The 288,358-nt window shown below is 36.0% G+C and overlaps 2 protein-coding genes and 1 non-coding gene across 3 annotated transcripts; 1 reads left to right on the top strand and 2 right to left on the bottom strand.

Moving 5' to 3' along the window:
* Nucleotides 1-50,255: 50,255 nt before the first annotated feature.
* Nucleotides 50,256-186,136, bottom strand: LOC131159914 (probable LRR receptor-like serine/threonine-protein kinase At1g56140). The gene is made up of 24 exons (XM_058115141.1): nt 185,769-186,136; nt 184,759-184,933; nt 183,649-183,720; nt 183,225-183,296; nt 161,526-161,597; nt 116,730-116,801; nt 116,542-116,613; nt 116,359-116,430; nt 116,149-116,220; nt 115,981-116,052; nt 115,781-115,852; nt 115,639-115,710; nt 115,470-115,535; nt 100,523-100,585; nt 86,371-86,415; nt 86,131-86,192; nt 55,121-55,503; nt 54,751-54,946; nt 54,462-54,632; nt 53,266-53,384; nt 52,753-52,963; nt 51,991-52,222; nt 51,389-51,539; nt 50,256-51,296 (listed from the first exon to the last, which is right to left on the bottom strand). Exons 1-24 carry the CDS (start codon nt 185,911-185,913, stop codon nt 50,877-50,879), a joined length of 3,159 nt encoding a protein of 1,052 aa, XP_057971124.1. The 5' UTR covers nt 185,914-186,136; the 3' UTR covers nt 50,256-50,876.
* An 8,932-nt stretch (nt 186,137-195,068) lies between these two features.
* LOC131161123 (small nucleolar RNA R71) lies at nt 195,069-195,174 on the bottom strand. The gene has a single exon (XR_009138282.1). It is a non-coding gene; the product is annotated as a small nucleolar RNA R71 (small nucleolar RNA).
* Nucleotides 195,175-285,960: 90,786 nt separating this feature from the next.
* LOC131160836 (uncharacterized) lies at nt 285,961-286,578 on the top strand. Its single transcript, XM_058116716.1, has one exon. The coding sequence runs from the start codon at nt 285,961-285,963 to the stop codon at nt 286,576-286,578; it is 618 nt and encodes a 205-aa protein (XP_057972699.1).
* The last annotated feature ends 1,780 nt before the right edge of the window (nt 286,579-288,358 follow it).

The following is a 288,358-nucleotide window of genomic DNA, read 5'->3' on the forward strand; positions in this document are numbered from 1 at the left end:
GTACCAAAGTAGACTCATTGTGGTGACTCAAATTTGAAGACGTGCCACTTCAATCCATAAAATTGCAACCATCAGATGAAGTTTCTCCATCTCCGATTTTGAAACCACTACCTGAGACACTAAAATACGCTTTTCTTGGGCCTACTAACACTTTTCCATGTATTATCTCATTTTCTTTGTCAGTTAAACAAGAAGAGCAGCTCCTACGAGTCCTCAAGCAACATAAAGGAGCACTTGGATTGTTGATTGCTGACATCAAAGGAATAAACCCCACCATTTGCACACATCAAATTTTTTTGAAGAAAAATTCATCACCAACTCAAGAGATGCAAAAGAGGCAGAATCCCACGATAAAGGAGGTGGTAAAGAATGATGTCTTGAAACTCTTGGATGTAGGTATCATCTATCCCATCTCATATAGTCAATGGGTAAGTCCTACTCAAGTAGTTCCTAAGAAATCTAGTATTACAGTTGTGAAAATTCAAAAAGATGAGTTTATCCCAACTAAAACCACCATGGATGGCGCATGTGCATTCATTTTAGGAAGCTAAATGTTGTCATAAGAAAGGACCTTTTTCCATTACCATTTTTAGACCAAACTTTGGAAAAAGTTGTAGGTCACGCTTTTTATTGTTTTCTTGATGGTTTTTCGTGATATTATCAAATTGAAATAGCCCCTGAAGATCAAGATAAAACTACTTTCACATGCCCCTTTGGAACTATTGCATTTAGGAGAATGCCCCTTTGGAACTATTGCATTTAGGAGAATGCCCTTTGGACTTTGTAATGCACCTGCGACATTTCAGTGTTGCATGTTGATCATTTTTGGTGACATGGTTGAGCATATCTTGGAAGTGTTTGTGGATGATTTTTCAGTTTATGGTTAAGAATCTAGGTATTCTCCCAAGAGGGGGGTGAATTGGGTTTTAAAAATTCTTTTCGTATTTTATATTTAGAAGTCCATTGGTTGAATTTTACTTTTAGCAGTGTTTACTTTTAGCAAGTAATCAGCCCTTAGTGATCAAGTTATGGATAATTAATCAAGTTGAATTAACATTCAATTTCAAGTTCAAATCTTTTAGTTGATTAATTTCCAAAAATCAGATTAGGATAGATTAGAAATAAAACTCATATTTTGATTTCAAAACTTAGATTTTATTCCTTTACTCTAGTCAATGAAATATGCTTTTCAAATATTGTATTTTTGAAAATTTTCAATTCAAAATAACTTGTTGCTATTTTAATCGCCAAAATCATAACTTTAAAGAATTTATCAATCCAAACAACTAGTTAATGTATGCTGAATTTAAATATGCTTTAAAAACAACATTCCAGCACTCCTCAAAGTTTAGTAAGATATAAAAATCATCCACGTAGTTAATATACTTGTAGAAAGAAAAAAAAAAAAAACAGAGTAGGGAGAAGAGCTTAGCACCAGATTTTTTACAAGGTTCGCTCTGCAGCTTACGTTCTTGCCCCAAGCAACCGCTGTAAGGATTCCAACTTTCTTATTAGGCAAAGTTACAACCTCTCTCCTTCTTAGGTGGAGATCCCTCTCTAACAAGAATACCCCTTCTCATTAGCCAACGATTCAACAACCCTAAATAGTAAAAAAAAAAAAAAAAACACACAAAATAGCAAATTTGTTGTCGTACAACAAATACTCTCAGTTAGAGTTGATTTGTACAAGTTAAAAGCACAATATACTTTATCAAATAATCAATATAAAGAGATGAAACTCAAAGTAAATATCACTGGGGTTCTCTAGATTTGAAAAATCTCAATTAGTGCACAAGAACCTCAAGCTTTAATTCAGCAAATACTTAGCAATAGCTTGTCAGCAAATATTCAGCAAGAACTCTTTGAAAGTATGAGAATTAGATTAATAGATAATTGCTTGTAATTCTTGGTGTGTGTAATCCTTTGGTTTAGTATGTATTTATAGATATAAAAAGTAATATTTCGTGTTCCCCGAGTTTACTTGCAATATTCCCCAAGTTTTTACAAAGTTTGGTGGCCAAGAAATTAAATTTAGAAACTTTCTCTCGCTGTTAAAATATGACAGTCTATCGACTATGTATATGGGTTAGTCACCTATCCACTTTGAAATCAACATATTTTTCAAACACAGAAGGGTGTCAGTTGCCTGTGCCCTAAGGGTCAGTTGGCCGTGCCTATTCGGCCTGTTTAGTTATAACAATATATAAATTATTAGTCGCCTGAGGATGACTTGTTAGTCACCTAGCCTATTTATGTTGGTCAATTTATTTAGCATTAAATATATCAGTCGCTTGATGGAGTAGCATTAGTCACCTGGAATTTCAAAACATGTGCTTTTAACAAACTAGTTTCCAAAAAAATTTTAGATTTCATACTTGGTATATTAATTTGAGACTTTTGAAAAAATATTTTCTGAGGTTTTCAAAATTAGTTCTCTAAGTCAATATTGAATCGTAAGAGCTTCAAAGACTTATATTGAAAATATGAGAAGTACTTACATGAGACTTTAAATAATTATGACACTTCTATTCACTAAGTCTTCACGTATAGCTTATTTTCTTCATGTATAGCCTGACTTCAGGCTTCGATAGTCTTTAGCTTCATAAAGTCTTCTAGCATCAACTTCGAGCTTTTCAACAAACTTTGTCAAGCACCTATTCTTGATCTGAATTACTTTAAGTCACTTGAACTTGAACACTTAAGTCCTGAATCATCACTTAACCAAATATGTTAAGTTCCTTTGTTTTGTTATCATCAAAACAAGATTCTAAACCTTGTGAGGCCAACAATTTCTCCATTTTTGATGATGATAAACAAGGAGCAAAAATGTGAGTAAGCCTTAAAAGGCTCCCCTTTACAATAAGCATTAACTTAACAATATTTGGAAGGAATGTCATATATATCATGCATGCATGTAAACTCGGTGTATATTTTAAGAATCAATTTCATACTCGTATATCAAAATAATATCAAGATTCATGCTTTATATATCACATCATGATTCATGATCATGCTTAATAATATCATGTTCAGTTCATGCTTAGTTTATCATACTTAGTTAGTTGTAATTATGTATCATGCTCAATTTTTGCCCAAAAATACTCCCCCTTTTGACATCAATCAAAAAGAGTACAACGTCCAGAAAAAGCACATAAGTATCAATGATAAAAAGCAATCATAAGCAATAATTAGTAACATGCTTAAAAAGATACACAATAAGTCTAAAACGCATGTAAAACAACAACAAACAACCAAAAATAGTACACAAAGTTGTGTTTAATACAAATTCAGATTGGTCAAATAAATGCATCATCATCATACTCTTTATCTTCTCTTTCTTCATCATCTTCTTCATCACCATCGTCAGACTCAACTTCCATCGGAGCCTTTCCATGTGAAGAGGAAGTGCCAGTTATATGTCGTTCCATCAGGCCAAGTCTCTGGTTTAAAGAAGTATAGTTCGCCTAGAGAGAGCTATATTTAGCACGCATTTCAGTACTGAAGTTCGTAAACTGCTGATGATAAGCAATAAACCATGATGGCCCATCAGTCAGAGGTGCAGGTTGCTGAACCTAAGGAGGACCTGGTTCGGGTACTTGCCTATGATGTCTGCCATGTTTAAGAACCCATTCTTGGTCCCGTTTTTCATAACCCATCATGTTTTAGGGTCATAGTTGAGAAGATGTCATAGTGGGTTTTCTTAACGAATGTGGATGCAGGAGTGGATACTGTTAAATGTGCAAATATAATGTTTAACACTCCACTATATGGGAGAATAACACGACATGCTGCTTCCCTAGTCACCATCCATTTCAAAATCAAACTAGGCAAATCTAGTTTCATGTAGTAACCCAGATAATTATAGAAATTAAATAATAAATAAAGGAGAGAGAAAAGAATTTTTCAAGGAAGCTCTACAGGGGCTCGTCGACGAACACAAAGAGTTCGTCGATGAACAGTCTTCTTGGGCTCGTCGACGTGGACACGTATCTCGTCGATGAGAACTTACTAATAGGGCTGATTCCAGGGCCTGAAACTTGTCGATGAGGGTTAGGTGTTCATCAACGAACCCCCTTCTCGGACTCGTTGACGAGGTGTCATGAATCGTTGATGAGGCCACGTGGACGGAGGTCTATAAATAACTGAAAACAGCGTTTCAATGAGAAATTTTATTTTCTCTCAATTTTTCTCTCTCCTGCTTGGTTTCTCTCCTCTTCTCTCTAGATTTCTCACCCTGTCACTCTACGGTTCGATGATTGGAAGCCGCCACGTTGATTTTGGGGAGTTTCTCTACAAGTCTGCTAAAACAGAATGTTGATTGAGGCAACTTGGGCACTATCCCAAAATTAGGGTAAGTAGATTATTTGGGTATTTTTAGTTTTATCAGGCTTATTTGAGTTTATATTTTGAGTTATATGGGAATATACTAGAGTTTTGTGAAATAAAACTAGGATGTTATATTTTCAGGGTTGGAGTGTTTTGGACCCTACAAGCATGGGTTGAGGACCCCAACAGATATTTTTCTAGGAGCCCAGGTATATTAAAGTTTAAGACATTGTGAATAGACAGGTTCAGGAAATATGAATGGATAATTTTCTGGGGAAATTTAGTGATTCACTGAGGAATTTGTATAAATGTATTATTGTAGGCAAGCCTCCCAATTAGGTAAGGGAAATATGTTGTGCTAGCGAATCCAAAAATATTATCAGTAAATTAAAGTATTTATTTATTAAGGTATAGGGTATAAATTATACAGTTTTATAGTTTTCAGAACATGAGTTTTATTAACTATGTGGCCTAAGTAGAAAATTGTTTAGTACAGAGTTTATATAGTTTTTTAGAATATCATGATTTATAGTGTTTTTGCATAGAGACATGTTTTACTAGATTTTTACAAAATTATGAATTACAGTGTATATATATACAGACAGATATATTTTGCAGATAGATATTATATAGACAGATATTTATCAAATAGACATTTTATAGATATTATACAAACATATATATTTTGCAGACAGATATTATATAGACAGATATTTATCAGACATATATTTTATAGATATTATACAGACAGATATCTCACAGTATTTACAAAATGCCATTATTTCCAAAACCATAACACTAAGACATTACATATTATTCAATCAGATATTATAGTTTTTTTAGTCAGTTAATATAGTATTTCAGATTAGATTTATAGTGTTATGGTTATTTTGGAATCATGATGAAACAACAAGATAATTATGTATATCCGTAATATATAGTATCAGACCCTAAAGAATCAGTTCAGTAAATATTCAGTTATCAGAGGACGGTACCGTTACTATTACAGATCAGAGTTCAACCACACATCTTAAATAGTGTGTGGAAGGTTTCCGTCAACCATGCCTGGAGTGATTGCAAACTCCCCAGAATACTAGGTTGAGGTGGCCGGTTTGATGAGGTATATACCAATACCGTGCCTAGAAGAAGTTGTAGATTGGCTCGGCTGAGGATCTGTAGAGTTACAGTTGACTTACCTGGTAGACCAACCAATGTTAAGTCCCACCTACAGGTCGTACAACCCTGTCATAAGGGGGTAAATCATGGCGTACACTTTTTCAGGGTATTATTGTGGTGATCTATATGCATACAGTTTTACAACGAGTATGTTATATTACTAGAAGTATGAATAAATAGAAAACTTTGATGCTACAATTGTATTTTAAAGCACATAGGTGTGAGTTGTACAACGTATTGTGTTATCAGTTAAACTTAGTTCAAATATTTATCAGTATAATATTTATGTAAGCTCAGTTGTCACACACTAGTAATAGCATATTTCCTCTTACTGAGTGTTATCTCATCCCAGTGATTTAATATTTTTCAAGTGACCCAACTAGACGAGCAAAACATGCTCATAGATAGAGGAGTTATCAATATTGCACTATCTATAGGGTAAGTTATTTTGGAAGATATGTATTTTGCATAGATCCTAGAGGATCTGGTATCTAAAACTATAGTGATGTGTATAAGTATTAAGAAATTCTCGTATTGTGTTTTTGGTTGCACGATCTATGTTTTCCACTACCTATGAATATGGATATGTTACAGGGTATCAAAGAATAGGATTTTTACCAGTTAGCATTATTATTATTACTAAAAAAATTGCATGAAAAATCAGGTCATTATAATTTGGTATCAGAGCCTAGGTTGTTAGGTTCTAGAGACTCTAGAATACAACGAAAAACAATACCAGAGTATAGGAATGGATTTTGAGGAGATGGAAATTTGTATAGAACATAATTTCAGAGAGATAGTGTTAGGGAACTAGGATGAGAATTTAGGGTTCTGTTCTACAGTCTGGAAGTAGGAATTTTGGGGTTGTTTCTGTGATTTTCCTAGGGTAATGATTTCAAGAAAACCATAATGAACTATTGTCGATTTCTATTTCCATATGGTAGGACTAAACCTTAACTTAGTGATAGAAGGTATGAGATATTTTAGTTAGAATGGCACTATGAGGTTCGAGAACTCAGAATAATTTGTTATTATTATGGGATGGACCTAGGAGGTAGTAGCGCTCATGTTAGTGGCAACAATGGAGCAGGGCCTTCTGGTGCAGGAGGCGGAGACTCAGATGCTGTTTTATGCAGCATAACTCAGCAAGTCATGGCTAAGATTGTTCGAAGCTCCAGGGAGCAAGGAGGCCCATCTACAGTTCAAGGATGCATGATAGAGAAGTTCACAAAGATGAATCCTCTAGCATTTTTAGGAGGATCTGATCCTGTAGCTGCCAAGAAATGGAAGCAGGAGATCAAGAAAATACTGACGATGCTCCAGTGCACCGAAGAGCAGCAGCTTCTTTATGCCTCATATAAGCTGACATGCGAGGTTGAGAGATGGTGGGTAGCTACGAAGTTATTGGAGGAACAGAGGCCTACACCAATGGATATGACTTGGAGTAGATTCAGGGAGATATTTTTCAATAGGTATTTTCTTGCCACTATCAGAGAGGTGAAGGTACAGGAATTTCTGAGCTTGTCCCAGGGATCGATGACAGTCTAATAGTACGCGGAGAAATTCATTAAGCTGTTGCATTTCTGCCCTTATATTGTTCTGGATGAAGCTAAAAAGGTCAGAATGTTCAAGAGGAATTTGAGATAGGACATTTATAAACAGGTGGCAGTTCTTAAGGTGCAAGACTTCTCAGAGTTAGTGGACAGGGCCACGGTAGCATAGGAAAGCAATCAAAAGATGAAGGAACATCAAGCTAGAAGAAGAGGTTTGTTCCCTCAGGTTTTCAAATCGGGTCTAGCCGGGGCCTATGGAGGGGAGGTAGATTCAGTGAAGGATAGAGACTAATGACAAGACATAGTGGATTTCAGGGTGGGCAGACTTATCCCACCTGCCCCAGGTGTGGTCGGAGACATTCGGGCAAGTGTTGACTGGGTGAGAATGTTTGCTACTGATGTAGGAGACCCGGTTACATGGCTCGATCATGTCAGGGACCACCAATCTATGCACCAGCTCCTAGACCGTATTGAGGTGGACAATAGTAGGCGCCTCGTGGAGGCCAACAAAGGAACATTACACCGGTGAGAGTCTATGCATTGACGCCGGGAGATGCTAAGACTGTTGGTGACATTGTCACAGGTATACTTACTATTTTACCATATAAAGTTGTTGTTTTGTTTGACACTGGTGCCACCCATTCCTTTGTATCATCGAGATATATTAAAGTAGCTGGAGTAGGAGCACAGTTGTAAGATGTTGAGTTGTTGGTATCCACGTTGACTGGATCTATTGTATGGTATAGGAAGGTACTTAAAAATTTTCTAGTGGTCATTTAGGGGAAAGTGCTACCAGCTGACCTTGTGATACTAGATATGCAAGGATTTGATGTAATATTGGGTATGGATTGGCTGGCAGCTAATCACGCTAGCATAGACTGCTATCAGAAAGAAGTGATTTTTAAACCCCCAGGTGAGCAAGATTACAGATTTGTGAGTACACGTGTGCGTGCCTCGCCACAGCTAGTGTCAGTTATTCAAGCAAAGAGGTTACTTCTGGTGGTTGTCAGGGATATGTTGCCTATATAAAGAAGCTACCAAAGGAAGAACTAAAACAGTCCAACACTCTAATGGTTAGGGAATTTTCAGATGTTTTTCGAGAAGAGTTACCTGGCTTACCACCATATCGGGAGATATAATTTGCAATTGGTTTGTTTCCAGGGATGGCATCAATATTTAAAGCACCTTACAGAATGGCTCCAGCAGAATTAAAAAAGTTAAAAGACTAGTTTTGCAAGAGTTATTTGATAAAAATTTTATTAGGCCCAGGGTGTTGCCTTTGGGAGCACCGGTCTTATTTGTAAAGAAAAAAGATAGGACCATGAGAATGTGCATCGATTACAAAGAAACAAAAAAAAAAGTGACGATAAAGAATAAATATCCTCTTCCTAGAATCGATGATTTATTTGATCAGTTCCAGGGGACACACGTCTACTCTAAGATTGATCTCTAGTCAGGTTATCACCAAATGAAAGTTAAAGCGGAGGAAGTTTTGAAGATGGCTTTCAGGACCATATATGGGCATTACAAGTTTCTCGTTATGCCATTTGGTTTGATGAATGCACCAACAGCGTTTATGGACCTAATGAATCAAGTTTTTCATCAGTATCTGGACCAGTCTTTTGTGGTTTTTATAGATGATATATTGGTCTACTTGAAGAACTTTGAAGAGCATGAACATGACCTAAGGCTAGTGTTGCAGGTGTTGAGGGAAAGAAAGTTATACGCGAAATTCAAAAAATGTGAATCCTGGCTGAGGCAGGCTATCTTTATAGGGCATGTGATATCTGGGGATGGTATATCTATTGACCTAGGCAAGATAGAAGCAGTGGTTGTTTGGTCGAGGCCGAGAAATGTTCAAGAGATTAAGAGTTTTCTAGGTCTGGCAGGGTATTACCAGCGCTTTGTAGATGGCTTTTCCAGACTCTCACGTCCTTTGACATAGCTCATGAGGAAGAATGCAAGGTTTGAATGGACCATTGAGTGTGAGCAGATCTTCCAGGAATTGAAGCAGTGATTGGTCACCGCCCCGATGTTAGCTATTCCATCAAGAGAGGATGGATTCATTATATACAATGAAGCATCCCAAAAGAGGCTTAGGTGCATGTTGATGCAGCACGATAGGGTTATTGCATACGCTTCTAGGCAGCTTAAAGAATATGAGAAGAACTATTATGTGCATGATTTAGAAATAGCAACGGTGGTGTATGCACTCAAGATCTAGAGGCACTATCTTTGTGGGGGAAAATTTGAAATTTTCTCAGACAACAAAAGCTTAAAATATTTCTTCACCTAGAAAGATTTGAATATGGACAGAGAAGATGGTTGGAGCTTATCAAGGATTATGATTTTACTATTAGCTACCATCCAGGAAAAGCAAATGTGGTGGCTAATGCATTGAGCCGAAAGTCAGTGGGAGAAGTATTTGTCAGCAGTGGAAATTCAGCACCCTATCCAGATGGATTTAAAGAGGTTACACATGGAGCTAATAGAGGGTGATCACCAAGCATTCATTGCCAACCTGGTGTTACAACCTACATTGTAAGAAAGGATTCAAGCTGCCTAGAGAACTGATCCAAAACTAGCAAAGTTGATAGAGAAAGTGTAAGATGGGTAAAAGGAAGAGTTCACTACATTATATGATGGAACCTTGCAGTTTCATACCAGATTATGTGTTCCTACAGATGCTTAAATCAAGAGGACTATATTAGAGGAGGCACACAGATCCCTATACACCGTGCATCCAGGTAGCACTAAAATGAATCGAGATCTACGGGAATCCTTTTGGTGGAGTGGCATTAAGAAAGAGATTGTAGAATTCGTGAAGTGATGCCTAGCGTGCCAGCAGATAAAGGCTGAGCACCAAAGACCCACGTGACAGTTGCAAACACTTTACATTCCTAAGTGGAAATGGGGCCACGTCTCTATGGATTTTGTAATAGGGCTACCGCCAGCACCACAGGACAAAACGCTATTTGGGTGGTCACAAATCGACTAAGGAAGACCCCTCACTTCATCCCCATCAAAGTCAACTATTCTATGGACAGGATAACAGAGTTGTATATTTAGGAGATAGTTCGCTCCCATGGTGTACCGGTATCCATAGTCTTAAACTGTGACCCCCGATTTATGTCATGATTTTGGAAAAGTTTTTGGGAGGCTATGGGGTCACAGTTAGCATTCAGCACAGCTTTTCATCCTCAAGCTAATGGGTAGGAAGAGAGGATGATTTAGATACTTGAGGATATGCTGTGAGCTTGTGCGCTAGATTTTGGGGGTAGCTGGACCCAATATATGCTGCCAATTGAGTTCGCGTATAATAACAACTATCAGGCCAGCATTAGCATGGCACCTTACGATGCTTTGTATGGTAGGAGGTGTCGTTCTCCATTATATTGGGATGAAGTAGGAGAAAGGTGAATTTTGGGACCATAGTTGGTGCAGTAGGCGTGCGATAAAGTCCAGCTTATTAAAAAAGATAGAATCAGTGCAGCTCAAAGTCGGCAGAAAAGTTACGTAGAAACTCGTTGTTGGAAGTTAGAATTTGACATGGAAGATCAGGTATTTTTAAAGGTAGCTTCACTGAGAGGAGTTAAGAGATTCATAAAAAAGGGTAAGTTAAGCCCTAGGTACATTGGCCCATTTAAGATACTTAAGAGAGTGGGGTTAGTTGCTTATAGGCTAGCTCTACCACCAGCTTTATCTAGAATTCATGACATATTTCATATTTCCATGTTGAGGAAATACATCCCAAACCCTTACTACATGATCAGTTATGCAGAGATAGAACTCAGAGATTCACTAGCATATGAGAAAACACCAGTGCAGATCTTAGACAGGAAGGAACAAGAATGGCGTACCAAGAAAATTCATTTAGTGAAAGTCCTATGGAAGAATCATGCCATAGAAGAAGCTTCATGAGAACTTGAGGAAGAGATCAGACAGAAATACCCACATCTATTTAGTGGGATACAGTAATAGTCAGTATTGTTTGGATAACGACAGTTTTAGATTATTTAGTACAAAGTTATGAATGTATAGTTGTATTTTAGAATACAGGGTAGGTAGTGTTTTTGGTTTTGGGAGAATTTTTCTTTTGTAAGTATATTTGTGATCTCCCATAACTTCTTATGTAACCACAGTATTCCACCACCATAAGTGAGGGTAATTAATAAAATAAGTAGCCCATTTTCCTCAATGGATAGTGTTCAATACAAATAGCAAATTTCGAGAATGAAATTTTATAAGGAGGAGAGAATGTAGTAACCCAAATAATTATAGAAATTAAATAATAAATAAAGGAGAGAGAAAAGAATTTTTCAAGGAGGCTTTGCAGGGGCTCATCGACGAACAGCCTTCTTAGGCTCGTCGATATGGACATGTGTCTCGTCGGCAAGAACTTATCGAGAGAGCTAATTTCAGGGCCTAAAACTCATCAATGAGGGTTCGGTGTTCATCGACGAACCCCCTTCTTTGACTCATCAACGAGGTGTCATGGCTCATCGACGAGGCCACGTGGCAAGAGGTTTATAAATAGATGAAAATGACGTTTCAGCGAGAAATTTTATTTTCTCTCAGTTTTTCTCTCTCCTCCTCGGTTTCTCTCCTTTTCTCTCAAGATTTCTCACCCTGTCACTCTACGGTGCGACGATTAGATGCTACCACGTTGATCTTGGGGAGTTTCTCTACAAGTTTGTTGAAACAGATTGTTGATTGAGGTAACTTGCACACCATCCCAAAATTAGGGTAAGTAGATTATTTGGGTATTTTTAGTTTTATTAGGCTTATTTGAGTTTATATTTTGAGTTATATGGGAATATACTAGAGTTTTGTGAAATAAAACAAGAATGTTATATTTTCAGGGTTGGAGTGTTTTGGGACCCTACAGGCATGGGTTAAGAACCCCAGCAGACATTTTTCCAAGAGTCCAGGTATATTAAAGTTTAAGAAATTGTGAATAGGCAGGTTCAGGAAATATGAGTGGATAATTTTCTGGGGAAATTTAGTGATTCACTGAGGGATTTGTACAAATGTATTATTGCAGGGTTTTGAGATTGGTACGCCAAAGGCGTGAGGATAGAGTTGAAGGCAAGCCTCTGAGTCAGTTAGGTAAGGGAAATATATTGTGCTAATAAATCCAAACATATTATCAGTAAATTAAAGTATTTATTTATTAAGGTATAGGGTATAAATTATACAATTTTATAAATTCCAAAACATGAGTTTTATTAATTGTGTGGCCTAAGTATAAATTTGTTTAGTATAAAGTTTATATAGTTTTTTAGAATATCATGATTTATAGTATTTTTGCATAGAGACATGTTTTACTAGATTTTACAGAATTATGAATTACAGTGTACATATATACAGATAGATATATTTTGCATATAGATATTATATAGATAGATATTTATTAGATAGATATTTTATAAATATTATACAAACAAATATATTTTGCAGACAGTTATTATATAGACTGATATTTATCAGACTGATATTTTATAGATATTATACAGAAAGATATCTTACAGTATTTAAAGAATGCCATGACTTCCAAAGCCATAACACTTAGACAATACAGATTATTCCATCAGATATTACAGTTATTTTAGTCAGTTTATACAGTATTTCATATCAGATTTATAGTATTATGGTTATTTTGGAATCATGATGAAATAGTAAGATAATTATGTATATGAGTACTATTTAGTATCAAACCCTGATAAATCAGTTCAGTAAATATTAAGTTATCAAAGCACGGTACGGTTGCTATTACAGATTAGAGTGCAACTACACATTTTTACATTGTGTATGGAAGGTTTCCGTCAACTGTACTTGGAATGATTGTAGACTCCCCAGAAGACTAGGTTGAGGTGGCCGGTTTTATGAGGTAGATACCAGTACCGTGCCTAGGAGAGGTTGCAAATCAGCCGGGCTAAGAATTGGTAGAGTTACAGTTGACTTACCTAGTAGGCCAACCAATGTTAAGTCCCGCCTATGGGCAGCAAAACCCTGTCATAAGGAGTTAAATCATGACATACAGTTTTTTAGGGTATTATTTCAGTAATCTATATGTATACAGTTTTACAGAACAGCAGGAATAAATGGAAAACTTTGATGTTATAGTTGTATTTTAAAGCATATAGGTGTGAGTTGTACAATGTATTGTGTTATCAATTAAATTTAGTTTAGATATTTATTAGTGTAATATTTATGTAAGCTCAGTTGCCACACACTAGTAGTAGCGTATTTCCTCTTATTGAGCGTTGTCTTATCCCAGTGATTTAATATTTTTCAGGTGAACAAGCTAGATGAGCAGAACAGGCTCATAGATAGAGGAGTTGTCAGTATTGCTCTGTCTATAGGGTAAGTTTTTTTGGAAGATATGTATTTTGTATAGATCCTAGAGGATCTAGTATCTAAAACAAGAGTGATGCGTATAAGTATTGAGAAATTCTGGTATTGTGTTTCTGGTTGCACGATCTATGTTTTCTATTGCCTAGGGATATGGATATGTTACAGGGTATCACAAAATAGGATTTTTACCAGTTAGCATTATTATTATTACTAAAAAATTAAAAAAAAAATGACATGAAAAATCAGGTCGTTACATTCCACCCTTTTAAAATGCACCACATACGAAAGTAGTCCAAGTAGGAAATGAAATCGTGAGATCCTGCTCTAGGTAAGATGTTTTACATAATGATCTTCAACAGAATTTGTGCCTGGAGGTTTAATTGGTTATATAGTGGCAGATGTCCAAAATAAAAAGGGTTCTCATTCATGAATAATGGCAAAAAGTACTGTGGCATGAAATCCTATGCCATTATCCATGAAAGTTTAATCTGAGCACACTCAAACTCTCCTTACTTGATACTCATTATTCTAGCTAATGATTCGGAAGTGAGAGCTATGGAATTTCACATTACTTCAGTAGAAGTAACTGTATCGCCCTTAACCATATTAGTGTAAAATAACTTAACCAAGTTGGGGTAGTATCCCTTAGCTTGATATGTGACAAATTTCTTCCATCCTAGGGTCTTAAACATAGGTAATATTTTAGGAAAATCAATGTCAAAGAAGGTGGTATCTAGAATCTTATATTGGTTCCATCAAGCGAAGATGAGTTCGATATAGTTGCTTGGCATGTGCAGATTCCAACCATTGCTCAATTGAAGAGCTATCATCTTGTCTTGAAGATGATCCCTCTTGTCAAGCAATTTTTGTTCTTGGCATTTTGATTTTGAGAGCAACTCGAACGATAGAAGCCCTAGAAATCTGAAAGGGAATGATGTAGGGTGATGAGTTTCAAAGTTTAATCGGAGGATTTGGAGTGTATGTGAACTTAGGTTTGAAGGAGAATGAAGGTAAGAGAAGACCAAAATAGAGTCAATTGACTAGGGATCTAAAAGTTAGGATTTTGCATATATTTGGTATTTAAACTGTCGTCAATTAGTGATATCGAGGGTCAGTTACCTGACAATTTTAGGGCACTTAAATTTTTCCAGACAGTAGCGAATCAGTCGACTGAGGCTTAGAGAGTCGGTCACCTGACCTTACTGATTTTGAAAAACTTGGTAAGTCAGAAAGGATCCAGTCGACTGCAACTTAGTTGTCAGTCGCCTGACGTCACTTGCCTTTCAATTTCTACTTTACTACTTATTCAATATCCTAACAAATTCTATGCTATGTAACAATTAGTTTTCTTCTAGATTCTCTTTCTTTTGATTTATCCCTTTTTCCATTTTACCAAGCTTCAAATGACTTTCCAAATTGGTTTATTGAAGCATATGACTTCTTTGATTTCGAAGACAGGCCTTGGAAAATCCATCCATTGATTGTGACAAACAATGCCATGTTTTTTATTCATTTGATTCAATATAATAGTTATCAAATAAGCTCAGACACTTATTCTTTAAGATTTTCATATTTTATTTCAATCTTGGTCACTACTCTTGTTTGAGTTGCCGTTTTGTGAACTTTCTAAATTTTTAGTTGTTGCTTCTAATATGATCATTGAGTTGAAGCTATTAAGCTATTACTAACTTATATAATCTCAGAAAGACTACTTAGGTGCATTTAAGCAAAATTTATTTGCGCTTGCACTTATACTTACTTAAGTATGTATATCCTATTGATTTATTCAATTCTTAACCAACTGAACTACAAATTTTTACTTTGACTCTTCAATGAATGTTTGATTAAACAACAAGGTCTTAAAATAACTTGGGATCTACAACATTACTAGGACTCTTTTAACTTAATCTTCCAAATTTCAAGTTTATTCAAAGAGCAGCATATGTTGTGCTCTTAGATTTTTAACCTTTCATATAGCAATTCAACTAAGGTTATTCTAACTCTTCCCTTATAGCTGATATTATGAATCATTTACCATGATATGCACAATCAAGTTTGCATTTCACTCGGCTTTGTAGGGTCTTTATTATAGTAGACATTTCAATTTAGTAATTTACATTTTAAGTATTATCTACTATCAAAGCACACTTATAGTTATCGCTATATCTTTTCTTATATTTGATTTGGCTATCATAAACCCTGTAGGCTATGGAGACATTCCCATCCTTTTTTATTTTAGTACAAATTTAGCTTTCTTAATTCCTAAAAAGGGAATGACTATTCCTAAGACCTATGGAGTCCTTAGTTTGTGAACTATGCTTTCATCTTGGTACCTATACTTTCTTCGGACTTGATGGTTTAATAAGAGATGTTTCTTTTAGTCTCCAAATCTGTTTAGTTTTCACACATTTTCTCTTTAATGGACATTCAAACTTTATATGTCCCTTCTTCTTACATAGGAAGCATGTGGTGTGAGTGTAAGCATTTGAGGAGGTGCTAGCATAATCTTTAAAGGCTTTTACAAAGTATCCCATGTAGAGGTTCTTTTTCCTTGTTTTCTTAACTCCATTGAATCCTATGCCTTCTTTATCCAAATAAATTCTTTGTGATCCAATCATTTTGTCAAGGTTTTCCTTTCCTCTAGTGAAATTATATATGATTTTTGCTTGATCCTCAATTTTACTTTTAAGATCACATATTTCTGAGTCTTGTATATTTTTACCCTTTATTTGCAGCTTTACTGGATCTTGGGACATTTTTTTTATTTTACTTTCTAATTCAAATATACACTGATCTTTTTCATTTTCCATAGAAGATTGGGATCTTAGATCTTCCAATTCTTTCATCACTGCTTCAGTCTTATTTTTCAATGATGTGCATCTTTTAGTTACTTTAACTAGAATCTTATAAGCCTTGAATAATTCCATTTGTAGTTCTTCATAATATGGCATACTTTCATCACTAGATTCATCAGATGAACTAGTTTCATTGCATGAATTATCACAAGATTTGGATGAAGAGCTTTGTTTTTCATGATCGTCCCATGCCATAAGACAATCATTAGCAACCTCCTGGTCACTTGATTCACCTTCTAAGATACTAGCACTTATATTGTCCCATGTAGTTGCCTTCATTGCCTTTTTCTTTTTCTTCTTAGAATCCTTCTTAAGCTATGGATAGTCCGGTTTTATATGTCCAACTTTCTTACAATTATAATATGTAGGTGGTTCATTCTTTGTTTCTTTTTTATTTGTTTCTTCTTTATCTGATTTGGAGTCCCTGAATTTTCTTGTAAATTTATTCTTCTTTTTAAGGATTTTTGCAAATCTCTTGGTTATAAGGGCTACATCATTTACGTCCTTTGTCTCTTCTTCTTCATGGCTAGAACTTTCATTTGTGGCTTTAAATGCAATTGATTCCTTTGCTTTAGATTTTCCTCTAGTTCTTTCGTTTATTGCCATCTAATATGTGAGGAGAGATCCTATCAATTCATCAAAAAGGTGTTTTCAAGTTTCTTCCTTCCGTAATTGTTGTGGTCTTACGTTCCCATATCGGTGGATGTCCTCTAAGGATTTTTCGGATCATTTTATATATAGATTAATTTTTCCCTAAAGCATTTAGGGAGTTTATTATACGGGTGAACCTAGTGTACATATTAGTGATGGTTTCATCAGGGTTCATCCTAAAGGCTTCATACTCGCTAGTGAGCATATCGATTCCACTATCTCTTACACGAATTGTTCCTTCATAAGTTACTTCAAGTTTATCCCAAATTTATTTGACTCTTTTACATCCCATAATTCTATTGAACTCATTCACATCTAGAGCACAATATAGTGCATTCATTGAACTAGAGTTTATTTGCAGCATTTTTAAGTCATTATCTGTCATCTCTTTTTCTTCTTTTGGTATTTCTTTATTGTCTATGGTTTGGGTAGGGTTATGGTCACCATGTGTGACAACTTTCTAAACTTTCCAATCCATAGTTTGTAAGTATATTCTCATTTGTTGTTTCCAAAAGGTGTAGTTAACACCACAGAAAATGGTTGGTCTAGATGAGGATTGGCCCTCAGCAAAGGGCAATACACCTAGGTCTGCCATAGGAATCTTTATGTAGCTTCAAGTTTAAAATTTACTACAACCTTGGGCTCCGATACCAATTGAGAATCTAGGTATTCTCCAAAGAGGGGGGTGAATTGGGTTTTAAAAATTCTTTCCTTACTTTGTATTTAGAAATCCCTTGGTTGAATTTTACTTTTAGTAGTGTTTACTTTCAACAAGTAATCAACCCTTAATGATCACATTATTGATAATTAATCAAGTTGAATTAACGTTCAATTTCAAGTTAAAATCTTTTAGCTAATTAATTTCCAAAAATCAGATTAAGATATATTAGAAATAAAACTCAGATTTCGATTTCAAAACTTAGATTTTATTTATTTACTCTAATCAATGAAATATGATTTTTAGATATTGAATTTTTGAAAACTTTCAATTCAAAAAAACTTACTGTTGTTTTAATCTCTAAAAATCAGAACTTCAAAGAATTTATCAATCCAACCAACTAGTGAATGTATGTTGAATTTAAATATGCTTTCAAAACAAGATTCCAACACTCCCCAAAGTTTAGCAAGATATAAAAATCATCCATGCAGTTAATATACTTGCAGAAAATAAAGAGAGTAGGGAGAAGATCTTAGAACCAGATTTTTTACAAGGTTCAACCTGTAGCCTACATCTTTACCCCAAGCAACCCCTATGAGGATTCCAACTTTCTTGTTAGGCAAAGTTACAATCTCTTTCCTTCTTAAGTGGAGATCCCTCTCTAACAAGAATGCCCCTTCTTGTTAGCCAATGATTCAACAACCCTAAATTATAAAAAAAAAACAACACAAAATAGCAAACTTGTTGTCGTACAATGAATACTATCAGTTAGAGTTGATTTGTATAAGTTAAAAGCACAATATACTTCAGCAAATAATTGTTATAAAGAGATGAAGCTCAAATTAAATATCACCTGGGTTCTTTATATTTAAAAAATTTCAATTAGTGCATAAGAACCTCAAGCTTTAATTCATCAAATACTCAGCAATAGCTTGTCAGCAAATATTCAGTAAGAACTCTTTGAAAGTATGAGAATTAGATTAATAGCTAATTGCTTGTAATTTTTGGTGAGTGTAATCCTTGAGTTTAGTATGTATTTATAAATATAAAAAGTAATATTTTGTGTTCCCCAAGTTTTTACAAAGTTTGGTGGCCAAGAAATCAAATTTTGAAACTTTCTTCATTGTTAAAATACGACAGTCTATCGACTATGTATATGTGTCAGCTTCCTGTTGTAGTGACCCAGAGAATTTATAATATTTAAATAATAAAAGGAAGGGAGAAAAGGAAATAAAAGTGTTCGTCGATGATGCAACATATCGGACTCGTCGACGAGGGTGTAATTCGTCGACGAGAAGAGAGTTCGTAGTTGTCTTCATGACCTCGTCGACGAGGTGACGTGGCTCATCGACAAGGTCTAGTGTATAAATATCCCTAAACATGATTTTCTAGTAGATTTTACACGCAGGAACAGTTCTCTTTCTCTCATCTTCAGTTTCTCTCTCTTCTCTCTAGCTTTCTAGGTCCATTCTTCGCTGGTTCGACAATCTGAAGCCACCATGACACTTCTGGGGAAGTTCTCTACATTTCTGCTAGAGTGGATCATTGGTGGTGCGAGTTCAGAATTCATCCCAAATTTAGGGTAAGGCTTTCTACTCAATATTTGACTTCTTGACAGTTGTAGAAAGCGTAGTACACGTAGAAAGATTGAAGTTTAGTTCTAGGAAATATTGTTTTCAGGGTGTTGACCAGGGAACCCAGCGGGTGTTGAGTTGATTGTTTTAGGGGCTTTTTCAAGAATCAAGTAAAGGGATGAACTAAGCTAGTTATTTTATGAAAATGCATGTATGTTATTACATCATTTCATTTTAGGAAAATAAATATATATTTATATATGATTTATATTTAGGAAATACTGCTGAAAATGATGGTATGTTTAAATATACGAAAAACCTATTTCGTGTGGTATGAGTAGAATTTACAATGAAATACTATTTTTTTTTCTGGGAATATGATAATGATGTGCATTTTTATAATAAAACCGGCGTACAGGCCAAGAATTTTTACATGTATTGCCGGCGTACGAGCTGAGTTATGGATATAATTTGCTAGCGTATGGGCCGAGCTATGGATATATTTGCTGGTGTACAGGCCGAGCTATGAATATGTTTGCCGGTATATGGGCCGAGCTATGGATATGATTTGCCAGTGTACGAGCCGAGCTATTTGAATGATTTGCTGGCGTATGGGCCAAGCTATGGATATGATTTGCTAGCGTACGGGCCGAACTATGGTAAAATATGAAATACTGATGTACAAGCTGATGATTTTCATGATATACGTATATATGAAAAATGATATGATTGATTTGATAATTAATGATATGAAATATCCATGTATCACAGTTTCATTATATGCTATATGTTATCAAAGCCTAGTTAGCTTAGTTTAGGCTAGCACTTGCATGGTACCAATGTTATATGTTCATGATTTATCATGATATTTGTGTTAATGTTGCTGTACGGAGTAGCGTGAGGTTGGATGGTCGATGTGGTTTTAAGTAGTGTGAGTGCCCCTGGTGTACGGACCAGGTCTGACAGACCCATCAGACTTACAGATTGTACTTTTGACTTAACAGTAGTCGGCTAACCATTGTCAGGTCCCGCCTTCGGGCTGCACAACCCAGTCATGTGGGGTAATGCATAACAACAGCCAGCTAACCTACCAAGGTGGTTTTCGTATCATTATTTATATGAGATGAATTATGCTTATAAAAATCATGTATGTTCTACCATGATATGAGAATATATGTTTCCCAGATATGATACAGACAGTTATACTGATATGCTTATGTATGATTTTATATAGACCATAGAAATACTCATATTGTCACACACTAGTATTAGATTATTTCCCTTACTCAGAGGTGTCTCACCCCAAAATTTTATAAACATTTCAAAAGCCCCTCATAGGAGAGCGGATAAAGCTCTACTAAGATAGTACTGTGGATCTACCCTCTTTTAAGGATAAGTTTTGGTGGGGATAGATGGATTTTGTGGGAAATGCCCTTAGGACTTTATTTTGGGATGTATATACCTAAATACAATGGATGTAGTAACTCTGGTGTTGAGATTGATGGTTTTGTGTTTATGATATTATGATTTTATGTTTCCTACTGCTTAGGCTTCCGTTTGTGTTTCTGTTACATCCCTAGTACCCACGGGTTCAGGTTGATTATGATCTGCTGGATTCATTATACTAATTTTGCATTATTTTTAAGGAAAAGGAAAAAAATATTTATGGAAATTAAGCAGGTCGTTACAGTTTGGTATCAGAGCCTAGGTTGCTAAGTTCTATAGACTTTAGAATGTAGCGGAAATGATACCAGAGTATAGGAAAAGATTTAAGGATTTGTTCTATAGGCTAGAGGTAGGACTTCCATGGTGGTTTCTTTGTTTTTCCTAGGGAGGACGATTTTAGGAAAACCATAGTAAACTATTGTTGGTTATGTTTCTACAATGTAGGACTGGGGTTAGAAGTAAGCTGAGAATGTTAGAATAAGTGGTTAGGTTAGACAGGTAAATTATAAGGATAGAATTTCTAAGTTGCATTTGTTGTTTGCAGGATGGATCTAGGAGGAGGTAGTGCCCATGCGAGTGGCAATGATGGGGCAGGGCCCTCAGGTGCAGGTGGGACTGACTTTGATGTAGTATTACATAGCGTGGATCAGCAGGTTATGATTGAGACCACTAGGAGCTCTAGGGGACAGGGTGCTCCATCTGTAGGCCACGGGTGCACTATATGGAAATTTACGAAGATGAGTCCTCCAGCATTCTCTGGAGGAGTCAATCCTGCAGCCGCTGAGAACTGGATGCAGGAGATCGAGAAAGTTTTGGCAGTGCTACAGTGTACCGAAGAACAGAGGGTTCTCTTCGCCACCTATAGACAGGCAAGAGAGGCTGAGAAGTAGTGGGCTGCTGTGAGGCTTCTGGAGTAGCAGAGGACTGCGCCAACAGCCATGACTTGGGATCGATTTGAGGAATTGTTCTTCAATAGATATTTTCTAGCTACTGTCAAGGAGGCTAAAGTGGAAGAGTTCCTAAGTTTGAAGTAGGGATAGTTAACAGTCCAGTAATATGCGGCGCGTATCATCGAGCTCTCTCATTTCGCCCCGTACATTGTCCCTAATGAAGTGAAGAAAGCGACGCAGTTTGAGAGAGGCTTTGAGGCAGAGTATATTCAAGCAGGTGGTAGTGCTACGGATCCAGGATTTTGCTGAGTTAGTCGATAAAGTAGCCTTGGTAGAGGTTGGTAAGTGGTTAGATGCAGAGGAGTAGGGACAGAGGAAGAGATCTGCATCTTCGGGCTACCAGCAAGGTCCTAGACAGAAGCAGTGGAGGAGAGGAAACCATGGCAGAGGACGGAAGCAGGAGATTGGAGGATGCAAGGTTCAGGTAGTGCCAGGTCCTCCTGTCTATCAGACTTGTGGGAGAAGACATTGGGGAGAGTGTCGAGTAGGTGGTGTGGTCTTCTATCGCTTCGGTAGACTGGGGCATATGGTGTGAGACTGCCCTACACCACCAGATGCAGCTCTTGCTCCCAGAATGTACCAAGGAGGATATCAAGTGCCACATGGGGGACAGTAGAGGAATATGGCTCTAGCCAAAGTGTTCGCTCTGACGTCGGGTGATGCTAAGACAGCCGATGACGTGGTGATAGGTATGGTTAGTATGCTTTCTTTTAAAGTTATTTCATTGTTTAATTCAGAAGCCACACACTCGTTTGTGTCTTCGGAGTGCACTAGACTTGTGGTGCAGAAACACAGTTGTTAGACACTGAGTTGTTGGTATCTACACCGACTGGGTTAGTAGTGAGGTGTAGTAGGGTACTCTGGGGTTGTTCAATTAATATTTAAGAGGAAATTTTGTTTGCCAATTTGATAGTGCTTGATATGCATGGATTCGATGTGATCTTCGGCATGGATTGGCTGGCAACTAACTTTGCCAGCATAGATTGCCATTCACGAGAAGTGATATTCATACCTCTAGGAAGAACATAATTCAAGTTTGTTGGGTTGCGAATGCAATCCTTGCCTTGGCTAGTTTCAGCTATTCAGGTGAGGAGACTACTGATGAGTGGTTGCTAGGGGTTTGTGGCTGTTGTAAAGAAGGTGTCAGAGAATGAATTAAAACTTGCTAGCGCCCCTGTAGTGAAGGAGTTTACAGATGTTTTTCCAGATGAATTACCAGGCTTGCCACCTGATCGCGAGGTAGATTTTCCTATTGATCTACTTCCAGGTACAGCGCCGATTTCTAAAGTACCTTATTGGATGGCGCTAGAGGAATTGGCAGAATTGAAGAATTAGCTACAATATATGTTTAATAAGGGCTTCATACGACCCAATGTATCTTCATGGGGAGCTCCAGTTTTGTTTGTAAAGAAGAAAGACGGGTCAGTGAAGATGTGCATAGATTATAGGGAGATTAATAAAGTGACCATCAAGAATAAGTATCCTCTACCCCGTATGGATGACTTGTTTAATCAGCTCCAGGGTATACGGGTGTATTCCAAGATCGACCTCAGGTTAGGCTACCATCAAGCAAAGGTAAGGGCAGAAGATGTATCGAAGACGGCTTTCAGGACCAGGTATGGGCATTAAGAGTTCCTTGTTATGCCATTTGGTTTAACGAATGCTCCTGCGATATTTATTGATTTTATAAATAGGATTTTTCATCCATATTTAGATCAGTTTGTTGTTGTTTTTATTGATGATGTACTGGTCTATTTAAGGAGCTATAAAGAGCATGAGGCGCACTTGAGACAGGTTCTACAGATGCTACGGGTAAAGAAGTTGTATGCCAAGTTCAGTAAATGTGATTTCTGCCTTGAGAAAGTTGTGTTTTTGGGGCATGTTATCTCAGGAGATGGAATTTCTGTGGATCCTAGTAAGATTAAGGTGGTAGTGAATTGGGCTAGACCAAGGAATGTCCAGGAGATCAGATGTTTTTTAGGGTTAACTAGTTATTACCGTAGTTTCGTTGAGGGATTCTCAGCTTTATCAGGGCCTTTGACACTACTGACTAGGAAAAACACCAGATTTGAATGGGATGACAGCTATGAGCAGAGTTTTCAGGAACTGAAGCAGAGGCTAATCACAATACTAGTATTGATCATCCCATCAAGGGGTGAGGGTTATGTCATTTATAGTGATGCGTCCTTGAAATAACTTGGCTGTGTATTAATGCAGCATGGCAGGGTGATGGCATATGCTTCTAGATAGTTAAAAGAGTATAAAAAGAACTACCCTACCCCTGATTTTGAATTGGCTGTAGTACTACATGCATTGAAGATTTGGAGGCATTACCTATATGGCAAACGGTGTGATATCTTTTCTAACCACAAGAGTTTGAAGTACTTTTTCACGCAAAAGGAATTGAATATGAGGTAGAGAAGGTGGTTGGAGCTAATTAAGGATTTTGATTGTACTATCAGTTACCACCTAGGGAAGGCTAACGTGGTAGTTGATGCTTTGAGCTAGAAATCTAGGGAATCAGTGTTGGGGGCTAAGGAGATCCAATATCTGATCATGATGGATCTAGATAGACTCAGCATTGAATTAGTTGAAAGTGATTCTCAGCTACGTATCGCTAGTTTAGTAGTGCAACCTACTTTGCAGCAGAGGATTAAAGCTCCTTAGAAGGAAGACCCAGAATTAGCAGAGGTGATGGACAGAGTGCAAAGTGGTCAGGGAGAGGAGTTCAGTATTGCAGATGACGGGGCTTTACGGTTCCATTCCAGATTATGCGTTCCTATTGATATTTAGATCAGGAAGACTATTTTAAAGGAGGCTTACAGATCTTTGTACATAGTTCATTTCAGTAGTACGAAGATGTATAGGGATCTTCGAGAGTTGTAGTAGTGGAGTGGTATAAAGAAAGAGATTACTGACTATGTAGCCAAGTGTTTGACGTGCCAGTAAGTAAAAGCTAAGCACCAGAGGCTGGCAAGGCAGTTGCAGCCATTATTTATCCCAGAGTGGAAATGGGATCATATATCTATGGATTTTGTGTTAAGACTTCTGACGGCGTTACACGGTTAGAATGTCATTTGGGTGATTGTTGACCATTTGACTAAGACCGCCCACTTTTTGCTTATGAAGATTAGCTATTCCCTCAACTGTTTAGCAGAGATCTACATTCAAGAGATAGTTCATTCTCATAGGGTGCCAATATCAATTGTGTCATATCGAGACCCACACTTTACGTCACGATTTTAGGAGAGTTTTCTAGTAGCATTAGGATCTCAATTGTCTTTTAGCATAACATTCCATCCTCAGTCAGATGGGCAGACTGAGAGGACGATACAAATATTGGAAAATATGCTCCGAGCATGCGTATTAGGTTTTGGGGGTAGTTGGACTTAGTTCATGCCGCTGGTAGAATTCACATATAATAACAGTTATTAGATCAGCATTGACATGGCACCATGTGAAGTATTGTATATTAGGAGATGTCATTCTCCTTTGTTTTGGGATGAAATGGGTGAGCGGCGAGTTATGGGGCCAGAGCTAGTACAAAAAGCGTGTGATAAAATTCAACTCATCAAAGAGAGGATTAGTGTAGCTCAGAGTCGACAGAAAAGTTATGCTGATAATCGCCATAAAAATTTAGAATTTGAAATTGGCGATCATATATTTTTAAAGATAGCTCCGTTGAAAGGGGTTATGAGGTTCGGGAAGAAGGGTAAACTTAGCCCTAGGTTTATCAATCCATTTGAAATTTTAGATAAAGTGGGGTTGGTGGCCTACAGGCTAGCTTTGCCACCTGTGTTACCCAAAATTCACGACGTATTCCATGTATCTATCTTGAGGAAATACGTCCCAAACCCTTCTCATATTATCAGTTATGGTGAATTAGAGTTTAGTGATTCACTAGTGTGTGAGGAGGTGCCAATACAGATTATGGATAGGAAAGTACAGAAGTTACGTAACAAGAAGATTTCTCTGGTAAAAGTTTTGTGGAGGAATCACACAGTTGAAGAGACTTCTTGGGAGTCTGAGGAGCAGAAGAAGCAGAAGTACTCGTAATTATTTCAAGAAGCTTACATAGTTAGGTAGTATTTATTTTGCAGGTACATGTAAAAGTTTAATTAGTAAGTGATATTTTAGTTTTTTGAGAATTTTCTTTTGTATATGTAATCTTCCAAGACTCGGAATGTAACCCCGGTATTCCTCCACCATAAGTGAGGGTAAGTAATAAAATATGTAGACCGTTTTGCCTTTAAGGGATGATAAATTATACGGATAGTAAATTTCGAGGACGAAATTTTATAAGGAGTGGAGAATGTAGTGACCTAGAGAATTTATAATATTTAAATAATAAAAGGAAGAGAGAAAAGGAAATAAAAGCGTTCGTAGACGACGCAGCATATTGGACTCGTCGACGAGGGTGTAATTCGTCTACGAGAAAATACCAAGAGAGGATTTGGGTGATTCTGAATTTCATCGACAAGGAGAGAGTTCATCGATAAGTTGGCTTCATGACCTCGTCGATGAGGTGACGTGACTCGTCGACAAAGGCTAGTGTATAAATAGCCCTAAACGTGATTTTTTGGCCGATTTTATGCACAGTAAAATTTCTCTCTCTCTCCTCTTCAGTTTCTCTCTCTTCTCTCTAGCTTTCTAGGTCCGTTCTTCATTGGTTCGATGATCTAAAGCCACCACGACACTCCTGGGAAAGTTCTTTACATATCTGTTGGAGTGGATCATTGGTGGGGCGAGGTCGGTAGTCATCCCAAATTCAAGGTAAGGCTTTCTACTCAATATTTTACTTCTTGATAGTTATAGAAAGCATAGTACACGTAGAAATACTAAATTTTAGTTTTAGGAAATATTGTTTTTAGGGTGTTGACCAAGGAACCCAGCGGGTGTTGAGTTGATCATTTTAGGGGCTTTTTCAAGAATCAGGTAAGGGGGTAAACTAAGCTAGTTATTTTATGAAAATGTACGTATGTTATTACAACATTTGATTTCAAGAAAATAAATATATATTTATATATGATTTATATTTGGGAAATACTGCTGAAAATGATGGTATGTTTAAATATACAAAAAACTTGTTTTGTGTGGATGAGTAGAATTTATAATGAAATACTGTTTTTTTCTAAGAATATGATAATGATGTGAATTTTTATAACAAAATCAACGTACGGGCCGAGAATTCTTACATGTATTGCCAGTGTACGGGCCGGCTACGGATATGATTTGCCGGCATACGGGCCGAACTATGGATATGTTTGCCGGTGTACTGGCCGAGTTATGGATATGTTTGCCAACGTACGAGCCGAGCTATGGATATTATTTGCCAATGTACAGGCTAAGCAATATATATGATTTGTCAGCATACGGGTTGAGCTATGGATATAAGTTACCGGCGTACGGGCCGAGCTATGGTAAAATATGAAATACTGGCGTACGAGCTGATGATTTTCATGATATACGTATATATGCAAAATGATATAATTGATTTGATAATTTATGATATGAAATATCCATGTATCACAGTTTCATTATATGCTATATGTTATCAGAACTTGGTTGGCTTGGTTTAAGCTAGCACTTGCATGGTACCGATACTATGTGTTCATGATTTATCATGATATTTGTGTTAACGTTGCTGTATGGAGTAGCGTGAGGTTGGATGGTCGATGTGGTTTTAAGAAGTGTAAGCACCCCTGGTGTACGGACCAGGTCTGGCAAACCCATTGGACTTATAGACTGTACTTTTGACTTGGCAGTGATCAGCCAACCATTGTCAGGTCCCGCCTTCGGGCCACACAACCCAGTCATGTGGGGGTAATACATGACAACAGCCAACTAACCTACCAGGGTGATTTTCATATTATTATTTATATGAGATGAATTATGCTTATGAAAATCATGTATGTTCTGTCATGATATGAGAATATATGTTTCTCATATAGGATGCAGACAGTTATACTGATATGTTTATGTATGATTTTATATAGAATACAAAAATACTCATGTTGCCACACACTAGTATTAGTTTATTTCCCTTACTAAAAGGTGTCTCACCCCAAAATTTTATAAACGTTTTAGGAGCCCCTGATAGGAGAGCGGATAAAGCTCCGCTGAGATAGTACTGTGGATCTGCCCTCTTTGAAGGGTAAGTTTTGGTGGGGACAGATGGATTTTGTGGAAAATGTACTTAGGACTTTATTTTGGGATATATATACCTAAATATAATGGATGTAGTAACTCTGGTGTTGAGATGGATGGTTTTGTGTTTATGATATTATGATTTTTTGTTTCCTGCGGCTTAGGCTTCCATTTGTGTTTTTATTATATCCCTTATATTCACAGGTTCGTGTTGATTATGATCTGCTAGATTTATTATACCAATTTTGCATTATTTTTAAGGAAAAGGAAAAAAAATGTTTATGGAAATTAAGCAAGTCGTCACACCTGTCCCCTTTGAAATCAACATATTTTTCAAACACAGAAGGGTGTCAGTTGCCTGTGCCCTAAGGGTCAGTCGAATGTGCCTATTCTGTCTATTCAGTTATAACAGCATATAAATTATCAGTTGCCTGAGGGTGACTTGTCAATCGCCTGGCCTATTTCTGTTTGTCAATTTATTTAGCATTAAATATATCAGTCGTCGGATGGAGTAGCATCAGTCTCCTGGCATTTCAAAACTTGTGCTTTGGACAAATTCGTTTCCAAAACATTTTAACTTTCATACTTGGCATATTATTTTAAGACTTTTTGTTGTATCTATGAGTCCAATTCGGTTTTGATAATGACAAATCACTTGGTATTTGATATGTGCATTAAGTTTGTGAACAGAACCTATATTAAGCATGCCCGAAAGGATAACGAGTCATGGAAGCCTTAAAGTAAAGCATATATATCTTGGCAAGATCCATGGAACTCTAAGAATACGAAAATCAAGATGCAAGCGGCACAGTTTAAGAACATTTTGGGAATGGGTACTTAGATCTCATGTATTTACATTTTTATATGATTTAATTTAAGGCTCAACATAACTTAGAATGATTTTAGTATTCATGCATTTTATGTATATCATTAGGGGACATTCATGGACTTAGAAATAATGTCAAAACCATGGAAAATATTTTTATAAAAGAGTCAAGAAAGAAAGCAAAATAGATTTTTGAAATGGAAAGTAAATATGCAAAAATGAGGAACTTCAGATGACTGAACTTTAAGTTTGGTTAACTAAAGAATTTCCTCAAATGTCAAAAGAATAAGTTCAGCCATCTGAAAATTTTTGGGTGAAAAACAGAAGCTGGTAGAAGCACCTCAGTCATCTGAACTCGACACTTCAGTCGTCTGAACTCGACACTTCAGTCGTCTGAACCTTGACCTCGGTCATCTGACCCTATGTCCAGGCTATTTTTTCGAAGGTCAAAAAGTACTTCGGTCATTTAGGAACTTGACCTCAGTCATCTGAACTTGCTGAAAAGATTAAAAATCTAATTTTTATTAATCAAACACGCGAGCTATCTTTTGATCCAACGGTTGAGATCAATTCTAAGGGTAAGACACTCTAAATACTAATTATCTAAACCCTAGTACGTAAGTGAAACACAAGAAGATCAACGTAAAGCGAAGAACACATCTTGTTGTAAAGAAAACTGAGATACTTGAGCTCATTGCTGTATGTTTGCCTTCGCTTTAGTTTCTACACATCATCTTTGGGCAAATCACCACAGAAACTCTAAAGGGATCTCTATTATACATCTTGTGCTTCAACTTGGCTTGAGGTTTGGTTATTACATTTAATTTTGTTAGAGAATATCATATCAACATCTGTTCTTGAACATCTTTAGATAACTTTGACATTGAGTGTGCATATACATATAAAAATTGTTTTTGACAAGATCATTGCTTGAGAAAGGTTTTAGCTACTGATTGAAAAGTTGTTGATTCAAGAGTATATTGATTTTTTCATAGAGCTTATCCTTATGAAATCTATTTTTGAATATTTGATAAGAGGTTGATTGTGTGTGTGTGTATAGAGCAAATCAGTTTTTAGAAGATTACCACTTAAGAAGAACTTTAGTTATTAATTAAAATATTTTTGGTTCAAATGAGTTTTCATTCAAGAGTTGATATTTTCAATATAACAAATCTACTTATTTGAAGATCCTTTATGTTTATAACTGTACATACATTGAAGGATATTTTCTGAAAATTATATAGTAGTTGTGTTGATCTTTAGTATTCTAATCATATAGATACATATATATATACATTAAGTCAAATATTACCAAGATCACATTGAGATTGAAATATTGAGAGAAATATTGTTGTTGACAAAATGTGTTCAAAATCTTTGCAATCATCAAAGTTGTTTTTATATTCAAAGATTTACCCTAATATTCTCCAAAGTGCTTAAATCTAGCACTACTTGGGAGATTTGATAAAAAGGGAGTTGTGTGTTAAAGCATATCATACGTAAACGATTATATCGTTTCATACATTCTGAGCTTCAGATTATATCATATGGTAAATGTATTAGGAATTTGAATTGTAGTCACAAGCTTTTGTTTGGAAGCAATTTTGAGTGTTTTTACAGATTCTATTGTATACACGGTTTGGTGCGTGAACTGAAGTTTGAAGAGAGAGTTATATCTCTTGTAAGAAGCAGAGTAGGAGGGAGTTGTACCTCTTGTAAGCAGCGGATTGTACAGGAAGCTCCGTCCCAATATAAAGAGTAAGGATTTTAGTGAAATCCTTGAGTGGTTGCTCAAGGCGAGGACGTATGCCGAGTTGGTTGAACCTCGTAAAAACTGCATTTGTCTTCTCTCTTCCCTTTACTATTTACTTTTAGTAGTACACTTAAATTATTCATATTGCATGTATAGGTTGAATAACATTGCACTTAATCAATTGGGCAATACGAACTCATGGTAAATTGAATTTGTTTTTGTTATAAATCCCTAAGATTGGTTTGCTAAATATACAAGTATGGATTAAGTGGTAAATAGATTCAAAGAATTTTTAAAATACCCAATTTACCACCCTCTTGGAATTACACTTAATTCAACACTTTTGAAAATATATTTTTCGAGGTTTTTAAAATCAGGTCTCTAAGTCAATATTGAATCCTAAGAGCTTTAAACACTTATATTGAAAATATGCAAAGTACTTTCATGAGACTTTTATACAACTATGACACTTATATTCATTAAATCTTCATGTATAGCTTCTTTTCTTCATGTACAACTTGACTTCAAGCTTTGATAGTCTTTAGCTCCATAAAATCTTGTAGCATCAAGTTTGAGCTTTTCAACAGACTTTGTCAAGCACTTGTTCTTGATCTGAATTACTTTGAGTCACTTGATCTTGAACACTTGAGTCCTAAATCATCACTTAACTAAATATGTTAAGTTCCTTTGTTTTGTTGTTATCAAAACAAGATTATAAACCTTGTGAGGCCAATAATGGTGATTCTTTTGATGCATGCCTTACTAACCTCACCTTTGTTTTAGCTCGATGCGAAGAGAACAACCTGCTTTTAAATTGGGAAAAATGTCTTTTTATGGTGCAGCAAGGTATTGTTCTTGGGCACATCATTTCAGCTTGAGGCATTGAAGTTGACAAGTCCAAAATTGATCTAATATCAACACTACCTATTCCAAAAACTATCAAGGATATTATATCATTTTTAGGACATGTCGGTTTCTATAGGTGTTTTATCAAGAACATTAGTTCCATATCAAGACCATTGTGTGAGTTGTTAGTTAAGTATTTTGTTTTTACTTGGACTGATGCACATCAAGTTGCTTTTAAGCAACTTAAATCCATGTTGTTCACTGCACCTATAATTCAATCACCTGGTTGGTCATTGCCTTTTGAGATCATGTGTGATGCTAGTGATTTTGCCATAGGTGATGTCCTTGGTTAGCAAAGAGATAAACTTCAATTTGTGATTTACATTGCAAGCAAGGCACTTGATGTGGCTCAGAAAAATTATTCCACCACTAAGAAAGAGTTGCCAACAGTTGTTTTGCTTTGGAAAAATTTAGAGCTTACATTTTAGGCTCTCCAGTTGTTATATTCACTGACCATGCGGCTCTTAAGTACTTGCTCACTAAAAAGGATGCCAAACATCGACTAATTAGATGGATTTTATTGTTGCAAGAATTTAATATTATCATCAAGGATAAGAAGGGAGTGGAGACTGTGGTTGTTGACCAATTATGTCGACTCATTGTTGAAAATTCTGAACCTTCTACTCCTATTTCAGATTCTTTTCCTAATGAACAATTTCTCGATGATGATTCTTTGCCTTGGTTTGCTAATATTGTCAATTTCTTGGTAACAGGACATATCCCACCACATTGGAGCTCTCAAGACACAAAAAAGTTTAAATTAGAGGTCAGGTCTTTCTTTTATGATGACCCATATTTATTCAAATATTGCTCTTATTAAATTTTGAGGAGGTGTGTGCCTAATTGTGCCACTCAACACATATAAAAATTTTGTCATGTTGGTGCATGTGGAGGCCACTTTTTGGCCAAGAAAACGGTGGTTAAAATGTTGCAATGTGGTTACTATTGGCCCCACATGTTCAAGGATGCTTATAATTTTTGTAAAGCATGTGAACCATGCCAAAAGTTAGGTGGAATTACCCGTAGAAATATGATCCCCCTACAATCCATTTTAGCATTGGAAATTTTTTATTGTTGGTTGATTGATTTTATGGGTCATTTTCCATCTTCTTTTGGTTATCTTTACATCCTTGTTTTTGTGGACTAGGTTTCCAAATGGGTTGAGGCAATACCATGTCAGACCAATGATCATCATGTGGTATTGAAATTTTAGAAAGATAACAGTTTCACTCAGTTTCGGATGCCAATGGTTTTAATTAGTGATGGAGGTTCCAACTTTTGCAACAAGCTTTTTCTTGCTTTAATGAAAAAATATGGGATCCATCACAAAATTTCAACTCCTTATCATCCCCACACCAATGGCCAAGTTGAGTTGGCCAACTACAAAATCAAAGCCATTCTTGAAAAAATAGTCAACCCAAATAGGAAGGATTGGTCTTGTGGTTTTGATACTTTATGGGCTTAAAGGACAGCTTTTAAAACCTGTCTTGGGCATGTCCCCTTATCGGTTGGTTTACAGTAAGACATGTCACCTCCCTATTAAGTTAGAATAAAGGCTTGTTAGGCTGTCAAGCACTTTAATTTTACCACCGATGAATATGGTGTTTTAAGGAAATTGGAATTGAATGAATTAGAGAAGTCGAGATGCAATGCCTATGACAATGCCAAACTCTAAAATAAGAAAACTAAGGTTTTCCATGACAATCAAATTATGAGGAAAAATTTTCTCCCTAATCAAAAGATTCTCCTCTATAACTCAAGGCTCCATATGTTCGCAGGTAAACTTTGATCCAGGTGGAGTGGCCCTTATATTGTTCAAATGGTGTTTCCTTCTAGGGCTATTGACATCCTCAATTCACACTACAGTAATATTTTTAAGGTAAATGGTCAGTGACTCAAACCTTTTCTTTACAACTTTTTACCAGAGGATACCACCATCCATTTGCTTGATCCCGATCCTCCACTTGTGCCTTGATGTTTTACTTTTCCTTCATTTCATTTTGCATTGTCTTGTTTTACTTTTAGTTTCTGCAAGTACATTTTCTTTTAGTTTCATTTGTTGTCCTTTACTTCTCTGCCCAGGTACCCCTTTCTTCCTCTCATTATCGCTCTCTTATTTTTCATTTGACATTTTTTTAATCATTGAGGACACTAGTCAATTTAAGTTGTGGGGTGGAAAGATTTCTTTTTTTCTTCATGTGCTAGGTGTTTTCTGTGTGTCCCTCTAGTTGGGTTGAGTTCTCAATGTTATTCTTCATGAAACTTCTTGGTTAAATTCCACAATGACTATTTTCAAACCTCTATGCTTGTGAAAGGAGTGTTGGCATTATGGGTTCCAGTAACTCCAAATGGTTCAGCTTTTAGTTAAACATAGAAGTTTATGGCATACTCAGTCACTTAGGAAAGGGAAATGCATGTTTAAGTTGTTGATTGCTATAGTTGATTGTACACAAGAGAAATACCTTGGTTGCCTTTCTACTACACTAAGTCAAGCCTAATGTTGTAGATAACAAGAACTCCAATGAACCATATCTTAGTGGCTTAAAAAAAAAAAACTGAAAAACAATTGAGGAAAGGGGCAAACCATAGATTAAGAAAAATCTTTGTGTGCTCCAGAAAAGGCTACCTATCACTAGGGCTTTCAACATAATGAATAAGGCTTGTGCCAAATTAATGGGGGAAAAAAAGGTCTTTTATAGTGTGATAGCGTGAAAGCCACCATTGCAATAGTTTTGAAGTAGAGTAAGATCACTTGTGATTTTTCTTGACATGCTGCTGATATTAGGAAAGAACCAACGGAATGTTACAATCAACCTCGGTAATCTTGTCACAAACTTGCTACACTTAGTGAGCTGCAATCTTCTACACATTTCTCTTTCTTGAGTGCTGAATATTCCATGAGTGTAAAGACCCCAAAATCCTACTATATTTTTTTTCCACATAATAATAAACTTTGATACCATATCATACTAACAAAATCAACCCGGACTTAGACTGGATATCGGGGAATACCTGTCCATGCATATATGCTGTTTATGCAGCAGAAGACATGAAATATCCAAACCTTATGTACAATACCAGAGTTCTACTGTATCCATAAATACACATATACATCCCAAAAACGAATCGTAAATATCCTAGGGACACTCCCAAAATCCACCTCCCAACTCAAGCACTTATCATGCAGCTAGGGCAGTACTAAAACCTCCTCTATCTTGGAGCTTGCTCCGCTCGTCTGTCTAGATTTCCTGAAATTTTGAATTTCTGGGGTGAGACACCTCTCAGTAAGCGGGATAGGTTAACATTAGTGTGTGGCACATGAGTTCTAATATATTATAAACATATACTATACATAATTAACTGTAACTAATAAGTCAGGAAAATCTGTACTCTTACTTATAAATTTGGTAATTCATATTTAATTACTCAACATAAGCATACAGTATAATAATAAATTTCTGTATACATGAAAATCGTTTACACTCTACATGATCCATTCATAGTTCTCATATGCTAAGATTGAGGCATTACGTATCGTCGTCCCTTGATCTAGCTACACACATTGGGCACTCGCTATAAGGCGTTACGTATCGCTGTCCCTCACATTAGCAAGCCCTCAGGCTAAGTCCTGAGGATAGGAGCATTATGTATCATCGTCCCCCTTTACCTTTCTCAATAATCGTCATCGGAGCGTTTCCTATCGCCATCCCCCTTTGCCTTTCTCAATAATCATCATCAGGGCGTTATGTATCGCTATCCCCTGAGACCTTTTCTGTAATCATCTTTGGGGTGTTACGTATCGCTGTCCCCCAAGACCTTTTCTATAATTCATCACCGAGGCGTTACATATCGCCATCCCCTAGGACCTTTTCCTGTAATGCATTATTGACGCGTTACATATCGCCATCCCCCGGGACCTTTTCCCAAACATACTCTAATAGTGCCGGTATTTTCACAATTTCCAATCATTCACGCAAAGTCTATCATATCAGGGAACGGAATTAAACTGTCATATCATGTCTGCCATAATAATATTTCTAAATCAACTATTGTATATATCTGTAGTCACGGCATCTGAGCTGGAAGACATATCATAATATATTGAAAATATAATAATTTATGTATTGTTTATAGTTTTCCTAAAAATCATTATTAAATCATGCATGTTCTGTGTATTCATAAAATATTCTGACATGCCAATATTTGTAGTAAAATATTTATACTCATGCCACACAAGTGAGTGCTACTCTGTATTATACTATCTGTCTAGTAAAAACATATTTTTTCTATAAAATAATATTAAACATGTTTCTAGGGTTTCCTCAGTTCAAACATCAGAATTTACCAAAACATGCCTTAAATCATAAATAAAGTTCGCATAAAGCTGAATATTCTAAAAAATTATATATATATATATATATATATATAATTTCTGTAAATAAATATTATGAATTAACTGGTGAATTTCCTGAAAATACCTAACTTAAATCTATCCCCTTACCTGATTTATGAAGAAAAGGTCACAGGAATCTTAACCCAGGCCTATGACGTACACGAAAAATCCCCTAATTTTGGGATGGTGCTTGAAATGCCTAATTCACAAAATTATTCTGGTTAAACTATGGAGAATCACAGTTGGGATCTCGAAATCATGCTCATCAACTGATTCAGGCGAAGATTGGACGAGAAATTGAGGAAAGAAGGAGGGGGAGCCGCAACCCTCAGAGAGAGAAAAGGAGAGATTTGATTTTAAAACATAAAATGAACTTAAACCCTTTATATAGGGTTGCTGGCGCAAAGGAAACCGTCGACGATTTTCTGAGCTCCCACAAAACCATCAATAGTTTAGTCCTTCACCAAACCGTTTCTCCATTTTCCCTTTTATTTTATTATTATTCCTATTTTATAGGTCTTTACATTCTCCCCTACTTATAAAAATGTCATCCTCAAAGTTTGCTATTTATCTCATGTATTAATCTCTGAGGAAGACCCACTGTAATTTTATTAATTATCCCCACTTATGGTGGAGGAATACCGTGGTTACATTTACGATTTTGGGATTACAATAGCAAAAACAAAACTCTCCCCAAAACCAACTAAAACAGAAAACTATTACATACAACGGATTAACCTGCACAAAAATCTATTATATACAATAAATTCTCACCTCAAACTTTACCTTTCTTTTTGGCTAATGTTGGACCCCACTAATAGATGTGGGTATTTCTGATGCATTTCCTCCTCTAACTCCCACGAGGCTTCCTCAATTGCATGGTTCCTCTATAATACTTTCACTAGTGGGATTTTCTTGGTGCGTAATTCCTGCTCTTTATGATCTAAGATTTGAATGGGCACTTCATCATAGGATAAGGCATCACCAATCTCCAGTGCCTCATAACTTATCACATGGGAGGGATTTGGGACGTATTTCTTCAATATGGAGACATGAAATACATCATGGATTCTGGATAGCACTAGAGGTAAAACCTATATTCAACTGGGCCAACTCTTTCCAATATCTCAAACGGTCCAATATACCTAGGGCTAAACTTACCCTTCTTCCAAAATCTCATTATTCCTTTCATCGATGCATTTTTTAAGAACACATTATCACCCACATCAAATTCCAGCGTGCATCAACAGATATTTGCATAACTTTTCTATCGGCTCTGAGTTTTAGTAATTCTTTCCTAGATAAGCTTGATTTTCTCAGAAGCCCTTTGTACCATCTCTGACCCCAAAATTTGCTTTTCACTAATTTCATCCCAATATAACAAAGATCGACATCTCTGACCATACAATGCCTCATACGAAACCATCCTAGAACTGGTCTGGTAGTTGTTGTTATAAGCAAACTCCACTAGTGGCAGGTATTGAATCCAGCTGCCTCCAAAATCTAGTACATAGGCACGCAACATATCCTCTAATATCTGTATAGTCCTTTTTATCTATCCATCGGTATGAGGATGAAAAGTCATGCTAAAATTCAATTGGGATCCCAAAGTTCTTTGAAAGATTTTCCGAAATTGAGACGTGAAACATGGATCCCGCTCAGAAATTATGGACACAGACACTCCATGCAGTCTGACTATTTCCTATACATACATGGCTGCCAATCTACCCATGGAGTAGTTAACTCTAATGGGAAGAAAATGGGCAGTCTTCATCAATCTATCAACGACTACCCAGATGGCGTCTTGTCCATGCAGTGCTGGCAGTAACCCCGATACAAAATCTATAGAAATATGCTCCCACTTCCATTTTGGAATGTGAAGTGGTTGCAATGGCCCTGCCGATGTCTGATGCTCAACCTTTACCTGCTGGCATGTCAAACACTACTCTACATAATCAGCAATTTCTCTCTTCATATTGCTCCACCAGAAGGATATCTGCAAATCCTTGTACATTTTTGTACTTCTTGGATGTACTGTATACAGGGAACGTGCGCCTTTTCCACAACGGTTCTTTTAATCTCAGCATCTGGAGGCACACAAAGTCTTGTATGGAACCTCAAAGCTCCATCATTTGAAATACTGAATTCTGCTCCTTGACCACTCTGTACATTATCCATAATCTTTTAACTCCACATCTTTCACCTAAGTAGCTTCAATTCTTTCCTGTAATTTGGGTTGTACAACCAGATTAGCGATAAACACCTTTTGATTACCCTCTACAAGCTTCACCCCGAGTCTTTCCAAATCCATTATGATCTGATGCTACACTACCACTACTGATACTAAGGCACTCCCCGATTTTCAACTCAAGGCATCAGCTACCACATTTGCTTTTCCTAGGTGGTATTCAATGGTACAATCATAGTCTTTATTCAACTCTAACCACCTTCTCTGTCTCACGTTCATCTCCTTCTATGTGAATAAATATTTAAGCCTCTTGTGGTCTGTGAAGATCTCATACCTACCCCCATATAAATAATGCCTCCAAATCTTCAGTGCATAAACCACCGCTACTAACTCCAAATCATGGGTAGGGTAATTCTTTTCATATTCTTTAAGCTATCATGAAGCATAAGCCACAACCCTCCTTTACTACATCAGAACAAAATTAAGCCTTTTAAGTGACACATCACTGTAGATTACGAAACCCTCTTCTTTCGAAGGAATCGTCAAAACTGGTGCAGTGATGAGTCACTGCTTTAAGTACTAGAAGCTCTGTTTGCACTCATCTATCCATTCAAACCTTACATTATTCTTGCTTAGCCATGTCAGAGGCCCTGATAGCCTAGAGAATCCCTCCACGAACCGGCGATAATATCCCACTAGTCCCATGAAACTTCTAATCTCATAAATATTCCTCAATCTTTCCCGATCTACTACCACTACTCTCTTGCTTGGATCTACCGAGATTCCATCCCAAGATATCAAATGCCCAAGGAAAGCAACTTCGTCTAGCCAGAACTCACATTTCTTGAATTTAGCATACAATTTCCTTTCTCTAAGTATCTAAAGCACCAACCTTAAGTGTGTTTCATGCTCCTGTAGACTCCTCAAATAGACCAGTATATCATCAATGAAAACCACTATGAAATGGTCCAAGTACTGACGGAAAACTCAGTTCATCAAGTCCATGAACGCAACAGGAGCATTCGTCAATTTGAATGGAAAAACCAAAACCTCGTAGTGGCCACACCAAGTTCGGAACGCTGTCTTGGAAACATCCTCTACCTTAACCCTCACTTGATGTTACCCCAAGCGTAGATCAATCTTTGAGAAAACCCGTCCTAGAGCTGATCAAACAAGTCATCAATGCGGGAGAGAGGATACTTATTCTTAACTATTACTTTATTTATTTCTCTGTAGTTTATACACATCCTCATCATCTTGCCTTTCTTCTTTACAAATAGAACAGGCACTCCCTAGGGCAATACACTAGGTCTGATAAATCCTTTATCTAATAATTCTTACAACTGATATTTTAATTCTTTCAATTTTGCTGAAGCCATTCTATAGGGAGCTTTAGAAATTGGTGCCGTCCCTAGAAGGAAATTAATGGCAAATTCAATTTCACCGTCAGGAGGTAATCCTTGTAGCTCCTCTACAAAGACATCTAAAATTCCTTCACTACTAGAATATCAGTAAGTTTCCATTCTTTCTCTGGAACTTCATTTACACAAGCTATATACCCATCACATCCATACAGGAGTAGCCTCATTGCTTGAATGACTGACACTAGCTGTGGTGAGAAATGCACGCGCGACCCCACAAATCTAAACCCTTGTTCTCTAGGAGGTCTAAATATCACCTCTTTCTGATGACAGTTGATGCTGGCATAATTAGCAGCTAACCAATCAATTCCCAAAATCATATCAAACTCATGCATATCTAACACTACAAGGTTAGCTGGTAGCACTCTCCATTGAATATTCACTAGATACCCTTTAAGTACTCTTTGACACCTTACTACTGACCCAGCTGGTGTGACTACTGATAACTTGGTGTCTAACAACTGAGTTTCTACCCCACATTACTTGACGTACCCCATAGACAAAAAAAGAGTGTGTGGCCCCTGAATCAAATAAAACAATAACTTTAATTGAAAGCATATCAATAGTACCTGTCACCACATCGCCAACAGTCTCAGCATCTCTTGATGTTAGTGCATAGACCCGCGCCTACGTCGTATTCCTCTGTTGGCCATCTCGGGGTGCCTAAATGTTTCCTCAAAATGGTATAGTAATGAGAGCATTGCTCAATTGTGCACAACAATCTCGTGCTAAGTGTCTCGATCTACCACACTGATAGCAGACAGCCCTTCCCGCTCGGCACTCTCTCGCGTGCCTCTCGCCACATCTCGGGAAAATAAGGTAAGTCTGCTCACCCTGAAACTCACAACTTCCAATCTCTTGTCTCTGTCCCCTGCTAAATCTACCTCTCCTCCATGGGCCTTGACTAGAACCCGCTTGAAATCCAGGAGTTGTGGGTCTCTACCTCTGACTCTACACCTCTGCACCCCTCTGCTTGCTCACCTCTGCTACAGCGGCCCTATCCACCAATTATACAAAATCATGTACTTTCAAAACTGTCACCTATTCATAAATTTCTTGCCTCAAACCTCTATAAAATTTTCGTACCTTTTTCACCTTATCTGGGACTATGTACAGGGTAAACGGGACAGTTCAACAAATTTTGCCATGTACTGCTGAACTGTCAGATGCCCCTGGGTTAGGTTCAAGAACTTCTCCACTTTCACTTCTCTAGTGGGGGCGGGGATATGTCGGTCGAAAAAAAACTCCTTAAAGTAGCTCTAGGTCATGGCTACAGGTACCGATCTCTGCTCTTCCAGGATTTTCATAGCAGACCACCAACGTTCGACCTCCCTTGTTAGTTTGTATGTGGCATACAATACTCTCTACTCGTCGGTGCAGCGTAATACAATCAGGATCTTTTCAATATCTTGTATATATTTCTTTGCCACAATCAGGTCTACACTCCCTAAAAAGGCTGGAGGGTTCATCCTAGTGAACTGCTTTATAGTGCAGTTCTGGTCCACTGATAGGCATCCCTACTCCCTAGAGCTCCGTACTATCTCAACCATAACCTGCTGAGCAACACTGCGTAGGACTGCATCAGAATCGCTGCCACCTACACTGGAAAGTCTCACACCATCACCACCTCCAACATTCGTATTGTCACTGCCAGGGTTCATCTTGAAAATAGAACAACATAATCGTAGAATCCTAACTCATAAAATGACTAATACATTAATCTAACTAAGAACCTCATATCACCAATTAACCTAACGTCCTTATTCTCAATTTAGGATTCAGTCCTACAATTTAGAAACAAAACTCAACGATAGTTTACCATGGTTTTTCTGAAATCGTCATTCCAAGAAAATCACAGAAACCACCACGAAGTTCTTGCCTCTAGACTACGAAACCAAAACCCTAAATTCTCATCTTAATTTTCAACATTGACTCACTAAAATCTTGATCTATCCATTTCCTGTCATCTTCAAGATCTATTCCTATACCCTGGTATTGTTTTTCACTGTGCATTAAAGTTTATAGAACCTAGCAACCTCGGCTCTGATGCCACAATTATAACGACCCCAAAATTCTGCTATATTTTTTTTTCCACATGATAAGAAACTTTGATACCATATCATAATAACAAAATCAACCTGGACCCATAATGGGTACCGGGGAATGCCTGTCCGTACATATATGCTATTTATGCAGCAGAAGACATGAAATACCCAAACCTTACATACAATACCAGAGTTCTACTATATCCATTCACAGTTCTCATACACTGAGATTAAGGTGTTATGTATCGCCATCCCTCAATCCAGCTACGCACATTGGGCACTCGTTGTGAGGCGTTACGTATCGCCATCCCTCACATCAGCAAGCCCTTGAGCTAAAGGATCGGGGCATTATGTATCACCATCCCCTTTTGCCTTTCTCAATAATCGTCATTGGGACATTACGTATTGTCAAACCCGAGACCTTTTTTGTAATAGTCTTCAGGGCATTACGTATCACCGTCTCCTGAGACCTATTCTATAATTCATCATCGAGGCATTACGTATCATCGTCCCTCGAGACCTTTTCCCACACATAGTCTAACGATGCCAATATTTTCACAATTTCCAATCATTTATGCAAAGTCTATCATATCAGGGAACGAAATTAAACTGTCATATCATGTCTGTCATAATAATATTCTGAATAAACTATTATAAATATCTCTCGTCACGACATATAGGGCGGCTGACATATCACAATATACTGAAACCATAATAATTTCTGTATTGTTTATAGTTTTTCTAAAAATCGTCATTAAATTATGCCCATTCTGTGTATTCATAAAATATTCTGACATGCCAATATTTGTAATAAAGTATTTATACTCATGTCACACAAGTGAGTGCTACTTTGTATTATACTATCTGTATGGTAAAAGCATATTTTTGCTGTAAAATAATATTAAACCTATTTCTAGGGTTTCCTCAATTCAAACATTAGAATTTCCCAAAACATGCCTTAAATCATAAATAAAGTTCCCCGGGGACCTTTTCCTATAATTCATTACTAGGGCATTACGATTGCCGTCCCTCAGGACCTTTTCCCACACATAGTCTAACAATGCCAGTATTTTCACAATTTCCAATCATTTACGCAAAGTCTATCATATCAGGAAACAGAATTAAACTGACATATCATGTGTGTCATAATAATATTCTGAATAAACTATTATAAATATCTCTAGTCACGGCATCTGGACCGACTAACATATCACAATATACTAAAAATATAATAATTTCTGTAATGTCTATACTTTTTTCTAAAAATCGTTATTAAATCATGCCCGTTCTGTGTATTCATAAAATATTCTGACATGCCAATATTTGTAATAAAATATTTATACTCATGTCACACAAGTGAGTGCTACTCTGTATTATACTATCTGTCCGGTAAAAGCATATTTTTGCTGTAAAATAATATTAAACCTGTTTCTAGGGTTTTCTCAATCTAAACATCAGAATTTCCCAAAACATGCCTTAAATCATAAATAAAGTTCCCATAAACATGAATATTCTAAAAAATTATATATATCATTTCTGTAAATAAATACTATGAATTAACCAGTGAATTTCCTAAAAATACCTTACTTAATCTATACCTTTACCTGATTTTTGAAGAAAAACCCGTAGGAATCCTAACTTGCTCCTGAGACGTACGCACAAAATCCCTTGGTTTGGGGATGGTGCCTAAAATGCCCGATTCACGAAATTACTCTGGTTAAACTGCGGAGAATCGTCGTCGAGATCCCGAAATCACGTTCATCAGCTGATTCGGGCGAATATTGGATGAGAAATCGAGGAGAGAGGGGGAGTCGCAACCCTCGGAGAGAGAAAGGGAGAGATTTGATTTTAAAACATAAAATGAACTTAAACCCTTTATATAGGGTTGTTGGTGCAGGGGAAACAGTCGAAGGTTTGGTTTTTTAACCAAATCGTTCTCATTGTTTTATCGTTACTGGGCCGCGGTTACTCAAAACCGTCAACGGTTTTCTGAGCTCTCACAAAACCTTCGACGATTTGGTCCTTCACCAAACCGTTTCTCCCTTTTCCCTTTATTTTTTTATTATTCATATTTTCTGGGTCTTTGCAATGAGGTTTTACAAGAGCTTTAATTTGATCTGTTTTAGTTTCAATACCCATTTTGATGATAATCTCTAGTCTATGGCATAGATCTTTGACTTCAATTATGATGGATGAAAGTCATGAATTCATCTTTCTTAGTCATTCATTTTGCTATAGACTAGCAAAACGTTAGTTGAGAGTGATTAAGTGTCAAATTTGCATAATTAAGTGTTTAAGTGTGTTAATTAGTTATTACAAAATGGATTAAGAGCCTAATTATGTATACGATTTTAGTAATTGGGCTTAATTAATAAGAGCTTATATTTTGCACTTAGAAATATTTAAATTGCAGCGGCTGAAATAAATATTAAAAAAAAAAAAAAAAAAAACTCACGTGACTCTCACCCTTAGATCCATCATTCCACTTTTGCCCTTAAGTTTATGAGCACTTATGATTAATAGTTGCAGGGTATTTTTGGAAGATAAAAATTGAGCAACTAAATTGGAGAAATTTAGGGTAAGCGCATACTGGGTAGAGATTCACGGCCAGCACATGCTGGGAGGAGATGGCCAGCACATGGAGGGGGAGTTGCGACACACAGTAGAATAGCTGGTTCTCGGCCAAACAGTGCTGGGTGCTCAAATCCCGTGCTGGGCATGTAAGCAGGGGCTGGATAATAACCAGAGTGATGGGACCCGAGTGAAGCGCAGTGCTCGAGTGAAATGTAGTGTTGTGCTGAAATGGAGTGTCGTACTAAAATGGAGTGCAGTGTTGTGCACGTGAGCAAAGGGGTAACACCAGGCGGTGCTGGGATCATTTTGGGGTCGACCAGGCAGTGCTAAAAGATCAGGGAGTGCCGCGAGACCTCCTCCCTCTCTGCATTTATCTTTCTTTTTCTTTATATTTTGCTGTAAAATGAATTTTTCTGGGTTTAATTTGTTCTGAAAAAATCTGATTTCAAACATGATAGGATATATTTTAAGCTTAAGATTTAAGGAGTAACCCATGACTTGTTTGGGTTGGATTTCCTTTTTTCCATGGAGTTATAATGTTTAACTTGTTTGGTTGTATTTCATTTTATTTTTAAAAAAGATTGAAGTTCTTTGTTCTTGGTCTTGATTAATTGTAGACGTATAAGCAAATTGATGCTCGAACTAGTAGCAAGAATTTGATGGTTTTCTTTCATTACTTAAAATTGTTATACAATCTATTGAGTATTTTGGATTATACTGAAAATTGTGGGTTGATTGTTGTATTATCCAATCATAATCTCTTGGAATGATAAAATGGTTGAGAGAAGAGGAAATTAGAGATATATCCATTACCAAACCAGAAATGGGAGAAACTTGCATATCAAGTGTTTGATTTATTGTCTCTTACAAGCTCAATTCAATTTCTGCACATTTTTTTTTTTTGAAGTTCTTAGTTATTATTAATTTTAGATACATAGATTCATTATTATCTTCAAGTCCTACTTGTGCTTGAACCTCATTTCTCTCTTTTTGGTTCATTATTTCAACTATTTGGCTTTTTTTTTTTGGAATTTCTTGTCACCATAAATGATAATATGATTTCTTGTGTTATAACTGAGACTTTAATGCTTGCATAATTCTCATTGTCCCTATGAATTTGATCCTGGGATTTACCCTTGTATTACTTTGATAGCTCCTGCGCTTGAAAGTCGAAACCATTAGCTGATCATGACCCGATGTTCACAAGTTCTTATCAAAAGAATTTATTCCTATTAAATGGAATTAAATTCAATTTCAGCTCAGCTTATCACCCACAAATCGATGGTCAAACCGAGGTGGTCAACATGACGTTGGAGATGTACTTGCAATGTTTCACGAGTTCTAAGCCCAAAGAGTGGGCAGTTTGCCTTTTGTGGGCAGAATATTGTTAGAGTACGAGCATTCACTCTTCCACCAAGAAGACACCCTTTGAAATTGTCTATGGGCGCGAGCCTCCCACTTTACTTGCCTATGTTCATGGCACCTCGCGCATGGAGTCCATTTACAAATTTCTACTTGAAAGGAATGTGGTGATTAGGGATGTCACAACCAACTTGAAGATTACAAATTTCTACTTGAAAGGAATGTGGTGATTAGGGATGTCACAACCAACTTGAAGATTGCACAAGAGAGAATGAGGAAATATTATGATGAGAAGCGCACGAAGAGGAATTTCCAAGTGGATGAATTTGTCTACCTAAAATTGCGCCCATATCGCCAACTTTCCTGGACTCAACAGAAAAATCTCAAGCTTACTCCCAAATTTTTCAGTCCAATTAAAATCCTATCCAAGATTGGCATTATGACATATAAATTGGAGTTACCCCCAAAATCTAAATTACATACAGTTTTCCATGTTTCTCTCCTAAAAAAGAGGATTGAAATCAAGAGGTTATCTCTCCCACTCAACCCAAATTACCAATTGAATATGCACCCCTACCCACTTCCTCAAGCCTTTTTTGAAACTCGCAAGAAAGGGGGAGAAACTGAGATTTTTGTTCATTGGCAAAATCTATCTCCTGCTAAGGCCACATGGGAGAATCTTGCAAAATTGAAGACGCGTTTTTTCCTCAAGGACAAGGAAATTTTTAAGGAGGGAAGAGTTGTCAAGCATCATGGGATGGGAGTGATTGATGCTTATCGTCAATCAATTAAAATTAATGTTATTTCCTTTCAGTCAATGTTATTTTCTTTTAATAAATTTGTGCTAGAATTTTGCAAGTGTTATTTTCCTTTCCCTAAGAATAGGTTATTGCTTATTCCATCAAAAGTCGTTCGGCTATTTAATAGCTCGAGGCCATGAATAACATTATCATATGATTATTACTCTCAACCTGGAGTTGACTTGGAGTCATAGTTTTTCTTAAATTAAACCAATCTAAGGAGGCCTAGGATCCCTTGAAGTATCCTACAAACTTATTATCATAGGTAGAAAACGTAAGAACAATCCTTGTTCTCTACCCATTCATAAACCCACCACAAGATCACAAACTACACATAACAGAGCTCATTCAATTAACAAAAATAGTTAAAAACTAACGGAATAATATAATGCATATGGTCCATGAACTATTAATAAATTTCTTAAATAAAATCACCCTTATATAAGATTAAGAAATATTATTATTAATAAATTTTACTGAATGAACATGATAAAATGCTCATAAGGGGGGGAAAAGGACAAGAAATTATTTTGAGATTAGAAAAAAAAACAAAAAACAAAAGAACAACATATTAATAATATTGAAAAATTAATTGAATTATAAGAATAAAAAATGGATAAAGATTTAATAAATTAAATAATTAATTCAATAAAATAAAAATACATTGTATCTGCATTACATGGGTAGTATGCTACTAAAATTGCATATACTATATATTGCAAATTTTACCTATTCACATAACATATATCGTATGAAATTACCTTGTACAAGCCAAAAAATTTAATTAAAGAAATAATTTCAATCTAATAAATAATTTTTTTTATTTGTCTATAAAATTTATTGTATTTTATACATCTTGAATATAAATGATATTTGAAACTTTGTAACAATTCTAAGAGTCCTGAGATCGTTGCCATCGAGAAGTTGCTATCAAGTTAGATGGAATGAAATTATGGAATAAAAGGGTATAAAAGTATTTTTATTATTTTCGTTAAAGGATATTGACTTTGTTGCTCCTTGATGCTTTAAGTAGTGTAAGTGTCGCTTTTAAAAGTTTAGAAGAGTATTTATTATGGATTGTATAGTTTTGGGGAAGTAAGTTTATTTTCCTTTTAATTTTTTTCACTTTCCTTTACTCTTTTCATATTCTTTTATTTTTTTCATATTTTTCTTTTTTCTACCCAATATTTTTCCAAGTTCCAAATGGAATATAAAACTATAGAACTTGTTAACTAATAAACTCAAATTTACTAAAATGGGGTTGGCACAAATACCATGCAAGTACCATAGGCACCGAAATTCCTAGTAAAATTAAATATATTTTGGTAAAAATCCTCTCTTTGTATTGGTAGTATGAAATTTAAATTTTCAAGTTAGGCAGAACCTAATATAAAATTAGACTGTACTTCTTTTGATTTCATTCGAGTCCAAATTCAAACCTTCAAATTCATGCTCCCAAACACCTTCTATGATCTCCAATCGCTTGAGATCCATAAACTAGATTAATAACTCATGTGCTAGAATTGTTGATCTCAACTGGCTTAGGTTGATGGATAGTACAACCGCATATTTAATTAGTGTTTCTTCTACTCTGGGAAGAGCTGACCTCCAAATAGGGGTGGCAAAATAGGTTCATGGGCCGGGTTTGAATGTGTCATAAACGAATGAATGTTAAATAGCTTTGGGTTTGAATTAATCCTGATAGTTATGGTGCAATCTCAAGAGAGGGGTGAATTGGGTATTTAAAAAATCTAGGTCTCTTAATCCCTAATTTTAAGCACAACCAGTATTACACAACCTAAAGTCTTTCTAAGCTATCAACAATACCACAAATATTTACGCATGCATGTAAAACAATTAAAAACAATAAATAATCAAACATACATGTGCAGAAATTAAATAGAGTAAGGAAGAGAAAGCGTAGAGAAAATATTTTTATCGAGGTTTGGGCAATCCTGTCTATGTCCCTGCCTTAAGATAACCTGCTTGAGAATTCCACTACCTTACCCACTTAACCGAGCAGAGTAACGTTGTTTACAAATTCTCCTTACAGGGTGGAGTCCCTTTAGCTCACTTAACCGAGCAGAACCAAGCCATTACACACCTTACAAGATAATTCCCTCCTAACTCACTTAACCAAGCAGAGCCAAACCGTTACACACCCTTTAGGATGGTGTCCTCCTCTTTTGGTGATACCTCACACCAAGAACACGGTTCACTACCTGAACCGCAGAGATACAAATGATATGAAATTATTTTTGAGTACAAATAAAGTGCTTCTCAAAATAAGCAAAGATGTACGAATTAAAACACTATATGCACTCTTAAATGATATGAAATAAGCTCAATATAGTATGTAAGATTTCTCTCTCAAAAAATGATATTTGCAATATATGAGAGAAGATGATGCTAAATGATCTTTGATTTAAATATGAAATAAGAAATATATGCTTTCAAAGATCCTTAAAACCCCAAGTGATTTCTTCCAAAAATTGATGTTTAAAAATTTTGTTCAAAGGAAGTTAGGATTTTTGCTCAAAAAGATTTCTGCAATGAAGACTAAGAGCTTATGTATCTTGCAATGAAGATGCTCAAAGATTCACAAGTTACGTAAAGTTTCTCCAAAGATATTTATCAATAAAAATATGTGGAGAAACACTAGCTTTACTCTCTAAGAATGATTTGCAAAATGAAGGACTAAATGAAAGTAAGTGCTTGGGATGAAGAAATAAATGCCCCAAAAAATTATTCTTAAACAACCCTCAAGTACTATAAATTTGCTAGTGAAAGAAGTAGAAGAATAATTAAAGTTCTCTTTCAAAATGTTTTTTCAAAAGAATAATAAAGAGAGTATATGCTTACTTGAATATAAGAGAAATAAAGCCCAAAACTTTTGAGAGGATTTGCAAGATGATCAAAAGTTTATAAAAGAGTTATGAAGGGACTATCTATAGACTTCTCCCAAAATATAACCATTGGGGACCTATTGGGCATTTTTTAATTTGTTTAATTCAAAATTAATGACCGTTTTGCACTGAAAAATTGGGCAACCCGAGAGGTCTGGTTGACTGGGGACACCGGCGGTCAACTAGCCTTAAACAATTTTCCAAAATCGCGAGAAACGACATGTTGGGCCAAGATCCGGTCGGCTGGGCCTTGAAGGCTGGTCGACTGGGGTTTCATGTATAAAACAAGCCATTTGACTAGGCTAGTATAGTTCAGGCCATTTTGGTTGGTCAGTCGACTGGGCTAATAAAGCCTTCGTGAGACTGATCAGCTGGGCTAAAATAGTTCAGGCCATTTTGGTTGGCTGGTCGGCTGGGCTAATAAAGCCTTCGTGAAGCCGGTTCGACTAGGGCTTATACAGAGTGGAATTTTGGCCAAAAGATGAGGCCGGTCAGCTGGGCTATTAAAGCTTGCAAGGGGCTGGTCAGCTAGGCACTATGTAAAAATGAGTTCAACCCCTCCCCCCTTTTTGACTTCAAAATCATTTTAAAAACCTTTGTAAGATTTTATCATTTTAGAGAGTGATTTTTCATGAAAAATTTTAATCTCTAAGGTCATTCTATGGTCATATTTGAGCTTTGCAATCATATCATGTAATACATGCATTATTATAGACAAATCTAAATGCATTTAAAAATAAAATTAAACATGTCTTCTTCTTCTTTGCTCTTCAAATCTCTACAAAATACGCCAAGATGTATGTGTTTTAAGTTCCTTTTTGGCTTCTATTTATCCTTTACCTTATGTGTGTTGAATTTATAAACCTATTTAAGTACTGAATACACATATAAGATACTTATAATTTGTCATTATCAAATGAGATTGAATTCAAAAAAGTCAACAGATCCGTTTATTAACAGATAAATAACCTACAAACCCAAGCCTCACATTTAGTAAACAGATTGTTCATACCCATTAAGCACTTATTTAAAAATATAATTTATTTATTTTAATTTTATTTTTCTAACATTTCACCAAAATTGACTTAATTTTAAAAAAAAAAAAAAACAAGTCATTTATTTTATTTATTAAATAAAAGAAAACTTAAAATTTAAAAAATAGTACATCTCATTAATTTTTTTTTAAAAAAAAACATATGATTTAAAATTTAAAAAATAACACTAATATAAATATAATCTATCCTTGTGTTGTGTCATTTTTTCCCCTTCATAATTTCAATAAATCTAGTTATATAACTTGTAACTATAAAATATTATTCATCTAAAAACCCAAAAAAAAAAAAAATTATAAATATATTTTATTAATGTAAAGAGATAACCCAATGAATGATCTTTACTCGTCAATCCATTTATTAAATTGGCTGAATTACCTATTTGTAAACAAATTGCCTCCTCTCAAATCCAAATCAAGTCTAAACAAACAAATAATGAATCACACCTATTGACTCCTAACTAATTTTGCCACCCCTACCCCCATATGTGCCCCTGTTTCCCTTTATCGTCCGCTGTTCTTGGCAATTTTGTAGTGCAGTTGCAGTATTATTTATTCTTTATTCATATACAATTCTTTTGCTGATAAAAAAGAAATGAGACCTTCCAGGATCAAAGGATTCTGAACTATTAGAGAAATATTACCAACTAATAATGAAATATCATCTCAAAACATACTTCCAGGATCAAAGGATTCTTTGTAGCTTGGGGCATCTCCTCTTAATGAGTTTTAAAATAGAAGGATCGCCATTGTTTCAGTAATCAGGGCATGCATGGACACAAAGGAAAAGAGAAGATGCCCCAAGCTACGAAGAATCTCCTTCTTATGTTCAAAAATTACCACCACCAGACCTAATAAGAGTCAAGAAATGGATAAAAAGGCACGAAACAGTTTCTGTATAAAATATAGATCGACCCAAGCCGCAATTGGTTGGCATTCCTCTTATGGGTAGGTTTTCTCACCTTCCGTCTCTGATAATCTCATTGAACAAAGGTTCAGTGACATTTGGCGGAGAGGGGATCGGATCGGACCCTCCAGTTCTAGGGGTAGGGGTAGAAGTCTCTGACTCGTCGATCCTATGCTGGCTGTTATTATTACTCTTTGATGCAGTGGACATTGGAGCACCTTCATCTATACTGCCTGTTATATCTTTGAAATCCCAATCTGTCAAATAACTGGGCTTTGACGTAACGGGGCTCACTTCAGCATCTCCAGTAAGCATTGCCACAACACGCGACATAGGTGGCCGCATCATGGGCGACGCCTGAGTGCACAGTAGGGCCACTCCTATCACTCGTTTAGCTTCATTTTCATGAAATGACGTTAATGTTGGATCTATCAGCTCCAAACTACGGTTATTTTCATGTAGATTCCATGCCTGAAAACGTTTTTCATTTATTAAAGAGGATATAGGTATATCACATCAATGGTGTGTAGCAACCGAAGAAAAAGTAAATTTGTTTCTGGTACCCATTCAAGAAGATATATCCTTGCAGCGTCCAAGCTATTGTCAGAGTTTGGTCTCCCGCACAGAATCTCCAAAGCAACCACACCAAAACCAAACACATCAGCTTTTTCCGTAAGATGTCCACGCATTGCATATTCAGGTGCCAGATAGCCACTGCAAATTTATACAAACGACGTAATAAAAGGTATGTAAAATACGATTTCAATCTTGGAAATCTAGATAACCAGAAATGAGACCTTTCTTAACTTTCTTACTTTCTTAAACCGATATGACGTAAAAAATAGGAGACCTTAATTAAAGATTATGCTGCCATTTCTAGCTGATCCAGTTAATTATTATGCACCTCGCGTGCACAAAACAGAGAATTTGTGCATCCAAATTGCCAAATATATATATATAAGCATATCAACTTCTGTGCATGTCCCAAATTTTGATTTTTCTGCTGATAAATACATTCATCTATCAATTTTATATTTGCATAATCATATGCACAGACTCATACAATTTACGTGAGATGTACTAGAAAAACAATATATCACAATGTTATGCAAAAATTTTAATAGTTGGGGGAAAACATTTTTAGTACATTGTTAAAGGAACTTACATAGTCCCTGCAACTCGGGTGCTGATATGTGTTTTCTTGTCATCATATAGCTTTGCCAATCCAAAATCAGATATCTTGGGGCAGAGTTCTGAATCAATCAAAATATTACTGGCCTTGACATCACGATGTACAATCCTTGGCCTTGATTCTTCATGGAGATAAGTAAGTCCTCTTGCTGTTCCCAAGCATATGCTGAAGCGGGTTGACCAATCAAGATGCAGACCGTTTTTTCCTGCAAAGAAGAAGTGACTCTTATGATCAAAAGAAAATAATTAAGCATTTTAACAAATTTTGAATTAGACCATTATATGCCTCTATCAGTGAAACATTCGAAAGTATGAGTAGGGAAACGCGATCCAAGTTCTCCTTATTTTTCCCCACAAGGGGTTCTGGAAAAAAAAAATAAAGCATCTGATATTTTGCAAAAGTAATCACAGGATTAGACACACATAATATCGAAAAATAATTTTATTGATAATGCTAAAGATATTCATGAATTGTTGAAAATGCACAAGACAATCATTTCATATCTGTCTGTTTGTCGGTATCTAGTAAGACAGCAAAGAGCATAAGTAATAAAAATAAATAAATGAATCAATTTTCAAACCACCAGGCAATGGAATGCAAGGAAAATATCCATTTTCCTTCCTTTTTTACCCTTTTGGTTTCCCTTCTCAGAAACTAATGAAACAGAGGACAAAAATGACAGATAGCCTTAAAATCTTCCATGGTTCCAAGAATTTTATTTTAAATTTCTCGTACCAAAGAGTGCTTGATCAAGGCTTTTGTTCTCAAGAAATTCATAAACTAGAAGCCGTTTCTGTCCTTCAATGCAGCATCCATACAATTTCACAAGGTTTCGATGTTGCACTGCAGATATGGTTGCAATCTCTGTTATAAATTGATTCTTTCCTTGGCTAGATGCCACCAAGAGCTGCTTGACAGCTACTGGCCTCCCGTCAGTAAGTGTGCCCTAGGAAAACAATTATGAATCAGTTAATTGGAACTTTCTCAATCCTTACTTTGAGAGGATGCATCCAAAATCACTTCTTGGGCTGCTCAATGGTTTGGTCCTGAGACATTCTTGACAGAGGTCCCAATTTCAAACCATAGGAAGAGGTGGAGAGGTGGAAATCAATCCCAATGTGTAGCTCGAGCCCAATGACCCTCTCAATAAACCCAAAGAAAGAGGCCCCTAAGAAAATCAATCTTTAACTGTAGTTCTAGTAGATTGAACTATGCATTTGAAATATTTTGATAAAGCATGCAGCTTACCTTGTAAACAGGTCCAAATCCCCCTTCTCCTAACTTGTTTTCTGGACTGAAGTCCTGTGTTGCAGTTCTCAAGTCAGCATAGCTAAAAGTGTTTTGTTTGGGGTCTATTCCAAGAAGCTCTGCAAATTCATTAGAAACAAGGATTCATAGTTATCATCTAGAATGGGATACCATGAAATTTTTGCAATGCATATAAGAACACCTTGGATTGTGGAAACCTTACATGATGCAAGCTAGGAAGCACCGAAACCAACATGAGACACAGAAACAACACAGTACTAATTTTGAATAAAAAAAAAAAAAATGAGGATACAACACTGCAGGGATATATTAATTAATATAAAAATATATATATTTAGGAATGTTTTCCCTTTTAGATGACAAATATTGTGGTAGTTTTCATTTAAAATGAAATATAAGCACCATTTATGCAAAATTATCAATTAAACATTTTACAAACTACACTTATACAATCATCAACTACATTCATATATTAGAGTATTGGTCCAACAACAAAAAAGCAACTCAAGGGCATGGCTGATGATGGGCAATGGGCATGGATCATCAAGAGAAAGAGAGAAAGAAGGTTAAAAGAAAAATGATTAACAGAGAGTAGCAAACTGGAGATAGCTTTAGAGAAAGGGGGGAATTCTGAGGGCTAGGAGGTTCAACGGTGCTCAACAAGGCTAAAGTCCAAGCACTCCAATGTCAAACCTCTCGACTCTTAATCTTTTGATTTCTCATTTTTCTTTTTATTTTTTTTTGGATTCTGTTAACAGAAATAAAGAGAACAACAAAGCAGTGTTTCGATAAAATAAGTTTCCTGGAGGTGTCCTTGGCCATGTTAACAGGTGCTGGTAAGTGTCCAAAAATAAAAATAAAATAATTAATTTTATGCAAGATGCCACACTTTTTTTTTTTCTTCACAGCTAAATGCATAAAGGAACTAGGGTTTTAAATAGATGCCACACTTTTTTTTTTCTTCACAGCTAAATGCATAAAGGAACTAGGGTTTTAAATAGATGCCACACTTTTTTTTTTCTTCACAGCTAAATGCATAAAGGAACTAGGGTTTTTAATGGGAATTCCTAGGACATATTTTTTTTCTCAAACAGGGAGCCTATGTTTTACAATTTATTAGAAAAAAATAATAATAAAAAAAAAAAAAAAGGCAGCCCGGTCAAGGTCTTTCTCACCTTCTTCATTATCTGCATCTGACCCTTTTATTCTCATGTAAACCACCAACAGAATCAATATGATGCTCGCGACCCCCACAGCAACTGAAACACCAACAATCCACCCAGTCTTGCTTTTCTTTGTTGGGGGAGTATTTATAGGTGGAAGCCCACTAACACTTGGCTCGAAATCTGAGTAAATTAAACTCATAATGAATGGTAGGTAGCAGTAGAAAAGCAACCCCAAAAAAATAAATCAATCTGATATGAAAATAAAAATCTACTGGCCATTATTGTAAGATACTTTTACCTGAGACAACACTAAGAGCTGAAATGGATGGTCCATAGTAACCTTGCACAGGTATGCAGCATGTACCCTTGCCAGCCCAAAACAGGTGAATTTCCAGATAGTTCTCTGATACAAAAACATTAAAAGTCTTCGGAATTGCCCTTTCAACTCCACCTGCCTCCTTGGATATTTCGAAGTCTTTCTGTCGCAGATGACCCTGGAGAATCATTGAAAAAAATGTTATTATATTTACACACACACACCTACACCTCTCGAACTTAATAACATAATGTTGAAATTCTTAGAGGAAAATTTTCCACAAAAAGGAAGGCACGAGCATTTTTATATTTTTATATTTAATTTTCGAACTTAAATACCACAGCATTCTGACCTGAATATAAATGTCAAAAACACGCCTTCCTAGACTTTTCGAAGACCGCGATTCCCTATCTTTGAAAGCAGTTTCTGCAAACAGCAACCTCACAGTGTAAGCTCCGTTCTGAAGACCAAGGCCATAGTATCTGAGTGATCCAGGGGATATCCTCGAAGTCTGGAAAAGCTCAGGAGTGCTGGTTGCAACAGCTTGGGCCAAGCTGTTTTGCACATATGTAGGATTACTGTTGTCAGCAAACAATTCCACATTGCTAACTCCCCATTTTTCTGTACTTGTTACGTAGTATGAAGCTGGGCCAAGGGTTGAGTTTTCAGCCTCATATACAAGGCCATCAGCAGGTCTCATCTCATTACCACCACATTTGATGGAGAAATTAGCATCTGTGATATAAAAATAAATAACAAGTGATGCAAATCATAGCACAACTTCAAAGAACTAGTCCAAGTGCTAATTGAACCGGTTACGAGAACACGAGTAAGGAAATTTAAAGCTATACTCAACAAACTGATTCAAGAGGTATGAATTCAAGCAAATTCGTGGAAGGCCATTGAGCATGACCCACATGAGTATCAAAGATTCATCAACATGATTGAAACTCTAGAAAAAATTTGACTAATGCTAAGTTTCAATTGGCATGTTTAAATTGGGTCTGATTGTAAGGCTTGCATACCAATTAATATCCTTTTGACTTTTATGGGCATGTATGGCTAATAACACAACCATTTAAAGCTCCTCACTTTCCTTTTCTATTCTAGGCATGTGATCAGCCAATTAAAAGGTTGATTGTCTTTTTTTCTTTTAGGCAAATAAGAGTTATTTTTTTACCAGATTTTAGTCTTAAATAGGATAATTATTTTAGAAATTTTCCTTGTAATGGCCAACCTATAAATAGGCTTCTAAGCAATGAAAAGCGGCAGATCATTTTTCAGTAAATTGTGAGAGTATTTTCTCTGTGATTCTTTAAAGAATTATTCAAATTTATCGGGATTTCCCGTGGCGTTCACCAACGACTTATCAAACAGTTTTCCACCGCCGTTTGTGGCATCTTCCTTATACCGAGGTTCTTGTTTGTCGTAAACAACAGGTCGAGGTCTATCATTCAATTCTAAATGTAGAACGATCTTGGGTTCCTTTTTCGTTGTCGGATCTCATTATTTTGGCGGGATTTGCATCATTTGGTATCAGAGCACAAGTTCTAGTTGAGGTTTGCCTATCCCTTAAAACCTTTCTTTTGTTTCTTTATTCTGTGTTCTTGTAGTTTCCAAATTTGGTTCACATACCCTAGTTTAGCTGAATTTCCTTTACCCCATTCCACTTGTATTTTGTTTGTTCTAGTTTATTTTGAAATCTTATTCTATTATTGTCAAAAGTTAGTTGCTAATCATTAAAAAAAAAAAAGGAAAAAAAATTGATTGTTTTCATTCATTTTTTTGGGTTCCAATAAGTCTGGAAATCACCTCACCCCAAAATCAAATATTTTTTTTTTCAGTGAAAGTTTTGCTATTTTGTGCTTTCGAAAATCTAATCAGTCATATTCCTTGTATTCCTCCTATCTGAAATTCCTTGATAAGTTATTGGTGAATTGTTGCTGGAAATTACGTATTTTTTGAGTGAAATACGAGTGTAGACACGTAAGGGAGAGAATTGTGAGGTCCTTTTTTTTTTTTCTTTTTAACTTTGCCCCACAGCAATCATGCCTCACAACAATGCTAAAAGTGTTACCGAAGATGCTACAGAACTGGCTGATCTGAAAGTGTTTATGGAGGCCATGATGAGTGAGATGAGGCATGTGATGAGGTTGGAACTGGAGCAGGTTCACGAACGGATAGATCAAATGGAGAATACATGTGAGAAGTAGCCACAAAACGCCCCTAATGTGCGTAGAAAGGAAAAAGTTCAATCGAGAGGAGTGAGGATTGAAGATGAAGAGCCTTACGGGGCTGGTTTTGATGAAGAAGATGATCGGGATTCTATTGTTAGTATTAGGAGACATTGAGGGCAATTTAGAGAACCTCGGAATTGGGAAGATAACAACTTGGGTAGTATTAAGATGAAGATTCCGTCATTTCAAGGTAGATCCGACCCTGAAGCATACCTTGAGTGGGAGAAGAAAATGGATTTTGTATTTGACTGCCATAACTATTCTGAAACAAAGAAGGTAAAATTAGCTGTGATTGAATTTTCTGACCATGCTATTACTTGGTGGGATCAACTTGTTATAAACAGGAGGCAGAATAGAGAACGACCAATAGAGACATGGGAGGAGATGAAAACAGTGATGAGAAAGCGGTTCGTTCCAAGTTACTACTACCAAGAGTTGTACAAAAAGCTACAAGGTCTTAGGCAGGGAAGTCGGAGCATAGAGGATTACTACAAGGAGATGGAGATTGCTATGATCCGGGCTAATGTAGAGGAAGACTGAGAAGTTACAATGTCTAAGTTTTTATTTGGATTAAACCGGGAAATCCAAGATAAGGTAGACATGCAGCATTATGTGGAGTTGGAAGATATGGTGCACATGGCCATCAAAGTGGAGCAACAACTCAAGAAGGGGGTGTGTCTCGTGCAGCCCATAATTTTGGTTCTACCTCTTGGAAACCAAGTTATACCAAGTAGATGGATAAGTCACAAACGTCCAAAGCCGAGCCCAAGTCCGCGAACACCCGCCACGTTCCTCAAGGTAAAACTGACACTTCTACCTCGAGGAATCGTGACATTAAATGTTTTAATTGTCAAGGCAGGGGACACATAGCAAGTCAATGTCCAAACAAGCAAGTTATGGTGTTGCAAGCCAATGGTGAAATTGTGACCGGCAATGAAGATTCCGACACCGATGACATGTTACCATTGGAGGAAGTTTTCAAGGAGGAATATTTAGCCCCTGATGCATTGACATTGGTGGCAAGGAGAGCATTGAGCTTGCAAGCAAAAGAGTTGATGAAGTGCAGCGGGAGAACATCTTTCACACTAGGTTCTATGTCAAAGACAAGGTATGTAATGAGATTATTGACAGTGGTAGTTGTACTAATGTTGCAAGCACAATTATGGTGGAAAAATTGGGACTACCCGTGTTGAAGCACCCTAGACCGTACAAGTTGCAATGGTTGAATGATAGTGGTGAGACAAGGGTGAACAAGCAGGTGTTAGTTGCATTTTGAATCGGTAAATATGAAGATGAAGTGTTGTGTGATGTAGTACCAATGCAAGTTGGACACTTATTGCTAAGGCGTCCATGGCAGTTTGATAGGCGTGTGAAGCATGATGGCTTTACGAACAAATACTCCTTTGTACTTAATCAACATCAATCACTTTTGTATCATTAAGTCCGCAGCAAGTATATGAGGATCAAGTGAGATTGCAAAAAGAGAGTGATCAAAAGAAAGAGAGTGAACAAAATAAAAGGAGTGAAAATCAGAGAGAGGCTGAGAAAAATGAGAGAGAAAAAAAAAAATCAAAATTCGGCCATTGAGGGCAAATCGGAGAGAAAACAAAAAAAATTTCTATGCAAAAGTGAGTGAAATTAAGTGAGCAATGTTTTCAAATCAGCCGATGATTGTACTTTTGTACAAAGAGGCATGTTTAAATACTAACGAACATGACCTTGCTTTGCCTAGTTCTGTTGTTTCTCTTTTGCATGAGTATGAGGATGTCTTTCCTGAGGAAACACCATATGGGTTACCTCCAATCGAGGGATTGAACATCAAATTGATTTTGCACCCGGTGCGACAATTCCAAACCGGCCAGCCTATAGGAGCAATCCCAAGGAGACAAAGGAGCTTCAACGATAGGTAAGTGAGTTGTTGGAAAAAGGGCACGTGAGGGAGAGCATAAGTCCATGCGTCGTTCTGGTTTTACTTGTACCTAAGAAGGATGGGACGTGGAGTATGTGCGTTGATTGCCGGGCCATCAACAACATAACAGTAAAGTATCGTCATCCTGTTCCTCGCTTAGATGATATGTTAGACAAACTGCATGGTTCTTGTGTATTTTCTAAGATTGATTTAAAGAGTGGTTATCATCGGATTAGAATAAAAGAAGGAGATGAATGGAAAACTGCCTTTAAAACAAAGTATGGTTTGTATGAATGGTTAGTCATGCCTTTTGGATTGACTAATGCCCCGAGCACCTTTATGAGACTTATGAATCATGTTTTGCATGCATTTATAGGCAAATTTGTAGTTGTCTACTTTGATGATATACTCATTTATAGCAAAAACGTGGACGATCATGTAGTACATTTGAAATATGTTTTAGATGTGCTTAGGAAAGAAAAGTTGTTTGCAAATCTGAAGAAGTGTACTTTTTACACCGATAAGCTTGTATTTATGGGATTTGTTGTTAGTGCACAAGGTATACAGGTTGATGAAGAGAAGGTACGTGCAATCTAAGAGTGGTTGAGTCCCAAAAGTGTAGGTAATGTTCGTAGTTTTCATGGAATTGCTAGTTTCTACCAGCGGTTCGTGAAGGACTTTAGTAGCATAGCCGCACCACTTACCGAAGTGATCAAGAAGAACGTTGGATTTAGATGGGGAGAAGAACAAGAGAAGGCGTTCCAATTAATTAAAGAGAAGCTGACCAATGCCCCCTTATTGTCTTTACATAACTTTTCGAAAACCTTTGAGATTGAATGTGCTGCTTCAGGTATTGGTATAGGTGCAGTTCTTATGCAAGAAGGACGACCAATTGCTTACTTCAACAAGAAACTAAGTGGGGCAGCCTTAAACTACCCAACTTATGATAAGGAGTTGTATGCAATGGTTCGAGCTTTAATGATGTGGCAACACTGCCTATGGCCTAAGGAATTCGTGATTCACACCGATCATAAGTCCTTGAAACACTTGAAGGGACAACACAAGCTAAACAAAAGGCATGCGCGTTGGGTGGAGTTCATTGAGATGTTTCCATACGTCATCCGGTATAAGCAAGGTAAGGAGAATGTGGTCGCTGATGCACTTTCTTGCAGGTATTCATTACTCTCCACACTTGATGCAAAATTGATTGGTTTTGAGCACATTAAAAACTTATACGCTGATGACCACGAATTCTGTGAGGCATACCGGGCTTGTGAGAAAACCGCTTGTGGTAAGTTCTTTACGCTTGATGGATTCCTGTTTCAAGAGAATAAGTTATGCGTATGTAATTGTTCCTTTAGAGAGTTGTTAGTGTAGGAATCTCATGGTAGGGGATTAATGAGACATTTTTGAGTTGCAAAGACTTTAGCTATTTTGCAGGAACACTTCTATTGGCCTCACGTGAAAAGAGATGTTGAGAGAATTTGTGGTAGATGTGTCACATATAGGCAAGCTAAATCCAGAGTGAGGTCCAATAGTTTGTATACCCCTTTACCAATTCCTAGTGAGCCTTGGATTGATATTTCAATGGACTTTGTGTTAGGATTTCCTAGCACTAAATGTGGGAGAGATTCAATTTTTGTGGTTGTGGATAGATTTTCTAAGATGGCACACTTTATTCCATGTCACAAAACGGACGATGCCTCACCTGTTGCTGATTTGTTCTTTAGAGAGATTGTGAGATTACATGGCATGCGTAGAACAATTGTTTCAGATAGAGATGCTAAGTTCTTGAGCTATTTTTGGAAGACGTTGTGGTGTAAGCTAAGTACTAAGTTATTGTTTTCTACTACTTGTCATCCACAAATAGATGGTCAAAATGAAGTAGTAAATAGGACTTTGTCTACTTTATTGAGGGCAATCATTAAAAAGAACATCAAAACATGGGAAGAATGTTTACCACATGTTGACTTTGCTTATAACAAATCTGTTCATTCTGCTACTAAATTTTCACCATTTGAAATTGTGTATGGATTTAATCCTTTAACTCCATTGGACTTATCTTCTTTACCTTTGACTAAGCATGTTAATTTAGATGGTAAAAAGAAAGCTGACTTTGTCAAGAAGATTCATGAGAAAGCACGACTAAACATTGAGCGAAGAACGAAGCAGTATGCAAAACAAACCTGTAAGCCAACAAGGGGCGTCACACGCTACTTTTTGAACCCGGAGATTAGGTTTGGCTGCATATGAGAAAAGAGAGATTTCCGATGCAAAGACATTCCAAATTGCTTCTAAGAGGAGATGGACCTTTCCAAGTCCTAGAGTGTATCAATGACAACGCTTATAAGCTAGATTTACTTGGTGAGTACAATGTAAGTGTTACTTTTAATGTTACTAATTTGAGTTCTTTTGATGTAGGTGATGATTTGAGGAAAAATCCTTTTCAAGATGAGGGGAATGATGCAAATCATATCACAACTTCAAAGGAACTAGTCCAAGTGCCAATTAGGCCGATTACGAGAGCACGAGCAAGGAAATTTAAAGCTGCACTCAACGGACTGATTCAAGAGGCATGGACTCAAGAAAATTCATGGAGGCCCTTTGAGCATGATCCATGTGAGCAACAAAGATTCATCAACATGATTGAAACTCTAGAAGAATCTAGCCAAGGCTAAGTTTAAATTAGCATGTTTAAACTGGGTCTGATTGTAAGGCTTACACGCCATTTAATTTCCTTTTGACTTTTATGGGCGTGTATGGCTAATAACACAACCATTTAAAGCTCCCCACTTTCCTTTTCTATTTTAGGCATGTGATCAGCTAATTAAAGGATTGATTGTCTTTTTTTTCTTTTAAGCAAGTAAGAGTTATTTCTTTACAAGATTTTAGCCTTAAATAGGATAATTATTTTAGGAATTTTCCTTGTAATGGCCAGCCTATAAATAGGCTTCTAAGCAATGAAAAGCGGCAAATCATTATTTAGTAAATTGTGAAAGTATTTTCTCTGCAGTTCTTTGAAGAACTATTCGGACTTATCGGGATTTCCCGTGGCGTTCCCCAACAACTTATCAAACGGTTTTCCACCACCGTTTGTGGCGTCTTCCTCATACCGAGATTCTTGTTTCGTAATAAACAATGGGTTGTGGTCTATACCAAGGTTCTTATTTGTCGTAAACAACGGGTCGAGGTCTATCATTCAATTCTGAATGTACAAGGCATCAAACATTACAAGGCATTCCATGTCTCCCTTCCTTCTCCCCCCCACCCAAAAAGGGTGCAAGTTCATAACATAATTAAAACTTATCCCTACTATAACAAAAGTAATAGACATTTCACATCTCCAATAAAACCTCCTGAAGCATATAACATTCAACTCATCTACTCATAAATCTCTCTCTTCTTTGCCTCATCATGTGGTTTCTAAAAGTAAATTTAAAGAAAATTGAAAAGCATGAAAGAAAGTAAAATGGAGAAGTTCATGCAATTATAAAATACTTGAGCATGAAAAAGAAATTATTAGATAGAAATGGGTATCAAGGGCTTTCATTGAATTCTGAGGGGAAGCTTCTTTGTTTAACATCCTAGGTTGGGTAGTGGTCAAGATAGAAAATTTCCTTTGGTTGGGAGTAGGTAAGAAGGGGGCTTATTCATTTTTTGCATGGATATAGTTAGAGGATGTCTCTCACCTTTTTTATTCATTGTTCTTTTGCTTGGAATTCGTGGAGCTTTCTTTCTGAGCTGTTTGGACAACTATGGGTCTGTCCAAATTCAGTGGAAGATATGTTGACAATTTCTTTCGCTGGATGTGGGAAAGGTAAGAATGATAAAAGGCTGTAGGTTGTGTGGAATTTTTCTAAAAAGAAACAGTAGGGGTCAGTGAGATTTATTTGGGACAGGATTTGATGCTTGGCTTCTCTTTGGGCTTAAAGTGCATGCTATTGTTTTCAAGATGCTGTCAGAAGCTGGAATGCTTTATTAAGATTATGCAGTTTTTTGTTCATTTTTGTTTTTTGTTTGAGGACAACTTGTTTCTCCTTCGGCTTTCAGTAAAATTTCTTTCTCTATCAAAAAATTTAAAAAAAAATTTTAAAAATAAAAGTGAGGAGGGATTATTTGGTCAGTTGGGAAAGTGTGAAGATTGTTTGGGTTATGATAAGTTGATCTAAGAATGCTGCTTTGATAGGTAAATGGTTATGGTGATTTCCCTTAGAGGTGATGCCCATTGGCAAAATCTGGCCTGTAGGAGAATGGCTAGGAAGTGGGAAAGCAGATTAAATATGAGATACCTTGGAGGTTTATTTTTGAAAATTTGTTCTCTTTTGCTTTAGTTTGAGGTATAAATTAGGAGATGACCTTCAAATTCATTTTATGGGAGGGTGTTTGGGCAGATCATGTTTCATTTCCTATTACTTTCCCTCGATTATTTTTTCTTTCCATGGTCCACAATATCCATATTTCTTCTTTCATCTTAATTGCTGGTTATTGGGTATCTTAGGTTTTCCATTTTCAAAGGAATCTTAAGGCCTGTTTGGTATCGTTGTTGTTTTCTATTTTCAATTTCAGTTTTGGCACAGAAAAGAAACAGATTATAAAAATACATTTATTTATGTTGTCAATTTTCTATTTTTGTTGTCAATTTTCTACTGTATGCAAACAAATTGAAAACCAAATTTTATGGTTTTCAATTGTTTTGGCACCCTGTTGCCAAAAAATTTAATATCTGGAAATAGTTCCTTTTAATTAAATCATTCATTTTATACATTTTGAAATAAAAATAAAAATAAATGATAATATATATTTAAATATAATTGAAATGAAAATATAAATAAATTTTAAAAAATAATAATATATCCAATTACAAAATATTTTTACTATTTTTTAGTTGCCATGTCCAATAAAATAAAATTTTTATAATAAAGTAAATTTTGAAAGTATAACAATTAAGTAAAATAAGTAAGTAATTTTTTATTATTATAGAATTTTCTAATGAGTATTATTTTGCAATTTTATTATTTTAAACACACATTTATAATATTATTTGATTTAAAGATAAAAAGTAATTTTTTTAAAATTAAGTTCTTAATTTATTTTAGTTTTATAAATATTAACCAAACAAATTGCTAGTTTTTGATTTTTAGTTTCTGTTTCTAGTTTTTGGTTTTAATTTCTGTAATTTTTTATACTGATATCAAATGGCCCCTGAATGATTGGGCGATTGAAGAGCTTCCAACTTTGCTTTCTTTGTTGGATGTTTTTTCGGTCCTTCTAATAGGAGGGATGCTCTCATGTGGATTTTGGATGCTTAAAGGATGTTTTCTTGCAATTCTTTTTTTAATCATTTGATTGGCTCTTCCAAGTCTTTTCCTTTTCATTTTAGTATTTGGAAGGCATGAGTTCCCTCTAAGAATTTAAGGCATTTATTTGGCTAGCAATTCTTAATAGAGTTAACACCATCACTCTGTTATTAGGAGATCCTATACAGCTCCCTTGATGTGTGTTTTATATTGTGAAAGTTATGAGATTGCTTCTTATCCCATCCTTTAGCATTATTCTATTGTTTAGGGATTGTGGACTAGATTATTTCAAGAGAGTTGGGTTTGTCCAAAATTAGGGGAAGGGTTTCCACTTATTTGTTTCAAAGTGGAAAAACTAGAAAATTTAATACAGCGCTAGGTCATCTCTTTATTTATAATACATGTCATGGACATCACAATGACCATCATATGCTCTCTAACTCGTTCTCATTAACATACGGCAATAACCCGAAACAACATGTAATTACTCGTAAAAATAAACCATAGATATCATATACTCCTAGCTTGTTACAAAAAGATTTAGCCCTAGCACCTCCAAAAACCTTAGTAAACAAATAAGCTAGTTGGTATATTGGACTTCATATGAGTTATTGCAATGCGTTTCTACATAAGTTTCTCCAAACAAAATGACAATCAACTTCAATGTGTTTTGTCCTCTTCTAACTTGGATTGGAGGCAAAATGAATACTAGCTTGATTTTCATTTATCAACTCCTTAAGTTGGGATAATGTAGTTGAAGTTAAAAGAATAGGGGATAGGATCATTAAAATTATGATAGCTTTAGGCCTAGAGATAGTGAACGTCATTAGTGCATATGCTCCCCAAACAGGCTTAGCAGATTATCTTAGAAGACAATTTTGGGCAAATATGGATAGTATTTTACAAAGGGATACCAACGTCTAAAAGACATTCATAAGAGCTGATTTGAATGGTCACATTGAAAAGGATAATATAGGATATGAGAGGATACATTGAGGCTATAGATAGGGACATAAAAATAAGGCCAGTGATACAATCTTAGATTTTGCCATGTCATACAATTTGGTTATATTGAATACTTGTTTTATAAAAAGAGAAGAACACTTAATAACTTTCAAGAGTGGGTATAATAAAAGCCAAATAGATTTCTTCTTAACTAGGAACGAGGATCGTCTATATTGTAAGGATTGTAAAGTTATCCCAAATGAAAGTTTTGCTACACAACATAAAGTCTTAGTATTAAATATTCATATTAAAAAATGGAAGAGAAGGAGTAACATAAATCAACACAAGAGAACAAGATGGTGGAACTTAAAAGGGAGATACTATAGTAAAATTCAAAGATAAAATGATCATAGAGTGTGATTGGATAGTAAGGGAAGGTAGATGCAAATACTATTTGGAATAAGATGGTTAATTCTATCAGAGGAATAGCAAAAAAGGTTTTAGGTGAGTCCAAAAGAAGATACTTGGGTAGTAAAGAAAGTTTGTGGTGGGATCAAGAAGTCCAAAAGGCCATTAAGACAAAAAAGAAATTGGTTTAAAATACGACAAAAATGTAAAAGTATAGAAAATATTGAAAAATATAAAGAAGTGAGAAAAGATGTAAAAAGGAAAAAAAAAAAAAACTATTAGTGAAGCTAAATATAGAGCTTATGATACTTTAGTTACTAAACTAGATACGAATGAAGAAGAAAGACATTTATAAACTTGCTAGAGTTAGAGAAAAAAAAAAGCAAAGATTTAGGTGATGTAAAATGTAAAAAGGACGAGAATGATAATGCCTTAATTAGAGAAGAAGACATAAAAGAAAGGTGGCATAGATAATTTGATAAGTTGTTTAATGACAACCAAAATAAAATATTGAACTTGAAAGTGACAAATAAGGAGAAGACTAAAAATAAGAGATTTAATTCACAAAATTAGAGGTCTCAAATTTAAGATGGCATTAAAAAAGATGAAAAGGGAAAAATCTACAGCACCAGATAAAATACCAATTGAAGTTTAGAAATATTTAAGGGATATAGGAAATATTTGGTTAACTAATCTATTTAACACTATTATAAAAACCAAGAAAATCAGAAGGATGAAGGAAAAGTACGTTAATACCTTTGAACAAAAACAAAGGCAATATTCAAAATTGTAATAACTATCGTGGAATTAAGATTATAAATCATACAATGAAATTATAGGAAATGAAAATTAAACATAAAATAAAAACTAAAAATGAAAATTTCAGGAAATCAATTTGATTTTATACTTGAGAGATCAACAACAAAAGGTATTTATCTGTTAAGAAGTTTAATGGAAAAGTTTAAGGAAAAGAAGAGGGACTTGTATACGGTTTTTATTGACCTAGAGAAAGCATATGATAAAATACCTAGGGAAGTTCTTTGGTGGGTGTAAGAAAAGAAGGGGGTTTGCAGTAGATATACTAAGGTCATTAAGGATATGTATGATAGAGTAGTGACCAACATTATGACTGTATGAAGGGAATATAGAGATTTTTCAATCACAACAGGTATACAACAAGGTTCTATTTTGAGTCCTTATCTTTTTACTATAGTAATTGATGAACTTACTAGGAATATCCAAAATAAGATCCCTTGATATATGTTGTTTGCAAATGATATCATGTTGATTGATGATAGTAAGAGTCGAGTGGAATCTAAGCTAGAACTTTGGAGAGCCATACTAGAGTATGAAGGGTTTAGGATAAGCCTATAAGGCAAAATATATAAAACGTAATTTTAGTAATGTAAGGAGTAGCAATGGAGAGAAGATTAAACTTGATAATCAAGAGGATAATAGCACTAATAGATTTAGATATCTTGGATCTATTATGCAAGCTGAAGGGGAAATTAAAGAAGATGTAATATATAGAATTAAAATGGGTTAGGTAAAATGGAGGAGTGCGTCAGGTGTGTTGTATGATTGTAGAGTATCCTTACAATTAAAAGTTTTATAAGATGGCTATAAGGCCAACTATTTTTTATGGTTCATAATGTTGGGCAACTAAGAAACAACATTTACAAAATATAAAAGTTGTTGAAATGCAAGTGTTAAGGTGGTTGAGTGCTTTAACATTAAAAGCTAAAGTAAAAAACAAGCATATACACAATAATTTATGTATAGCACTGGTTGAAAACAAGATAAAGGAGGGGCGACTTATATTATTTGGGCATTTGAAACGCAGACCTAGTAGAGCACCTGTGAGGAGGAATGAGTTAGTTATTGTTTCTAGCATAAAATAGGGTAGGGATAGACCTATAATAACTTGGAATGAGGCAGTAAAGATTTAATAGCTCTTAATCTAATAAAGGAAAACACTCTTGATCGTGTGAATTGGCGAAAAAAGATTCACGTAGCTAACCCTACCTAGTGGGACTTAGGCTTGTTGTTATTGTTGTTGTTGTTGTTGTTTTGTTGTAACTCCTTAAGATGGGAAATATGGAAAACCAAGTTCTTCAGCATGTTTTCAGCCATACCAATTCACATGCAATATGGACTATGGCCCTATAATCAAATTTGACACTTGACCAGACAACCATAGTTTGTTTCAATCTTTTGTCAACCGCTATCTCAACCCAATTTATCTATATATCCCTAAAAACAAGTCAGACACTCATATTGATACAAGCAAGTCTAACACTCATATTGATACAAGTGAGCTCTCCCAGGCACAATTTGAGGCAATGTAAGATACATATGACATCTCATTAACTTGTTCAAGGAGAATCATGAAACTATTTTATTGCTTGTTGCCAAAGATATGTGATCAGGGACTTTGAGGCGATTTATGGTCTATTTAGTGACATTTATATTTTATGTTTCTTTTATTTTTGTTTTTATATAGTAAAAAATATATTATGACTTTGTATTTGATTACATTGCTAGTTTTCTATTTCTGTTAGTTTTCAGCTAATTCTGAAAAACTAAAAATCAAATTTATGGTTTTCAATTTTTTTGACAACTTTTTACAATACTTTAATATCCATAATTAACTTCTTAGATTAAATAATTCATTTTATACATAATTTTTAAATAAAACTAAAATTAATGGTCATGGAAATTTAAAATATAATTAAAATAAAAATACTTATAAATTTTCTAAAAATGTGAAAAAAGATAATAAAGTCATTAAAAAATATTTTTTTTATTATTTTAATTGTAATGTACAATAAGATTGCTCTTGTAGCACAAAAAAGTTAGGCTTGAAACATAATAATTAAGCAAAATAATAATAATAAATTTTTTATTATAATTTTGTTTAATTTGTATTCTTTTGTATTTTTATTATTTTCATCATATTTTTTAGGTGTTACTTGATTCAGGTACAAAAATGTGTATTTGTTGAGTTCTACCAAGTTTTTTTTTAAATTTGTTTTAATTTTAGAAATATTAACAAGCTTGCTAGTTTTTTGTTTTTAGTTTTTGTTTATGGTTTTTAATTTTTGCTTCTAGTTTCATTTTCATATTTTTTGATTGTGATACTAAACAACCCCTTAGCTTTCCAACAAGTCTTCAGTAAAAAAGTCACCTAAATCTAGCATTAATTTCCTACTAGGATCCATAAGTGTAGTGACCCGAAGAATAATTGTATTTAAATAATAACGAGGGAGAGAAATGGGAACAAGTATCACGAAGCATTCGTCGACGACATTGCATTTTGGATAAAATGACCTAAAAGATTTTCCACAGGGCCTTGTCAACAAGTGCATAACAGGACCTCGTCGACGAAGCTATGACTTGTCAACGAGAAAATACCAAGAAACAGATTTGGGCTACTCTAAATTTCGTCGACGAAGGGTAAGATTCGTCGACGAATTTACTGAAGAACTCATCGGCGAGGTGACGTGTCTCATCGATGAATCTGGTCCTATAAGTAGTGAAAACTTGGATTTTTTATCTCATTTTCGGATTCCTCTCTCTCTCTCTCTCTCCTTTCTCTCTCTCTCTCTCTCTCTCTCTCTCTCTCTCTCTCTCTCTCTCTCTCTCTCTTTCTCTACGTCCTTCTCTCACTTCTCTCTTCGTTTCCAGGCCTGTTTCTTGTCGGATCGAAGATCTGAGGCTACCACGATGCTCCCGGAGAAGTTCTTTGCAAGTTTGCTGGAGCTAATCGTTGGAAAAGTTGGGTTGGATTTCGTCCCAATCTCAGGGTAAGGCATTTTATTCAGTTTTTGCCCTTCCCTCAATTATAAGAAATGTTGTAGGTAAGAAAATAATGATATTTTGTTCTAGGGAATTGTGTTTTCAGAATGTTGAGTTAAGAACCCTGCGGGTATTAGAGCCAGAATTTTATTGGGGCTTTTCAAAGTTAAGGTAAAGGAAATATGCTATGCTACGGTTTTAAAAGTATTAACAGAGTTTTCATAGATACATATATACCAATTATTATGCAGTTTCTATAGAATGAATGTTTTAATGTTGTGTGGCCTGAGTAGATATTTATCTGATGTGGATTTATATAGATTTTATTCAGTTCATTATATCATAGTTTACACAGAATGTTATGTTTTCCTGAACACCATAACACACAGTAAAAACAGAATATACAGTTATAGCATCGAGATGCTACAGTTACTCAGATTTTACAGTACAGAATTATAGCATATAGTTATTTTGGGAACATAATGAAAATAGCAAAGGTATATATAGATGTACTTATATAATATCAGATCCCTATGGAGTTATTACAGACAGATACCATTTACAGAGCACGGTACCGTTGCTATATATAGATAAAGTGCAACCACATATCTTAGACAGTGTGTGGGTACCGTCTAACCGTGCTCGGAGAGGATGCAGCTCCCCAGTACACTGGGTAGAGGGGGCCTATTAGACGAGGTAGCAACCAGTTCTGAGCTTAGGAGTGGATGCAGTTTGGCCGAGCTGAGGTAGTGTAGAGTATGATGACTTACTTGGAGGGCCGACCAGGTTAAGTCCGGCCTACGGGCCGCACAACCCTGTCATGAGGGGTCAAATCATGACATACAAAGTCCCAGGGAAAAGAACACAGTTATATATATGTATACAGATTTATAGTTTTTATTGTATGTAGTAAATTATAGCAGTATGAATGATAGAAAACTCAGATGATACAAATTTTTTAAACTTTTATATATATAAGTTTTATTGATTTTCCATATCATGCAGTTTTAAATATTATTATTATAATTTTATGACTCGGTCGCCACACACTAGTAATAGCATATTTCCACTTACTGAGCGTCGATTCACCCCATTACTTTACCATTTTTCAGGTGAGCCAGTTAGGCAAGCAGATTAGGCTTGCAGATAGAGATCACTTGGTCACCCTAGTGATAGGGTAAGTTTTGTGTAGGGTTTTGTATTTTGAGTAGTTGACACTGGGAAGAGAAATGTATTATGTAGCTATGGTTGAAAATACTGAATTCTGGTATTATATATACATGTATATGTGGATATGTGTTTTATGTTTTTTCGCTGCATAGGGGTGCCCATTACATGCAGGTATTGGAGTAACATAAAAAATAAAAATAAAATAAAAAAATGGTGAAAATTTGAGGTTGTTACGATAAGTGTGTCACAATTGGATGATCTAGATACTTCTATGCCCAAGAAGTATTTTGCTAGTCCTAAATCACTAGTTTGAAACCTTGTTAATGTTTCAAAGCTTGCATACCCAAAATATCATCGCCAGTAATAACAATATTATCCAAATACACAAGAAGCAAAATCCTCTCAGCAATACAGTAGTAGAATAAAGAGTGATCTACCGCACATCTTCAACGATCAAACTCAAGCACTACTACTGTAAACCCATCAAACCATGCTCTAAAAGACTCCTTCAGTCCATATAAGGAGTTTTTGGGATAATAAAATTGCCAATATAGTTTGATTTTCCAGTCTTGTAATCCTACCAAGGAAAAAAATCAGTTTTAGAGAAGTTAAGGTGGTGATCTCTTGTTTGAAAGAAGCTTGGGCCACTGTTGTAAAGACCCGGAAATTTAAAAGGATTAAATTATTTGTAAAAAAAATATAATAAATAAAATAATAGATAAATAAATAAAAGGAATAGTGTGGAAAAAATTAAATTAAGATAAATTAAATAATTAGTTAAATAATAATTATTAATTAAACATTATTAAATTGGATTTATTAAATAAATAAATATGATATATATATATATATACAAATATAAATAAGGGTTAGAGTTATATATATATATATATATATATATAATATTAATATAATAATAATAATAATAATAATAATAAAGCAAATGGGTAAGATTGCATTTAATGCAATCTGTAGATCAGATTTCCCATTTGGAAATCTGATCTCTTTGAACCTCTCGCCTAGCGCCTCTCAGCTTCCTCTCCCAATCTCTATTATCTCCTCGGTCTCTTTACTTTTTCTTCTCAAATTTTCGACGAATTTGCGCCGGATCGGGAAATAGAAGGTGTCATTAGATTCCTGATTCTCCCGCTGACATTTCTACTAGAGCAGATTTGTCATGGGAATGACTTAGGCATTACTCTTGGGGAAACGTAACTGTAGTAACCCGACCCCGAGAAAAAAAAATAATAAAATAAATAAATAAAGAGATATTTTGGAGAAGATTTTTGAAAAGAGATATTTTGAGATATTTATATATAAATATCTTGGAGGAGATATTTATTTAGATTACTTAAAGGCTAAGTTAGGATTTATTCTATAAATTCTCTTATTCTCTCTCTCTCTCTCTCTCTCTCTCTCTCTCTCTCTCTCTCTCTCTTTAAGATCCTTTGCCGTTCGTCATCCATTTCGAAAAACGGAGGGTATTGCGTGGATCAGAAGAGGAAACTTTACACTTTTAGTGGATTGGATCGTTGTTTCGGAGAGTTTCGGGTTTTCCCAAGAATCGAGGTAGGAATTTGATCCTAATTTTGATTGGATATTTGGAGAGCAGTAGAAAACATAGTAAGGTTATGTTCTGTGGTTTTAGGTTTTCGGGATCTCAGGTTGTCGATTTGGACCATTTTCATACGAACTTTCATTTTGAGTATAAGGTAAGGGGAATTTGATTACAACAGCTATTTTGGAAAACTAAACCGCTAAAAAACTAGTTTATGTTATTATCTATAGTTTAACTACTTATTTATGAAATTCTACCGAATAGAAATGCCGGTTTGACTATTTTACGATTTTTGGTAAAAACGAGGATTTCAACATATGATCTCCAAATTTTACAAACATCGTTATTTGTGTTTATACTATAGTAGGAGAGGCTCGATTCCTTTATTTATTCAATTAAACTATGTATATTGAATTTCTATCATTTAGCGGGTTTTTGTATTAAACTTGTGTGATATATGTTGAAATGGAAATGAATATATTTTCTATACTACTGATATAGAATATGGGAACGAAGTTCCAAATTTGTTATACTGATAATGTGAATAAACAGAGGCTGGTGATGCACCAAGCGGCATCAGTAAACAAAGAAGGGTAAACTGAGTGGAAAGACACCGATTTGAACCCAATGCTATTATGTGAATTTGTGAAAAATACTGGAAATGCGCAGGTTATCATATTTGTATAAATTGAATTTATGATACACGGAACCACATCTTGAGAGTCCCGGGAGGGTTGAAAAATACTTTCTTTGCAGGGTGAAATGAAACTACTGTTATATGATACGGCATGATATCGTAGCTAGATGTACACATGCAACCACACGTATTAAACAATGTGGGTACCAAGATGGTCGGCTAGCAGGGTGAAACCATTGGCTGATATTGGGCCAATGGGGGCAGTTGGATCGTATGTAGGTACTCGGTAGTGTCTGCATGAACAGGGCATTAGACGAGTACTAGTGCACAACCCAATCCACGGGGTAAAACTGGTTATAGGGATATTTTTCTTTTGGTCATATGATAAATCATTAAATGGTCGAAAGACAAATGTGGGAATTTTGTAATAGAAATAATGATATACCTGATGCATTACTGTATATTGAAAATATTTGATTTATATTCTAGATGTTGAATGAAAATATGCATGTATGCAGTCACACACTGTTGTAACTCCTTCTTCCTTACTGAGAGGTGTCTCACTCTATCTTACAACCTTTGTTTTCAGGTCCGTCCGTGTGTCGGTCCTAGTAGACAAAGGGACTGGGGAGGTTATTTTGGTTAGCTTACGTAAGAATCTAAATTTTGTACTAAACTTGATGAAAGTCCTTTTTGGAGGGTTGTAATATGTCGATTACTCTAAGTACGAATGTATGTAAATTATGGATGTATTAGTAAACTCTGGTATAAGGCTAGTAGTAATCCCAATGGATGTTTATGTTTTTCCACGACATTTATATCATGATTATGTATGATTTACACCCGTATGTCCCTGTTTAGGGTGGGTTGTTTCCATATCTTGAACAGGTATAGGTATTTGATGTATGTGAGTGACACCTGAGTCTGTGTAAAGGGCCGGGTCATTACAGTTGGTATTAGAGCCCATAGCCAGTCAGAAGTATAATTTGATTCATGCTGCCTGGTTAGGGATATGTGCTAAACTAAGAAGTTGCTAGTTGTTACAGTCTAGAATATACTAAAGTATAGGACATGGATATGACCTTGAGTTTTGTTTTGCATACGTGGAGACGAAAACAATTGGCAGACTTCTGTGTTTTTTTGGATCGTTCGAAGGGTTTAGAAAATCATGGCAATCTATTGATGATGTTGTTTCCAAGTGGAAAGGCAAAACTTGAGTTAGAATGATGATGTTAAATTAATGGAGTACATCGATATTCAGGATGTGGATTTAAGGAACTGAGTCTATAGTATGATAGTGTTAATTGATGCTTAGGCTATTACCTTCTAATGGATTCTCGTAAATATTTTCAGGATAGAATCTAGGGATATCACTTCCAATATAGGTGGTAGTAGTAGTGAGGGTGCCGGCCCCGAGGCTGGTAACGACTCTATTAGTGTGTTACGTGAATTCGCACAGTAGCTTATGACTGAGGTAGTGCGAATGAATAGAGGGTAGGATCGTCCTATGACTGAGTTGGGTTGCTCCATTGAGCAGTTCACCAGATTGAAGCCCTCTGCTTTTGTAGGTGGTACAGATCTAGTTCATGTTGAGAATTGGATCCAAGAGATCGAGAAGATCTTAGGTGTGTTAAATTGCACTGAAAAGCAGAAAGTCACCTTCGCCACGTTTAAGTTGGCAGGGGAGGCTGAGAGATGGTGGGGATCGGTAAAGCAGATGGAGGAGCACCAACCGATACCGATAGTGTTGACATGGGCCCGATTCAAAGAGCTCTTCTTTGAACGTTATTTTTCGGCCACAATTAGAAACGCGAAAATGGAGGAATTTATAAATTTGACGCAGGGTTCACTGACAGTGCAGCAGTACGTTGCCAAGTTCTAGGAGCTGTCTCGATTTGCCCCATTCGTGATTCCTAATGAAGCAAAGAAGGCTTGGAAGTTTCAGAGGGGTCTGAGGAGCGAGATCCGTAAGTAGACGGCAATTCTGCAGTTGCAGGATTTTGCTATGTTGGTTGATAAAACCACGGTAGCAGAGGAGTGTTTACTAGAGGATGCAGAAGTTCAGGTTACGAAGAAGAGGCTAGCGCCTCCTAATTATTCATCTGGGGCAGGACAGAGTAAGTGGAAGAAAAATAGTGGTGGCACGTCCCAGAATACCGCAAGTCTTCCACGTTGCTCTTTATGTGGTAAGAAACACCAGGGGCAGTGTTGGTTGTCTATGGGAGCCTGTATGTGGTGTGGTAAACAAGGACATCAGATGAGAGACTATACAAGGTAGAGGAATGATGGAGTCATGCAGCAGCAATACAGAGGGAATGCTCCGACACAGCGTGGCGGCCAGCAGGGGGGTACTGCCCAGGCTAGGGTATATTCTCTGACTCTTGGTGTCGTTGAGAACGCTGGTGACGTGGTCACAAGTACTATTTATGTGTTTTTTCATGAAGCTGTAGTACTTTTTGATTCTGGAGCTACGCATTCTTTTATTTCTCGTGATTTTGTTAAACTATGTGGTTTGGAGGTGCAACTGTTGGATTATGAACTAGTAGTGACTACGCCGTCTGGGTCTGCAGTCGGGTGTAGTAGGTTAGTCCGTAACTTCCCTGTGGAAATTTAGGGAAGAATACTACCAGTTAACCTAGTGGTTTATGACATGCATAGTTTTGATATCATCCTTGGGATGAACTAGTTGTCGGCCAGTTATGCTAGTATTGATTGCCGCACGGGAGGTGTTGTTTAACCCACTAGGAGAGCAGGACTTCAGATTCCAGGGGTCATGTGTGCGTTCTGCACCATGGATCCTTTCATCTTTACAAGCTAGGAGGCTACTCCTAGATGGCTGCCAAGGGTATTTGGCATTTGTGAAAGATACATCGGTTAAAGAAAATAAGTTGGAAACAATTGTTGTAGTGTGCGAGTTCCCTGACGTGTTTCTAGAGGACTTGCCAGGGTTACCTCCGGATAGGGAAGTGGAATTCACGATAGAGCTAGTTCTAGGTACGGAGCCGATATCGAAAGCTCTGTACCATATGACTCTAGCTAAATTGAAAGAACTGAAGGAACAACTTCAGGAGCGCCTAGATAAGGGGTACATTCGTCCTAATGTTTCTCCTTGGGGAGCGCCCGTTTTGTTTGTTAAGAAGAGGGATGGGTCGATGAGGATGTGCATCGACTACAGAGAACTGAACAAGGTGATGGTAAAGAATAAATATCCGCTACCTCGGATCGATGATCTGTTTGACCAGCTTCAGGGCACACAGATCTACTCTAAGATTGATCTACGATCTGGGTATCACCAGTTGAAGGTGAAAGCGGAAGACATTCCTAAGATGGCGTTTCGAACTCGAAATGACCATTATGAATTTATGGTTATGCCTTTTGGTTTGACTAATGCACCTGTAGCGTTTATGGATTTGATGAACAGGATCTTTCACGAATATTTAGACCAGTTCGTCGTGGTATTTATCGACGACATCCTAGTGTATTCTAGGAACGCTGCAGAGCATGAGGGGCATTTGAAGCTTGTCTTGCAAATTCTTAGGAATAAGAAATTGTATGCTAAATTGAAGAAGTGTGAGTTCTGGCTAAAGCAGATTGCGTTTCTTGGTCATGTCGTGTCCAAGGAAGGTGTATCCATGGACCCAAGTAAAGTTGAAACAGTAGTGGACTGGGCGAGACCAAAGAATGTTCAGGAAGTCAGAAGCTTTTTAGGTTTTGCAGGTTACTACTGTCGTTTTGTTGAAGGGTTTTCCAGTTTAGCAGGTCCTTTGACGCGACTCACAAGAAAGAACGTGAGGTACGTTTGGACTGAGGAGTGTGAGTTGAGTTTCCAGGAGCTGAAACGGTGACTGGTTACTGCTCTAATCCTGACCATTCCTTCAGGGGATGGTGGATTCGTTATTTATAGTGACGCCTCTAAGAAGGGTCTTGGTTGTGTTCTAATGCAGTAGAGCAGAGTAATTGCTTACGCTTCTCGGCAACTTAAAGAGTACGAGAAGAACTACCCGACACATGATATGGAATTAGCAGCGGTATTATTTGCATTAAAAATTTGGAGGCATTACTTGTATGTTGAAAAGTGCGAGATTTTTATTGACCATAAAAGTCTTAAGTACCTTTTCACCCTGAAGGAGCTGAACATGAGACAACGCAAGTGGCCAGAGTTGATTAAAGACTACGACTGTGTTATTAGCTATCACCCAGTAAAGGCTAATGTGGTAGCTAATGCTCTGAGTCGGAAGTCTGTTGATGCGTCTGCTTTAGCGATTAGAGTTCAGCACCAAATTTGTATGGACCTGGAAAGGTTGGGCTTGGAAGTGGTAGAAAGAAATCATCAGGCTGTCCTTGCTAGCTTGGTGGTGCAATCGACCTTACAAGAGATGATCCGTGTAGCGCAAAAAGAGGATCCAGAGTTAGTTGAGGTTATAGAAGGAGTTCGGAATGGTTTAAAGCCAGACTTCAGTATTTCTGGTGATGGGATACTAAGATTCTACAGCAGGGTTTGCATTCCGAATGATGCCGTGATTAAACGGGTTATTCTAGAGGAGGCACATCGTTCGCTCTACACTGTACATCCTGGTAGTACGAAAATGTACCAGGATTTGAGGGAATCTTTCTGGTGGTCTAATATGAAAAAAGAGATCGCCTGATTTGCAGAACAGTGTCTGACATGTCAGCAGATTAAAGCAGAACATTAGAAGCTAGCAGGACCACTTCAACCACTCGAAGTCCCTGAGTGGAAGTGGGAACATGTCTCGATGGATTTTGTGACAGGTTTACCTGCGGCGATGTATGGGTAGAATGCCATATGGGTTATAGTAGATCGGTTGACGAAGACTGCACACTTCATTCTAATCAGAGTCAGCTACTCTCTGAATAGCCTGGCAGAACTTTATGTGCAGGAGGTGGTACGACTCCATGTTGTTCCTATATCTATTGTTTCAAATCAAGATCCGCATTTTACATCTCATTTCTGGAAAAGTTTACAGGATGCCTTGGGATTGTGATTGATGTTCAGTACGTCTTTTCACCCACAGACGGATGGACAGTCAGAGAGAACTATTCAGACATTAGAAGATATGTTGCGGGCTTGTATACTAGATTTTGGTAATAGTTGGATACGATATCTACCACTTGTTGAATTTGCATATAACAACAGTTACCAGGTGAGCATAAAGATGGCACCTTATGAGCCTTTGTACGGTCGTCGGTGTCGATCTCCGTTGTACTGGGATCAGGTAGGTGAGCGGCAGATACTAGGTCCAGAATTAATTCAGCAGACCTCTGCAAAGGTCGCATTGATCAGGGAAAGAATTAAAGCAGCTCAGAGTCGATAGAAGAGTTATGCTGATACTCGTTGGTGAGAGTTGGAATTTGAAGTAGGAGATATGGTATTCTTGAGAATCGCTCCGATGAAAGGGGTGATGAGATTCGGGAAGAAGGGGAAACTAAGTCCTCGATATGTCGGGCCTTTTGAAATCCTTGAAAGGATAGGTTCGGTTGCTTATCGAGTGGCTTTACCTCCAGCATTATCCCGAGTTCATGATGTATTTCACGTGTCTGTACTAAGGAAGTACATACCAGATCCATCGCATGTACTGAGTTACGAACCTCTAGAGATCAGTGATACTTTATCAAATGAAGAGGTACCAATACTGATATTAGATCAAAAAGTTCAGCAGTTACGGACTAGGGAAATACCGCTAGTGAATGTATTATGGCGTAACCATACAGTGGAGGAAGCTTCGTGGGAGTTAGAGTCAAAAATATGCCAGAATTACCCGCAGTTATTTTCGGATGGTACGTAGTTATGTATAGTAGTATAGGTGGTATGGTCTTCAGGAGAGTTTTGTGTGTGTGTGTAATCTTCCGAAGCATCACATTGTAACCACGGTATTCCTCCTCCATAAGCGAGGGTAGATAATAACTTCGGGTCGGAGCTGCTTTGAGGGTGGCTGCCAACTCTTCTGTAGGTCTCCGACATAAGGTAGAGTATGCTTGGTATCAGTTGGTGAATTTCGGGGATGAAATGCTTATAAGGAGGGGAGATTGTAGTAACCCGAACCCGAGAAAAAAATAATAATAATAAAATAAATAAATAAATAAATAAAATTAAAATAAATAAATAAATAAAGAGATATTTTGGAGAAGATATTTTGAAAAGAGATATTTTGAGATAATTATATATAAATATTTTGGAGGAGATATTTATTTAGATTACTTAAGGGCTAACTTAGGATTTATTCTATAAATTCTCTCATTCTCTCTCTCTCTCTCTCTCTAAGATCCTTCGCCGTTTGTCGTCCGTTTCCAAAAACAGAGGGTACTGCGTGGATCAGAAGAAGAAACTCTATACTTTTAGTGGATCAGATCGTCGTTTCGGAGAGTTTCGGATTTTCCCAAGAATCAAGGTAGGAATTTGATCCTAATTTTGATTGGATATTTGGATACCAGTAGAAAACATAGTAAGGTTATGTTCTGTGGTTTTAGGTTTTCAGGATCTCAGGTTGTCGATTTGGATAGTTTTCATACGAACTTTCATTTTGAGTATAAGGTAAGCGGAATTTGATTACAACAGCTATTTTGGAAAACTAAACCGCTAAAAAACTAGTTTATGTTATTATCTATGATTTAACTACTTATTTGTGACATTCTACCAAATAGAAATGCCGGTTTGACGATTTTACGATTTTTGGTAAAAACGAGGATTTCGACATATGATCTCCAAAGTTTACAAACATCGTTATTTGTGTTTATACAATAGTAGGAGTGGCTCGATTCCTTTATTTATTCAGTTAAACTATGTACATTAAATTTCTATCATTTAGAGGGTTTTTGTATTAAACTTGTGTGATATATGTTGAAATGGAAATGAATGTATTTTCTATACTACTGATATAGAATATGGGAACGAAGTTCCAAATTTGTTATACTGATAATGTGAATAAACAGAGGCTGGTGATGCACCAAGCGGCATTAGTAAACAAAGAAGGGTAAACTGAGTGGAAAGACACCGGTTTGAACCCAATGCTATTATGTGAATTTGTGAAAAATACTGGAAATGCGCAGGTTATCATATTTGTATAAATTAAATTTATGACACGAAACCACATCTTGAGAGTCTTAGGAGGGTTGAAAAATACTTCCTTTGCAGGGTGAAATGAAACAACTGTTATATGATACGGCACGATATCGTAGCTAGATGTACACGTGCAACCACACGTATTAAACAATGTGGGTACCAAGATGGTCGGCTAGCAGGGTGAAACCATTGGCTGATATTGGGCCAATGGGGGCAGTCGGATCGTATGTATGTACTCGGAAGTGTCTGCACGAACAGGGCATTAGACGAGTACCAGTGCACAACCCAATCCATGGGGTAAAACTGGTTATAGGGATATTTTGCTGTTGGTCATCTGATAAATCATTAAATGGTCGAAAGACAAATGTGGGAATTTTGTAATATGAATAATGATATACTTGATGCACTACTATATATTGAAAATATTTGATTTATATTCCAGATGTTGAATGAAAATATGCATGTATGCAGTCACGCACTGTTGTAACTCCTTCCTTACTGAGAGGTGTCTCACCCTATCTTATAACCTTTGTTTTCAGGTTTGTCCGTGCGTCGGTCCTAGTAGATAAAGGGACTGGGGAGGTTATTTTGGTTAGCTTACGTAAGCATCTAAATTTTGTACTAAACTTGATGAAAGTCCTTTTTGGAGGGTTGTAATATGACGATTACTCTAAGTCCGAATGTATGTAAATTATAGATGTATTAGTGAACTCTGGTATAAGGCTAGTAGTAATCCCAATAGATGTTTATGTTTTTCCACGACATTTACATCATGATTATGTATGATTTACACCCGTATGTCCCTGTTTAAGGCGGGTTGTTTCCATATCTTGAACAGGTATAGCTATTTGATGTATGTGAGTGACACCTGAGTCCGTGTAAAGGGCCAGGTTGTTACAGTAACTTTTCCCCATTTTTTGAATTTCTTTATAAATATACGTTTAAATCGACGATCAGACACCACCACGGGGTCCTAGTCGTCGTCGTCATTTTGGCGTAGGTAATTTTTCAATTGGAGTTTTCTATGTCCCACTCCAAAGCGAGAGTGGGAGTTTGGGAAATTTGGTAAATTAGTTAAATTTGCGGGTATAATTGTTAATTTGAAAATTATGACCCTATAAAATATTAAAAATAATATTTTATTCAGGATTAATTACATGGAACTAGAATTTTTTATTCAGGATCTGGGTGAGCACCGCAGGTATTTTTCTGGAGTCCCTGTCGGTGTAGTTCGAAAATTCAGGTAAGGGAGAAATTTATATATTAAATCAGGTTTTTCATGAATTAAAAATGACTATGTGTTATTTATGTATATATGTTTTTATGTGGGTTTAAAATGTCAGCCATGAAATTTATGTTTTCTGAACCTAGGATTGTCGATATAGTTGTGTATATGTGAAAGTGAATGAATAGAAGTGAAAAGAATTTTCTGATGAATTAAATAAGAAATGAAATGTATTTTGAGCATGTAAATGTTAAATGTGGGTTGGCTAATTTTATGAGGAATATATATATGAATTTTACTATTAAATTGTGTGGCATGAGATTCTGTGCAAATATATGTTAAATGTATGAGATGCAGGCTAAGTAAGTAAAGCAATGAGAATAAAATATGATACAGACAATGTTGTCTGTGCATGTTAAATGCAACCATGTAAATGTAAGACAGCTGAAAGACAGCCATGTTAGTAGATTCTAGCGCATTTCTATATGGACTAACTATAGAAGATTCTAGTGCATTTCTATGAGGACTAACAAATGATGGCTAAAGAGCAACTGTAGTACGAAGAAATGAAATAAAAATGTTATGCAATGAAATGACAATGCAATGAAATGAAATGTGAAACGTGAATGATACAAATGGGAAAGAGTCACTTAAAGTGAAACACAATGAAATGTTAAGTTATGAACATGAAAAGATATGAATGAATGAATAATGATAGAAAGAATAGTGTATTATGATATTAGACATATTTACGTACGTAGAACATGTTATGATTGGGCGAGGCGTACCTTTCGTCTGAGGGCTTGCCGAGTAAGGCCAGTGCACTAGTAGGTATAGATATGGCAGTAGCCGCATAACGTACTAGGGCAGAGGGAACCTACTTGTATGAGCAGGTAGATTTCTCTATCCTTAGGGTCTTTGTCGGTAAACTATTGTTGAACTGTGTGAGTACGAGATTAATCTTACACTTGAGGGCTTACTGAGTAAGGTGAGTGCTCTGGTATGTTTTAATTGTGACCTTAGGGTTACCTAAGTACTAGAGTAGAAGGGTGCTACTTGTATGGGCGGGTAATCACCCCTATCCTTGGGTAATCTCGTGGGTTAAATATTTGCATGTGATTGTTTAGGTTCAGAAAAAGATTTCAATGTTATATGATGATTTGAAAATGAAATAAAAATTATATCTTTTTACCTCATGTTGGCCACACGCTGTTTTAATATATTGTTTCTTCCCTTATTGAGATGTGTCTCACCCGAATATGATTATTTCTTTTTCAGGACATCCTTGATGTCAGGCTTAGAGAGCTCGAGGGTTTTTAGCCTTCTGAGGATTGTATAAAGAGAAAGGGTATATTTTCATATACTTTGGGGGAATGTAAATATTTATGTTTTAAGTTTTTATGTTTTAAGCCAATTGAGAACGGAATGGTTGTGAAAATACTGAAATGCTTTTGGAGATGTATGTATATATGGAAATCTAGGTGTTGGATGGATATTTTGGATTATAGATAGAAATTAGTAAACTCTGGTATATTGTTATATGGAGATTATGATTATGTTTTCCGCTATGTATGTTATGTTAATTATGGATTATCAGGATTTTATCAGGTATAACGCGCCAGAACCGGGTTTAAGGGTTCGGGGCATTACAACTGTGGTGTGTTCCTAAAATGTAGTATTTTAGACCCCCATTTACCTTTGTTTTGTTCTCATTTATCTTGTAAATACCATTTCTTATCATAGTTCGGAGTTATGCAAGGTTTGTTCATGTTTTAGGAAAAAACAAACTAAAATAGAGGAGTTAAGCAATATGGGAAGCCGAGGGAGTAATTGGGAAGCACAAAGCTCAAATTAGATGCTTAACCAAGCCCCTAAAGCCTGAAGTAATCAAAGGAAACAAGACATGGTTCGACCATGTGGTGCGACCATCCAACACAGGGTGTGACCAGGTCACAGAAGATGACCCCAAGGTTCAGACTGAAAGAGAAATGTTGCAAGGTTCGACCAAGTGCTCGACCAAGTGACCCTAAGGGGCGACTAGTTCGAGAACCTGAGACTAAATAAGCCAAAAATACCAAAAGTCTCAACCAACAACTCGACCAGGAGACCTTAGGGGGCGACCAGGTCAAGATCCTATAGAATTACTGATGCTGAGACCCTACAAATCTCGACCATCGGCGCGACCAGGAAAATCTATAGGCGCGACCAGGTCGAGAATGCCTAAAGTTTGAATCCAAGAATTTCCATGAGCCTCGACTAGGGCACGACCAAGGGAAGATATGGGTGCAACTTGGTCACTAGACGCGAACCGCTTTGTGAGATTTTCTGCAGAACTTTCTTGTTTTGAATTCAAGCCTTCATAAACCCTTTTGAGTATAAAAGTTAGCTTCGTCTATGTGTCTAAGATTTCCCTTTGGCCTCTCTTTGGTTAGTGACAGACCTAGAGAGTCTTTGGGTGCCATTTAGAGTAGGATTTATTGCTTAGATTTCAATTCTTGTACTATTTATATGGTTGGATTCGTCAAAGGCCTATGCCAACCTTCGAGTTCCTTGTTGGTTGTAATCTTGATTGCTGGTGACAAGCCATTGAGTTGCAATTGAGTCCATTTTTACATGCTTTCTTTACTCTACTTTCATTTAAATACATGCACTTTAAATTCCATGTATTTACTTTCCATGCAAGTTTACATCTTTGATTGTGATGAGACCCTAGGGTAAAGGATAGTCTAGCTAAGGATTTAGTCACCTATAGTTCTCGTGATTGTTGAATAGGGTATACCCCTGGTTCCTGATTGTGCTTTGGACGATTCGTGCATCTTCGCTACCCTATGTCATCGAATGGTTCACTTAATTGTTAGCCTAGTATGGATAGCTAACTGGACATAGCTAGCGCACACGACAGTCTAGGCTTGATTCATAATTTGAGACCTGCTTTGTAGGAGTAGTATTAATATAAATTTACATGCTTTCGTAGTTGTTAGAAAAAACACTTTCAAAATCTCTCCTTTTTCCCTTTTTTCGAAAAGTGTAGTAAATTAGGCTAGAAGTGGTGAACAACTGCACTTGAGTCCCTGAGGATTGACACTCGACTTACTCACTGTTCCACAAAAATCGGGTTAGTTAGGTTATAAATTTTATCTTTGGTAGTTAAGGACCCAAGTCTTGGCGAACCTATCATTTTAGGCCTCCACTTATCTTTGTTTTGTTCTCATCTATCTTGTAAATACCCTTTCTTATCATAGTTCGGAGTTATGCAAGCTTTCTTCAAACCGGAGAGTTAAGTAGTACGAGAAGCCAAAGGAGTAATTGGGAAGCACAAAGTTCAAATCAGATGCTCAATCAAGCCCTTAAAGCCTCAAGTAATCAAAGGAAACATGGCATGGTTCGACCATGTGGTGCAACCAGCCAATACAGGGTGCGACCATGTCACAGAAGAAGACCCTAAGGTTCAGACTAGAAGAGAAATGATGTAAGGTTCGACCAAGTGCTCGACCAAGTGACCATGAGGGGCGACTAGGTCGAGAAACTAAGACTGACTGAACCAAAAATACCAAGAGTCTCGACCAACAACTCGACAAGGAGACCTTAAGGGGCAACCATGTCGAGATCCTGAAGAATTACTTAAGCTGAAATCTTGCAAGTCTCAACCATCGGCGTGACCAAGAAGATCTACAGGCGCGACTAGGTCGAGAATGCCTGAAGTTTGAATCCGAGAATTCCCATGAGCCTTGACCTGGGTGCAACCAGGGGAAGATATGGGTGCAACCTAGTCACCAGACACGAACTACTTTGCAAGATTTTCTGCAGAGCTTTCCTATTTTGAATTCAAACCTTTGTAAACCCTTTTGGGTATAAAAGCTAGATTCGTCTATGTGTCTAGGGTTCCCCTTTGGCCACTCTTTGGTTAGTGATAGACCTAGAGAGTCTTTGGGTGCCATTTATAATAGGATTTACTACTTTGATTTCAATTCTTGCACTTGTTATGTGTTTGGATTTGTCGAAGGCCTGTGACAACCTTTGAGTTCTTTGCGCTGCCGCGTAGATAGTTGGATTTTGTTTGTAATCTTGATTTCTAGTGACAAGCTATTGAGTTGCAATCGAATCCCTTTTTACATACTTTCTTTACTCTGCTTTCATTTAAATACATGCACTTTAAATTCCATGTCTTTACTTTCCATGCAAGTTTACATCTTTGATTGTGATGAGACCCTAGGGTAAAGGATAGCCTAGCTAGGGATTCAGTCACCTATATGTAATAGCCTACGGTTCATGTACGGGGTGTTCTCGTGTTCATTGGATAAGATATACTCTAGTTCTCGATCGTGCTCCGGACGATTGGTGCACCTTTGCTACCCTATGTCATTGAATGGTTCACTTAACCGTTAGCCTAGTACGGATAGCTAACCAGACATAGCTAGCGCACACGACAGTTTAGACTTGATTCATAATAAAAAGCAATAACAAAGGTTCCACTTCATTTATAGAAGAAAAAAGCGGGTCAAATATGTTATTCAGCTAAAACTCAAGAGCTTTGAAGAACAAGATCGGCCCAATACAATCAATGTGGTGGATACTTCCCCATTGAGATACTACTATGTAGAAGAATAAGGGAAGTACTTTATAGGAGTGAGGAATAAATAAAAAACAGGAGAATGCTAAAACAAAAATAAAAACAAAAGAAAAAAAAATAACAAAAACAAAGCAAAACAGAAAAAAGAAGCCAAAAAAAATAGTGATGGAAGTCCATTACACAAACATTGGATTTTTATTGCATAGCTCGTGACTTGAAAACCTTCTTGTTTTAGTTTTTTTTTCTTAATTATATATTTTTATTTGAGGAGGACTTCCTGCCCTCTGATGTATTGCATTATCCTTTTCTAATATGATTTCCAAAAAATTATATAGTAAAGCAAGCTCTGATATGCAGGATAACCATATTGGATTTTTAGCCCAATTCAGCGCAACTATCTTCGGAAATCATCAATCGTGGAAGACAAATTGAGAAAGCAGAGCTAAGAATGAATAAATACAAAGACTTATGGAGGTGGCAATACGTCTTTTGATGCATTGGATGACAGAAAAACAGGTATAGATTCTTACAGCGAGGTTTGTTCCTATTGCATGGAAAGTTTCTCTGAAGACAAGTCAATTCTGCAAATGAACTGCAAAAATAAAGAATAATTGAATGACTACTGTCTACTGCTTAGGCACACTAGAGAATACAAAACAAGAACGTATAAAAATCTACGCAAAAAAAAAAAAGAACAGCAGTATATATGCCTTGATTTTTGCTTTCCAGACATCCGACCAACTTTCTGGAGCAAAAAACAATCAACTGACCTTATGTTTGAGCTATCAAATGTGAAGTTGTTGGCAACTAAATTCCTGCACACATGATTGCATGATTAATCTCATGTTAACACATGACAGAACTGAATTAATTGCAAAAGGAAGCAGCTGAAATAAATTTGACAATACAAATTTCACAGAATAATAATGGCTACTCTAGAACTATTAACATGGCCGCGGAAGCTTGAGCAGCTACGTAATCCCATTTCGAACTGCCAGCAGAAAATTGGGGTTGTTAAATTCGAGCACATTTTTGGAGACGGAAATTGTGTAGCCAGGGGCAAATAGAAATGTCTCCGTCTCTGGCACCGATCTAATCAGCTCGAACAGCATTAGGGTTTCTATTTCTCAGCCATACACTTTTGGCAAAAATCATTTAATACTCTTGTATCTTTAGGCATTTATTATACTTTTTTCTCACATCAAAGATAATTTATTCTCATTTATTTCAAAAGTCCTTTTGAGAGAATCTTTACCAGCTCTTTTGAGCTTCATTCATATCTTTTGAGAGTGCATTAGAAAGGTTTATTCATTATATTCATTAGCTCATAAAGGATCATTCATTGTACACAAATCTTATTTCCATTCGGTATTTTGTGGTTCGGGTTTGAACTGTGCCAAGCGAGGGCATATCACTTGGAGAGGTGTCTCCACCTAAAAGGAGGGGTTGTAACGCGTATCTCCGCCCAAATGAAGGAGTGTTGTCCTTGGTTGAAGGAGTCGATAGTGGAAATCCTCAAACGATAGTCTTGAGGCAAGGATGTAGGTGAGAATTGCCGAACCTTGTAAATCTCGGTGTTGTCTTCTCTAACCCTTCTCTCATTTGAATTTCCGCACTTGTATGTTTTAATATTTATAGCATTTGAGATTGATTGAGAAACCCTAAACTTGAGATTGTGTTTGTTTGAAAAAAATAGGTAAAATAGTCCCCCCCCCCCCTCTCTTGGGATTTCACCAAAACTAACAATTGACATTAAAACCTTGTTACAAAAAGCTTAAACGCATTTGTATAAAGATCACATGGCTCAACTTCACACCCTCCAATCTTCTGTGGTGTTAACTATATGTTTTGGAAGCAAAGAATGAGAATTTTTCTTCAAAACATGGATTGGAGAGTGTGGTGAGTTGTTGTTAAGGGAGAGTATATACCTGTAAAAACTATTAAAAATAAAAGTGTTTCTAAAACCGTATGTTGTGTTGTTAAGCATTCACTAGAGATAACTTTGCAATCCTTACATTATAAATAATCTACCCTCCTAGTTAAGTAAAAACCTATTTGACTCTTATTTTGTCTACTCTTAAAGATTATTAAGTATTCTTCTCTCTTATTAGAACAAGTATTCATTATAATAAGATCATATGACATGATGAAGTCTAAGATCATATCATTAGATTTGTTTTTATCCCCATATCAAGTCCTCCATGTATCCTCTCATGATCTTGATTATCTTTTCTAATGGATCCATTCAAATAAGCTCTTATGAATATTTTCTCAATCCTTAATACCCATGCACAATACTATCCTTATATTTTCAAAATTCTCTCCTAATATTTTCTACTAAGCCTATTTAAGGAGCATAAGCACTAGTGACATTTATTATCTCTAGGCCTTAGACCATCTCGATTTTTATGATTTTATCTGCTACTATTTTAACATCTACAACACTATCTTTTAAGTCTTTGTCTACAATGATTTATCTAGAGTGCCATAGTTTGAACCTCGATTCTTCAATTTCTCTAGTTTTGAATAGAAATTGATAAATCTACTTTAGGAGTTCACAAAATTGTTTTGCTTGGAATTATAATAAGTTCCCCTAAGCTTTAGAGACATTTAAGTAGGTAGAATGTTGTTTGGTTTGAAAAATATAGGAGCAACCTACCAACTAGCCATGAACTAATTTTTCATGATATGATCAACCAATTCATGGAGGTATATATTGATGTCGTGACAAAGGTCATTTCTCCTGAAAGTCATTTTGCAGATCTTTGGAGAGTATTGATAGGAGTGCAAAAACATCAGTTAAAAATGTACCTTTTGAATTGTGCCTTTAGAGTTCTAGGTTGTAATATTGGATTTTATTGTTCATGAGAGAGGCATTGACATCAATGGAAGCAAGGTCAAAGTAGTAATACAAGTTAAACCACCAAAAGAAAAAGAAAAAAAAAAAAAGCATTCTTACAATGATTCCCCATCTAGGTTAATTTCTTGTGATGATGCATCTCTAATAGAAAAAGGTGAATGAAGAAATTCTCTTCACTATTGAAGCTGAATTAGGAAAGTGAATTAATTTGGCAAAAGAAGCATTAAAGCACATTTGATTGGATGAAGGAATACTTATCTAGGTATCCACTTATGTTAAAACCTCTAAATCTTTAAAGGTTTTTGCTACTCTACTTCCTAATATCTAAAAATTCAATTGGAGTATTTTTAGAACAAGAAAACAATGAAGCCAATTGTGTGGATTATGTTTGGAGCTATGAAGCCTACAAGAAACATGAGCTTATCTGGAAATATATGAGTGGTTGAGTTCCATCTTATAGTTAAGCCTTGGTCATTCATGGGTTGGGCCATGGATGTGATTGGAAAGATTTATCCATCATCCGTAAAGTAGCATGCAATAGTTGTTATAGCCAAAAACTACTTCAAAAAGTAGATTAACACTGTCCTTATGAAGTTGTGATATGGTTTCTCAAGGACCATATCATTTATAAATTGAAAAATTATGATCAACTAAGCCTCTATTTTCAAAGGGATTTGCTAATAAGTATGGCTTTAGGCTAATACACTTGACCCTATGTTATGCTTTGGCTAATGGATAGGTTGAAGCCACCAATGAGACACCAAAGGATAATATGGAAGAGGATGTGCGATGTTCAAAGTACTATGTGCATACAAAACAATATGGAGGACAACAGTTGGTACAACTACCTTTCCATTTAACCTTCATCATAATGTCACGCTCCCATCGGAAGTCATTGTGTGGTCCTTAAGAAGGGCTAATAAGATCAACCTTGACTTTAACCTCTATAACCAAGCTAAAAGGCTCTAATAGGAACATATTAATAACACTCATCTGAACCACCACTAAAAAAAATAGTGTCAAGTGCATATACAACAAGTACGTTAAGGCTAAAGATTTCAAGTAGGGTGAGTTGACCTACTAAGTAATTCTTATCATAAGTTAGAAAAGTCCAATTTAAAGTAAATAGTGCTCCAAATGAGAGGGACTATATGTGATTACTAGACAATTAAGAGGAGGAGTGATTTAAATAATGTGGATGGGAACTCTCAAACTTGAGATGCTTAACAATTTTACAATGTTCCTTTTGAGATTGGAACAATTGGAGATGATGACATTTGCTTGCATTACCATCTCAAAAAACTGAGCTTAAATCTAAGATGGCCCATTAAGATATATTGATGATTTGCTTTGTCCCATCATAAAGACTAACTTTAGCCAGAAGAGGGCCAATTAACGATTTTCACTAGACACTAATAAAATGGGAAAAGATAGTTGAATGGATAACACATAAAATTGGTAAAAATGTGTCAATATTGGATGGCTAAGTGAGTAGCAATACTCCTCAATGAATGGGAATGCGAATTCCTTTCATCACCTTTATAATTAGTTTAACTGAGCTAAGTGTAGGATCAATTAAGCCATCACTAATACTATAAATGGAAGTGAATAAAGTGGCAACTTCATTAAAGAAATTGTCCATCTCATTCAATCACTCCTATATGAAGTAAGTAACACTCGAAGTTTAAGAATCCAAGGTTGCACAAAGTACTTGGGCAACTATGGTAATCAGAGTTTGGGGTCTAGGGTTGCAATTTGGTTTGTAAGATGGTAGAAATGTGTAGTTGGGAACGAACTTGGGTTCACTCTGGACTTAACTTCATGATGAAGCTTCCAGTGAGTGTTAAATGGGGAACTGTCAAAATGACCTTCATATCATGGAAGTCACAGGGATTTAACCTATTGGCCTAACAAAGCTTAGAATCATATTTTGATGATAACAAATCAAAGGAACTAAACATATTTGGTTAAGTAAAGTTTCAAGTGACTCAAGTGTTTTTAGATCAAATCAAGTGACTCGAGTGATCAATATCAAGTGGTTGACAAGATTGTTAAAAGCTCGAACTTAATGTTACAAGATCTTATGAAGTTTAAAGTCTATTGAAGCTTAAAGTCAAGTCCAATATAAAGAATCAAAGCAAATACATTAAGACATTGAAGAGCAAAGCAAATACATGAAAACTTCGAGCTTAGAAAGTTATAGTCTTGAAAGAGTCTCATGTAAGTATTTCAAATGATTTCAATATAGATGCATGAAGCTCTTAGGAATCATTATTGACTTAGAGACCAATTTTTGAAAACCTATGAAAAATATTTTCAAAAGTCTTGATTCAATATGAAAAATATAAAAGCTAAAGAGTTTTCGGAAATAAAGTTTTTAAAAGCATATGTTTTGCATGATCAGGCGACTGATGCTTAATGATCAGGCAACTGACATTTTATGCTGATAAAAATTAAACAGACAGCATTGGATCAATTGACTGACTTCGTATGATTAGGCGACTGACCTCATTTTGTGTTTCAAAATACGCTAAAATTTAAAGGCACTGGCGACTGACCTTTGAGATCAGGCGACCAACCTTCGTGATTTTAAATTTATATATAATAGTGAGGGAAAGTTTCCAAATTTGATTGCTTGGCCCCCAAACTTTGAGAAAACTTAGGAAATACTCCAAGTAACTTGGGCAACACGAAAAATTAAATTTTAACTCTATAAATACATGTTATTCACATGAATTAAAAAACAACTAGCAAACACAAACAAAATACAAATTCAAGAGTCTATGGCTGAAATTTTTTGAACTTATTGTTGTGCTATTGCTGACAAAGCCAAGGTTTTTCTAATCTATTTACACTGAGAAATTCAATTCAAAATCAGAAATATTGTAACAATCATCTGAGTTTCATCTTTCTATATTGATTTTGATTGAAGTATATTGTGATTTTCAATTGTACCAATCTGCTCTTGTTGAGAGTGTTGCTTGTACAAAAATTATTTCTCTTATTATTATTTTTTTACGGTTCAGGATTGTTGAATCGTTGGACTAGCAAGAAGGGGTATTCTTGTTAGAGAAAGATTTTCTTTGACGGTTCAGGGAATTGAATCGTTGCCTAGTGAGAGGGGATTTTTATTAGAGATGGAACTCCACCCGAGAAGGAGAGAGGTTGTAACTTTGGCCTCATAAAGAAAGTTGGAATCCTAATAGCGGTTGCTTAGGGCAAGGACGTAGGCTTCAAGACGAACCTTGTAAAAATACGGTCTATAGCTCGTCTCCCTACTCTCTTTAATTTACTGCAAATATATTAACTACATGTATATTTAATTAATTGCTGAGAGGTGATTGTTCATTGGGAATTGCTAGAACACTAATCAAAAGAACCATATTGATTGGTTGATTGAGTTTTTGATAAAGCTTTGAAATCTGAATTGTTGAATGCACAACTGAGATAAATCTTGAGTGATTGAATTAGTTATTCAAAAAGAAACACTTAAGATTGAATCATTGAAATCATATATTAAAGCTATTATTGTTCATGGCTGAGGAGAATTATTGATTTTGGAATTTGGTTATAAATTGAAGCATTAGAATAAAATTCTGAAGTACTGAATGTTAAAGCTGAGATTAATCTTGAGAAAAGTTTAACTTCATTATGATTTGAAAAGAAAAGTTGATTTGAATTATTATAAGTTGAATAGCACAAGTCAAAGTTATTGTGCTGATATTCATTATTTTGGTAAAGGAAAGTTGTAAGCTTGATTTTTTTTATCATCTAAAAATTTTCTTGATATTATCATTATTCATTGATTCTGAGAATTTAATTAAGATGGTTGTTAACATAAAAGATTGAACTTGGAAAGATTGTTGGTTAAAGTTCAAAGGATTATTGATCATTGTGTTTGTGTGACTGCTAAAAAGAAAGTTGGCTGGGGTTAACACTTAACTAAAAGAACTTGTAAAACAAAGAGTTTTCAAAGAAAATTTTAAAAACCCAATTTACCCCACCTCTTGGGAGTACGCCTTACTTTTCATAACCTTATATGATTATATGCTTCTTGGTCTAATGTGGGATATAAAGTACAAGAGTTCAAAACAAGTCTTCCTCATTAGGCACACTAATGGAGGGAGTAGTGATTGAACCTACATTAACCTTCTAACAAAAGAACTATCTAGGTTGATTAAGTCATGTGCTTGTTGGATGGCTTCTTTTGTTGTCAAGTAGTCAAAGGATCCTCAAGAGTGGAAAACATCTTGGCTTTGATTGTAATGGTTTATCTAGCCTCGAGATTGGCTTAGGAACCTATTCAAGTGGTAGTATTAGCTACACCTTCGAATTTAACCATTGTTGGGGCATCTAGCCTCAAGAATGGCTTAGGAGCTTGCTCAAGTGGTACGATTAGCGACACCTTCGAATTTAACCATTGTTGGGGCATCTAGCCTCAAGAATGGCTTAGGAGCCTGCTCAAGTGGTAGTATTAGCTACGCCTTCGAATTTAACCATAGTTGGGGCATGTTGAGGTGATTGAGGATTGAACATTTCTAATCCACATCCAAATGGGGGTGCTTGGTCATGACATAAATGTTTTTATCTTCTTCTTCTTTTTAAGTCAACCATCATCAACTACAACTAGATCTTCTTCTTAGCCACATAGAGTTTGGTGGCAAAGGCATTAGCCTGAATAAAGGTTGAGGTAGACTTGTCACTTACTATTAATTTGGAAAGGCTTGTTGAGGAAAAGGTTTGAACATGCAGTGGATGTATATATCCTGATGGTTAATCCTAAGTGAGTCGACATAGTAATGAATACAAGTAGGAAGTTAATGGAAAGGAACCCATTTTTAGTGGAAAATTGGTAGGCAAATGAACAAAGGGATATATGCCTTGAAGTGTGGCATTGTGGGTGAGACCTTTTTGGTGGATGCAATATTGAGAAGTAAATGTGAAGGGAAGTTAAATGCTTGACAATGGAGGTGTAACAAAACAGTGGTTGACCTCACTTAATTAATGTGAATAATCTTATTACTTCTTAAGGAAGTGCATGTTGCTATAAGATATTAGAGGAAATTATTTTGGCTTGATAAATTGCCACGTGTCAAGAAGGAAATAATAAATACAAGGAGGGGACTACATCTCCAATATTAAAGGGGTTTTCTCTTTAATTAAAACTAAATAGATTGAAAAGCAAATATCATATCCTATGTTGTGCCGGCCACCCCACTTGTGCCAAACACCAATACTACAACTAATGTTGTTGAATATATAAAAACTAAAGTAATGTAAAAACTAATAATAAAAAATAGTAAAAAGAGCAAGACAAGAATTTAACAAGGTTTGGTATAGAATTACCTACGTCCTTGGGCGCCGACGATCAATCCACTACTTTTTGACAAAGTACAACGTTGAGGCGTGTTTTACAAATGAAGTGTTGAACTCTTTATATAACTTCAACTTCAAGTCCAAAAAACACTTCTCACCAATGTGGGACAAACAAAGAAAAAAATTCAAAGCAACTTTTCTACCAATGTGGGACAAAAAACAACAAATCTCCACCTTGACAATGAGTTCAACAAATTTTTCAGTCACCAACATTATCTGGAGTTCCACATCATCGACACCTTCCAAAAAATATTCAGACTTGCAGGATATTGATCAAGTCTAAACAATATTTGAACTTGATTGTTGTCACAATCTTGGTCAACATATCTGCGGAATTTTCAGTTGTACCAATCTTCTAAAGAAGTATCTTGCCTTCATCAATAATATCCCGCATAAAATGAAATCGAACATCGATGTGCTTCATTCGTGCATGGTAGACTTGGTTCTTTTCCAAATGAATAGCACTCTAGCTCTCAAAGAACACAACAATGTGCTTCTAAACAACTCTCAAAATTTTAAGTAAACCATGCAACCAAATAACTTCATTAATAGCCTCTAAAGCTGCCATGTACTCTGCTTCTGTTGTAGACAAGACAATGGTAGACTGTAAGGTAGACCTCCAACTCATAGGACAATTAGCAAATGTAAAAACATATTCCGTAGTTGATTGATGTTTATCCAAATCACGTTGAAAATCAGAATCCACATATCCAACAACCCGTTGTTCAATAGTATTATTTTTCTATAATACTATACGAACTTCAATCGTATTCATAATATATCTCAAAATCCATTTCACAGCTTGCCAATGTCCCTTACCTAGATCATTTTTTTTGTTTTTAAACACCAAATACGGTATCCTTTGACTCCTACATTTATCCCCAAGAATATTGCTTTCTTGGCTCTTGGATCCAACTTAGATTCTTTAACATAATAATAAATCATAGTACTGAATACATGTAAAGAATCATAATCACTAGCAGGCTTTCCAGACCATATCTCATAGGGTGTTTTTCCTCTATTGCAGATGATGGTAGACGGTTAATGATATTACACGCATATCTAACAGCCTCAACCCAAAACCTTTTTTCCAACCCAACATTAGACAACATATATCGAACTTTTTCCAGCAAAGTACAATTCATGTGCTCTCCTACCCCATTCTACTGTGGTTTATCTCTAACTGTGAAGTGTTGAACAATACCTTCATCTTGACATACCTTTATAAATGGGTCACTCCTGTATTTGCCACCATTATCTGATTTGAGTCGTTTAATCTTTCTGCCAGTTTGAGTTTCAATTAATTTTTTCCACTTAAGGAAAATATCACACTTCATTTTTATGCTTCATAGAATAAACCTAAACTCTTATGGAAAAATCATCAAAATAAGTGACAAAATAATGCATACCACCCGATGAAACCGTTTTTGTGGCCCCCCCATATATCTGTATGGATGTAGTCTAAAATAGCTTCAATCTGGTGGATTGCAGTGCCAAATTTCACTCTAATATGTTTTCCCAGAATACAATGCTCACAAAATTCAAGTTTGCACACTTTTGCACCCTTCAACAATCCCCGCTTAGCTAATTGTTACAAAGATTTTTCTCTTGGATGTGCCAATCGTATATGTCATAACCTGGTTGTATCTAAGCTACATTTTTCTAAAAAACAATAGCTGCTGAGCCAATAATTGTACTACTTTGTAAATAATACAAGTTATTTTTCCTTATTCCTTTCATCGCCACCAGCGCACTTGTGTTAGGTGGTCTTGGGCCTTCTCAACCTCAAAAGTTAGCTCATGGGGTGAGGCTTTCTCTTACACTTAATAACTGACAACCAACCCCTTCCATAACTGATGTGGGCCAGGATAACCTCAACAATCTCCCCTCACACATCGAGTTCCAAATCGGAGGTCCCACATACCCAGCATCTCGAGGACAATGTCGAACGATGGCTTTGATACCAATTGTTGTGCCGGGCACCCCACTTGTGTCAAACACCAATACTACGACTAATGTTATTGAATATATAAAAACTAAAGCAATGCAGAAACCAATAATACAAAATAGTAAAAAGAATAAGACAAGACTTTAATGAAATTCGATATAGAATTACCTACGTCCTCGGGCGCCAACGATCAATCCACTACTTCTTGACAAAGTACAACTTTGAGGTGTGGTTTACAAATAGAGAGTTGAGCTCTTCATATAGCTTGAACCTCAAGTCCAAAAAATACTTCTCACCAATGTGGGACAAATAAAGAAAAAATTCAAAACAACTTTTCTACCAATGTGGGACAAAAGACAACATCCTAAACGATTAACCTGCCAACCATTCATTCCCTTGATTCTTGGTTGAATCAATATATATATCTATCAATTATCTTAAGATGATGATTATATCATGAAGAGATTGGATTTGGAAGCAAACGAAATTCATAAGAAAAAAAAAAAAAAGAAATGATCAAAATTTGATAGATAAAAAAGAATCTTGGAAGATTGGTAACAATTGTAAAGAAGGGAAGACGAAAAGGATTTTCACCAACATTCTACTAGAGAAAAATATATTTCTACAACTTATTTTAGGTCTATATTTTAATTCCTAGTCCTTCAATGTCCAACCCCCTTTAGCTTCTTCTATTCATTTACTATTCCTCACCGTCAACATTATGTTTCCACTATTTAGTTTACATTTTCATTGTCACTATAGTTCAAGTTGTGTTGACAACAGATTCTATCTAGGGATGCCAACAAATGGGAGTTACATCGCAATCCCCATTAAACAAGAAAACAAAAGGAAAAAAGAAGACTCTATTTACAAGACAAGATGATTGAAAAAGCGGAGTTGCCACCTTTATTTTATTTTTTTTGAAAAATAAAATTAAAGGAAAAAATCCTAAAAGATCTACCAAACAGAGAAGAGGGTTCTATAGTGCGTTCATACAGAGGGAAGATGGTTGCATAACTATTCCAAGGGAGATAAGTCAACCAGCACCCTTATTGGCACCCATTTTAATGACGATTACTGCTAAGTATTCGTGTGTATGCCTTTTAAATAAAGAAAAAGGAATGAATGAATTCCCATTTTTTATCATTCAATGAAAAATCTTCATCCAAGATTCCCAAAAATTGGGTTAGAAACCTCGATATGCTCTTGTTTTGAAAAAAAGTTGGCCTCAAGAAACCCTAAAGTTTGAAAAAGAAAAAATAAAAATAAAAAGCACAATTGGAGAAAATGAAATTGGATAAAAAAAAAAAAAACCTTGATTGATTGTAGTTGATAAGTTCAATGATGATTGGATTTCAACAATCAAATTGTTTGAAAATAGAAAATGGAAAATTTTGGTTTGCTATCAAATTTAAGATGAGATTGGATTTGGTTGAAAAAGATGACTGGATCTTAAAACTATGTTTGTTTTTAAAAAAATAATATGTGATGGAATTTGATTGGTAACCAAATAAAAGACCTAATTTGATTCGAAATCAAGGATCCAAAGTGGTTGGAATTGAAATCCCTTGATTACAAATATGGAATAAGCAATTGATGCAAAAAATCTATGATTAGAAATAGGGATTAATGGTGATTGAAAGTTTAAAATCATGATTGGAAGAAGAGGTTAACAATGATGGATTTGAAAATCACCGAATGAAATCGGGGATCAATGGTGTTGTAGATTTAAAATTCATGATTGGAATCAAGGGTTAAAAGATGATTGATATGAAAATCACTTATTGAAATTGAGGATTAATGGTGATGAAGATTTAAAATCCATGATTGGAATCAAATATTAAATGGTGATTTAAGATGAAAATCCACTAATTGATATCGGGGATTATTGGTGATAAAGAGTTGAAATACAAGATTGCAAGAAGAGATTAAATGTGATTAAGAGGAAAATCCTTTGATTGAAATTGGGGATTTAATGCTAATAGAGAGTTAAAATCCAAGATTGAAATAAGATATTAAATGTGATTGAGAGGAAAATTCTCTAACTGAAATAAGGGATTTAATGTTGATGGAGGGTTGAAATCCAAGATTTGAATTAGAGACTAAATGGTGATTTGAGATGAAAATACGATGATTAATAGTAGGGATTAATGGTGATGGAATGTTGAAATCTAAGATTAAAATCAATATTAAATGGTGATTAAGAGGGAATCCATTAATTGAAATTCATCATTTACTGATAATTAGGAAGATTTGATTTGTAATCAATCAAGATGATAGATTTTAGAAAAGGGATATTTGATTAGATACGAGATCCAAAAATGGGGATGTTTTCCAAATATGGGGAATTTTGAAAATGCTAGTAGGATTTCATCATTGGCCTTAAAGGGAAAAAATTTAAATCAAGTCAAAAAAACCCTTTTTTAAAAGGCGAGATTTTAAAAAATGGAAGAGGAATTCCAAGTTTGCTCTTCGCATATCAAACTCGTGGTACAAGTACCTACGCACATTCACCCATATGGGCCTAAGGGAGAGTACTTCCCTCATGCCTAGGGAGGGAATGGAGAAAGGCATTATTCGGTGAAATTCTCTCTCTCGTATCATCATAAGGTAGGACGAATGTCATGCTCATCGTTACATAGAGACACTTAATTCTAAGATAAACTCCAAAATGTGCATTTAAAGTCAACCAATTCTGAATTAATGAAGGCTAATTAGATAGAAGCAAATTAAAGCATAAATTATGAAATTAAACATACAAATTAACAAGTAATTATGCAATTTAAACAGGTGTACTTTCTTTTATTCCCAAAATAGAGCCATCAATCAATTAAAGACTTTCCTTTCCGTCTCATTTTGTTGACAATTTTCAATTTTTATTTTTTTGTCTTTTTTCGAAGATGAGTTCCTTTTTTTTTTTAAAAAAAAAAGGAATTATTTCATTATAATACTAAAAACTTTATTTTTTCAAATAGAAACACGCATTATTTTTTTTTAAAAAAAGGTAAAAAAAAAAAAAAAAAAAAGAAATGAAAAATAGGGAGAAGAAGAGGCAGATTAGTCAACCAAGTCAAGATAGAAAGAGAAGGCAATTGATCGGTTTTTTTTGGGATTTCTAAAGAATACACAATGTTTCTTACTATTTTGCATGCATACTAGGGTTTTTTTGAACCCTAGCTGCTAGCTACGCCCTTTACAATGTCTCCCCCCCACTTCTATTCCTCTCTCTCTCTCTCTCTCTCTCTCTCTCTCTCTCTCTCTCTCTCTCTCTCTCTCTCTCTCTCATATTTTGCCTCTTTATCTTTTACTCTCTTTTTTTTCACCATTGTTCTTGCTCAAACCAAACAAAATTACATTCTAAAAATATGAATATAAAAAATCCAAAGAGTCATGTGCATGTTTCCTCAAGAATAGAATATCAAGAATAAGAGCATGCAACATTTGCAATTATCACAGAATAAATTTGACCAAATATCAAATATAAACTAGGACTTTTTAACAAGACCTAAACTCATGATCCAACCAAGATAGCTATGCGGAATCTAAAGCGGATGTTGATAATCACTCCTTGAATATGCTCCTCCCAACAATTAAGAAAGCCTTACAAATTCCAATAGGTTTGAGGTTTGATCTAAGTTTGTTCCTTGTGTGTACTACTCTAAGGAAAGTAAACAAACTCCTTGAATCTAAGAAAATATGGGAGACCCTTCTTCCTTTGTACATTCCTTCTCGTAAGGATGAACGTAAATATTCTTCTCTCTTTTTATGTGAAGCTCTCCTCCTATTCCCCCCCCCCCCCCTTTTAATTCTCCCATAGTGTATACTCTCAAAAACTAGCTCTCTCTCCTCCCCCTTCCCCTCGCCCGATATTTTAAAATGTTTCTCCCTTCCTCCCAACTTTCTTTTTCGTCTCTTCTCTTCACCCCCAATATTGTTTTATGTGTCTTCACTTCACCCCCTAACTTCCTATTTATAGGCAAAGGCTAGGGGTGAAAACAAGTTCCACACAGTGCCCTTAGGAGTAAGGAGGAATTACCTCCTTGTCTACTAGGGTGTTTGGGCCCACAAAGAGGATTAAAATAAATCAAAAAACCCATCCTTACGAGGACAATGCCTTGAAATATCCAATTGGAGCTTAAAGAGGCTCCCTAAGTGCAATTGAACTAGAATAAAAACCAAAAATGGCACCGAAACCCTTTCTAGCCTACTAAGGTTAAAGAAAATAGCAACCCTGATCAAAATGGCCATCAACAAGTTGTAATTATTCTTCAAGAAGTTTTAGTAATAAAACTTTGTCCCTTTCTTTTCCCTTATAATATGTGTATCTGATAGAGGTGCCTTACCTCAATATTCCTAAATCCATATTTCATACCAAAAATCCCTAATTCCTATGTTGAGAACAAAATAATGGAAACAAATACTAAAACAAATGTCAAAAAAGAATGTTATGGTGCCACATTAATTGTAAGGAATGTTGAAAGATTTTATGAACAAAATGACCCCAAAATGAGATGAAGGTTGTGATTTTATTTTTTATTTTTTGAAATAGTTTAATTTAAATTGATTAGGTATATAATCCTTGTCATTTTTTAGAGTTAATAATAACACCACGCAATATATAAAATTTCACCTCCATGATCAACAACAAATAAAGCTTATAAATATTTTAGAAATAAAAGGACCACCGCACTCCAACCCCTAGTCTCAAAAGTAAAGTATCATTATCTTAGAGACTTACAATTGTAAATCTCCAGTTACCCATGGAGGAAAGCTTCCCGATAGTTGATTGTATGACAAATCTCTACATAGATGAAAAGACATTTTAGCTATTAACACATCATGAATCAGGAAATTGAATGTTGCTTTAAAAAATGAAAAGATATTAGACACTATAGCTAATCAAATTTATTTTTAGGCTTTCACAATTTTATGTTTTTATAATTAACAACTAACATACTATGATAAGAGTTTCATTAACCTAGATCTCTACATTATTTTGAATGCATTTTTTAAATTCATATAATATTCTAAATTCAAATTTTGGAATTCATGCTTTCATATGGAGCACTAGAGTAACAAACAGCCATGGTCAATGGTTATATGGCTAACGATGACTTGTGCTCAATTTTGTCCCTACTATGATAAGAGTTTCTTTTTTCAAATTTTTTTTTTTACCCTTTTACTTTCTCAGTTTTCGATGTGATGCCTTCATTAGTACAACCCTACTTTCTTGACTTTTATTTACAAAAGTTGCAACTAGGTGGAAATGTGTTATATTTAATCATAAATTCATTGAACATAAAAGAGAGAATGAACATTCATTACAAAAATTTGTTGTTAAAATATATATATTTTTAATGCAAGGAATAAAATAAAAGAAAAAAGTGTATTAAAGTGGTATAATGGCTCGTATTGAATATAAAAGTAAGTCATAATTGCCAATCAACCTTTAAAGGTAAAAGAAAATGCATCTAATATATTCAAACAAATCAGTCTAATAAAAAATTATGCCAAATGATTAAAAAAACAACATTAACAATTTTTGACCATTCCTTCCCATTTCATTATAACACAATTAATTTTAAATGAAAATTAAGAATAATAAATAAAATAATTTTGATAATTAGCAATAGTTCTTTCCTAGTCTCAATTTAAAGTAAAGACCAAGTACAATTAAACACTTTTGTTTCAACTTGTCCTATTCTTATGTTCCTATATGAATAATATTGATATTTTGATTATAGTGTATAAGTAGTAATTAAGTTTTTCATTTGAGATTTTCTCATTGTTCTATACCAATCAAAATAGGATTAAAAAAAAAAAAAATCCTCTCTTTGTTTTTTCTTGGGTGAAAGATCTTATTTTAGTCCATATTTTTGTGGAATAATTTTAATTGTTACATGTACTTTATACCAATTTGATACAAAAAATGAAATAATTTTGGGCCACAATTATTTGAAGATCAAGTGTAGCATTTGTTATGCAAATTACACCTTAATTTAACTGATTAATATTAACATTACAAGAGGGTTACATAAATGTTGCTACTTTTAAATTTATATAAGTTAACATATATAATTGAAACTATTTTGCTTCATGTCATGTTTAAAGCATAAATTGCTTGTAATCAAGTATAACAACAAAACAACAAAACCAAGCCTTAGTCCCACTAAGTGGGGTCATCTATATGAATCCTTTTCCATCAATTTATGCGATCATGGACCATTTCTTTTGATAGATTCAAGGATATTAAATCCTCACTCACTATCTCTTTCCAAGTTATTTTAGGTCTACCCCTACCCCTTCTATTGCCCTCCACAGTGACTAAGTCACTCTTTCTCACATATGCACTATAAGGCCTATGTTGCAAGTGTCCATATCATTTGAGTCATCCCTCCCTTATCTTATCTTGTATAGGAGCTACTCCCAACTTACCACAAATATGTTCATTAATTAATTTATCTTTCAATGTTATACCACTCATCCATCTAAACATTCTCATCTCGACAACTTTTACTTTTTGGATATTATGTTTCTTCGTCACCCAACATTCCGATCCATATAGCATAGCTCGTCTTATAGCTGTCCTATAAAACTTCCCTTTCAATCTTAAGGGTATTCTACGATCACATAACACACTTGAAGCACTTCTCCATTTTAACCAACCTGCTTTAACTCTATGCATTACATCTTCTTCAATTTCTCCTTCAGCTTGCATAATAGATCCAAGGTATCGAAATCTACAAGTGTTATTTATTTCTTTATCATCAAGTTTAACTTTGTCTCCAATATTCCTTTTATCATTACTAAAATTACATTTCATATATTCTGTTTTATTTCTACTTATCCTAAGGCCTCTAGATTCCAAAACTTCTCTCCATAATTTTAACTCAGCCTTTACTTCGTCCCTAGTTTCATCAATTAATACAATATCATCTGCAAACAACATACACCATGGAACCTCCTTTTGAATACTCTTAGTCAATTGGTCCATCACTAAAGTAAAAAAGATAAGGACTCAAAGCAGATCCTTGATGTACACCTATGGCAATTGGAAATTCTCTAGCTTCTCCATCTATAGTCCTTACACTAGTCATTAATCCATCATAAATATCCTTAATGGCATTGGTATACCTACAACATACACCTTTTTTTTTTTTTTTCTAAAACACACCATAGAACTTCCCTAGGTATCCTATCATATGTTTTCTCAAGGTCAATAAATATCATGTGCAAGTTCCTCTTCTTTTCCCTAAACTTTTCCATTAATCTTCTTAAAAGATAAATAACTTCTATGGTAGATCTCTTAGGCATAAAACCAAATTGATTTTTTGAGATCTTCGTTTCTAACCTTAATCTTTGTTCAACTACCCTTTCCCATAGTTTCATCGTATGACTGATAAATTTAATTCCACGATAGTTATTACAATTTTAAATATCTCCTTCATTTTTGTATGTAGGTATTAAAGTGTTTTTCCTCTATTCATCTGGCATCTTCTTAGTTTTTACAATTGTATTAAATAAATTAGTTAACCATATAATTCCGTTATTAGCCAAGCATTTCCAAACTTCAATTGGGATGTTATCTGGTCCTATAGCTTTCCCATTTTTCATCTTTTTTAGTGCAAACTTAACTTCGTTAACTCTAATTTTGCGAATCAATCTTATATTTTTAGTCTTTTCCTTATTGGACAATTCTAAGTTTAAGCTCTATTTAGTTTTCGTTAAACAACTTACTAAAGTAACTTTACCATCTTTCTTTTAATATCTTCGTCCTTAATCAAAACAATATCATCCTCACTTTTTATACATTTTACATTTCCTAAGTCCTTGCTCTTCCTTTCTCTAGCTTTAGCAAGTGTAAATATCTCTTTCCCCTTCTTTTGTACCTAATCTATCATACAAACTAGTAAGTGGTCTATAATTAGCTTCACTAACGACCCTTTTTGCATATTTTCTTGGCTCCTTATATTTCTCAAAGTTATCTTTGTTTCTACATTTTTGCCATGTTTTATACAAAATTCTTTTTGTCTTTATGATTTTTTGTACATTTTTATCCCACCACCAACTCTCTTTGCTATTCGAGAATCTTCCCCTTGATTCACCTAAAATCTCTTTTGCTATCTTTTTAATAGAGTTAGCTAATCTATTCCAAAGAGTATTTGTATCTATCCCATTCTCTGAGGTCCAATCCCCATCTTTGATCATTTTGTCTTTAAATTTTATTATATTTGCTCCTTTTAGGTTCCACCATCTAATTCTCCTATACTGGTTTATTTTTTCATTTTTCTTCCAATTTTTAATACATATATCTAACACTAAGACTCTATTTTGTGTGGTTAAGCTTTCACTTGGAATAACTTTACAATCCTTGCATGATAAACGATTTACCCTTCTAGTTAAAAAAAATCTATTTGACTTCTATTTTGTCCACTTTTAAAGGTTATTAAGTGTTTTTCTCTTTTCTTGAAACAAGTATTCATTATATTAAAATCATGTGACATAGCAAAGTCTAAGATCATCTCCCTAAACTCATTTTTGTCTCCATATCCATATCCTCTATATATCCTCTCATAATTTTTATTATCTCTTCTAACGTGTTCATTCGGATCTCCTCCTATAAATATTTTCTCAGTCCCTGGTATGCCTTGTATAATACTATTCATATCTTCCCAAAATTGTCTCTTAAAATTTTTTACTAAGCCAACTTGACAAGCACAAGCACTAATGATATTTATTATCTCTTGTCCTAATACCATCTTTATTTTTATAATTCTATCTCTTACTCTAGTTACATCCATAACGCTATCTTTTAAGTTTTTGTCTATAATAATGCCTACTATATTCTTATGTTTTTCTTTTTCAGTGTACCAAAGTTTAAATCCTAATTTATCATTTTTTTTTTAGCTTTCTCCCCCACCCACTTAGTTTCTTGAAGACAAATTATATTAATTCTTCTTCTAATCACTGTATCCACAATTTCCATGCTTTTACCCGTAAGTGTCCCTATATTCTAGGTTGCTAATCTAATCTTAGTTTCCTGAACTAAAGTATTTACTTGCCCACGACCAGAATAATGCAGGAACCCTCGCATATTTGACACCGTACCCGGGCGCTAACATGGCGCGTTGCTTCGGGGTGACGACCTAGCCCACCTTCGCCCATTTTCACTACACCTAGGTGGTTCAAGTGCATCGCGTCGCTCGTAGGAGACGCCCCAACAAATATTCGGTAAGGATTCATATCATAGTAATCAGACAAATTTTACGCTGGCTGTCAGCTACCTAACGCAACCCTCCTCCTTAACCCGGGCTTGGGACTGGCTATGTGAAAAAATTAGGACATTAAGTGTATCATAGGCGAAGTTGCTTGTAATCAAGTATGCAAAATTAATATGATAGTTGGGAATAACTCTAATATGAAGTTAAAACGTTGAAAATTTTAAAGTTTCTCACACTTAGTTCAACTGAAAGGAAGCATATTTATCCAAATAATCTTTTTTGACCAATTTGAACTTATTAATTTAATAAAGGCAATTTTTTTTTTCCAAGTATGGCACGAGCACTAGAGAAATGCTCATTAGTTTATTTTTTAAAAATCTATTACAACAGAATAACATGTAGCAAATTTATGGCTTAATACCACATTGTTATGCATCACAAAGTATAATATTGAGTACTCATCTAATTATATGTGTGTGTGTGTATGTGTGCGTGCGTGCGCATCTAATATTATAATATTTATTGTCGTGCGTGAGATGCTCATGATTTTGATGTAGTTTCCCTACGATTAAACAACATATCTGTCAAGAAATAGTACAAATTATGTTTTTTATTTTATTTTTTCATGAGAAACGCTACTAGCTTTCTAGAAAATAGCACAAACACTTCATCATTTTCTTTTCTTGTAGACCAAATTTTCCCCATCAATTTTTTCTTTGGTATTTTCACTTGTTAAGTTAAAATCAATGGGTAGAATACTCTTCTAATACATTAAAAGATATGTATATATATACTAATTTCTTTTTTTTTGGAGCGCCTTCCTTGTGATTTATTTATTCATTGTCTATATATATTTGGAAATTGAATTGTATAAACTATAACTTTTTGGACATCTGAGAATTTTGAAACAATATTTTCATATTGATGCCTTGTCAAAAATAAAATAAGACATACTATTTTCTTTGAAATAAATTGTAAAATAATTTGAGATACTCGATGCCTGCATACCTATACTTTTTAAATAAATAATACTTTGTCCTAAATATTTTTTGCATTAGCCCAAAAATAATTTGAGATGGTCATTACGTATAAATTATGGAATTGGTAGTAAAAGCACAGTAAGAGCTATTATCATAGGAAAACATTGGGCACATTTACACTTGATCAATAAAATTATAGCATAACAAAATGTCTAAATGTAACATAGTTCTGTCACTATTCAAGCACATGAAAGTGGTTGGCAAGAAGTTGTCCTCTTCACTAGCACGGCCTAGGGGAAGTGTGATGAATGGGGAGGGGGATGGAATGACATTTTTTGAATTTAATGAAAATTTGTTCCAATTAAGGCTCATTGTTCAAAAATACAATTATACTAATATTATCCTTGTTAAGTTGTGCCTCATAGTTAAAAAAGGGATGGTCACCTTCCATGTAGAACCTTCCTTATACATGAAAGATCTAGTAGTGCAATTGGGAGTTGTAAGGAGCGAATACAATACTCAATTTTAAGATAGAACATAGTACCATTATATAGTTATATAAGGGTATTTTAATACTCCCACATGAGGTTACACACATACACATACACATGTATCCATAGAAGTTCTGCAAATGAAGTCTCACTACCAAACCATGCAAATCCTTTGTCTTTTATTTTTCTTTCAATTTTATTTATATGTTCATAACCTCATGCATGTTCGCAACAATTGGTATTAGTGTCAACATTATGATAAAATTTATATTTACGCTATAAAAAGGATGAGCAAGGCGAAGATGAAGTTCAATTAGTCTAGTGGAAAGGAAAACTTCAACCTCTAACAGATGTTAGTAACGAATCTATTGATTTAAAAAATTCGTTATGTGATGTTGATAGAAAGGAAACTAGTGAAGATGAATAAGGATTGTTGGATGTAACCATAGAAAATTTCTTAAGTGTTATTTGATCTAGTTTGGTAGACCACATTTAATAATTAAGGTGATGAAAGAGAATATGGCAAGGCTGGGGACTATGTACAAAATTGGAGAGCTTGCACATTGTGAAGAGAAACACTAATTAGTACTCTTAAACAAGGCATTGTTAATTTTTCATATGCCTAAAGGTGGACCTTTATATCAAACATGAATTGGTTTAATCAAATTCTTAGTAATTTGTGTAAATTGAAGGTGAAGATTAAAGGAAAAAGATAAGGTATTGATATTACTTTACTCTCTTCTTACTTCATTTGAATGCTTGGTTATGTCATATATCTTTAAGGACCTCACCCTATGCTATGAAGATGTTTATGGTTCTCAAGTCGAATAAAGCTAAAAGAACACTCAATAAGAAGGACCAATAACCACAAGGCTTAGTTTCAATGCCAAGCTAAGGAAAGGGAAATTAAGATAAAAGGGTCAGAAGAAGGATGCATCAAAATCAAAATTGAAGGGCAAAAACATTGAATGCCTCAAGTGCAAAAAAGGGGCATAGTAAGCTAGATCTTAACGGGTATGGTGAGATATAGCTCAAATGATAAGGAATTCACATTGGTCACTTCAGGTAAACATTTATTCCATGATACCTAATTCATGGAACAAATTCGTTCGTTTCAATACTATCCATAGTGGAGTGGTTTAGTGTCTATAGAGAATGTGATGGCATGTTAGTAGATTTTAGGGACAACCATTCTTGTCTTCTTATTTGATTTAGTTTTGTGAAATTCAAAATATTTGATTGTACTATCATAACATTACAAAATCTTAGACATATTCTAGAATTAATGTGGTGAAAGATTTGCAAGTACTTCTACTAGCTTTAGGCAATAGGATTTGTAAAGTTGCCAAAGGGTTTTTTGATTTCATGAAAGGGTAAATTAGATGAAAATAATATATATATCGATTACTAGGTACAATTGTGGGTAGTGCATCAATTGCTTTATTAGATGTTGAAACAATTGACACTACGTTTTGGCACGTATACTTGAGACATATATATAAGTAAGGAATGATGGAGCACCAAAAACCACGAAAATTTTCAAAAGGTTAAGTAATTTAGAATGGAATTTTAAAACTATTGTGTTTTAGGTAAACAACGTAAGATAAAGTTCAATTTTCTTTCCTATAAAAGCAAAGACATTCTAGAAAATGTTCACGTAGATATATCTAGGGTTTGCAGAAGTACCAACAATAAGCAAAGCTTAATACTTTGTTAGCTCTGCTAATAATCACCCTCAAAAGCTTTTGGATTAATTTATAAGGAAAAAGGTTACAATATTTCTAAATTCAAGTAATGGAAGGAAAAGATTAAGAATAAATAGCCTAGTGAAGCATCTTAAGCATGATAATAGACTAGAATTGAACAAGTCAATTAAGTATCTAGACTTCTTAAAAGGAGTTAAAGGGTTCAATCTAAGGGATCCAAATAAAGAATATGATGATAAATGAAGAGGTGTTTGATAACAAATAATAAGAAGATGAACAAGGGGACAAAGATAGTAGGAAAGGGTAAGTGGAGATTGGAAGCATCTAGGTTGTGCAACCAAAAGGAACTTTAGTGAAAGTAGAATGTGAACTATTGTGTAAAACCCCCAAATATGCATAACGAAATGTATATATTTGTCTAAGAATCAAACAAACAATGCATCAATCTAAATGGTGAATACAAAACAATTCCACAACCACAGTAAGTAAATGAAAGTAAAATAATGACACCAGGAATTACGTGGTTCAGCAATGCTTACATCCACGGGAGCAAATGACAAGGATTCGCTATCTTCTTGTCCAAATTACAAGAACAATACAAGAACCCTCTCAATAATCCTCTTAACCACACTTGACTCTCCATATACAACATATACTATGTACATATATATATATATATATATATATATATATGCCTCCTTAGAGTTTTCCCCCTGAAACCTAACCATATTAACGTCCATTTATTCAAAATTTGAAATCTGCACTGGGCATTCCGAACCAAACCGTCGACTGTTTCAGGCAGAATAGAATACTGAACCCAAATCATTGATGGTTACAGGGGAACCATTGACGATTTGCCTCGTTGCACCCTGATTTTCTTCATGCTTTCCTTTAGAATGTGGGCCATATTTCACAACAAACTCCACCAACACGAACATACACCCCTTAGGAGAAACCAAAAACATGAACTCGTTGCTCCACCTTGAATTTGAGATGTTAGGTTAGGACTGCCTCCTATCTAGAAATTGGAGACAAACACCAAGTCCAAGCAACACTGCTTGAACTTGCCGATGGCAGCTTCGGCTTCTACCATCAACCCTAATACACTTGTAGATGCAACAATATGAGACTTTACCTTAGGCTTCCAACGAGGCCTTCCCATAACAGTAAACACAAACACTACTATAAGTCTTCTATCACCAAAGTCCTCTGCATAGTCTTCAACAAATCTCACAACTGACGATCCACTATGTTGCCTGCTAAAACACCCCATCGCACAATCATGAAGGACCTTTGACATATCTCGAACATCATAACCTGTCCTTGGATACCAAGTGGTAGACATTCCATATCAATTCTCCACATAACCCCCTTGAGACGGCAAAGAAAGTCTCCCTGCGGTTCCCTCCACAAAGTCACCTTGAGATAACACCAATCTCCCTACAGGTCTGTCCATGTGAATCAGCAAACCAAGACCCTTGTTGGTCATACCCAACATATTCATGTCAAAAACTTTCAACAAAGTTCCCAAGTGATCAACTTCAGTCAAAGCATTCCTAGCCAATAACATGTCATTCACACACAATAGATACATCACTCCACTGCATCCTATCACCCTCTTCCACACTGGAAGTATCACCAACTCACACACCATACATATGCAATACATCCATTTCCTCCACCATAGCACTCATCAACTTGAACAATAGTAGGAAACTTGCTGCTGGTAGTAATGAATGCATAAAACACTAGAATGTCAAATTTATACCTGAGTGGTGGTCTGATAGTGCATATGGGCCCACCATGATCTTGCTGGTCTCCTGAGTTGAAACTCCCTACAACATGAACTATGTCATCTCTATCCTCAATTTTTTGCTCCACCCGCATCACATTCCTATTCATACTGTGATACAATTGACTCAAGATAGAATTCCCCACATTTTTGCCCTAAGTATTTGACTCCACCTAAATTACATGTTCGCTGCTGCCACAGTTTTTTGGCATTTTTTTCTCTTCCTTTACCTAAGTATGCTGCCCCATGGCTTTCTCACAAAAAGCCATATCATCTATTACCCCTTTGTTTGCCACATGATCACCTAACTTGTACCCACCTTTCTTAATTTTACCCCCAAAAAGATGTACTATTAAGATATAACACCAAGCCTAGATCCTCCATCACTAGAATAGTACACTAGTGGAAATCCACTCACAACTGAGTAGTCTACCACAAAACCTACCCACAATTCACTTGTAACTCTCCTATCTAGTGATACCTTTGGCAATCGGTCACACGAGAAATGCACCATACTCACTAACTTCACTAAGAAGTACCCTACAAGCCTTGCATATAACATGCCCTACTCAAGTCCCAATGTCTAACCTTAGGATCTCTCTCGTAGTCTGGGACTCCACCTCAACCACAAGTTTAACCTGGTAAGCACATCAACATCAGGCTTATGCCACATGAGATAAACCAAGACCTTTCATAATACACCAACGAAAAACATATGTCTGCCCTGTGATGCTATCCTCACCGATCCCCAAATATGTGAATACATGTAGTCACCCATATGCCTTAAATGCATATTCCACAGAAAGTCTGTTTCAGATTCTACAGTTGCAGCTCCATCTACAACTGTAACACCCTGCAGTGCATAGATATTCCTACTACCTTTTCTTCTTTCATCACTATCAAGTCACCTTCACACACTTTCATTTCCTCACTTTCAGACTTATAGCTATACCTATTACAATCTAATTAAAGTGCCGAATGAAATAACATTCTTCCTTAGACCCGGTACATGCCTTACATCACATATGGTTTTACAACACCATCATACATTTTGATTTTGACATTTCCAAGACCAAATATTTTGCATGAAATATCATTTCTCATCAAAATACAACCAGCATTAGCTGACTTGTAGGTATCGAACTATTTTCCATTTTTTGTCATGTGATAAGAGCATCTGGTATCTAGGATCCAAGAATAATTCGTAAGGCACTCAGAACTCGATGAAACACATAACATATCCTTATCACTGCATTTTGAATTTTCCTCCACTACACTTGAAGATTTTGATGGACCCTTAGACATATAACGGCTTTCCAATTTTTACCAAACTGATGCTAGAGATTCCTCATTTATGACGTGATACAGCACGTCAACAGCCAAACAAAGTCATATGGTTGATACTTTCATTGCCCCCAATTCATTCCAAGTCGCTTCATCCATGCATTCCGGTTGAACTCCGTATAAGGCCTTCACCATGCCTTGCTACACCAAAAGATCCTTCACCCTTCTCTACCACAAATTGAAATTCCCAATTCCATCAAACTTGACAACGTCAAATTTTGCAGACGAAGATGCAAAAGCCTTTACAACAATGCTCTGATACCAATTGTTGTGTAAAATCCCCAAATATGCACAATAGAATGTATATATTTGTCTAAGAATAAAAAAAAAAACAATGTAGCAATCTAAATGATGAATATAGAACAATTGCACAACGACAACAAGTAAATGAAAGAAATAAAAATAACAATGACACCAAGAATTACGTGGTTCGGCAATGTCACATCCTCGGGAGAAAATGACAATGATTCACTATCTTCTTATCCAAATTACAAGAACAATATAAGAACTCTCTCAATAATCCTCTCAACCACACTTGACTCTCCATATACAACATATACTATGTATGTATAAGCCTCCTCAGAGGTTTCCCCTCGAAACACAACCATATTAACATCCATTTATTCAAAAATTTGAAATCTGCGCTGGGCATTCTGAGCCAAACCGTTGATGGTTTCAGGTAGAATAGAACACATCCCCTAAACCATCGATAGTTACATGGAAACCGTTGACGGTTTGCCCTGTTGTACTACTGCACCATGATTTCCTTCATGCTTTCCTTTAGAATGTGAGCCATATTTCACAGCACGAACCTTGTTGCACCTTTCAAGCATTGTATAGATATGGTTTTGAGGATATGATATGTTTTATCTAAGTCAATGGCAAAGAATTTGAATTTGATCTACATTCTTTTCAAGATGTACATTTAGATATTAATAAAAATAGGTTGATGGAAGCTATGATAGAAAAGATGCAGTTTATATATATAGATATAAACTTGGGAGTTGATAGAACTTCCAAAGGGTAGGAATGTAGCAAGGTACAAATGGCAAGAAGAAATATGATGCTTTAGGAAGTGAAAGTAAATGGTTCAAGGCTAGACTAGTGGCAAAGGATTACTATTAGAGGGAAGTGATATAATATATATGATAATATTTTCTATCTAGTTGTATGACATACCTCTACTTTGGTGTTTTTGGTCATTATAACTAAATTTGGTTTGGAGTTAGAGTAGTTTAATGTAAAAAAAACATTTCTCCAAGATGACTTAATGGAGAAAAGACTTATATCGAGTAGTTGAAATGCATTATGGAACCAAGAATTGGAACCATGTTTGTAGACCAAGGCAATCATTGTATAGCTTCAAGCAGTCAGCAAGGTAGTGGTATAAGCACTCCAATTTATAGATGATGGGCACAAGAAATACCTTTTAGACATATGATTATAGAGTTTACATTAGAGTTTTATTTGACGGTTCATTTATCTTCTTTTTATTATATGTTAAGGATATGCAAATTGTTGCAAAGAGTACGGGTAATGTTTATCACTTAAAATCTTTGTTGAGTAAGAAGTTTAAATTGAAGGATCTTTATGCTACAAGGAAGGCCTTTGGGATATAAATTAACAGAGATAATAAATAAATAAACCTTTAGGATCTTAAAATAGTTAAAGAAAGTTATTGGAGAGCTTTGGCTATGAAGCCAATTCTAGTCAATTGAAAAAAAATTTCTTATCTTTATGATATCCGTAGTCAAAAGGGGGATGTAAAGGAGATAGCCATTGTTGTGGATTTTTGATGGATGTCATCATTTATAGTTGTCTTAATCTTGCATATGCAATTAACATGGTGAGTAAGTTTACGGGTAATCCTAACAAGAAGCATAAACAATCTTTAAAATGGGTTCATAGGTACTTAAGGGCACTACAGACTTAGTTATGAATTTTTTATAGAGCAAGATTTAGCTTTAGTTAAGGGGATAGTTTGATACAAACTATGTAAGAGACTTGAAGTATAGGAGTTCCACCAAAGGTTATGTTTATACTTTACAGGGAATCTATGCATTGAAAATTCATGTTATATTTGTTTATTGCATTAATATCAACCATTAAGGCTTAGTATAGAGTAATGAGAGGTTGCATGGGATACTATTTGGCTGAAAGAATTACTAACTTAACTTTTGCATATTGCAATTAGTTATCCATCTACATTGTGGCCATCAAAGTGTCATCAACTTCCCGATGGATTAGGTTTATTACATAACAAAACATATTCTATTTAGGTATCACAAGATATGAAACTTTATTTTTATTGGTGAGATTTAGCTTGGTAAATTTGATATTAGGTCAAGTACTACAGACATGTTAACACAATTTTGTTAACAATAGGAAGTTCTTGCATTGCATGAACTCGTTACATGTTTTTAGTTCTGAAATGAGTGTCTTAAAACTTCAAGTGGAGGTATAAGTTAAAATGCTCTGAAGCAATAAAAATCTTTTTTAGGTGTTGAGTTGCGATTTATTCTTAATTGGATGGTCCACTTCAAGTTTGTAAATGAATAAGAAGTTTGGGGACCATGCCCTCCATATGTGAAACCTTCCTTTCATATGGAGGGTCTAGTAGTTTGTCAGGAGCATGTGCTCAAGGGTGTGAGTAGGTACAATATTTTGGGCCATGACATAGTATCATTATTTGCCATATGAAGGTATTTTAGGGCTTTCTTATATATATTTGTAACTGAATTTTGAAAGGAAGTTCCAAAGAATGTACATGAAGATTTACATAAGGACTGTAAATTACTATGTTTTCCCATATTTCTTTTGATTTTTTTATGTCTGTTTGTTTGTAACCCTAGGGAGAATTTAGCTCTATAAATGACAATAAGTTCTCCATATATAAAAATTGATAATGAAGTCTTATAACTTTATGAATTAACTATACTTTTTATGATAACATATCCTATTGTTACTCTTCTATTCTTAGAATTGATGATAAGTTTTTTTTTCTTTAAAACTAATCATAATTCTTTAATTTTGCAATTAATGGTATATCTTCAACCTTTAGAAACTTACAATATCCTTCCACCTTTAAAAGTGAGAGTAAATCATTTACTAGATTTAACATTACGTCTTTCACTTAAAATGGGCGGTACATCTTTCTCCTTTTAAATTAATTGTTATTTTCCATCTCTAAGAATCACTAGTAAATTGACCATTGGGAATCAATTACTAGTCTTCTTCCTTCATCAAAATTTGTAAGTCTTTCCCAAGCCAAAAATAAAATAAAATAAAATATGTAAGTCTTTTGCTCATTTTGGAATCAACAGCAATTTTTTTTTTTAGGAGCTAACTATAATTTGTCTTCATTTCTAATAGGGGAAAAGCTTTTCATCCCTTTGAAACCAACTATAAATCATCCATGTTGAACAATCAATGGAAAATCTTCCTCCCATTCCAAAGTAAAGTCTGTAGTCACACAAAACTTTGTTAGTTGCATGATTTTTTCTAATATCTTTTTAATCAAATATAATAGTTAGGACATAGTTAGCATGTTTCTAACATGACTCTATCTACCCATTTAGATAATGGTTGCCTAGATGATTCACCCCATCCAAAATAAGAAATCTATCCCCTCGTGATTCCAACAAAAAAGGGATGTCATTTTTCATATTGTTTTGTTTACGATCCAAAAATGGCTATAATGTGCTTATACAAACACTATTTTATGCATTGGTTATTTAATAAGGATCTAAATTTAATTGACATTTTTTTTTTCACTTGCTTCAACTCATTTGGAAATATTTTTACTCATTAAGTGTATTTCTTACGTTTGCAAAGACGTTTTTTTTACTAGTCGTGCATATGCAATTGTATAGGTTTAGATGTTTTTTTATTATTAGGTCTATATTAGCAACTTTTGGTTAGCCCATAGCAGTCGCATAAGATCATGAACATATTATTGTTAATCATTTATTAACCAATTAAACTACCTACAATAGCCTTTGATATTCACATAGGAAGATGCAATCCAATGTTACATTGTTGACTTTAGCCTCTACACAATTGTTTGATCACATCTTATACTAGGGTGAAAAAATGCCTTTGAAACAAATATGCTAATAAATTTTACAGTAATAAGTTTCAAGAGAACGTACATGGTAATAAGTTGCGTACTTATTTGGGGTGGAAGAGTACCGGTCAAGCTATTATTTCCGAGAAATCTGTCCATGGAAACAAATGTGTGTGTGTGTGTGTGTGTGTAAGAATTAAATGCCAAGAAAAATCTTCAAGAAAGGAAATTAGAGGGGTTGAAAAAATATTTACAAGTAATTGAGAGAACTCAAATTGAATAGTGCTCTTGGGATTTGACCTACTAAGTTGTTAAAACTGAGATCCCTGAAAAGGAAAACAATGGCATGAAAAAAACATAAAATAAGAATAAGAATATTAATAAAATAAAACTTACAATTTTTGTAGAAGTTGATATTCTCCGATATTAGATGGAATATTTCCAGAGATCAATGCATTTCGTAGAACTCTATTAAAATGGTGCATAGTAAAAAGAAACAAAAAATAATGTGATAAATTAAATGAATATAAACATGAACATAGTAAAACAAAAAAGTTAAATGATTGAATAAATAAGGAATGAGCATGCTATCTTACAAATCAGTTACGCTCGTTAGACCCCTGATGAAGTTAAGAGATGAACTCACATTATATATGTCACCTATTCGCCTGATCAAGTATTAACATAAATGAGCTAAAATGATTACTTTATATCAAAGAGAAATAGAAATAAATAGACAATCAATATTTCATTAGGAAGCTTACAAAGACGTTAATGACGTCAATTTTGAAAAGCTAGATGGTATAGGGCCTTCAAAAGAGTTCCCTTCAAACCTCCTGTGGTAAATTAAATTTCATTATAAAAATGATATCTTCAAATGATCATGTTATTTGATCCTAAAATGATGTATAATTTCAGGTAAAGTCAAAGGGAAATAGTCACATCATATGTGAATAAAAAATGTTCTTACTTACAAAGATGTTAGTTTTGTCCAATTCCCTATGAATTCAGGAATCTTGCCTGTTAATGGAATGTCTGACGCCCACCTAAAACTCAATTAAATTTATACGAGATAACATAAAACTTAATCAACAAGAAGAAAATTAAAAGTAATATTGTAGATGAAATGTTGTTAAGCACTAAGCTAGCATTCTTACATGGTTTGCATATTTGTAAGGTTTGCAAATGTTGACGGCAAGGCACCACCCACTCCAGCGCTATTTATATAGCTGTTAATTCATAAAAAAATATAATAATTGTTTAAATGTTTGTTTTATGTATCTAGCACAGACACAGGCACATGCATGGACTAACTTGCATTAAAGAAAAATGGCTTGGAACTTACAGCTGCTCAAGATTAACTAAATTTCCAAGCTCGGGGGGAATAGTTCCTGAGAAGTTATTTATACCAAGGGATCTACAAGGAGCAAATCATAAGAACATTATAATTGTTGAATTTCAACTCTAAATAGTGTCGATAAATGTAAAACCAATTATAGTGTTTTGTTTTTTAATGTACGTGTATTAAAGCAAAATGGCGAAATGTGGCAAGTGCAAGAGAAAAATTGATTTCCCATGAAGCATATATGTGGCCAACAAAATCAAGAATGAGAGAAAAATAGGTCCCTCCTTTTAATCCATCTGAAAACGATTTTTAATCCTTTGCTTGTCACTTTATCTATGCCATATTAAATAGATTTTATAAGTAAACCTTCAAATCCTTTCCTTCTCCCAAAATTTCTACTACTCCTAAAATGTCAAAGCATTTTACTATATATTTATATTACATTGGTGTTCCTTTTTATTCCACTTCCTAATCTATAATCTATAATACATATGTCTCTTTATTTTTCACTTTCTAATCTACAGTCTATAACCTAATATATAAATCCATAAATACAGTAAAGAAAAATTTTGCATATGGCAAACCATCAAATGTTATGTGTGGCTTTTCTTTCACCCTATCATTTGGGAGCTTGGATTTTGGGTCTTCTTGGATGTATGTGGATTTGGAGCAAACATAATATGAAATTGTATTGAATTTTATTTAAATCCATACGAATCGAAATTTCAGGTCTAAAATCTATGCTCCCAAACACTACCTAACTTTATATAAGAATATATGTATATATTTTCTCTATTTTTCTTTATTCTATGCACCTTGTACTATGTCTTTATAGCTACACAACCATCTATTCCTCTTCACCAAATGGGACCGATCTTTCTTTTATTGAAGCTTTTTTCCTTTCCTATGTTGATTTGGTACTATATCTATTAATTTGTTTTCATATGATAACTGGTAAGCTATTTATATTTTGATTTTGAGTCTATTAATTTGCGACTTTAGGCATTGTTTAGCCTGTGAGATCTAAAATGCACTCGTAGATTGATATTCTTGGCAAGGGATATTTGAGCTTGCATTATAGGACCATAGAGAATGTACATGAGTTGCCCATATCTAAGTTAGGCTAAATATGAGAATCCTTCTAGGGATTTCGACGTGACTGTCGAAATACCCTTAACCTACATATGTAACAATATAAAAAAAACCATATTTTCATTACACATGGAAAGATTCATTTTAATATTACAATATTATTTTTTGTATTATATATTGTAGCATTACTGTTAATACGATGTAATATAGCAATATTGTATTACTACAACCAAGCTTAAAAGTTATTTTATATTTTTTTATAATTATTTATGATTGCAGGTAGCATCACAATACATGGTGATAATATATTAGAAACATACATTCATATTATTCTATGAATATAATAACAAAAAATATAATTAAATAATATGATTTCTATTAGTGTAACATAATATTACTATTACTTTGTATATTTTGTTACTTCTTACTTTTAGTATTATAATATGGTTACTATTACTTCACATATTTTGTGAGAATCCTTCATTCCAAGCTAATTAGATATTATGGCCATGTTACTTTTTGATCCCAAAATCAAAGTGCAAATGATGTTCTTATATCTTGAGAATCTTAAAGGATACTATGAATCAAAATGAAATCTTATTATGGTTGATATTGGATATTTCAAAGTAGTGACATTTTATAGGCATTTGCACTAATTCATCCAATATTCCATACCAAATAGATCACAAAATTATTGCCATCCAAAATCAATGTAAGAAACACATCACATAGGCATTTACCTAAACCTCATTAAAGTGAACATTTTTTCTAGATTTCAAACACATATATTGAAAATTGAATTGAATTTTGTTCAAAACTATCGAATCCTCCTTTCATAAAATAATGCTTAATTTTTACTAGCTTCATTGCAAAGAAAACCAATGAGGATTTTTTTTTTTTTTTAAATTATCATCCCCTAAGTTAATTTGAGTAACAATGAGTGAACTTTATTCCTTCTAAAGTAAGCATTCTATATTACTTAAATTATTTATTGAAATTTTGGGGGTTGTAGCATAATTAGAAGAATAAAATAAGAATAATACGTCAAATACCATGACCTCCATAGGGATACCCCCCCCCCCCCCCTTCAGAGCTAAGACAAGTGATTTCTAAAATACCTCATTACCTTTTTGTAAATCATAGGGACACACGTAGGCAAAATTGAGAAAAATGTTAAATTATAAACAAGAGTCTTTGAAAACACCCCCATATTTTTAAAATTTTGTAGAAATTTTCAACTTCAAAATATTCTTCTTGATTTTTCTAGACTTTTCTTGATTTTTCTGAATTTTTTTCTATTTTTGATGATTTTTTAGTTATTTTTCATAAAAACTAAATAAATAAATAAATAAAATAAAATAAAAATGGTTTAGGAAACATACCAGTTTGACCAGTCTAAACCGGGTCAACTGGTTCAGGATAGTGGGGTCCACGTGTCACCCATGAGTGGTGACACGTGGTAGAAAATTATTATTATTTTTTTTAATTAATTTTTTTACTAGAGGGTGATGTCAGCATGATGTCACTTTACCATGTGGTAGCCACCGAGTGGCTTTGGAGAGATGACAGTTATTGTTGATGTGGCACGATATGGATCGTCCAAAGAAACACGGATCAAATGGCTGGGGCTTATGACATGTGTCGCTGTATGAATGGTAACATGTGTCCCACTATGATGAATATATTTTTTTTATTTCTGCCAAAGGCTCTAGACAAAGTTCAAGGATTGGTGATGTGATGTAATTTGGATTGTCTAAAGAAACATAGATTGAACGGTCTAGATGAGGCCACGTCTTTCGAAAAAAATTTGGACCAGAATGAGCCACGTGTCACCGTGTGGTGGTGACACGTGACCCACTAACCCCTTATACAAAAACCTTTGTTTCTCTCTCTTTTTTCTCATTTTTCTGAATGCACTCTCTCTCTCTCTCTCTCTCTCTCTCTTTCTCTCTCTCTTCTCCCTTCTTTCCCTATTCTCTCTCCTATTCTTCTTCTCTATCTTTCTATCTGTGTGTGTGTGTGTGTGTAGAAACTCAGGAAAATAAAATAATAAAAGAAATTGAGAAAAGAAGGTTTTTGGGTGAAAGGGGAGAAAACCTGCAATGGTTTTCTGGAGGGAATAGAAAATCGGCAACAATTTTGGAAAGTTATCGTGGAACGGTAACGGGTAAATGGTAAAATCAAGGCTGGTTAAATAAAAAATCGGCGACGGTTTTCTTGGAGTCAGGGAAAATCGGCGACGATTTTCTCTGTAGAGCTGAATATAACAATGTCTTGCAAGCCATTTCATTTTAACAAATCAAAATCTCTTTCTCTCTCCTTATAAACCCTACGAAACCCCTTCCATTCTTCCTTCGATTCTGGCTCCATTCAAGCTCGGATTGATGATCAGGAACCACCACGGGATTCATGGGAAGATTCTCTGCAATGTAGGCAGAGTAGATTTTCAAGTTGAGGTTCCGGGGCACCATCCCAAAACTATGGTAAGTGGTGTATTTTAGGATTTTTAAGTTAATTTGGAGTAAATGGAATGTAGGAAATGTTAAATGGAAATTATTCTGGGAGTTGTGTTGAATAATTTGGAGTAAATGTGAATTTTAGGTTTTTGGGTTGCGAACGCCAAGGGGCGTAGAAATTGGGTGTTTTAGAGAAATCTCAGTAAGCCATGTAAGGGGAATAAATTATAGTTGTCTTATCTAAAAATTATGAGTTGAGAAATATGAGAAATGGATTTATGTTATTTTACGTGAAATTTATTTTGATGTGAATATCAGATGAAATTTGTGTGGCATATGATTTATGCTGAAACATTTGGGAAATTGGGTTAACTGAGTTATATTGAGAAGATGAGATTATGAAATGTGAATTAAGATATGAAATTTGAAATGGGGAAAAATGATGAAAAGTGATTATGTATTGAAAAGTATATCTTCTGGGAAATGATGGAACATGAGATATGGAAATGTTTTATTGAGAAATGTGAATTTCGTGAAACGAGATATGTATCTGTATTTATGAGATGAAATGAGTATTGAACTGATGAAATACCATTGAAATGATGAAATGAATTGTGATTACTAAAAATGTGAACATTGCAATGATAATGCTGCAATGAGTATGAGAAATATGATTATGAGAAATGTGAATATGAGAAATATGATTATGAGAAATGGAAAATATTGTAATGTAAAATTCTGCAAGATGAATATTGAATTGCGTGAATTGAAATGTGAAATTCTAAAATATGTTCATGAAAATATAAATAATGAAATGTGATTGGTGAAATGTCAATACCGCATAATGACTGCGGGCATGTGGCAATAATAACCCTGATGGATGGATATGGAAACCCTAATGATGGGTTGTGATATTGAGCATGGTACCATTGCTAGTGGTGTTAGTGCAACCACACGGACTCGTGGAGCGTGGCATGACAGTCGACTGAGCTGTATAGTAGAGTTGTTGTGCCCCCTGAGTCCGGATCAGGGCTATTGGCCGGCCAGTCATACTATAGATATGAGATATATAATATGATATTTTGATCTAATCGGGTCGGCCAACCATAGTTAGATCTAGCCTTCGGACCACACAACCCTATTCATAGGGGGAAGCATGATGTGGAGAAATATCCTTAGGGTAGCCATAAGTACAGACACTGATGTAACTGAGGACTCTCATGAGCTAGATGTGAATGGAAAATGAAAATGGAAATGGGAAATGGAATAACATGAGTTAATAATATAAATAATTAAAGCAAAGTAAAACACTCCGTCTAAGGGCGTACGGAGTAAGGTGAGTGCACTAATAAGTATCAGTTGTAGCTGAACCCAAGTTAATCAGGTTAGGATACAAAGGATATCAGGGTAGAGGGAAGCTACTTGTATGGGCGGGTAAGCTTCCTTATTCTTGGGAACTTCGTTGGTAATTATGGGTTGTGTGTGTATGGTTTTGGAAATGAATTAAAAGCTTATGAAAGCTTGTGTTGTATATCTATATGATTGCAAATGTGGAAATGGTATATTTTCTCAGAAGATACTATCACTGATATGTTTATTTGTTCTGATATAATGAAACTCATACTGCCACACACTATAGATAATTTATTCCATCTTACTGAGATATGTCACACCCAATCATTTAAATATTTTAGGAAATCGAGATAGACTCGATGATAAAGCTCCGAGATAGAGGAGAGCAGTTACCTTGGGTAGACAAGGTGAGTATTTGAGCTAAGGAGGTTTGATTCCCCTAGAGGTTTGAGTATTTGAGCTAGGGAGATTTGTTTCCCCTAAAGGTTTTGTGTTAGACTTGTATTTATGAATGGTTGATACTCTAGTATGTGTATTTATTGTGGTATGTACATATATATGAAATGACTTCTGCTGTTAGGTTGTGTATATGAGAATGGATGTGTACCCAGTACCCACTTAGGGTCAGGTTATGTTTGTGTGGTATTTGAGGTGTTGACGTGGCCGATAAGTGATTATATGTATTGAATTGTAAAAAAAAAATGGTATGAAAATTGCGACGTCACAGTTTGGTATCAAAACCTAGGTTGTTAGGTTCTGTAAACTTTAGTAAACAACAGAATACAATACCAGAGTATAGGAATGGATATTAATGATATATGAATCAGTTGTTGTTAGAGGATGAAATTGAGAATTTAGGATTCTATCTTGCGACCTCTAAGCAGGAGTTTTGTGGTTGTTTCTGCATTTTTCTTGGGGTGACGACTTCTGAAAAACCATAGATACTATCGTCGGAACGTGTTTCTAAGTGGTAGGATTAAATCTTAAATGGGGATTAAGAGCATTAAAAGAAATGTTTATAGGTGAATATTTTGTGAGTTAAAGAATGCTGGGTGTGTTAGTGAGTTATGATGATAGAGTTCTAAATCGGTTTTATACCCTTTGCAGGATGGATCCAGGGAGTAGTAATGCGCATGCTGGGGGTGATGATGTAGGGCCTTCTAGTATGGGTGGCGGAGATCCTGATGTATTACGTAGCATCACCCAGCAGATGATGGCAAAGATGGCTAGAAGTTCAGGGGAGCAGAACTGCACTATTGAGCAGTTCACGTGGATGAGAACCCTATCTTTTTTTGGAGGAGCTAACCCACTAGTAGCTAAGAACTGGGTCTAGGATATAGAGGACATGCTCTAGAAAGTTTTATTAGCGACATTTAAGCTGACAGGGGAGGCAAAGTGCTGGTGGAGATCAACAAGATTATTGGAGGAGCAGAGATCGAGCCCTATAATAGTGACATGGAGCCGCTTCAGGGAGATTTTTTTCCGAGAGGTACTTTCCCGCTACCATTAGGAGTGCGAAGATAGCAAATTTTTTGCATCTGACACAAGGATTGATGGTAGTACAATAGTATGCAGTTAAATTCATTGAGATGAGGAGAGGAAGGCGTGGAAGTTTGAGGAGGGTTTGAAGCAGAATCTGTTTGAGCAGGTTATAGGCTTTCAAGCCTAGACATTTGTAGGGGTAGTGGATAAAGCTACTGAGATTGAGAGTGGCCTTCAGAGAGGCACCGAAGCGTAGAGCCAGGGAAAGAGGCTCGCACCTCCAGATGTTCAGGCAGGGTCCAGCCGAGGGCCTTGGAGGAGACAAGATAGTAGGGGAGGACGGAGACCGGAAGTGAGAGATCGGGCTATATAGGGTAGTCAGACACCCTCTTCTTGTCCCATATGCTACATGAGACACTTGAGTGAGTGCCGAGTTAGGGAGATTGTGTGCTATCCGTGCTATCATCCTGGGCATATGGCCAGAGACTGCCGAGCGCAGCCAGTCGTTGCGCCTACTTATAGACCATACTAAGGAGATAATCAGGCACCCTGAGGTGGATAGTAGAGGAATATTGCCCTAGCATGAGTTTATGTGCTGACACCGGGGGATGCAAAGGCAGCAAGAGATGTTGTGATAGGTACAGTTTCAATTCTATCATTTACAGCTACTACTTTATTTGATTTAAGAGCGAGTCATTATCTTATTGCTCGAGAGTTTGTTAAATTTTGTGGGTTAGAAACACAGCAGTTGAGTGTTAGTTTGTCAGTGGCTACGCCGACAGGGGCTGTGGGGATATGTGATAAGGTACTTAGTAACTGTCTGGTATGCATCCAGGGGAGGATTTTATTAGCTGATCTGGTGGTCTTGGATATGCATAGGTTTGAGGTGATACTGGGTATGGACTGGCTAGCTGCTCACTATGCCAGTATAGATTGTCATCAGAGAGAGATAGTGTTTATACCTCTAAGGGGACAGGAGTATAGGTTTGTGGGGTCTTGTGTGCACACCCCACCACAGTTATTATCTACCATACAAGCGAGGCAATTATTGTTAGAGGGTTGTTAAGGATATATGCCTGTGTAAAAGAGATATCAGAAAGGGAGTTGAGGTTAGAGGATACCCCGATAGTAAGGGATTTTCCTGAGGATTTTTTGAGACTACCTCCTGATTGTGAGGTAGAGTTTACTATTGATCTAGTTTCGGGGATAGTGCCGATTTCGAAAGTTCCGTACAGAATGACACTGGCAGAATTAAAAGAATTAAAGGATCAGTTTCAGGAACTGTTAGATAAGGGGTTTATTCGGCCTAGTGTGGTTCCATGGGGAGCGCCGATATTATTTGTGAAAAAGAAATATGGATCGACGAGAATGTGCCTCGATTATCGAAAAATTAATAAAGTGACTATCAAGAATAGGTACCCGCTTCCTTGCATCGATGGTTTATTTGATCAGTTATAAGGGATACAGATTTTCTTGAAGATAGATCTACGGTCTAGGTATCATCATATGAAAGTTAGAGTAGATGATGTTTCAAATACAACATTCAGGACTCGGTATGGCCACTACGAATTCTTAGTTATGCCGCTTGGAGTGACAAATGCTCCTACAGTGTTTATGGATTTGATGAATCGGGCATTCCACCAGTATTTTGATCAATTTGTGGTAGTACTATTCATTGACGACATACTGGTGTATTCAAAGAGCCTAGAGGAGCACGTGAAACATCTGGGGATAGTACTTTACGTATTGAGGGAAAGGAAACTGTTTGCGAAATTTAAGAAGTGCGAGTTCTGGCTAGAGCAGGTTACCTTCCTTAGACACGTGGTATCTATGAATGGTATTTTAGTAGATCCAAGCAAGACTGAGGTAGTAGTAGACTGGGTACGATTGAAGAATGTGCAGGAAATCAGAAGTTTCTTAGAATTGGTTGGATACTACCATAGGTCTGTTCATGGTTTTTCCAAATTGTTGGGTTCATTGACTAGATAGACCAAGAAATGGGTGAAATTTGAGTGGTCTAATGAATGAGCAGAGCTTCCAGGAGTTGAAGCGACCACTCATCACTATACCAGCATTGACGATTCCTTCAAGTGAAGGGGGTTTCGTTATTTACAGTGCTGCATCGCATAAAGGGCTCGTTTGTGTTCTGATGCAGCAGGGGAGAGTGATAGCATATACCTCCCGACAGTTGAAAGAATATGAGAAGAATTACCCTACCCATGATCTGGAATTGGCAACGGTGGTATACACACTAAAGATTTGGAGACATCATCTTTATGGGGGTAGGTGTGAAATTTTTATTGATCATAAGAGTTTAAAATACTTTTTCACATAGAAATAATTGAACATGAGGCAGAGGAGGTGGTTGGAGTTGATAAAATATTATGATTACACCATCAGTTACTACCCGAGAAAGGCTAATATGGTGATTGATGCCTTGAGTCATAAATCAGTGGGGGCATCAGTATCTGCAGTGGAGATTCAGCATCCGGTCTAGATGAATCTGGAGAGACTTGGGATAGGACTTGTAGAGGGTGATTATCAGACATTTATTGCCAATTTGGTTTTGCAACCGACTTTACAGGAAAGAATTAAAGCAGCTCAGAGGAGTGATGCATAGTTGGTAGAGCTTATAGAGAAGGTACAGGATGGTCAAGAGGCAGATTTTAGTATTTTAGAGGATGGAGCTTTGAGGTTTCGTACTAGGTTGTGTGTACCTTCCGACACTGAGATTAAGAAAGTGATTATGAAGGAAGCATACCGATCCCTGTATATGGTTCATCTTGGTAACACTAAAATGTATAGGGATCTTTGGGAGTCATTTTGGTGGAGTGGAATGAAAAGAGAGATTTTCGAGTTTATAACTTAGTGTTTAACATGGCAGCAGGTGAAAGCTGAGCATCAGAAACCAGCAGGGTCATTACAGCCGTTGTATATTCCTGAGTGGAAGTGGGAACATATAGCGATGAATTTTGTTATAGGGTTATCGTCGGCATTACATGGACAGGATGTCATTTGGGTAGTTGCAGATCAACTTACAAAGACTGCCCGTTTTCTACCTAGCAGAGTTAACTACTCTTTAAACAGATTGGTAGATTTGTATGTACAGGAGATAGTTAGAATGCATGGTGTGCCAATGTCCATAGTTTTAGATCGAGACCCACGGTTCACGTCCCATTTCTGGAGGAGTTTGCAAGGAGCCATGGGTTCTCAGTTGTCTTTCAATACAACGTTTCATCCTCAAAGAGATGGGCAGATGTAGAGGATGATACATATATTGGAGGATATGTTACGTTCATGTGTGCTGGACTTTGGAGGCAGTTGGATATGGTTTATTCCACTGGTAGAGTTTGCATATAATAAAAGCTATCAGGCCAGCATTGGAATGACACCCTTTAAGGCATTATATGGTAGAAGATGTCGATCCCCATTGTACTGGGTTGAGATTGGGGAAATACAAATATTGGGGCTAGAGCCAATACAGAATACTCAAGAAAAAGTCAGACTTATCAGGGACAGGATCAGAGCAGCATAAAGTCAGCAGAAGAGTTATGCAGATACCCGTCGATGAGAGTTAGAGTTTGATGCAGGTAATCATGTGTTTCTGAGGGTGGCACCGTTGAAAGGAGTTATAAGGTTTGAGAGGAATGGTAAGCTGAGCCCTAGGTATATTGGACCATTCGAGATTCTTGAAAGAGTGGGTCCAGTTGCCTACCGGCTAGCATTACCACCGACTTTATTGATAATTCACGACGTATTTCATGTTTCTATGCTGAGGAAATACATTTCAGATCCATCCCATGTGATCAGATATAAGACACAAGAGCTTAGTGATGCCTTGTCTTATGATGAAGTGCTAGTGTAGATTTTAGATTGGAAAGAACAAGAACTATGTACGAAAAGTATACCGCAGGTAAAAGTTCTGTGGCATAATCACGCAATAGAGGAAACTGTTGGCCTAACTGGGTTTTTCAATCTTGTTTTGATGATAACAAAATGAAGGATGTTTTAACATATGGTATTAAGTGATGTGTTTTAGGTAAAAGAACTCTCAAGGTTGATAGGTTGAAGCTCAATGTTAATCTAGTGAAAGCTCCTCGGAATATTGAAGGCAATGAACGACAAATGAAGAAGTTTAAAAGCAAGCAAACCCAAATTCAAAAGTGAACCTAAAAAGGCTGAAGGAGACTGAAGGATTTAAGAAGACCATAATTAGAACGACTGTTATAAGTACTTCAAAACCAAATGTCATTTAGATATGTGAAGTTCTTATAAAAACAAAAGAAACTAAGAAACACTTATTTTTAAAGAGCTTAAAACATGTTTTTGAAATCAAAGTAACAAAGGTCTTAAAGGAAGGAAAGTTTTCAAAAAAAAAAAAAAGATTTTCTGATTAGCTAGGCATCTAACAGACGACTGTCTGTTTGTAGACAAACGACTAGAAAATTCAAAGTATTTTAACTGAAGGCAAAAGCCTGGCAGACTACTGCTAGTATTCTGAGTTTAAAATTCAACTATGACGACTGCCTATGTTCTGGCAAACGACTGCCATTGTTCTGGGTTTAAAATTTAACTATAACAGAAGACTGCCATGTTGTGGCAGACAACTGCCACATGGAGCAGATTTTAGATCTCAACGGGAGGCTTCTTTTAAAATTTTGAATTTCAAAATTTAGTCAACAATTTAAAGTTTCTTCAAAGTTTACCTAATTTGATGTGGACTTTGATCTTTTAAAATTTTGAATTTCAAAATTTAGTCAACAATTTAATGTTTTTTCAAAATTTACCTAATTTGATGTTGACTTTAATCTATTAAAATTTTGAATTTCAAAATTTAGTCAACAATTTAATGTTTTTCAAAGTTTACCTAATTTGATGTGGACTTTGATCTTTTAAAATTTTGAATTTCAAAATTTTGTTAACAATTTAATGTTTTTTCAAAGTTTACCTAATTTGATGTGGACGTTCATCTTTTAAATTGGCTATAAATATCTCTTTGGGTAATGAAAAAAACAAGACTAAAAAAAAAAACACAAGAAAAGAGAGAATTCAGACAAAATTTGAAATTCATCTTGTGTTGAAATTCTCTTGAAGTTCTTCTTTGCTCACATTTTTTTGCTGGAGAGGAATTCTACAATTTTGGTAGATTAAAAATATCAAAGCTTGGTTTTGGGTTACAATTCGATTTCTTTTTAATCGAACCATTGGTGACTTCTAAAAACTTTAGAGCTTCATATATTCTATTTTGCTTTAGTTTTTTGAAGTACAATTTACATCTCAATTTGTACAACGTGCTCTAAATTTTGACAGTATTTTTTGTACGCAGAATTTATATTATATTCTTGTAGATTGTGACGATTCCAGGTTTGCTAGATCGTTGGCTAGGAGAGGGATTATCACTTAGAGAGATGCTGCTCTATCCTTCTGAAGGAGTGTGAAAAGGTATTGTTTCGCCTGGTAAAGGAACAGGTTTAGTGAATCCTTTGGTGGTTTTGCCAAAGGCGAGGACGTAGGCTGTGTTGAAGCTGAACCTCATAAAATCCTGTGTCTCCCTCTCTTTCCCTTACTCTTTATTTTCAGCACATTTATATTGCGTGGATGGTTTAAATTTGAAATCATATACACTACGTATATTTGGAAATCAAACAAACTTAAAGTTTAATTTTGATTTGGGTTGCAAAAACCGAAAGGGAGTACGTTGGTTAAACCATACTTTGCGGAAACCATACGGGAGTACGTTACTTGGTTAAAACACACAAAGAAAATTAACTAAGAGTTTACTTGAATTTTGAATTTTAGGGAAGAGTGTGGATGTGTGGTTGTAAATCATATTAAAGAAGCAAATTTATTTTAACAAGCATAAATTATCATTCAACTACAGGGCTTGATTCATATTTATAAGACATACATAAACAAACAACCATCCTAATTTCTTATTGTTGTATATCTTAATTTTGGTTTGGTTGTTTGCTTTCAAATTGTGTTTGATTAGTTTGGATTGTGTTGTTGATTGTATAAAAGAAACCAAGTTATTGTGTGTTTGAGAAATCAAACAAACAAGTAAAAGAATTGGTTAAACAATAAAAGAAGTTAAATATTCTTAAAAGGAATTAAAAAGAAAGTTATTAAATTCCCAATTCACCCCCCTCTTGGGAAGCTATCCTAATTTCGATTGGTATCAGAGCCTAGTCATAGCAAAACCTAATAAGTAGCTATATAAAGATCTAAATGGCACAAATAGGAGTAGCTCCCTTTGGTGAGGGTCAATCCTTAACTGGGCCACCTATTTTTTGTGGAATAAATTACACCTTCTGGAAGCAACGAATGAGAATCTATCTTCAAACAATGGACAGGAAAGCATGGAACGTTGTAACAAATGGAAATCTAATCCCCACTAAACTAGTTGATGGAAAAGAGGTACCTAAAGAAGATAAAAAACTAAACGATTCAGATTATAAAATGTTGCAAATTAACTCAAGTGCAATAAACACATTATATTGTGCACTTGATGCAAATGAATTCAACAGAGTAATGGCATGTAAAACAACCAAAGAGGTTTGGGATAAATTGGAAGTAACTTATGAAGGCATGGTAGATGTTAAGGAAAGTAGAATCGATATGTTAACCAGTGAATATGAAACTTTTAGGATGAACTCCGATGAAAGTATAACAAGCATGTACACTAGGTTCACCCATATCATAAACTCATTAAGTGCCTTAGGAAAAACTTATTCCACCCATGAGATGATCCGTAAAATTCTAAGAGCACTTCCTCCTATTTCGGAACCAAAAGCCACAACCATTACGGAGATTGTTGGCCTAACTGGGCTTTTCAATCTTATTTTGATGATAAAAAAATGAAGGATGCTTTAACATATGGTGTTAAGTGAAGTGTTTTAGGTAAAAGAACTCTCAAGGTTGATAGGTTGAAGCTCAATGTTAATCTAGTAAAAGCTCCTCAAAATATTGCAGGCAATGAACGACAAATGAAGAAGTTTAAGGGCAAGCAAACCCAAAGTCAAAAGTGAACCTTAAAAAGTTGACGGAGGCTGAAGGATTTAAGAAGACCATAATTAGAAGGATTTTCAATAGAAACTTTTTGGGAATTAGAGGAGCAGATGCGCCAGAGATACCCATATCTGTTCATTGGGAACCAGGGTTAAGGTAAGTATTTGATTTGTATAGTATAAGAAAGGTAGTATTTTGGTTTTGATAAAAGTGGTTTTGGGGAGAATTTTCTTTCAATGGTTGTAATCTCCTAGAACCCCTTACGTAATCACGGTATTCCTCCGCCATAAGTGAGGGTAATAAATAAAATGGTGGTGTTGTTATTTAAGAATGGAAATGTGATAAATGACAAATTTTGAGAATGAAATTTTATAAGGAGTGGAGAATGTAGAGACCCTGGCAAACAAAATAATAAAAGAAATTTAGAAAAGAAGATTTTTGGCTGAAAGGGGAGAAAACCCACGATGAATTTTTGGAGGGAACAGAAAACTGGTGACGGTTTTGGAAAGTTACCACAGAACGGTAACGGGTAAATGGTAAAACTAGGGCCGGTTAAATAGAAAACCGACGACAATTTTCTCTGCAGAGCTGAATATAACAAAGTACGGTGAGCCATTTCATTTTAACAAATCAAAATCTCTTTCTCTCTCCTTCTAAACCCTACGAAAACCCTTCCATTCTTCCTTCGATTTCGGCTCTGTTAAGGCCCGGATTGACAATCAGGAACCACCATAGGGGTTCCTAGGAAGATTCTCTGCAACGTAGGTAGAGTAGATTTTCATTTTGGAGTTCCCGGGCAACATCCCAAAACCAAGGTAGAAATTATTCTAGGAGTTGTGTTGAATAATTTGGGGTAAACGTAAATTTTAGGTTTTTGGGTTGCGAACACCGAGGGGTGTAGAAATTGGGTGTTTTAGCAAAATCTTAGTAAGCCATGTAAGGGGAATAAATTATAGCGGTCTTTTTCTGAAAATTGTGAGTTGAGAAATATGAGAAATGGATTTATGTTATTTTACGTGAAATTTATTATGATATGATAGATGAAATTTGTGTGGCATATGATTTATACTAAAATGTTTTGGAAATTGGGTTAACTGAATTATACTGAGAATATGAGATTATGAAATTTGAATTAAGATGTGAAATTTGAAATGGGGAAAAATGATGAAAAATGATTATGCACTAAAAAGTATATCTTCTGGGAAACGACGAAACATGATATATGGAAATATTTTATTCAGAAATGTAAATTTCGTGAAATGAGATGTATATATGTATTTATGAGATGAAATGAGTATTGAACTGATGAAATACCATTGAAATGATGAAATGAATTGTGATTATTGAAAATGTGAACATTGCAATGATAATGATGCAATGAGTATGAGAAATATGATTATGAGAAATGAGAAATATTGCAATGTAAAATTCTGCAATATGAATATTGTATTGTGTGAATTGAAATGTAAAATTCTGAAATGTGTACATGGAAATATGAATACTGAAATGTGATTGATGAAATGTCAATATTGCATAATGACTGCGGGTAGGTGGTAATGATAACCTTAATGGATGGATATGGAAACCCTAATGATGAGTTGTGATATTGAGCACGATACCATTGCTAGTGGTGTTAGTGCAATCACACTGACTCATGGAGCGTGTGGCATGACAGTTGACTGAGCTATATAGTAGAGTTGTTGTGCCTCCTAAGTCCAGATCAAGCTTATTGGTCAGCCAGTCATACTATAGATATGAGATATATGATATGATATTTTGATCTAATCGAGTCGGCCAACCGTGATTAAATCCAACTTTCAGGATGTACAACCCTATTCATAGGGGGAAGCATGACGTGGAGAGTTATCCTCAGGGTAGCCATGAGTACAAACAAGGATGTAACTGAGGACACTTATGAGCTAGATGTAAAATGGAAAATGAAAATGAAATTGAAATGGAAATGAAAATGGAATAGTGTGAGTTAATAATATAAATAATTAAAACGAAGTAAAATACTCTGCTTGAGGGCTTACTGGGTAAGGTGAGTACATTGATAAGTATTAGTTATAGCCGAACACGAGTTAATCGGGTTAGGATAAAAACAATATCAAGGTAGAGGGAAGCTATTTGTATGAGTGGGTAAGCTTCCTTATTCTCGAAAACTTCGCTGGTAATTATGGGTTGCGTGTGCATGGTTTTGGAAATAAATTAAAAGCTTATTAAAGCTTGTGTTGTATATCTATATGATTACAAATGTTAAAATGGTATATTTTCTCAGAAGATACTATCACTGATATGTTTATATGTTATGATATAATGAAACTCATACTACCACACACGCATTGTAGATAATTTATTCCATCTTACTGAGATGTGTCTCACCCAATCATTTAAATATTTCAGGAAACTGAGATAGACTCGGTGATAGAGCTCCGAGATAGAGGGGAGCAGTTACCCTGGGTAGACAGGGTGAGTATTTGAGCTAGGGAGGTTTGATTCCCCTATAGGTTTGAGTATTTGAGCTAGGGAGGTTTGTTTCCCCTAGAGGTTTTGTGTTAGACTTGTATTTATGAATGGTTGATACTCTGGTATGTGTATTCGTTGTGGTATGTATATATATATATGAAATGACTTCCGCTGTTAGGTTGTGTATATGAGAATGGATATGTACCTAGTACCCACTTGGGGTCGGGTTATGTTTGTGTGGTATCTGAGGTGTTGATGTGGCCGATATGTGATTATATGTATTTAATTGTAAAAAAAATGGTATGAAAATCGGGGCGTCACACACTCTCTCTCTCTCTCTCTCTCTCTCTCTCTCTCTCTCTCTCTCTCTCTTTCTCTCCCTCTCTCTCTCCCATTTTGCTCTCTCTCTTTCTCTCTTTCTTTTCTTTGTCTTCTTTCTATTTTTCTTGATTTTCTGATTTGGTGTTTTCTATTTTGCAGGTTTGAAAACTGGTTGGGGAGGTTCTAAGGCCTCGGTGGAAGAGAAGTTTTCCCCGCTTGCCCTTTCATTCTTGTTGGTTTTTGATTGGGGATTTTTTTATATAGTTTGAAGCAATCACCAATATAATGTGCAAAAACTTTGGTGTACATGATGAACATCAAGAAGACTCTTTTTGAGTACTATTGCATGTTTTCTTTAAGTTTCTATCCAATTTTTCATTTATCATCATGTTATTGTACATTTATAATATGTTGATTATTGTAAATAATGCAATTGAAGTTAATCACTTTAATTTTTTTCAGGAATCCGAGTAACTAATTTTTGGTGCTATAAGAAGGAATATTGAGGTTTGTTTGTGTAGTCTTTATGAATTTCCCCCATAAGGTACTTAAAGGCTTAATGATAAGCGACGTGTTATTTAGAAGGGCTAGATTGAATATGGGGGTTGCCTAGGCTCTGCAAGTTGCTAGGTACCGTCCAAAGGGAATTACATCACTCAAGAAATTAAAATGAGCTCTTGAATCCCCCCTAGTAAAATGCAATTGATGTTTTGTTTACCTTTCCTCTTTGTTATATATTTTTTTTCACTTTTATTTTTGCCTTTGGACAATTCAAGAAGTCACACTCGCAACATAGCTCATATTACAGACTTCATCTTATTGCACATTTGATATTTTTGTAAAAATAGTATATAAAAAATTAAGTATATAGCTTTATAAAATATTTATCTACCATTATGTTAAGATAAATTACAAAATTTATCTTCAAGAAAAAAATTATTTCAATTACTTCAAATACACTCACAAATAATAACCACCTACTAACATTAAAAACAATAAGATAAGTTAATCTTATATACTATGAAATTTAGTTGTCATTTGGCTCGCGGGATTTAAGATGCTTCCTTTGAATGATATCCTCAAGAGTTTTATTATCAGGAATGTGACACCTATAGCATGCAATTATTTTATTGGTTCGCATCATTGTATCCTTGTGAATTCACACTTGGTACTGATGTTTGTAATTGTTTCAAGATATAAATCTTATTAAGTATTTCAATAAGATTAATAAAAATACTCTTGACCTATTTGTGTAATAATACACACACACACACACACACATAGGACGAATAGTCTTTTCTTCATAGTATATAAAATATATTTATTATATATATATATATATATATATATATATATTACATTCTACTATAATATTATAATATTTTAAGGCATTAAAATCGATCATGTTATACTGTAACAATATTAACATAATATAATATTACTTCATATTTTTAATATTGTAATATGTGTGTCTTGATAATATATTATAAGATAAATCTCATTATTATATTATTTTAAGAATATAAAAGGGAAAATATATCTAATTAATAATATAACACAATTTAAGTTAATCTTATATTACATAATTATAACATTATAATAAAATTACTTTCATTTCTACTGCCTTGTATTTTTAATATTATAATAAATTATTATTACAAATATAAATAATGTATGATATTATAGTATAAGGGCAATGATATCTAGTCTATTGTTACAAATATAAATAGTTATGATATTATAGTATAAGGGCTTTGATATCTAGTTGGCTAAAATAGTGGAGACAATTTAGCCCAAAAATTGAGGATGTGCATGGGAGTGAGATCCTCATGTAAGTTTCTCATGGGTGGGCATGACAAGAACTTGATTATTATATTTAGTAGAAATCCTTCATTCACAAGAAATGCGAGATTGTCGTCATATTACTTTTTGGCCTTAAAATAAATTTGGAATTAAGATGGACATCTCATTCCTAGAAATGTTGAAAGACCCTATAAATCAAACAACTCCTTAACAAACTTTTCCTTCAATAGATGCACTATTTTCATTTCAAATTTTAGAATTAAAAAAAATGGATTTAATTTGAGCTATATGTTACAAACAATTAACTTAATCACAATACATCTATTTGTCAAAAGATGAAAATGTGAATAGAGAACACCAAATAATTGTATGAACATTGTAATAAAATAAGGTATGATTATTTTGATACTATTTAGAGTTAGGTAAACACACATACCATGCTTTAAAAATATAAGCATATTACTATGTATGGATTTCCTTAGCAAGTGATATCTTTCATGTTGTGAAAATTGAATGCACAGCAAAATAAAATGATCATACAACACAACACTTAACAGTGAAATATACAAAGAACACAATCACGCAGATTACAATGAAATCAATAACAATGACACAAAGAATTATGTGGTTTAGTAATGCTTACATCCATGGGAGCAATCGACAATATTTTTAACTTTCTTCTTGTCCAAAGACATGAACCTTATATAGTTACAACATAAATCATGTATATATAAGTTTCCTAGAGGCTTTCCATAAAAAACCCAACCTTTCCAATGTCCTAATTCAAAATTTGAAAACAAATGCCAAGTTCTCGAGCCAAACTATCAACAATTTGCAGAGATACTGTCGACGGTTTAATACTGAGAGCAAACAGCCGAAGCAACAAGTTCAGAACAGTCGACTGTTTCACTAAAATGGACTAAATCGTCAGCGGTTATAGGGAAACCGTCGATGGTTTCCTCCTGCAAGTAAGCATTATTGTTTTTTTCATTTTTTCTCTTTGTATATGTCTTCCACTCAATTATATGAGCCACATATTACAACAATCTCCACCTTGGCGAATATACGCCCCTTAGGAGAAAATTGAAAACGTAAACCCACTACTTTACCTTGACCTTAGAGCATTAGGTTGGGACCACCTCCCGTCTAGAAACTAGAGACAAAAACCAAGTCCAAGCAATGCTTGAACTTGTCCGTGTCAGCTTCGACTACTACCAAAAACCCTAACTCAGTTCTAGATATAACATTTGGAGATTGTACCCTAGACTTTCAAAAAATAGGCTTTCCCACAATAGTAAACATATACTCTATTGTAAACCTTCTATCATCAAAGCCCCTTGCATAGTCTGCATTCACAAATCTCATAACTGACGGATCACTCTATTGCCTGTACAAACACCCTATCGCACCAGTATAGGGAACCTTTGACATTTACCGAACATCACCGTCCATCCTTGGGTACTGAGCGGGAGACAATTTACTTTGATTCTCCAAAAAATCACCTTGAGACAACCAAAATCTCCCCACAATTCTATCCACAAAGCCACCCTGAGATATCCCCAATCTCCCTGCAACTTTGTCCTTGCGAATCTCCAAGCCAAGACTCTTTTTGGCTGTACCCAAAACCTTTATGTCAAATACATTTCTCAACAAAGCTCCCAACTAATTAACCTTAGTCGAAGTCTTCCCAGCAAATAACATGTTGTCCACATAAAACATCCCATCACCCTTTTCCTTCCTGGAAGCTCCACCAACTCCCATATCTGATTCTTTTGCAATAACTCCATCACCTCCTCCATTGGACTCATCCATTTATGTTGGTCTTACAAGGCTTAAAATATTGTTATCTTGTTTTGATGCTAACAAACAAGTGGAATTTAACATATTTGTGTGAGTAATGTTATTTCAGGGCTCGTATATGAGAAAGTAAGATCAAAGTGCTCACAAGGATCAAATGAAGTTTAAAAGAGTCAAAACATGGATTTAAAGATGATATATTAAAAGAATATGAAGACATGAATGAATTGTTGAAAGCCAAGGAATATTAAAGTCAAAAGAGCCAAAGAAAGGCAAAGTGAGAAAGCTCAAAGAATATGGAAGCTTGAAGAAAAGTTGGACTCAATCCAAGGACAAAGAATGAAGACTCAAGAACCTAGAATGTTAATGTCTTAGAAGTCTCATGTAAGTGCTTTAATGTTTAAAATATCGTTTGAAATATTTTAAAGCTCTTAGGTTAACTTCTTGGACCTAGATACCTTTCAAAATACTTGGAAAATATTTTTATAAGGTCAAAAATTATTTTGAAAGGGTTAGAATCATTTTTGGAATGAAAAGCACCAAAAAGAGTTTTTCCAAATGCTATAAGTTTTTATACATCCACATTAAGGTGAATTTTTCTCTATCAAAATCTCCTTATTTTAAAATGTGTTCAAAATGAAAGTTATAGGATGTTCTCTTAGCGTTCTTTTGAAACCAAGAACACCTAATATGGAGTTATACATAAAAAGTTATGGCCAAAACACTGAAATAGGGTCACAGTTGTCAGCCATTTGAACACTATTCACGGGAGGAACTTCAGCTGTCTGAACAACACACAGAATGACCTCAGACGTCTGAAGAATAAGCCTAGACGTCTGAAGATTTACTGGAATAGAACTAAAACAGGCAGTAGCTGTTCAGACGTCTGAACCTGGCACTTCAGACATTTGAACTCGACATTTCAGATGTTTGAACCCTCTCTTCGGACATCTGAACACTGTTCAACGGGCAAATTTTTTAAAATCTAATATTTTAAATTATAGCCGTTTGAGCTCCAAATTTTCTAACAATTTGGGAAATTCTCTAAGGAAACTTTAGCAACATTGAAACAAGTTTGAAAGCCTATAAATGCATGGTTTTGCAAATCAAAACACACCATAAATTGAAAAATCTGCTTTGAGAAGTTGAAAGCAATCTTGTTCTTCCAAAGTTCTCTTGCTCACTTATTGCAAAACTCTTTTGCTAAGATATTCTAAAGGGCTAATCCTTTTTCTTCTGAATTCCTACTGCTAATCCTCATCTAAGAAGGACATTGGCGAATTCTACACTTGAGTTTCATTCTATTGCATATTGATATTTTACATTGAAGTATATAGTGCTGAACTTGTACAAACTTGCTCTTTCTAGAGAGTGTTTCTTGTACACAATTATTCTTTTTATTTTTCTTGTAGATTGACCGAATGAGGGGACATCGTTTGGAGAGGCGGGCTCTAGCCTAGTGAAGGAGTGTTTAAGCGTGGGGTATCGTTTGTAAAAATTTTGTTCCACTCGTAAATGAAATAAGTTTAGTGAATCCTTTGGTGGTTTTCCAAAGGCAAGGACGTAGGCTGGGTATAAGCCGAACCTCGTAAAAATCCCCATCTCACTCTCTCTTTCCCTATTTTTATTTTAAGTTCATATACAACTGCATGGATGTTTTAAATATCTAAATTATACATACTATGCATATTTGGAAATCAAGTAAACTTAGAGTTCAATTTTGATTTGGGTTGCGGAAACTGAAAGAGAGTACGTTGGTTACACCATATCTTGTGGAAACCATACGAGAGTACGTTACTTGGTTAACATCCCAAAGATAAATTTACCAAGAGTTTATTTGAATTCTAAATATTTGGAAAGAGTGATTGGATTCATTTATACAGGGCTTTACATCAGCAAGCATAAATTCCCATTCACTACAGGGCTTGGTTCAAATTTGGCTAATATCAACAAACAACCATTTTGAGTTTTTATATTACCTAAGTATTGTATATTGACTTGTTTGTTTGCTTTCTAATTATAGTTGATTGGTTTGGTTGAATGATTGGATGTTTGTATGGTTAAGGATTGAATAAAGAAACTAAGTCCTTGAGTGCTTAACAATTTCAAATAAGTCACAAATTGATTAAAAGAAATAAAATAAGTTTAAGAATTCTAAAAAGGAATTAAAAGAAATTTTTAAAAGCCAATTCTCCTCCCTCTTGGGAAGCTATTCCTAATTTCAATTGGTATCAGAGCGGGGTTATAGTAAATCTTAACAAGTAACTATAGAAAGATCCTAATGGCTAACTTAGGCGTAGCTCCCTTTGGAGAGGGACAATCTTCAACTAGGCCTCCTATCTTTTGTGGTTTGAACTACACTTTTTAGAAAAGGAGAATGCAAATCTATCTCCAAACGATGAATTGGAAAGTATGGGAAGTTGTTATAGATGGAGATCAAATTCCTACTAAGATAGTAGATGGAAAATAAATCCCAAAAGAGAAGAAAGATATGACCGATCAAGATTATAAAATGCTCCAAACAAATTCAAGTTCTATAAATGCTTTATATTGTTTCTTGGATGCTAATGAATTTAATCAAGTAATGACTTGTAAATCAGCTAAGGAAATATGGGATAAGCTAGAAGTTACTTATAAAGGAACAACGAATGTTAGGGATAATGGGGTTGATATGCTCACAAGCAAGTATGAAGCTTTTAAGATGAACCCGGATGAATCAATAACAAATATGTTTACTACGTTCACTCACATAATCAATTCAATAAATACATTAGGAAAAACTTACACTACTTATGAGATGATAAGAAAAATTCTAAGAGGCCTTCCCTCCACGTGGGAACCAAAGGCTACTGCTATCATAGAAGGTAGAAATCTGAAAAACACATCTTTAGATGAGTTTATTGGTTCTCTCCTTACATATGAAATGGCAATGAATGAAAAGAATGAGAAAACCAAAGTCCAAGAAAAAATAGCCTTTAAAGCCTTAAAAGAAAACTCAAGTAGTGATATGGATGAAGATGAAGAAGCCTTCATATCTAAAAAGCTAGCAAGGATACTAAGAAGGAGAAACAAATTCAAGAGAAGAAATCAAAATTCTGAATCAGATGAATCAGAAGAAGAAATCAGCAAAAAGAAATCTAAAAATAAAACTTATACATGCTATAATTACAATAAAGTCGGACATACAAAACCAGAATGTTCAATACTAAATAAAGAGTCTAAGAAGAAAAACAAAAAGGTCATGAAAGCCACTACTTGAGATAGTACAAGTAGTTTGGAGAATGAAATAAGTGACCAAGAGGTTGCTTACACGTGCTTTATGGCATGGGATAACGAAGAAAGCTCCTCAACTAAATCTTCAAATAATTCTTGTAGTGATGAATCAAGTGATGAGAGTATGCCATCTTATAATGAACTTCAAAATGATTTATTCAAAGTACATAACATGCTGATGAAAGCAAATAAACAAAACACCTCGTTAAAGAATAAGAATGAAAGTTTAATGAAAGAGTTAGAATTCCTAAAGAATGCTGAAAGAGATAAAGACTCAAAACTCAAGCAGTTAGAACATAAGTATGAATCAGCAATGAAAGAAATAAAATCCAAAAATCTCGCTGACAAAGAAAACAACTTGAAAAATGAGAAACTAGAAAGCAAAAATGACCAAATGATAGAAGACCTTCGATCCTTATCCTCTACCATGTATGAGAAAGATATGAATATTTTTCTGAATTAGAGGATAACATAAGAAAATTATCTCTAGAGTTAGAGAAATCATTAAAAAGGGTTGATAATAAGAAAGACATGGAGTTAAATGATCTCAAGAATCAAATCAAAGATAAAGATAAAATTATTTATAACTGCACAAAAGGAAAGGAAAACCTTGATAAGATGATTGGCTTACAAAGAATGTCTCTAAATAAAGAAGGCATTGGTTTCAATGGAATTGAAAATAAAAAGAAAAAGAATTCTTACATGGGATATTTCTCGAAAGAATCCAAAGACTATACTTGCACATCTTCTAATGCCTACACAAACACCATATGCTATCAATGTAAGAAAAAAGGGGCATATAAAGTTTGAATGTTCGTTTAAGAGGAAAGGTGTTAAAACCAAACAAGCATGGAAAATAAAAGAAACCTCTCTTAAAAAATCCTCCGGACTCAAGAAAATATGGGTACCAAAAATGAAATAATGACTTCACACATATATAAAATAGAAAATGACATTGTTGGCCAAAATCATAGGATGACTTTTTACAAGGCTTAATGTAAGAAAATATAAAGAAAATATCAAATATGAGCTTATTATATAAGCGCCTTGATGTTACATGCTACATGCTTACTTGCCTACATGTGATGTATTGATATGCTATATGCTACATGTGTATTAATTAACTTGACTTGATTTATATTGAAAAGTATGACTCACTATGTTGAAATTTGAGAATGAGATTATTGAGCTTAAGCATAAATTTTTTATATAAGGATAATTCTTGAACATTTATAATTTTAAATGAATCACATATATAAACATACTGCTCTTTATCTATGAGCTATGAAAGATATAGTAGTTATATTGGTATCCATGAACTATACATTATGTGATAATAAGCTTTGGTATCTATAAAGTATTTTTGGTTTCACATGTTAAAAATTTCAATAGATATCAAATCTAAAAGCTCACTTGGTATCACAAAGTCAAATTATTTATGAGCATGACTATGTCTATGAGCATGATGTGACATTGATGATCTTAGCATGATATTGATATTTGATACATGATATGATTCAATATTTTATATGGGATGATAAAAGCAAAATTAATAACAAAACTGAATGTATTGAATTCAGGGGGAGTGTCATGAATCATTAATCAATTGATATCATGAATTAAATTTTAAATTTTAAATTGGTATCATAAAAACCATCAAATTAATATCAGCTGGTATCTTGAATAAATGTTGTGAGCTACACGCTACACATGCTATATTGAAAAACAATAACTTGAGTGTGTACATATGTTTGGAATACATGATTATTGATATGCTTAAAATGATTTGTATTTGAATTTAAATCATTTCTTCTCTTTTTGATTGATGTCAAAAGGGAGAGAAGTTGTGAAGCAAAAATGGAGCCTAATTGAGCATGAGCATATTATCTATTCAGAAGAAGTATTTAAGTATTTAATATTGATTGAAAAAGCTTGTAAAACCAAAAGAAAGTGATGAGCATGATTGATGAAATTAATATTGATCCTATTAAGATGAAGCTTATTGAAAGGGAGAGCCTTTTTAAGGCTTACTCACATTTTTGCTCCTCATTTGTCATTATCAAAAAGGGGAGATTGTTGGCCTTACAAGGCTAAAAATCTTGTTATCTTGTTTTGATGCTAACAAACAAGTGGAATTTAACATATTTGTGTGAGTAATGCTATTTTAGGCCTCATATATTAGAAATCAAGATCAAAGTGCTCACAAGGATCATATGAAGCTTAAAAGAGTTAAAGCATGGATTTAAAGATGATATATTAAAAGAATATGAAGACATGAATGAGTTGTTTAAAGCCAAGGAATATTAAAGTCAAAAGAGCCAAAGAAAGACAAAGTGAGAAAGCTCAAAGAATATGGAAGCTTGAAGAAAAGATGGACTCAATCTAAGGACAAAGCATGAAGACTCAAGAACCTAGAATGTTAATGTTTTAAAAGTCTCATGTAAGTGCTTTAATGTTTAATATATCGTTTGAAATATTTTAAAACTCTTAGGTTAACTTCTTGGACCTAGATACCTTTTAAAATACTTGAAAAATATTTTTACAAGGTCAAAAATTATTTTAAAAGGGTTAGAAACATTTTTGGAATGAAAAACACCAAAAAACGTTTTTCCAAATGCTGTCAATTTTTATACATCCGCATTGAGGTGAATGTTTCTCTATCGAAATCTCCTTATTTTTAAATGTGTTCAACATTAAAGTTATAGAATTTTCTCTTAGCTTTCTTTTGACACTAAGAACACCTAACTTGGAGTTATACAGAAAAATTTATGGCTAAAACATTGAAATGGGGTCACAGTTGTCAACCATCTGAACACTGTTCATGGGAGGAACTTCAGCTGTCTAAACAACACACAGAACGACTTCAGACGTCTGAAGAATAAGCTCAGACATCCGAAGATTTTCTGGGACAGAACTGAAACAGGCAATAGCTGTTCAGACGTCTGAACCCGGCACTTCAGACATCTGAACTCAACACTTCAGACGTCTGAACCCTCTCTTTAGACATCTGAACACTGTTCAATGGGCAAATTTTTTAAAATCTAATATTTTAAATTATAACCGTTTGAGCTCCAAATTTTTTAACAACTTAGAAAATTCTTTAAGGAAAGTTTAGTAACATGGAAGCAAGTTTGAAAGCCTATAAATACATGGTTTTGCAAATCAAAACACACAATGAATTGAAAAATCTATTTTGAGAAGTTGAAAGCAATCTTGTTCTTCCAAAGTTCTCTTGCTCACTCATTGCAAAACTCTTTTGCTAAGATATTCTGAAGTGCTAATCCTTTTTCTTTTGAATTCCTACTACTAATCCTCATCTAAGAAGGATATTGGTGAATTCTACACTTGAGCTTCATTTTATTTCATATTGATATTTTACATTGAAGTATATAGGGCTAAACTTGTACTAACTTGCTCTTTCTAGATAGTGTTTCTTGTACACAGCTATTCTTTTTATTTTTCTTGTAGATTGACGATTCCAAGGATTGTTTGGGTCGTTGGCTAAGTAAGGGAACATTGCTTAGAGAGGCGGGCTCTAGCCTAAAGGAGTGACCAAACGGGGGACATCGTTTGGAGAGGCGGGCTCTAGCCTAGTGAAGGAGTGTTTGAGCGTGGGGTATCGCTTGTAAAGGTTTTGTTCCACCCATCAATGGAACATGTTTAGTGAATCCTTTAGTGGTTTGCCAAAGGCGAGGACGTAGGTTGGGTATAAGCCGAACCTCATAAAAATCCTCGTCTCACTCTCTATTTCCCTATTCTTTATTTTCAGTTCATATACAACTGCGTGGATCTTTTAAATATCTAAATTATACATACTACGCATATTTGGAAATCAAGTAAACTTAGAATCCAATTTTGATTTGGGTTACGGAAATCGAAAGGGAGTATGTTGGTTACACCATATCTTACGGAAACCATACGGGAGTATGTTACTTGGTTAACATCCCAAAGATAAATTTACCAAGAGTTTATTTGAATTCTAAATATTTGGAAAGAGTGATTGGATTCATTTATACAGGGTTTTACATTAGCAAGCATAAATTCTCATTCATTATAGGGCTTGGTTCAAATTTGGCTAATATCAACAAACAACCATTTTGAGTTTTTATATTACATAAGTGCTGTGTATTGGCTTGTTTGTTTGCTTTCTAATTATAGTTGATTGGTTTGGTTGAATGATTGGATGTTTGTATGGTTAAGGATTAAATAAAGAAACTAAGTCCTTGAGTGCTTAACAAATTAAACAAATAAGTCACAAATTGGTTAAAATAAATAAAATAAGTTTAAGAAATCTAAAAAGGAATTAAAAAAAAATTTTAAAAGGCAATTCACCCCCCCTCTTGGGAAGCTATTCCTAATTTCAATTTATTTTTCTCCTTGCTATGTTCCGCATCTTGAAAAATAGTAGGAACCTTACTGGTAATAATGTAAGCATAAGACACCAGATCATCAAATTCATACCTGAGTGGTGGCTTGATAGTGCATCTGAATCTATTGTGATTTTGATGCTCTCCTGAGCTATAACTCCCTGCATTATGAACAATGTCATCTCTGCCCTAAGTATCTAACTCCACCTGTATCACATGCTCATTGTTGCTGCAATTTTTTGGCATCTGTTTCTCTTCATCTACTTGATTACACTACACCATGGTTTTCTCACCAAAAACCATGTCTTCAATGATCACCATATTGTTTGTCATTGGATCACATAGCTTGAACCCACCTTTCTTATAACCCAAAAGATGTACCATCTAGACATTTCACCAATCTTAGATCTCACCTCACTTGAAACGTGCACGACTGGACATCCAAACACTCTCAAACCAGAGTAAACCGCATTACCTGTCCACACCTCTCCTGCAACTTTCCCATCTAGTGATACCCTTAGGGATCGATTAAATAAGATACAAGCCATACTTAGTGACTGTTGACCCTATGGATCATACCCTGTTTTGATTATGAAAAATACTGAGGTATTTAATGTCTACCGAGTTGATGTGCAGGTGTATCTTGACAATATCATATGATGGCACTTGGAGACCTGGAGGAAAATGAAGACCCTAATTGATCTTTATTGTTGTAATTCTTATTCATTTGGGTCTGTAATAGTAATATAGGAAAAGTTTATAATATTTAATGCATTTCATGCATGTAGGAACTACAAACTCAAAGACCTTAGAACAACTCTAGGTCCCTACACAAAATCATGACCTTAGAAAGACCTTAGGGGTCACCCTTCGGTCGACCGACGTCAGATTTTTTCGGTTTCCTAAAAGAAGACCTAGACTGACCTTAGAACTCCCTTTAATTTATAAAAATATACCCTATTGTCTTAAATATATATATGCTTATATGAATAGGGTTAAGGTATAAGGGACTTAGAACCGAAATGTATGGAAAATACATGTTCGGTCGACCGAACTTAAAAGTATAATTTCTCACAGTCGACTGAACCAACCTGGGTCAATAGTTTGACCATGGCATGGTCGACCGAACCTTGTGTAGTCAATATATCCCGGTCGACCGAACTCCCACCAAGTCAAAGCTTTACTTCACGGTCGACCGAACTCCCACATGGGAGAATCCAACTGCCTGCTTGACCTAACTTTATAGTTCAAAATTACCTGGTCGACCAAACCGCGCGGAAATGAAAAATCGCCTTTGGGACCCTTGTCTGGTCAACCAAACTCTCAGTTCAAATTTCTCCCGGTCGACCGAACTTTGTCACTTGGTCAACCGAACCTCGCGTCCGATCGACTGGTGCTCTCAGGTTAGACATTATTTTTACTACGGTTAAATTTTTTAAATAGGGTTGATTATGCTTAAATATTTTCAAACAATCCTAATAATAACCTACATGTCCTTAATGGTCATAATTTGCCCAACTTCTATATATAGGGGCTCATTTGCAAAAATTAGTAGGAGATTAGCAAGATCATTAACGAAATATCCTCTCAAATTTAAAAAGTCTATTTTTCCAAATACTATCCCAAATACTCCTCTACTTCGTTTTATTTGATCATCCAAGCCTAAAGAGAGTGTTTATATTATTAGTGTTCTATCGTAAATAGCCCTATACTCTCATTGATATTTGTATTGTTTGATTTTTGTTAAGAGTTTGGCTAGAGTTCTTCCCACGGATTTAACTTGATAAATCTTGTGTAGGGAAAACTCTTTAGCTTGAGGATCTTTGCATTGTCATTGCATGATTCCTTAAGTAATTATTTTTGTGTGCAAAATATTTTACAAAGCTTGTTTCCAAACAACTCTTGTGCTTGAAACAATTTGAGAAAATATTTTTGAGTTCATTTGAATAATATTGCTAGCATCTTTGAAACACTAATCTAATATTAAGATTTCATATACTTTGCTTTCAAAGATTAGCTTGCTTGAACACTCTTGTGCTTGACTGAGTATAATCAATATATTGAGTGTAGATTGCACATATACACCACTGAGCTTACAGTTCTTACATGTTTGGTGTGGATTGATTATTGCTTGTGCATATTGTAGTACATATCTGCTTAGTGTGAGAAGCATATTTTCGTGTATGCAAAAATTGTATTACACATTTGTTATATTCTAGGCACGGGCCTGAAGAATGAGACTAGCAATGTTGAATAGTTCCAGATTGGCTTAGACTCGGTTATGAAAGGTAGGTGCGCCATCCTGGTAAGGCGTGTTGGTTGAGGTCAGCCCCTTGAATTGACTTGGTTGTAACCGGTGCCGCTCCACCTATTAAGTGAGCATTAGTTGAATCCTCAGGCTTGCGAGCTAGAGGTGGGGACGTAGGCACAATTAGCCGAACCCCGATAATATATCATGTATGCTCTGTCGATATTTTTGCAATTTATATTTCCGCGCGTGTATGTTATATTGTGAATGTTGCGCATGATTTAATTTATGCATGCTATATTTATCGGCGCATATTGGAATTGCATAGACAAACCCTAGGTTTGTGTAATACTGGTTGTTGGATTAGTTGATCTTAATAAGAAATTTTAAAATTCCAATTCACCCCGCCTCTTGAGAATACACCAAAGCTAACAATGACTCTACCAGGAAGTTTCTTGCAAGCCTTGCATACAACTAGACATGCTTCTCACAAAACTCCTTGAACAGAACTAGCGTACTCAGTTCCAATGTCTGAATTGAGGATCTCTCTCCCGATCTGGTTTTCCACCTTAGCCACAAGTTAAACCTAGAAAACATCTCTGACTTGTTCTGCATGAAGTACACCAAAACCTTTCGTGATAAATTCATGAAATACATATGTCCAACCCATGATTGCTATCCTCACCGGTCCCCAAACATCTGAATAAATGTAGTTATGAATGTCCTCTGTTTTGTGTGTGGTTGTTTTAGACAAAACAATATTACGTGAATCAGAATCTACAGCTGCAGCTTGACCTACACCTGTGGTACCCAACAATGCATAGATATTTCCCACCAACTTCTGTCCCTTCATCACCATCAAGTTGCCTTTACACACCTTCATTATACCACTTTCAAACTTGTAACTATATCCGTTACAATCTAAAGTGCCCAATGAAATCACATTCTTCCATAGATCCGGTACATGCCTTGCATCACATAATGTTCTCACAACACCGTCATATATTTTAATTTTGATATTTCCCATTTCAATAATTTTTCATGGAGTATCATTTCCAATTAGAACAGTACCATAATTAACTAACCTGTAGGTGCTGAACCAATTTCTATTTGATGTCATGTGATAAGAACATCCAAAATCTAGGATTCAAGAATCCATGAGGCATTCTGAACTTAATGAAATAGAAAGCATATCACCATCACTTCTCCCTAAGTCTCCTTCTTCAACTACATTTGTAAATTTTGACGAACTCTCTTAATTTTTAGCATTCCCCTTCTTCCACTCCAGACACTCTAATTTTATGTGCCCAATTTTCCCGCACTTAAAACACCATATGTCCTACTTCTTCCCGGACTGCAACCAAGATTTATTACCACTTGATCCGCTCCGGAACTTGCTTCTCCCATGCTCTTGATTACCCTTTACCACAAGCCCTTCACCTTGTGAAATTTCATCGTTGACCATTTTTCTTTAATACAAACCCAGAAATGCGCTTGTTACCTCTTCCAAATTCAGGGTTTCTTTATCCCATGTTAATTGAATAGCTAGTGGTTGGGTTGACCTTTTTAACCTTGTTTAAGTGTTATCTACTAGGCTAACCATGTTGACGTGTCACCATACTAGGTTGACCTTGCCATTGTGCCATCCACCAAGCTACTATAATTCATATCTTCGTGATTTGACCCATTATCAATTGTCCCCCACTCATATAGCTTGGTTCCTTCAAGAACCATGCGCAAAAGTAGTTTCCCTTGTACATTTCTCAGTCAAATGTGTGAAGTTTGATCATTGCAACATTTTGTAGGAAACTAGTATGTTGCATTAAAATAAATACACCAACTTCGTATCTATGCAAGATAATTACAAATGAGCCATACATTTAGGAGTAGGAAGAACTTTGGGTCATTAATCTTGACCCAATACTTGTCATGATTCAAAATTTGAAGGTCTAAATTTGTAACTTTACTCTTCCTTCCCTTTTGATTATTTATTGTAAATGAGTTATGAAAGTTCTCTAAGGATCCCTAGTGCTCAAATCTAGACCTAACAAAATGGATAAAAATCCGTTAATCCAAACCGTATCCAATCCATTTTAACTGACTTATAATTAATCATTTGTTAAATGAATCGAATATAGTTTTCCATTTTATAACCGCCTCCTTTGTCGGTCGAGTCGGGTTTATAGGGTGGATATCCGCCAACCTACTTAAAACCCAATTATTAATTAACCTATAAAAGCCCAACTGCGGAACTGCCCACTGCACACGCCACACAGCCCACACGGCCACACCCCCGTCGGCCCCTCCCACTCCCAGGCCAGGCCCTCGCCCAAATTCTCAAATCTCAGCATAGCTGCATAGATTAGAGTTTCAATGTTTGAAGTTTCATTTTTGTCCTAGCTGTGCAGCCACATCCTACTCCCAGACTCCCAGTATCCCACGATTCCCACACTGCTAGAGTACCCAACAAATTGAAATTGAGGATATCCCTTCCTACATAGCAGATAATTTCTTCTTCTTCTTCTTCTTCTTCTTCTTCTTCTTCTTCTTAAGAAGCTGCCACTACGAGATTGTGAAGCCCATCTAGAGCTCCCGACTCCAGTCATTTCTTCTTCTTCTTCTTCTTCTTCTTAAGAAGCTGCAACTGCGAGATTCTGAAGCCCATCTGGAGCTCCCGACTCCAGTCATTTCTTCTTCTTCTTCTTAAGAAGCTGCCACTGCGAGATTCTGAAGCCCATCTTGAGCTCTCGACTCTGGTCATTCCGCGAAGGTGGCCCCCATTCTTCTTTACGTGTAATCATCCTTTTTCTTCAATTTTTTCTCTTTTGCAGATTTACAATGTTATCTGTTCGAGTTTTCTGTGGGTGGTTGAAGTTGTATCTGAAGAATCTGCTCTCAGAGATTTTCGCTGTCCCAATAATATTCAATCAGCTTTATGTATAAAAGTTTGAAGCCTAGGAGAAATTTTTATTAAAGCTGGATAGATGGTTGTGTTGTTTGCTTGTTCATAATTTATGTGGGCAAACTTTAATTTGTATAAATTTTCTATCTCTCTAATTTTTGCTGCTGGGCTTGCTAGATTTTGCGAAAAAAATGTTAATTATGATTATTGTAAAAAATTATAAAAATCAAAATCAAAAATAAAAAGTAAAAATCGAAAAGTAATGACTCCTTTTGTTAATATTTATAAAACTGTAAATTAAAAAAAATTCAAAATACTCATTTTATATTTGAGTTAAAAAAAAATAGACAGAATATGAATTTATAATATTATATTAAAAATATAAGCCTTAGAATTAGTTAATTAATGTTTCATAATTCATTTGTTGGTGTTATAAGAATAACAGACAATTGAAAAGTAGCGAAAACAATTTTAAAATTTTATTGATATTTTTGTTTGACTATATTTAAATTTACATGGTCATTTCTTTTTTGTTTTAATTATATTATGTATAGAATGATTTAATCTGTAAACTTCGATTTTGAACATTAAAGCAATGTGGCAATAGGTTGTTAAAATAATTAAAAATTATAAAATTGTTTTATCAGCTGAAAACCAATAATGGAAATAGAAAAATAACAACGTAAATAAACACATTTTCATAATATGTTTAATTACTGTATAGAAAAAAAAAAAATACCAAATAGCCTTCATAAAAATTTTCATTTCTATTGTTAAAAAATTATGAAAACAATACCACGATTTTTTTATTTTTCAAATTTGAATAGAAAATTTAAAAATTATTTTTTAACTACTTGAGAATGGCGGATTATCCGCCATCCGCCATGAATTATCCTATCCGATTCCGCCTAATCCGCTACTTAAACGAGTCGAATATCGATTATGATATCTTTACCATTTAATTTGCCTAATCCGTCACGGATTATTCGACCTTATTCGCTTTGCCAGGTCTACTCAAATCCCATAAAACATCCCCCTTAAAAATTCTTTAATTCCATCTTACGTGCATTAGTTTTTGCTCATTTCATAGGTCTTCTTCTATCATTTCTTTTGTCCCACAAATTTCCTTCATCTTTTCATTTTTAAGCTATTGGAGGTAACCATCCTTGAGGATGAAGATGACCTCAATACTAGGAGGTCCTTTGGGTCAATTGGGCCGGAACAAGAATAGTGATAAGCTTTACCCTTATTTCCATAATCCATGACTAGTTCCTAAACTTAAGGAAATGAACCCTTATTTAAAGGTTAAAAGGTATTCCTAAGCCTATCCTTCTTTGCCCCTATTCCTTCCCTTTGAGGAAAAGGGTCTGACGAGATCATTTATGAATCTAAAGACATTTGAGTTTTCTTGTGTTGTAGTAAGGACAACATTAAGTCTATTAAAGCTATGTTTGGGATCCACAATGGATTCAAATTATACCTTCCTCCCCTGTCCATTTTCGTTTACATTTGATTTTTTGTCTGGTAAGGACTTCTCTAGGAGGAAACATTCCCTTCTAACTCCACATCTTTTTTCTTTCTTTCTCCCAAGTAGCTTGTAATACCTATTTTTCATAAATGCTTCTCCTTGAAAAACCATCTCCAACAAAGTGCTTCATTTCACTTTTCTATCTAAAAGAACATCCACTTTCCATGCTAAAACCTTCAAGTCATTAAAGTAGAGAAGGATTATATTTTCTTTCTAGGGTGGGAGAAACTTAGGACAAAAGGATTATATCTTCTTTTTTTTTTTTAGGGTAAGAGAAGCTCTAGTTGGTGCATAACTAGTGGAGTGAGCATGAGTTCCATCAAAATCCTCTCACCCTTACTAGTAGGGAGGCTGAAGCTTTTTATGCTGTAAAAAAAGTTAAGCATGAAACTTTCTCCAAAAATACCAAAATTTCAACCCTCCATTTGTTTAATAGTGAACATTCCAAGCTAATAATTATTCAAAACACGTTGTACATTTCAGCAATTATAAAAATCAAGCCCTTGCAGGTTTGCACTTGCATCCTTGTCTATAAATACCTAATTAATGTTAGGCTTGTATACATATATCTTCAACCCAAATTACTTAAATAGTCCTTAGTCTTTAGCACAAGGTTGCTAAGAAGGTTAAGGGGTCACCCCAAGAAGAAGTCTAGAATCCCCTTTTAAGAAATAAAAGGAGGCTCTAAGAATGAGTATGATTCGACGAAAACCAAATTAACCGAATTCATTGAGTAAATTTGATTAGTTCAATTTAGTTAGAAATTTATTTGATTTAGCTTGGTTCAAATTTCAATTTCATTGATTTGAGTTTTCGGTTCTTGATTCAATTTTAGAGGGTTTAATATGTTCAGTTAACTGAATTAATCAATTAGTATATACATAAAATTAATAATTATATATATTAAATATATATATTATTTATATTAAATCAGTTAAAATTAGTTAACTAATTTAACCGAAATTTAGTTTGGGTTTGAGTTTGATGAATATGGAATTTTGGTTTGGTTCGGTTAACAAGATTATTTATATGATATTTTTGGTTAATTAACCAAATTAACCATACTGATTGAATACTCACCCTTAGGTGGCACTAATGACTCAAAAAAAGGGCTAGAGAAGGAAAAAAAGAAAGAAAGAAAGAAAGAAAGAAAGAAAGAGAGGATTCCCCTCCCAAAGGCATTTAGATTGGAGACCAACTCCAACTTAACTCTAATGGTGGCAAATAATCATGTGGATAAGATGACCCACTTAACTTGGGGGAACCTAAAATAAAGAGTGTCCATCTTAGCTAATGCATTAGACACCAAGCAAACCTTTTGAGGGATCACCCTTTTGAAGGACTCCAAGGACCTTAGTAGGGAGGACTTACGCTTTGTTTAGTCACTTTGTCCATTAAAATTTAATGATAAAGATGCTAGTAAGGTTCTAATTTTGTACTCATCATGTTGTTTCTGACTTTAATGCTCCTATGAACCACAATTTCAACCTCCATTGACCTTTTTAGATTAGAATGAGTTGCAATGGCCAGCTTTGATAGAGCATTAGTTGTAGTTGTCTACTTGTGGTTCTTGAAAAATGATAAAGGAAAGACAAAAATCCATTTACTTTGGATAATTATCTTGTATTATTGTTTCCTTTATCTTAGATGTGTCGTTGATCTAGTTGAAAATGAATTAGAAATCATTATAAATCGCCAACAAATTTACTCCTAATGGTACTGAAAATTTCATTCTAGGCATAAAAGTTTCATCTTTAGCTTTGTTGTTAATGACTTTTAAGTTTAAGCACATGGCATACCCTAGTTTATCTCCTTCAAAAGAAATATAGATTAGCCTTGCTCTAGAAGCTACTTCCATTGAGGATTCATCCATGTTCGACTACAAATTTATATTACATTATTGGCCATTTAATGATACTTTGCATAATTTGGCTTTCATAACTGCTTGAGGTTTGCATTGAATGCTAAATTTTCTAGGCTTAATTGAGCATCTCATTATCCTACCAAAGGCATCAATCAGGTTTATGTTAAAAACAAGCTAGGCATTAAGTAGTCATTACATCAATGAACTAGCACAACTGCAACCAAGCTTCCTCCAAGTCGACTATGCATGTCTTACATGAAGGTTCTTGACTAGCTTGTCGTCGACATACACATTATACTCCAAATAGTCTAGATAGTTAATTCCAAGCTTTTTCAACTTATTTACCTCATCATTGGTGGCTTTAATCTTCTCAAACAGTTTTTGATAGGTTGGAAATTAGGTTTGGTGACAACCTATGCACTATCACTTCCATGTCAATGTAGGTTTTGTACACAACCTATGCAGTATCACTTTCATGTCAATGTCAAGCATGTTTGCTACCAACCATCTAAATACATTATTAATGAATCTCAATTAGTTTGATCCTAATATGTTTTTTTAATCTCTAATCTCATATGGAGCATCTGCTCTTTTTTCTTGAAGTATATTTTGACTCTATTTAGTTATTAATTATAAAGGATGTCTGGATCTAGGATTGTGCAATTGGTTAACATGGTGAATTAGGAAAATTCATTAAATAATTTTGATTAATTATACACCTTGATCGAATCAAACTAAATAAAAGAGTGTAACCAAACTTTTGCCAACCAAATTTTTCTTTGGGTAATTTAGGTTAGCTGACGCTAGCTGAAAGAGAAAACCTTACCTTTAGGCTTCAGATGATTTATGAATTGGTGATGGTGAGTGGCTAGTGGCAAGTGAGCAATATAGTGACACAACAATGCGAGAACAAGTGAGAATGACAATGCAGCAAGGCTAAGACTCAAGAATCGAAGGAGAGGAATAGGGTTGGAAGCCTAGATTTGTTGAAGCCCGAAGGAGACTGGAAGTGGATAGGTTAAGGCTTAAAACGAGAAGATTAGGAATAGGGCGAATGGAGTTTGAAGTTAAGGTTTTCCTCTTCCAAGTTATGAGAATATGAGTTTTGATTTAGGAACCTAAGACTCGAGAGGGAATTAGTTGGCAGCTATTGTGATTCCAGTGACAGGTTGCTGACAATGTGGATGGAACATACTGTTGAAGGAGAGGGATGTGCTAATTGAGTAGACCAATAGGGTGGAGGGGGAATAGGGATTAGGGGGTTTTATTGTTTTACCCTATTTTAAATTTTGGCAAATTACATAATAGTACAAACACATTACATATATATTACATGTATATTGATATAATATATATTATTCAATTGGTTATTTCGGCTAACCAAACAAAATTTGTTTACACCAAATGATAACTAAACGCCGATATTTTTCAAAAAATATACAAAACTGATCAAACTACAAATATTGACCGAATTGTTTTAACCAAACTATATTTATTTGGTTGGTGAATTCAGTTCTCATTGAATTATGCTCAACCGTATCTGGATCTTATCTTGCCTTCCCCAGAATCTTGGTTTTGGGGAATTCAGTTCTCATTGAATTCTGTTTACCCTTACCTAGATCTTATATTGCCTTCCCCAAAATCTTGGTTTTAATCGAACTATATTTATGTTGTGCAACATGCCAACAATCACTCGGGTCTAATACCAATTGTTGTTCTCAACAATCAGCCCTCAGAAACCAATTGTCAGCGCTGAGTGTGCGCAATAGAATATCTCACATGAATTCTCATGAACAATCAAAGGAACAATCAAGCAAGCACTCGATGATGAACTATATGAACCTAGCAATCACTTAATAATGAGAATAAATGAAAGCAACAATTAAAACACAAGAATTTATGTGGTTCGGAAATTTGCCAACATCCACGGGAGCAGCGGCTATTTTCACTATGAACAATAAAGCTTACAAGCCTACTCTCATATAGGGTTACATAATAATCATTATATAACAATATAATGCATAAAAAAGACCTATAGTTGATCTAAAACACTTCAGTTGCAACTTCTCGGAGGAAATTTCTCGTATTAGCCCAATCTGCTGATCTCGGATTCGAAAATTCATAACGTCCATGAGTGATACTATCGACGGTTTGCAGCATAGAAGAACACCTCGCAGCACTACCTGAAACTATTGACCATTACACCCCAAACCGTGAATGGTTTGCCCTCAAGGTTGCACCCTACATCTCTCTCTTGGTCGCTCACTTCACGGTGCTTTCCCCGATATATGCGTTCCACTCAGAATATAAGCAACATCCCTAAAAATCTCCACCTTGGTGAATATTCGCCACCTAGGAGAAATCCAAAAGCATAATCCCCTTGTTGCTCCACCTGAGCTACTATATTGGGACCTGCCTCCCTTCTAACATTTGGAGACGTAAACCAAGTCCAAGCAACGCTTGAACTTGATAGCGGTAAGAGGAACTCCACCTAGCTCTTTGAAGAAACCTCTGAACCACAATGCCGCCTTGGCAGCCTCTGCCTCTGCCTAGAACTCTGATCTAGTTGCAACTAGCACACCCTGAGATTGCACCCCGGACTTCCAAAAATTAGGCCTTCCCACAATGTACTCCGTTGTAAGCCTCCTATCATCAAAGCCCCCTGTGTAGTCTCCATCTGCGAACTTCACAACTGATATAACTCTCTGTTGCCCACCGTAGTACCCAAGTGCATTGGCGTAGGAAACCTTTGACAGGTCCTGAACATCATCGTCCCTCCTTGAGTACTGAGCGATAGACTACTTACTTAGATTCGCAAATGATGGATCGGTGACCGGTTTAACACTAACCATGCTAAACCTCACCAACACCTGATCCCCAAAATCAACCTGAGATAACCACAATCACCATGTAGTTTTTTCCATACAACCGCTTTGAGATAACCCCAATCTCCCCGCAGCTATGACTACAAAGTTACCCTAAGATAATCCCAATCTCCCTGTAACTTTATTCTTGAGAATCTTCAACCCAAGAGCACTCTTGGCAGCACTTAAAACCTTCATGTCAACTTTCTTTCTCAATAGATTCCTTGACTGATTTACCTCAGTCAGAACCTTCCTAGCAATCGGCATGTTACTCACATAAAACAATAGAATTATTGCACACTTGCATCCAATCTCCCTCTCCCCCAATAGGAGCACTACCAACCCACATGTATGGTCCTTATATAGTACCTCTATCTCCTCCACCATGGCACCTATCCACATACCCTTCTTCTGGTTGTGCATTGCCTTCTGAAAAGTAGTAGGATCTTTCCTAGTAGTAATGGTTGCATAAGACATCAGATGATACTTAGGCGATGGTCTGATAGTGCCTCTGAGCCTATTATAATTTGGCTGGTCTCCCAAGCTTGAACTCCCTACATTATGACTAATGTCATCTCTGCCCTGAGTGTGAGGCTCCACTTGCATCATAATTTCCTTTCTATTCCAGTTTATCATATGATACTGCAAGTCTCCTGAGCTAAAACTCCCTACACTTCTGCTCTAAGTCTCCAACTCCATCCGCACAACATGCTCAATTCTTCTATTATAGATTTCTGACACCAATTTCTCTTTATTTACCTGAGTACGTTGTCCCATGATTTTAACACCTAAAACCATGTCTCCACCAATCGCCACCCTTTTTGCCATTGGATCACCTAGCTTGAACCCATCTTTCTTATATACCAGAAAGATGCACTGTTCGGACATCACACCAAGCCTAGATCCCATTTTACTAGCAACGTACATAGTTGGACCTCCAAAGTCTATTGCATAACCAATCCAAGCTTCTCCTGAAACTCTCCCATTTAGTGATATCTTTAGTGATCGATTAATTGAGAAACACACCATACTTACCGACTTCACCAAGAAGTTCCTTGCAAGCCCTGCATACACCATGCCCTACTCACAAAACTTCTTGAACACTAACGTACTCAACACCAATATCTGACCTAAAGAACTCTCTCTCAATTTGATACTCCACCTCAGCCACAAGTTACACCTGGCAAACATCTCCAACTCATGTCGCATGAGATACCCCTAGAGCTTTCGTGATAACCTCATGAAATACCCATGTCCAACCTATGATGTTGCCCTCACCGATCCCCCAACATCCATAACAATGTAATTAAGAATGCCCACCATTTTGTGTGTGGTTGCATTTAACAAAATGGTATTACCTGACTCAGAACTCTCAGTTGCATCTCCACCTACAATTATATTATCTTGCAGTGTATAGAGATTCCCTACTATCCTTTGTCCCTTTATCACCATCAATATACCACCACACACCATCATCATCCCGCCTTTGGACTTGTAACTATACCCTTTACAATCCAAAGCACCTAATGATATCACATTCTTCTATAGATAGAGTACATGCCTTACCCCCACACAACACCCTTACCACACCATTATACATCTTGATTATGATATCCCCTATTTTGACAACTTTGTAGACCGCACTATTTCCCATCAGAATGGAACCAGGACTCACCGAATTGTAAGTGGTGAACCAGGCTTTGTTAGGCATCATGTGAAAAGAACATCCCGAGTCTAGGATCTAAGAACCCGTGAGGTGTTCTAAACCTGATAAAACAGAAAACATCTCACAATCATTTCTCTTTGAGTCCCCTTCTTCCATTACATTCACAAATCTTGACGAGCCCTCTTGAGCTTTTGCCTTTCCTTTCTTCCACTCTGAACATTTCAATTTTATGTTCCCTAATTTCCCACACTTAAAATAGTGAATATCCTTCCTCCTTCTGAACTGAGTTTTATTACCACTCGATCCACTCAAGGACTTGCCTCTCCCACGATCCTGATTACCCTTCATCACGAACCCTTCACCATGTGAACCCTCATCGCTGGCTTTCTTCCAATGCACTCATGATGTTCTCCATCTCTAGCGTTTCTTTCATCCAAGTCAGTGTCGTAACTAGAGTCTAGTATGTAGGTGACATAGGTAGGGAATTCAACATCATCAATGCTTTTTCCTCTTCCTCGAACTTCACATCAACTCGCTCTAAATCACTAATGATCTGATTAAATGTGTTGATGTGCTGAGTCAAGTCCAAACCCTCCTCCATATTAAGCCAATAAAGCTTTTTCTTAAGATACATCTTGCTCGTAAGCGACTTGGACATTTACCGGTGCTCCAGTTTTAGCCAAATCGCTACCGATGAGTCCTCATCCATGATGTAATACAACATATCATCAGCCAAACATAACCTGATAGTAGGAAAAAGTTTTCGCTTCTAACTCCTTCCAACTTGTGTCATCCATGGTTTTTGGATTCTTTTCGTATAAACCCTTCAGTATCCTTTGCTGCACTAGCAAGTCCTTTATCCTCCTCTTCCACAGCCTAAAGTTCCCTGTTCCATTGAACTTACTAACCTCAAACCTTGCAGAAGAAATCACAGCCATTTAGAACCAATAGTTGTGAAACACGCTAACAATCACTCGAGTCTGATACCAATTGTTATTCTTAACAATCAACCCTTAGAAAAACTAATTGTCAGTGCCGAGTGTACGTAGCAGAATATCTCACACGAACTCTCACAAACAATCAAAAGAACAAGCAAGCAAGCACTCGATGATGAACTATACAAACCTAGCAATCACTCAACAATGAGAATAAATGCAAGCAACAAACAAAACATAAAAATTTACACGGTTCGACAATTTGCCTACATCTACGAGAGTAGTGATTGTTTTAACAATGAACATCGAAGCTTACCAACCTAATCTCATCTAGGGTTACATAATAATCATTATATGACAATATAATGTGTACAGAAAACCTATAGTTGATCTAAAACACTTTTGTAGCAATCCCCCAAAGGAAATCCCTCTAATTAGCCCAATCTACTGATCTCAGATTCGAAAATACGTAATGTTCATGAGTGAAACTATCGATGGTTTAGGCCAAATCGTCGACAGTTTGAAGTTGAGAAGAGCATCTCGTAGCACTGTCTGAAACTGTCAATGGTTTGCCCTCAAAGCTGCACCCTACATCTCTCTCTTGGTCCCTCGTTTCGCGGTGCTTTTCCTGGTACATGCATTCTACTTATAATATAAGCCACATCCCCAACAATTTATTTGGTTAGTGAATTCAATTCTCATCAAATTATGCTAAGCCTTACTTGGATCTTATCTTGCGTTCTCTAAAATCTTGGTTTTACATTGTCACAACATGTACATTCCTTTGATGAATCTAACATTATCGATCTGTACTATGATCTACTCAAGCTTCATCAATCCTAATTTTGTAGGAAATTTTATGAAAAAATGGTAGGTTCATCTAACAACTCTCATATGGTTTATGCTAGACAACTATGCTCATATTATATATGGAACTTATCCACCAAAATGTTAACCATAATTTTTGTTTTCTAGTCTCAAACACTTCTTGCTAATATTCATCTTCTTAATGATGTGGTAAAAAATCACATAAGTTAAGCTTCCATTATCATCTAGTATCCTATTCTCAATGGGGTAAGTAATCATTGAAATAATTACCAATATTGAAGCTTCATTATGAAGATAAAACATTCTTCGAGCTACTTTTGAGTAAGTTGGTCTCCACGTATTGCTCATGTATCCTTTATTATTCATGCTTAACTTCATCTCCTTACCTTTTGTACTTTCTTCTGTCATTGGGGCACTCAAGATGTCATGGACTATACCTTTAGTAAGTTAATTCTTGATCATAGCATCCCTATGTCTTCTTTTGTCCTTAGTTAACCTATCTCTCATCCCCTTTTTATGAAGCGCTCTATCTCATCCGTGTGGATTTAACATTCATTAGTTTTACACCCATCCCTAGCCTTTGAGATGAACTTATTTCATGAAGCACTCTATCTTATCTTTGAGGTTTTATAATTCTTGAGTCTATGCCCATGATCTTGGTAGAAATGATCATATTTGTTAGTGTTGTCTCTATATGACTTGGAATTCATTTTTGGTGGCCAGCACAACTTATCATGATCCCACATTAGCATTCAAATCTTTGAAGGGGGTTTTATGGGGAGGGAGGTGCAATGATTGTAGGTTTTCCTTAACTTTCCTCACTTCTTTGATTCTTTTTTGCAAGAACCTTTGGAGTTGATGGTTTTTACTCCCACTGTCTCTTTTTCCTTTTCCTAATATATGAGTAGAAGATCTCCTTTTGAGTCTTTTGTTGCTTTGTAGCCTAGACATACTTTGCCACTCATTACAACATTTTATTGAAGTCACCTACTGAGGCCTTTGTGATGAAAAAAAAAAAAAAGAAAAAAGAAAAAGAAAAGAACTTAGAGTTCCTAAACCCAACTATAAATGTTATAATCCTCACGTCTTACCAAGATCCTAATATATTTGGTAGACCTCTATGTTAAGTTTTGTTTTTTAATATAATTCCTAAAAGACTCATTTGGCCTTTGCATGAAAATCATAAAATTTATAATATTTTTTCATACTTCCTACAACACATGCAATAAATAAGCCTATAACATCTTGGGCAACTAATCATAATTATTGATTAAGTTGGGGGAAAGACTTAAAGACCAATTTAGTGCAACTCCTTTTAGTGTTGCAATTGAGGATTTGCACATGAGCGTGCATGGTCATCATCCTAGAATTTTCTACCAAATCTATTGTATCATAAGTTCCAACGTAGTTCAATATGATAGGCTATTGAAAGTCTTTGGCAACAATTTGTCCTACATACTTCATAGAAAGGCTAAAGAGTATATGCATAGATGATGTTTGGAAAACAATTTTATGCTCTTTGTTTAATAAAGGAAGTGATTAACATCCAAAATTCATGTTTTTCATTATACACGCATACAATTATATTCAATTGGAAATACCTACAACATTGAAGTCGGAAAGGCTAACTTAACCTAACTAACATGTCATTAATTGATGAATCTATGTAGCTCATGCTCCACTCGTCGATAGACCTTGCTCATTTTTCATGTTGGCTATCATAGATCTTAACTAAGTCACACACACACACACACACACCCACACCCACACCCACGTGCACACATATACACATGACCTCATTCTAAAATTTAAGTTTTTAATGGTAATAAACTTTGTTACTACTTTTAACTCTATATATATATATATATATATATATATATATATATGCATTTTAAAATTCCTTTTCTAAAATTCATCTCTCATCATAGCATATTTCATTTATTTGAAATAATTGACTTTTGGGTTGCCCCATTATGCGAAGCTATTACTTTTAAAAGAAAAATGGGGAAAAAAAAAACCTAGCTAGTTTGCCCTATATCAGTAGAATTGGGTGTCTATTGTATTTATAAGGCACAATTGGTGCTCCAAAAACCCAACAATTTGGGTCATCATGAGGTAATTCTTTTCTATCAAATAGAATAACTCTATGCATTAATTTCACCAAGATATAGTGCAGCAATCTTAAAAGAAATCCAATGCCCAATTCATATTCATTACAACAACTGATTCTTTGCATCATCTCAATCTCTTCTTTTTGGATATCTAGTTGACTCACATGCATGATTACCATTCATCAACAATTACTTTCCCACTAAATGATATAACTAAAAAAGATCAATGCTATTTGAATTGTGAAGTGAATAAAAAGCAGCAAGGCATTGCACTATTGCTACCTCTATGTATGTTACTAATTTATTAATGAATAAATTTTTTATCAAGAAAAAAAAAATAGATATTTCGACAAAAATAATCTTTTATGTGGACTTACTACATTATCTTTAGAAGATACTAAGTCAAGATATTAAGCTCAAAAGGAAACTTACAATAGAGTTAATTGCTTAAGCTTGCCGAGTTCCTTGGGGATGGGCCCAGAGAATACATTATGGGCAATTGACCTTTTCATTATAAAAAATGTAATAAAAGAAAAAAAAATAAAATTAGCTGAAGATAGTAAGGAAAATTCATTTGGGATGCTTGAATGGCTTTTTATTGATTTACAACTTCACTTGCATGACATGTTTAAAAAAATAAAAATAAAAAATCGCCTATGGAGAACACATTAATGAAGGAAATTTGTATCAAACGGGAACATGTGCAATGATGAAAAATGCCTTCTACCCAATTATTAGAATTCCAAATATCTAAGTCACATGATTGAAAGGAGGTTTTTTTTTAAAAAATTAAATGTTAATAAAAAAGAGAGTCATTTCCCCTCTTTTTTTTTTGGTTCATAAATAGGATAATTTCTCTCTAGGATTATCTAGTTTACAAATAAGATTGTTGTTAAAATTGTTGAATAAATTAGTAGCAGCGCGTTAAAATGGGTTGATTTGGGTTGCCTCAGTATTTAAGAGTTCAATAGTTTGTTTCTGTTTGTTGCCTAGTTTGTAGGAGTTGTTTAGCATGATGTTGGTGGTGCCTACTTTTGTGCTTGTAAACATTTGTTTTTTAGCCTATACAATGGTTATTTCCTTATCAATGAAGTAGTGGAGTTTCAGTCCAACTCTATTTCCCTTTGTTTTTAGTTTATCGTTTTCTTCTTCCATTTTACATCAGTGGTATTAGAGCTTGGTTAGAGTTCCACAATGCCTTTTGAAACTTTTGTGCAGCCAACCATTCCACGCTTTGATGGTCACTATGACCATTGGAGCATGCTTATAGAGAACTTTTTGAGGTCCAAAGAATATTGGACAATTTTTGTTTTCTGGAGTAGTAGAACCAGCAGCAGGTGTTATGCTGACAGATACACAGAAGGTGGAGCTTGAAGGGTAGAAGTTGAAGGATCTCAAAGCAAATAATTATCTCTTACAAGAAATTGATTGTTCCATCTTGGAAACCATTCTTTGTAAAGAAACTTCCAAGCAGATCTGGGACTATATGAAAAATAAGTATGAAGGGACAACAAAGGCAAAGAGGGCACAACTTCAAGCACTTTGAGGTGATTTCAAAAATTTACACATGAAGTTTGGAGAATCGTTGTCAGATTACTTCTCCAAGATGATGGCAATTGAAAATATGATGAGAATTCATGGTGACAAAATAGCAGATGTCACTATCATTGAGAAGATTCTTTGTTCGATGACAACAAAATTCAATTATGTTGTTTGTTCGATTGAGGATTATAAAGACACAGACAGTATGTCCATTAATGAATTGCAAAGTTCTTTGTTGGTTCATAAGTAGAAAATGAATCAGCAAGAGAAGGAGGAGCAAGTGTTACAAGCCTCGACATCAAAAGGAGGATGTCAAGGATGAGGAAGAGGTAGGGGCAGAGGTGGCAATGATGGTAGACACTCAAATCAAAAATCTAAAGATTTTGATTCTCAAGGGAGAGGAAAAGGCCATGACAACAACAACAATCATTCAACATGTAAGAACCTGACTCGAGAATTTTGAATTAAATATATAAGAAAAGGGGAAGGAATTTAAAAGGATAAAATCAGCAGGGCTCGTCAACGAGGCTCCTTTTCTCGTCGACGAAGTCCCTTTTTCAGCTCGATGATGAAATTTAGAGATTCGTCGATGAGAGGATGCCGAGAGATTTTGGGAATTCTGAAATCTCAAGCTCGTCGATGAGGCAACTCCGTTGTCGAAAAACTCCCTTCTTCTGCTCATCGACGAGCTCTCCATTTCGTCAACGAGTCTATAAGTTGAATTTTTGGTTGCTTCATTGTTAAGAAATATAAAAATCCTCTCTCTCTATCTCTCTAGAACTCGAATCACTTTCTCTCTCTAGGGTTTCAGGTCATCTGTTACACAAATAACCATTCTAAAGTTACCACGTGGATCAGGAGGAGAATCTCTACGTTTATAGCAGATCGAAATTTCGTTTTGAGGATTTCGGGTTTTCTTCCAAAATCGAGGTAAGGGTCTGATTTCATTTTTGGTTCGGTAGATGTGTGGTAGGTAGGATTATATTGAAGTTGTGTTCTTTGATTTGTAGGTTTGGGAACTCGGTTCGCTATTTAGGCGTCGTATAGTTCATGTTTCGGTTTTCAAGGAAAGGTAAGGGGTTTCTGTTTATATCAGTTATTTTTGTAATCTGAGTCGATAAAACTATGCTTTATGATTATATAGATGTTTTGGTTACTTATTTGGGAAAATCTATCGGGTGAAATTACAGGATTTTTGGGTTTGTAGTTTTTGGGAAAATTTGGGGTTTTGGGTATCATCTCCGTTTTTGTTGGAAAACTATATATTTGGTTAAACTATATTACAATGATGACCATACCTTTGATTATCTTAAATTGTACTTTTGGAATACTTTATATGAGATTGTTTGTATACCCAAATAAGGGTGGAATGAGCTTATATACTTTAAATGATATGTTTGTGGAAAAGCGTGCCGATTAACTACCATAAGCTGTGAGTATTTGAAATGAGATATAGGAACATGAGTTCCAAATTGTTCTAGGTTTTGTGAAAATGCCGAGTCAAGATAAAACCGAAGGCCTAGGACAATCAATGCGTGCTGGTTAACAACCGAAGGCTAAGATATGAGGCGTGTTGGAATAATACCGTAGGGGGCGATATCCAGCTTGAGGCCGAGGGTGTGCAATATCACCTATGATTCCAGTTGGTCACCGACGGATATGAGTTTGTACCATTTTTGCATCGGTTGAATGCTGTAGGGCACCATGTCGTGTGGCTGGCTTAGGCTGAAGAGTGTGACGACACTAGATCGAGATGTTTTGTGAGATGTATACTGGAATTGTTTTGAGAAAATACTGGAATTGTGAAATGTTTATATATTACTATTGAAATAACACTCATGTGCCACACACTGATATAACCTATTTCTCCTTTACTAAAAGGTGTCTCACCCCTATCATACAAATGTTTTTTAGGACCCTCAAGTAGCCGACAGTAGCGTCCTAGTGATTTAAGAGCGTGGTGGTTGGTTAGCACTATCTAGGTACTTGTGTAAGTACTAAACTGTGGCCGGAGTGTCATTTTGGGTTATGTGGATACCCAGGGATTATGTTTTGTAGTATGGGACTAGATCCTGTTTTATATAGACTCTAGTATGGTTTTATAAATGTATTAGGTAGAATTTTTCGCTGTGTATATATGTTGTGTATATGACGATGGATAGGGTATACGTGAACCATACGGGGTCGGACCCTTATATTGTGTAGTATCATGGATATTGTATGATACAAGGACAGGTTAGGTTACTAAATCACATCCTAGGTCCCATTTTTGTGTTCAGGGCATGACAGCTTGGTATAAGAGCTAACTGGGTTATTACGTCTTGTAGATGTGGTTAGGCATGATTTTGTGAACATACCGGAGTATAGGATGTAGGAAATAGGTATAGTAAGTCAAGAGTTGTCTTGTAGCTAGACAGGGATTCATTGGAAGTGTTTTGTGTTTTTCCTGGAATGACGATTTCAGTAAAATCACAGCAAACCATTGATGCTTTCGTGTTTGTGTGGTAGGGCAGACCTGGACCTAAGAGTCTAGAGTTTAACATGATTATTCTACAAATGATTGTGTTAACTGTGCTATAATATAGGAATGCTAATCTATTCCTATACTATTTTCAGTAAGGAGCCCAAGGATAGCAATTAGGATAGTAGTTCGGAGGGGACTGCGAGTGAAGGGTCACCTTCCATGCCTCAGGGCTTGACCAGGCATATTATGTGAGAGATTGGGTGAAGTGTTAGGGGATGAGAGTGTCCACCTACGGTTGCTGGTTGCACCATTGAGAAGTTCACCCGTATGCATACTTTGACTTTTATGAGGGGAATCTAACCCGATTGTAACGGAGAACTGGGTGCAAAAGACAGAAAAGATACTGAAAGTTCTACATTGCATTGATGAGCCAAAAGTTCTCTATACTACATTTTAGCTGGCAGGAGAAGTTGAGAGGTGGTGGATGGTAGTGAGTTTTCTTGAGGAGCAGAGAGCTGATTCATCGAGGATGACATGTGGCCGCTTTAAGGAGGTATTCTTCGAGAGATACTTCTCGGCTTCCATCCGTGATGCAAAGGAAGACGAGTTCTCGAGTCTGACTCAAGGGACCTTAACGGTGCAAAGTTACACAGCTGGATATATCAAGTTGTCTCGCTTTGCGCTGTGTATGATCTCGAACGAGTATGAAAAGGCTCAGAGGTTCGAGAACAGTTTGAGGAAGGACATCCATAGGCTGGTGGGAATGCTGCAGATTTGGGAGTTTTCTATTTTGGTAGAGAAAGACTCCGTAGTTGAGGCTCGTCTTTGAGAAGATGAGGTCGCACAAGATTATAAGAAGAGGGCAGTACCTTCTGGTTCATAGACTGGTTCCCAACAGGGGCGGTGGAAGAAGGGGAACTACGGTTCGGGTAATCGCCAGGGTACAAAATCGTGGGTTCATAGGAAAACCGATCTCACGAGCGTTGTATCAGGTGCCATAAATGGCATAATGGTGAATGCTAGCTGTTTGGGGGTAACTGTTATAACTGTGGCAAAACGGGCCATAAAGCACAAGATGACTGGTACACCTACACCGAATTAAATCTGGGGATAGAACCAAGTGCCTTGGGAAAACATAGCTCAGGCAAGGGTATACTCACTTACTCCGGTGGATGTAGAACACACTAGCAATATGGTGATAGGTACCATTTTACTGCTTTTAAATAAAGCTGTTGTTTTATTCGATTTAGGAGCAACCCACTCCTTTATATCTGCAAATTTTGTGAAAATGTGTGGGGCTAAAACCCAAGTGTTGGATGAGGGGTTGTCTGTGGCTACACATTTTAGGAGTGTGAATATAGGAAGATGTTAGGGAATTGCCAGTGGTAATTCAGGGAAGATACCTATCGGTGAATCTGGTAGTATACGACATGTATGAGTTTGATGTTATACTAGGGATGGATGAGTTATCCTCTAGTTTTGCGGTGATTGATTGTCATAGAAAAGTGGTGGTGTTCAAACCTCCTAGGGAGCAGGAATATGAGTTTATAGGATCATGTGTGTATTCAACGCCACAGATTCTGTCGGCTATACAGGCGAGAAGGTTACTCTTGGACGGTTGTCAAAGGTACCTAGCTTGTGTGAAGGAACCACCATGGGATGATCTGAAACTTGAAGATATTCGAGTGGTTAATGAATTTTTGGATGTATTCCCGAAAGACTTACCCAGTTTACCTCCTAATTAGGAGGTGGAGTTCGCTATTGAATTGCTGCCAGGCAAGGCACCGATTTCTAAAGCTCCATACCGGATGGCTCCAGCTGAACTTTGAGAGTTGAAGGAGCAGTTGCAGGAAATACTGGATAAGGGCTTTATTCGACCTAGTGTTTTTCCCTGGGGAGCTCCAGTATTGTTTGTGAAGAAGAAGGACGAGTCAATGCGAACGTGCATTGATTACCGCGAGATTAACTAGGTAACAGTGAAGAACAGATAACTGTTGCCTCATATAGATGATCTGTTTGACCAGCTGTAGGGAGCACAAGCCTTTTCAAAAATCAATCTATGGTCAGGGTATCATCAGTTGAAAGTTAGGACTGAAGATGTTGCAAAGAAAGCTTTTCGAACCAGATTTGGTCACTACAAGTTTTTTGTCATGCCTTTTGGGTTGACTAAAGCTCCGACAATATTTTTGGATCTAATGAACCAAGTTTTCCATGAATACTTGTACCAATTCATAGTCGTATTCATCTACGATATTCTGGTATCTTTTAAGAGTTCAGAAGAGCACAAAAATCATATAAGGTTGGTACTTCAAGTACTACGGGAAAAGAAGTTGTATGCCAAGTTGAAGAAATGAGAGTTCTAGTTGAAGCAAGTTGCATTTCTTGGCCATGTCATATCGGGAGGTGGTATCTCAGTTGATCCAGGTAAGATTGAAGCAGTGGTTGACTAAGTGAAATCGAAGAGCGTGCAGGATGTTTAGAGTTTCCTAGGACTGGCTGGGTATTATCGGTTGTTTGTGGAGGGATTCTTTAAGTTATCTGTCCCTCTGACATGGTTGATGAGGAAGGGTGTGAGATTTTATTGGACCGATGTGTGCAATTAGAGTTTCTAAGAGTTGAAACACCAACTAGTCACTGCTTCGGTTTTAACCATCCCATTTAGGAACGGTGGTTTTGTGATTTACAGTGATGCATTGCTGAAGGGTTTAGGATGTGTGCTGATGCAATAGGGGAAAGTAATTGCTTATGCTTCTCAGCAACTCAATGAGTACGAGAAGAATTATCCCATGCATGAACTGGAGTTGGCGGTAGTGGTGTATGCATTGAAGATCTAGAGACACTATTTATAAGGTGAACAGTGTGAGATCTTCACGGACCACAAGAGCCTTAAATACTTTTTCACGTAGAGGGAGTTGAACATGAGCCAGAGAAGGTGGCTGGAACTAATTAAGGACTATGATTGCACCATTAGCTATCATCCGAGGAAAGCTAGTATGGTAGCTAATGCGTTGAGTCAGAAGTCAGAGCATGCAACAGTATCTACAGTAATAGCTCAACATCATATCAAATGAGATCTTGAATGCCTTGGTGTGGAGTTGGTGGATGGTAATCATTAGGCTTTCATTGCTAGCTTGATGATCCAGATGACATTATTAGAGAGGATTAAAGCTGCATATGCTAAAGATGCGAAGTTAGTCGAGGTTGTAGAGAAGGTGCAGCAAGGGCTAGTTGCAGATTTTAACATCTCTGAAGGAGGTGTATTGAGGTTTGGAAACAAACTGTGTGTTCCAAACAATGAGGGGATAAAGAGGATGATTCTATAAGAGGTGCATCATTCCTTGTATATGGTACATCCGGGCAACACAAAGATGTATCGGGATTTGTGTGAATCATTCTGGTGGAGTGGCATGAAAAAGGATATTGCTCGATTTGTGGAGCAATGTTTAATGTGTCAGTAGGTAAAGGTTGAACATTAGAGGCCGGCAAGGCCGTTGCAGCCATTGAGCATTATGGAGTGGAAAGGAGAGCATATCTCCATGGACTTTGTCACTGGATTGCCACTAGAAGTTCATGGGCAGAAAGCAATATGGGTGATTATGGATAGGTTGACTAAATCTGCTCACTTTGTACCGATGAAGGTTAGCTACTCCTTGAGTAGGCTAGCATATCTATACATGCAAAAGATAGTCAGAATGCACGGGGTTCCGATGTCCATTGTTTCAAATCAAGACCCGAGATTCACTTCTCGATTCTAGAAGAGCTTACAAGAGGCACTGGGGACGAAGCTAACTTTTAGTACAAAGTTTCACCCCCAGACTGACGGACAGTCATAGAGGATGATACAGATCTTGGAGGATATGTTATGGGCGTATGTGTTAGACTTTGGCTATAGTTAAATGTGGTTTCTATCATTAGTGGAATTTGCTTATAACAATAGCTGCCAAGCTAGTATCGGTATGGCACTGTTCGAAGCATTGTATGGTCGGAGGTGTTGGTCTCCTCTGTACTGGGATAAGGTGGGTGAACGAGAGATATTGGGTCCCGAACTCGTACAGAAGGCTTTTAAGAAGGTAAGATTGATCAAGGATAGAATTGACTCAGCTCAGAGTCGGTAGAAGAGTTATGCGGATATGCGCCGTCATGAGTTGGAATTCGAGGTAGGGGGTAAGGTATTTCTGATAATCACTCTGATGAAAGGGGTGATGAGATTTGGGAAGAAAGGCAAGATGAGCCCGAGGCCATTCGGGATACTTGAACGAGTAGGTCTAGTAGCCTACATGATTGCACTATCTCTAGCACTCTCTCGGATCCACAATGTATTTCATGTATCCATGTTGAGAAGGTACGTGTCAGATCCATCACATGTGATTAGTTACGAATCCTTAGAGATTAGGGGTGCTTTTGCATATGAGGAGATACCTGTTCAGATTCTGGACTAGAAAGTTCAGAAGCTGTGTACCAAGGAGATACAATTAGTGAAAGTGCTATGGCGAAATCATGCGGTTAAGGAGACTTCTTCAGAATTGGAGATGAAAATACATCAGAAATATCCAAATTTGTTTTGAGGAGTAATGTTTACAGGTACAGTTTAGGTAAGTATGTGATTTATCTGTTGTTTAGGAGGGTTTTTTGATATTGTGAACTCCTGAGACATTGTGTATTTAACCATGGTATTCCTCCGCCATAAGTGAGGGAATGTAATAAATTTGGGACGAGGCTGCTATGTGGGTGGCTGCCGGCTCTTTCTAGAGTTAGGTATACGTTTTGATATGTGGATGAGTTATCTAGTGAGAGATTACAAATTTCGAGGATGAAATTTTTGTGAGGAGGGGAGGTTGTAAGAACCTGATATGAGAATTTTGAATTTATTAAATAAGAAAAGGGGAAGGAATTTAAAAAGGGAAAATCAGCAGGGCTCGTCGACGAGGCTCCTTTTCTTGTTGACGAATTCCCTTTTTCAGCTCGGCAACGAAATTCAGAGGTTCGTCGACGAGAGGATGCTGAGAGATTTTGGAAATTCTGAAATCTCAGGCTCGTCGATGTGGCAACTCCGTCATGGATGAACTCCCTTCTTCTACTCATCAACGAGCTCTCCATTTCGTCGACGAGTCTATAAGTTGAATTTTTGGTTGCTTCATTGTTAAGAAACATAAAAATCCTCTCTCTCTCTCTCTCTCTCTCTAGAACTCAAACCACTCTCTCTCTCTCTCTAGGGTTACGGGCCATCTATTACCCGAATCAATGATCTGATATTACCACGTGGATAAAGAGGAGAATCTCTATGTTTATAATGGATCAGAATTTTGTTTCGAGGATTCTCGGGTTTTCTTCCAAAATCGAGGTAAGGGTCTGATTTCATTTTTGGTTTAGTATATGTGTGGTAGGTAGGATTATATTGAAGTTGTGTTCTTCGATTTTTAGGTTTTGGGAACTCAGTTCGCCATTTAGGAGTCGTATAGTTCGTGTTTTGATTTTCGAGAAAAGGTAAGGGGTTTTTGTTTATATCAGTTATTTTTGTAATCTGAGTCGGTAAAAGTATGTTTTACGATTATACGGATGTTTTGGTTACTTATTTGGAAAAATCTATCGGGTGAAATTAAGGGATTTTCGGGTTTATAATTTTTGGAAAAATTGGGGGTTTCGGGTATCATCTTCGTTTCTATTGGAAAACTATATATTTGGTTAAACCATAATATAGAGATGATCGTACCTTTGATTATCTTAAATTGTATTTTTTAATACCTAATATGAAATTGTTTGTATACCCAAATAAGTGTGGAATGAGCTTATATATTTTGAATGATATGTTTATGGAAAAGTGTGCCAATTAACTACCGTAGGCTATGAATGAAATTTTTTGTGAATAAGCATGCCGATTAACTACCGTAGGCTTTGAGTATTTTAAATGAGATATAGGAACATGAGTTCCAAATTGTTCCAAGTTTTTGTGAAAATGCTGAGTTGGGATAAAATAGAAGGCCTAGGACAATCGATGCGTGCCGGTTAACAACCAAAGGCTAAGATATGAGGCGTTCCAGAATAATGCCGTAGGTGGCAATATCTGGCTTTAGGTCGAGGGTGTGCAATACCACCTATGATTTCGATTGGTCACCAAAGGGTATGAGTTTGTACCATGTTTGCACCGGTTGAATGCTGTGGGGCTTAGGCTACGCCAGGTTATCGAGGGCATTGTGTCATGTGGCCGGCTTAGGCCGAAGAGTGTGACCACACTAAACTGATATGTTTTGGGAGATGTATACTGGAATTGTTTTACAAAAATATTGGAATTGTGAAATGTTCATGTTTTACTGTTGAAATAACATTCATGTTCCACACACTAATATAACCTATTTCTCCTTTATTGAGAGGTGTCTCACCCCTATCATACAAATGTTTTTTAGGACCCTCGAGTAGCCGACACTAGCGTCCTAGTGATTCAAGAGCGTGGTGGTTGGTTAGCAATGTCTAGGTACTTGTGTAAGTACTAAATCATGGCTGGAGTGTCATTTTGGGTTATGTGGATACCCGAGGATTATGTTTTGTATTATGGGATTAGATCCTATTTTGTATAGACTTTAGTATGGTTTTATGAATGTATTAGGTAGAATTTTTTTGCTGCATATATATGTTGTGTATGTGATGATGGATAGGGTATATGTGAACCCTACGGGGTCAGACCCTTATATTGTTTAGTATCGTGGATATTGTATGATGCAGGGATAGGTTAGGATACAAAATCACACCTTGGGTCCCATTTTCGGGTTCGGGGCATGACACAACACCTTCCAAGTCAAAGTCAATAGACAAATCAAGAGTTGAATGCTACAGGTGTCATAGGTTTGGCCACTACAAGTCAGAGTGTGGTACTAATCCAAGGAGAGATGGTAGAAAGTAGTCCAATTTTGTTGAGAAGGAAGACGAAGTGATGTTGATGCCTTGTCACGTGAAGGAGGAAACCCATAAGAAATTCTTGCGTTACTTTGACACTGGCTACACCAACCATATGATTGAAGAAAAGTCTGTATTCTTTGAATTGGATGAAGCTTTTCGTGATGTTGTGAAGTTTGGTGATGGCTCTAAAGTCTCTGTTATGGGTTAGGGAAAATTCAAACCAACATAAATTCTATTCAAACTGTTTCTAACGTTCTCTTTGTTCTAGATTTGAGAACAAATTTACCCAGTGTTGGTTAGCTATAAGAAAAGGAATATGGAATCTCTATCAAAAATGGAGTCTGCAGAATTGAAGATGATAAGTTGGGCTCGATAGCTCAAGTCAACATGACAGCCAATAGAATGTTTCCATTGTAATCCATTACACCGCTCACTTATGTCTTTCTGCAAGATTGGGTGAGAAGGAATGGCTATGGAATTTTCGCTCTGAGCATCTTAGCTTTGGGGGGTTGAAGACTTTACAACAAAAGAACATGGTGACTAGTCTTCCTCAAATTACAGCTCCTTCTAAAGTTCGTGAAGAATGTGTTGTTAGCAAACAACACATAATCAATTCCCACAAGCGAAATCATGGAGGGCTACAGTGGAGCTTGTTCATTTTGACATTTGCTTGCTAATAACTCCATGCTCTAATGGAGGTAAGAGATATATACTTACCTTCATTGATGATTTTAGTCACAAAAGCTGGGTTTATTTTTTGCAAGAGAAGTCTAAAGCCTTTCTAGCCTTTAAAAGCTATAAAGCCCTGGTTAAGAAAGAAGTTGGCAGTCCTATGAAAATTCTTTGCATAGATCGTGGTGAAGAATATAACTCACATGAATTTGCAAGTTTCTATGAGACTCATGGAATCAAGAGGCAGCTTACAGCAGCTTATTCGCCCCAACAGAATGGCATTTTTGAAAGGAAGAATTGTACTATTCTAAATATGGTGCAAAGTCTTTTAATAAAGAGTTGTATTCCAAAGAGCTTCTAGCTTGAAGCAGTTAACTGGAGCATTCATATAATGAATAGAAGTCCCACACTTATTGTTCAAAATATGACACCAGAAGAAGCATGGAGCGTATGGAAACTAGTTGTTGATCATTTCAGAATTTTTGGGTGTGTTGCATATGCCTATATTCTAGATCAAGAGAGGAAGAAGCTGGATGACAAGGGAGAAAACTGTAGTTTTCTTGGTGTTAGTGATCAGTCAAAAGCTTATAATCTTTACAATCCTAACACTAAGAAAATACTTATCAGTCAAGACATTTTTTATGAAGATCAAATCTAGAAATGGAGCAAAAATGTAGTTAGAGAGCCAATTCCTACTTGTTTTGATAGAGAAGATGGTGATGAAGCAAACTAGCCGCGGCAACACCTTGCTCCAACAACTGATGCATTTGAGAATCCTCAAAATGAAACTCCTGTTGCCTCTGAAGCCACTCCAACAGCACTAGAAGCAGCAGCTGAATCACGTTCTCATCGTGTTCAAAGGAGGCCAACATGGATGTTAGATTATGAGGTAACCGAATTTGATTAGTCTAAAGAACAAATCACTCATTTTGCTCTATTTTCATATTGTGATCCTACAGTGTTTGAAAGTGCTGCCAAAGAATCAAAATGGCGGAAGGCTATAGATGTTGAAACTGCAGCCATCGAAAAGAATGACACTTGGGAGTTATCTGATCTTCTAGAAGGGCACAAAACAGTTCGTGTGAAGTGGGTTTACAAGCCAAAGCTGAAGGAGAATGGTGAAGTTGACAAGTACAAGGCACACTTGGTGGCCAAGGGCTATAAGCAAGAAGTCTTTGCTCTAGTTGCAAGGCATGACACAATCAGATTGGTAATTACATTAGCAACTCAGAACTCATGGTCTATCTTCCAGCTAGACGTGAAGTCGGCATTCCTCCATTGATATTTGAAGGAACTAGTATTTATCGATCAACCTCCTGGTTATGTGAAATCTAGAAATGAGCATAAAGTGTATAGACTAAAGAAGGCTATATATGGATTAAAACAAGCCCCACGGGCTTGGTATACTCATATAAAAACTTATTTTTTGAAGGAAGGGTTTCAAAAATGTCCTTATGAACATACACTTTTCACAAAATTTGAGGATGGAGGGAAAAATCTCATCGTTTGCTTATATGCAGATGATCTAATCTATATTGGAAGTAATACAAAATGTTTGAAAGCTTTAAGAAATCCATGATGGCTGAATTTGAAATGTCTAATCTTGGCATGATGCATTACATTCTTGGCATAGAAGTGTTGTGGTCTTCTAGTGGCATTCTTATTTCTCAAAAGAAAAAAATGTGGCAAAAGTCTTGGATAGGTTTCAGATGAAGGATTGTAATCCTGTGAATACATCGTCTAAGTTTGGTTTGAAGCTAAGCAAGGATGGTGGAGGAAAGAAGGTTAACAGTACTCTTTACAAGCAGATTGTGCGGAATTTAATGTATTTGATTGCAACAAGTCCTGATATAATGCATATTGTAAGTGTCATTAGTAGATACATTGAGTGTCCAACAAAGATTCATCTTTTGGTTGCAAAAAGAATTCTTATGTACTTGCAAGGTACTAAGGAGTTTGGGTTGTTCTTCAAAAAGGGAGAAAAGTAAGATTTGTTTGGCTTTACAAATAGGGATTATGCAGGAGATTTTGATGATCGGAAAAGCAAATATGGGTATGTTTTCATGTTGGGAATAGGAGTTGTTTCATGGTCATCAAAGAAGCAGCCAATCGTCACATTGTCAACCACTAAAGCTGAATTTGTTGTAGCAATAGCTTGTGCTTGTCAAGCTAATTGGTTGAAGAAGATTCTTGAAGAACTGCAGTTCAAAGAAGATGGACCTACTCTCATTTACTGTGATGACAGTTTAGCAATAAAGCTATCAAAGAATCCTGTTCTACATGGTTGAAACAAGCATATAGATGTGAAGTATCATTTCTTGAGGGATCTCATGAATGATGGAATTATTAATTTGGTTTACTGTAGAAGTGAAGACCAGATTGCTGATATTCTAACAAAGCCTTTTAAATTTCCAGCATTTCAGAAGCTCGGGGAGCTACTTGGTGTTTGCAATTCAAAGGACTTTACCAGAGGGATGGCGCTTCAAAGTTTGAGTCTTATTAAATTAATGTTATGTGTGGAACATTAGTTTAAGGGAGGGATTGTTGAATAAATTAGTAGCAGCACGTTAGAATGTGTTGCTTTGGGTTATCCTAGTCTTTAGGAGTTCAATAGTTTGTTTTTGTTTGTTGCCTAGTTTGTTGGAGTTGTTTAGCATGATATTAGTGGTGCCTATTTTTGTGCTTGTAACCGTTTGTTTTTAACCTATATAATGGCCATTTCCTTATCAATAAAGTAGTGGAGTTTCAGTCCAACTTTGTTTCCCTTTGTTTTTAGTTTATCGTTTTCTTCTTCCATTTTACATCAAAAACATCTATTAGAGAGACATTACATTTTATTTTATAATAGAATTTACAAGCATTTAATTACAACACATAGTATGATGTGACAAAAAAAGAGAGGATAAAGTGGCTATCAAATCACTCTAAATAAAAATGTAGAGCAATTTTAATTTGATACAAGAGATGTACGAGTGTCTAAAATCTTCTTATTTTATGGCATAGTTCTCAAGCCTAGGTTTATTGTTAGCAACTAACTTTCGTACACTTGAAAATATTGAAATCTAGCTTTGATTTGTTTTCAAAATGTGTGTAAAATTAAGATGGCAACAAGGAAGTATAACTATGATGGTACATGATAAGAGTACCACTACTTCAACTAGTTAGTCATTCAAGCTTAGTTTCTGAAAAGGTGTAATACGTGGCAAAAAATTGAACATAAAATCTATTATTTTATTTGGATCAATTGAATTCCAAATCGAAGAAATGAAATACACTTACCCTATGTTTGGATAAATTTTGGATTTGAATTTGTATTGGATTTGGATAAGATGTAATATAAAATTGTATTGAAATTTATCGAAATTCACTCAAATCCAAATTCAAGATATGAAATTCGTGCTCGCAAACACAAAGTTAACTCGAAATCTTTCTTAAGAGTTCGTGTATCTATATATATATATATATATATATATATATATATATATATATATATATTATATCTCAACATTTTAAGTTGTAGAAAAAAAAATTAAAAAAAAATCTTGGGATCTTTCTTATTAACAGTTTTGGTTTTCAAAAGAAAATAGTATGGTGTTTCTTAAACAAATTATTGCTTATATAAACTTTAAAGCTAGTTTATTTTTTTTTAAGTATATATATATTTTTAAAATAATTATGATTAGTAAATAGAAATTAATCAAAGTGATAATAGCATAATAAGATTCAACTATTGATTGATTGGCTTTCGATCTCAAATTATTAATCAATTTTGGACTAACCCCTATATAAAAGTCTAGACATGTTAAATGAGTGTGTATCCGTTAAAATGGTCAGGATCCAAATGGCTAAGATCATTTAACCCATTGACCCATTTATGACTCATTTATATAAAATATTTAACTCTTTTATGACCTATACCCATTTAGATATGACTCAACCCATTTATCCATTTAATTTTGAAACATACAAAAATAATTTTTGAATACCAGCTGAAACTTATAACTATCTTTAAATATTACCATTGTTACAGCTTACCGCAATCTTCGAAGGTTATTTGATCTATTACTCGAATGAAAAATATGTACGTATTTATGTCAATTATTTATTCATATTAATTAGTTTGCATAACTGAATTGAATCAATTGAGTATGCTCATAATTATGTAATTACATACATATTTAAATCGATGTATCAACGATTATAAAAGTATGTAAAGATTTACGAGTTGTAGTATTAATTACATAATAAATTATACAGTTTAATTTCAAATGACAATTATAGCAAATACTATAATTATGTGTTAATATAATTATAGATATTCTTAACTAATGAGTTACATAATTACGTATATGCATGCATACATATTAATTGATTTGTATAACCGAACTTAATCAATTATGTAAACTCATAATTATATAACTATGTATATTTGTGTATATATATATATATATATATATATATATATATATATATAAACTAATGTATCCACAATTACAAAATTATGTATATAAATTTTTGAATTATAATATTGATTTTATAATCTATTTTATAGTTTAATTTAAGAGATAGTTATAATCGATACAAATGGTTATGTATGTATCTATAAATTATGGATATATCTTAATCAACCAATTATATAATTATGTACGTGTATGCATGCATATTAATTGATCTGTATAAACGAATCTAGCTGGTTGCATACACTCATTACATTACTAACACTCATAAGTAAAATAAACTAATTATGTACATATAATTATGTAAGTACTTGCATATTTGAACCAAATTATTAATATATTACAAAATTATGTACATAAATTTCCGAATTATAGAATTCATTATGCAATTATGAATTTTAATTTTAAATAATGTGTGTAACTAGTACTATAAATACATATTTATAGAATCACAGAGATATCTAAATTGAATCAATTACGCAATAACACATATTTTTTAAGAGGTTATGTACATGCAAATTTTTATACATACATGCATACTAATTGGTTTGGAAAACCAAACCAAATCAATTACGTACATGCATAATTGCGTCATTGCGTACATATTCAAATGGAATTTTCTATAATAATAGACTTATGTATAAAGGAAATTGTGTAGTTTTCCAACAAATTGTCAACGGTTTCTATATACCCTTCGATGGTTTCAGACAGAATGTTTACTCGGAGAAAACCGTCAACTATCACGCTTGTTGCTGAATTATTGAGAATCCTAGCAGCTGAAGATTGGTTGATATTTGATAGTCTACAAGCATCTCGGATTCTTTAGTTGTATTACTTGAATATTTGTTTGTATTTGATAGTCTAGGATCTTCTTGATTTGGTATTCAAATATTTTTGAATTTGTAACAACTATACCTTATACAAGTCTTATATATAGGAAATCTCTACATAAATGAAAAAGTGCTGCATTTTATATACGGTATGAGAGCCCTTTCTCTAACGAGCTTTCTTTATTTTTCCCTAATGGTCCTTTTCTTCTGAGTCTATTATTGTCAACACTCTTGAGTTTCTTGGCAGTGGCAATTATCCTCTTATTGCCATCAATGCTAGTTACCAACTTCCTTTGAAGCTGACCCCTTCTAACATCCCTTCTTGGCATGCCCAGCTAATGTCATTGCTCATTGGCTATGACCTCTAGGGCTATCTTGACCGTACCACCGTATGTCCATCACGAACCCTCTCTCCTAGCACCTCCTCTGCCGACTCATCTTTTGCAGGTGTCTCCAATATAGCTTTTTGGCATTGGCTTCGACAAGATAAGTTGATCCTTCACGCCATCCTTGCATCTGTCTCCGAATTGGTTATGCCGCTTCCACCACTGCTCATGATTCTTGGTCCAAGTTGCAACAATTGTATTCTAATCGTTCATGCACTCGTGTTATGCAACTTAAGGAAGAGTTGACTCTCATTCAGTGAAAGTCCCGCTCAGTCTCAGAGTATCTCCATGCTATCAAGGTTTTAGTTGATGAACTTGTCGTGATTGACTCTCCTGTCTCAATGGATGAAATTACCTTATATGTCCTCAACGGTCTTGGTCCTGAATTTTGTGAGATTGCAATGCCTATTCAGGCACGTGAGACCTCTCTTACATTTATGGAGCTTCATGACATGCTAGTTGGCCATGAAAGTTACTTGCGATGTGTTGACACTTCCAATTCCGCCCTGGTTGCCATTGCGAACACCACTTAGCACCGCACTATTGCTTCTACATTCAATCGCAACCAACGTTCTAACCTTGGTTCCTATGGTCAGCGTTGCCGCAACTTTGGTTGCTATAATCGCCGGGAGTAGTCTGGTAAGCCTTGGATAATTTGTCAACTGTGTGACAAGGTGGGACACTCGGTCAAGACTTGTCACTCGGCTTCAAGAGTGAAGTATGTAAATTGTGTCACTACCAGCGCATCCACCGATAAAAGGTGGCTTGTGGATTCCGCTGTTTCTCACAACATCACCTTTGCCAATCTCTCCATTCACTCAAAGTTTGATGGCACGGATGAGGTCGTCATTGGCGATGACTCAAGTTTACGAGTCACACATTTTGGCTCTATGTCTCTTCCTTCTTCCTCAAAGCTTTTTAAATTGACTAATACTCTTTGTGTTCCTAATATTAACAAGAACTTAATCTCTATTCATAATTTCACTCGTAGCAATAATGTCTATCTTTAGTTTCACCCATTTTCTTTTCTTGTGAAGGATCGGAGCACAGAGACGACTCTTCTTCGTTGTAAATGTCATGATGGTGACTATCCACTACCGATGGCTTCTTTCGCTATTGAGTCTTCTATTTTTGCACTTTTTGGTGAAAAAGCATCATCTGACACTTGGAATAGACGACTTAGGCATCCGTCAAATAAAGTAGTTGATTTTGTTATTCGTACTTTTTCTCTTCCAGTTGTAGTGTCTCATGTCTCTTCATCATCTATTTGTAATGCTCGTCAATGCAATAAAAGTCACAAGTTGCCTTTCTCTTCCATTTCTTTTGTTAGCACTCATCCACTTGAATACATTTATACTAATGTTTGGGGGCCTGCAACTTCCATTTCACTTGGTGGGTTTTAGTTTTATGTCTTGTTTGTTGATCACTTTACTAAATATTGTTGGTTGTTTCCCATCCGAAAAAGTGATGTTTGCTCCATTTTCTATCAATTGAAAGGGCTACTTGAAAAACAATTTGGTTTTCACATCAAACACTTGTACTACGATACTAGGGGCGAATATCAAGCTCTTCATCATTTTTCTCCATTAATTCCATTAGCTAGCTTACCACTACTCCTCATACACCTCAACAAAATTGCATAAGTGAACGTCAGCATTGGCACATTGTCTAAATTGGTCTCATTTTGTTGAGTCAGGCAAGTCTTCCTCCATCTTATTGGTCTTATGTGTTTCAAGCAGTGGTTTATTTGATAAATCATATGCCCATTCTTATCTTATAAAATAAAAATCCGTTCGAATGTTTGCTTGGTCATCACCTCGATTACAAAAAGTTGCACATTTTTTGTTGTTCGTGTTACCCATGGCTCAAACTTTATACTACCAGTAAACTTCAACCAAAATCTACGCCTTGTCTCTTTCTTGGTTACTTGAGTTCCCAAAGTGCCTATAAGTGTATGGATCTTGTTACATCTCGCATTTATGTGTCTAGGCATATGCTTTTTGATGAATGTGTTTTTCCCTTTTCTTCCTTTGCCCATGTCGCTATGCCTTCTCTGTCAATTTCAGGTGCTAACACACACAGGATCTTACTATACCAGTGGTGCCTTCCATTGGACAAACACCCTCCTCTTATACCATTGTGACATACAACACTCCTACAGCTCCGACTTCACCTTCCCGGTCTTCATCACCCTCCTCTTCACATTCACAGTCGGCGATAATCCCTTTATCCACCACACCTACATCTTCGGCCCGGTCCACCTGTACTTATGCTATGACTAGCTACCTGGTCTATGAATAATATTCATAGACCCAAAAATCTTTACCTTGCCACTAAAGACCCTCTTCCTCAACTTGTCGAGCCGACATGTGTGTCTCAGGCCTTGAAAGATTCCAAGTGGTGGCATGCTATGTCCGAAGAGTTCATTGCATTGGTTAAACATGGCACATGGGAGCTGGTTCCACTGCGCTCTACAATCAAACGCATTGAATGGAAATGGGTTTTTCCTATCAAACGAAATCCTGATGGTAGTATTTCTCGCTATAAAGCATGATTAGTGGCCAAAGGTTTTCATCAATGACCTGATTTTGATTATAATGAGACATTTAGCCCTATTATGAAGTCAGTGACTATTTGAGCTATCATCTCCATTGCTGTTTAGAAAAAGTTGGCCCCTTCGACAGTTGGATGTTAATAATGTGTTTCTACATGGAGGCCTTTAGGGGGATGTATTCATGGTTTAACCTCTGGTTTTTGTTGATCCTAATCTTCCTTCGCATGTTTGCAGGTTAAAGCGGTCTTTGTATGGCTTGAAACAAGCATCTCGTTCTTGGTATCAAGAACTGAGTGTTTGTCTTCTTCAACTCGATTCTCAACAATCTAAATTCGATTCCTCTCTATTTATCTACACTTGTGATGATGTTACTCTCTATTTTTTGGTATATATGGATGATCTCTTACTCACTGGAAGTAACTCTGTTGCTATCTCTAAGGTTGTTTAGCAGCTCGGTCATCGATTTTCTCTGAAGGATCTTAGTCCTTTACATTATTTTCTTGGCGTCAAGGTGATTTCAGTTACCCATGGCCTGTTCATCTCATAAGAAAATTATATTCAGGATCTTATTTCTCACACCAAGATGGATGGTGCTAAGACAGTTATGACTCCTCTTGTCACAAAGGATCTTCTTCAGCTTCAAGATGACTCTTCTCCTGTTGATCCAACTGAGTACTGTCGAGTTATAGGGGCTCTCCAATATCTCTTTCTTACTCGACCCGACATTGCCTTCCAAGTCAATAAGTTGGTTTAGTTCATGCATAAACCACCTCAGCTCCATTGAACCACTGTCAAACGTGTTCTGCGATACTTGAAGGACACTCTTCATCATGGCATCATCCTCAAGCGCACTTGAAATCTCACTCTTCAAGGGTTCTCTAATTCTGATTAGGCCGGTGATAGGGATACCCGATCCTCCACCTCTGCCTACCTTATTTTTCTGGTTGATTGTCCCATTTTTTGGAGCACGCGCAAACAACATGTTGTGGCTCGTTACTCCATTGAGGTAGAATATCGGGCTTTTGCTTTAGCCAACTTTGAGCTTGTTTGGATTCGCTCATTGCTTCATGAACTCGGTATTTTGATTACTAAGCCTCCACATTTGTTTTGTGATAATATTGGTGCTACTCAGTTGAGTCTTAATCCTATTATGTATTCACGGATGAAGCATATTGCTATTGATCTTCATTTTTTTCGTGATCTGGTCACTAAAGGTTTGCTGCAAGTCTATGATGTTAGCACCCATGATCAGTTTGCATACCTCTTGACTAAGACTCTATCTTATCAGAAATTTCACTCTCCATGCTCCATGATCGACTTAATCGATGGCACGCCTATCTTGAGGGGGCGTATAAAGTAAATTGTGTAGTTTTCTAGCAAACCGTCGACAGTTTCTATATACCCTTCGACGGTTGTTTCGATGGTTTCAAATAGAATGTTTACCAAGAGAAAACCATCGATGATTATGCCTGTTGCTAAATTGCCAAGAATCCTAGTAGTTGAAGATTGACTGATATCTAATAATATGCGAGCATCTAGGATTCTTCAGTTGTATTAGTTGAATATTGGTTTGTATTTAATAATGTAATTTTGTTGTTCAATTACACAACTACATAATTACGAACATATTTAAACCAAACTAGACATGTATGCATATGAACCAAATTAATTGTATACATTTATAATTGCTCACAATTATGAAATTATGTACGTAATTAGATTTTTGAATAACAATATTAATTACAAAATTTTGTAGTTTAATTTCAAGTGATAAGTGTAGTACTCACCAATTAATATAATTACATACCAATAAAATTACGGACATATCTAAATTAAACCAATTATATAAATAACATACATGCATGCATATTAATTGGTTTAGAAAATTAAAGTAAATCAAATTACTGACATACAATTACATACATATTGTAATTGAGTCATCACTAGTTATAAAATTATACATGTAAATGTCCTAATTACAATAGTAATTACATAGTTATATAATTTAATTACAAATAATAAGTATAGATAATTATGGACATGTATCTGGACCAATTATACAATTACGAACAAGTTATATAAGTAGTTATATAAATACTCAAACCGATTTAATAAATAAATTTAAATGGATTCCTCATTTATGACCCATATAATTATGTGAATGTACCAAAATCCTTTTATTTATCATGGGTATGTGAATTGTGTTTGTGTTTTTCATAAAATAATATCTATATCACAACATAAGAAAAAAAAAAAGTATTATAAGGAAGAAGGAAAATCGTAGCCCAATAAAATGCAAATGCAGATAAATAGATTTATAAATTGAAGGACTTACAATGATTGCAATGCAGATAAATTGGCAATAAATGCAGGTAATGAGCCAGAGAAGTAATTTTGGTCAATCTTTCTGCAATGATATATGGGAACCAAAATTATAGAATCAAATACATTTATATTCAATTTAGTTGGTTAGAGAAGAGAAGAGAAAAGAATAAATTAAAAGAGAAAGAACAAAAGATAAATCTTAGCTCATTTTCGCTTTGTTCGTTTTCATTTTAAATTTTAAAATAGAAATTTATACTTCCAAATATAGTGTAAAAGTTATTCTTTAATTTTCTTTTGGCTTTGCAACCGTAGAGAGGATTAAAATTTTTCAATGGTAAAAAATAAAATGGTTTGTTCATGCATCTACATTGTAGAAGGGATTAATCAATCCCAAGAATGCCAAAGCAAAAAGAAATAGGGGAAAAGCTTCTTACAACAATGTGAGATAAGTCAAGCCTGTGATGACTTCCGGAATTTCTCCTCTTTTGTCCAAAGCATACACCCTCCTGTTAACATATACATTTTGAGAGAGAGAGAGAGAGAGAGAGAGAGAGAGAGTATATTTTTACAAATGAAAATAGTTTTATTTTTAATTTTAATTTTAAATTTTTAAATAATTATAATGTGTCACCTTATTTTTAATATTTTTAAATTTATAGAGAAGCTAGAAAATATCCTTTTCTTATTTTTTAAAATTTCTAACTTATTGCTTTAATTACGTGAGGATGAAATTTAGACCTTAAACTTTGATTTGTATGGATTATGTACTGAATTTCTTCAAAATTCATAGAAATCAAAATCCGAGTCCCAAGATCAGTAATTTCAAATAATATTTTATATAATTATTTTAGAAAAATAGTAAATCTATTATTTTTTGTAATTATTCTAAAGTTTAAAAATAAAAGATGAAAAACATTTTTACATAGCTAAATAAAAAACTCTTCATTATCCGCTCTTTCAATATGAAACTTGAAAAATTAACATATAAATTGTGAGACTTTTATAATTTTTGGAAAAACTAGAACAACTTAGAAAATTGAACATATTCTTAGGATTTGCTTAGTTTTGGAAAATAAATTTTATTTTTATTTTTATCTTCTAATTTTTTTATAAAAAAAAATTAGCTTATTTTTTATTTTTACAACATTTATATGAAACAAATAAACAATTATAAATAATTTTGACACTATTTACTTGTAAAAATAGTTTTATTTTTATTGTTAATTTTTTTAAAAATTAAAAAAATATCACCTTATTTTTAAATTTTCTAAATTTGTATAGAGAAGTTGGAAACATCTTTTCATAATTTTTTTAATAAAATTTTTAACTTTTACTTTACATATTTATAATATTAATTATTTACTTGCAGTATATTTTTAAATGTGACAGATTATATAGATCTTAATTAAGGTTGAAAATTTAAATGGGTAGATGAGTACGATTACACCCATTTAACAAATGGATGTAAATGGATCATGACCCACATAATTATAAGGGTGTACGTAACCCAGAGAGAGAGAGAGAGAGAGAGAGAGGTTACATACAGCTGGGTGATATGGCAGGTGGCGCCACTGCAGTCGCAGACAATGGCAGGATTATTAGAAGGGTCCTCGAACATGGTACTGTTGACAGCAGAGCCGGTGCAAGGGTTCCCGCTTATGTTCCACAGCGGCACTGCCTCTGCATCCCAGTGCTGGAGTAAGGAGTTCAGCGCTCTCGCTGTCGCCACCACACCACAAACACACACAATAAGCTTCCGTCACTTCCAATTCAATTATGATCTCTTGTTTACATTAGGAATTGAGGTCATATTTTTTAAGAAATTTCCTAGATATAGAGGTTTGACAGCCATGTGCCTTCGGAGGAGACAAAAAGCTTTTATAAATTATGTTGAACTTGGGAAGAGTTAACGTATTTCCAGTGATAGCTTGTCGGACGATATCTGTTCCGAGCAGCATGTTACATCACCCCTCTGCCTCTCTATCATTTTTCTAATCTATATATATATATATTTTTTTAATTTTTTTGGTTTTTGAAATTAATTCATTATCTGTGTTTTTTTTATTCTATAATTTAATAAAAATTTAGAATTTTATGCAGCCATACAATATGGTGAGCCAACAATTTGGAATTTTATGCAGCCATAATTATTGTATGGTGAGCCAACCTCATCTACCTCATCCACAAGTCAAATATGAGATGTTTGCACGTTACTTATGCAGATATGATAGATAAAATTCTCTTTGCTATGTGAAAAGTACTTGAAAAAGCTTTTGGCTAGCACTGATCTGATTAATTTACGAAAAAAAAAAAAAACAGTCATGGAACTAGTTTTTCCTATTATATATATTTTTGAACGCTTTGAAATATGAGTAATTACATGTTTAAGAAAAGCAACTCACTCCAGTCACGTTTACTCATAGAAGATGATAGGGTTTTTTGAAATTTTGTTTTATTTTTACATGTTTAAAAAATTTTATGGAATGAAGACTCCATAAAAAAGAAAGTATATATAAAATATACACGAGAGAGAGAGAGAGAGAGAGAGAGGTGCCTTCTGATGGGTCTGTGGTGGTAGTTTGAGCATTAGAACGTTGGGGAAACGGAGAGAAGAGGAAGCAGATACAGCAGAAGATGGCGGCAGCAGCAGCAGCAGCACCAACTGATGAAGGGCGATGTAATTTCAACACCAAATTCATCCTTTACTTAATTGATTACTACGCCGTACGATGAGAAGCGACTTCAAGCGCAGGCACAGGCACAGGCACAGGCACAGGCACAGGCACAGGCACAGGCACAGGCACAGGCACAGGCACAGGCACAGGCACAGGAGAGAGAGAGAGAGAGAGAGAGAGAGCATAGAACCTTGACCTTTTGAAATGGCCGCCTACTTGCTTTTATAAAAAAAATTAAGGGCAAAAATAAGAGGGGTTGTTGGGAGAAGTAGTGGTTATGTTTTGTCAAACCACCTTTCTTCATGTGTTTTTTATTTTTATTTTATAAAATATGATATGCTTGAACGTACGGATGGATTTATCTTAAATGCTTTTTTACCTGAAATTTGCATTTAATTGATGACAAAATGTCATGTTAATACTTAAATTTACATATATATATAATTATATTCTGATGTCAGTTTTAATTAATGATGTGGGTCTTACAGTTGCTACTTTCCGGGTATATTATTTGGATTAAGGAATTTGTTCAGAAAAAATAAAAAATAAGTTTATTTTCTATTTTATTTTATTTATATAAAATATTATTAAAATTTAAAAATTATTCTAATTTAAATGTAAAATTTTAAAAATTATATTTTAATAACATCTAAAATCAAAATTTTCCTTTGATTTCTTAGAAGAATGTAGGAGAATGAATTAGTTCAGAGAAACTCAAAGCAGAAGAAAGAGGAAAAGAATAACCATGTTGAACAAGAAAACAATACAAAGGAAAAATACAATATTACAAATGAAAAACAGTAGGGTTAAGTCTTTTTGAAGTCTACTTTTGCACAACCTGTAACATTTAATGCTTCCCAATACTTTGAAGTCAAGTCTCCTCCACGTGGGGAGGTAGTCCTCAAATGCTGAGTTTTCTACCAAAATATTATTAAAAAAATTAAAAAACATAAATATGAAGGAAATTTAGAAAATTTACACAAACGGACCCAATTGACTTTTCAAAAACCGGTTTGAGCTTTAAAAAAAAAAAGTCGGCCACAATTCTTGACTGTCAAAATAAAATAAAATAAAGATTAGAACCAACTTTTCAAAAATCGGTTTGGGTTTAAAAAAAAAAAAAAGTCAGTTGCAATTCTTGACTATCAAAATAAAAAATAAAAATAAAAATTGAGAACCTACTTTTCAAAAGTCACCCCCCCAAAAACCAAATCCCAACCTCCCACACCCAAAATCAAATAATAAATATATATTATTTTTAAAATTTTAATATTTAAATAAAAATTTGTAAAAAAAAAAATTTAGTTACATTTACTATAAAAAATATTTTCTACTTTTTATTTATTTTTCATATGAATTAAAAAAAGTAAATTAATTTTTTAATTTCAAAATATTATTTAAAAATGAATACAATAACAAAAAAATTGAAATAATTTACTTTTGAAAATAATAAGACAAAAAGAACATCTTACTTCCTAATTACATAAAAAAAAAATTATTTAAAAAAACTAACTTCCATTTTTTTCCCCAAAATAGAAAATTTATCTCTAATTTTAATTAATCTTTCATTTCCTCACTATTCTACTTTTCTTTCGAACCAAATAACACTAACGTATTACAATGGAATCTATCATCTCTTTTACCAGTACAACTCGAAGGGAGCTGTGTGGGGTAACATCATTTGAGCTTACTCCATCTCCAAGGACCTCAATTCCCACTTGGCGAATAGGAAGTCGAGTGGAATTCGTGGCCGTTGGCGTGTGAGTCCTGCATGGGATGCGCGGAGGTGAGCTAACAAACCCATGTGGCTCCAAATAAATGAGTTTTTTAATTCAAATCCCTCCAGTTCTGCTTCTGCCTCCCCACTTGAAAGTGAGAATCATAAATTTTTTAAAATTTAAATAATAATAAAATATATATTATTTTTCAAATTTTAATATTTAAATAAAAAGTTATAAATAAAATATATATTTTTAAGTGTCTTTTAATACAAAAATATTTTTTACATTTTATTTATTATTCAAATGAATTAAAAAAGGTAAGTTAATTTTTTAATTTCAAAAAATTATATAAAAATGAATACAATAATAAAAAAATTTGAAATAATTTATTTTTGAGAATATTAAGACAAAAAATGACATTTTACTTCCTAATTACATAAAAAATTATTTAATATATAATTAAGAATAGAAAAATTATTTAACATATTATTTGATGTATATTTTATATAGGAAAATTTTAAAAATATTTCTTACCTAGCCGACTTTTCAAAAGTCAGTTTGGATTAAAAAAACAAAACAAAACAAAAAAAATAACTTGCACAAAAATCTAGGCACAAAAAACAATTAGAATGAAATAATGGAATGGAAGAAAAATGTAATGAAATAAAAAAATTATAACACGTGTTTCACGTGTTCTCCCATCACCAATGTGTCCAACCCGTGCCGCCCACGCACCACAACTGGGTAAAAATTCAAGCATTCTCACATTCCGATTTTCGTAGTATAGTGGAGTAGGTGTTTCGCCTTAACCCAATTCACGAAATCTCTACTTTGGTACAAGTAGGTCATTCCCCGGTGCTTCCTTCGGCTGCCGACGACCATTCTCCAATGCTCGTCTCGCCTAATCCAGCCCGTGGTTGGGTCACGGAATGCACTCGTATTCATGTTCAGGGTGGGAACCACAAGGGGGTTGTCGTCGGGTTTGATCCATTCACAGAGATACTGGTCGGATAGGTTAGCGGGTACGGCGTAGTTTTGGACCGGTCTGTTCTGGGGGTCGAGTCTAGTGTAGAGGATGACGGGTTTGTTGCCCAGGAGGATGGTGGCAGATCCGGACCAGCACCCATTTATGTCGAAGGGCTTGGATGGGTAGATGGTTGGGTCAAGGGCAACCTAGTTGATGAGGTTCTTGGAGATGGAATGAGTCCAAACAATGTTGGACCACTCAGCTCCCTTCGGGCTGTGCTGGTAGAAGAGATGATAGATTTCATTGTAGTACATTGGTCCTATTTGACTCGAAAGAAAAGTAGAATAGCGGAAAAAGGAAAGATTAATTAAAATTAGAAACAAATTTTCTATTTTGGGAAAAAAAATGGTAGGCAGTTTTCTTAAATAATTTTTTTTATGTAATTAGGAAGTAAGATGTCATTTTTGTCTTATTATTCTCAAAAGTAAATTATTTCAATTTTTTTGTTATTGTATTCATTTCTATATAATATTTTGAAATTAAAAAATTAATGTACTTTTTTTAATTCATTTGAAAAATAAATAAAAAGTAGAAAATATTTTTTATATTAAATGACACTAAAAAATAAATTTTTTATTCACAAATTTTTATTTAAATCTTAAAATTTTAAAAATAATATATATTTTATTATTTGATTTTTGGTGGGGGGGGTGACTTTTGAAAAGTCGGTTCTCAATTTTTATTTTTATTTTTTATTTTGATAGTCAAGAATTGTGGCTGAATTTTTTTTTTTTTTTAAAGCCCAAACTGACTTTTGGAAAGTCAGTTTTCAATTTTTATTTTTTTTATTTTGGCAGTCAAGAATTGCAGTTGACTTTTTTTTTTTTTTTTTTTTAAGCCCAAAGCAACTTTTGGAAAGTCGGTTGGGTACATTTATGTAAATTTTCCCAATTTCCTTCATATTTGTGTTTTCTGATTTTTTTTTTATAATATTTTGGTAAAAAACTCCTCAAATGCTACCTGGCTTCTTACTGTCCTCTCATCTGTGATATGTACAGGTAGAGAAAATAAGTAGGAAAGCCAAGAAGCAAGTGTCAAATAATTTAGGAGCATGAATTGATAGGTCTTATGGTAAATAATCACTATACTATAGTTATGAGTTTAAAATATTAGTCCATAAGATTGTATATGTGTGCGGACTTTGTTTGCACACGAAGTTTAAGTGGGTAGGGTTTACTTATGCTCATATATAAGTAACAAGGAGAAATCTTGCACTCACATATCTAGGAAGGGAAGAGGGAAATAGTATCTCCTCGAACTTTGCAAAATTGTTTGAAACTTGAGCAATGGAATTCATGGAGGTACACAATATTAAAACCCCTAACTATTTCATGATTATGTGTCTAGATGGATTTGAGATATTATTTTGTGTTTTCTAGAAATTGTTGTTGTGTTCTGCTACAGAATAAAATTATTTGGTATCAGAGCCATAACACAAATCATTTATGGTCGTATACATGAAATAAATATTCAAACTTACCTATATTGGTAAGTGAATACTTTCTAAACAAGGCGCACCATTTGGCCATGGGAAAAGATGCTGAATGGTGCACATGCTCACGAATGGTAGGAAAAACCTCAAAATTGCTTCTTTTTTTTTTTTTGGTTCATAATTGAAAAATCAATAAAGGGGTTTGGAAATAAAGTTCAAAATGAACATAAAGTCATAAAAAAAAAAAATACAATGATATTGATTAAGAATTGTTCGGGGACTCAAATTGTAGGAAATTTGGGTCATACTACCCGAATGTAGTTTAATCGGTGAGGAAGAAGATGAAGTTTGTGCAAGGGTGCAATACCATGCACAACCTAGGCACATATGGACATGTGGGGTGTAGACACCCCATTTTATTCGGGGCTTATATAATACGAAAGTGGGCAAAATTTATTAATGCATTAAAATGGAAAAATACAAGAAAAAAAGGAAAAAAACTGAATACATGGAAAAAATGAAAAAAGTTGAATACATTAAAAAATAAAAAAAAAAATAGAACATGAAATAAAGGAAGTGGGCTAACATCTTCATCTTTAAAAATGTAAGTGCAAAAAGAAAAAAAATAGAAATCAGACATGTAGGAGTTTACATAAGAAATATGTGGGTTAAATTATGGTTTAATGCAAACACAAATTGATCAATTCAATTTAATTTTGATTGATTAATTGAATTCTGATTGATCAAACCAGAATTGATTGAAATGATCCCCTAAGCCTATAAATAGTGAGCTTCAGAAGGGTAAGGACAGAAGTGGACATAGACACAAACATCGACAGAAGGAAAAGAGGAATTGCTTATTGGAAATTTGAGAGAGGATCGGGAGGGGAAGTATGAAGGTTTGAAATGGAGAAGGTGAAGAAACATCGAGAAGCAAAAGGCTAAGGATAGAAATAGTAAATGCATTGGCAGTGGAGATTCAAAGTAGCATACTTAAGGATTGAAGGGGATAAAAGACAGAGGTTGGTTTGTTTTTTTAGAATTTTGTGTTAGTTGTTTAAATTTTGTTTAAATTTTAGGCATGTTTAAAAATTGAATTCTGTAATTTGATCATAAATTTGAACTAGTCCTCAAATAGAAGTCAATTTTAAACTAAATATAGTTTAGAATTTTTTCAGAGTCATAAAAGGGAAGCTAGGGTATTTGGCTCGAACTTGAGAGCTTAGATTTTAGATTTGGATCCAAAAACTTAGACCTGAATATTCCTAGATCTAACTCTAAAAAAAAAAAATCCGAGTCAACTTGACTCGAGTCCAAGTCAACTAACCAAAATACTCAACCTAGGTCCAATAACCCTGGTCTAACCCAAAAACTTGGACCCAAAACAATGACTTGGGTCAACTAAGCCTTGAATCCATCTACAATTTGAGCCCAAAAGACATAAGGCCCAATTGAGCCTGACTTAATTTAAGTCATCTAGTCCATAGACTGGCCCAACTAGTTAACCCAAAGCCCATATCCAAAAGAAACTTAAAGTAAGCCTAAAGCCTAGTCCAATCATAATGCCCAAGCCTAGTTGGTCTTGGCCCAACCTGATTAACCCAACCCAGCTGAACCCCTGAGACCCAATTAATTCACGACCCAATTGGGCATGTCTTCAACCCAAACTTAGTTCAAGCCACGTTAACCTAAGCCCAATTACCTTGGTGCAACTCAACCCAGGTTAAGTTAATCTAACTTAAGACCCAAAATTCATTTGGTTCCTAAGAAAATCCAGTAAGATCAGACAAGAAATTGAAACCAAATTTAAAAAAAAAAATAACAAAGAAACATATTTACCTTTTAGTTGTTTGAACTTGCGCCTAAGAGAGCTTGATGTTCTTTGTTCCTTTGATCAAAACCTGCAAGAATAAGGAAAAAAGTGAATGAGAGAAAATAGAGAAGAGAGAAGAGATCAAAGATAGAGAAAACAAAGATAAGGGTTTACCTCTTTGAAAAATCCAAGCTTGGATCTAAATGTAGTAGAGAGCTCTAACCTCACAAATCTTCGTTCAAACCTACAATAGAGAGAGATCAAGTGAGAGAACAAAAAGAAAAGAGAAAATGAAAACAGAGAAACTAGAGAGGATGAGATTTGTGAGAAAAAGAAGGAGAGAGCGAAAGATAGAAATATAGAAACACAAAGAACAAAGAAATACAAAAACAGAGAGAGAGAGAGAGAGAGAGAGAGAGAGAGAGAGAGAGAGAGAGAGGAGAGAGAGAGAGAGAAAGAGAGAGAGAGAGAGAGAAAGAGAAAGAGAGAGGTCTGTGAGAGAGTGTGAAGAAAGAGAAGAGAATGAGAGAGAAAGATAGAGAGAGAAAGGCCTATAAAAGCATGCGAAGAAAGAAAACAGAACGAGAGAGTGCAAAGAAAGAGAGAGAAAGAATAGAAGCAGAAAGAAAGAGAGAGAAATAACATAAGTGGAGAGAAGGAAGAAAAGAAGAGAAAGAGAGAGAGAGAGGAGAGAGAGAGAGAGAGGAGAGAGAGAGAGAGAGAGAAAGAGAAAAAATCGGGTTTTTATATTTATACAAGTGGGACATGTGTCACCGTATGAAAGGTGACATATCAGGACCGTGCATTTGGAGAGCGATGTGGTGCAATCCTAGTCATCCAATATGTGTTTTCTCTAGATAGTTGGATTGCTGCCACGTCAGCGATCCATGTCAAAACTCTTGGGATCGCTAGGACTTGCCGCGTGGCAGGTGATGTCATGCTTGATGAGTCCCTAAAATATATGATTTTAGACCCTCATTTATCTTTGTTTATTCTCATTTTATTATGTATTTTCCAAGAGTTATCATTGTTAAGAGTTATGCAAGGTTTGTTTGTCTATTCAAGAAAAACAGGTTAAAACCATGGAGTTAGGCATTACGAGAAGCCAAGGAGGATTTGGAAGGCTCAAAGCGAGAATTCAGATGTTCAACCAAGCTTCGAAAGCTTCAGATCATAAAGGGTTAAGAAGATGATGCTTGCCATGTGGTGTGACCAGCAACATATAAGGGCGACTTAGTCTTCCACTGTGAACTCCAAGGTTCAGACTGCGATCAGAATGTTATAAGGTTCGACCAAGGGCCCGAACAACTAACCCTCCAAGGAGACCACACCGAGAGTCACGACAAAGCGCTCGACCACGTGACCCTCAGGGGCGACCATATTGATTTCCTGAAGATCGAGATCTTGCAAGTCTCGACCATCAACTTGACCAGCTGGACCTTGAGGCGCAATGAAGTCGAAGACATTGAAGATTCAAATCCCTGTCTTCCCACGAGTCTCGACCAGGGTGCACACGAGAATGACAGAGGGGCAACCTAGTCGACAACAACAATCTTTTGCACGAGATTTGGTGCAAACTTTCCTAACTTGTAAAACAAACCTTGTAAACCTTAGAGCCTATAAGTTTTCGCTATGAACACAAGCTTTGTGTTCCTCTTTACCCCTCTTAGGTTAGCGACAGACTTAAGACTTCATTAAGAGCCAAGTTAGATTGGGAGTAGTGTAGATTTTTGGGTTGTGCATGAAGTGTCCGACGACCTATGACAACCGGCGGCATTCGTGTGTCTTCTAGCATATATTACATGGTCTTCTTTTGTACTTCTTTGCATTAGTGACAGACGTAATGAATGCAAAGCGATGATCTTTTTACATGCTTTCATTTACAGATTTCCTTTACTGCTTTCATTTATGGTTTAGATTATGATAATGTTTAGTGACAAGATTAGCACCTCGATTGCTTCGATCAGGTACACTTATTAGGTTATAGTCTCTTATAGAGGTTCTCGTGATCATTGAGATTGAGTATACTCTAGTTCTCGACTGTGCTCCGGACCGGTAGTGCACCCTTGCTACTCTATGCCCTCGAATGGCTCCTTGGATTGTTTAGCCGGGTTTTTGTTAGTTTAGAACAGTAAACTCGCTAAACTTTGGAGTAAGCAGAATAACATCCTAAACTATACTCATGTCTGAACATTGCTTTGTAGGAGTAGGGTTAATATAGATTTACTTGTTTTCATTTAATTACTTTCCAGTAGTTGGTTATTGAAAAATACCACATTTTACTTATTTTTTATAATAAGGCTATAATAAACTAATTTGGAAGTGGTTTGACAACTGCGCTTTAAGTCTCTGTGATCGATACCCAACTTACCCACTTTCTACTGAACTTGGGATAGTTAGGTTTTATAAATATTATTTTTGGTAGTTAATGACCCAAGCCTACCAAATCTTGGCGTCGTTGTCGGGGACTTGCCTACAGTTATGAGCTAACTTCCGCTTTAGAGTATTGTTGTCTTTTTCTTTTGATTTGCTCTCCTTTTATTTTCACTTTCTTTGTTATTTTTATTTTCTTTATTTTTTTTACTGTTCCTGAAGTCTAAATCTTTGTGATTTTAAGTGTGTGTGTTTGGTCTGCATTCTTTGGAACCTGAGATAATTCCCATAGATTTTGAGATTGAAAAATCCCATAGGTCCCTTAGGAAATCTATTTCTAATCCAGAGAAGGCTGAGTCATCTGAACCGAAAGCCATGGCCGAAAATAACCCACCAGTTCCCGCTGAATAAATCCCGAAACCCTACGCTCCCTGCCTAGTGGTAAGAGAGCAACCCCTTCAACCTCTTAGGGACTACTTTGTACCTAACACATACATATCGCCATCTTGCATCCGATTCCCAAATGTTCAGAACAATTTGAAATTAAGACTTAAATCATCTCGATGGTGCCCAACTTTCATGGGAATTCCACCGAAAATCCTTATCAGCATCTAGATGAGTTCTTGGAGATTTGCTCCGCCATCCACATACCTAATTTTAGTGATGCCGCCCTTCGTCTTAGGCTCTTTCCATTCTCTCTGAAGGATAAGGCCAAATATTGGTTGACATCCTTAAAGCCAAACTTGGTGACCAATTAGGCCACCATGCAGCATGAATTTCTGAAAAAGTACTTCCCAATAAGGAAGACTAACCAGCTACGGAGGGCAATCACAATTTTCACACAAATGGATAGGGAACTTTTCTTTGAGACCTGGGAGTGCTTTAGGGACCTACTCCGTAAATGCCCACATCATCAGGTTCCTTTAGGCAATTAGTCCAAACTTTTTACAAAGGGTTCGCTAAAAGAGACAGGTCCATGATTGATGCATCGTGTGAAGGTACTTTCCTTACAAAGCACGAGAACAAGGCCTGGATTCTCTTTAAAAATTTGGCTAAAAATTCTCAGTAGCACATGGTTTCCACTCGTATGCTACCCAATCCATCAACCTCTAAACCTAAGGGAGTTTACGAGTTGGCCACAAACCAAGACCTAGCCCCTACCTTGCATGTCATATCTAAAAAATTAGATCGATGATTGTCCTTAGGACCTTAGACAATAACGTGTGCAAAGGTTTGTGCAATTTGCTTCGACCCTTCCTATACATGTTATAATGGCCCCTACGTGCCCTCCCAGCCTGAGCTTGTGCAGAAGGAAGTAAAGGCCACCCACAATTGGTACGATAAGCCATCCAACGACCCTTATTCAAATACCTACAACCTCAGGTAGAAACAACATCCTAACTTCTCTTGGAGGCCACAAGCTCCAGGTTTCCAATACCAAATACCTCCACAAGCCCCTAATACTTTACCTCCATGCCAATACCAAAACTTCCAAAGTCATCCTGATCCAGCCCCCAGATCTTTAATTGTTCAACAACTGCCTCCCCTGCAGCCCAAGTGCGATACATTTCAAGAGACGGTGCTGAGAACCCTTAAGAATATTGAGGCTGATTGCCAAGCGAATTGACAACTCCTTCACTTTAACTCCCAATCCATCGCAAAGCTAGAGGCCACCTTGGGGCAACTAGCTATTACATTGAGTCGGAGAGACGAGGGAAAGTTTCCAAGTCAGCCCATTGTAAACCTTAAGGGACAATATGGGGTGGAATGGCCCTTCATCATATTCTAAGTAAGCCCAAGCGGTGACCACCCTCTAAAGTGGCAGGATGATAGATGAAGAAGGCATGGAGCAACTGAGTAAGGAGGAAACCAAAAATGAAAAAATGGAAGAGCCCAATGCTGATTCATAGTGTAGTAACCGGGAAAAAAAAATAAAATTTAAAAAATATATATATAATAATAAAATAATAAATAAAATAAATTAATTAAATTAACAAGTAAAATGAATAGTATGATAAGGAAAATATATATATATATATATATATATATATATATATTGAAGCATGTATATATATATATGTGTGTGTGTGTGTATATATATATATATATAAGTAAGTTATTATGATATGTATTTAATATAAAGGTTAAAGGTATATATATATATATATATATATATAGAAAGTGGAAAGCTTCTTCAAGAAGCTTACTTGGATTTTTTTTAGAAGTGCTCTCTCTCTCTCTCCTCTCTCTCTCCTACGACTCTCTCTCTCTTCGATTCCGGGCTAGTTTTACGCCGGATCGACAAACCGAAGCCACCACGACGCTCCTGGCGAAGTTCTCTACAAGTCTGCCGGAGCGGATCGTCAGGGAAACGAAGTTGGATTTCATCCCAAATCCAAGGTAAGGCTTTATATTCAATATTTGGATTTTTGACAGTTGAAGAAAGTGATATACGCGTAAAAATATTGAACTTTAATACTAGAAATTTTCAGTTCCAGGGTATTGATTGGGAACGTTGGGAATCATCCCTAAGTTGAGGTAAGACTTTTTAAGTCGAATTTGACTTAGTGGTAGTTATAGAAAATGTTGTACGTACGAAAATACTAAACTTTAATTTTGCGAGTTTTCATTTTCAGGGTGTTGAGTTGAGAACCTTGTGGGTACGGGGAAGATTTTCTTAGGGCTTTTCAGGAATCAGGTAAGGGGGTAAACTAAGCTAGTTTTGTTTTGAGAAAATGTATATATATATATATATATATATATATATATATATATATATATATATATGTAGCATCTAGTTTTAGGAAAAATAAATATATTTATATATATGATTTATATTTGGAAAATACTGTTTAAATGATGATATGTTGAATACGTAGAAAATTTGTTTAGTGTGGCATGAGTATAAAAATGTTGTGAAATACTGTTTTTTTTTTTTGGAATGGGGACGATATGGATTTCTATGATGGAAAACCGGCGTACGGGCCAAGATATTTTTATATGTATATGTGATTTGCCGACGTACGGGCCGTGTTATGTGATTTTCCAGCGTACGGGCTGTGCTATGTGATTTGCCGACGTACGGGCCGTGCTATGTGATTTGCCAGCGTACCGGCTGTGCTATGTGATTTGCCGGCGTACGGGCCGTGCTATGTGGTTTGCTAGTGTACGGGCTGTGCTATGTGATTTGCCGGCGTACGGGCTGTGCTATGTGATTTGCCGGCGTACGGGCCGAGCTATGATAAAATGTGTAATAGCGGCGTACGGGCCGATGATTTTCATGATACACGTATATATGTGAAATGATATGATTGATGTGAAAATAAATGATATGAGATATTTATGTATCACGGTTTTAGTATATGTATATGATATCAGAACCTGGTTGGCTTGGTCTAGGCTAGCACTTGCACGGTACCGTTGCTATGTGTCCATGGTCCTCGTGATCATGATATCTGTGTTAATGCCGCTGTACGGAGTGGTGTGAGATTGGATGGTCGATGTGATTATTTTCAAGAAGTGTGCTGTTATCGCCCCTGGTGTACGGACCAGTCTGGGTAGACCCATCGGACCTACAGACTACTGTTTGACTTGGCAGTGGTCGGCCAACCATTGTCAGGTCCCGCCTTCGGGCCACACAACCCAGTCATGTGGGGGTAATACATGACAACAGCCAGCTAACCTACCAGAATTGTTTTTATGTTATTATTATTATGATATGAGATGAGAAATGTTTATGAAAATGCAGTATGTTCTGCCATGTTTTGATATGCATATGTTTTCCCAGATTTGATAAACAATATTGAATATGTTATGTATGGTATATGTAGAACACAGAATACTCATGTTGCCACACACTGGTATTAGTTTATTTCCCTTACTGAGAGGTGTCTCACCCCTAAATCTTATACATTTTTTAGGAGCCCCTAATAGGAGAGCGGGAAAAGCCCCGCTGATCTAGATCAGTTGTTTGCCCTCTTTGGAAGGGTAAGTTTTTGGTAGGGACAGTTAGGTTTTGTGGGGATTGTCCCTAGATTTCATTTTTGAGATGTATATACTGTGAGATAGTAATTGTAGTGACTCAGGTATGTGTTATGCACATTATGAGGAGATGTATATGATTTTATACTTTCTGCTATGTAGGCTTCTGCTGTATGTTTTGTTATATCCCTGGTGCCCACGGGCCCAAGTGGATTGTGACCTGCTGAGTTGGAATGTATGATGTGATGATAATTTATTTATATAAAAAAAAATATATGTGAAAAAGGAGCAGGTCGTTACAGTTGGTATCAGAGCCTAGGTTGCTAGGTTCTGTAGACTTTAGAGTGCAGCAGGAACAATACCAGAGTTTAGGAAATGATTTGAGGTTTTGTTCTACAGTCTAGAGGTAGGACTTCCGTGGTAGTTTTTGTGTTTTTCCTAGGGTGACGATTTCAAGAAAACCATAGTAAGCTATTGTCGGGTTGTGTTCCTAGAATGTAGGACTGGGGATTAACAATGAGTTAGAAATGTTGAGATGAGTGGTGAGGATAGGTGGGTAAATTATGAGGATAGGATTACTGAATTGCAACTGCTATTTTCCAGGATGGATCCAGAAGGACATAGTGCCCATGCGAGTGGCAGTGATAGAGCAGGACCATCAGGTGCAGCTAGGACCAACTCTGATACGGTATTACGTAGCGTGGCTCCGCAAGTTATGGCTGAGATTGCTAGGAGCTCGAGGGAGCAGAGTGGTCCATCTACAGGCTATGGGTGCACTATAGAGAAATTTACGAAGATGAATCCTCCGGTGTTCTCAAGTGGAGTTGATCCTGTAGCCGCTGGGAACTGGATGCAGGAGATTGAGAAAATCTTGGCTGTGCTGCAATGTACTGAGGAACAGAGGGTTCTCTTTGCCACCTATAAATTGACAGGAGAGGCTGAGAGGTGGTGGACTGCGGTGAGACTATTAGAGCAGCAGAGGGTGACTCAAATAGCTATGGCATGGGACCGGTTTAAAGATTTGTTCTTTGACAGATATTTTCCAGCTACTGTGAGGGAGGCTAAGGTAGAAGAGTTCCTGAGTCTGAAGCAGGGACAACTATCCATCCAGCAGTATGCAGCACGTTTTATCGAGCTCTCTTGATTCACCCCATACATCGTTCCTGATGAGGTGAAGAAGGCGAGGCAGTTTGAGAGAGGCTTGAGGCGGAGTATATTTAGGCAGGTGGTGGTGCTGTGGATCCAGGACTTCACTGAGTTGGTCGACAGGGCGGCCTTGGCAGAGATTGGTGAGTGTCTTGATGCGAATGATCTGGGACAGAGGAAGAGATCTGCATCTACAAGCTACCAGTAGGGTCACAGACCGGGTCAGTGGAGGAGAGGTAATCATGGTAGAGGGCGGAGACAGGAGATGGGAGGATGCCAGGTGCAGACAGGGCAGGATCCTCCAGTTTGTCAGACTTGTGGTAGGAGGCACTGGGGAGAGTGTTGAGCTGGTGGTGTAGTGTGCTACCGCTGCGGTAGATCGGGACATATAGTGCGAGATTGTCCTACCCCGCCAGATGCAGCTCTGGTGTGCTATCGCTGCGGTAGATCGGGGCACATGGTACGAGACTGCCCTACTCCACCAGATGCAGTTCCAGCTCCTAGACCATACCGGGGAGGTTATCAGGCACCACCGGGGGGGGCCAGCAGAGGAATACAGCTCCAGCCAGGGTGTTTACTTTGACGCCGAGTGAGGCTGAGGCGTTAGGTGACGTGATGATAGGTATGGTCATTATGCTTTCTTTTAAAGTTATTGCATTATTTGATTCAGGAGCTACACACTCGTTTGTGTCCTTGGGGTGTATTAAATTATGTGAGGCTGAAACACAATCATTAGATGTTGAACTGTTGGTATCTACACCGACTGGGTCGATAGTGAGGTGTGGTAGGGTACTCCGCGACTGCCCAGTAGAGATTCAAGGGAAAACATTGTCTACTGATTTGATAGTGTTAGATATGCATGGGTTTGACGTTATATTTGGCATGGATTGGCTAGCAGCTAATTTTGCCAGCATAGATTGTCGTGCACGAGAGGTGATATTTAGACCCCTGGGGGAAGCAGAATTCAAGTTTGTAGGGTCGCATGTACAATCCCCGCCTCAGCTAGTTTCAGCTATTCAGGCCAGGAGACTACTGCTGAGTGGTTGTCAGGGGTTTGTAGCGGTTGTGAAAGAGATGTCAGAGAATGAGTCGAAACTTGCTAGCACGCCTGTAGTGAAAGAGTTTGTGGATGTTTTTCCAGATGAGTTACCAGGCTTGCCACCCGACCGTGAGGTGGATTTCTCTATTGATCTACCTCCCGGTACAGCGCCGATTTCTAAAGTACCTTATCGAATGGCGCCAGTGGAGTTAGCAGAATTGAAGAATCAGTTGCAAGATCTGCTAGATAAGGGCTTCATACGGCCCAGTGTATCTCCGTGGGGAGCTCTAGTTTTATTTGTGAAAAAGAAAGACGGGACTATGAGGATGTGTATAGACTATAGGGAGATAAAAAAGTGACAATCAAGAATAGGTATCCTCTACCCCGTATCGATGATTTGTTTGACCAGCTCCAGGATACACGGGTGTATTCGAAGATTGACCTCAGATCTGGCTACCATCAGGTGAAGGTGAAAGCAGAAGACGTCTCAAAGACGACCTTCAGGACTAGGTATGGGCATTACGAGTTTCTAATGATGCCGTTTGGTTTGACGAATGCTCCTGCGGTATTTATGGACTTGATGAATAGAGTTTTCCACCAATACCTAGACCAGTTTGTTGTTATTTTTATTGATGATGTACTGGTATATTCTAGGAACTATGAGGAGCATGAGACGCACTTGAGGCAGGTTTTGCAGACACTTCGGGAAAAGAAGTTGTATGCCAAGTTCAGTAAATGTGAATTTTGGCTGGAGAAGGTGGTGTTCTTGGGGCATGTTGTATCTGGAGACGGTATTTCTGTGGATCCTAGCAAGATTGAGGCTGTAGTGAATTGGGCTAGACCGAGAAATGTCCACGAGATCAGGAGTTTCTTGGGGCTAGCAGGCTATTACCGTCGTTTTGTTGAGGGATTCTCAGCTTTGTCAGGGCCCTTGACACGACTGACGAGGAAGAATGTTAGATTTGAGTGGGACGATAGTTGTGAGCAGAGTTTTCAGGAGCTGAAGCAGAGACTAGTCACAGCACCAGTGTTGATCATCCTATGTGGGGGTGAAGGGTATACCATTTACAGTGATGCGTCCTTGAAGGGACTTGGCTGTGTATTAATGTAGCATGGCAAGGTAGTGGCGTATGCATCCAGGCAATTGAAAGAATATGAGAAGAACTACCCTACCCATGATCTTGAGTTGGCTGCAGTGGTACACGCACTGAAGATTTGGAGGCATTACCTGTACGGTGAGCAATGTGAGATCTTCTCTGACCATAAAAGTTTGAAGTATTTCTTTACGCAGAAAGAACTGAATATGAGGCAGAGAAGGTGGTTGGAACTGATTAAGGATTTTGATTGTACCATCAGTTATCACCCAGGGAAAGCAAACGTGGTAGCTGATGCGTTGAGCAGGAAATCTAGGGAGCCAGTGTTGGCTGCTATGGGGATCCAGCATCTGATCATAATGGATCTGGAGAGACTCAGCATAGAGTTGGTGGAGAGTGATCTCCCAGTATGTATTTCCAACCTAGTGGTACAGCCTACCCTGCAGAAGAGAATTAAAGCTGCCCAGAAGGAAGATCCAGAGCTAGTGGAGGTGATAGACAAAGTACAGAGTGGGCAGGGGGAGGAGTTCAGTATCGCAGATGACGGAACTTTGCGGTTCCGTTCCAGATTATGTGTTCCTGCCGATACTGAGATCAGGAAGACTATTCTAGAGGAGGCTCAAAGATCTTTGTATACAGTTCATCCCGGTAGTACGAAGATGTACAGAGATCTGCGAGAGTCATACTAGTGGAGTGGTATGAAGAGAGAGATTGCCGAATATGTAGCGCAGTGTTTGACGTGCCAATAGGTAAAGGCTGAGCACCAGAGACCGGCAGCGCAGTTGCAGCCGTTATTCATCCCGGAGTGGAAGTGGGATCACATATCGATGGACTTCGTGTCAGGAATGCCGACGTCGTTACATGGTCATAATGCCATCTGGGTGATTGTTGATCGATTGACGAAGACCGCCCACTTTATTCCCATCAAGATCAGCTACTCCCTCAGCCGTTTAGCGGAGATTTACATTCAGGAGATAGTACGTTCTCATGGGGTGCCTGTATCTATTGTGTCGGATCGAGACCCACGATTCACATCACGATTTTGGAGGAGTTTGCAGGAGGCTCTGGGGTCTCAGTTATCGTTTAGTACGACATTCCATCCTCAGTCAAACGGGCAAACTGAGAGGACGATACAGATATTAGAGGATATGCTCAGAGCGTGTGTACTAGACTTTGGGGGTAGTTGGACTCAGTTCATGCCATTAGTAGAATTTGCGTATAATAACAGTTATCAGTCTAGCATTGGCATGGCACCATTTGAGGCTCTGTACGGTAGGAGATGCCGTTCTCCTTTGTTCTGGGATGAAGTGGGTGAGCGGCGAGTAGTGGGGCCAGAGCTGGTTCAGCAGGCATGTGATAAAGTTCGTCTTATCAGGGACAGGATTAGTGCAGCTCAGAGTCAACAGAAGAGTTATGCCGACCATTGCCGCAGGAATTTAAAGTTTGACGTAGGTGATCACGTATTTTTGAAGATAGCTCCGATGAAAGGGGTTATGCGATTTGGGAGGAAGGGTAAACTTAGTCCTAGGTTTATCAGTCCATTTGAGATTCTAGATAAAGTGGGACTGGTAGCCTACAGGCTAGCTTTGCCACCTATATTGTCCAGGATTCACAACGTATTTCATGTTGCTATGTTGAGGAAATACGTCCTAGACCATTCTCATGTCATCAATTATGATGAGTTGGAGCTTAGTGATTCACTGGGATATGAGGAGGTACCAGTACAGATTCTGGATAGGAAAGTGCAAGAGCTATGTAACAGGATGATTCCTCAAGTAAAAGTCTTATGGAGGAATCATGCAGTAGAAGAGGCTTCTTGGGAGTCTGAGGAGCAGATGAAGCAGAGGTATCCGCATTTATTTCAAGAAGTCTGAGTGAATAAATGTAAATAGTTAAGTAGTTTTCTATTGCAGGTACATGTAATGGTTGAATAGTGTAGTACTTTAGTTTTGGGAGAATGGTTTTCTTTTGTATATGTAATCTTCCAAGACTCGAAATGTAACCACGGTATTCCTCCGCCATAAGTGAGGGTAGGTAATAAAATGAGTAGACCCTTTTTCCTGATTAAAGGATGGCGAGTAACGCAAATAGTAAATTTCGATGACGAAATTCTTTTAAGGGGGGAGGAATGTAGTAACCAGGAAAAAAAAAAAATTTAAAAAATATATATAATAATAAAATAATAAAATAAATTAAATTAATTAAATTAACAAGTAAAATGAATAGTATGATAAGGAAAATATATATATATATATATATTGAAGCATGTATATATATATGTGTGTGTGTGTGTGTGTGTGTGTGTATATATATATATATATATATATATATATATATATATATAAAAGTTATTATGATATGTATTTAATATAAAGGTTAAAGGTATATATATATATATATATATAGAAAGTGGAAAGCTTCTTCAAGAAGCTTACTTGGATTTTTTTTGGAAGTGCTCTCTCTCTCTCCTCTCTCTCTCTCTCTCTCCTACGACTCTCTCTCTCTTCGATTCCGGGCTAGTTTTACGCCGGATCGACAAACCGAAGCCACCACGACGCTCTTGGCGAAGTTCTCTACAAATCTGCCGGAGCGGATCGTCAGGGAAACGAAGTTGGATTTCATCCCAAATCCAAGGTAAGGCTTTATATTCAATATTTGGATTTTTAACAGTTGAAGAAAGTGATATACGCGTAAAAATACTGAACTTTAATACTGGAAATTTTCAATTCCAAGGTGTTGATTGGGAACTTTGGGAATCATCCCTAAGTTGAGGTAAGACTTTTTAAGTCGAATTTAACTTAGTGGTAGTTATAGAAAATGTTGTACAAACGAAAATACTAAACTTTAATTCTGCGAGTTTTCATTTTCAGGGTGTTGAGTTGAGAACCTTGTGGGTACGGGGAAGATTTTCTTAGGGGCTTTTTAGGAATCCGGTAAGGGGATAAACTAAGCTAGTTTTGTTTTGAAAAAATGTATATATATATATATATATATATATATATGTATCATCTGGTTTCAAGAAAAATTAAAATATATTTATATATATGATTTATATTTGGAAAATATTGTTTAAATGATGATATGTTGAATATGTAGAAAATTTGTTTAGTGTGGCATGAGTATAAAAATGTTGTGAAATACTGTTTTTTTTTTGGAATGGGGACGATATAGATTTCTATAATGGAAAACCGGCGTACGGGCTGAGATATTTTTATATGTATATGTGATTTGCCGGCGTACAGGCCGTGCTATGTGATTTGCCAGCGTACCGGCTGTGCTATGTGATTTGCCGGCGTACGGGCCGTGCTATGTGGTTTGCTAGCGTACGGGCTGTGCTATGTGATTTGCCAGCGTACGAGCTGTGCTATGTGATTTGCCGGCGTATGGGCCGAGCTATGATAAAATGTGTAATACCGGCGTACAAGCCGATGATTTTCATGATACACGTATATATGTGAAATGATATGATTGATGTGAAAATAAATGATATGAGATATTTATGTATCATGGTTTTAGTATATGTATATGATATCAGAACCTGGTTGGCTTGGTCTAGGGTAGCACTTGCACAGTACCGTTGCTATGTGTCAATGGTCCTCGTGATCATGATATTTGTGTTAACACCGCTGTACGGAGTGGTGTGATATTGGATGGTCGATGTGATTATTTTCAAGAAGTGTGTTGTTATCACCCCTGGTGTACAGACCAGTCTGGGTAGACCCATCGGACCTACAGACTACTGTTTGACTTGGCAGTAGTCGGCCAACCATTGTCAGGTCCCCCCTTCGGGCCACACAACCCAGTCATGTGGGGGTAATACATGACAACAGCCAGCTAACCTACCAGGATTGTTTTTATGTTATTATTATTATGATATGAGATGAGAAATGTTTATGAAAATGCAGTATGCTCTGCCATGTTTTGATATGCATATGTTTTCCCATATTTGATAAACAGTATTGAATATGTTATGTATGGTATATGTAGAACACAGAATACTCATGTTGCCACACACTGGTATTAGTTTAATTCCCTTACTGAGAGGTGTCTCACCCCTAAATCTTATACATTTTTTAGGAGCCCCTAATAGGAGAGCGGGAAAAGCCCCGCTGATCTAGATCAGTTGTTTGCCCTCTTTGGAAGGGTAAGTTTTTGGTAGGGACAGTTAGGTTTTGTGGGGATTGTCCCTAGATTTCATTTTTGAGATGTATATACTGTGAGATAGTAATTGTAATGACTCTGGTATGTGTTATGCACATTATGAGGAGATGTATATGATTTTATACTTTCTGCTGCGTAGGCTTTTGCTGTATGTTTTGTTATATCCCTGGTGCCCACGGCCCAGGTGGATTGTGACCTGCTGAGTTGGAATGTATGATGTGATGATAATTTATTTATATATAAAAAAATATATGTGAAAAAGGAGCAGGTCGTTACACGTAGACTCTCTCTTCCTTTAGTTGCGTACACAAACCCTTGAGTCTCACACCCACCACCAGAAGAACCACGCCTCACTTCACCCCATATAGTGCTTTTCACGGTTCCTCAGTGACACATTCTGTAGCCCATCTTACACCTTCTATATTTAGGAAAGAGGCCTCCACTGAGTCAATTTGGGACATGTTTAAACAAGTGAGAATGGATAAACCTCTCCATGATGACATTAAGCAATCCCCTACGTTCACAAAATTCCTTAGGGATTTGTTAACATAAGAGATAGGGTCAAGGGTGTACAAAGAGGGTTTGGTTAAGCAGGTCGAGCACATGAGCTCCATGATACTAAGGCACCTCATTCCTAAACTAAAAGACCCCAACTCACCCACTATTTTGTGTGTAATTGGTAGTTACACCATTGATAGGGCTCTTTTAGATTTAGGAGTGAGCGTGAACATCCTTTCATACTCGGCCTATTAGAAACTTAACCTAGGAGAGTTACAGCCCACCTCGGTCATCTTGTATCTTGCTTATCGCTCTCTTAAGCAACCTCAGGGGTGTGGTAGAAGATGTGGTAGTCAAGGTGGGAGATTTCCATTACCTTATTAATTTCCTCATTTTATACATGGAGACTTACATAAATCCAATACCTGTTGTAGAGACCCAGAAAATTAAATTACTTAATTAATAAAAGTAGAGACAAGAAAGAGAGAGGAAAAGAATAAGAAAAAAAGAAGAAAATTTAAAAAAGAGATCAGTAGGGATTCGTCGACAAACCCAGGGTCTTTGTCGATGAATGTTCCATAGATTTCGTCAACGAAGTACACGTGTCTCATCGATGAGAAGATACCAAGAGTTTAGGGATTTCAGGAAAATTTTAGGTTTGTCGACGAGCTAGTCTTCTCCTCGATGAAGTGCCTTCATGGGTTCGTTGATGAATCACTTAAACTCGTCGACGAACGCCAGCCTATAAATAGCTTTTCTGTCATTTTCAGGTAGATATTCTCTCTCTGTCTCTCTCTGTCTCTGTCTCTCTCTCTCTAATCAATTTTGGCTTCTTTATAGCTCAGATTGACGATCGAGAACCGCCACAAGGTTCGTGGGGAGATTCTCTTCAACTTAGCCTGAACAGATTTTCAATTTGGAATCTTGGGGCACCATCCCAAAATCAGGGTAAGTGTTTGATAGGCTATTTGGAGTATTCGAAACCTAGGAAGTGTTAAACAAAAGTTGTGTTGGATTTTTGACTCCAATCTCTATTTTGATGCTGACAAACCACCAATATCTTATGTGTGCATTTAGTGTTCGAATAAGTTATCATTTCAGCATGAATATACGATACCGCAAAATGGAAGCCAGCAGGGACATAAAGCTCACACACTCCTGGTGAATTCCATTAAAAATGAAGAGCAAAAGAAGAAGACATTTTGATTTTAATTTGTATTGCATTTATTTTTATTATTTGTTTTGTAATAATGCATACATCTTACATGATATGTTTTGAATGCTCAGAAATGCCGTAGATTGACCATAGGGACCGAATAACCTTAGGGCACCCTTTCGGTCGACTGACGCCAAGTTTTTGGGCATTGTTGAAAAGACCTTAGGTCCCAAGACATATGCACTAAGTCCCCTACATCACTTTTCATATTAGGGGAATCAAATCAAGGCTAAAATGAACTTTAAATTGAAATGTTAAGAGGGTTCGGGCAACCGAACAAGTCAACATGTTGACTTTATGTTTTGGGCACCCAAACCTATATTGAGTGTATTTCCCTCGAGCACGCGAACCTATGTCAGGTTCCTTTTCAACTACTCGGGCACCCGAACAATCACGTTCAAAATGGGCTCGGGCGATTGAATTGGCTGGTTCAGTTAACCGAACTTGAAACCAGGCATCCGAACCTCGAACGTTTGGCTACTCACTTTAGTTCAGTCACCTGAGCATAATTTCGGGCACCTGAATCTTTTAAAATATTTTTTTGGCTAAGTCTGTTCGAGCTACCGAGCTTAAGTTTAGCCAACCGAATCCTCTCTGGTCACTTAATTTTTATCAAGGTAATTTGGGGTTTAAACCGGGTTAATTTCCTAAACTCATTTAAAATCTTTTTAATAATACCCAACGTGTCCCCAATGGTAAAAAATTTTCTTAAGTCTATATATACCCCTTCATAAGCCAAGATTAGCAACTTTGAATAGCCAATTTTCTCTCTAATTTTTATCCTAATCAAAGTTCCCCCAAAACTTGTTTTTATTGCAAAATCTTTTGTGGGGTTATATTTTATACTCTCCATTCTCTTCCATTCATTATTTTGAAAATCTTTTTGAAGAGAACATTTTAATTTGGGCATTCATTTTGATTTGCACATATAGTTTTTAAATGCTTGTATTTTATTTTGTTGTGCAAAATCATTTGAAACTAAAACCCTAGGTTCTCCGGTTCGTTCTTTAAAAATATTATTTGGAGGAAATCTTTGGTAGGGTTTAAATCTTTAAAGCTTTTTATTATATACATTTTTTTCAAAGACTGCAAAATCATTTTTAGAAAAGCACCCTTACTCTATTGAGCATACATTTCATATCTTAGAGTGTTTGCATTTGAACTTAAATGTGTACATTTCTGCTTGTATATTTTAGAAGAATTTTCATGTACAAAAATTGTTTTAAATGTAACAGTTGGGTTCAGCCTGAAATTGAACTAGGGAGTCTCAACCCCATAAGTGAGGCCAGTTCGGTTCAGCCCGAAAATTGAACTGGGGAGTCTCAGCCCCATAAGTGAGTCTAGTTCGACTTAGCCTAGTAATTGAGCTGGGGTCTTCCTCACCCTGTAAGGAGAGGATGTAAATGGTTTCTGCTCCACCCGTAAGTGAGCAGGCTTAGTGGAATCCTTTGGTGGTATGCCCAAGGTGGGGACATAGGCTGGTTTTGGCCTAACCTCGATAACAAATCTTGTGTGTCTCTCTCCTTATCTCATTCAAATTACTACACTTTAAATTTAGTATGTGTATGCCTATTTATTTACTATTATATTTAATTGCATGCACACATTTACATTGAATGAGAAACACGTGTATGCATGAACCAATAGCTTAATATTTTTACATACACGTGTTTAATATTGAATGGGATATGTTTTGTGGTGAATCGGCGAATCATTTAAATTAGCCAAAAAGTTTTTAAAACCCAATACACCCACCTTTTGGGATCACATTAAAGGCAATAATTTTTTTTGAGAAATGAGTTGTTTAACTTGGAAAAAATGTGATTTTAGGGGTTTTGAGTTTTGGACACCGCAGGCGTAGGATTTGGGTGTTTTCGAGCCTCTCAATAAGTCAAGTAAGGGGAATAAATTATGGCAGTATTTTCTAAAATTACTGGTTGAATGAATATGTGAAAAAAGAAAATATGTTATTTTACGTGCTTATATTATGATATGAATATTAGACAAAATTGTGTGGCATATGATTTATACTGAGAATATGTTGAAACTGGGTTATGTAATGTGCATGGAGATTAATGAGAATATGATAAAAACATATATGGAATGTGTTAGCTTTGGTGCAATGCCAAGAGCTGGGGGGGGGGGGGGTTAAATTGGTATTTAAAATTTATTGCCTTAGGTCAATCCACAAACAACAGTATTACACAAGCCTAACGTCATTCTAGTGCATGCAAAATAAATCAATGTAGATATACAATGGAATTTAAACTGCAATAAAAGTTTAACCAAGCATGCACAATAAAGCAGTAAAGGAGACGACACCCAGAAATATTATCGAGGTTCGGCTAAATTGCCTACGTCCCCACCTTGGCCAACAAGCACAAGGATTACCACTATAGGCTCACTTAACGGGTGGAGCGGCACCTAAACAACCAGGTCAAATTAACACAGGGCTGACCTCAACCTTAACCAGGTCAATTAGCGGGGCTGACCTCAACCTTAACCAGGTCAATTAGTAGGGCTGACTTCAACCTACACGCCTTAACAGGACGATGCACCTAGCTTTCCTAACCGGGTCTAAGCCAATCCGGGACTATTCTAGGGCTAGTCTCCCTTTTCAGGCCCGTGCCTGGATATACAACAAATGTGTATATAATCAGATGGTACAGTGATTGTGCTTTCGTGTAAAGCTGATATGTACCCAGTTACGCACAGTATAATCAATACACTACCAATAGATAGGATTTGATAAACTCGGTGTAGTCTAAGTGTTTACTCTCAAATATTTATGCAAATATAGCAATCGGTGCGTGAGAGTGTAAATGATAGGATCTTTGTGTCAAAATAATATTTCAATCACAATGCACAGAAAAAGATCGTAAGCACACTTCAAATATCTCAACAGATAATATTTCTTAATATAAACCACAAGAGATATTCAGATTTAGTTTATAAAATAATTGATCTTTGTGTTCAAGTAGATAAAATCAATCAAAGGATATTTCAACAAAGATCTTTTTGCGTATGCACAAATATCTCAACAAAATATTTCTCAAAGTAAATCACACGAGACATTTGAAATCGATTTGCAACAATTTATTTCACAAACAAAAAGCAATACGAACTCTTGAGTATTGCAATGATGATGCAAAACTTACAAACTCTACGAAGTTTTCCTACGGAAGACTTATTAATGAAGTCTCCTAGAAAAACTTAAAGCTTACTCTCGGATAAAAATATATATATCAATCAATCTAAAACAAACGAGTGTAAGCTTTACTAGATACTCACAATAGCACTCTTACTTAGCAAGATTTGCAATGAGGATGAGTAAGAATGAAGAAATAAGGCTTGGGTGTGAGAAATAGAGCTTTTGAGAATTAGAGGATTTTTTGCTAATTGTTTTTCTAATCTTATTCCTAATTTTTGCAAATGAAGCCCTATATATAGAGATAGGAAAAATTATAGCCGTTAGGACATGTAGGGTATTATTAATATTGTTTTAAACCAATTTAACCCTAATTAATCCCGTTTAAAAAAGTTAATTGTGGTAAAAAAATATGGGGCAACTCAAGAGGTCCGGTCGACCAGAACAAGTTTGGTCAACTAGGACTCATATGATTCGATCGACCAGTGCAAAAATGAACTGGGGACTCGGTCGACCGGACACATGTGTCGAGGGCAAAATTACCTAGGTTCCGTTGATCAGGGGGAAATGAACTATGGTCTCGGTCGACAGGGAATGGCGATTTTTCCAAACATCGCAGTTCGGTCGACTGGGAAGAAATGAACTAGATGGTTCGGTCGACCAGACCATTGGGCATCTCCTGAGGACCCTCGGTTGACCAGGTAGTTGGAGTACAAAACTGGCTCGGTTAACTAGATGGTCAAAATATTGACCCAGGGAGGTTTCGGTCGACCGGGGCTTTTTGAACTACCTGGTTCGATCGACTAGGTGGTCAAAATGTTGACCTCTAGGGGTTTTGGTCGACCAGGGATTTTTGAACTACATGGTTCGGTCAACCACGGCTTCGGTCAACTTTTGACCCAGGCCTGGTTCGGTCGACCAGGCCAAAATGAACTAAGTTGGTCGGTCGACCGAAAGTGCACTAAATGTGCATTTCGGTCCCGTCTTAAAACGTATAGACCCTATTCAAGTGCCTAACAAACATATATGCAAGTGAATGTGTCCTAGGGTCATTTGTGTCCAAAATTAAGACCCAAAAAAAGTCCGATATCGATCGACCGAACTTTCCTAAAGTCCATCTATGATCTTGAGCTTAACGATCCTACTAAGCAGGTAAGACATTAATTATTACAGACCATTTCCTATTTACTATTACAGACTCAATATGATAAATATAAGATACAATGAATACACATGTTGAGTCTTCGTCTTCTACAAATCCATGTGCGTGTACCATATGATACGTTCGATTGGTCCTGCATACAAACTCATCAAACCATTAAATATTAGAGTATTTGTCATAATCAAAACAGTGTATGACCCACAGGGTCAACATAATGTTTTGTGCAGTAATGAATATAAGAGAAACCCAGTGATGTTTATATACTGAACTGTAAAGATATGTGAATTGTTTTATTGAGAAACATTGAAAAGTGATATGTACTAAAGAGTATCTTCTGAGAAATGATGAAATATGAAATATGGAAATGCTTTACTCAGAAATGTTAAATAACGTGAAATGGGATATATATATATATATATATATATATATATATGTTATTATGAGATGAAATGTGTATTGAAATGATGAAATATCGTTGATATGATGAGATGAATTGTGAATGCTGAAAATGGTAATATTGCAATGTGAATTCTGAAATATGAACATTGCAATGTGAATAATGAGATGGGAATACTGAATTGTGAAAACGGAAATGAAAAGAATGAAATGTGAACATTGCAATGTGAAGAATGCAATGTGAATGATGAATGGTGATTGTCAATAATGTAGTGTGAATAATGAATTGTGAATACAGAAATGTGAAAGGTGAATGATGAAATGTGGAAAATATTTTCAGTGTTGTATAATCTCGACCATGGGGTGAAGCATGGCGTGGAGAATATTTTCAGGGTTGTATAACCTCGACCATGGGGTAAATCATGGCGTGGAGAATATTTTCAGGATAGTATAACCTCGACCATGGGGTGAAGCATGGCGGGGAGAATATTTTCAGGGTTGTATAACCTCAACCATGGGGTGAAGCATGGCGTGTAGAATATTTTCAAGGTGGTATAACCTCAACCATGGGGTGAAGCATGTCATGGTGAATATCTTCAGAGTAGCATAACGTTGACCATGGGGTGAAGCATGACATAGACATAATATTCTCAGGGCAGTGTGCTAGATGTTGAAACGAAATTTAAAGTGAAAAGAAAGAGCATGAGTTTAATAACATAGATAAATAAGGCGACTTAAAACTCTCCACCTGAGGGCTTATTGAGTAAGGTGAGTGCCTTGATAAGTATCAATTGTAGCCGAACCTGAGTTGATCAGGCAGGTTACGAAAGATATCAGAGCAGAGGGGAGCTACATGAATTGGCATGTAATCTCCCCTATCCTCAGGAACCTTCGCTGGTAAATATGGGTTACATGTGAATGAGATGAAAGATGGGAATAAAGCTTATAAAAGCTTGTGTTTTATATCTATATGATTTTGAGAATGATTGGTGTATTTTCTCAGATGGTGTTATCACTGTAATGTATATGTTTATTATGATATAATGGAACTCATACTATCACACATTGTAAATAATTTATTCCATCTTACTGAGATGTGTCTCACTTAATTATCTAAATATTTTAGGGAACTATGATAGACTTGGAGATAGATCTCCGGGATAGAGGGAGCTGATACCCTGTTAGATAGGGTAAGTGTTTTGAGCTAAGGACGGAGGATTCCCTTAGAGTTTTGGTTGATTTTGGGAATGCATTGGATATGTGTGTATATATATATATAGATGTATAGTGCTCTGGTTACTTGTATTCTGGATGATTACTATATATTGACTTCCACTGATAAGGTTGTTATATAAGTCTGACTGATTACCCGATATCCCATTTCGGCTCGAGTTATGTTGGTACTGTATCAGAGTTTCTGATGTAGCTGATGTGTGATTTGAATATTTATTATTTATTGAGAAAAATGGTATGAAAATCAGGGCATCATAGTTTGGTATCAGAGTGATTACCCAGTCGGAAGTGTGATGAGATTCACATCGCCTAGGTTTGTAATGTGGGTTCGCAACGAGGACGTTGCGTTCTATAAGTGGGGGAGAATGTGATACCCCATGGATGAAAGACTTAAGGATTTGATGTTATTACCAATATCAACAAGGTGCACCTTTCTTTTTGGGAGTCTTCCCATAAGAACTCCACGGTTAAGCATTCTTGGCTTGGAGTAATCTTGGGATGGGCGACCTTCAGGAAAGTTTTCTCAGGAAGTGTGTGAGTAAGGAAAAAACATACTAAAAATGACACATGTTGGTATGTGGGGTCAGTCATTGTCTAATAAAGCATAACCTCTTGTTATCTGGTCCAGGCGGAGGAGGAGAGACGTAGTGCTCCCTGGCAGACCTAGGTTGGGGCGTTACACTTATCCTTCTGGGATGTCCATTCCTAGCCATAGCCAAAGCTTGCATTCAATGTAGGACAGGGATTTTGGACATCTCATGGGGCCATAAGCAACGTAAGCTGAACATATTTAATGTCTCCCAACATCTACTTAACACCATCCAAGTTATGGACGAAGACGTGATTAACAAAATTGTTAGGGAAGTGACTCCTTCAATGCTATGGAAATACCTTTAGGATAGTACACTGCAGCTCAAAAATCCATTCAATGTTGAATTAGAGGACCCGTTTGAGCAATTTACAAAAAAAGATGATTTGGTCCCTAATTTTGAAAATAAGATGGGGGTATACAACTTCGGGTGTGAGGAAGTGAAAGGGGAGACCAATGTTAACTAGGAACCAGGATGAGTTCAGGTTGAGCTTTAAAGCGTTTGGTTAAAGTTGGTAAACTTAGCTCTTCTGGGAGGCAACCTGATAGTTTTCTTTTCTTTTTGAGTCCTTAGAGTATTCAGGGTAGACTAATTAGAGTTTAGTGTCTTTAGACTAGGTTTTAGGACAAGTTGGGGGTTCAACTAGAAGGAGCGACCTGGTCTAGTCCTTGTGCTATTATGAGATTTGAAAATACTAAGAGGGTCGAATGTGCTTGTGATCAGTATTGAGCTAGGTGTGCTCTGGTCGAAAACACTAAAGAGTAGTTTAAAACCTACTTGACCCCGACTCTTCATCTCCCGCCTTCTCATTACAGCTTGGTTGATCATCGTCGCCCTCTTCTTGCCCTTGCCACTAGAGCAAGCTGTGGCCACTTGCACTCCCTTAAAATTTCCTATCCTTTTGATTCATCTCCGACATCTTCCCATGCATCATATTAACCCGCTGCTAAGCGGTGATGGCTTCCAGCCTCGCCATAATGGGGTTCTTCATCAAGGGGCTGATAGAGTTCAGAAGCACAATAGGAGGTTACGTACGTGGTATGAGCACCTCATAGATGTCTACCACTGATACCACGACAGGGTTCAGCCTCATGACCAGGAGGCTTAGCACAAACAATGGGGATGTCATGGGCACCCAATGAGGCCTTGTGGATGCATCCTCCACACTCGATACCACCATCATTCGTGGAACAACCCTCCATCGGTCTTCTTGAAGTCCAGTTTCCCCACCCATTGCCATTCCAACAATTTCAGTACCATGCCGTATATTCCACCATTGGAGGTTACCAATGATCCCACCATAGAGCTTCGGGCTACCAGGCTTGACCTAAAGCCGTCGCCATATCCCTTTCCATTATATCAGTCCCTCCCATCAAGTACCATGTCTGATCAGCCGAGGCCACTCTAGGCTCTACAACCACAATAGACTTAACCTCCACTTTCTCCCCGTTGGCTTCATTACCTATAGGAAACAACACCAAATCATGATGTGACATTAGCCAAACCCTTGATGTTTTTGTTTGATTCAAATTCTAACTCTGATTTCGTCTAAAACCAACATAACTATGTCATTTACTATTGAGTCTTGTATTGTGCCTCTGCGGCATAGTTTTGTTTTATTTCTTCTTTCTTTCTTGCCCTGGTTCACCATTTTTTTGTAGTGGTCTTAATACTTGTAATTTTCCTATCTCAATTGTATTTCCTGTAATATCAATGACAAATCCACATAGTGCTTTTGGCTACTATGTGTTTTTTGTACTACAGTATATCTTTGCATGGATGCTATTTTTGGATATTATATTTTGCAGGTACACTGTTTGTTATTATTGGCACCATGCACTGTCCTATCCCAAGCCCGAGTTTTATTTTTCTTCCTACACTTTAGTGAGGACAATGAAGTTCTAAGTTGGGGGTAGGGGTGGCACACTGCATGGCACATTCATGCACAAAAATGACACATTTTAAAAAGTTGACTAGTGGTTTGTTTGGGTTAATACTGCGATGTAAACTCTTGTATTTACATGGTACTTCATGGGGCTAAAAACACACTTACACATGATTTGTAGAACTTAGGGCTTTTTGAGAGCATTGAGAGAACAATCGTAGCGACTATGACACCTTGTGAGGTACTGTTGCGCTATTCATTCATTTCTCGAGTTTTTGACGTCAAACTCTGAGTTTATAAAACTCAACCTTCCTTCTTTTGATGGATTCCCTTTGTCAACTAGTTTTTGATCTTGTATTTGCTAGTATAGAGGTGACATCTAGTGGGGAGATATAAATCTAGGTCTTGTAGCTTACTAAAGACAGGAAGGTTAAGCCACCCACAAAGACTGAATTTTTCCATGGACTCCTGTTTGAGCTACATTCCCATTGGAAACATGAAGACAATATAAGAATGTCATCATTGTCTTAGAAAAAAGCAAAAAAAAAATAAAAAATAAAGAAAAAACTAAGCAGAGAAAAATGAAAACAAAAATATACACCTGCTCTGAGTAAAGATAAAGAGGTCAGACTAAGGACGCGACACTACAATTCTGCATGTATGAAGAATCTTTTGACCAATGCATTTGCTGAAATCACGCTTAGTCTGGGAATAAGTTCATTTAGGGTGGTCATGATTAAATGTGGTAAGTGAGAAGATGCTAGGGTGAAGGACCCGACACCTCAGTAAGGGCTGGATTCCTTTCCTATAAGACTAGTCCACTCTACACTTCTAGCGTTAGTTCTTCAAATATGTGGGACGTTTGATCATGACACTCTTCGTCACATATGAGAGTGAATTCATTCTTTTGAGTGAACTTTGAGGGAATAAACCAGTGAGGCTGAGTGAAGACGACCATTCTGTAGGTGTCCCAAAGCATTTTGATTGAGACAAATCATATAACTTACACATGCCTTGTGAAGTGGCCTATTCATACTTGGATTTACATGCTAATATTAACTCTGAATTATAATCATGGGTTGATTCTTTGTGAGTGGTGTCTTGAGATGGTTTTGTTCTGTTGAGCTTTGCATGATTGGAATGCTGTGGAGTGTGTGTATAATGGAGTCGTGTATGAAGGAATCTGTATGTAATAAGGTTATATCTATGTATGTAAAATGGTATGAATATGTTGTATGTGTTTCCATATTTTATTTACTAAATTGGAATTTGTGGGTATCTGTAAAGACCCGAAAATTTAAAAGGATTAAAATAATTTGAAAAAAAAATAATAAATAAAATAACAGATAAATAAATAAAAGGAATGGCGTGGGAAAAAAAATTTTAAATTAAAGAAATTAAATTAAATTAAGATAAATTAAATAATTAAATAATTAGTTATTAAATTAAATATTTTTACATTGTATTTAAAATAATAATAATAATAATTAAAATGATATCTATAAGTAAGTTATTATAATATATATATATATGTATATATGATAAGTATAAGTTAAAATAATATATATATATATATATATATATATGTAAAGTGAAAGAAGAAGGAAGAAGAAAGAGAAGATGTCAGAACGCCCCCCCCCCTGGAAACTTTCCTGCGTTCAGTACGCGCAGCCACTCCTCCGTCTCCGCTTCTCTCATTCTCTTAATTACTCAGCGAGTTTGCGACGGATCAGGAAACGGAAGGTGTCGTTGGATTCGTAACTCTGCCACCAACGTTTCTACTGGGGCAGATTTGTCGTGGGAACGACTTAGGCCCTATTCCTGGGGAAAGATAATTTTTTCCTAATTTCTCAATTTCTGGTAAAATCTGTTGTTGAATCGACGATCAGGCACCACCACGGGGTCCTAATCGTCGTTGTCGTCATTTTGACGTAAATAATTATTCAATTGGGGTTTTCTAGGCCCTACTCCAAAGCGAGAGTGAGAGTTGGGAAATTTGGCAATTTGGCTAAATTTAAGGATATTATTATTTATTTAGGAATTATGGCCCTAAGAAGTATTAAATTAATATTTTATTCAGGAATAATTTATTGGAGTTAGGAATTTTTAATTTTAGGGTATGGGTGAGCGCCACAGGTATTTTTCGGAGTCCCTGTTGGCGTAATTGAAGAAACCAGGTAAGGGAAAAAAATATATATTAAATCAGAATTTTTATGAATTTAATGGAAAAATAAATTATGTTATATGTGCGTGTATATGTTTCAGTATGGGTAAAATGCCAACTGTTTAAATTATATTTTTCGAGTTTAGGGCTGTTTATTAGATATGTATATACGAAAATGAACTGATGAAAGTGGGAAATATTTTTAGAATATTTATGTAAGACATGAAAGGTATTTTTAGTATATAAATATTAAATGTTGGTTGGCTTATTTTACCGGCAATGTATGAATTTTACTGTTAAATTGTGTGGCATGAGAATTTGTGGAAATGTATGTTAAATGTATGAGATGCAGGCTAAGTAAGTAAAGCAATGAAAATAAAATATGATATAGACAATGTTGCCTGTGTATGTTAAATGCAACCATGTAAATGTAAGACGGATGAAAGACAGCCATGTTAGCAAATCTAGCACACTTCTATGTAGACTAACTGATGACAGCTAAAAGGAGCTGTGTTAGCAGATCTAGCACGTTTCTACGTAGACTAACTGATGATGGCTAAAGACCAGCTGTAGTACAAAGGAATGAAATGAAAATGTTATGAAATGAAATGACGATGAAATGACAATGAAATGAAATGACCAAGGTAAATGATACAAATGGGAAAGAGTCATTTAAAGTGAAACGAAATGCAAAGTTAAGTTATGAACAGAAATGAATGTGCATGAATGTATAATAACAGAAAAGAATGATGTATTATGATATTAGAAGTATGTATGTTCATAGAACATGTTACGATTGGGCGAGGCGTACCTTTCGCCTGAGGGCTTGCTGAATAAGGCGAGTGCACTAGTAGCTACAGATGTGGCAATAGCTGCATAACGTACTAGGGCAGAGGGAACCTACTTGTATGGGCTGGTAGATTTCCCTATCCTTAGGGCCTTTGCCATTAAACTATTGTTGAATGCGTGAGTACGAGATCAATTTAACACTTGAGGACTTACTGAGTAAGGTGAGTGCTCTGGTATGTTTTAATTGTGACCTTAGGGTTACTTAAGTATCAGAGCAGAGGGGTGCTACTTGTATGGGCGGGTAATCACCCCTATCCTTGGGTAATCTCGTGGGTTAAACATTTGTATGCGTTTGATTAAGATCAGAAAATAGTTTCAGGAAATTATGTTAATGATTTGCAAATATTATAAAATGATATGTATAATCACATGATGATCACACGTTGAGTTTAATATATCGTTTCTTCCCTTACTGAGATATGTCTCACCCGAATATGAATTCATTTTTTTCAGGATTTCTCAGGATCGAGCTTTGAGAGCTCGAGATTTTATAACATTTTTGGAAGATATAAGAAAAAGGGTATATTTTTATGTTAATTCTGATATGTATATTTTATGTTTTATATCTTTATGTTTTAACTCAGTTATAAAAGGATAGTTGTGAGACGTACTGGTATTAGTGGATAATGTTTTGGAGACATGTATATATTTGAATACTGGTGAATGATCAATTTATTATGGTTGGTAGTTAGAATTAGTAAACTCTGGTATTATGTTATGTGGAGACTATGGTTATGTTTTCCACTACGTATATTATGGATTATGGATTATCAGGGATTTTATCAGGTATAACGCGCCGGACCCGGTTTTAAGGGTTCGGCGCGTTACAGTATCACCCTGGGAACTCTCACAAGACTACAACTCGTCCCCTAGGATCAACCTAGGGTTTTAAAGCCTTGTTGCATACGGTAAATGCAACCGTATTTCCCACGAAAGAGGATGTAGGTAGGATTTGGTACTTTCTTAAATTTTGTTTTGTTCGAGGACTAGCAAAGTGTAAGTTGGGGGTTGTGATGAGTCCCTAAAAATATGATTTTAGACCCTCATTTATCTTTGTTTATCCTCATTTTATTATGTATTTGCCCAGAGTTATCATTGTTCAGATGGTGCAGGACAAGATGGTACACCCTAGTTGTTTATGCTCAGATGATGTAGGGCGAGGGTAGGTGACCTAGTCTTATTTGTGTTCAAACCTCAATCAACACACACATGATAAACACTTTAAAATCAGAAATTAATCAACCAACATAAACAAAATAAATCATGCTTTATCATGTGGTCCAAGGATTTTAAAAAAAGCATGTAATTAGATTCAGATTCAATCCTAGGTGGTTCTTTCGCGAGACAATCAACTTATATGCCATGAACATGCTCTTCTATCATTCAAGAAAATAATCCTAAGCAACCACAATCATATTCCCATGGTTGACATTCAAATATATGTTTAAACTGAGAAATTTGGGGGAATCCCGAGAGCAGCTAATGGATTTCAGCCGTGAACACATTTCGGTATTTGTGGCATAACGTTTGCTACAAAAATTCAAATAAGGCGATCTTGGAGTCAAAAGAAATCTAAACAAATTTCTCACAACTTTTGTGTTTAAGGTTTTTGAGGAAGGAGAGTTTTTTATAGTGAAAATTGCACATCAAGTCTAAAGACGGACACTGTCAGGTGACTGTGTAGCGAAGGGTCTGCTTAAAAATTGGATTTTATGGGGTTTTTCGAAATAAGGCTTATGGGATCTTAAACAAAGAGGGTAAAAAAAATTATGGATGGGTTTGGATCTGTTTTACCGTGTGGATCATCTAAATAACTTAACAATGATCACGAACATGAATCAAACCAAGAAATCTGTAAGATCGCGATAAACCGGTGCAAAGGTTGTTGGTTGTTGTTCGTCGTGTGCAGATGGCGTGAGATGATCTGAGATGGTGCAGATGTGATGGATGGATTGTGATAGATAGATGTTGGATAGGTTGTTGGTCTCACACCAACTGATCTCCAAGGAGAACGTCGTAGCCTCTCGCCATTCAATCGCAAGGATCGGAACAAAAGCTCAAAGCTTCTCAAAGGAAGAACCTTTCTTTTCATTCAATAATCAAACTTGGCCCCAGTCGCACAGCCGCTACCTGGCCAGTTAGTCGCCGTCAAGTACCCTGCCTCCGGCTGCACTCGGAGCCTCACCCCAAACCGCGCCACCGCTTGAGTCCTTTGCCTGCCTCCCAACCCCAACTGGTATGTTTTTTTTTTTTAAATTAAAATTTGGGCGATTTTGGGCAATGGAGGCTAGGATCCATTGGATCAAGAATTTGGTTTAGCATATTCTTGGAATATAAGAATGAAATTTATTTTTCATTATATTTTCTCTTAATATTAAATATTGTTATAAATAAAAAGTTATTCTAATATGATTTAAATGTTCAAACAATCAAAATACTTATAATATGTAAAATCAAATTCTTATTTATTTATCTATCATGTATTTTATTTCTTTCTCACTTTCTATGATAATAAAGAATGAAAAAAAATAAATTCTTCATATTTTTCTTTCCTTTATCTAACATTTTCCAAATTTTAAACAAGTCCTTAATTTTTATGCTCCTTTTTTTTTTTTTTTAATAAATGTTTTCCAAATTCTAAATCGCAACCAAAGCAAAAATCAAAATTTCTAAAATTTTGCTCACCATGAAATTCAACAGTTAGTTCAAAGATAGCAAAATTTTTCTACACAATGCGCACACAAAGAACTTCACAGCATATTTAGAATAGAATGATATTAAACTTTCCCAAAACATTCACAATTACACCCATTTCTAGCAACCATTAAATAAAATTCAATGGACACAAAAAAAAAAAAAAAAAAAAAGCAAAAACAAAAAAAACCATTCAGCTGCCACAAAGCCATTGAAAATTCACTCTGCAGAAAAATCTAAAACCCATTTGGCTCAACCCAACAACAATTGTTTTGCTTCCTCGTGCCGTAGAAATTCTCCAAAGAAACCTCATAACCAAAACAATGATACCTTTTTGTTTCAAAGAGTAGAAAATAATGCTTTGAGTCTCACCATAAAATCTGGGAAAGTAAATTTTGTTCCCCATTTCTGGGGTTTTAGCGACTGTCCGTACAGAGGACGAATCACTAACAAAGAGCATATGGTTTCCAATACTCTCAATCTTGACCCATACCATGGCAGTGCGATTTAGCCTAAAGACCTCAACCCATTTTCCCAAATGACCCACAAAAACTGATAAGAGCTCTCCATCACATTCTGCCATGTAGCCTCCATTTGACTAAAAAATTTGTTTGACTCAAAAACTTTGATGGGTGGTGGATGGTGACAACTACATGCAAGATATATTTATAGCATAAAGCGTTTCAATTTATGATTGCAAATTAGAAACATAGATCCTCTTGGGTTTCTCTTCTTTAAATGACGCTGCATCTTTTATATATATATATATATATATATATATATATATATTAGATACTTAAACACCATTTGGATACACTAATAATAATATCGATCAATAATTAAATTTGTTAAAAAGAGAATATAAAAAATAATTAAATAGTTAGAAAACAAACTAAAGAATGAATAGTACAATATGCCAGAAACATAAGATAATTTCACCAACCACACATGCAAACTAATTAACTTATTGAAATTTAAAGTTTGAGGAGTATGACTAGAGTTCAACTTATTTCTTCTCTATTGGTGGACAAAACTTACATAAATGGCGAAAGAAGGCCATTTTGCAAATGTCTAAAAATTTTAAGTTGGGTTTTGAGGGAGACATATCCAAATCTTACGTTCGTATAATTTGTTTCATCTATTCAATAGCCTTCTATAATATTCATATACATTTGAAATGATTTATGCTTTCTATAAATTTATGATTTGAGTTAGGAATCATATGATTCTAAGAGTTATGATTATACATATTGTTAGTATATTACTTGAATATATCAAGTTTTAGTGCAGAAATTTTTTGGGATATGTTCAATTTATAGACGGTATGTTGCTGAATTTTCATTAAAATTTGTCCATAATAAGACTATGTACAAAGAAATTTATGCATGATCAGTTAAAACTTAAAGTCATTCTAACTCGTGCCTCTCACATGTTGAAATTCGTAAGAAAAGAGACAATCTTAGGCTTATAATTGAAAATAAAAAGGACTTGGCCAATAACAACAATCTTAAGTGTACAGTGAAAGGTCAAGAACTAAATGTCATATGAAGTAAACTGCCAAATTAATTACTGTCATTTCATGTATTCATTGAAGCTTAGACCCATCCAAGAACGGTTACCATACATTCATACCTAATCGTACATATGAGACAAATCAATTGTTATATTTCAATTGATAATTAGTCATACTATGTTGACTAATAATCACTTAAACATGTTAATTTTTTGTTTCACTTACGATTAGTAATGTTTGTATTTTAACCATTCTTGGATTGTCCAATGTGGACAGTTCAGGAAGTTGTATTTACATTGTTGTCATTGTTCACTCTTTGTCAATTGTTATTATATATTTCGAGCGCGTCTCTACTTGTGTTCTCTGGGTGCATAGTGGGGTGTCGTGACAATTTGTTAGTGCTGGAAAACTAGCAACATGTTCACTTCCCCTATCTTGTGTACTTGGAGAGACATGGGGATATGTTGTCGAAATTTATAATGACAATGATGAAGGAATTTGAGCGATTGATCGCAATGTAAATGCAACATTCATGAATGGGATAGGATTCGTACCCTTTAGAGTGTGATGGTTGATTATAGGATTCATGGTGCATGCGTTATAAACATTATGAGAAAGCTAGTAGAATAAGGTGTCCTTGCAATAAATGCTAGAACATAACATTCAAACAAATTGATTTGGTCCATTCACATTTATTAGACTTTAGAATGGAGAAAAGGCACACAACATGGGTGTTCCACGGTGAAGATTACGCAATTCAGAGCAATGATGATAGCGATGACGATGAGGGGGCAAATATAGTAGGTGGTGATACGTGTTCGGAAGGGGTAATTGAAACGTTATGTGACTTGCAAAGGGGGATTGCAATGGACACAAACGATGTGCCTGTGTCGCGTACTAGTGATGAATCTACTTCAGCAGGTACCGTACCTTGCGATGCTAGTACGTTGAATAGACTTGGTAAACTATTTGCTAATCTCATGAGGGATGCATGGGTGCCCCTATATCCAAATTGTAAAAAGTTCTCAAAATTAGAGTTTCTGATAAAGTTGCTTCATGCAAGGACAATGCATGGGTTATCTTAGAGTGCATTCAACATGCATTTAAGTCTCATTAAGGCAGCACTGCCTGATGGTGAAATACTTCCAAAGTCTTTTTATGAGGCGAAGACATACATGCATAAATTGGGTCTCGGTTACACTGTAATACATGTGTGTAGGTATGATTGTGCACTCTTTTATGGTGAATATGAAAATGCAAATGAGTGCCCAAAATGTGGTGAACCGAGGTATACAACTAATCAGAAGAAGGATAAAAAGATCCCTAAAAAAATTTTGCGATATTATCCATTAATCCCGCAGCTGCAACGATTGTATATGTGCAAAAAGGCTGCTACAGATATGAGATGGCATCAAGAGAAACGTCTTCAAGATGGAAACACCCTTAGCCATCCAACAGACTTCAAAGCTTGGGCCAATTTTGATAAAGTGCATTCGTGGTTTGCTAGTGATCCTTGCAACATCAGACTTGGCCTTACTTCAGATGGGTTCAATCCTTTCAGTAACATGAACAACCCGTATAGCATGTGACTAGTTATGATGATGCCATACAATATGCCGCCATGGCGATGTATGAAAGAACCTTTTATTTATATGTCTTTGCTCATTCTCAGATCAAGGGCACCTGGTAATGATATTGATGTTTACTTGCTTCCGTTAATTGACGAATTGAAAGAATTATGGGAAAAAGGAGTCAAGACATTTGATGTGGAAACCGGGACAACATTTCAGATGCATGCTGCAGTCTTGTGGACAATTAATGATTTCCTCGCTTATGGCAACTTGTTAGGTTGGAGCACAAAAGGTTAATTAGCATGCCCAGTATGTAATAAGGATGTTGGGTCCTTAACCTTAAAGCATGGCCGCAAGTTATGCTTTATGTATCATTGTCGTTTTCTATGAACTAGACATCCTTGGAGGACTTGTGGCATCAGAAGTTTCAATGGAAAACCTGAATGAACGTCGCAGCCGAAGCGAATAAGTGGGGAAAAGATATTAAACCAATTAAGGTTGATCGGAGATGTGAAATTTAGGAAACCACCAACTAGTAGAAAAAGAAAACATGTTGAGTGGGAGTTAAATTGGTTAAAGAGAAGCATCTTCTTTGAGTTGCCATACTGGAAAGATCTTATACTACGCCATAACTCGGATGTCATGCACATCGACAAGAACATATATGAGAATGCCATTGATACATTGCTTGATATAAATGAGAAGACCAAGGACACCGCAAATGCTCATTCGATATATGGAAGATATAGGAATACGGTCTGAGTTACACATGTTTTGTGATGGGGACAAAATTCTCATGCCATCAACTTGTTACACATTTTCGAAGGATGAAAAGAATAAATTCTTCGAATGGTTGAAATCAGTGAAGTTCTCTGATGGATATCCATCGAACTTAGCTCAATGCATAAACACGAAGGAAGGGAAGATGCTAGGAATGAAAAGTCATGACTGTCATGTCCTTCTACAATGGGTTCTACCCGTTTTCCTTCGTGGACACTTAACTGAAGATGTTCGCTCGGTGCTGATTGAGTTGGGAATCTTTTTTTGACAGTTGTGCTCCAAAAAATTGAGCATAAATGTACTTGAACGGTTAGAGGATGACATTGTGATCATACTATGCAAGATGGAGAAAATATTTCCACCAGCATTCTTCAATGTGATGGTCCACCTAGTTGTCCATTTACCAAGGGAGACCATAATTGGAGGACTAGTTCAATATCGTTGGATGTATCCTATTAAGAGGTAAATTATAAAGTACTTGAATAATGGTCATGTGATTTCCTTATTTTTTTTTTTCTTTATTGTGTCTATAAGCCTATAATGCTACGTAAAATGCACAGGTTCTTGTCTACTTTGAAGGGGTACGTGCGCAATAAGGCACGACCGGAAGGTTCAATCATTGAGGCATACATTGATAATGAAAGTCTTGCATTTTGCTCAATGTATCTACATGATATTGATACAATGTTCACTCGTGAGGAGTGAAATGCAGACGTTCATGCTATTAATACCAAAGATGAAGAACCTAGGAGCTCTATATTTCAAAAAAATGTTCAGCCTCTCAGTGCACGAGTTTATGATTTTATTGATATGGACGACCTACAAAAGGCTCATTTTTACATCCTCAATAATTGTGATGAAACTGTTCCATATATCGAGTACGTGGTTCCAAACTCCTTACTTTGCATTGTATGTAATATGCATAATTATATACTTAGTTGACATTAACATGTACTACTATTGCGTATAGCCAACATAAAACTGAACTCCTGGCCCAAAATGAACGGAATGTTGACGAAAGACATAAGAAGGAATTTATCAATTGGTTTGGGAGTCGTGTAAGTAACAAATACTGCTTGAGTGAGAAGTAATGTATGTTTTCACTATTGACGGTTTATTCTTCTAAACTCCTGTTTATTTAATAGATGAAAGTCATGTATTACAATAAGGAACCAATGACAAGGAAAGATTTGTACGCTTTGGCATGTGGCCCCAATCAATGAGTTTATCGCTACAGCGGTTGCATTGTCAATGGATTATGATTTCATACTAAGTCCCTCGAACTGCATAGAAGAACCCAAAATTGTGGGGTTGCAGTGCTAGGCACAGAAGGAGATGAAGAAATTGACTACTTTGGTGTGCTGGACGACATTATAGAGCTTAGCTATGGAGCCAATAGACTCATCCACCTGTTCAAGTGTACTTGGTGGGACATCGACAATAAAAAGACTAGGATAAACACCGATGCCTACTTTACTAGTGTCAATTTTAGCAAGACCTGATTCAAAAATGACCCTTTCGTGCTTGCGACATAGGCAGAACAAGTGTTTTACCTTAAAGACACCAAATTGAATGGTGAATGACATATGGCCCAAAAGATTCCTTCCCGAAGTTTGTACGCTATTATAGAAGTTGCAAATGAGGAGATGAGTGCTAGTGAGACTGCATTCCAAGAAGATGAGCCATCTGTCAGTGTAGCAGTGCAATCTGCTTTAAATGTTGTCGAAGAAGGCGTCGATCCTATTCCATGGCGGAACATGTAGGGACTGCTGACATTACAATTAAACCTTCTATAGATGTTCACTTCATCGACGATGAGGAAAATGATGGGGAAGATGAAACAGGGGTCAAGTACTGTAGTGAAGAGGAAGACACTTTAGAAAGTGAGGATGATACCGATATTGAGGACGTATAGGGGGTAAGCATGTTATGTTTGTCACTATATATCAGACATGTGTAAATAACTTAAAATATATGTATTACGCATCCATCTAATATTCGTACTTCTCATATTTACTTGTCTAATAATTTGCAGATGCACACAACTACATCGCATGAGGATGATTCGACATCCTCGAGACCAGCAGAGCCCGTCGCACCTGATGCAGTGGCACCATTGTCTGAGCCATCAGCACCTCATCCAGACATGGATACCACTTATGCGACTGATACGCAGGGTGAGTTACCGACCGTGATGAGCAGTGTTGGTATGGATACGATTAATTTATTTACATTTCAACTATTGATGATAGTTATTCACGTGTATGATTATAATGTTGTTCTTAATTTAACTTTGCTTGCAGCATCTACGTCCATGGTCAGGTCAGGCCGTGGTGCATCGAAGAACATGTTGCTGAGGAAGCACCTGGATAGGTCTCATCAGTGGATTCAGATTGATATTCCTCCAGGATACACCGCTCTGCTAAACGATTGGTGCACTGTCTGGACGAGGGAACACGACATTATATGCCGACAGTATGCTCCAATCATGACCTTCAGCTGGCTGAAAGTGACTTAGGAGCAGTGCATGGTTCTTTACATGCACATTTTGGTAAGTAATCCCAAACCCTATAAAGTTATTTTAAATTAAATATATATTTTTTTACTTTTAAAATACTAGCCAATTAACAAATGTCAAATATTGTAATTGTATTAGCTATATATGCAGAAGGAGTTCGATATGGACATCCTCGAGGATGAGCATGTGAGGAGGGCGGTCAATGTCCAATTGTGCAATAAATTTAATAGCTATGTCTTGAAAATGCGCTCCCATTTTTTAGCGATGGGAGATGAAGCAGAAGCGCGACCATACGATAAGATATCCTAAGAGGATTGGGAGGTGGTGTGTCGCCATTTCCGCGACCCACACTATTAGGTGATGTGTTTGAATTATAATCGCTAATTTTTCACAATGATTTCACTAATAAACCGCCATTACATCTTCCTTGTAGGCCATATGTGAAACAAATGCTGCGAACCGCAGCAAACTCCCTACGACGCATTGTGGTGCATCGAGGTTATTCGTAAATCATCGACAGGTAATTACTATATATAAAACTATTTGACCATTACATGACATAATACTAATGATGTCTTATATGATAATATAGCATAATCCCGATACTAGCACAGAGGAGCCGCTGCCGGATCTTTATCAGAGAACACACCAACGGTGATCGGGGGAGTGGTGCGAAGGTGCGCAGGAAAGTAATGTAAGTGAAACAAAAGATTTAATTTATTACTTGATTCAAAACATAAAAGTTGTAGTCTTACTTATTCCTTTTAATCATTTTCATGACTGAAATTAGGCACGGATGGTCGAATTGAGGGATGCACTTGTTTCAGAGGGGAGTCAGCACATGACAGATTTCGAGATCACTTTCTAGGTGCTTGGGCGATAAGCGGGGGGATGGGTGAAAGGTATTGGAAGTGGATACATCACCCCAACAACATCATCATCCATGCATGCGGCGGCTCGTGCAGATATGGAACGAGGGCGTCGAGAGGCCGAGTATGGTGAGTAGGAGATGGCTTGATGGATGCAGATGGTGGAAATGGAGAACGTGCAATTGAGAGACAAGGTCTCCACCTTTCAAGCCCAGGTGCAAGCCATGATGAATAGACAAGCATTGTTCGAGGAAATGATGCGCCAATCTCGACCATATGATGCGGGTGGCTCCTCTGATTAGAAGGTATATGTGGCACTTATAGCTTAACATAGTACTTATGCAAAAATATTTTATGTGTTTATTTGTGTTATAATATAGAGAATTTTTCAATGATTAACGAATACTCATACTAGTTTAACCTACATCAATATCTAACTACTGCCCCAAAACTAGGACCACGATCATACCTTGTTGCTATACCAGTCACTATAATCCACCACCACTAGCTTGCTGATACTCGTGAGGAACACCTCCTTGACCACTATAATCCACCTACATCTTTTCCACTGTCATAACCTTATGTTTCAATCTTATGGCAGTGTTGAAATATGATATGCTTATTTAAATAGAGGAATTATGAAATAAGCATTTCATATTAAACCAGCTAAAATATATTTAAACTTCGATTTTAAAATGAGGACTGCTACTCCCATTGTTGTATGTTATGCTACCTGTTGCCGCTTCCATGAACCATGATTGCAAGTACACAAACTAGCTATTGCAAATGAGTTCATTTCCGCCAGCATTCTTTTAGATTTATATTGCTCAGTCATCTTATAAGTCTCATTTCATTTGCACACAATTTTTGTAAATTTTCATAGAATAGGATAACATATTTGATGAGAACAGAAATACAATAGGGAGGACAAAGTATCTTCCTAGAAAGACACAAAATTAAAATAATGTTGAAAAAGTGAAACCAAAATGATCAGCACTATTAGTGTCAAAGAGAGATAAAACAATAAGCGTATGCATACTAAGACAAAGATTAGATTTAAGCACAAAAATAGAGAATAACATGTTCCATGTAAGAATCAATAAGTCCTAAACATAAAAACATGGCATATCAATAACAAGCTTTTAAAAAGATAAGCAATACGAGCAATAAGCAACAAAAGAAGTCACAAAGCTATTTTTAATACAAATTTAGAATAGTCAAATAAATCTAAGTGTTCCAAGAATCATCATCAGACTCATCATCTTCTTTTTCTTCTTCATCTTCTTCTTCACGTTCATCAGAATCAGCTTCCATTGGAGCCTTTCCATGTGAAGAGGAAGTGCTGGTCATATGTTGCTCAATCCGGCCAAGTCTCTGGTATAGAGAAGCATAGTTTTCTTGAAGAATGTTTTAGTTAGCACACATTTCTATACTAAAGTCTGTGAACTGCTGATGATAAGACATAAACCATAAAGGTGCATCAAGCAGAGGAGCTGGTTGCCGAACATGAGGTGGAGCTAGTTCAACAGCTTGTCTCGGTGGTCTCCTTCCTCTTAGAAACCAACATTGCTCATCTTATTAATATTTTTAGTGTTCATTCTATAAATTATTATCTCACTTATTTTTTGAGTATTTTTTATATTTTGAAAGCAAAAAAATGCCGAGAAGAAGTGACATTAACAATTCAACCATGGGTTTTTCTAATTATATCATTATAAGAAAATTGTTAATTATTGTAAGTTGAGCAAAATATAATTAAATAATAAATTATGTAAGTAATAATTTAATTAAATGATAAATTCTATAATTTAAATTGCAAGAAATTTTAATTGGTCAGTGGACAGATCAAGCAATTGACTACCCCTACAATTTTTCTTCTCTAACTAAAGATCTCTTCGGCTTAAAATTAAGTTGCAAGATGAAGCAATTAAGTGCCGGTAGAAGAATAGAAGTCTACAAATTTATTTCTCTCTTATTCATTCTTTTCAAAAATCTTTCCATCCTTAACCTCTTCTAAAAAAAGTTTAATAAAATCTTATAGTTAACTATAAAAATATCCTTTTATTATCATTAAAAATAATTGATTAGAATAATTATTACACTTTAATCCATTAACAAACCCTTTGAATGAAGAAATCAAAATTCTTCTAAAGAACCTTCTTGTAAACCCATGTGACTAAGACTCCCCAAATAGTACTATCCATACAACAACCTCACATTATCAAACGACCTACGTAGTACAAGCTCATGCTCTAGACCTTGCTCCTCAAAGAAACATTGATGAAACCTCTTGGAAATAAAAACAAACGATTACTACAAAAACATATATTTCATTATGTTGCTCGTGGAGTATTGTAGCATAACGTTTATATTTTGGAGTATACATGCTTGATGGATCTTTTGCATGATGGATAAATTATTGCTTGTTGATTGACTACTGGATAATGCATGCTGGTTCGATCGTCATATGCATGCAACTAAATGACAATATAGGTAGTTGATTGTGTGCTGAAAAGTTAATGATGTATTGGGAACTGCATGTTGAGTAGTTTACATTAGGATGTTGCATGCTAATTGATGAATGGATATAGTCACAATGAAAACTGCATGTTGAGTAGTTGTTATTAGGTTGTTGTATGTTGGTTGAGTGGTATAATGTAGGATGATAAATGATGAATCAATAAATGAACTTCATCTTTAATATAAATTGCATAAATTCTTGCATGAGAACATTCATGGAATCTTAAGCTTTATCCTAGGAGAAATTGTCTTAAAAGTGTTATGATGCATATGCATGAAACTCATTGTGCCTTGGTTGTTGAGCCTTTCCTAAAAATGATGCAAATTATATATAACTTATTTGGATTCATAAAAATATGGTTCATGGAAACCATTTGGCACAGTATTATGGTCTAGAATTTACTAAGGATTCAAATGGTTGCTTATACTGGTATTGAGAACTCAATTGAATTCGTATATAATAAGTATAAGTCATTCATTTTGTCTGATCTAGTTTTAATGTCAAAAGGGGGAGTTTTTGAAGCAAATGATTATTCTTATTCCTCACACCTTTTGATGATGTCAAATGGGGGAGATTGTTTAGCAAAATTCTTAACTTTTCATCCTTGATATGCTCACCCAACTTTTGGCTTAAAAGTTTAGCTTAGAGACTGTGTAACAAGTGTTTAAAGCATAAATGACTTGTTTTTGGCTCACAATAATCATAAGTATCAAATCGATACTTAGGAGCTGAGTCTCTGAGCTTTGCCATACACTTGTAGCATATGGCTCATAATAACTAAAAATTTGTTTAAATGTCATTTTCAAAGCTAAATGCAAACTAAACTAAGCTTAAAGGGTTTTAAACTCGAAAAGTTCTAGAAGTCTTCATTTGAGTATGCTTATATTGAGACATATAGTGCTTACTCTTTTTATTTATGCATACTGTGAGGGGGAGCCTTGTTAAGGAGTAAACATCAAGTTTTCCAAAAGAGTAGTGCCCAAGAAATCTATTTAAAAAATCTTCCCATTGAATTTTTAAAAGTTTGTTCGAGTGGTAGTCACCGCCCATGACCTAGCAGTCGTCTGCCATAGTGAAAAACAAAACAACCAGAAGATTGGTAGTCGCCTGCCAAGACAAAGGCAGTCGCCTGGCTTGACCACCCAGATGCCTAACAAGGTGCAGGTAGTCGCCTGAGACCCTACTGCCTCCCAAGTTTAATTTTCTTAAATATTGGCAGTCGACTGCCTATATTTGGCAACCACTTGGCTCTCAGAATTTTCCTTATTCACTTTGAAAACTTTTCTTCCTTTGAGACCTTTGTTACTTTGATTTAAAAACATATTTTAAAAATGTGTTTCTTAGTTTCTTTTTATTTATAAGAGCTTCAATTCAATTTATATCGAAGTTTACATGAAGTACTTACAAAAAGACATAATTAAAACTCTAATATTTTGATCTTTAACTAAATCCTTGTATTATCATTTTCTCCTAAATTATGAGTAACTTATTCTTTGATTTCCTTTCATTTTTCTCAATTCCCTGGAAAACTTTTCAAAATGCATCTATCTAAAAGGAGGAGTATGTAATGAAACATGACTCCTATTTTAAGTCCTCTCCTATTTTAAGTCATATGCACATTTTCCCTTCTATTCAACTTATCTGATTTCTCCAAAAAACTATTTTATTTTTTAGGATGGCAAACTAATTAAGAATAATACAAATTAAATAATTAATTAATGAAAATTTTAAAGATGTAATTAAAACCTGCTCGTAAGCACCTAAGCTTATCATAAGGGTAATAGAGAACTCAAATATTAGATATAAATTTATTTAATTGGAGATTAGGGTAGAAGGACATACTAACCTCATGTCCTAAAAAATTAATCAACTATTTGAAAGGTCTTAAACACCATCATAGAAAAAAATTATAAACTAATTTTCACGACTAAACACGCCTAAAAGACTTTAGACGCTATCACAAAAAAAAAAGAAAAAAGATAAAACAACCTCTATAACTAAAGGTGTCTCAAGCTTAAGATAATAATTATACGCATGGTTAATGAACATTATCAAATTCTCAGTGCCTGATTTAGTTACTTTGACATTTTCTATTATTGGTGTTCTCTTCAGTTCTTTTGTTGATTTGTTGGCCGCTCACTGTTTTTGTTGCCTTGTTGGTTTCCTGTTTTGGGTCTTCCTGTACTTTTGTATCCTCACGCCTCTGACTTGAGCTTTGTTTATTAATGAATTCACTCAGTTTTACCTTTCAAAAAATTAAAAGGTAATTACACATAATATATATAAGTAGTTGCAAGTATAGTTATGTGTGTATCTTCTCATGGTTATTCAAAGACCCTTTCATCCCTTTGACTTTATAGGCTACCTTTCAAGTGTACAACTCAATGGAAATATGTGAACTCAGTGTTTAGTTTTAAATACTGACATTATTTTTTTCATTATTGATATTACTACTGTACAAATTGTGTAATATGCATGATTATGAAATCTTTGCGAATTTGTTATACCACATAATTATTTTTCCTGATTATACTGAGTGTCAGCTCTCCATTTGTATACTAATTTTTTTTAATGACTCTTAATTTGTAGGGTTCGTGGCTGTTATAACATCAGCACGATGTCATGCATGCATGCATTATAGTCGACGTCGGATGCAACTTTTGACTATTTCTTTGTAATTTTTATTGTTATTTGAATAAATAGAATTTTTGAATTTTGAATTTGAATTTGTACTAGTATTTGTATTTGAATTTTGAATATTTTGAATTTTTTTGTTATCTGAACATATGTTATTTCTTTATTTTAATTGAATTTGTATTTGAATTTGAAATTTTGAATGATATATGAATTTTTTAGTAATTATGGTTTCGGTTTATAAATTCGAAAATGTAATTACAGATATATAGGAATTGATGATTAAAAAAAATTAGTATTAAAGTTTTTTTATTTTTTTTAATTATTAGTGAAAGATTCAAATTCGTCACTAATAGTAGGGCATTAGTGAATGACTAAAATTCGCCACTAATAGTAGGATATTAGTGACAAATTTGAATCCTTTACTAATACTATACAATTATTGACGAATTTGTAATTTGTCACTAATACCCTACTATTAGTGACGAATTTTAATCTTTCACCAATGTCCTACTATTAGTGACGAATTTGAATCCTTCACTAATGCCTAGTATTAGTGACGAATTTGTAATTCTTCACTAATACTCTACTATTAGTGATGAATTTGAGTTGAACCGTTCTTGCATTTATAGTGACGGTATTAGAGTTTTAGTGATGGTTATAATCCATCACTAATACTCCATTATTAGTGACGAAAATTTTAATTCGTCACTAAACGTTAGTAGTAATGGTACATATAGCAACTATTTTGAAACTCTCACTTATACGCGTAAATTCGTCACTAATAGTATTAGTGACGAATTTATGCGTATTAAGGATGAATTTGATCCTTCACTGATACCCTGATTTTTTGTAGTGTATCTTGTTGCCATAGTTTGAATAAGAATGTGATTAATTGTGAATAATCGTGTGACATGCATGTGGGGTAGCGGGATTAGACTAAATTTAAATTCACACACTTTCACGCGCCTTCTACCCGGGCTTTACTTGCTAAGATTAGAAAGGAGTGCAATACCATTTGTCCCCACGTGGAAGGGCTTGTGGGGACCCATGAACCACTCCGCTCAATTTGAGCTCTATCCAAACCCTTTAGGTGAAGATAGGGTTCAGGTTGGGAACCTATCGTCAATAGGATTAGAGCCTATCCACACATACTTGTATATAGTTTTCCTTAATTATGATAGAGCCATGAAGAACCCTATATATACATATCTACCCTGGGTCGGGACAGGAGCCACATCCTTCTCCATGTGACATAATTTGTGTCTTTTGTATATATATTGTGTGTTGTGTTGTGCCTCTTACATCCATCTTAGACTTGCATACTACTTAGCCATTATTCTGAAAATGCCCAATAATGAGACCATGACCCATTCTTTCAAAAATAAAAATAAAAAATAAAACACTTGGCCTAGGCATTTTAAAATATGGGTCGGCCCAACCCTTTTCAAGTAACTAAAGCCCAATTTTTTTTTTTAAAAAAAAAAAAAAACCTACTCACTCGGCCCAGACCTGATTTTCAAAAAAGGGCCAAACTCAGATTTCAAAAGTGGGCCTCAGCCCTATTACCTAAAAATCCAGGCCAACATTTTCTAAGCAATCCAAACCCAACTCCTTTTAAACTAGGGTCTGATCCCATCATAAAATAGCTTGAAGCCCATATTTTAAAATACTTGAGGTCCAAGTGCACATTAAAGTCCACAAGCTTGCATTGAACAAATCCAATGGGTTGATTCGCCTGGGTCAACCCCAAACCCAGATAGTGACTTAATCTTTTGTAGAGTCTAGGGTACATAGACCATTACTAGGGAGGAATTGAATTGAAATAGTGATCCATCAATGGTTGTCTTAATCTTGAAATCTTTCATTGGTGGAATTTTTTTTATAGAATTCTGGCAAAGTAGTTATCTAGGTAGCATTGCATTCATGCATTCACGCATAATTTCACGCATAGTGATGCACAATAGGACGTATGCATGTTCACATCTCTGTTTGCATGTATTTTTGCACTAGTTAAACCCATGCATAAACATCCATTGCATAACATAATCATATATTCCATGCTCAATTTCATAACCATGCATGCATAGTCATCTCCAATAAGTTGGTAAGCACATCCCAAATTTCTATACAACCGGTGTGCTGAGGTGGCAAAATTAAAGATTCGGGGTTCCATTATTGGGCAGAACAAAAACGATCTCTCTATGCTATGCGAAAGGTTAGAATCATGGGAATCCGTTGCTAGATCACAATTGAAATGTCATAAATGTCATCGGGTTAAAGGATTGATTGGTATTCAACTTCAGAAGTGAGCTCACATGATACAAAAATGATGTGCTTGATCACCTAAGGGTAATAACAAGAGGAATGCATCAATGTTTTTTATTTAAATTATTTTGAAATTAAATGAAATAAGAATGCTTTTCAGTCTTATCTCATCCTATCCTCCTTGGATTATCACCCTATGCCAAATTTTGCCTATTTTTGCTTTCATTTTGTGTAAAGTGACATAGGAAATAGTTTTGTCAGTACAAGGGACTTAGAGCCAATAGTTGATTTTGAGAGTCTATTCAATGGGGGAAAAAAAAAAAAGGAAAGGAAAAGCCTCCGAGCTAGAAGACCCCCACTTCAAGATGTTGTCAAGGAGCCTCGTTGGGATGTGAATTTCAAAATGATGAAGAGTCGTAGGAGAAATATACAAAAATGACTTATCAAGCTTTGTCCTACATTTTTTTAGGAAAAATGTTTTTTGACTTTGTTATCTAAGTTGTGACTGTTGTCTTAAAGGTATAATGATTATATTCTGATCAAATGAAATGGTGACCATCTTTGGTCGACCAGTATCCCTAAAAAGAACCAAATATTGACTTACCATTTGTTAACCAAGTTGAGCATGAATGTTAAACCAATCTTTTCTTAAAAGTCAGTTTATCATAAATTCAACCTAGATTTGAGGCAATGATCACTACCAAAAGGATGGCAGGGCATTTTTCTGCTACCCAAAAAGAAAGTCAAAGAAGAAATCCCTTGCAAGCCCTTTTGAGCCTAAAAAATTCAATTTTTGATTAACCCGTCAAAGGATCACACCCCATATTGGGACAGTTTTAAAAAGATCAGTCCAAAATGAAATTCAAATGAAAATGAAGTTAAGTTTCCTTCATCAAAGGAAAAGCAAAAGTTGCGGTAAAAGAAGAAAAAGAAGATGAAAAAGTGAAAGAAAAAAAAAAAAGAAAGAGAAAAAAAAAAAAAAGGAAAGAAAGAAATAAGGGACATATTACATATGTGATCTTTGACCAAATTACCCTTGATAAAATCGATGATTTTGAGCCTTATTTAACCATTTTCTTCTTTAACTCATACCCTTAGCCTACATTACGGTCCAAATGAAAGTCTTAACCAGATTGGTATATGTTGTTGTCTCAAATGATTTGTCAAACTCAATGTTGAGTCTGAATTACGTAATGACCTGATCCTGAAAAGGTACATAGGCAACTTGTTCAAATGACAAGTTCGGTCAATACTCTGTGAATAGGGCACGACAAATTGGGGCATAAATTTTTATTATGGGATGAGATTTTTTAGCCTTAGTTTCCTTGTTCTTGGTGAAACCTAAATCCTATGCCTACATTTCGTCCCATGTCTTGAAGTCCACCTTGAGATTGGAATATTGATCACACTACTTAATGAGACACTAGTTATAATTCAAGGCAAGAAGTTTGAAATAAGCTATAATTCAAGGCAAGAAGTTTGAAATAAGCTTGAAATAAGTAAGAAAGAATCTCTAAGTGGTGATACAGTGGACAAGTTATGGTTATGAGGCTAAAAAAAAAAAAAGTTTGCCCATTGATATGATTCTCTAAGCTAGCAAAGTTATATTAGTATCAAAGTACTAGTAAAATTTGTCTCTTATTTAACAAGCACAGAAAATCAAGCAAAGAAAAGCAAGTTTGTGCATTCCATCCACATACCCATTGAGATTAAGTTATCTGAATGCATGCTTATTTATTTAAATTTCAAAAAGATTTTAAAACATTAAGAATGCAATCCAGAGAAGATCCTTATGGAGAAATAGCAGTCTAACTAGGGCAAATGTTATGTCAAGTTTCAGAGATCTGCTTATTCAAGAACAATCTAACAACATGATCAAGATCACTAGCAGATACATTCAACTGGGGCAAATTTCGAGTCGAGTTTCAATGGGACCCTTTCAAGCACCTTCTTATTATATTGGAATATGAAAACGGGGTCAAGATTAGCTATAGATCCGTTCAACTAGGGCAGATTTTGTGATTTTCATTTGAGCCAAGTCAATCATCTCCATGATTGGATGAATCAAGAAAATTAAGTCAAGATCAGTTATAGATCCATTCAAATGCAGTAAATTTCATGCAGAAATTCAAAAACATGGCCAAGATAAAAGATGAGGTTATTGATCATAGGCACGCTGAGAGAAAAGATTCATGCATTGCCATGTATTTCACGCATTACCATTCATTTCATGCATTGTCATACATTTCATGCATCAAACAAAAAAATAAAATATAAATAAAAAATAAAAAATAATAAAAAATGCATACATGTCATATCATGCAACATGCATACATATAGCAACATACCCCTACATCATAGCATCACAAGTTAGCAACATGCATACAAGTGACAGCATATCACTGCATTCTAAGTTAGTAATTTGCATACAAAGAGCGGCATATCACTACATTCTTGCATCACAAGTTAGCAACATGCATACATGTAGCAGCATACCACTGCATTTTAGTATTACAAGTTAGCAACATGCATACAAATAACAGCATATCACTTCATTATGGCATCACGAGTTAGCAACATGCATATGTATAGCAAAAGAGCACCCTTTACACTTGTCTTGTTAAAAAGGATTTTGAATGATCATTTGACATTCTTGACTAAGAAAATCCTGTTGTGTTAATATTTAAAACTAGGGTGGCCAACCCCAGGCACACATTGAATTACCTGGAAACTAGGGCATCTGACCCCAAACACACATTGATTTATTTTGAAACTGGGGCAGCAGATTCCAAGGACAAGTGGATTCGTTCATTGAAATCAGGACCCTACACCCAAGTGCATTTCCCCAATAGAGTAACCATTTTCCAAACTTTGATTGTATACCTTATTATTGCTTGAAGTGGCTCGGATCATCGTATCTGCTATGGCTTGGATCATCGTATCCGCTATGGCTCGGATTCTTACATTCGACGCAAGCGATCATTGTGTCTTGTGGTTCAGATCATTGTATCCGCTACGACTCAGATTCTTACATTCATAGCAAGTCATCAATGTGCCATGTGGCTCAGATCATTGTATCCATTACGGCTCAGATTCTTACATTTGCAGCAAGCCATTGTGTCTTATGGCTCGGATAATCGTATCTGATACGACTTGGATTTTTACATTCGTAGCAAGCCATCATTGTGTTTTTTGGCTCGAATCATCATATTCGCTACGACTTGGATTCTTACATTCGCAACAAGCCATCATTGTGTCCCATGGCTCGGATCATCGTATCCTCTACGGCTCGAATTCTTACATTCGAAGCAAGGCATCATTATGTCCTATAACTTGAATCATCATATCTGCTACGGCTCGAATTCTTACATTCAAAGCAAGCCATCATTTTGTCCTATGGCTCAGATCATTGTACCGACTACGGCTCGAATTCTTACATTCAAAGCAAGCCATCATTGTGTCCTATGGCTCAGATCATCGTATCCGCTATGACTCAGATTCTTACATTCGAAGCAAGCCATCATTGTGTCATGTGGCTCGAACCGTATCTGCTACGGCTTGGATTCTTACATTCGTAGCAAGCCATTAGTGTGTCTTATGGCTCAGATCATCGTATCCGCTACAGCTCGGATTATTACATTCGAAGCAAGCCATCATTGTGTTGTGCGGCTCAGATCATCGAATCTGTTATGGCTCGGATTTTTACATTCACAGCAAGCCATCAATATGTCATATGGCCTAAATCATCGTATCCGCTACAACTCAGATTATTACATTCGCAGTAAGCCATCATTGTGTCCTATGGCTCAAATCATTGTATCTTCTATGGTTCAGATTCTTACATTCGAAGCAAGCTATCATTGTGTCGTGTGACTTGGATCATCATATCTACTATGGCTCGGATTCATACATTCGCAGCAAGTCAATCATTGTGTTTTGTCTCTCAGATCATCATATTTTACTACGGCTCAGATTCTTACATTCGCAGCAAGCCATCATTGTGTCCTATGGCTCGAATCATTGTATCCGCTATGGCTCGGATTCTTATATTTGAAGCAAGCCATCATTGTGTCCTATGGCTCGGATCATTGTATCCGCTACGGTTCAGATTCTTACATTCGCAGCAAGCCATCGTTGTGTCCTATGGCTTGGATCGTCGTATCTGCTATGGATTGAATTCTTACATTCGAAGCAAGCCGTCATTGTGTCTTGTGGCTCGGATCATCGTATCCTCTACTGCTTGGATTCTTACATTTGCAGCATGTCATCATTGTGTCTTGTGGCTCGGATCATCGTATCCACGAAGGCTCGGATTCTTTCACTTGCAATAAGCCATCAATATGTCCTACGAGTCGAATTCTTACATTTGAAGCAAGCCATCATTGTGTCTTGTGGCTCAGATCATTGTATCCGCTACGACTCAGATTCCTACATCCGAAGCAAGCCATCATTGTGTCCTGTGGCTCGGATCATCGTATCTACTATGACTTAGATTCTTACATTTGTAGCAAGTCATCCCTGTGTACCTCAACCTGTATTCTTACATTCAGTGCAATACCTCACTTTGTAATTTCTCCTGGATTCTTACATTCAGTGCAAATCATCCCTGGTTGGTAGAAACGAACAACACTTGATTAATCTAAAAGCTATAGGGAGTTGTATGAGTTGGTTAAAATATGTGTCTTTTATCTTTGTAGGCTTGTTGCTACAAAAACGTAGGAGAGTTCCTACTGTTACGTTGAAGCAACGAAACCTACAAAGAGGGGCAGTTGTAGACACCCTATTTTTGTTCGAGCTAAATACAACAAAGGCGTCGTTTTGCTATTATTATCAGTTGTAGTATAATTAGGGTATTTCTACTATTATTTTATTATTTTACTTATTATTATTATTATTATTATTATTATTATTATTGTTATTATTATTATTATTATTTTCATTATTAGTTTTATTTTTATTATTTTTACTTTACTTTTATCATTTTTATTTTATTATTACTCTACTATAATTATTTTTACTATTTCTATTTATTATTATTGGTTATTAGTAGTATCGCTATTTTCAAATCTTAATATTATTATTACATTATTATTATTATTATTATTATTATTATTATTATTATTATTATTATTATATTTAATATTAATATTATTAGCATTAGGGTTTTGGGGGGATGAGAAGCCTATAAAAGGCCTTATTCACACAGAAACCCCCCCCCCCCCCCGCCCGCGCGCGGGGGGGGGGGGGCGATCTATCTTCTTTTTCTCTCATCTTCCTTCCCTATCTCTCTCTCCTTTTGTCTCTTGCTCCCCTGCGAGCCTCTCTGCTACTCTCCCGCATGGCCACCACCTCACTGCCATCATCACCATCATCCTCCCTCCGTTCTCTCGCCATCCCCACACCACCACTGTAACAACCTACTTATCTAATCATATAATAAAACATAATAAGTAAAATAGTTAACCCAAACCCATGGGTAGCGGGGACACCTTTTATACACAACGGAACTTAGGCAGCAGTAAATGTAAATCATTAAACTCATTACCACAAAATTCATAATACCAGAGTTAACTATAATCCAAAACACTGTATTTATACACAATCTCTCAAAAATTCCACATCAAAATCTTCTAATCCTAGTTCCAACTTACCCTCCTAACAAGGCAACACAACCGACTCAATGGTGGCCTCAATCTGCTGGTCTTTTTGGGTGTCTTGAAAATTATTTAAGTTCGAGGGGTGAGACACTTCTCAGTAAGGGAAAATAAACTAAATACAGTTGTGTGACAACATGAATATTTGATGCAATTATACATATACAGTACATTTCATATACCTGAAAACATACATCATAACATACTGAATAATTATATACTTTTGTATTTTCTAATAAATCATACAGTTCATAAAATGTCTAATATAGCTGATAATAGTGAAAATTCACTCGGGATGTATAGCTAGCTGATGTCATGTATTACCCCCCATGATGGGTTGTGCAGCCCGAAGGCGGGACCCGACAATGGCTGGCCCACCACTACCAAGTCAAAAATGTTTGTAAGTATGATGGACTCGTGACACCCTGGTCCGGACTTCCAAGTGGATGTCTACAACTCTACACTGAAAGCCACATCGACTATCCATCACCCACCCCATTGTGGGGTGGTTAGCACAAGTTTAAACGTAGATATGTGATCAGTATAGCAACGGTATCGTGCTCTTGTAACTGAACTAAACTAACATCCAGGTTCTAATAACATATAATATATGATAATATACTTGTCTAACATAAATAGATTGACAGCATTTTATGAAATAACATATATACATATGGCCTTACGCCAATTTTTCTCATATCTGCGGCCTTGTGCCGAACATTCATAAATACGGCCTTGCGCCGAAATCATACGTAAAACACAACCTTGCACCGGCTATCAATCATGGCCTTGGGCCGAATATTTCATACACATCATTCTGAATAAATAATTCATTTATTATGTATTTTAGCAACCATAATGTGCTGCATTATTTCATAATCTCTAAAAACATACTTTATACGTAAAATTGCCATACATACTACTTTTCATGTAAAATAATATTCATGCCACACAATGCTGAATAAATCATACATTCCATTCTAAAATCATATTTCTAATATTTTATACATATATATACATTTCAACATAATAGCAGTATTTTCCCAAATATGCAATTTTTACTAATCTCCTCATATATACATATTATACATGCTTCCTGAAAATAAATTTACTAATAAATAATAATATAGTTTACTTGGAAAATAACTGCTTTAGTTTATTCTCTTACCTGACACTAAAAAGAAACCCCCTAAAATGCGCTCGTCCTGCACCCGCAGAGTTTCCTGTTCAACACCCTGAAAACAACAACTCCCAGAACTAAACTTCAGTATTTTTCCATGAATAACATTTCATATAACTACGGTAAGACCAAATTTGACATAAAAAGCCTTACCTTAAACCATGGATGAATTCCAACTCTGCCCCACCAACGATCCGCTTCAGCAGACTTGGAGAGAACTTCCCCAGGAGAATTGTGGTGGCCTCAAATCATCGATCCGACGAACGACGGGGCCGAAATCAAAGAGAGAGGAGAGAGGAACCGTAGGGAGGAGAAAGAGAGTGTTTATGCCAATTTTTCTGCGTAAAAAACTGAGGTTTGCACTATTTGTACTATGGACTTCGTCGACGAGCCATGTCACCTCGTTAACAAGGTCAGAAGGCAATTCGTCGACCAACTCACCCCTTCGTCAATGAAATTCAGAGTCGCTTAAAACATCCTCTTGGTATTTTCTCGTTGACGAGGTACACTTTTGTCGACAGGCCCAGTATGCAACGTCGTTCATCGACGAAGGCTGCTGCCTCCTTCTGTTACTGTTTCCATTTTCCCCTTTCTCTATTATTTAAATATCCTTACTCTTCAGGTCATTACATTCTCCTCTCCTTATAAAATTTTGTCCTCGAAATTTAATGTTTATACAATTCATCATTCCTTAAAGGCAAAATGGTCTACTTATTTTATTACTTACCCTCACTTATGGCAAAGGAATACTGTAGTTACATTCCAAGTCCTAGGAGATTACATAAATAAAATACAATTTCCCCCAAAACTAAAATACTACTTACTAACTAAAGTATTACATGTACCTGCAAAAGAAATATTACATTTCCTAATTACTTTGGAACTTCTTGGAACAGTTGCAGGTACTTCTGTTTGATCTGTCCCTCAAGTTCCCAAGAAGCTTCTTTTATTGCATGATTCCTCCATAGAACCTTTACCAAAGGAATCTTCTTATTACGTAGTTCTTGTTCTCTTCTATCCAAAATCTGCGCTAGTACCTCCTCATAGACTAGCGAATCACTAAGCTCTAATTCATTATAACTGATAATATAAGAAGGATCTGGGACGTAGTTCCTCAACATAGAAACGTGGAATACGTCGTGCATCCTAGATAACATAGGTGGTAAAGCTAACATATAGGCAACCGATCCCACTTTCTCTAGAATCTCAAATAGACCGATAAACTTAGGGCTAAGTTTACCCCTCCTTCCAAACCTCATAACTCTTTTTAACGAAGCTATCTTCATAAATATATGATCCCCATATCAAATTCTAATTTCTTGCGATGATTATTGGCATAATACAAAGGAGATCGGCATCTCCTACCATATAAGGCCTCAAATGGTGCCATACCAATGCTGGCCTAATAACTGTTACTATACGCGAACTCTACTATTGGCATGAACTGAATCCAACTACCCCCAAAATATAATACACATGCCTGGAGCATATATTCTAACATCTGTATCATCCTCTCTATTTGCCCGTTTGACTAAGGATGGAATGCAATGCTAAATGATAATTAAGACCCTAAAGCTTCCTGTAAGCTTCTCCATAACCATGATGTGAAACGTAGGTGTTGATCTGACATTATGGACACAGGCACTCCGTGAGAATAAACTATTTCCTGGATGTGAATCTTTGCCAAACGGTTAAGGTAGTAGCTGATCTTGATAGGGAGGAAATGGGCGGTTTTAGTTAACCGATCTACTATCACCCAAATCACATTCTGGCCATGCGATGTCGACGGCAACCCTGAGACAAAATCTATAGATATATGATCCCACTTCCACTCTAAGATAAATAGTGGCTGCAACTCACCTGCTGGTCTCTAGTGCTTAGCTTTTACCTGTGGGCACGTCAAAAACTGTGCTACATACTCAGTAATTTCCTTCTTCATACCACTCCATCAGTAAAACTCTCATAGATCCTTGTACATTTTCGTACTGCCAGGATGAACTGTGTACAAAGATCTATGAGCCTCCTTCAAAATAGTCTTTAAGTGTGAGCATCAGCATAAACACAGAATCTGGAATGGAACCGTAAAGCCCTATCATCTGAAATGCAGAATTCCTCTCCCTAACTAGTCTACACTCTATATATCACCTCTACTAACTCTGGATCTTCCTTCTAAGTAGCTTGAATTCTTTCCTGCTGAGTAGGATGCACTACTAAACTAGCGACATAAACCTGAGGGTTACTCTCGACCAACTCGATGCCGAGTCTCTCCAGATCCATCATGTTCGGATACTGGATCTCCATAGCCATCAACGCTAATTCCCCAGATTTCCTACTCAGTGCATCAGCTACAACATTTGCTTTCCCTGGGTGATAACTGATGGTACAATCAAAATCTTTAATTAACTCTAACCACCTTCTCTGTCTCATATTTAGTTCCTTCAGAGAGAAGAAATACTTTAAACTCTTGTGGTTGGAGAAAATCTCACACTGCTCGCCGTACAAGTAATGCCTCCAAATCTTCAATGCGTGTACCATTGCAGCTAATTCAAGATCATGGGTAGGGTAGTTCTTCTTATATTCTTTCAACTGCCTGGATGCATACGCCACCACCCCACCATGCTGCATCAATACACAGCCAAGTTCTTTCAAGGACGCATCACTGTAGATAGTATAACCCTCACCTCCTGACAGGATGATCAGTAACGGTGCTGTGACTAGCCTCTACTTCAATTCCTGAAAACTCTGCTCACAGTTGTTGTCTTATTCAAATCTAGCATTCTTCTTAGTCAATCGTGTCAGTGGCCCTGATAAAGCTGAGAATCCCTTAATGAAACGACGGTAATAACCAGCTAACCCCAAGAAACTCCAAATCTCCTTGACATTCCTCGGTTTAGCCCAATTCACCGCCGCCTCAATCTTACTAGGATCCATAGAAATTCCATCTCCTGAAATAACATGCCCCAAAAACACAACTTTCTCGAGCCAAAAGTTGCATTTACTAAATTTGGTATACAACTTCTTCTCCCTAAGCATCTGCGAAACCTGACTCAAATATATCTCGTTCTCCTCATAACTCCTCGAATAGACTAGTACATCATCAATAAAAACAACAAAAAATTGGTTTAAAAATGGATGGAAGATCCTATTTATCAAATCCATAAATATTGGAGGAGCATTCATCATACTAAATAGCATAACAAGGAACTCATAATGCCCATACCTGGTCTTAAAAGTCGTCTTCGATACATATCCTGCTCTTACTTTTACTTGATGGTAGCCTGATTTAAGGTCGATCTTAGAATACACCCATGTACCCTAGAGCTGATCAAACAAATCGTCGATATGGGGTAGAGGATACTTATTCTTAATTGTCACTTAATTAATCTCTCTATAATCTATGCACATCTTCATACACCCATCCTTCTTCTTCACAAATAATACTGGTGCTCCCCACGGAGATACACTAGGTCGTATGAAACCCTTATCAAGTAAATCCTGCAATTGATCTTTCAATTTTGCTAACTCTTCCAGCACAATTTGATACGCTGCTTTAGAGATCAGCGCTATACCTGGAAGTTGATCATGGGAAAATATACCTCACGATTAGGTGGCAAATCATGTAATTCATTTGGAAACACATCGGTAAACTCCTTTACCACTGGCATACTGGTGAGCTTTACTTCATTCCCTGTTGTTTCCTTCACAAAGGCCACAAATATCTGACAACCACTCAGGAGTAATCTCCTTGCCTAGATAGCTGAGATCATCAGAGGTAGAGATTACACTCGTGACCCTGTAAATCTGAATTCTGGTTTTCCAGGCGGTTCGAATATCACTTCCCTCGCATGACAATCTATACTGGAAAAATTAGCTGCTAGCCAATCTAGGCCGAAAATGATATCAAACCTATGCATGTCTAGTACTACTAAATCAGTAGATAGAATCCTCCCCTGAACATCAATGGGACAACCCCGGAGCATCCTACTACACCTCACTACTGACTCGGTCAATGTAGCAACTAATAATTCAACATCTAATGTTTATGTTTCACCCCCACATAATTTAACACACTCTACAGATGCAAATGAGTGTGTGGCCCCTGAGTTAAATAATGTAATAACTTTAAATGAAAACATAATAACTGTACCTGTCACCACATCACCGAATGCCTCAGTATCACCCGGCGTCGGAGTAAAGACCCTGGCTAGAGCCATGTTCATTTGCTAGCCTCTACACGGTGTCTGGTAGCCTCCTTAAGTAGGTCTAGGAGCACGAGCAGCACCAATCTGAGCCTGACAATCCCTCATCATATGCCTTGGCTCCCCACACCGGTAGCAGATACCTCGTCCGGTACAACACTCCCCTGGGTGTCTCTTCCCACAAGTCAGGCAAGCTAGAAGTGGCTACATACCCTGAAAACCTCAAGTCCCTGTCTCCTACCTCCGGTCTCTATAATAGCCACATCTCTTCCATGAACCACGACTGACTCTTTGCTGGAAACTAGAAGGTGCGGATCTCTTCTTCTACCTCTGCTCCTCAGCCTCTAACCGCTCTCCAATCTTTACTATAGTGGCTCTATCCACCAGCTCAGCAAAATTCTGTAACTTCATAATCGACACATGCTTATAAATTTCTCTCCTCGGACCTATTTCAAACTGTAGTAACTTCTTTGTCTCATCTGGAATAATGTACGGGGTGAAGTAAGATAATTCAATGAACCTTACCATGTACTGCTGCACGGTCTGCTATCCCTGCTTCAAATTTAGAACTCCTCAATCTTAGCTTCCCTGGACGAAGCCAAAGAATACTTGTCAAAGAATACCTCCTTAAACCGATCCCACATCATCTCCACAGGTATTGCCCTCTACTGCTCTAAGAGTTTCACCGCCATCCACCATCTCTCGGCCTCTCCAATCAATCTGTAGGTAGCAAAATGCACCCTTTGTTCCTCTGAACACTGCAGCACTACAAATATTTTCTTTCTCTCCTGCACCTAGTTTTTAGCGACTGTAGGATCAGTCCCTCCTGAGAAAGCCAGAGGATTCATCTTAATGAATTTCTCTATTGAGCTATCGTGGCTTGTAGACGAACCACCCAGCTCCCTGGAATTCCTAGAAATTTTGTCCATGACTTGCTGTGCTACGCTACATAAGACTGCATCTGAATCACCGCCCGTAGCGCCTAAGGGCCCAACTTCCTTGTTCCCACTAGCGTGGGCACTACTGTCTCTAGTGTCCATCCTAAAAAACAAATAACTTAACTTAGAACCCCTATCACCATAACATATCATTCAACTAATATAATACTTCCTTAATTAATTCATCACTCCTAATCTTAATTTAAGGTTCAATCTTGCAACCTAGATACCCAACTCGACGATAGTTTACCATGACTTTCCTGAAATCATCACCCCAGGAAAATCACACAAACCACCACGGAAGTCTTGCATCTAGACTACAAACCGTACCTCAAATTCCCTTATCCTATACTCTGGTATTATTACTGCTGCATTCTAGAGTCTACAGAACCTAGTATCCTAGGCTTTGATACCAAACTGTAACAACCTGCTTATCTAATAATATAATAAAACATAACAAGTAAAATAGTCAACCCAAACCCGTGGGTAGCGGGGACACCTGTCATACACAGCGGAACCTAGGCAACAGTAAATGTAAATCATCAAACTCATTACCACAAAATTCATAATACTAGAGTTAACTATAATCCAAAACATTGTATTTATATACAATCTCTCAAAAATACAAAAATATCACTAGGATTCCACATCAAAATCTTCAAATCCTAGTTCCAACTTACCCTCCTAACGGGGTAACACAACCGACTCAATGGCGGCCTCAATTTGCCAGTCCTTCTGGGTGTCTTGAAAATTATTTAAGTTCGGCGGTGTGACACTTCTTAGTAAAGGAAAATAAACTAAATATAGTTGTGTGGCAACATGAATATTTGATGCAATTATACATATATAGTACATTTCATATACCTGAAAACATACATCATAACATACTGAATAATCATATACTTTTGTATTTTCTAATAAATCATAGAGTTCATAAAATGTCTAATATAGCTAATAATACTGAAAATTCACCCGGAATGTATAGCTAGCTGATGTCATGTATTACCCACCATAACGGGTTGTGCAGCCCGAAGGCAGGACCTGACAATCCGACCACTACCATGCTAAAAATGTCTATAAGTAAGATGGGCCTACCACACCCTGGTCTAGATTTTCAGGTGGACGGTGACAACTCTAAACGTAAATATCTGATCTATATAGCAACGGTACCGTGCTCTTGTAACTGAATTAAACTAACATCCGGATTCTGATAATATATAATACATGATAATATACTTTTCTAACATAAATAGATTGATAGCATTTTCTGAAATAACATATATACATAGAGCCTTGTGCCAGTTTTTCTCATATATGCGGCCTTGCGCCGAAATTATATGTAAAACACGGCATTGCGCCGAATATTTCATACACATCATTCTTAATAAATAATTCATTTTTCATGTATTTTAGCAACCATAATGTACTGCATTATTTCATAATCTCTAAAAACATGCTTTATACTCAAAATTTCCATACATACTACTTTTCATGTAAAATAATATTCATGCCACACAATGTTGAATAAATCATACATTCCATTCTAAAATCATATTTATGATATTTCATACATATATATACATTTCAACATAATAATAGTATTTTCCCAAATATGCAATTTTTTACCAATCTCCTTATATATACATATTATACATGCTTCCTGAAAATAAATTTACTAATAAATAATAATATAGTTTGCATGGAAAATAATTGCTTTAGTTTATTCCTTTACCTGATACTGAAAAGAAACCCCCTAAAATGTGCTCGTCTTGCACCCGCAGTGTTTCTCGTTCAACACCCTGAAAACGAAAACTCTCAGAACTAAATTTCAGTATTTTTTCTTGAATAACATTTCATATAATTACAGTAAGACCAAATTTGGCATAAAAAACCTTACCTTAAACTAGGGATGAATTCCAACTCTGCCCCACCAACGATTTGCTCCGGCAGATTTGGAGAGAACTTCCCCAGAAGCGTCGTGGTGGCCTCATATCATCGATCCGATGAACGACAGGGCCGAAATCGAAGAGAGAGGAGAGAGGAATTGTAGGGAGGAGAGAGAGAGTGTTTCTGCCAATTTTTCTGCGTAAAAAACCTAGGTTTGCACTGTTTATACTATGGACTTCGTCAACAAGGTCAGAAGGCAATTTGTCATTGAACTCACCCCTTCGTCAACGAAATTTAGAGCCGCTCAAAACATCCTCTCGGTATTTTCTCGTCGACGAGGTACACCTTCGTCGACGAGCCCAGTATGTAACGTCATCGATGAATGCTGCCTCCTTTTTTTATTGTTTCCATTTTTCCCTTTTTCTATTATTTAAATATCTTTATTCTTCGGGTCATTACAACCACAGTTCTTCAAAAGCTCCACACATCAGCAGCCGCCTCCCTGCTTTGTCGCTCGCCACCTTGTGGCACCTGCGCTTCAGGACATTATGACAACCATCATTATGTTCTTCTTTTTCACCTTCTTTATGCATTAAATTATTTCCCAAGAGTTCTAAATTTTCAATAACTTAAATTTGGCTTTGAATGCTTGGACTTGAATGATAAAAAGTTCTCGAAGAATATTCCTTCAACTTTCCTATTTTTGCCTTCTTTGCTTATGAATTGCAGCATGTGAGTGGCTCAAGTTTGAATGACTTTCCATATTAATTGGTTGTGCGCAGATCTCCTTGAAATTTATGCCTTCATATAGATTGAAACCTATAGCAACCATCCTAGCTCAATTAACACCATTCTAAAGCTCTAATTGATTTGATTTATAGTTAAGAGCTTATAAGGGGAGTATACCTAAATAATCTGAAAAAATAATTCAATAATGAACTCAGAAGAGTATTCAAAAGAGATTTTATTTTTGACTCAATCATTTGTTGAGAATGCTAAAATCATATTGCATTTTACAAATACTTTTAAGTTCATGCTTGAGTGTGGGTTCTTAGATTAGCATGAGTATTCATCTTAGAGAACCCATCATTGCTTTGACATTTTGATGAGTATTAGGATCCAGAAGAATTTTGTCTATCCTCTAAGATTTCATATTTGACTCTCAAAGCTACACCCTATCTTACATAAGGATTTACCAGGTCATTGATAAAGGGTGGTTCTATTATAATATCAATAGAGGGTTAAGGATAATACTAGGTTTGCTCATCTCTTGATGATGTCGGTCAATCTTTCCACTATCATCACTGTAGAGTATAGATTTGTATAATTTCCTCCAAAGATGTTTATTCTAAAAATGTGAAAAGTTAGCATGTAGTGATCCTAAAAAAAAAAATTAAATTAAATTAAATTAAATTAATAAATAAAATTATTATTAAAAAATCATTATTAAAAAAATTAAAATTTAAAAAAATTTTAAAATATTAATTAATTAATAATAATTATTAATTAAATAATATAATATAATAATATAATATAATAATAATATAATATAATAATAATGTATAACATATAGATAAGGAAGCCATTTCCCCTACTACGCAGCTTCCATTTCCTTTGATCTCCTCATCCTCTCTCGCCCACTCCCCTCCATCTCATCTTTGTTTCTCGGTTGATCAAAAATTCGAAAATACTATTGGGCTCTGCTCGCCGCCATCGATATTTCTAATGGAGCGGATCTGTCGTGGGAGCGGCGTAGGCATATCTCCTGGGGTAAGACCAAATCTTAAACTTATCTCAATTTTTCTTAAATTATAAGCCCCATTAATGAACGGAAATTGTCAGGAGACTTGTGGGGAGATTCTCTACAATCTAGTTAGAGCGGGTTTTCAAATTGGAGTTTCACCAATCCTAAATCGGGGGTAAGTTTATTATTTAGACTTTTATTGGGCTATTTAGGATATTCAAAACTTAGGGAAATTCTACAGAAAGTTACTTTAGGAATTATGATGCATAATATGGTGAAATTTGAATTTCAGGATTTTATGGGTTTTTTTTTTAACACCTGGGGCATAGACTGAGGTGTTATCGGGTTTTTTTTTCAGGAATCAGGTAAGGGGATTAAGTTAAGTCAGCAATTTTATGAAATTTGAATCAATTAAATTGTTATGCTTATATAAATTTATTTATTTATTTATTCATTTGGGAATTTAAAGGCTATTTTGGACACCAATTGTTCAAAATGGATTTTACAAACCTAGGATATATGGTATGGTATTTTTGAATAAAATGAACGGTGAAAAGTTTGTTTATTTATATGGATATGTTAAAATATGGAAAATCATGTGGAAAATGATTTAATTTGTATAGATTATCGTATATCTAGATTTGGGATTTTGAAATGCTGAATTGTTTGAGAAATACTGGAAATGCTTGTGGAAATACTGGAAATGTTTGTGAAATGCAGGTGTTTGAACTAATGGCTAGTGGCTGGGTATTTTTTGATTGGCCAAGGGCTAGGATTATTATTTGACGGCCAAGGGCCGAGTTTTAATTGATGGCTATATGTCGGATTGTATTTTTGGTCGAGGGCTGGGTTTTTGGAATAACAGGAAATATATGTGAATTAATGTTTTAAATGGTGATTTCTATTATCTAAATTGCATGATATGCTTTAGAAACCCTGGGGACTAGTGTATTGTGAGCACGGTACCGTTGCTAGAGATTTGTTATGTGGCCGTGTGTGCCCACACCTATGCTGAGAGGTGTAGGGTGGCCTTGTCCGATTTGCCTACGTGAGGAGAATGCACCCTTGGGTGAAGGCAATCGGACCAGCAATTGGAGCTGCGTGTACCCGTGGAGTATGTTAGCAGAGAGTATGGATGACTACTGTCTAGGTGGATCCCCCAAGACATTAGTCCAGCCTTCGGGCCGTAGAACCCGTGCCATGGGGATGTAAATGGCGTGTTTGTTATAGAGAGTGTCTTATATGCACATCTGTTAATTTATGTGAATACGATTAATTAACAAGACAACTTCCAGGGCTTACTGAGAAAGGTGAGTGCCCTGGTAGCAGTAATGATACTAGAGCAGAGGGAAGCAACTTGTATGGGCGGGTAATCTTCCCTATCCTTGGCTAATTGTGTGTGAAAGTGTAAATAAGAATGTTTTCATAAATGTGTTTATCTGTTTAGTGAACTGGTTATTTTCTGTACATTAAATGCATGCTGGCCACACACTGACATTAACTTAGTATTTCCCTTACTAAGCTGTGCCTCACCCCTACTTTACAAACTGTCTTTTTAAGGAATCCTAGAGATCGGGTCTAGCAGGCTAGTGGTGTAAATTTTATGTAGGTAGTGTGTATATAGATATTTTATTTCTTTCTTTAGTTTTATGAGATGTAATTATGTGAAAATGGATGTATTCCTATGTAAAGATAGTTAGAACTCTGGTAATGACTTAGAGGGTTTTATATTTTATTTCCGCTGCGTATATATGTTTTATATTTGATGAATAAGGTAATAGGTACACTGACATCACTAAAGTAGCACTTCGGGCCCACGGGGCAGTTCAGGATCATTACATAGCAATTCTAGAATATGAATTTCTTTGAACAAGCTCTTCGAATATGATTAAGTGTTAATTGTCCCACCCGGGAGTATATAGAGTCAGAGGGGGGGGGGTGAATGGACACTTTTGACATATTTCGATTTTCTCTAAAAAATAAAATTCTTGGCAAGATTCAAGAAATTATATCACAATATAAGTAAAGTAAATCAAGCACAAGACAAATAATAAAGAGTAGGGAGAGAGAAGCTTAACACCGGTATTTAACGTGGTTCAACACCAAGCCTACGTCCACGCCTTAGCACTAAGCCAAAGATTTCACAATCCACTAAGGATACTCCTTCACTAATAGAGAAGCCTTACAACTCAGGAATAAATCCCTACACTCAGGAACAAATTCCTATCGCACTCACCAAGAGCCTTCGATTCACAAAGAACATCCAACAATGGTTCACAAAGAACATTTTACAAGATGATTGAAAAACAAAGAAATGCTCCACAAATGAGCTGATATCAATTACAAACAAATCCTCACACTATTTTCTTAAGGAATGATTCACACAAGATTAGAGAGTAAGAGAGAATGAGAACTTGTGAATGATGAACAAAGATGCATAGTGCCTAGGTTTTGTATTCAAAAATATTTTTCACTATGAACTTGTATAAATCACCAAACCATTACCAAACAAGTCTATGGACTTGTATTTATAGCAAAAACCCTTGCTAGTCATTACTGGATTGTTGGGAGCAAATCCCAAAAGAAACAAGCCATTTTCTAGCTGTTGGTGTGTTGTTCACGATGTGAATAGTGGACGAGTCTACCCCACTAGTTGACAAGTCCTCACTAGTCGTTGACAAGTAAACCTCACTCATCGATGAGTCCATGTCGTTCGTCGATGAGTCAGCTAGGCAAAAACTCAAATAAGGCTACTGGAAACATTAGTTGACGAGTGCATAACACTAGTTGACGATTGCTCTATTTTTCCCAATCAAAAAGCCTTTTAATCACTTCAAACATTCTTGGACAACAGCATATAAAAGATATTAAGTTTAATAAAGATTAAAACTTGTTCAAGTGAGTTTCCCCCTTAATATAAGATATCTTGTTTATGAAATCACTTTTAAAAGATCATTTGATATCTTATATGCTAAGTATGTCCTTTATGAAAATATACTTGACTTTCTTTGAGTCTTTGGGACATAAACCATGTCTTAACAAAATCGGGACTAAGTATGTAAGAGTTTATAAAACCAAGAAGTTGAAAACTTGTCCCTTGGAAAACATATTTTGAGTTTAGGATTCTTTTGACAAACTCTTAAATTTAACTATGAAAACTATGAAAGTTGAGTTTGTGACTTAAGTGATAACTATAAACTCATGTGTCCTAGTATGCATGCATTTGTTAAACTCTTGCTCAGAAATCGGGTATGAGCCAAAACTACAAGAGTTACAAAATATACTACCTCAAACACACCCCATTACAATTAATTCTACATTAATTCTTCCTTTGGTTGTTCTTGAATTCTTTCCAAGTGGGTGTCCATCTGATCTTTCTTACTTGATGACTACTCGGTCTGATCTTTGCCTTTTGACCAATACCTTAATATATTTGTCACTTGTACCCGTGCTTAACATGTTCTGCAAAGATAGGAAACACTAGGAACCACAAATAGGTTAATATAATAAAAACACATTAATTATGATTATGTAACCCCCAAGGCTAACAATCTCCTCCTTTTTAATGACGTCTAACCTATTACTATTTTACTTAATCTTTGCATTCATGCTTATGCTTACCATAGGTTAACATGCAAAGATAAGTTCACCTAGAACCACTAATGGGTTGTTATCATCAAAACAATAAAATTAAGAACATGTAGCCACCAAGGCTAACAATCTCCCCCTTTTTTATGATAGCAAACCATTCGTGTTCTCTATAGGGTATAATTTAAAGCTCCCCTTTAGTTTATGCATATTGTCAAATAAGTCTAACAATTGCTCCCCCTTACTATATGCATATAAGGTATAAAAACATTCAACTAGATATTTCTTATCTATTGGAGCTATATCATAAAATAGAAAGTTCATTTAGGATAAGATAATAAGCAAATTGAACTTTCATATTACCACATGCATTCTACCCCAAATAAATTTCTCGCCCACACATTTCTTCCTAACACCACAAAACTTCTCCCCCTTTGATCATCATAAAAAAGAGAGGTGTAATTTATTTATCTAAAAATTATTTCTCCCCTTTAATATAAGATTCCATGGTGGTGAGGTGAGTATGTGCTAGACACATAAACCAAATGATTGTGCTAAATCATAACATCAGAAAAGCCAAGATTGGCTTTGTTACTTACTCATGAATAATGATTTCTAAGGTTTATTACCACTTGTTGTTGGATCAATCATCCAATGTTAATTTTCTAATTTGTTGTTATGATTAGCTAAACACAACTTCATGTATGGGATAGGTTATGCTAAGCTTTTTATTTTCTACAGTATATTCAAACTTAAGTATATATCATCAAAATAAAATATATATATAAGGAATATCTCTTTTCCATAAGAGATGGATATACCTATCATGGCATGCTTTTGAAATTTATATTCAAAACCTTAGCAATTCATATGAGAAAAACAAGGCTTTTCATTTGTCACTCATAAAATTTATTTCTAAATAACAAACTTTGCATGCTATTTCATCCCGTAAACAATAGCCAATACTTCAAAAAGAAATAAACCAATCAATAAGGATATATACAATTAAAGCATCATGTTGGTTTTATAATTTGAACTCATCAGTATTGGCATGAACTTCAAAAATTCTCAGCAAAGTAATCAAATAACTTATAATACAAAACTGAGATTTTTACACTTTAAGCTCTATCCACAAAAATAAGTGTTTCTAATTTTGGCACTATGTAAGTTTACTTAGTCAACACTTATTCCAATTTACCTAAGTGTGGTTTAAATCTACCTAAATCCTAATCATAGGTTCTAAGGAAGCACAATTTACATTTCATGTAATTCTCCTTGGTACCCATTCTTCCTTGGGTCCCAATGGGTTGGTTTTCTTCACAACCCATTCCATCTTCCTTTCTTTTCCTCTAGCCCCTCTATAAGGGCAAAAATATCGTATGTTGACTCTATGAGTCCAATCCTGTTTTGATAATGACAAATCACTTGGTATTTGACCTATGCAATTGAGTTTGTGAATAGGATCATGATTTAGAATGCATGAGCAATAAGCTTGATGCGGAAGCCACGAAGAACCTAAAGTAGATATCACTTGACTCAATCCATGAAGAAGCAAGCGTCAAGTTCAAGATCTTCAATGGGAATGGGTATTTAAAATTGAATGTATTTACATATGTCATATGATATAATTCGAAGCTCAAACATTCCTTAGACTGACCTCAGGACTCATGCATTTCATGAAAGATTCATTTACATTAGTTCTAGGTTGAAAGAATTTTTAGAGGCAAATTTTAGAGGTCTCGTCGATGAACCCCATGGCCTCATCGATGAAAGCATGAAGGCCACTCGGCGATGAACAGTGTTATCTCATCGATAGTGCTCTCGTAGACAAACTCATAGCCTCATCGACAAACGAGTGTTGTACACTTGTTAATGAATGTACCCATTCGTCGATGAAGGTCGCGGTGCAGAACGACGTTCCGGGGCAAATACAGGCAGATTCACGTTTATTCTCCATGATCTAATGGCTAGAAATTAATCTGATGGAAAGAACATTATTTAAACACTCCCAAAACCCTAAAAACACAAGAGGCAAGAGTTTTTGAGACATATTTTCACATCTTGTGCTATAGGTGCCTCCATTCCAAAGATTTTTCCAACACTCTACTGCATTCACATTCATTGGGCAAATCATCTCAGCTTTCCAAAGGGATTTCATCTACACATTGTGCAAGCAATCCATGGTGATTGAGGTTTGATAAATAAGTGATTTATTTGTGGATTCAATCTATATATCAAAGGTTCTTCATCTCTCAAACTCTTATTTATAATATTTTTATTGAGAAGAAAAATCCTTGTTTTAGTACTTGAAAAGTTCATTTGAGAAAGGCTTTTGCTAAAGTTTGAATCTTTGCAGACATTCAAGTTTAAATTTTACACAAAGATTTCATCTTATGATATTATTGCAAAAACTTTTGATAAGCAAATCCTATGGATTCTAAAATACATAACCTTGAGAAATCTAGTTGAACAATACTAACTTGTGTTCAAATCTTTGAAGATATTTTGTCATATACATATATATATATATATATATGCAAAGATCATATATTTTTTGATACACAAATATCATTGAAAACATCTTATACACTCATTGTGCTTTATGTTTTAACATATGAGTATGTACTAGAATTTCTATTGTAATCACTAACTTGGTTAGAAGCAATTTGAGTTGTTGTAGAAATTGTATTCACGGTTCGGGCTGTGAACCGAGGTTGAGGAGGAAGCTATGCCTCTTGTAAGCAGTTGATTGTAAGGGAAGCTCTGCCCCAGTTAAAAGAGCGTATTTTTAGTGGAATCCTTGAGTGGGTTGCTCAAGGCAAGGACGTAGGCTAGGATAGGCCGAACCTCATTAAAATTGAGTTTGCATCTCTCTTCCCTTAGTTCTTTTAAAATTTCCACTTGCATTTGAATTATCTGCTTATTGTGTATGTATTGAACATTTGGTACGTTTGTGAGTAATTGGGTAAAATTATATGCTTAATAAAGACACACATTAAATTGGTTAATTATGAAACATTGAGCTAGTTGTTAAGCAGCTTGTAAGTTTGTAATTGATTGTTTTCAAAATTAGAACTTGAAGGACTTAATTTTAAAAATACCCAATTCACCACCCCTCTTGGGATAACACTAGAATTCACATTTGGTATCAAAGTCAGGTTTACATAGACTTAACCGTTATTTTTTGTAAAAGATCACAATGGAACACATTGGTGTAACTCCATTCAGTGAGGGACATTTGTCCACTAGACCACCAATTTTTTGCAATGTAAATTACACCTACTTGAAATGAAGGATGAGTACATATCTTTTAAATGTTGATTGGAAAGTGTGGAAAATAGTTTCTAAAGGAAATCATGTTCCTATGAAAGTAGTTGTTAAAGTAAATGTACTTAAGACTGAAGATGAGTATACTATTGATGATTGGAAATCTATTAAAATAAATGCTACTGCTATAAACTTTCTATACTATGTACTAGACATTAATAAGTTTAATAAGGTAATGGCCTATAAAACTGCTAAAGAGATATAGGCAAAATTAGAAGTAACATATGAAGGCACTGAGGAAGTAAAAGATAGTAGGATAGATATGTTCACTAGTGAATATGAGGCATTTAAAATGACCGCTGATGAGTCCATTCATTCCATGTACGCTAGATTCACACACATCACGAATTCATTAAATGCTCTTGGAAAATCTTTGCCTAATTATGAGTTGATCAGGAAAATCCTCAATGGACTACCACCAGTTTAGGAAGCTAAAGCTATTGCTATAGTCAAAGGAAGGAATCTGAAAGAGATGTCGGTTAATGAACTGATTGGTTCACTCATCACGTATGAGCTAGCGATAAATGAGAGAAAAAAGAGCAGAATAAAGCAAAGAGAGTTATAGCTCTTAAGGCATCATCTAGCAGCTCTAGTGAAGGAAGTGACTCAGAATTAGAAGATTACATGACCTTGCTAACAAAGAAGTTCGGAAAGTTCCTAAAGATGAATAAGAAGTTTAACAAAAAATTTTGAAACTCGAAATAAGAAAGAGGAGAGTCTAGCAAGAGGAAATAGAAGGAAGATCCTCCAACTTGCTACAAGTGCAGAGAGGTTGGACACATCAAGTATGAATGTCCTAAACTAATGAAAGCCTCCAAGAAAAAGAAAAAGGCTCTAAAAGTAGATTGGGACAAGAACAACACAAGCAGTTCAGACACTGAGTCTAGTGATGATCTGGTAGCCAATCTGTGTCTAATGGCGGATGATGACGTTGAGGTACAATCATCTTTCTCAGCATCTTCTTATTATTGCAGTGATTCTGAAAATGAAAATGACATGCTTTCTTATAATGAATTGCAACAAGAATATTTGTACATGCTTAAAATGCTTGAGAAGAAAACAAAGAAAATTTCTGATTGGAAATGTAAAGTTAAAGAACTCTCAAAGTTTATTGAAAAACAGAATGAGTCCCGTGCATCTGTTATAAAAGAGAAGGATTTAGAAATTGAGGAATTGAAAAGAAATTTGAAAGACAATGCTAGAATTATTCTTAATTTCATTGAGGGCCAGAGTAACCTTGAAAGACTTCTTGGGGCACAAAGAAATTCTCTAGATAAAGAAGGACTTAGTTTTAATGGAAAGAAAAATTTTGAAACAAAAACATCTTTACATGGGTTACTTTGTAAGGGAATCAAAATCTTATGCTCCATCAAAAGATTCTTATAAATATACTACATGCTTTAAATGTAAAAGGATGAGTCATATATGTTAAAATGAAAAAAGTATGGAGAGTCAAAGGAGATTCAAGCACTAACCCCCATGCACCCAAGAAAAAATGGGTAAAAAAATTAGTTACTTAAATGTCTATTGCAAGTATGCTTGAGATCATCCTCCTCAAAAGATAGATGGTATATGAACAGCGGATGTTCATGTCATATGACTGGGGATAAATCTAAATTTGCATCCATGACACCAAAGGACGGAGGATTTGTCACTTTTGGGGACAATGCAAAAGGGAAAATGTTGATTTAGGTGTAATCCCAACCCCCGGGGGGGGGGGGGGTTGAATTGGGTATTTTAAAAATTCTTTGAAATCTTATTTACCACTTAGTCCCTCTTTCTATATTTAACAAATTATTTATCAAGTTCATGTGAAATTATTCAACATACATACATGCAATGTAAGTAATGAAGTGCGTTAAGGAAATTAAAAAAATAAGGGAAGAGAGAATGCAAATATAGTTTTTACGAGATTCGGCAAACCCGTCCTACATGCTCGCCTTGAGCAACCCACTCAAGGATTCAACTATAATCCCTACTCCTTAAATTGGGATGGAACTTCCCTTACATCCACTACTTATAAGAGGTACAACTCCCTCCTACCCCACTGCTTATAAGAGATACAACCCTCTCCTCAAAGCTAATTCACAACCCGAACCTTAATTACAATATAATCTGCAAAACACTCAATGTTGCTTCTAACAAAGCTATTAAGTACAACAACTTTCAAGTAATCAAAATCAACAACTTTCTTTCAAATATTCAATCACACAATAATCTTTGTAGTAAGCCAATATATACATATATATAATATGATTTCCAAAGATCAAAAATTGAATATAATGTTTTCAGAAAAATATCCTTAAATGATATATATATATATATATATATATATATATATATATATATATATAGTTATGAACTTCTAAGGATATCTAGTGAAATAGTTTTGAAGTATCCAAAATAAACACACTTGAATGATAACTCTTTAATCAATGGCAAAACAAAAACTTTTTCAAGTAATGAACTTGTCAAAAAACAATCTCTATATGGATATGAACACTCAAGATCAATCTCTCTGATGATATTCAAGAACATATGATGATATGAGAAACTCTTGAAAACACTAAATGGATTAACCAAACCTCAATACCAAGTTGAAATCAAGATGTGTAAAGGAATCCCCTTTGATTTTTTGAGTTGATTTGCCCAAGCTTGATGAGTATGAGCTAGAGTGCAGGCAATCGTATAGCTATAAGCTCAAGTTTCTCAATTTTATTTCAAAAGCAATGTTCTCTTCTCTTCTCTTTGATCTTAGCTATTGTACTAGGGTTTAGATGTTCAATATATAGTTATCTTGCCCTTAGAATAAATCTCAGCCGTTGGATCAAAAAATATCTCGCAAGTTCTCTTTTTCAAAATTAAAATTTTAAGTTTTCCTAAAAGTTTAGGCGACTGAGGTTAAGGCCCAAGCTACTGAAGTTCCTTAGAGTTTCGAAAAAATCAACTTGGACGCAGGGTTAGGCGACTGAAGTTGGGTTTAGGCTTCTGAAGTGTTAGGTTTAGGCAACTAAAGTCTCAGGTTTAGGCGACTGAAGTACCTTGGCCAAGTTCTGTATTTCACCATTAATTCTTCATGCGACTGAACTTAATTTTTGGTCTCCTAAAGAAATTCTTCAGGCAACTGAGATTAACTTCAGGCTACTGAAGTTCCCATTTTCTAAATTTTTTCTTTCTAGTTTAAAAATCCGATGTGCTCTTTTTCTTAGCTCTTTTATAAAAATATTTTCCAGAGTTTTAGAAATATTTCTAAGTCCATAGATATCCCCTAATGATGTTCATGAAATGCATAAGTCCTAAAATTATTCTAGGGTATATGTTGAGCCTCAAATTAAATCATATGAAAATGTAAATACATGAGTTCTAAGTACCCATTCCTATGACGTTCTTGAACTTGTCACTTGCATCTTCGTTCTTGTACTCTTTGAGTTCCATGAATCTTGCCCAAATATGTATGCTTTATTCTTCATGGCCTCCATGACTTGTTATCCTTCTATGCATATTAAACATAGTTCCTTTTCACAATCTCAATGCACACATCTAATACCAAGTGATTTTTCATTATCAAAAAAGGATTGGACTTGTAGAGTCAACAGAAGACCGTAGGAGTAGGTAAAGTTGGAAATGATCCATCACTTATTATAGATGTTGTTTTATTGGTTGAGGGTTTAAAACATAACTTATTAAGTATAAGTTAACTTTGTGATAAAGGTTATAAAGTATCTTTGGCAGATGACAAGTGCATTGTTGAATATAATATTGATAACAAAATTCTATTCACTGCTGAGCGTCAAGAAAAGGTATATACCACCAGCTTTGATAACTTAACTTCTCAACATGTGACATGTTTATCTACTATGAATGAAATAAGTTGGATTTGGCATAGGGGACTAGGACACGCAAACATGGACTTAATATCTAAACTAGTCAAGAGAGACTTAGTTAAGGGATTGCCTAAGAGGAATCTCGTGAAAGACAAAATCTGTGATGCATGTTAACTAGGAAAACAAGCAAGATCTAGTTTTAAGAAGAAGAAAGTAATCTCTACTACTAGGCCACTCCAAATGCTACACTTAGATTTATTTGATCCAAACCCAACTCAAAGCTTAGGAGCCAAACCCAATTCAAAGCTTAGGAGGAAAATCATATGCATTTGTTATCATTGATTATTACTCTAGATTTACATAGGGTACTATTTTTAGGTCACAAAGATAAAGTGAGTGAACAATTTATTAAATTGTGCAAGGAAATTCAAAATGAAAAGGGATATACTATCACTAAAATTCGAAGTAGTAGGGGTAGAGAATTTAAAAATCAAGGTATGGAAGAATACTGTGATTCATTAGGAATATCTTATAACTTTTTCGCTCCAAGAACACCACAATAGAATGGTGTAGTTGAAAGAAAGAATAGGTCTATACAAGAAATGACCAGAACTATGTTTAACGAACATAAACTACTTAAGTACTTCAGGGTTGAGGCAGTAAACACTGTCTGTTATGTTCTAAATAGAGTCCTGATTAGACCATCTCTAAATAAGACTCCATATGAATTATGGAATGGCCATCGACCAAACATCTCATATTTCCATGTTTTTGGCTGCAAATGCTTTGTACTTAGAGACAATTAACATTTAGGAAAGTTTGATGCGAAATCTGATAAATGTATTTTTCTAGGATATGCCTTAGATAGTAAAGCCTACAGGGTATATAATAAACGAAAATTAGTCATTGTAGAATTCATTCACGTAGTATTCGATGAGTCCAATCCATTTTCTCAAAAGACTAATGAAGATGAAATTAAGATAAAAAAAGAATTTGAAAAATTGTCTATTGAAAATAATTCAGATAAGAGAAATGAAGTTAATGAAACATCTTCTGAAGATAATCAAGTAAAAAAAAAGGTTAATGAACTACCTAGAGAATGGAAGTACGTAAAGAATCATCCTATAGATCAAATTATAGGAGAACCATCATGTGGAGTAACTACACCATTGTCACTTAGAAATATGATTAGTCATTTTGCTTTCTTATCACAAGAAGAACCTAAGAATGTGAGTGAAGCAATTGAGGATAAATCATGGGTAATATCTATTCAAGAAGAATTAAATCAGTTTTAGAGAAATAAAGCTTGGACATTAGTTCCTAGACCTGAGGATAAGACAGTTATTGGAACAAAATAGATATATAAGAACAAGAAAGATGAACATGGAATAGTGGTTTGAAATAAGGCAAGAATAGTAGCTCAGGGATATAACCAGGAGGAAGCAATAGATTTTTAGGAAACCTTCGTACTTATAGATAGAATGGAAGCCATACGAATGCTGTTAGCTTATGTTGCTTTTAAGAATTTCAAACTGTATCAAATGGATGTCAAAAGCATATTTTTAAATGGCTATTTAAGTAAAGAAGTATATGTAGAACAACCCTCAGGTTTTGCAAACCATAAGCATCCAAATCATGTTTTTAGACTAACTAAAGCCTTGTATGGTTTAAAGCTTAGTATGAAAGGAAAAGCGATTTTCTACTAGAAAATAGATTTACTAGAGAAAGGATTGACACGACGCTCTTCATAAAAACTAAAAGTGAGAATTTGCTCCTAGTACAAATATACGTAGATGATATCATATTTGGAGCAACAAATGAAGAGTTATGCAATGAGTTTGCTAAGTGTATGCAAAACGAATTTGAGATGAGCATGATGGGAGAACTTAACTTCTTCCTATGACTTCATATCAAACATGCAAAACATGGAATCTTTATAAATCAATCGAAGTATATTAGAGACTTGCTCAAAAGGTTTAATATGGAAGATGGTAAAACTCTAGGAATACCTATGAGCGCTTCTTTAAAATTAGACAAAGACGAACAAGGTATACCAGTAGATGTTAAGCTCTATCGTGGGATGATTGGTAGCTTACTATATCTGACTACCAGCAGGCCTAACATAATGTTTAGTGTATGTTAGTGTGCAAGATTTTAGGCTGCACCTAAAGAGTCCCATTTATTAGCTGTAAAAAGAATACTTAGACACATTATTGGAACTAATGAACTTGGATTATGGTTTCCTAACTATTGGATAGAAAAAGCACGAGCTGCACATATCACTTCTTAAGACATTCTTTAGTATCTTGGTTTTCAAAGAAGCAAAATTCAGTTGCTCTTTCCACAGCCAATGCAGAATATATAGCGGCTGGAAGTTGTTGTGCTCAAACGCTATACATGAAACAACAACTTATGGATTTTGGATTGCCCTATGACACAGTTCCTATAAAATGTGACAATACGAGTGCAATAAACATCTCAAAGAATCCTATATCACATTCACGAACTAAACACATAGAAATTAGACATCATTTTCTTTGTGACCATGTGTAAAAAAAAAGATGTGACACTTGAGTTTGTATGCACAAATGAACAATGGGTAGACATATTCATGAAACCACTTTCGGACGATAGGTTTATCCAAATTAAACGTGAACTAGGTCTTATGCATAGTCGAGAAGTTGCATAGAGTTATATTAGACTACATAATTAAAAGGGAGCAACTTAAATTAGAATTCACATTTCACATTTTGTATAAATTCTCACATTTGGAAAAAAAAATTTACATTTGGTATTAAACTTAAAGAATGGTTATTGTATGTTAAATTTTTATGGATACAAGACACATGTTGATGCTCATATAAACTTTTGGACGTTAATGGACTAATTTGTTTTCCCATGTCTATATAAATTGAAATACTAAAAATGTTCACATTGAAATTTGATTCAACAACATAGACAAACCATAGAAAGGGAAAGAAGTAAATTGAGTAACATAGGGAGATATATTCTGCAATACAATTTTGAAACATAAATGTATGTTGATTGCAAAGATGTGATATATTTATGTCAAAACATTCTTTTACCTTTTTGTTGATGTCAAAAGGGGGAGAAGTTAGTAAGAAAAAAAATATTTTTTTTCCTCTTTTGAAATAAAGGGGGAGAATGAAACAAAAGGGGAGAAATATATGGAGAAGTTGTGCTAGCAAAAATATTGCATATTCTACAATGTGTATGAACTTTATTGTATGTAAATTATATAGCTATATTGCTGAATTATAAATCATAGATTATCTTTGGGGGAGCCTTGTTAGGTGTAACCCATTTTTGCTCGTGTGTTTGTCATCATAAAAAATGGGGAGATTGTTGACTCTATGAGTCCAATCCTATTTTGATAATGAGAAATTGATGAGTCCCTAAAATATATGATTTTAGACAGTCATTTACATATGCTTATCCTCATTTTATTATATATTTACCCAGAGTTATGCAAGGTTTGTTTGTATTTGGGAAAAACAGGACAAAACTATGGAGTTAAGCATTATAAGAAGCTAAGGAGAATTTCGAGGATTCAAAGCTCGAATCCAGACATTTAGCCAAGCTCCAGAAGCTCAAAGCATAAATGGACAAGAAGATGATGCTTGACCATGTGGCGCAACCAGCAAACCACAGGGGCGACTTAGTCTTCCACTACAAACTCCAAGGTTTAGACTGAGATCAAAATGCTACAAAGTTCGACAAAGGGCTTGACCAAGTGACCCACTGGGGCCATTACGTCGAGATGTCGAGATAGAACTGAAATGTAGAAGTACCACGAGTCTCGACGAAGTGTTTGACCAAGAGACTTTCAGGGGCGACTAAGTCGAGATACTGAGATTTCCTAAGGAACGAGATACTGCAAGTCTCGACCATCAAGGCCTTGAAGCGCAATGAAGTCGAAGGTATTCGAGATTTGAATCTCGAACTTCCTTTGAGTCTCAACTAGGGTACGCACAAGAATGACATAGGAGCGACTTGGTCAAAAACGACGATCTTCTATGCAAGATTTGCTACAAACCTTCCTAAATTGCAAATAAACTTTGTAAACCCTAGAGCCTATAAATATTTTCTACGAACATGAGCTCTAGGTTCCTCTTTGGCCTTTCTTTGGTTAGTGACAAACTTAAGATGTCATTCAGAGCCAAGATAGATTAGAAGTAGCATAGATTTCAATTCCCATTTCGATGTGTGCATGAAGTGTTCGTTGGCATACGACAACCGGTGGCATTCGTGTGCTATTCGTGTATATTACATGATCACTCCGTTTGTAATTCCTGTCGTTAGTGATAGAAGTTCTGAATAATAAAGAGATGATCTTTATACTCTTGCTTTCATTTACATGAATTCATTTACTACTTTCCATTTACCTACTGTGCATTTGATGAAGGATTGTAGATAAGGATAAGCACTTCTGTGTATCAATCAGAGGGAAATAGTCGGCTACAAAACCGCAGAGGTGTTCTTTAATCATTGAGAGAAGGTATACTCTAATTTCTGACCATGCTACGGACGGTTGGTGCACCCTTGCTATCATGTTCCCTCGATCGCCCCTCTCTCGCTTTGGCTTGCTCGGGTTAGTACTTCTATGGAAGTCTGGATGAACGTAGATAGAGGCATGGCGTCCAGCATCTAATTCGGACCACAATATTGCTTTATAGGAGTAGGGTAGCTATTAAATTTACTTGCTTTCCCATAGTGTAGATTTAGTTGCTTTCATTTAATTGCTTTCCAGTAGTTAGAAATATCCACCATTTCAAAACATCACCTTTTACTTCTTTTTCATAACAAAACCATAATAAACTAACTTGAAAGTGGCTTACTAACTGTGCTTCAAGTCCCCATGGATCGATACCTGACTTACCCACTTTCTAATGAACTTGGGATAGTTAGGTTTATAAATATTATTTTTGGTTGTTAAGGACCCAAGCCTTGGTGAGCTTACCAAATTTTGGCGCCAATGCTAGGAACTTGGGATAGTTAGGTTTATAAATATTATTTTTGGTTGTTAAGGACCCAAGCCTCGGGGACTTGGCTATGGTTATAAGTCAACTTCTGCTTTAAAGTATTATTGCCTTGTTCTTTTGATTTGCTCTCCTTTTGTGTTCACTTTCTTACTTAATTTCTATTTTCTTTATTTTTTTTCTATTTTTGAAGATTGAATCTGTATGCTTATACGTGTGTATGCTTTGTCTGCGTTCTTTAAAACCTGCAATAATTCCCATAGATCTTGTGATTGAAAAATCTCGTAGGTCCCTTTGGAAACCTATCTCTAATCCAAAGAAAGATGATTTGTCTGAACTGAAAGGAATGGTCAAAGATAACCCACCAGTTCCCGCTGAACAAATCCTGGAACCCCATGCTCCTCACCTACCTGTGGTGGGAGAGCAATACTCGTGGCCTCTTAGGGACTACTTTGTACCTAATACATACACATTGCCATCTTGCATCCGGTTCCCAAATGTTTAGGCAACCCAATTTGAGATTAAGACTTCGATCCTCTTGATGCTGCTCAACTTTCATGGGAACTCCACTGAAAATCCTTATTAGCATCTGGATGAATTCTTGGAAATTTGTTTCACCATCCGCATCCCTAATTTTACTGATAATATGCTTCATCTGAGGCTTTTCCTATTCTCTTTGAAAGATAAAGCCAAATATTGGCTGACGTCCTTAGAACCGAACTCGGTGACCAACTGGGCCACCATGCAACATGAATTTCTTAAAAAGTACTTCCCAATCGGGAAGACTAATCAGCTTCGGAACCATGACAAGTTTCTCACAAATGGAGGGGGAACTTTTTTCCGAGACTTGGGGGCACTTTAGGGACCTGCTCCATAAATGTCCACATCACCAAGTCCCCAAGTGGCAATTAGTCCAGACTTTCTACAAAGGGTTGGCTGAAAGAGATAGATCTATGGTTGATGCGTTGTGCAGAGGTACTTTCCTCACTAAGCACGAGAAGGAGTCCTAGATTCTCTTAAAAAATCTGGCAAAAAATTTGCAGCAGCACATGGCTGCCACTCGTCGACTACCTAATCCATCAAATTCTAAACCAAAAGGAATTTATGAGTTGGCCACAAGTTATGACCTAAGCCCTACTTTGCACACCATATCCTAGAAACTTGATCAGTTTCTATCTCTATGACAACAACCGCGAACAATGGCATGTGCAGGGGTATGTGCAATCTACTTTGACCCTTTCCACACATGCTATAATTGCCCACATGCATTATTCCAACTTGAGCTCATGCATAAGGAAGTAAGGGCTACCCACCATTGGTACGATCAACATACAAATAACTACGACCCGAATACCTATGGTTCTGGGTGAAAGCAACGCCCTAACTCCCCATAGAAGCCATAAGCTCTAAGTCTTCAAGCTCAAAGACCTCCACAGAACCTAAATGCTTCACTCCCTCAACAATTTCTAACTATCTAGGATCCCCTTATTCCAATTTAGAGTCCTTCATTGTTTCAACAACCATCTATTCAATAAACTAACCATGAGTCTTTTGAGGAGATGGTGTTGAAAACTTTGCAAAGCATCGAAGCATATTTCCATGTGAAGCGGCAAATACTGGAGTCTCACTCACAATCCATAGCTAAGCTAAATACCACTATAGGACAACTCGCTAGGGCAGTTAATAAAAGAAACGAAGGTAAGTTGTCAAGCTAGCCACAAAAAGTTCTCTAGAGGCAATACATAATAGAAAGAGAGACTACAGTAGACCCTTCATCATAGAAAATTCATGCCCAAGCAATAACCACACTTACGAGTGGCAAGGAGATCAACAATAGGGTCGGGGAGCCAATAAGCCAAGCAAAAGGTAAAGAAAAGAAGCGGGTCAAACCCATAGAAATAGGCGCCTTTTTGCCTTAAGAGTTGGTAATAGATACCAAAGTATCCATCTTGCCACCAAATGAAATGCTCTCCCACCATATTCCTACAGCCCCTTTCCCTATAGCCCTCCATGCATCCTTCAAATCTAGAAAAAAAGACCACTAATGAATACATCATGGATACATTTAAGCAAGTTAATGTCAACATCCCTCTCTTAGATGCAATCAAGCAAATACCTACATATGCCAAATTCCTCAAGAACCTATGCACGCAAAAGCGAAAATCAAGGGTGCATATGGACGAGCAAGTTAAGTTGACTGAACATGCAAGCTCAATCCTTTTGGGTCACCTCCCTCCTAAGCTCAAAAACCCTGGTGATCACAATTGATAAGGCCCTCTTGGACTTAGGAGCCAGCATAGACCTTCTACCTTACTCGGATTTCAAAAAATTTAATTTGGGAGAAGTGAAACCCACCTTGGTAACATTAAGTTTTTCTAATCGATCGATAAAAAATCCTCGAGGTACAATAGAGGATGTCTTAAGGTTAATGAATTCTATTATCCATTCGACTTTATAGTCTTGGATATGGAACCCTCTGACCCAACAAAAGATCAGATCCCTGTCCTGTTAGGATGACCATTTTTTGCCACGGCAAATTCCTGTACTCAATGTCAAACAGGGATCATAGATGTATCTTTTGGAAACATGCAACTTTAGTTGAACATATTCCATGCATCCCAACATTCACCCGACGGCATCCATGAGATGGAAATCAATATGATCGATGAGTGCATTGAGGACATTGCCCCTTCAATTTTATGAAGGAATCCTTTAGAGGAGATGATACAAATTGAGAGCAACCCTCCATCTAACCCAGATGACCTTTATAAAAAGATTCTTTCAAATACAATATCCGTGACAGAAGGGAACATCTGGGTAAATGATACATGGTTCAAAGAAGAGATGGAGGACAACATGCTTATTATCAAACTAGGATGATTTCAAGGTAAACTGTTGACACACCTGGATGACGATGATAAACTTAGCGCTTTCGAGAGGCTAACTGTATATTTAAAAAGGGGGGGGGGGGGAGGAGAGCCAAGTATGGAAAGGGGCAACCTAGCGCAGCTATGTGAGCATTTGGCGCAACTTGGCTAATGCGACACAAAACGTGGTTCAAACACCCATTTTTCCCTCGTATCGTTTAAAACTCAACAGTGCACCACCCTCCATCGCCTGCACTTCAAACTTCATCGTCCATAGTTTGCTAGCATCCACGACTCTTCAGCACCTTCCTATGCACATTCTTGGAAGTTAGAGCATCGGCCCCACCTTCACTCAAGCACACCAACAGTTTAGCACCACCTAGGGTCCTCGTACGCGATTTCACCTACTCTCAAAACCCTCTTTGCATTTCTCTTCAGAATCAACCCTTTTCCTTGTTCTCCCTTTAGCACCAAAATGCCTCGTTAACCTAAACCTAGGATTGCACACAATCCTCCTCAATCATCTTGAGCCCTTACCAGGCTAAGATGGATCCCCACTTGGCTACGCGATATAATGTCATCCGTATCTAATCACCTACTAGCAGCCATCAGCGGCCAGTTATCCTGCTCCTGATTATAGCCTGATAGGACCCGCAAAAGGCAGCACCTTCAAAGAATGACCCTAGAAGATTACGACTTTCGCCCAATGTACATGCTCAAATTAGATGAAACACGAGCCCACGAAAATAAAAGATGCTGCATCGATATCCTCAAATTGAGGAAATTTGACCATTATATGACTCCCCTAGCTACCTCATATCATCCAGCGCTGATTCAAAAGTTTTATCATAATATGCACCATGATCTGACAACTAGGGCGTGGTCTACAATGGTCCACGACATTAGGATTGAGCTAACCTCCGCCTTAATTGACAGGGCTTGGTCACATGCTAAGGCTAAATAGACACAATGGGAGGCTCTGGATTCTACCGACGTACATCATCTCATCCACCAAATGTTACATAATCACTATTATGATGGTGGTAATATGGTACGTGGCACATGCACAGCCTACAGCAGACTACTTGATTATCTGCTTCTCTTGGACTTGATTCTTCAGCGTAACATCTGCACTTCGGGGCATCACTCTAAGCAGTGAGGCATTCATCTGCAGTAACTATATGCAGCATATAAAGGAATGCAACTGAATGTACCTCAGCTAATATTGGATGAAATGACTAATTTTTATTTGCGGCATGTGAAACACCCAAAGGTGAAAAGGCCAACACCAAAACCCAGCTGTGGGCAACCCCCTAAGGAGTTGAGATGACCGTTCATCCCCTATGCTCAGCTTATCATGGCCATACTTCAACACCTGTGAATTAACCTTAAGAATCTAGAGGCACACGTTCCCATTGGTGAGGTAACAACTGAGAGGTGATGGCGGCAGAGTTTACAATTAGTAGCCACTGCTAGACTGAAAGTTAATCAATGGGCTCCATTTGACGAACCTTGGGTATCTGAGCTGCTGGTACTGAATTTCTGGCATATCCTTGAGGATGAGCCTATGCAATTACCGGTTCCACCCCCTCGCCACGCTTCGAAAAGGAAAAGGAGAGTAGTTGATGTACCATCTACATTAGCTGTAGCACCACCACCATTAGCAGCCTCTCCTATGCCTTCGACTAGGGAGGACTAGGACCGTTTATGCCATGATCTGGAGCTTGTTTGCTCTAAGTTGATGGATATGTGCATAGAAATGCACTAGGGTTTTTAGAGTCTGTTTGGGATCTTGTGATCCATATTTCCACAAGCAGTTAACTCCGTTATCCTTCCCATATTTTCCATTACAGCAAACAAACACGTATCTCTGTCCTACCCTCCTGCATCTGCTACTGCTCGAAGTCGTTCGTTGTCTCCTGCAGTCTCCTTAATCTGACATTCACCATCTCATCCGTCCTCTGCTAAACTTGCAACATCTTTCGATAGCCTAAAAATTATGATTGAGTTTTAGTCCTCAGGCAAGAGCAAAGAAGTAACCCCTATGCTAGTTGCTTAAGTAGGTACAGCTCCATCCCCCGCTCTGCCTCTTGCCACTACTCAAAGTACAGCACCTACCTCTAGGCCCCTACCCCCGTTGGCACTGGTTCCCTCTGCCCTAGCTACAACTTCTGCTCTAATTGTCCCAATTGATGAACCATGGCTACTAGTGCCTCTAAAAATCCAACCTCCCCTTATCTTGTGGCATTATAGCTGATCTAGGATTGTATCCCCACTATCAACCTCCTCTGCTGCCCTAGTGGCAATTGAGCCTGCTTCCTAGGCATCCATCCAAGAATCATCCCCCGCCGCAACTTCCCCGACCTATGTTTCTGCAGAGGAGGAGGCTGCCTCAAGTGTACAGGCATCCGAGGACCGCCACTTAGCCGCTGGTACTCCCTTTGACGCATCTGGTGATCTAGGGGGTGGGAATTCTGACTATGGCAATAGCAGCTCTTCCAAAGGGGACTAATATAGGGCATGAATTGGCTAACCAAGTTTTCGTTCATACTATTTGCTGATGCCACGACGGCACATGTATTTCCTTGACTCTTTTCTTTTGTTTTGCGTTCAGGCACCATAGTGTGCTTGATAGTGTACTGCTTGTACCACAATGTGCTACACTTTACTGTTAATAAAAGATGTGTGATACTTTTGGCTTCCTTGTTTTATGATGCCTATCTGCACACTTGCTAGTATTGTTCTCATGCAATGTTTTATCCCTTGCCTAGGTTCTATTTTCTATCCATACTTCAGTGAGGACATTGAAGTTCTAAGTTAGGGGTAGGGGATAGTACATTGCATGGCATTATTTCATTCACAAAAGTGACACAATTTAAAAAAAAAAAATATTTTTACAAACAAATTCTAGGGAACCACGTTAACATACTGTATACCCTATACATACACCCATATAACTGAAGGTTACATGCATAAAATTTTTAATTATATGATTTCACTACGCTCACCAACAATGTAGTAAATTAGTTGTACAAAATTTGCATAATACAACCAACAACTTGACATTATTCTAGGTAGTTGACTAAGTGGTTTGTTTGGGTTGATATTGCAATGTAAACTCTTGTATTTACATGGGACTTCATGGGTCTAAGAACACACTCACACATGATTTGTAGCACTTAGGGTTCTTTAAGAGTACTGAGCAAACAATCATGGTGACTATAACACCTTGTGAGGTATTTGAGCCATTCGTTCATTTCTCGAGTTTTTGACGTCAAACTCTGACTTTACAAAACTCAACTATCCTCCTTTCACTGGATTTCATTTGTCAACTAGTCTTTGTTCTTGTATTTGCTAGACTAGAGGTGACATCAACTGGGAGATATAAATATAGGTCTTGTAGCTTACTCATGACAGAAAGGTTAAGCCAACCCTAGAGACTGACTTTTTCCATGGACTCATTCAGAGCTACATTCCCATTAGAAAACATGAAGACAGTATAAAGAAGTGACAATTGTTTCAGCTGACCATGCAAGAATGAAAATGAAAAAGAGAAACCTAAGCAGAGAAAAAGGAAAAATAATAAAAATATACACCTGCTCTGAGAAAAAGATAAATAGGTCAAGCTAAGAACACACACTATAAGTCTGCACATAGGAAGAATCTTCTAACCAATGCTTCTGCTGAATTCATGTAAACTTGGGAATAAGTTCCTCTAGGGTGGTCTTGATTAAATGTGGCGAGTAAATGAGAAGATGCTAGGGTGAAGGACTCGACACCTCAACAAAGGCTGGATTTCTTTCTTATAAAAATAGTCACTCTGCACTTCTAGCGTCAATTCTTTAAAAATATGGGACGTTTGACCATGGCACTCTTCCTCAAATATGAGAGTGAACCTATTCTCTTAAGTGAATTTTGAGGCAACAAACTAGTAAGGCTGAGTCAAGAAGACCATTCTATAGGTGCCTCCAAGCATTCTAAGTGAGACAAATCATATCTTGTACACATGCCTCATGAGGTGGCCTATTCATACTTGGATTTGCATGCTAATATTAACTTTGAATTATAATCATGGGTTAATTGTTTGTCAGTTGTATCTTGAAATGGCCATGTTGTGTCTAGTTTTACTTGATTGAAATTCTGTGGAGTGGGTGTACAATGGAGTCATGTATGGAGTCATTTGTATGTAACAAGGTTATATTTCTATATATAAAATGGTATGATTATGTTACATGTGTTTCCACTTTTTATTCACTACACTGGTGTTTGTGGGTATCGCTATAGAAATCCTCATGAGACTAGAACTAATCCACTAGGATCGACCTAGGGGTTTAAAGCCTTGTTGCATATGGTAAATGCAATCGTGTTTCCTATAAAAGATGATATAGGTAGGATTTGGTAGTTTTCTTAGATTTTGCTTTGCTCGAGGACTAGCAAAGTGTAGGTTGGGGGTTGTGATGAGTCCCTAAAATATATGATTTTAGACCCTCATTTACATGTGCTTATCCTCATTTTGTTATATATTTACCCAGAGTTATCATTGTTCAGAGCTATGCAAGGTTTGTTTATTTTTTCAGGAAAAATAGGACAAAACCATGGAGTTAAGCATTATAAGAAGCCAAGGAGAATTTGGAGGATTCAAAGCTTGAATCTAGACGTTTAGCCAAGCTCCATAATTTCAAAGCATAAATGGACAAGAAGATGATGCTCAACCATTTGGCACGACTAGCAAACCACAGGGGCGACTTAGTCTTCTACTGCAAACTCCAAGGTTCAAACTGAGATCATAATGCTGCAAAGTTTGACTAAATGACCCACTGGGGCGACTACATTGAGATGCTAATACAGAACTAAAATTCAGAAGTACCGAGAGTCTTAACGAAGTGTTCAACCAAGAGACTTTTAGGGGTGACTATGTTGAGATACTGAGATTTCTTGAAGAACGAGATACTGCAAGTCTTGACCATCAACTTGACCATAAAGACCCTGAGGCATGACGAATTTGAAGGCATTGGAGATTCGAATCCCAAACATCCCACGAGCCTTGACCAGGGCACACATAAGAACAATGAAGAGCGACTTTGGTCGACATCGACGATCTTCTGCGCAAGGTTTGTTACAGACCTTCCTAAATTGCAAAACAAACTATGTAAACCCTAGAGCCTATAAATATTTGCTACAAACATGAGCTCTTGGTTCCACTTTCACCTCTCTTAGGTTAGTGACAGACTTAAGATGTCATTAAGAGCCAAGATAGATTAGGAGTAGCATAGTTTTTAATTCCTGTTTCGGTGTGTGCATAAAGTGTTCGTTGTGCTGTGACAACCGGTGAAGTTCGTGTGCTATCCATGTATATTACATGATGACTCCATTTATAATTCCTAACGTTAGTGAAAAATGTTCTGAATAATAAAGGGATGATCTTTTTACTCTTGCTTTCATTTACATGCTTTCGTTTACTGCTTTCCATTTACCTGTTGTGTGTTTGATGAAGGATTGCAAATAAGGATAAACACTTCTACATATCAATCAGAGGGAAATAATTGGCTACGGAACCGCAGAGGTGTTCATTCATCGTTGATACAGGGTATACTTTAATTCCCAAATGTGCTTCGGATGGTTGTTGCACCCTTGCTACTTTGTGTCCTCGATCACCCCTCTCCTTCTTTGGCCCGCTTGGGTTAGTATTTCTATGGAAGTATGGATGAATGTAGATAAAGGCATGACATCAAGTGTATGATTCGGACCACAGTATTTCTTTGTATAAGTAGGGTAACTCTTAAATTTACTTGATTTCCCGTAGTGTTGATTTACTTGCATTCATTTAATTGCTTTCTAGCAGTTAGAAACATCCACCATTGTAAAAAATCACATTTTACTTCTTGGTCATAACAAGGCCATGAAACTAACTTGGAGGTTGTTTATTAACTGCGCTTCAAGTCCCCATGGATCGATACCCGACTTACCCACTTTCTACTGAAGTTGGGATTGTTATGTTTATAAATATTATTTTTGGTAGTTAAGGACCCAAGCCTTGGCGAGCCTATGACAAATCACTTGGTATTTGACCTGTGTAATTGTGTTTGTGAATAGGATCATAATTTGGAATGCATGGACAGTAAGCTTGATATGGAAGTCACGAGGAACCTAAAGTACATATCACTTGACTCAATCCATTGAACTAAAGGAATAAAAGGATGAAGAAGCAAGCTTCAAGTTTAAGATCTTCAATGGGAATGAGTATTTAGAATTGAATGTATTTACATATGTCATATGATATAATTCAAAGCTCAAATATTACCTAGATTGACCTTAGGAGTCATGAATTTCATGAAAGATTCATTTACATTAGTTCTAGGTTTAAAGAATTTTTTGAGGCAAATTTTAGAGGCCTCATCGACAAACTCTATGGCCTCGTTGACAAATGCATGAAGGCCACTCGGTGATGAAGAGTTTTGTCTCATCAACAAAAAAAATACCGAGAGCCCAAGAAGTTCAAACACTGCTCTCGTCGACGAACTCATAGTCTCATCAACGAATAAGTGTTGTACACTTGTTGACGAACGTACCCATTCGTCGATGAAGGTCGTGGCGCAGAATGACGTTCCTGCGCAAGTACGGATAGATTAACATTTAATCTCCATGATCTAATCGTGAGAACATTATTTAAACACTCCCAAAACCCTAAAAACACAAGAAGCTAGAGTTTTAGAGACATATTTTCACATCTTGTGCTAAGGGTGCCTCCATTCCAAAGATTTTTCCAACACTCTACTGCATTCACATTCTTTGGGTAAATCATCTTAACTTTTTAAAGGGATTTCATCTACACATCATGCAAGCAATCCTTGGTGATTAAGGTTTGATAAATAAGTGATTCATTTGTGGATTCAATCTATATATCAAAGGTTTTTCATCTCTCAAACTCTTATATCTAATATTTTTATTGAGAAGAAAAATCCTTGTTTTAGTACTTGAAAAGTTCATTTGAGAAAGGATTTTGCTAAAGTTTGAATCTTTTCAGACATTCAAGTTTATATTTTACACAAAGATTTCATCTTATGATATTATTGCAAAAACTTTTGATAAGCAAATACTAAGGATTCTAAAATACATAACCTTGAGAAATCTGGTTGAATAATACTGGCTTGTGTTCAGATTTTGAAGATATTTTGTCATATATATATATACAAAGATCATATATTTGTTGATACCCAAATATCATTGAAAAAATCTTACACACACATTGAGCTTCATGTTTTATTATATGAGTATGTAATAGAATTTCTATTGCACTCACTAGCTTGGTTAGAAGCATTTTTAGTTGTTACAAAAATTGTATTCTTTATATTGTATTCATAGTTTGGGTTGTGAACCGGGGTTGAGGAGGAAGCTATGCCTCTTGTAAGCAACAGATTGTAAGGGAAGCTCCTACCCAGTTAAAGGAGTGGATTTTTAGTTGAATCCTTGAGTGGGTTGCTCAAGGCGAGTATGTAGGCTAGGGTAGGCCGAACGTCGTAAAAATCGAGTTTGCACCTCTCTTCCCTTAACTCTTTTTAAATTTTTGCTTGCATTTGAATTATTTGGTTTTTGTGTATGAATTGAACATTTGGTACTTTTGTGAGTAATTGGGTAAAATTGTATGCTTGATAAAGACACACATTAAAATGATTAATCATGAAACATTGAGCTAGTTGTTAAGTAGCTTGTAAGTTTGTAATTGATAGTTTTCAAAATTAGAACTTGAAGGACTTGATTTTAAAAATACCCAATTCACCCCCACTCTTGGGATAACACCGGAATTCACATCATATGTGACCCTTTCTTTCACAATATAAACAAATTTTGTTCGCCTGTGAGGGTCTTGACTTATTTCCATTATTTTTTCTTGTTAAGGCATGAACATGTGATTTATAAAAGGATTTCAAATTCTTTTTGGAAGGATTATTTCTTTTAACTCGCAAAGAATTATTTGAGTTTTCTTTCCTCTTATGATTTTACCATGATCTTTATTTTCCTTTTTCAATAGAGCATTTTCTTTTAAGATTTTTGCAATTTGATTCTTTAAATTTCCTACTTCCGCTTGAAGAATTTCATGGCCTTTTTTAGCTTTTTCAATAAGCTCCTTATTTTCCTTTTTAAAGGAAATATTGTCCTCTTTAAAGGCAAAACAAAGGCAAGGTTCTTTTCCTTTTGATTTTGAAGATTTATCTTCTAAGCCTTTGTTTTTGACAACTAAAGATTTATTTTTCTTTTATTGAGGATTCCCTTAATTTAACCAGAGCAAGCTCTTTTTCAATACTTTTGTTATTCTTCTTTGCCAAAACTAATTCATTAAATAATTTTGCACAATTTTCTACTACTTCATCATAAGGAGTATAATCCTCCTTATCCAAACTTATCTCTTCTTGTTCATTAGCCATAAAGCACAAGTGTGTTTTTTCTTCATCATCACTTTCATTGCAAATAGTAGCATTCGTAACATTATAATCTTCTTTTTGAAAATTTCCTTTGTGTTTGATCAGGGGACAATTTGTTATAATATGCCCTACCTTTTTGCAATTGTAGCACCTAATGTTATCATTTTTGTTTGTTTCTTCATTTTTAGTTTGTTTAACAAAATATTGTTTTTTTATTAGAAATTTCTTGAAATCTTTTGTGAGTGTTTTTATGTCATCCTCACTATCCTCCTCATTTTCAAGCATTTCTTTATATTTTGAACTAGATGAGTTTAATGCCATACCCATATCCTTCCTAGTTTTTTTCGGAATCCAAAGTCATGTTTTTCTTAATTTCATAGGTCATAGTGACCCAATTAACTCATCAAGAGTAACTTTGGTTAGATCCTTTGGTTCCTTAATGACAGTTGACTTAGCATGCCATGACATGGGTAAAGATCGGAGAACTTTTTAAACATTATCCTCCATAGAATAAGTTCTCTCGAATGCTTTTAAACCTTTTTTGATGTGTGTGAACCGAGGGAACATGGATGTGATTGATTCTCCCTCATCCATTTTGAACATTTGATACTTTTTTACTAACATTTATATTTTGGACTTCTTAACTTGGGAAGTACGTTCATATGTGATTTCAAGTTTATCCCATATTTCTTTACCGGTTTCACCACCACAAATATGATTATATTAATTATCATTTAAAGCATAATAAAAAAAAATCTTGGTTTTAAAGTTAAGCTCAACTAGCCTCGATTCAGTGTCCGACAAATCCTCAAGTTGTTTGGTTCACCTTTGGCATTTTTGAACTCATAATTTCCCTTTGAGATGACTCACCACATTTTGAGGTCGTGTGCTTGGATGAAGATGGTCATTCGATTTTTCCAAGTCCGATAGTTGAAGACATTGAAAAATGGTGGCTTGGTCATGGATTGTCCTTGTGAAGAGGTGCCCACCAAATACTCCATTTGATCTTTACGCTCTAGATTTAACTCTGAAAATGCAAGCACCTCGCTCTAATACCACTTGTTAATCGCCCCACCTAAGAGTATATAGAGTTAGAGAGGGGGGAGATGAATGGACTCTTTTTTGCGTATTTCGATTTTCTCTAAAAAAATAAAATACTTGGCAAGATTCAAGCAATTATATCACAATATAGGTAAAGTAAATCAAGCACCAGACAAATAATAAATAGTAGGGAGAGAGAAGCTTAACACTGTTATTTAACGTGGTTTGGAACCAAGCCTACGTCCACGCCTTAGCACCAAGCCAAGGATTCCACAATCCATTAAGGATACTCGTTCACCGACAGAGAAGCCTTACAACTCGAGAACAAATCCCTACACTCAGGAACAAATTCCTACCATGCTCACCAAGAGCCTTTGATTCACAAAGAACCTTCACCAAATGGTTCACAAAGAACCTCCAACAACGATTCACAAAGAACCTTTTACATGATGATGGAAAAACAAAGAAATGCTCCACAAATGAGCTAATATAAATTACAAAAAAATCCTTACACTATTCTCTTAAGGAATGATTCACACAAGGTTAGAGAGAAAGAGAGAATGAGCACTTGTGAATGATGAACAAAATGCAAAGTGCCTAGGTTTTGTTTTCAAAGATAATTTTCACTATAAACTTGTATAAATCACCAAAACCATTACTAAACAAGTCTATGGACTTGTACTTATAGCCAAAAACCCTTGCTAGCCATTATTGGACTCTTGGGAGCAAATTCCAAAAGAAACTAGCCATTTTCTAGCCATTGGTGCGTTGTTCACAATGCGAATCATCTATAAGTCTACCCCACTCATCGATGAGTCCTCACTAGTCATCTACGAGTAACCCTCACTCGTCAACGAGTCACTTAGGCTGAAAACTCATTTTAGCTAAAGGAATTTCTCATCGACGATTCAAAGACCATTAGTCGATGAGTCACTTCCTTTCGTTGACAAGTCCATGTCATTCGTTGATGAGTCAACTGGGCAAAAACTCAAATAAGGCTACTGGAAACATTAGTCGACGAGTGCATAGCACTAGTTAATGGTTGCTCTGTATTTCCCAACTAGAAAACCTTTTAATCACTTAAAACATTCTTGGACAAAAGTATATAAAAGATATTAGGTTTAATATAGATTAAAACTTGTTTAAGTGAGTTTCCCCCTGAATATAAGATATCTTGTTTATGAAATCACATTTGAAAGCTCATTAATATCTTATATGTTTAGTATGTCCTTTATGAAAATATACTTGACTTTCTTTAAGTCTTTAGTAGCTAAACCATGTTTTAACAAAACCGGGACTAAGTATGTAGGAGTTTATAAAATCAAGATGTTGAAAACTTGTCCCTTGGAAAACATATTTTGAGTTTAGGATTCTTTTGAAAAACTCTTAAATTTAACTTTGAAAACAATGAAAGTTGAGTTTGTGACTTAAGTGAGATCTTACAAACTCATGTGTCGTAGTATGCATGCATTTGCTAAACTCTTGCTTAGAAATCATGTATGAGATAAAATTGCCAGAGTTACAAAATATACTACCTCAAACACACCCCATTACAATTAATTCTTCCTTTGGTTGTGTTTGAGTTCTTTTTGAGTGAGTGTCCTTCTGATCTATTTTACATGATGTATAGTTGATCCAATATTTGCCTTTTGACCAATACCTTCACGTATTTGTTACTTGTACCAGTACTTAACATATTTCTGCAAAGATAGGAAACACTAGGAACCACAGATAGGTTAATAACATCAAAACACATTAATTATGATTATGTAGCCCCCAAGGCTAACATCAAGCATAAAGCTCTAAGTTGAGTTTAGGGTTAAATGATATGTAGTATTAGATTAATTCACTAAACCACAAACTTGTGCAATGGACAAGATATGCTTAACTTAAGATTTTCTTATTTAAGCATGAATGCATTGAGAAATATTTATCAAGTAAGGATACTATTGTCCATTTGGAAGTGGATTTATTTGGGCATGCTTTTGAGATTTTATTCGAGAGTTAATGATTTATGTTTTTCATCTTAGAAATAGTAGGTTCCAGATATTTTAGTTAGTTGCGCCCTTAACCTTTACTTTGAACATTTCAAAAGAATGATATGGATTTAAGTGGAGACCAGTCTCCTATTATCTTAATCCTTCAGGTTTAAAATTAGCATGCTATAGAAAATATTTTCATACTTTAACGAATCTTAATGATATATACATTAAGTGATCCAATTGGATATGTCACAAAAATTTTAAAATTGACTTGATTCTCTAATGTTCTTAGTATAGTGAACGCATATACTAAGATTTGACATTTTAAGCACAAACCACTTCCCAAGGATTTAGTAATCACTACCCCTTTTTATTTAAATAACTAATTCTAAGATCTAAGGAAGTGACTCACTCTAAAAATGAGCAGCACGAAGACTATCCCAAGTATAGGAGTTCAGTCGTATATAATTAGTCAAAGGGTCAGATCGTCTCCTCAAGGAATGCAGTTTTGTTCCAAAATTGTGTAATCCTAGAAGAAATTAAGAAAATAATATTTTACTAAACATGGTTCAGATTCGGTTTCCTGGGATTTTTGAGATTTTGTGACGAAATTAAAACAATGTGAAATTTAATTTATGAACCTAACACGCTCTAAATTAATGACAAGAAATGGGAAACAGGCACAATGAAATAGACGATGACAAAATTAAATACCAAACACAATCCTACGTTTAATCCTTCAAGCAAGAAATAAATCCCACATTTGAAACTTCGGACAAAACACCTAAAGATGATAACTTTACTACCTGACTTGAGCACACAACTCTAAAAACCAAAATAAAAAACACACACCAAAAAAAAAAAAAAAAACATAAACTTTAACACAATCAAGAACTTAAGTTACGATTAAACCAGATCCAACAAAAGAAACAAACTTGACTCTTTAACAAGTTAAACAATAGACTAAAACACAATAAGAACTCATACTTTAAATAAACTAAACTTTAGATAAATAGAAACCAACAAAATTTAAATCCTAAAGAAGATTTTTTTTAAAGAGATCAACTCAAACTTTAACAATGAAAAATAACCCAACCAAAATGAACTCTAATAGTGATATTAAATAAGAAGAGAAAAAAAAATTGACTTTAATAATAATAACTCAATAGAAATTTTAAAGTTCAAAACTTTAATTAAAATTCAACTGAAAATTAACAATAATGATTAATCAAGTAGTTAAATGCAAGAAAAAAAAACTAGAGAACAAAAGAAGAAGGAGAGAGAGAGAGAGAGAGAGGGGGAGAGAGAGAGAGAGAGAGAGAGAGAGAGAGAGAGAGAGAGAGAGAGAGAGAGAGAGAATTGAAGGCTGTGAGGTTGTTGAGATTGGATAGCCAGATTAACATGAATGAACTACCAATCAAAAGTGTGTAACTCCTAGGTTATATAAAAGTATGTAAAGGGTATAAATTAGTGTTAATCATGGTCTAATCATCCATATTCAATTTTTCTTTTTTCAATGTATTTTCCCATCTCCCCCAACTAAAGTGAAACATTGTCCTCAATGTGAAAGCATAAGGGAAACAGAAAACATGTGCACGGGGGAAGTAGAGCATACCTGGGTGGAGAAGTAAGGGAAAATAAAAACTGAAACTGAGGAAAAATGTACTTGAAAATTAACTAAAAATAAAACAAGGTAAAACAAAATGAAAAGAAAGGAAAGAAAAACATCACAGTCTGTCTCACGGAGGATCTGGAGGAATTTCGTAAGGTTGGTGCAGTTTTATAAATTGAACCATCGGGTCTCCAAATTTGAGTCATCACAATGTATCAGTCTTGTTACCTGCACAAAATTTAGTCTCAAAGAAATCAATGCATTCTCAGAGACCAGAAAAAACATGTGCAAACTACCTTCCTTCTTTTAACAAGAAGGGATCTTTATTCAGTATGTTTTCCAGGAAATGTACTTCTTTAAGAATCGGTCTTTGAGGCAAAGTTGCCAGGCCAGTTACCTTAATTTCTTCAAAAGCATTAACATTAAAGTTTTTACCTAATTCCTTGAAAGTTAAATTCTCACCATTCTACTCACCCTCTTTATCGGGTGTACCAATCACCTTACCACTGCATGGATTTGCCTCAGCATTGCACTCCTTGACATTTACTCCAGTAGGGAGTGACGGTTCCACGACTGTTTCTTGTACTTGAATATTTGGCTGGGATGACGATTCCATGATTGTATACTGCACTTGAGTATCTAGCCGGGATGACGCCTCCTTCAATTTTGGGCTCGCTTCCTCTGACTTTTCTTTACCTTCATCTATCTCGGTTGCATCTTTAGGTGTTAGGGTAACTGTTTCTCTGTCGATGGGTATCTCAGGTTAAGGAACATCTTCTTCACTTCTTAGAGTATTAACGGCCTTCTCTATCTCAAGAGGATCCCCTGAGACATCATGTACTTGTTGATGTTGTTGCTAGTATACTTGAGGATCAGACTGAGGTTGTGCCAGAAACTCCTCTTTTTCCAGGGTATTCAATGTCGTGCTCATCTTAGTCAAATTGGTATTTAACTCCTTGATGGTGCTCCACAATTCATTCATGGTTTGAGTGTTAATTTGCATAAAAACCTAAAGTGTATTAGTCATTTGTGCCATGCTATCCTCAAAAGGCGTCGTCGGTGGAACAGAAGCTTCATTAAATTAAAATCCTAGAAGTGCGTAACTCTAATATACCTGCTGTGAATGATACTGATGCGGAGGAGCGTCTAGATAATATGTTGGTTTATATTTACCTCCACCACTAATTGCGCTGAGAGGTTGTACTGCCATTGGTGCTTGATCGTATCGTGTATTCTATTGTTGGACATGATTACGTGCTAAAACTGCATAATTAGGCATCTTAACCCGGGCATTATGGCTTCTATTTTTAATTAAATGTATAATTATGTCCAATATTTTAAAAAAGTGCCTTATTTATGATTTATGTGTTTTATTGAACAATTTATGAATTTTTGGTAATTTTTTTATCGCAGGAAAATTCCTGAGAACCAAAACCGGCACCTGTTCGTAAATCGCGTATAACTTTTTCGTCTGAACTCTAATCGAGATGATTAAAATTTTTAGAGAAATAGAAAAGGATTATATAAAACTTTCATGTTTTGAGTTTTTAGCAAAAAGGGTTCCAAGAGAGTCAAAACAGACCGTGAGCCACATGCCAGCAAATGATGAGTCATGCACGCAGTTGTTTGAAGTCGTGTGCGTGTGTAAAAATTGAAGAATCTGTGTTATGCAATGTGATAATTTTCAAAATTAAAGGAGATATAAAAGAGAACCGAGTGTTGTGTGAGAAGACTATGTGGGTTTCATACACATGAATCCATGTCATGCAATTAAAAGTGGACAACAATCCAAGTCTGAAATTTGCTAGGAGACAACCTAAACGTATTTCGGTATTTTAATCATAACTCTTTCATCTAATATCGGATTGGTATGATTCAAGTGGCATTGGAAATACTACTAAGATATATAAAATTCATTGTAAAATAGCCTTTTGTTAATTCAAACTTTTATAGGGTCAAATTTGGGTTAGAAAGTGAAGTTTTTGTGTTGGGTCGTGTGCAGTGCTTAAGGAAAAAAAAAGTCTTGGGCCACCAAAAAATGGCCCATGCGCCTATCTCAAGGGGAGACACAATTAGGGCAAAATATTAGAGGGGGAATAGGATATTTTAGGGGAGAGTAGGGTTTATGGAGGAGATATTACAAATTAAAGATGCCAAATATCCAACTCCAGCTCAGCATGCCCATTCTGTAACTCCAGCTCAGCTCCCTAGCTCCCACCAGAAACCTGAAGAAAGAGCACGTGAATGGCTCCAACAGATTGTTGTTCCTTTTTTTTTGTTTTTTTTTTCTCTTTCTGCTTGGGCAATTATTTTCCTTGCTCGTTGATTCCCTTTCTGTTATTTTTCCTTCACCCTATTTATCTTGCCCTGAGTGTACAATTCGGTATCAAAAAAGCAAGGAAGACGAATTCTTCTTTCTCATCTTCATCTCTCTCTGTTCTATTCTGAATTTTCTTCTTGCAAAGCTGTCCATTTCAATTTGTTTCATGATATCAGAGCCAAGTTAGTCTCAATGGCTCGAACTGACTCTACCAATTCCAATCAAGACACCAATCAAAACCAAAACCAAAACACCAATTCAACAGCCTCAAACCATCACTCAATCCATCTTGATCCATCACAGCCTAGCAACCCATACTTCATTAGCACCAACGACCACTCTAGAGCTTTACTCATCACACAAGTGTTGGATTCTAGCAATTATCATCCCTGGACAAGATCAATGAAGCGTGCCTCGCGTATTAAGAACAAGCTGGGTTTCATCGATGGCAGCATTCGTGAGCCAATTGAACCTGACAGTCCCTTGATGGATCATTGGCCTCGTTGCAATGACATTGTTATTACTTGGCTGCAGAACTCCATGTCGGCTGACATCAAATGCAGCACCCTGTATGTAAAAATGACACACCAGTTGTGGGTTGAGCTTGAGCATCGTCTTGCACAGCAAAATGCCCCAAGGATTTATGAAATCAAACAAGGGATTGCTACCATGATGCAGCAACAAGATTCAGTGAGTTGTTACTTCTCCAAGCTGAAAACACTTCTCGATGAACTGATGAACTATGAATCCATCCCTAGCTGTAGTTGTGGTGGCTTGAAAACAGTGATCGAAAATCAACAAAGGGACTAGGTAATGAAATTCCTAATGGGACTCAATGACTCCTACAAAGGTTTGAAGGCACAAATATTGCTCATTAAACCTTTCCCCAATTTGAATGAGGTTTACTCAATCATCCAACATGAAGAGAAGCATAAAGAGATATCTTCTGACCTTTCTCCCATGGAACCCTTTGCTCTCCTGGTCAAGGATAGCACCAGACAGCTCACACCTCAAAACAGCTCTCAGAGACGTGACAAATACTATTGTTCTCATTGCAAAATTCATGGTCACTCTCTAGAGGAGTGTTTCAAGGCCAATCCCAGCAAACCAGTGTGCAATCACTGCCATATTCCTAGACATACTACAGAAAAATGTTACAAACTTCATGGCTATCCTCCAGGGCACAGACTTCATGGTAGAACTCCACCTATTGGCTCGTATGCTCATCAAGTTTCAGCATCTCCTCTACCTATTCCAGAACAAGGAACTCATGGAGGTCAAAGCACTATAACTCAAGAGCAATACCAAGAACTAATGGCCATGCTCAGGTAGACTAGTCAAGCCTCGGTGCATTCTGTTCAAATTATCATTGCTTCTCCTCCTGATGTGCACATTCCTCAGTTCTCTAGTATACCTCTCTGTCTCTCAGCTTTCACAAGCAAACCCAAAGACATTTCAACTGTTCCCTGGATAATTGACACAGGTGCAACAGATCATATGGTCTGTGTGACCTGTTTCTTCACTTCCATAACAGCTGAAGTCTCCTACTCTATAATCTTGCCTAATGAAGAAGCTGTCTCCATGACCCACATTGGCACAGTGAAACCAACAAAAGACCTTATTCTTCACAATGTCCTGTGTGTTCCATCCTTTTCTTTTAATCTCATCTCTGCCAAAAAATTGGCTCACACCTTGAAGTGTTGTCTTATTTTCTTATCTGAAAATTGTTTTGTTCAGGATGTTTTGACTTGGCGCATGACTGGAATGGGTGAGGTAAAGATGGGTTATACCATTTGCTATAGAATGAAGTTCCTCCAGCATCTTTAACTTAAGCCCTATCCAAAGTCACCAACATATCACCACAAATAACTGCAATCACCAACATCCAGAACATGGACCTTTGGCATTGCCGCCTAGGACACCCTTCATCAGTAAAATTAGATTTTCTCAATCTTGAACCTGTATGCAAAACTTCACTAACTGCTAAGCCTTGCTTTGTTTTTCCCTTAGCCAAGCTTCACAAGCTTCCTTTTCCTTGTAGTCAACACAAATCTGAACATTGTTTTGAACTCATTCATTGTGATCTCTGGGGGCCATGTAATGAAGTTTCTTATAATGGTTTCCGATATTTTCTTACCATTTTCGATGACTTCAGCAGGTGCAGCTGGGTATATCTTTTGAAATTTAAATCTGATGCAAGTTCTACCTTAAAAGGATTTTGTGCCCTGATAGAAACTCAATTTGCAACCAAAATCAAAACCATTCGGAGTGACAATGGAGGGGAATTTGATTTGAAACAATTTTATCAAGAGAAGGGCATCATTCAACAAAGAACTTGTGTGGAGACCCCTGAACAAAATGCTAGAGTTGAAAGAAAACACCAGCACATCTTAAATGTTACAAGAGCCTTGAGATTCCAAAGTGGGCTTGCTGTCATATATTGGAGTGGTTGTGTGCTGACAGCAGTCTACCTCATTAACAAAACTCCATCTGCCATCTTAAAATCCAAAAGTCCTTTTGAACTCCTTTTTAAATCCAAGCCTGTATATGCCCACATCAGAGTCTTCGGTTGCTTAGCCTTTGCCTCAAC

Source organism: Malania oleifera, chromosome 7 (genome assembly GCF_029873635.1).
Source record: "Malania oleifera isolate guangnan ecotype guangnan chromosome 7, ASM2987363v1, whole genome shotgun sequence".
In the NCBI taxonomy this organism is placed as follows: Eukaryota; Viridiplantae; Streptophyta; class Magnoliopsida; order Santalales; family Ximeniaceae; genus Malania; species Malania oleifera.

Bases quoted from the DNA above. Each gene is read 5' to 3' on its own strand.
- LOC131159914 (XM_058115141.1), bottom strand. From the start codon at position 185,913: ATGAATTTGGTGTTGAAATTACATCGCCCTTCATCAGTTGGTGCTGCT. The intron at 116,053-116,148 runs GTAAGCTTCCTA...ATACTTGATCAG, and splicing joins TTGACGTCATTAACGTCTTT to GCGAATAGGTGACATATATA. The intron at 51,297-51,388 runs GTACCAGAAACA...AAACGTTTTCAG, and splicing joins GGATATATCTTCTTGAATGG to GCATGGAATCTACATGAAAA.
- LOC131160836 (XM_058116716.1), top strand. From the start codon at position 285,961: ATGGCTCGAACTGACTCTACCAATTCCAATCAAGACACCAATCAAAAC.